General features: G+C 39.9%; 5 protein-coding genes and 1 pseudogene across 11 annotated transcripts; 1 reads left to right on the top strand and 5 right to left on the bottom strand.

Annotated features, from left to right (window-relative positions):
- Positions 1-44877: 44877 nt before the first annotated feature.
- Positions 44878-51851, bottom strand: VCPKMT (valosin containing protein lysine methyltransferase; the record flags this gene model as incomplete). Its single annotated transcript, XM_082648444.1, has 6 exons — positions 44878-45903; positions 48015-48119; positions 49087-49206; positions 51028-51100; positions 51268-51378; positions 51475-51851. 6 exons carry the CDS (start codon positions 51849-51851, stop codon positions 45889-45891), a joined length of 801 nt encoding a protein of 266 aa, XP_082504570.1. The 3' UTR covers positions 44878-45888.
- Positions 51852-52403: 552 nt separating this feature from the next.
- Positions 52404-152812, bottom strand: SOS2 (SOS Ras/Rho guanine nucleotide exchange factor 2). 3 transcript variants are annotated; one of them, XM_082647326.1, is made up of 23 exons: positions 152694-152812; positions 125562-125687; positions 122794-122925; positions 121692-121856; positions 112793-112996; positions 108491-108634; positions 105486-105596; positions 101769-101867; positions 87198-87325; positions 86036-86691; positions 85858-85939; positions 84332-84454; positions 79996-80099; positions 77948-78170; positions 74445-74564; positions 74106-74268; positions 69827-69944; positions 68703-68875; positions 65442-65558; positions 63922-64183; positions 63347-63388; positions 55098-55207; positions 52404-54089 (listed from the first exon to the last, which is right to left on the bottom strand). In XM_082647326.1, exons 1-23 carry the CDS (start codon positions 152778-152780, stop codon positions 53580-53582), a joined length of 3999 nt encoding a protein of 1332 aa, XP_082503452.1. In that variant the 5' UTR covers positions 152781-152812; the 3' UTR covers positions 52404-53579. The 3 variants fall into 3 exon arrangements, with proteins under 3 accessions (XP_082503452.1, XP_082503451.1, XP_082503453.1); XM_082647325.1 differs by lacking the exon at positions 152694-152812 and adding an exon at positions 148137-148250; XM_082647327.1 differs by lacking the exon at positions 152694-152812 and adding an exon at positions 148137-148250 and having other exon boundaries at positions 86036-86250.
- A 6531-nt stretch (positions 152813-159343) lies between these two features.
- Positions 159344-210215, bottom strand: L2HGDH (L-2-hydroxyglutarate dehydrogenase). 3 transcript variants are annotated; one of them, XM_082647111.1, is made up of 10 exons: positions 209990-210215; positions 203354-203469; positions 202522-202673; positions 197189-197320; positions 181516-181678; positions 180206-180240; positions 171646-171813; positions 170594-170751; positions 169377-169508; positions 159344-161357 (listed from the first exon to the last, which is right to left on the bottom strand). In XM_082647111.1, the coding sequence occupies exons 1-10, from the start codon at positions 210127-210129 to the stop codon at positions 161162-161164; spliced, it is 1392 nt and encodes a 463-aa protein (XP_082503237.1). In that variant the 5' UTR covers positions 210130-210215; the 3' UTR covers positions 159344-161161. The 3 variants fall into 3 exon arrangements, with proteins under 3 accessions (XP_082503237.1, XP_082503238.1, XP_082503239.1); XM_082647112.1 differs by having other exon boundaries at positions 181516-181606; positions 209990-210193; XM_082647113.1 differs by lacking the exons at positions 197189-197320; positions 202522-202673; positions 203354-203469; positions 209990-210215 and adding an exon at positions 191971-192081.
- LOC309817895 (histone PARylation factor 1-like) lies at positions 174552-175941 on the bottom strand (annotated as a pseudogene). Its single transcript has 2 exons — positions 175787-175941; positions 174552-175408 (listed from the first exon to the last, which is right to left on the bottom strand). The product of its transcript is annotated as a histone PARylation factor 1-like (transcript).
- Positions 210216-210269: 54 nt separating the features above from the next.
- On the top strand, positions 210270-221555 carry DMAC2L (distal membrane arm assembly component 2 like). 2 transcript variants are annotated; one of them, XM_082647115.1, is made up of 5 exons: positions 210270-210363; positions 216060-216171; positions 217469-217677; positions 218265-218436; positions 220213-221555. In XM_082647115.1, the coding sequence occupies exons 2-5, from the start codon at positions 216065-216067 to the stop codon at positions 220325-220327; spliced, it is 603 nt and encodes a 200-aa protein (XP_082503241.1). In that variant the 5' UTR covers positions 210270-210363; positions 216060-216064; the 3' UTR covers positions 220328-221555. The 2 variants fall into 2 exon arrangements, with proteins under 2 accessions (XP_082503241.1, XP_082503242.1); XM_082647116.1 differs by having other exon boundaries at positions 218265-218411; positions 220213-220365.
- A 1907-nt stretch (positions 221556-223462) lies between these two features.
- Positions 223463-284591, bottom strand: CDKL1 (cyclin dependent kinase like 1). The gene is made up of 10 exons (XM_082647114.1): positions 284550-284591; positions 283678-283965; positions 247619-247740; positions 237140-237212; positions 234673-234763; positions 233885-234085; positions 230942-231024; positions 227286-227342; positions 225981-226136; positions 223463-223571 (listed from the first exon to the last, which is right to left on the bottom strand). Exons 2-10 carry the CDS (start codon positions 283843-283845, stop codon positions 223464-223466), a joined length of 1059 nt encoding a protein of 352 aa, XP_082503240.1. The 5' UTR covers positions 283846-283965; positions 284550-284591; the 3' UTR covers position 223463.
- Between the last annotated feature and the right edge of the window lie 3767 nt (positions 284592-288358).

Here is a 288358-nt window from a genome sequence, read left to right as displayed (position 1 = left end):
CGATCTTGTCCCTCCCCCATCTGAAACCCTCTAATTGCCCAACACAGGTTAGCAAACTTTAGTTTGCATCTGAATCATTTTGATAGCTTCTTTAAAATGCAGATTTGAGCCCCTAGCCAGACCCGAAGAAACCAGGATCTGCTGTGTGAAGCCAAAGGATGAACATTCTTAACATTCTTAGTGCCCAGGGATTCAGGTAGAGGGCAGGTAGGTCCACCCCAAGAAGAGTGTGGTTCATGGGAGGAATCCAAGCTCCTCATTCACTTTACCTGGCCCTTCCAGCATCCCCAGCCTTCTTAAGTGAGGTCGTAGCCACCTCCTTGCCTCACGCACCCCCTTCTCCACACACCCTGCTCTCCAAGGTACTTCTCATCTTTGACCTTCGTTATATCTTGCCTATTTCCAGAAATGTCCTCTCTGAATGACTCCTCTTTTCAATGAGTTCGTGAAACGGAGTCCCCCTAAAACTGAGCTCCCCTGCCAAGTTTATGATTAACCTCTCTATCCAAAACTTTATTCCCTTTCTTGTTCCGCCCCTGTTCCCCTCAGGATTGAGGAGTATCAAAGAAAAGGGAGCATTGAAACCGAGCAGGATCCTGCGGGGCCCTCCCAGATATGAAGGCCCCTCCATGTTCCCCACTTCTTGTTTACAGAAAAAGACTTTATAATCTCCTAGGCTTTCCCGGCATTCCAAAGAGCAGACACAGGCAGTTACTAATTAGGGAAGTAAGGGAATGCAGAAACAAAGGAAAGCAGTCGAGCAATGATACTTTAAACAATAGTTCAGCAATAAAACAGAGTCCTAGCTCCTCTTCAAGGGATATACATAATAGTCTGACTCACATCTTTGAGTTGTTCTATGGAAACTAAGACACCCCCCCCCCCCCCCGCCACCCAGGTGGAGGATGGTGTCTGCATGCTGACCACGAGCTTGTAGACCCCAGACTGGTTGGAAACTGAAGGTTGATGATTGAGATTTCCAAAACATCGCCCCGTTACCTCCCCACCAACCAATCAGAAGAAAGTCATGCACCCTGCAACCCTTCCCGCAGATGTTGCCTTTAAAAACCCTTCCCTGAAAGCCATTGTGAGCTCTGGTCTTTTGAGCGTGAGCTGCATGTTCTCTTTGCTTGGCACCTGCAGTAAATGCTGTACTTTGACCACAACCCAGGGTCAGTAAATTGGCTTTGCTTTGCAGCAGGCGAGCAGACTCAAGGTCAGTTCGGTAACAGTAACTCTTACCTTTGTAACTTTCCTACTCAAGGCTTCAGCACCACCTGGGAGCTTGTAAGAAGAGCAGAATTGCAGGCTCCACCTCAGCCCTACTGGATCAGACCCCAGGTGATTCCTATGCACTTTAGAGAAGAAGCACAACTCTATAACTTGGCTCAAGAAGCACGTCTTCCAGGAAGCCTTCCTAGATTGACACACTCCCATCAAGCATTCCTCCAAACTAACACTGGGCATGACTACCATGTACTTGTAACAGTTCATAAGTTAGGACTCCCACAGTCCAGTGGCATAGAACTGTCATATTTAAAGTGTTGCCCAAAGAGTAATTTCAATCCCCAAGTATCCCCAAAGTCAGGGGAACACCCCTGTCTTGGTACCTCTCTCCTCTTTCTTCTCTGCTGGTGGTGGTCCTGAAATGACCAGGTCCCCTGCCTCACCCAGCCTCTTGGGTGATGCAGTTCTGCTTTTCTCCTGAGAACCTGGCCATGTGGCATGGTCTCCTCTCCCCTCAGAGAGCGGGGCAGGTAGAAGGAGTGAAAGAGGTGGTGCCCAGTTCTCTTGGTGGGTTCAGAGCCCCAGGGTGCGGTAGAAATACTTCTCTATGTATCTGCCCACACCTCCTCCATCTTTGAACAGCGAGTGTCCTGTTCATGGCCAAACACCTAACGTGTTCTTCACAGAACATGGGAAGAGAGATGGCCTGGGAGCCAGAGGCCTGTTCTCACAAGCGGCTCTGCCACTGACTGGTATGTCACCTTGGGCAGCCCCTGTACCTCTCTGAACCTCTAGTTCTTGGTCTGTAAAAGATGAATAATAATACTTGCCTGGTCTACCTCACTCTGTTAGGGGAAACACTGACTGAAACCGCCCACCCTGGCCAGGCACCACAGTAACCATTTGCATGAGTTATTATGTGACAGGAGGTCCTGGTAAGAACACAGAACTAACAAGCCACCACCAATGGGAAGAATTCGGAAAAGGTCAAAAGGGGAGAGGAGATGTCAGTCCATATGTCCTACCAACCTCCCAGAATCCTCAGTGCAGGAATCTGTCTTGGCTGAGTGATACGCGTGCCACCAGGAAGGACCCTGAGTCAGAATGATTGGCCAGAGACAACCCGGAAACGAACCCCATCACCATAAAACTGCGAACCATGTGGCAGAGCAGTCCTCCTGGGCTCCCTTACCCTCCTGCTCTCTGCCTGGGCGCCCCTTCCCAATAAAGCCTCTTGCTTTGTCAGCACGTGTGTCCCCACGGACAATTCATTTCTGAGTGTTAGACAAGAGCCCACTCTCGGGCTCTGGAAGGGGTCCCCCTTCCTGCAACACCTCCTTCCATGAGGTGTTTCTACTGAGCCATGACTGTGTCTGGGTGTGCACGCACATGCGCGCGAGTGCACACACACACACTCACACACTGTCACTCCCTCTCCCTGCTGTTCATTGGCCCAAACCCAACAGAGCAAAGCCCCAGTCTTTCCATCATCCTTCCATGCCGCCATAATGTCCAGGCCGATACTCTCAAGAGCATCAACAATGTCAAAAAGAAAGGCAAAACCAGGTTCTTTTAAGGTCATGCTCTACAGTCATGGCCTGGTTTCTAACTATGATGATGAAGCATGGTTACACTGGCAATTTTGAAATCGTCGTTGGTCACAGAGCTGGGAACATTTTTATGAACCTCACGGGCACATTAAACAAGTGTGGGTGGAGCCCCAGATCTGATGTGCAACTCAAAGATTGAGAACAATGGCAGTGAAACCAAGCAAGACCCTGTGGGGCCCTTCTGGATACAAAAGCCTTTGTGTCTCCCATTTCTTGTTTGTAGGAAAAGGCTTCTGCCTCCTGTACCTTCCCTGGGTTCCAAGCGGCAGATTCAAACAGTTGCTAATCAGGGAAGGGAGAGAATGCAGAAGCAAAGAGCAGTCAAAAAAACAATAGTGCAGTAAAATAGAGTTCTAGTTCCTCCTCAAGGAATGTACATGACAACCTATCTCTGACATTTTCTGCAGGAACTAAGGCTCCCACCCAAGAGGAGGATGGTAACTTCAGGCTGAGCACAAGATTCCTGGAGCACCGCCCTGTTACCTCACCACAAACCAATCAGAGGACGGTCACACACCCTGCAGCCTTCACCCCAAATTTTACCTATAAAAACATCTCCCTGAAAACCATCAGGGAGTTCAGCATTTTTAAGCACGAGCCACCTGTTCTCCTTGCTTGGCCCTGCAATAAACCTTTCTCTGCTCCAAACTCCAATGGTTTGGCCTCACTATGCAGCAGGCACATGAATGTGCATTTGGTCACAGCAGGACCATCTGTCCCTATCTCTTTGGTTTCACTGTAGTGATGACCTCTGTTGGCATCATGGATGAAAACACACAGGAGGGAAAATCCTGGGATTCTTCTTCTAGGGATGTAACACTTACATGCAAATAAAATGTCCCAATGGACACGAGAGATGGAGAGAGAGAGAGCGAGCAAAGCCCGGGTCAGCTGTCTGCCAGCTGTCGCTCTGAGTCTCAGCCAGAGACATGGACAAGGGGGAACTCAATCCCTTGGCACCCATATGAGTGTCTAGACTGGAGACTGTCCTTCTGGGGCAGGTAGGGCCACCAGTACACGTGGAAGTTCTCACTGAGGAGGGTCCCACAGCCATTAGCATGCATAGAGGGACATGGCCTTCGGGGGGCATTGCCCAGAAGAACCCAGGCTTGCTCTAGCAGAAGAGTGAGGGGCTGTGGCCCCAGACCTAGGGTGCCCACCTGGGACATCTATGGTCCCTGTTTTATCTTTTGCCTGCTGAGTGCAGGGCTAGGGGGTGCTATAAGCTGGTAGGGGGCCAGAAAACACAGGTTTTACTGTTGAAATGGTTAGTACTCTCAGGCAGAAATGAGATTTGAAACTGGACTATTCCTCTCCTCCTCCCCTGCCCCGTTTTATTAAACAACAACGTTTGTGACATACCTACTATGTACCTGGCAGAGTATTAGGCACTTGAGTTAGGTAGTCTTCTCACAGAGTTGAAACTGAGGCCCAGGAACTCATGTGATTGTCAGAACCTAAAGCAGAACCGAAGCCTTTGACCCCCAACTCCACGTCCCTCACCCTGGTGTACTTTCCCACAGCATTCTCAGTAAACACCAGTCAGAGGGACCATCTGTAGTCAAAGGAATCCGAGAATGTCTGCATGCTGTGTCCCCACTGGTTTCAGGATGCTGTGAGTTGAAAAACACAGAACACCCAAGGCCTGAACAAGGAAGAAACAAACCCAAAGAGTCAAAGCAACAGCTTAATCGCACACCAGGGAGAGAGATAAGCATCTCTGGAGGCTCTTGGCCTTCTCCTCATGACCCTAATACGACTACAGCAGCTCTAAGCTCACCTCTTCCTGTGATAATGCCCAAAACCTGGAACAGTCAAGTACTGTCTTGGGTTCTGTTTTGAGAGCAAGGAACACCTTCCTGGAAGTCCCCAAGCCTTACCACCTGTGGTCAGGGCTGCATCACATGCTCATGTTTAATAAAACAAACACCATCCAGGGGAATGGCTCAGACCAACCAGCATTCCTCCCTGGGACTGGGCGGGGAAGTGTATTGAGAAGGAAATCAACAGGTTCTTTCAAACCCCTCTTGGAGAGCCACATTGCACATGCGTACATTTAAGGCTCTTAACTATATTTCTTTCTTATATTAAGAAATATAATATAAAAACCCACTTGACTTCTTTGAACCCAATGCTTCCCAAACTTATTTTTCCTGGGAGTTCTTATTCACTTCCTGCAGGTATGCTGAGAAAAGCTGAATCTCACCTTGCTGTTTATTCTCAGTTAAAGGACCGTCCTGAGCTCTCTGAGCACAGCCTTGGACCCAGACAGCGCTCCATGCAAATGCTGGGGGACAAGAAGAACCGCTCAGTAATGTGAAGGAGAGAGTTTCCTTTGGCGTTTTCTGTTTTGGGCAGGCTCCCCTTCTTTTGGGCCATTCCAAATTAATAGGTTTAAGGCCTTACTTTTAGTTGAATTTCTTACCACTAAACTGGCCACCAGGGAGGGAGAAAATGACGGCTTTTAATAAGGATTAAAGAAGGACCGATGGTTAGGCCAAGCCAGAACTGCATCAGCACCAGCAAAGCCTGTGAGCACGCTCTCCTCAGGGCTTCCCGAGGGCGCTTCTCCGAAGCTGACAGCCTGCCCGGAGCCTGGCGGGTGGGCGTCAAGCTCACCAGGTGCTCAGCTTGGCAAGCCTCTCCTTTCTCTCCTCCTCCCTAATCCTCCTGTCTTCCCACCCCCACTTCTCCTCTGTGCCTCTTCCCTCGTTTTCCGACATCTCTAAGCAGTTTACAAAAAGGAGACCTTGAGGTTTCTTAGTCACTGATATTTGAATGAAAGTAGCAACCCAGCCGTAGCCTCTGCTTAGGAGAACAGCCTGGTCCTGCCTTCCTGCAGGTCCTCAGAGCCACAGAGACAGGGCAGGGGTTGGTCAGGTGGGAAGGCCACTCTTTCCATTCAAGATAACCAAGGCTCAGGTTGATTTCACAGATAGAACTACCGTTTCTCCTCTCATCCCTGGCCCTCCTGTGGGCTCACCTTTGTTCCCATTCTTGTACGTGGGTTTTAGGAGGCAAGGCCATCATGCTGGGCATGGGAGGGAAGGGCAGGCACCCTCAGCCTTTGCTGGCTTCCCCAGGCAAGACGTCCTGCAAGCTGACAAGCCGAGGCCTCTGGGCTAGTGTCTGCTGGAAAAGATTGGGTTGGAGAGGTCCATCATGCTAGGAGGACAGAGAAGACCTCGCTTCATTCTACCTGGCTCAGCCAGATACAAGAACAACGCAACCAAGTACCATTTGCAAAACTGAGGTTCCTGAGACCCAGGGTTAGAGGCAGGTCTCCGACGGACCCGGCACTGGCTTTTGCGGTCTTCCTCCCCGCTACAGTATGTGTCTTCCTTCTCTGTGGCTTTGACGGCTGCTTGGTTGAACCTTTCCACTCCCTGGACTCTCGTTTCCTTGATGTCTTTGTCTCCCATTTCTTTGACCCTATGTCCAAAAAACGTCTCCCATCCATCCACTTCTCTCCATTTCCACGGCCTCTGCCAGCGTTCAGTCCCCATCATATCTTGCCTGGACGGGTCAGCCACACTTCCACTCTTCACAACCCACTCTTCACACCACAGCCAGTGTGACCTTAAAATGTCACTCACCTGCTTGGGACCCTCTGGTGGTTTCTCACTGGTCAAAGACCAAATTCCAAAGTCTTTACAATGACCCACAGATCCTGGCATTATGTGGCCCCTGCCCCTCATCTGCTTCCCACTGCTTGCTGGGATGGGTCATGCTGGCTGCCGGTCAGTTTTGAGCAGGGTTGGCTTCAAGGGTCTGAGACCAGTGCAGCCCTGTGGTCGCCATCTTGAAATTCTTAGTAATTATCTTGGGTCTCTTTTGTTTTTTTGGTTGTGTCGCACGGCCTGCAGGATCTCGGTTCCCTGACCAGGGACTGAACCCAAGCACAGCAGCGAAAGCCTGGAATCCTAACCACTAGGCCACCAGGGAACTCCCAGTAATAATCTTTGAATTTGTGTTTTACAAGTGAAGTCTGATGGGACAACGGAGCGTACCCTTTGCACGGGGCTTAGAGCCTCAGCTCTCCTCTGGTCCTACCTCCTGCCTCCACCCTGCTCCCTGGATCCCCGGTCCCACCTGGCCTCCCCTTCCTCCCTGTGGCCACTGCCTCCCTCTGCCAGGAGCAGTGATCAGGTGCACTGGCAGGCGAGGCACACATTCTGCTGTTGCCCTTCACTGCGGGGCAGTGTGGCAGGGAGGGTTGGAGACAGGCAGCTGATGTGATGTCATCTCCACCCAGGCTGGCAGTCCCACAGCACACTTAACGGGTGATAACGGGGGTCTCTCTCCCTGTCTGGATCCAGGTATCAAGCATGTCCTGGGACAGAGGTTGTGCTTCTCTGGGATCTCCCATCTGCTGTGGGTTGGGGAGGGGCGCCCCCAGGGAGGGGAGATTGACTGACCCACCCCCGGCTGGGGGCCTGCATTTTCCCCTGCACTGGGCTTAGCAAATTCCATAGCCAGCTCTGCCTCTGAGATTCTCTGGGCTGCTGCCCAGACCGCCCTTTCCATGGATGATTCTTTTTTGTTTTTAATTAATTTATTTATTTTTGGCTGCATTGGGTCTTTGTTGCTGCGCACAGGCTTTCTCTAGTTGTGGCGAGCGGGGGCTACTCTTCGCTGCAGTGCGTGGGCTTCTCATTGCAGTGGCTTCTCTTGTTGCAGAGCATGGGCTCTAGGTGTGCGGGCTTCAGTAGTTGTGGCTCGCGGGCTCTAGAGAGCAGGCTCAGTAGTTGTGGCGCACAGGCTTAGTTGCTCTGCGGCGTGTGGGATCTTCCCAGACCAGGGATCGAACTCGTGTCCCCTGCATTGGCAGGCAGATTCTTAACCACTGTGCCACCAGGGAAGTCCCCATGGATGATTCTTTCTCATCCTTCAGGTCTCAGCTCACAGACCACCTCCTCAGATCATCCTGCCCTGCTCCTCCTATCCAAAGTAGGTCAAACCTGTTATCCTCTCTTTGCTTTCTTCATATCACACTTTGAAGGAATTGCCTGGTTCACAGGGCTTGCACATTTCTTAGGGTAATTGATACATGCCTTTAAACCACTCATTTGCACAGAGGGGACCTCCAGGGAGGCAACGTAAGTGAGAAGATGTGTATGGCTCTGAGTTGACTGATGGACTTGAGTTCCCTTCCCAGCCCCACACTTGCTGTTGCCTCTCCCACCTTCTCTGATTCCTCATGGTGGACATAGGGAAGGTCCTGGCAATTACTTATCTCAAGGGAAAAAAAAATAAAAGAATGATTCCCTTTCTCTGTTTCTGTTCAGTCGCTCTCTCTTCACCTGGGAAGAGAGCAGGATGGGAACAGGAGGACTTGAGAAAAGGTATAAGAAGTCCTTTGTTTTAAAATAGCAGAAAGTTGCTGCTTGGTATTTTCCCCAATTTTATTTATTGAAAAATCTGACTCCTGCTCCTCTTGAGTTCGAGATGGACAATGGAAAGGCTTGGAGCCATCCTATAATAGAATCTAGCATGCATTCAATCAGGAGGTCTTTTTGGAGCACCTCAGGGGCATAGCCTAGGCACTGATTAACCAGGAAGTCACTGGCCCTAATGCACAAGCAGGATGTGCAAGCCTCCTACTACATGAGTCAATGCCTGTTTAGTTGCTGTTATGGACTGAATGTTTGTGTTTCCCCAAAATTCATATGTTGAGGCCCTAACTTCTAATGTGATGGTATTTGGAGATGGGACTTTTGCGAGGTAATTAGGGTTAGATGAGGACATGAGGGTGGGGCTCTGGCCCAATGAAATTAGTGCCCTTATAGGAAAAGACACTGGAGGGAATTCCCTGGCGGTACAGTGGTTAGGACTCAGTGCTTTCACTGCCATGACTTGGGTTCAATCCCTGGTTGGGGAACTAAGATCCCGCAAGCCACTCAGGGGGGAAAAAAGACACAGGAGAGTTCTCTCTCTGTCTTCCTCTTTCTCTTTCTCTCCCTCCCTTCCTGTGTGTGTGTGTGTGTGTGTGTGTGTGTGTGTGTGTGTGTGTGTGGTGTACAAGAGGGCAGCATTCTGCAAGCCAGGAAGAGTACCCTTTCCAGAATCTCTCTCAAGAACTGATTTGACCAGCACTATGATATTGGACTTCTCAGTACTCCAGAACAGTGAGAAAAATAATTTCTGTTGTTAAAGCCACCCAGTCTATAGAATTTTCTTATGGCAGCCTGAGCTAACACTGTTGGGTAGCTTGGAGTTGCCATAGGGGAGTACACGGGGACTTGGGGCAGTGGCTAGTCACCAATTGGTACAGAAATATTTCAGTATATCTTAACAGTTGGTACAAGTATACTGTAATGGATCAGCACTGTTCGTGGAGTTTACATTACAGAAGAGGTAGAAAATATAAAAAATAAGCAAAATAAATAGTATGTCCATGGTTTTATGTGTTATGAAGATTTAAAAAAAGGCAGAGGAGAGGATTAGGGAACACCATGGAAGAGGGAGATTTCTATTTTATGTTGTAGGATGGAGTAAGGAGAAGGAAAATGGCACGTTCCCGTCCTTTAAGGGCACTTTCCAGAAGTTACACACTACACTTAAAGCCTATTGCTCAAAACTTAGTCACACAGCCACACCTTGCTGCAAGAGAAGATGGGAAATGCAGACGTCATCCTGAAAAGCCATGTGCTCAGCTATTGTGGGGAAGTGGGGTTCCATTACTGAACATGCAGAGAATGGATATTGGGGAACAACCAGCCACAGCATGGTTGGTTACATGACTGGAATAACATGACCAGATTGTATGTAGAAAGACAATTTTCACAGATCTGTTGGGAGACAGTTCTCCATGGGTCTCTCACATTTGTGGGTGTCCTATAAACAGAGGCACCAGCTGCCTTTGTTCTGGACTATCTTTGCAAGGATGTTTGTATAGCGAATAGTCTTGGAAGACAGTGTCTCCCCATAGAACAAAGTGCAGGCATGCTGAGTGTCCAGTACAATAAAGATAATGTTTCCTTTGGCAGAAGAGGTCAGGACTTATGGACCATTATAAAATACTCGGGTTCCCTAACTTCAGGGTTCCTCCCCTGTAATGTAACCCACTGCAGTCTCAGGTGTCACCTGGCTCTCTTTGCATTGACCTGTGGGAACTGGAGCTCAGGAAATCCCCATAAAAACATGTACTTATTTAGCCATTCCCAGGTATGGAAGGAAAATGATAGCTTATACTAAAGAAATCTGGCTGATACCACCTTTACAAGGGGATCAAAGAACACAACCAATAATGGGACAAACTGACATCATGAGCCCCTAATGTAATGCCCTGAGAAGACCCAACACTACCTCTGTTGCTTTCTTGTTAAAAAATATATAGCTTGATTCTAATCACGAGGAAAAACTAATCCAAACCAAGGGACAGGCCATAAAAATATCAACATCATGAAATACAGAAAAGAACAGGGGAATTCTTCAACCACAGGGGGCTCAACAGATGGGTGAGAGAGACCCTGGCTAGGTGTGAGGCCATCAATGACTTCGCGAAGGCTGCTTATGCTACCTGTTGCAAAGCACAATGGAAGTTGCTGGGCAAATATTTGAACAGCATTTCAGTCCTAAACCTGTAATGGCCTGAGCCTCCCAGTTGCAGGGCCTCCTGCCTGGTGCCGGCAGTCATGTCCGCATCTCCTTCAAACCCAGCCACAGCAGGGGCCCATCAAGCCACTCAAAGCTCAAGTCTGGCTTTCCAGAAATAGCCACCAGCCTAGAAATGTGTCACAAGGGGAAAGAAGGAAAGGAAAATATAACCAAAGGCCCAGGGTGCAGGAAGCCTCTCTTCTCTTTCTCTCCAGAAAACGGAGGGCTCCCCTTTCCTTACTCTGATCCTTTCTCATTCTTGTTCTCTGTTCAGGGGAATCTGAGTCCATGGTTAATCCTTGAGATCCAGAATGAGTCAGACGTGGGTTTGGATTCCAGATTCTCCATCTACCAAATGAGAATAATAACGCACCTTCCTCCTGGGAGTAAGTGAACGTCGGCAAGATAAGGCACAGCGCATGGCATGTGGGGAGCGGGAGACCAGGCTCAGCTGTTCTCCCTCAGGAGTGTGTGAGCAAGGTCAGAGGTGGACATCTCCAGTCCCTGTGCCTCTCGGACCACCCTTGGGAGATTTCCAGTCACAGAGCAGGAGAGATGGGCCTCCAATCAGACGCCCCAGGACGCTATAGGGAGGGGGGCTGGAGGAGGGGGTGCTGGGACTTCACTTGTGTAATCTGCACACTCATAATAAGCCCAGGCAGAAGTCTCTGGGAATTTCCTACCATCTTCACTGTAGATGTCCTATTTATAAAGCTGAGTGACTGCAGCCGTTGCTTCACAGCCACTCAGCATGTGGAGACAGGCCATAACAGGAAATGAGGAGCACACCCAGAAACAGGGGCCTCACCCACCCAGAAACAGGGGCCTCACCCACCCAGAAACAGGGGCCTCACCCACCCAGAAACAGGGGCCTCACCCTCGCACAGGCCTGGGGGATGCCCTGGGTCCAGCCCGACTGTTCCACTCTTGGAAACACCTTGATAGGCCCGGGGCATTCGTGTTTCCGGACCAGGCTTTCCCTCTCTCATCTCACTGACCCTTTTTCTGGCTTCTTTGCTCCAAAATAGCCTGCTTTGTTTTGGCGTTATAAACTTCCAAGGGAAGTCTGGCTTCTTCACGGCTTGTTTACAAGCAGTGCCAGGCCGTCTCCCTCCAAGACCCAAAGGATCAGGCATCGGATCGGATCTGAGGGCATCTGTCTGCTTCTCTGCATGAACACACCAGCCTGGATGCCTCTGCTTATCACGATCTCTGTGTGAAAAAAGCAAGTTCTAGGAGCGATTCCTTAAGGTCAGAGGTGTGGGCCCTGAAAGGCAGTAAAGGGGCACATGGGGGAGCAGAGGTCAGCCAAGACCAGCTGCACTTGCCAGTTCATCAGCCCATCCCGGGGAAGCCCTGGCAGGAGGGGCTGGGAGGGGGCCCCCTCACTTCCTGATTTTACAGTTATTCTACCAGCAACTGAAATTGGGGTCACCAACCACAGCTGCGAACCAAGGCCTCCCCATCCTGCTCCCAGCAGCCCCATTAAATGCTGTTCAGGGCAGAAGGCAGCCCCATTTCCCCACCTTGCAGGTGTGCAGAGAAGTTTCCAAACCAAAACAACCTTACTACTCAGCCACAGTTACTCATCAAACAAGGCAAACCAGCTGCCTGGTTAAAACATTCAACTCCTGACCCTCCGTCAGTGAACTTCTGTTCAGGACCAAGTGTAGGGACCCCAACTCAGTGCGCCTTGTGGATCTAGCTCTGACTCGTGGGAGTTCTGGGGATGTAGGAGGTCCAGACCCTGGGAGTTCCCAGGCCCCACAGCTTTGGGTGTTAGGGTCACAGCAGCGCAGGTGACAAGGGCCACGTGGGGTGGGGCCTCCAGCAGTTGGTCAGCATGGGCTGGTGCTGGGAGGGGCTGCAGGTGCCCCAGCTCCTCCCCCAGCCCCATGTCAGGTGACCAAAGGACCCCAGGGCTTCTTTGGGTGACACTGTCGGATGGTGGGTGTGTGGTCCACCTACTCTTCTGGAACTGAAGACTCTTTTACTCTCTACTGTCCCTGATATTTCTCCAGACCGACCCCTGCCCCATCAAAGTCCCCCTCAAGAGAGTCTTTCCCTTTTCTCTGTCTTCCTCCTCCTCTCCAAACCCCTCCCTCTCTCTTTTTGGTAGCATCCCCTCCCCTCCCCTTTCCTGTTACCAGAGAACTTTAGGCCACCCTTTCTCCCGTCATGGTGGCCACTGGCCTGACTACAAGTCTCTGAAGCTGTGGAGACCCTACATGTTCACATCACAGAGGTCTGGCCCCTCCCTGTAGGAGGGGGAAGAGGAAACATTTTCCCTCCTTCTACTGAGTCATCCCCTCAACCCCTGCCACCCCCTTACCACAGACGTTAAATGCGGGGGGGGCTTCTTACTGCAGCAGTGGAAAAACAAAATGTCAACTTAGAAAAATACAAAGGCTCAAACAAATTAGAACTAATAAGGCTCAGTATGTTTGCCAGACACAAGATCTCCCTGCACAAATCAACAGCATCTCTCCCCCTACTACAAGAGCCGCTAGGAAATATTACTAAAAAGATACCGTTTACAACAGCAACAGGAAGGAATTCCCCAGGGGTCCAGTGGTCAGGACTCTGTGCTTCCATCCCTGGTCGGGGCATTAAGATCCCACAAGCTGCCCGGCCAAAGAACAACAACGGCAACAGGAATTACAAAATATCTGGGGGTTAACCGAGAACATCCAAAACTGCTATACAAAAAATTTTAATTCTAATAAAGGAAACAGAAAATGACCTGAGTAAATAGAGCACATTCCATGCTTTTGGACTGGATGCCCGAATGTAGGATGACTTGTCTTGGATGACTCTATAAAGACCTAACTGAATTCATGGTTAACCTACAAATTCAGGGCACTCCCACTCAAAACTCCAGTTGGATTTCTTTTTGAGGAATAATAAATAAAGAAAGAAATAATAATGTTTCTAAAAGAAGAGTAGAGAAGGGAGACTTGCTCAATCAAACACGCTGTAGACGCATAGCAGTACAGCATGGTACTGGCTCAGCGACACACAGACCAGTGGGGCAGAGTAGAAAACACGGCAACACATCCGTGGACCGTATGTGTATACATACATATCGAAATGCCACATAAAAGCACACCTTCTCAATGGAGTTAGCCCCAAGTTAAGGTTTTGTTGGGATCTTCTGCTCCCCTGCTACCATGGTAACAAGTAGGCCTGAGGAACAGCCTTGATAACAGTACCTTGAGGTCCCTGCATGACTCAAAATGAACTACATGAAACTGGCTCTGGGGTGAGGACAGCCCTTAACGTCCTACAGGCTTAACGTTCTAGAGCTGCCCTCCAAAGTCAGCAGCAGCGACAAGATGCGAGGCGTAAGAAGCGGCGGAGGCATGCAGAGCTGAGGCAGGGCAGCACACGAAGCCACAGGGTGTCAGCTCTCCCCACGTGAAAAGCATTGTTCCGCTAACGAGAAGGTGAGCTCCACCTGCCAGAGGAGCCGGAGGCCAAGCCGAAAAGGAGATGGATTGAGCCTGAGCCAAAAGACAGATTCCACAAAGCAGCCCCATCCTGAGGGCCCAGCAACTTTTACTCCAGCCAATCCATTCAGCTCTCCTGTATCCCTAAAAGCACCAACAACTTTAAGAAAAATATGGCATCAAAAGAAAATCTCATATCTTGTGTTTCCATTCTTTTTACCTGTCACTCATTTAGTATTTCTGGGAAATAACACCCTTTCCCTCTGTTTTAGGCAGGATTAATCTAGGTTGTACCGTGGCAGCAAACAAGCCCCAAATCACAGAGGCTTATATCTTGATAATTGTTGAAGTGAAAGTAATGGGTAGAGCAGGTGCAACATCCTATTGTCTCTGCTTTCACATGTTTGAAATTTTCCATAATAAACATTTCTTATTTAATCTCCATGGCTTAAAACAACAAAAATTTGTTTCTTGCTCCTACTACACACCCATCATGGATCAGTCAGCTCTCTACTCCCACTTTGTCCTCGCTGAGAGGCACAGACTAGTGAGCTTCTGCTATCCAGGGTATTGCTGGTTACATGGCAGAGGAAAAGAACCGTGGGAGGAAAAGAACCATGGGGGAGTCATCTGATGGTGCTTAAGGCTTTTGCCCGGGAAGTGAAACATATCATGCTATCGACATTTCATTGATAAGGCAAGTCACATGGCCACACTTAACTTCAGTGGCTTAGGAAAATATGGCCCATCTATACACTCAGTAGAAGGAGACCTGGAAAACTTGGTGAACAGCACTAACGATTACCACAGCCCTGAAGACGTGAATCTAGGAATTAAAGGCCAAAAGGCACTCTGCTACACCATAGTTTTTACCAATGGATTTCAACACCACTCTGCCAACCCTCGCCGCCCAAATGCTCGGCCTTCTCACTTGTGATAAACCACTCAAAATTATACCAAGACTGGGAGTTCCACAATGTCAGGGACAGTTTATCTGTCTTTACCTCTCCAACACAGAGCACCTGTTTTGTCTTTACCAGGTGCTATAAATTCAGATTTGCTGAACTGAAGAGACACTGGAGACAAGCAGTGTGAACAACCCGGCATTCCCTTACGGGACCTATTTCTCACCTTTGTTCTTACTTTTAATAAATTCTGTCTTAGGACATTCCCAGGCGGAGCAGGGAGGGGCTGCTGCTTTTCTAGGCCACTGGGTTATTGAGGTGATCCTAGGTGGCCAGTCTTTGTCGGCCAAGAGCCCTGAGCTTGAACGCACCAATGTCAATCCCGAGACCTCTTCAACCTCGGGATCACCCCACCCAAAAGCCCACATCTTATGGGTGAGGAAACGGAACCTCCGAGAAAGTAATGATTTCTATTTGCTGTAAGCGTCTATGGCCTGCAGTGTGCTCGGTGGTCCCACAGATCTGTCTCTTGCTTCAACAGTGTTTGGGTGGAACACACCCGTAGATGCCCCTTCTCCCAGCCCCTGGCCACCCTCCAACTTCTTTTCCAGTGGCAACCTTTGGAACCAACCAATTAGACATCCTCTGCCCACCTCCCCGGACCAGCCAACACCATTTTTTGAGCTTAGCTCCTTATTGCCGATCAACCATGAGCCCTGGGATTCATCAGAATTATTCCGCCAAGGTGGAGGCCGCCGTCAACCACCTGTTCAACACATATCTGTGGGCTTCCCACACCTACCTCTCCCTGGGCGTCTGTTTCGACAGCAACGATGTGGCTCTGGAGGGTCTGGGCCACTTCTTCCTCGAGTTGGCAGAGGACAAGCGCAGGGGCACTGAGCATCTGTTGAAGATGCCAAACCAGCTCAGAGGCTGTGCCCTCTTCCAGGATATGCAGAAGCTGTTCCAAAGATGAGTGGTGTAAAACCCAGACGTCATGGAAGCCACCATGGTCGTGGAGAAGAACCTGAACCCGGTCCTTTTGGATCTGCATGCCCTGGGTTCTGCCACGCAGACTCCCAGCTCTGACTTCCTGGAGAGCTGCAACCTAGATGAGCCGGTGAAACTCATCAAGAAGATGGGCGGCCACCTGACTGACCTCCGCCCCAGTTGGGGGCTGGGCGAGGAGCTCTTCAAAAGGCTCACCCTTAAGCACAACGAACTTGGAGCCTCCGGAGCCCAGCAGCCTTTGAGGAGCCCCTCTGCATCACCCTGGTGTCAGGGCTTCTGCCTGAGCCTCTCTCTGCAGCCACTGGGCAGCTTTTTAACCCAAGCCCTGGACCAAATGGAAACAATTAGAAAAAAAAGTCTACGACCTAAGTCCCTTCGCTTTAGCATTCTTCAAAATGCCTGTGGCTGAACTGACTTCGCAAGCCCAGTCTGGTGTTCTCTTTCTGCCATATTGTATCCAGCCATGCTGTAAATTGCCATGTGTTCAGCAAATGTAAAATTAACAGAAAGACAGAGAGTTGTTTGTATAGTGCAGGCAATTCTGCCTGCCATTCCACTCAATGAAGGGCTATGAATCTGCTGTTGCCGGTGGGTCTTGGTTCCCGCCTCCTTCTCATTGTGTAAGAACTAGTCAGGCTTTGTGTAGCTCTAGCAGAGCCCTTAGACGCAGGCCAATCCTTTACCTGGGGCTCCACTGAAGAGACAATATTCTGTCCCAACACTGGAGGGGAAGCTGGTCTTGTTGCACTTAGTGAGAAATAGTGTCATGGTCTCTACCACGGCAACTTCTGACTGGATTTCCAAGGGTCATTTGGATCATCCTCCCAGTCTTTAGAACCTGAGCCTGGGTGTGATGTGCTCTGCTGTGATCATTGCCAGCACAGGGTATGGGCTGCCCGGAAAGAACCCATTCGGAGCAGCACATGTGTTCAATTACCCCTTGGTGAGCTCTCGCTGGAGCATCTTATGGGTAAGGGAGTGTGGAGAGAATGAAAACTTGAACAAACCTATACATCACTGGGCTATAAAAATCATTAAAATATTGACAGATTTAAAGGCTTAATGACCCAGCAAAGATGGGAAATACGCTTAAATGCAAATCTCAGTCATTAAAAATACATTTTGCATGCCACATTTACCTCCCATGAAAATGGGGGGAAAATAATTTCGGGTGAGATTGCCACCGCTCCCCGAGAGGGTGGGTTAGAAAAGTGAGTGACAGTTCTCATTGAGTGCCCAATGAGGTGAAAGCTCTCAGGAGCTCAGGTGGTCTTTCTGCGGAGGCTGGTGGCTCTGTCACCATCAAAGCTGCAGCCAATTCACCACCCCAGAGACTCCTGAAGTGTGCAAGATGCAGGCAGCACTTTCCCAAGAGACATCAGCTCACAGGGAAAGATGCCAGAAAGGGTCTGGTTTGGCAGAAGCATCAGGATGTAAGGCAGCTGGAGAAATGTATATGGCAAGACATACTTAGCAACTGGAGCAACTTACCAGAGACACCAAATTAGTCTGCTTCCAAAGCATGTTTCTTTTTTCTTACCAGAACTTAGTTTCCATGTTAGTTTGCTAGGGCTACTGTAACAAAGTACCAGAGACTGGTGGCTTAAACAACAGAAATTTATTTTCTCACTATAATGGAGGCTAGAAGTCCAAGGTCAAGGTGCGGGCAGGGTTGGTTTCCTCTGAGGCCTCTCTCCTTGCCTTGCAGACAACCGCCTTCTCCCTGTGTCTTCACATCATCTTCCTCTGCCTGTCTGTGGCCAGATCTCTTTTTATAAGGACACTAGTTGTGTTGGACTAGGGCCCATCCTAAAGACCTCATTTTAACTTAATTACCTCTTTAAAGACCCCGTTTCCAAACTGGTCGGTCACATTCTAAGGAACTGGGGGTTAGGACTTCCACATATAAATTTAGGGGGACAGAGGTCAAACCATAACAGTTGCTAAATGATTATAATACCTCCAAAAGGAGGCTTGGGGAACGGTTGTTTTGTTTTACAAAGAAAAGTACAAGTTCATAGCGTATGGAGTGGCTTCTGCCTTTTTAAGTTATTTGATTCAGTGAAACTCCAACTCACAAGGACTCCCATCGGCAGGGACGTGAGGAGGAAATGGCCGGGCTGTTAGCCACGAACCAGTTTAGTGATCTTCAGCTAATAACACACCCCTCCCAAACCTCAGTTTCCTCTTCTGTGAAACAAAGGAGTTAAGTGGGGAGCTGGATGTGGTGACTGGCACCCCACCCACTTCTTCGAGCGGTCCTGTGCGGTAGAGACAAGAAAGCGGAAAACTGCCCTTCTCAGATTCCTTTCCAGCTAGAGTTCTGGTTATGAATCACGTTCCCCCCAGTAAGATGCTGTGGTATGAGACTGGCGGACAAAAATGAAGGGAGACCGCCTTCCTGTTGCTGTTTCTACCGGCCTGGCCAATCAATCGAATGGAAAGGAGGTGTGGAGGCTGGAGTTAGCATTCCAGCATCCCATGCCCAGGCTGAGGGCACCAGAACAGTCGTGGGGATGGGGCCGCAGCAGGGGAGTACCCTAGGAGTCTCTCCCGAAGACATGCTAGCAAAATATGAAAAACGTGCACAGGTGTGTTCACTGCTGCACTCTTGTAACAGCAAAGGACTAGTTACAACCCTAGTGGCCATGAATAGGAAACTGGTTGAATAAACTACTACTAAATATATCCACACACATGATGGAACGTTCTGCAGCTCTGTAAAGGAAGAAAAAATATTTCCAAACACTGCTATGGAGTCATCTTCAGGACGTACAGTTGAACGAAAAAAGCAAAGTGGACAAAAAGGTATACTGTTTAGAAAGTGGGATGGGGTGGGTAGCTATGTATATTTAAAAGAGATCCTGGAAAAATAAAAAAACAAAAAAGAAGGAGTCCTAAAGACCTCCTTTAATGCTAAAAATAGTGTGACTAAGATGTCAGGTCCTGACCTCTGGTAGCAAAAGTAGAAACGAAAGGAGAGCGGCCTGGCCTGTTTCTCCCACCCAGTTCAGGTGAGAGGTGAGAAGGAAGCCTGCGGGAGGGAAACGAGCATTGGCTGAGAGTCTGTCATTTATAGCACCTGGGCCAGGCACTGCAAATATATTTTCTCCTTTAATCGTTTACAGTTTCACTTTGAGGTCGGTATTTTTATTACCCCCATTTTACAGATAAGGAAAGGAGAGCCAAGAGACGTTAAGCAACTTGACCAAATTCATGAAGCAAGTAAAGTGCCAGAAATAGGGCTTTACACCCAGGCCTTCGGGATCCCAGCTATAGATCCCAGCTAAGATCTCTTGCTGGGTCCTGGATGGAGTTCTTAGGCTGTGGCCACAGGGAGGTAATGCTTCCCTAGGACCCCGGTTTCTGTCTCCTTCCTTCATGCCCTCCCAGAGACAGGCACCAGGCCTGGCTGCAAGGGAGGGTCCCGGGGAGGGAGGGAGTGCCTCTAAGACACTGGCTTTCAATTTGATTGCATATGAAAATCACCTGAGGTGCTTTCAAAATTACTGCTGCTGGGGTCCTACTCTCAGAGATTCTGATTTAATATGTATGGGTTGCAGCCTAGGCATGGGGTTTTTAGAAGCTCCCCAGGTAATCCTAACGTGCAGCAAAGTTTGAAAACCAGGGCTCTGAGCTCTTGCTGTTTTCACGTGTAGTAAGGTCCAGAATCATTAGCATCACCTGGGCGTGTGTTAGAACTGAGAGCTCTCTGGTCCCACACCGGACCTACTGAATCAGAAACTTGTGGGGAGGGGGCAGTGAAGGGAAGCGGGGAGTGAAGGGAAGGGGGCCAGTGATCTGTATTTTCACAAGCCTTCCACTCAATTCTCTGTGCCCTAAAGCTGGAGAATCACCGCTCTTAGCAGCAAGCTAGAGACAGATCCTCAGGCGCCATGGTTTGCTTTGTCAACTGTCACACAATCGCTATGTTATTACCAAGTAAGATAAATTTGATGGTCCCAGGCAATGAGACTGTCCGGGTTTTTCCCCCAAGACCAAAACTTCAAGGCATGTGAGAATGCTTTTAAATGAGATTTGGAATCAACTGGAACTCAGTGTAGCTTCTGAGCAGGGGAACAGCATTATCGAAATATGATGATGCTACTCAGCTACTGTGAACCAAAAGCTGCCAAAGGGAGTGTCAGCAGCTGAGGGAGAACATGGCCCTCAGGGACAGACAGACCAGGCTGGACGGCCGAGGTCACCCAGCACGTGGCAACCTCACCGGCCAAGGCCTCTCCACTTGAATGCTGTATTAATTTCTTAGGGCTGCTGTAACAAATTAATAAACTTCATGACTTAAAACAACAGACATCTATTCTTTCACTGCTCTGGAGGACAGGAGTCTGAAATCAAGGTATCGGCAGGGTTGGTTCCTCCTGGAAGGCTTAAGAGAGAATCTGTTCCATGCTTCTCTCCTGGCTTCTCATCACTGCGGGCAGCCCTTGGGTTCCTTGGTTTGTAGACAAATTGCTCCAATCTCTGCCTCTGTCTTCACATGACCTTCCCCTCTGGGTCTCAAATTTTCCCTCTCCTTTCTCTTATAAGGACCATTACTGGATTTAGGGGCCACCCTAAGTCCAGGATGATCTTATCTCAAAATCCTTCACCTAGTCACATCTGCAAAGATTGTTTCCAAATAAGGTCACACTCACAGGTGTGTGTGTGGGGTGGCTAGGTTAGGATTTGAATGTGTCTTTGGGGGGCTGCAATTCAACCCACTACAAATGGGAAACAAATTCCGCTTTCTCACAGCAGCCTTCCCTAAGGCTGATTCTGAGCAGAGAGATTACCTGAGGAACCTCTGTTTCCCTCAGGGCAAACGTGGTGGGCCTGGAGTTCAGCACTACTGACTGTCTGCACAGAGTTCTCCATCAGACAGTTGCTTTCCTGCGAGCTCACCAAGGCCTTGTCGCAGAGCCGAGATCTCTCTGTGCTACTGTATAAAGGAGAAACTGAGGCTCAGGGACTTGCTGAGCTCCCAGAGCTAGGAAGGGGTGGTCCCCCAACTCTAACTACGCTGCCCCTTCTGTTGGCATCAGCTGCTGTCAGGAGTCGTGACTTAGCCCGATTGTCTTCAGCAAAGTGGGGGGCTGGGGATTTCTTACCTGAGACCAGTGGTGTAATCAAGATCCAGCCTTGGGACTTCCCTGGCGGTCCAGCAGTTAAGACTCTGCCCTTCCACTGTAGGGGGCGCAGGTTCGGTCCCTGTCCAGGAACTAAGATCCCACGTGCCCCGCGGTATGGCCAAAAAGTTAAAAAAAAAAAAAAAAGATTCAGCCTCGTGCCAGACAGCTTATCACCAGAAGCTCCTGGCAGATGGTCTGGTCACTTCTTTCTCTCTCTCAGTTTCCCATGACCTCCTTCAATGCCAGTTCTACAAACACAGAGAGGCTTGTGCCTGTCAGGCCCTTGGCCTCTGGGAGGAACTCAGTAAATGTGAATAGAATGATTTTTCTGTTTGTCTTTGGCTCTAGCTCAGCAGGAAACCTGTTTGATATACACAGTCGAATAAAATACACTTATTTCCATGAACTTAACCATCCAGGGGACCCACAGACACACTCTGATGTACAGTGAAGCAGAAGCAGTGGGTTCTGACACCAGTCTCCCTGCTCTTGTCAACTCAAAAATGGATGAAAATCTCTAACCAAGCAGCCAGGAGACTGGCGTGGGTGCTATTAACTTCAGGTCTAATTTTCCATGGGTTCCACGTGGTCTGGTCAGGGATGTGTCAGCTTCATCCTTAGGGCCTTCATTCCTGAGCCCAGCAGTCCCAGGTTTGCTTGCTCACCTTAGCCACGGCTGCTGCAGCCTCTTCTAGGAATTCAGAGTCACGTGTGGCCTGAACGACCCCGGCCTCTCCCAGCTCAGGACTCCTGCCTTCCTGTCCTCCGTTGCCAGCTCTCAGCCCTTGGGTTTCCAGCCATCAGCATGACTATCCCACCATCACGTTGAACTCTGCAATTAAAAAATCAATCTATCTTCCCCTTCTGAATAGTTCCCCTTTCTAACTTTTTCCATCTGCTTAATGACACCAACTGGAAAGCAGACGTCACTGCTCGGCCCTCTCCTCCCCTCTCTCCACTATGGTCAATCTCCTACCACAAGACAAGAGGTGGGTAGACAAGGAAGGGAACAAACATTTTTGAGCACTCACCACGATGAGATAGACCAGGGGCTGGATGCTAACTCATGGTTCTTCTCAATAATCCAGTGAGGTGGGGACGGTGTTACTGTTCTAATTTCACAGGTGAAAAACTGAGGTTCAGAACGATTTGGGGCCACGCAGCTGTGAGGTAGAGATCAGACCCAGCCCGTGCTCTTTGCACTCTGCAGTGATGCTCAGCCTGATTTATGCTTTCTTTGGTGACGCCCTAACTGCTGCTTCTCTCCTGCTTTTGCCAGCGCTGCCTAGTCCAGGCCTTTACCATCTCCTTCCTGAATAGCAGAAACAGCTTCCCAGCTATTCTCTGCAACTACTCTTTTCTGCAACAATCTGCCTGTGTCCAACGCTTTCTATTTCTTTCATGTCTCCCACAGTGCCTGGCCCAGGAGTGGATGTGGGGTAGACACTCAGCATATCTTGTAATAGAATGCTCTGGGCCTGGTGCAACAGGAAACTTATTTTCTAGCATCTAAATATGAGTTTTGATTAGGCTAGGCACCACCTGCTGGTACCCTGAGAGGTGCAGACTAGGTTAGTAATGCAGGTGACTTGTTACCATTCTTAGTAATGAAGGATGAGGATGGAACTTACACGGAACAGTATGGAGATTCCTTAAAAAACTGAAAATGGAGTTGCCGTATGATCCAGCAATCCCACTCCTGGGCATATATCCAGAGAAAAACTCTAATTTGAAAAGATACATGTACCCCAATGTTCACAGCAGCACTATTTACACTAGCCAAGACATGGAAGCAACCTAAATATCCATCAACAGATGAACGTACAAAGAAGGTGTGATATATAAATATACAATGGAATATTACTCAGCCGTAAAAAGGAATGAAATAATGCCATTTGCAGCAACATGGATGGACCTAGAGAGTATCATACTAAGTGAAGTAAGTCAGACAGAGAAAGACAAACATATGATATCATTTATATGTGGAATCTAAAAAAAATGATACAAATGAACTTATTTATGAAATAGAAATAGACTCACAGACATAGAACACAAACATGGTTATCAAAGGGAAAGGGGGGAGATAATTAGAAGTTTGTGATTAACATATAAACAATACTATATATAAAATAGATAAACAATAAGGATCTACTATATAGCACAGGAAACTGTATTCAATATCTTGTAATAACCTATAATGGAAAAGGATCTGGAAAAGAATATATGTGTGTGTGTGTGTGTGTGTGTGTGTGTGTATGTGTGTGTGTATATATATATATATATATATACACTGAATCACTTTGCTGTACACCTGAAACTAACAAACATTGTAAATTAACTATACTTCAATTTAAAAAATGGTTAAAAAAAAAGATGTACATTTCAGAGAGGAATGGATTTTATAGAGATGAGTTCTATGTGCTTATCTGATGTAATCAGGAACATGTACAAGCTTGCATCATATATATTCCCTTTACCAACCTGGGTGTAGACAGAAGAGTATGGTGTTAGGAGGTCCCAGTGAAATATGGTAAATATCCTGCACTAGTGACCACTTGCCAGTTACCAGACACGAAAACCACACCTGATCCTTCTTCTTTGCATGAGAGTGTCACTGCCGGGGTCCACCCTGCTGACCACTAAGCAATTAAAAATATTTTGATAAATGAGCCCATTCCATTTCCTATTACTATTCACCATCATCTGACTTACCTGTCATACCACACAGCAAAGCTGTATTTTATATGAAAGTCTAGTCAAGTAACAAGGGTGCTAGACCCAGCCTTTCAAATTCCTTCTCACTGAGAGCAAGTCGGTACAAACTTTTTGTAGGATAATTTGGAAATAGTGATTAAAATTTAAATACAAATATCCTTTGACCTAACAGTTCCACTCCTAGGATTCCCCCCCAACCCCAGCCCCATGGATAATAATGACAACAAAACCAAGCCAAAACAAAAATACACCCGTGTGTATAAACATTTCTTTCAGCATTATTTGTAAGAGCATAGAATTAGACACAATTACAATGTTCTTTAATAGATGATGGTTAAATAAATTCTGATACATCCAAAAATGAAATTTTATGAAGTCATGAGAAAGAATGAGGTAAATTTTTACGTGATAATATTGAATAAGGAATGTGCTACAAGACACGTTAAGTGTAAAAGGCGCAGAGGAGTGGGTATAGAGCGTATAGCAGGTGTAGTATGTAGTATGCCTCCTTGTACGTAAAAAGGATACCAAAGCATTCACTTATTCAGATTAAATTACTGGTAAGTGCCTCTTTCTCCATGCATTTACTTCTATTGAGTTTATTATAGATTTCTGGAGACTTATCATGTAACTTACCTTGTTCAAAGAAGCCCTAGTGCCATCATCTCTGAATCAAAATGACGAGAAAGGAGATTAAGATCTAGGTGTCTCCTTATACCCCCAGGGAAAAAATGGAATAGATTGGGTCTCATTGCATCTCTTCATTAGCCTCCTCACTGAAATATCCTGCTCCTTTTAAGCTGGTATTGGTGGGTTCTTGGGGATGGGTTCATGTAAAGCGTCCTTTTGAAAAATCTATACTACTGAGCCTGGTACTGGTCTCTTAAGCCATTTGTGGAAATGAAAAGCAGAGCTGGGTTCTGATTTTCATCCAGCAGTGTAAAGTAAGGGGTGAATACTGGAGATTATATATAAAAAAAATTCCCACCTATGTTTCCAGGGAATTTCCAGACCAACAGTATGGTGGAGGCAGCTGGACGAGAGCATTAGGGACCACAGGATTCAGCTCCATACACTTAACCTTGGAATAGTAATGTGATGAAAACTATATGCTCATAAGGAATGTCAAAATAGTTCCTGGTGTCTTGGGTTTGGTACTTTAACTCTCTCAAGGCAGTAGAATATAGTGGGTAAGAGCAAGGCTCTGCAGCCAGATTCCAAGGTTTGGAACTGGTGATGCCATTTATTAGCTACTTGACCTTGAATAAGTTACTCTCTGGTCTTAGTTTTCTAATCTATAAAATGGGCATAATTCTAGCACCTATTGCCTAAGGTTTTCATGATGATTAAAAAAGTAAACACAGGCAAAATACATACCAAGTACTTAACCAATGTTACTACATCCTTAAAAGCTAATCTATTTCAGAAAAAAATCATATTTCTGCACAGTAAGCATTAAAAGCTTCAAACTCCTCGCTGCCCGGTCCCCTATCCAAGCTCCCCGAGGCCATGAACTAAAATAACAGACTTGATCTTTGTCTCCTAAATTCAACAGAGCAGTTATTCCTAAGCAGTGTTGTCTACTGCAATGCAAATTAATGTAAATTATTCACTTTATCTCAAAATCATCTTAGAATCCCACAGTCATTAATTTCAAACCCAGACTTGCCTTTGTACACAATTATTAGTTCTTCTCTCAGGAGTCGGGACTGTAGCGCTTTCATTCATTTACAAAATGTTTAGGTGCCCGCCTTGGTGGTGGTGGTGATAGCAGTGGTGGTGTCTGAAAGAGTCCAACAGAGCACTTGAGTCGATGTGTTAGAAATTCCCATTTGCTGCTGCAGAAAAGAGATACCATCTCAATGGAGTTTCTAGGCTGAGTGTGTGGAAGTTTCCCTACCTTGGTGGCAGGACTGGGGGATCCAGAAAAGGAGGTGGGATCCTGAGCAAGCCCTCACCTGTCTGGACCTGAGTTTCATCATCTCTAAAACAAAGAGATTGAATTAAATAGTGTAGTGGTTCTTTCCAGTCCAAAGACCCTACGTAGATATGAACTCTGCCTTAGGAATCTGGGCTCTTTTTTTTTAAACTATACTAAAATACTCCCCTCTGACCCCCAAATTGCCACCACACACCTAAATACACAAACACGGTGAAATAATAATGAAAGCTCCCATGTATTGAGTGCTAAGTGCCAAGTGCTTTACATACATCATTACACGACAGCTCACAATAAACTTCTGAGGTAGCTATTAAGTTTTCAGAAACCCAGAGAGGCCACGGTGAAGGCCAAAGTGGGAGCCTAGATTCTTCTCTGTAAAAGAGGAACCTGAGCTGGATGACTGAGGCCCCTTCCAGCTCTAGACCATTCTATATGTCTAGATTCATTGCATTCTCAAGCCTTCCAAGTTAGCCACACTTGAGGTGGTAGTCCTAGGACTGGGCAATTCCTGTGGGGCTCTTCCTGAGGTACAAAGTGTGAAACGGCACCATCACCCTTGGATTTCTACTTTTCGAGCCTGTTTTGTGTAGGCCGTGCTGGTTTTACGAAGCAGCACAAAAGGAGATCTCCTAGGGCCCTTGAGAGCCTCTACGGCGGACAGAGATGCTGTACATTTAATTCCAAACCGCCTCCCTTCCTCTCAAAAACTCAGCCCCCTCCAGTTTCACTCAGGAGAGAGATTCCGCTGACTTCTCCTCCTGTGGGTTTTCAGCTTGTGTCAGGCCGCTGGGCAAGGCTGAACCAGAGCTCAGAGTGATGTGACCTCACTTTCGGTGTCTGGTTTCAAAGCACATAATTTAAGTCTCTGATTCTACTGCAGCTGTACGTTTTCTGAGCCTTTATCTTCCATCCCTGCCTTAAGCATTTCGGTCTACCCAGCTAAACTCCCTCTCTCTCCCTCACATACATATTCTCATTCATTCTTGATCTCTTTGAAAATATTTCATAGTGGAAAATAAACACATCAAAATTAAGATGGTTCCCTGTGACAAGAAAGCATACACACAAGTGAAACCAGAGTTCTTAAAACCTCAGTCGTTAAGAAATGTCTTTGGAACCATCCTCCTCTTTACAGGGCTGAGAGCTACAATAAATAGAACTCATCAGAGACTCAGACATACTCAGAATGAGAAACGCACACATTATTATGAGCAGCTGCACTCGTCTGAGTTCTTGGAGGGGTGTGGGGGAAGACTGCATTCATTCACTGCTCTGGAAAAGCTTGATGCCATCAGCACCCAAAGGAGCAAGTTCCCAGCGCCGAGTGTGGTACCCACCAGACAGGAGCATCCACAACAGCGGGTCTAGCCTCTCCAGGGAGCTGGGGGCACTGGGCCTCCTTACCCCACAGCTGGGGCAGCAAGGGGCCGGACACAACCTGTCAGAGGTGGGCGCGGCCCTGTGGGAGGACTTCCTGAGCAGCTCCCCACCCTGCCCGTTTCCCCCTCCTCCCCCCACTTCCCCCCCAAATCCTCCAAAGAAAAGAGTTAAGAGCCCAAAGTCTGTGGCCTGCCCTGGGGGTTGGAGAGGGGCAGGGCCCAACCAGGCACCTGCGGTCCCTTCGTCAACCCCTCAGGGACTAAAATCCTGCCATCTGCGAAAGGAAGGCACTACTTTATTTCCAGTTGGGCCATTCCCTGGGTGGGGCTTTCCTTTTGGATGGTTTTTTAGCAAAGAGAAATACAGAACACCCAGCTAAATTTGAATTTCAGATAACAAATATGTTTTTGCATACATATGTCCCCAGTACTGCAAGGGGCATGCTTATACTAAAACATTTTTTTGTTATTTATCTGAAATTCAAATAGAACTGGGTGCCCTGTATTTTATCTGGCAACCATACCCCTTTACAGTCTTCACAGGGAGTGTTTTTTCTTGCTATGTGCTCTCAAGCAGGTATTTGTTCAGTTCTGAGTCTCCTGGGATTCCTGATGAAAAAGCAGAAACTTCAGGCCACATCTACTGAATAAAATTTCCAGGGGTAAGACCCAGAAATATACATTTTATCAAGTTGTTATCTAGGTGATTCTGATGCACATTTGAACTAGTTTATCGCTTCCACACAAATCTCCCTAAAACACAGAGGCTGAAAACAACCAACATTGATTATCTCACAGTTCATATGGGTCAGGAATTTGGGATTGATTTAGCTTTGTGATTCTGGCTTAAGCGTCTCTCGTGATGCTGAAATCAAGGTGTTGGTTCAGGCTGCAAACATCTCTAGACTGCACTGGTGCTGGAGAATCTGCTGCCAAGCTCAGGTCCTTTCTGGCTATTAGCTGGAAACCTCAGTTCTTCACCACATGGGCTGCTGGCTTTTCCCAGAGCTAGGGGTGAGAGAGAGACAGACAGACAGACAGACACACACACACACACACAGACAGACTCCGCAAGACAAATCCAAATCCACAGTAAACTCAAGGGAAGAGAATTACACAAGATCATCCACACCAAGATGCAGGAATCACTGGGGACCGTCTTAGAGGCTGTCTACCAACATATTCAAGTTTGAGAATTACTATTACAAATTAGTCCTCAACAAACTGTAACCAAAACCACATTTTAAAAATGGGAGCCAATGTCTTTCTTTACTTACTTTTTCCCTGTTTCCATCCCTCCTCCCCATACACCCCTTGGGATCTGAGACAACAAGGAAGAAAAAATGAGGGAGAAAAAGTGGTCAAAATGACGATCTTCGGAGAACAGCAAAATGTTAAATTTTAAAATGCTTGCAAATATTGAGTAGGAGGAAATGATATGCCAATCCCATGCATATATAGCTGTGTCCTCCTAAAACATCTTAGCACTCATTGTGACTCTTGAAGAATCTCCTATGAGGACTTCTGGAGACATAATATGTAAGGTGACCAGTTGTCCCAATTTGCCCAGGACTGTCCCATGTCCTGGAAAACGCTTCAGTCTCAGGCAAATTGAGATGGTTGTTCATCTTCTTAACGTGGTGCCAACAAGAAAGCACATCAATCACTCTGCCCGTGTCTACAGACTGAGTGGATCCACCTTGTGATGAAGTGGAGAGTGTAGGCTTTGAGCTAGAAGCCCACTAATGTGTGCCCTCAGCTGTGGCCTTAAGCTATCTCACCTAGAAGACAGGCCCCATAAATCTGCTTTAGTGACGCTTAAGTATAACGATGCCCATGGAAGTGCCTTGTAAACCGAAAGGTGCTGCATAGATGCTCTTTACTGCTCTTTTGAAGAGAAGACCTTGATCCTAGCATGAAAGGTGGGACGAGAAACGTCACCCCTTTACACTCTTGCAACTAAATGTGACATTTTCTCTTTCAATTAGATGGATGTACTGACCTCCAGAAAAGGTGAACACAGCCCACCAAAGCCACAGGACACACCTTTAATCTTCATTTTAATTTGCTGTTTAATCCCCAGAATGATTTACACAGTTCCCTCCAGAAAATGCTACACTACCAAAAAGGACAGTTGTCTCTATTGTATCCTCAATGACAAGTTTCCCAGAAAATCTGTGTGAAGTCTTGATAGAAAAGACATGATTCATTTTTCACAGCTCCAAGGGTGTGATTCCCTTCTCTTGGGATAAAACCTGTCACCAGTGGCGCTCCTTCCCTCACCCTCCTCCACTTCCATTCCTCCAGACTTGGGAGACTTTTTTTGCTGGTGAGAAAGGCAGTAGCCTGTAAATTGTGTTGAAGTGTTCATTCCTTCTCTTTTTTTCTTCTGCCTTTACCAGTTCTGGGCAGGCCTGCACATTTATATGATGCCAAGTCTCAAAATCAAAATAGGCAATGCCAGTTTGAACTGACTCTAGTTTTCTTTGAGGTGGGCCAGTTAGAAAGAATGGCCATGATTTGTGTTTTGTCCACTGTTCTCCTCCACCCACCCCTGTACCCTGGCTGTGCATCCCAGGCACCCAACAAAGAAGCTGGACTGATTATGATGCAGAAGAAAGCCCATCTAGTCTGGTCTCTTTCCTGCCACTTTGCAGCCATATAACCTAGAACCTCTGTGAGTCTCAAGGGGAAGAATGATATCTGGCCTTCCTGCAGCATGGGGTAGTTTGCAACGATCAAATGAGATTAATGTAAATGAAAGATGTTTGAAAATCTTAAGAGTGCCATATAAACATAAGGTGTTTAGTTTTTATTAGAGTCCTTCTCTCGACATGCTTCAGGTATCTGGCCAGCTGAGCATTCCTACAGTATTATAATTTGCATTAATAGATGAGAATTTCTACTTACTGACCTTAGCAAGCTTACCTAATTTTAACACTGCCACAAAGCTGTTGCCTTACGGTTTCTGTTTTATAGATTTAACGCTTAAGAGGCTGATTTTTTTTTTTTTTTTTTTTGGCCACGTTGGGTCTTCATTGCTGCACGTGGGCTTTCTCTAGTTGAGGTGAGTGGGGGCTACTCTTTGTTACGGCGTGCGGGCTTCTCATTGCGGTGGCTTCTCTTGCTGCGGAGCATGGACTCCAGGCACGCAGGCTTCGGCAGTTGCAGTGTGTGGGCTCAGTAGTTGTGGTGCATGGGCTCTACAGTGTGCAAGCTTCAGTAGTTGTAGCGCGCAGGCTCAGTAGTTGTGGCATATGGGCTTAGTTGCTCCATGGCATGTGGGATCGAACCTGTGCCCCTGCAATGGCAGGTGGATTCTTAACCACTGCACAACTAGGGAAGTCCCAAGAGCCTGATTTTTGCCCTGATTTTTGCACTTCAGACCAGTCTCCAAGGTGTGTCCTTTCCTTGATATTCAAGATGGTGATACTTCAGTTTATGAAGTATTTAGCTTTTCATTTTATACCATCTCTACATATAGACTATTTTAAAAATCTATTTTTGAAGTCATCAGTTCTACTGCAATAAAATTTTTTTTTTAAATGAGCAATGCTTAAGCAAACCTTAATCAAGTACCATAATTAAATAAGGGATTATAAACACATTTTCCCCCTGGTTCATTAAGTTGCAATGCAAGCTTATAGTTAATATATTATTAAAACATTTACAGCCATATCAAAAGAAATGACAAAAGAAAACAAAATGTTCACCTACATTTGAGATTAACATTTAAATTGGTGGACTTTCAGAAAAAAAGATTCCCCTCTCTAATATGGGTGGGCTTCACCAATCAGCTGAAGGCCTAAAGAGAACAAAAGATTTGGGGGGGCTCCCAACTGAGTCCCTCAACTTCTCTCAGCCTTGATTTCCTCATCTGAAAAACTGAAAGCACTTTGTAAACTAGATAATACTATATAATGTCTGGTGTTATATTTATCATATTTCCTAAACTCACAGTAGTAGCTAACAATTGAGAACATCATATGTGCCAGGCTCTGTGTCAAGCACATATATGATTTCATTTACTCCACCCAACAACCCATGTGGTGGATAGCAGTATTGATCCCATTTTACAAATGAAGAAACTGAGGCATGAAGAAGTTAAGCCACTTGCCTTAGGTCACACAGGTGGGACGCAGCAGAGCTGGGACTTGTACCTAGATCTAACAGAATTTAGGGAATGTTCTCCCTAATGATTAGCTCTGTGACCAGGGGGAGTTATTTACCTGCTTTAAGTTCTGACATTCTTGTATGTACCATGGGATACCTGTCCATCTCCTCATCCTGGTGTGAGAATTCAGGGAATCACATTTGGGGAGGCATCCAGCACAGTGTCTGGCATGCGCTCACAGTGCAACAAGAATTTCCACTCTAGACTCCCAGGTCCCGCACTGTCAGCCCCTGTGCACAGAGGACAGTTGGATCATACAGGCAGAGAAGCAGCCAGATTTGCTGGAAATCAATGACCAATCTGCCACATTTATCAAATTCTAGTTTTAAAAATGTTCTTCCGGGCTTCCCTGGTGGCGCAGTGGTTGAGAATCTGCCTGCCAATGCAGGGGACACGGGTTCGAGCCCTGGTCTGGGAAGGTCCCACATGCCGCGGAGCAACTAGCCCTGTGAGCCACAATTACTGAGCCTGCGCATCTGGAGCCTGTGCTCCGCAACAGAAGAGGCCGCGATAGTGAGAGGCCCGCGCACCGCGATGAAGAGTGGACCCCGCTCGCCGCAACTAGAGAAAGACCTCGCACAGAAACGAAGACCCAACACAGCCATAAATAAATAAATAAATAAATAAATAAATAAATAAGTGTTCTTCCTGAAAAGAGTCAGTGAATTTGAACAAATTCTTTGCTTTTTCTGTTAAGACTTTTAATATGTTACATGAATATCTTCTTCTTGAATATATTTATGAGAAATCTAATTCATGCTATAACTCAAAGTTTTTTGGCAAATCAAACATTCCTTAAAATACTAATGAAATACATCTCATATTTAAAAATATAAGATTATTATGTTAGTTTGCTAGGGCTGCCATAACAAAGTAGCAGAGACGGGGTGGCTAAAACAATAGAAATTTATTTTCTCACAGTAATGGAGGCTAGAAGTCCAAGACCAAGGTGCCAGCAGGGTTGGTTTCTTCCTGAGGTCTCTCTCCTTGGCTTGCAGACAGCCGCTTTCTCCCTGTGTCTTCACATCATCTTCCCTCTTTGCCTGTGTCCTAATCTCCTCTTCTTATAAGGACACCAGTCATATTTGGTTAGGGTCCACCCTAATGGCTTCATTTCAACATAATTACCTCTTTAAAGGCTCTATCTCCAAATACAGTCACATTCTGAGGTTCTAGGTGTTAGGACTTCAACATATGAATTTTGGAGGTACACAATTCAGCCCAAAACAAATATATATTTATTAACTATATTCACATTAAAAACAAATTCCTATTTATTGGACATCTTCAGAATCACTGACTATGCATAAAGAATATATTTATCTTCACAGACTATATTTGAGAAAAATATATGCATGAATATATTCATACAGAGAGACTCTTTGAAACAAGCTTTCAGTACACTGGTTTATTTTGGTACATTTGACAAGCTGGCCATATGGTGAAATGATATTTTATTCAGTAGTCTCTCTGAGAATTAACAATTGGGCATATTGATCCAGAGCTGATATAAAGCCTGTATGAACCACAACCTACTGGGACCTCCCCACCCCCGAGAGTATCACACTGTTACCTGAAAGAGAAAAGCACCCAAAGCCATGATCACCTCCTGAAACAAGGGCAGCAGGTGGTTGACAGGAGGCCAGGAAGGGGTGTTCTGCGGGAGGAAGGAGTGGGGGGACCTCCAAACCCGGGGAAGGTCAGTTCAGCAGAGTGCTCCCCTGGGAGCCTCCAGATCCTGGTACATGGGATGGGCTGGGGGAGCGAGAGAAGGGTGACCCTAGAGTTAACTCCTGTTTCTCAACTTTTCATTTCTTTCTCCCCTTTCCCCAGATCTCCCCCAATCAGGCCACAAGGGCAGTTCTGTGCCACAGATGCCACTTCCAAGTCACCCCAGTAATGGATCCTTTCGCAGCTTAAGCTCCTTAATGTGGAGGCCCAAGTCCCCTCTTTCATTTAGTTAACAGTAAAAACCCAGGACATTAGTGGTGAACCTCTTTCCCCCCACACCCATGTCCAAATTTAGCTACATCTTCCCTCCTCCCTCCTTCCCTTCTCTTCCTTCCTTCCTTCCATTAGTCTTTTTGAAGAGTTGACCCTCTTCTTTCCAGAATCAGTTTACCTGCCTGTGGGCTCCTCCACTTGCCCCCCGCCCCCTCAAGCCCCCCTTTATCTTCAGCCACAATCTCTCCTCTCTCGTCCTTTTGTACAAGCCTTCTTTCAACCCTGACTCTCCCCTCATTCCCACCAAACTCTATGAAGTAAGCTACTGCTTTCACTTTCTCCACTGTCACTTTTATTCATATCTCATTTTTGTATTCCCTCCAGGGCCTACCACAAGCATCACAGGCGCTCAAGAAAAGATAGTTGGGTTAATGGAATATTCTTCGAGTGAAATGTGCAAGGACCATGAAGGGTGTAAAGAAGACTCTGTTCTTGTCTTCAAGGAGGGGGCCAAGGAGTTAGTGAGACAAGGTAGAAACATGAAAAAAATGTCACCAGAGCCACACTGGAAACAAACAGAAGAGAATCTTTAAAATGGAGGCATCGGGAGAAGAGCACCCTTGTGTGTTCACTGAGGGCTTCCGTGAGTGCGAATCAATGAACTCACAGTGAGCAGCAATGTCCAAAGGGACCCCCGACCACCCTGCCACAGCTGGGGGTCACAGAGAATGAAGGCACATTGTCAGGACTGGGGACACTCTTGTGGAGAAGGAGTGTCCCTGGCGGGAGGAAGGCAGTAGAGAATGCATGGGATGCCGGCATAGGCCAGCATCAGGCTTTGGGGCTCTGAGGACCCAAATGGCAGGCTTCCCAAGGCTGGGCAGCTTTAAATCAGGCCCGGAGCCCCACAAGCCAAGCAGTGTCTACAGCCTGCCTGGGCAGACCTGCTACCCTAGATGCTTTCAAGAACAATGAAATACGGCAGTGTTGAGTTGAGGAGTCCTTCCATTTGATAGGCTGGAGGAGTCGAGGGAAACACATCTGCAAAACCAGGCCAATCATCTATGCTCCCATACTGAGAGTAACAATAACAACAAGAAGTATTTTTAAAATGCTCGGCATGCTCTGGGCCCTGTCCTAGAGTGCTCACTCCTTTTAGGAACCTCCTCCTTTCCATGACAGCAAGCAACTCACAACCCACAGGTGTCTCCAGCACCTGCCACAAGCCTGGCCCATTGAACACAAATGAGGAGAGATGGTGACTTTGTATGTCTGTTGTGATGAGAGAGTGAGGGGGACAATTGATAAGATATGGCCCAAGATCAACTAGGGTGTGAAAAGAAGAAAGACTGAGAGACCAAGGGGGATTGATCCACAGTCTGTCTCCCCTCCCTTCTGTGGACCTTTGGCTAAGACCCCTGCTCATTAGAGATGAAGTAGATCCCCTCTGTTTATTTTAGAATGGCACACACTTGGCTGAGAAGGGGGAAAACGGATCAAGCTCAAGCCTTTTGTCAGACGTAAGCACCGAACACAGTAACTCGTATCTCCATCCAGCTTTCAGGTCGACGCTGGGCTCTCACATCCATTTTCCTGTGTGAGCATCCTAAGGACTCTGTGAGTGGGCAAAACAAATGTCACCACCACCATCCTCATCCCCATCTGACAGATGAAGAAACAAATTCAGACCCAGGGACCTGCCCGAGGACTCACAGCTAGTCAACAGCAGAGGTTGGAGTTCAGCCTTCACCCTCAGAGTTCTATTGAGCCCAGGACATCTCCACCAAACACTGCCGAGGCACATCTTTAATCAGGAGAGGGACAGGGTGACCTGAGGGGGTCTGCGTGGCCGCTGTCCTAATACTTGGCCACCACAGTCAATACTTGGCATTGATTGTTTGGAAAGGTGATAGCAAAATGCCCTGGGAACTCACAGCTGAGTCCAGAGAGTCGTGGGAACTCTCCTGTGCTCGGAGAAGTGTTTCTGGGGAGATCTGCCATCTGGAGCCACTTTGTCCCCATCCCTACTAGGGGAGGCTGAGCAGGCCAGAGTCCTGGGCTCTTTATGGAAGCCCACTCTCCTTGCTAGAGTCCTCATGGCAGGACAGCACAAACAATGCCATTCTTTTTGCTGAAGAATAACGGTCACATTTTTCAAGGCTACCTGGCAAGTTACACCTGTGCTCCAGAGACACTGGCAAGAAATATAAAGCCGTAGAATTCCTCCAGGCTTTTTTTTTTCTTTTTTTAAACATCTTTATTGGAGTATAATTGCTTTACGATGGTGTGTAAGTTTCTGCTGTATAACGAAGTGAATCAGCTATACGTATACATATATCCCCATATCCCCTCTCTCTTGCGTCTCCCTCCCACCCTCCCTATCCCACCCCTCTAGGTGGTCACAGAGCACAGAGCTGATCTCCCTGTGCTATGCAACTGCTTCCCACTAGCTATCTATTTTACATTTGGTAATGTGTATATGTCCTTGCCGCTCTCTCACTTCGTCCCAGCTTACCTTTCCGCCTCCCCGTGTCCTCAAGTCCATTCTCTACATCTGCGTCTTTATTCCTGTCCTGCCCCCAGGTTCTTCGGGACCATTTTTTTTTTAGATTCCATATATATGTGTTAGCACACTGTATTTGTTTTTCTCTTTCAGGCTTTTATCAATTAATTAAAAACCTACTTACAGCCTCCACCCTTCGACACACACACACACACACACACACACACACACACACACACACACACACACCCCATCATGCTCTCTGCTCACATTTCACAGGCTTGGGCAGAGATCTTTATCTAAAGCAAAGCTCTGAATTGCTAAGTGGCAATATTAGCTATTAGCTTGGGTCTTATGTTAGCCCTGATCACATTAAGCATGATCACACAAGGCAGAACTTACATCAAATTTGACAGTCCCAAGCCCACCCATATGCAACGCCAACATTAATCTGGTTTCCTACTGGTTGGTAATTTAATTCTGCTACAACTGCAGCCAATCATCTGTCAATCATCAAAGCTGCCTTTAAAATTAACCCAGGTCTCTATTGTGGGAATAATAAGTGAATGGTTGTCTTATGTCTTTCATAAATTAGCCCTTATGAGAGTCAGGGATCATTCTGGAAACTTAAATTCATGTCTTTAGATTTTTTTTTTCCTCGACTTGGTTTTAGGATGCTGTATAGTCACAACATAAGGACCTCAGATATCCCATACAAGAAGTCACAGTTAATTCTAAAAACTACCCTACCAATTTATTTGGAATAACATGATGTGAGTATAAACTGTATTGACAGTTTCAAATCTGGTGATATTTAAAAAAAAAATTAGGTTCACTTCCATCTTTCCAAATACCTTGACTGCTCATGACGATTACACCTAAAGTTCAGTAAAATGTTTATTGCATGTAACATCTGCACCCCAAGGGTCTGCCTCCATTCCAGAGCCCTGCACTAGCATATAGTGGGAAGGGGAGGTTTTCTTTTATATCACTCTCTGTGGCCCATGCAGCCCTGGGACCCTCCCTGGCCCTTCCAGCTCTGCCCTGTCCAGCTGGTGAGCTCTGCCGGGCCTTCCAGACCCATCTCCATGCAGAGGATGCCGCTCCCTTCCTATGGGTAGCCCTGCAGGGTGAAGGTGGGGCAAGTATGTTTCTTACACTAGCCTCTTCACTTTCTGCCACCACATATAGGCTCGACCCAGGTATGAGACTCTCCTGAAAGCTGCGTAACTAAAGGGAATTAAAAGAGGTAAGAAATGAAAACTTCACACTAAATGTAGGCTTTCCCTGTAACCCATGAGAAGCAGCAAGGAAGTTTTTTAACCTTTCTTAGATGACACTGCTGCTCCTACTCTTGCTTTCCGGATCTCAGACCTCACTTAATACGTGCTGTAATTCTCCCTCCACTTTTCAGGCAGCCCCCCTAAACACAGTGGTTACTCCTACCCCAGAATCCACTCTCTCTGAAGCAATTCGTTTTCTCAACAATTCATTTTCTCAGTGCTAAGTAACAACCCCATGATGGGGATGGAGTGGGGGAGGCCTGAACATTTTCCAGGTGCAAAGGCAGTGGGTTTGCTCTTTTGTAACACAGTTAAACCGCTCTCACAATGGGTTATTTCTTCACTTTTGCTTTCTGAGTAGTTTTATGACGTTTACTTCTGTAGTTTCATAGGTTAAGATTTCCACAGTATGATCAGCAACCAACACTATTCTAGGAAGCTTGTAAATCAATTGCTAGGATGATTTAGCTGGGATTATGGACAAAATGAAGACTTAAAAAGCAGATCACTTCTTGGGAAAAGTAGTGGTTGAGAAGGATCATAAGATAGGGGTAGGGTTTGAAAGGCAGAAAAGTTTGAAGGACCTACCAGTTAGGACCTGCTCCACGGCAGGGAAGAGAAACCCAACCTCAAACCAGCAGAACAAAGTTAACTAGGTTATACAACTGGGAGTCCAGGGGTGCAGGTGGCTTCAGGCACAGTTGGTTTCAGAGGCTCAAACTGAATCATCAGGACAGTGTTCTGATTTCTCTCTTTGCACCTAGGTTCTGATTTCGTCTGTGTTGATTTTTATTTTGGGGCAGCTCAAGTCTTACTTTTATCCTTAGCATTAGCTACCCTGGAAAAGAGGAAGTGCCTCTTACCCAGGAGGGCTCCGTGGGGGGGGGGGGTTAGTGTCGGTCACGTGACACCCACCCCTACACTGTGGTAGGGGACATGAGGCTGTTTGGCTGGGCTTGGTCATGGGGCAGGCAGAGGGGTCAGTGCAGTGGGCTCTCAGACAGAGATTTAGTCTTCATCAGTCAGTTGGGAGAAGGTCTGATGGAGGACAGAAGTCATTGCTACAAATATCCACTACACAAAAAGATCATGCTTCTGTTTTAACAGAAGCAATGAAGCACACTGTGTACATCCTGAAAAGTCAGTTTTTGGTGAGAGTGCAAGAAGGAAGCAAAAGGAGCTACACTGAAGCGGGTATCAAATACCCAGCATGGGAGTTTCTACTTCACCTGGCAGCCTCTGGGGAGGTTTTTGAGCAGGACGTTGAACCGTTTGGAACTCCAAGTCAGGAGAGTGCTGGGGCACCATTGTTTGCACAGGTGTGTGGGGAGGTATTGCAAGTGGGAGACATTACAGGAGCATAAATTAGAGGTAATGAGGCCTGGCCTTAGGCGACAGCAGTAAAAAGAGGAAGGGGAGGAAGACAGGACAAAAATACTGCTGGCTGGGTGAGCAGAGGAAGCTATCAGGCAGGCAGCTGAAGAGGCGAGGCCAGAGCTTAGGAGAGGGGTCAGAGTTAGAGGGCCAGAGAGTGGGAACCTACAATCGGCTTGCAGTTAGAATCAAGAGAATTGCAAGATCTCCCCTGTGACTCCTTACTCCCTTCCTGTGAAGAAGGCAGAGTCTAAAGAGAAGGTGAAGAAGTCAGGTGGGAGTAAAGGTAAATGACAGGCATGCTGCTATACTGGGAATCCCGCCTTTCCGACAATAGAGGCTTTTGTTCTTTCTGGCCCAGGCTATGCGTTGTTTACTTAGGATGACTTCTATCGCACCTCTAGTTTGCAAGAGATTATCAGTCTGAACTCTCAGAGCAAATAATTGAGGCTTATGCTGGGGAGATAGATGCCTTCTTCCCTACCCCTGTCCACATATATTATCTAGTTTAACTATCACCACAGTGCTGTCCAGTAGATGTCATTCTCACTTTACAGAGAGGGACACTAACATTCAGAGAAACTAACTTGCTCAAGGACATAGAGCTAGATTCGGTGGTAGTCAAGTGAGCCATTTTCTCCTTAGGAGAAAAACAGAATGTTCAAGCTTGGGTGCATAAAGGGAAGGTGAGTGGATTTAGAACAGATCTGGGGCTGTCTTCCAGAGCTAATTTGGAATTTTGTTCCTACCAGCCACACTAAGCCTCCACTGTTCTCTCTTCCTTGGAATCTAAGGTTAACAACCAGACACTTATTTCAGACAGAGAGTAACAGACTGAATGTGGGTGTCAGAGATATGCTGGAGAGTGAAAGGAGTTTTGAACGACAAAATTTTTTTTTTAAATCCTTGTGGCAAGATTTAGAAAGATGATAGCTATTTTAAAAGTACATCGTACCTATGTTCATAAATGTCACTGAAACCTAAAGGCATTCTCTGGTTAAACATTTATTATTTATGGGAGTGTGAAACTTGTTTTTCCTGTTTCTAAGTTTCAAGAAACCGGGCCTATGTTCAATGTCCCTTACATGCCATGAGATTATTCTTTACACTCACTTGGAATGTAAATATCAAGCTTCTCCATCTAAGTTCTGGATAAAACGTGCTATTTATTTTGGTGCGCCCCAATATGCAACTGTACTGTGCATGCAGTGCAAGCAGGTTTTCAGGACACGTTCCTAAAAGAACAAAGTCAGGTACTGAATGTAGATACATGGGATTGTGTGTATTATACGCACATAACTCTGGCAATGATTTATCCAAAGCACCAATGAGCCAACACAGGAACCTGGAACTCAGATTGTTAAATGCCAGGACTTCAGAAGATTAACAACTTGGAATAAAAGTTAACTTTTAAAAAATTACTCAAGAGTTTTTAAAAGCACTGACCCGTCAAGGGTTTAACAGACTGCCAGCGGTACTTCATTAGAGCTAATGACATGAAGGAACTCTGCTAAGTACTCAACATTTAACCCTGTAAGGACTGCATCTAGAACAGCTCTTTTTCAAAAGACTTAATTTTGTTTTGCAAAGAAGAAATATCATTGTTTCTAACCTTGTGAATATTAAAGTGTGAACTTATCCTTCACCAAAGTAAGTGTATTACAGGTAAGCAATAGATGTTTCTAAAAATTAAGGCCAGCTATCTAGTGTTCATGACAATCTTTTCCATCAATTGCAAACAAAAAGATCTTGAAAGTTTAATATAATGCAGTTAAGCACTTGTGCTATTTTACTCTGGCTGGCGGAGAAGCAGATGCAATTCGCGGTTCTGACTCTCATTCTTATCTGTTGGTACAGACATAGTCAGCCTGAGGGATTAGTTAAACTAAGCTCCTGCAACCCATCGTATATACTGATTACATGGTAAAAGACGGTTTATCCAGGAGGCAACTGCTACACAAGTACTTCATAGTCACCTTGCTCTTTTAGAATGAACACATCTAAACTCCGAAAGTAATTATGCAGATATATCAAGCCCCAGACTTCAGAAAAATGACCTGGTGCCACTTATCTACTACTTATCTGGTCTCAGTTTAATACAGATAAGAACCACAGAAGGAAAAATTCGCTAAGGGTCCAGGATGGTGGAATCTTGGAGCTCCAGCCAGCAAGCCCAGGCTCCGTTATTTGGAAATGAGGATTTCCTCTGTTTTTGTTGGCCTCTGAATGCTCATGGCACTTGCTTTAAAACCATAAAAATGAACAGCAAACAAAGGTTTTCCTTCCACTATACCTTTTCCTTCTTTCTAAATTGCTTACTTGTTCAACTAACAGTACCGTGCAACAGTGTTCTCAGGCTCCTCCCACCCCAGGTGCCATTCCCACCATGATGAGGCAGTGATGTTCATAAGGGCTCTATACTCTAAAAAAGATGCCCAGGGCTTCCCTGCTGGCGCAGTGGTTGAGAGTCCACCTGCCGATGCAGGGGACACGGGTTCGTGCCCTGGTCCAGGAAGATCCCACATGCCGCAGAGCGGCTGGGCCCGTGAGTCATGGCCGCTGAGCCTGCGCGTCCGGAGCCTGTGTTCCACAATGGGAGAGGCCACAACAGTGAGAGGCCAGCGTAACGCAAAAAAAGAAAAAAAAAAAGCCCAGATTTCGCACTGCAACACAGACTTGTATTATTACATTTTCCCATCCCCTAATGTAAAGTAATTCCATCTCTAGTATAATCACAACATTTATTGAAGGCTTACTGTGTGCCAGATATTCCATGTATTAAACTAATTTAATCCCCATGGCAAACTATGAGGCAATTTATTATGATCCTCACCTCACAAAGGAGGAAACTGAGGCACAGAGTCACAGAGCTAAGTAGATGGCGGAATTGGGATTTAAATCCAGATAATCTGGTCTCAAGGCTTGTGCTGATAGTTTTCAGAATGCTTGTGAGAAAAACATTATCATAGAGATAATTTGCTCTAACATATTTTAAAACCTATTATTTGAAAACTATGTTATTAATAATGAATTACATAAAATGTATCTCACAGTTGATGGACTCACTAGATCTTTACCAGAACTTCAACACAAAAGGACCTAAGACAATGTCTTAAATGACCCCAAACACCTAACAGTTTTAACCAAACTGGTGAAAATGATTTCAGAATTTGTTTTCCTACCCAAAATCATTTAAAGTGAAAACTCTGTCTTTCGATTACCTGATTAATTTTCAGTAAAATTCTGTTGCCACCAACTTTTTCTAATTCAAATATAGCCTGAAGGTCTCTATGGTATGAAAACTGAATATTCCACTTCTAAAATGTTTATTATCAGTGAATCAAAAACTCTTTCAAATCCTGATGTTCCTTGAGGAAAAATTAAAACTGAAAGTCAAGTATCAGTTATAGAACTGTGATATAGCCAAAGACAGAGCTTCAGTCTTTTGATGTAAAAGCTACTTACTACTCTAATGAAGAAGGTATACTGGTTTGAAAAACTAATTGAAATTAATTAGAAGTTTCAAGTACCTCAGATGTAAGATCATGCATTATATAAAAGGTACTTTCAAGGTGAATTTAATTTTTAGAACTTTGCAATGTCGTCTCTCATGGAAGATACCAATAGCAGAGAAATGGTTTATGAATTGCAATGTATGCAGCTATATGAATGACAGTCAAAACTTCAAAAGGCGTATCAAAATGCAATAAAAACATAAATCAAATACAATTTTATAAGAAAAAAATCCCTTTTCACTTACACTATTGTTATGGCCTGAATGTTTGTACCCCCCCACTCTCCCATTCATATATTGAAACCTAGTCCCTCAGTGTGATGTTATTTGGAGGTAGGGCATTTGGGAGGCGAGTAGGTCAAGAGGGTGAAGCTCTCATAAGTGGGATTTGTGCCCTATAAAAGAGACCCCAGGGAGTTCCTTCTCCTTTCTGTCCTGTGAGGTTACAATAATACAGCTGCCTAGGAGGAAGTTGGCAACTTGATCTTGCACTGCCCAGCCTCCCAGAACTGTGAGAAATAAATTTGTTACATAAATTTGTTGTTTATAAGCCACCCAGTCCATGGTATTTTGTTATAGCAGCCCAAACGAACTAAGACAACCACATAATATTCTGAAAGCAACTCATGATAGGTACATTTATTGTTTAAAATCTAATTTACTTCACCTTTAAAATGCAAGTGTGATTCCATTTCAAGATATTCTATTTTAACAACTTCCTATCTATAAACTGTTTAAAGACAAAGTCAAGCAATGCCATCTACAGGGAACCTTAGGAACAACAGTCATATTTCTATGACCCATACTTTTTTTTAAATGAATACAATGTCTGTAGTCTGAGTTAATACTGTATGTGGCATCATTTAACAAGGAAACTAGGTATGCTGTGTAAAAAGCTGTACTAACAGTCATTCTGGATTATTAACACTTCTTAAAATAATTTTAAATAACCTAACTTCACTTCCAAATTCACCAAACATATGATCCGTGGACCCTTGGTAATGAACTGTAGAAGGTTAAGATTTAAAGCTATGTAACCTTAAAAGACTTCAAAGTTATAACTGATATATAGTCACTGGAGGCTACACCTGTAACAATTTTCTTTTCCCAGCTCTTGAATCCCCCCTTACTCTTGAGTAGCATCACCTTTACCCTCTCGGCCAGATTCTCTAAACTTTCAGCTATTTAGTTTCTAAAACTCAGCCCTGTTTATTTTAAAACCATTTCATAGAAAATGCCACATCGGATTCAAAGCTCTTTCCCTCCCTTTAAAGTATAGACCCACTTTAATCACAGATGGTTTTTAGACTCCTCTTTCCTTTTCTTCGCTCCCTTCTTGGGAGGCAGATGCTAGAAGAGGTTTCTTTATTGCAGTAGTTCTCAATTTAGGCTAAACATTAAAACCATCCAGAGCCCTTCACCAAAAAATACCATGCCTCTGGTTTAACTGGACTGGGATGGGACCTGGACATGGTCTGCTTGCTTTTAGCTTTCCATGTACAGCTAGTTTGAGAAGCACCGCCTTACTGGGGGGTGGCTTTCTAATTGGCCATCACTGCACTGTGGTAAGCAGCTTATGTGTTTCATTGTGCACAGCGGCAACCCCCACTCGCCTGGAAGACCAGAGGCCCACTACTGAGCAGTTCCTCCTGGCCCTGGCAGTCCACTGAGATTTCAAAGTTGCCTATATTCCGGCTGACCCCCAGACAGTGGCATCACGCCTCACTCATCTGCTGCATCACCTGCCTTTTAACCTCCCCATGCTGCTGCGCAAGTCCTCAGGCCGGCACGATCCATCTCTAACGCCTCTCTGCCTGACAGTCCCCGCAGTGCCTCTCCAATTCCATTCCCACGCTCTGGGATTAAACAGATGTGTTCATCTGCTGAGTAAAGACAAACCACACCAGGTGGAAAAGGTGCTGTCTCCCCTTCTTGGAGGCATCCTGGGTCTTGAATTACTCCCTCAGGTCTCCCTCCTGTGGTTTCTGAGTACAGATGCACTCCGTTCCCTCCCTCATGAGAGCTCAAAGGACTAAATCCCTTTCCCCAACACTGCACTTCTCCAGAAGAAGACCTCTCCCAGGCCTCCCCAGGTGTCTGTGGGATGGTGGTTAGTGATAGCACGTGTTATCTGATCTGGCACCCCTCAGTAAGCCCTGCAGTGCTTACTGGTCCTAATCACCGTGGTTCTCTGATCCTAGAACGTGGGGATTGGCACCTTTTAACCTCTGCTTTGGCCTTATTCCAGAATAAGCTAATAAAACTCACTTGACTTTCTGTTACAAATTACTTAATTCTGTAGTCAGTACCATTAGGTCAGTTCCCCAGAAACAGATGACAATGAATGTATGCAAGTGACTTATTAAGGAGGTGATAAGTAAAGGAGTGGGAATAGGACATGAAAGAAGAGGAAGCACACACAAGCAAGGGTGTGATTCTGGCTAAGCTGCAAAGAGGCTGACTTCAGCCCAACCCCTCCAGGAAGTTCTGGTGTATGGTCACCTGTCTGAGGTAAAGGAGCTGGGCTTTCATTACAGGACTGTCAAGGGCACTTCAGGGAAGACCCACAGCGACTCTTTTTAGAAGTACAGTGAAAATGGGAGGAGGGTGAAGGGTATCTGAGGAATCTGGATGGACTACTATTGCTGGTGAATGTTAAACTAATTTCTACCAAGTTCTATAATGTTATGAAACAAGCCAGAAAGTGGTCGTTTGTTCTAAGACTTCACTAGTAATACCCGGTATTATTTGTAACTAAAAAAGTATCATATACTTAGGTTACACTAACTGCTTAGTAAACTGCTTAATGAAATGCTAAGAGCAGTTTGGAAAAAAAAAAACAAAACAGCAGAACAAACATTAAAGATTGAAGCAAGCCTGAAGGAAAGAACTGTTCTCTTGATGTCAATCTTTAATTTCTCTAGGGCTGCTTTTGCTCTTTCTGGAAACCAGTCACCGTCTTTAAATGTTCATTTTCTCAAAAGCTATTTCTGAAACATTCTCAAAGTCACAGGATCTCAAAAACAATGTTTATTTTAACATATACATTGTGCCACCTAGCACCAATGCCTGTAAGTACCAGAATTCCATCTGGTTACCATTACACTTTGGAACCATGTGACTGAAGTCCTGATAGATCAGTCTGTGAACAGATGATTCTCATGAGAACATAAAACAGAGACCACACAGAATCAAAATCATTTGATAAATGTATACAGAACTACATTTGTAGTCATTTAAATACTTTTCTCTGTTTCATATAAACAAGTTAACACCAGTGACTTTAGCCGCATTTTCCTGGAAGCTATACGTGAGGAAAAGTGCAGGAGCCACATCAATGCAAGAGCCTGAAGCCGGACTTTTTATTTTCACTCCATTCTCAAATAAACAATTTTGTAAAGATACCTTTTCCTCCCTCCCAATCTCCCAATATCTTACTTTCATCTTTATCAACTGACTATGGTATAATCAACTATCTAACTCCCATAGTAAATTATACTGTAGTCAGTGTGGTGAAGGAAAAGCACAGAACTTGGCCACAAAACAGTATTTTCATTTTTTTTTTTTAAAGTAAAAGAACACAAGTATTAAAGTTATCTTAAAAGCAATGAAGTGGAAGATACTTAACGATAAAAACCACTGCATAAATATGTTAAAATAAAAATCTTCTTTTAAATTTATCTTGAAGACAAGCTAAAATTTACTGATTTGAATTTAAACATTATTAAATAGTAATTGATACCTCTCTTTAGAAACCGGATCAACTTATCTCTACTTTCCTGAAAATACGCCAAGTCAGCCATGCTACTTTCACTATTTTTGGCAGACTTTAGGCTAACCTCAGTACCTATTTTTATTTGAGGAGTGACTGAAACATGTTTCTTTTAAGCAGAACTTGATGCCGAGCTAAAAGTAAACTAAGTTGGATTTCAGGCCCATTGGCAGGTAGGCAGTCAGTCAATCATTTTTCGTAATGCAGGCAGCCCGTGGTGGTTGTCTATATATCGGATCCCTAAGGACATGCTGGAAAAATCTGTGAACACAATCTTCCCATGCTGTATTCACATGCTCCATTCACAATGTTAGCTTACCCACGTTGTTAGAGGCTTGGGTAAGATGACTAGATTTCACGACGGAAATTTCTATAAGAAAAAAATGGAAACCTTAAAACACTGATTTCTTATCATAAATTAAGTATTTACCGGGTACTTAATACTAGGTAATATTCCTAGTAATGGCTAATGCAATTCAAATGAACAGCCATTCATAATGTTTAGAGATGATCTTTGCTGATGCCCGAAGTACAAGCAACCAAAGAAAAAACAGATACATTGGACATCATCAGAATTAAAAACCTCTGTGCTTCAAAGGACACACTATCAAGAAAACGAAAGGACAACCCACAGAATGGGAGAAAGTATTTGGAAGTCATATATCTGGTAAGGGTCTAGTATCCAGGATATATAAAGAATGTTTACAACCCAACAGTGAAAAGTCAACTCAATTTTAAAATAGGCAAAGGATTTCTGTAAAGATGTACAAAAGGTCAGTAAAAAAAAGATACTCAACATCATCAGTCATTAGGGAAATAAAACCCACTTCATACCTACTAAGACGACTACAATAAAAAAGATGGACAACAATAAGTATTAGTGAGGATGTGGAGAAACTGCGACCTGCAGACATTGCTGGTGAGAAAGGAACATGGTATAGTAGCTTTGGAACAGTTTGGGAAGTCCTCAAAAAGTTAAATGTAGAGTTTCTGTATGACCTAGCAATTCTATTCTGGGTATACATACACTGGAGAGATTTGAAACATGTGCCACACAAAAATTCTTACATGAATATTCACAGCAGCATTATTCCCTAGAGCCAAAAAGTGGAAACAACAGAAACGCCCATCAACTGATGAATCGATGGATGAGATGTGGTAATATCTATACAAAGGAATATTATTCAACTATAAAACATGGATGCACCTTGAAAACACTGCAGAATGAAAGAAGCCGGACACAGGAAGACACATAATGTGTGATTCCATCTGTATGAAATGTCCAGAACAGGCAAATCCACAGAGATACAGACTGGTGGTTGTCAGGGGTTGGGGGAGGCAGGATAAAGAAGTAATTGCTAACAGGTATGGGGTTTCTTTCTGGGGTGATGAAAATGTTTAAAAAGTGGTGATGGTTGTCCAATTCTGTGAATATACTAAAAATCGCTGTAAACTCTAAAAGGGTAAACTTTATAGTATGTAAGTTATATCAAGTTAAAGAAACAAATGATTCTCTGAAGAAAAAAAAGCCTTCATATTTAGGAAACACAAAATCTTTATGCCTCAAAAAAAAAAAAATCTACTTTTAAAACTATACAACAGTTTCAGCTAAAACCGGATCCCTTAAGGCACAAAACATTTTAAATTTGTCTTTTTGTCTCTAGCGCCATGCCACATAATAATTGATCTGAATTACTACTCCTACAGCTCTTCTTTCCTTACAGTCTCAACACCTAGTCTTGACTCCAAAAATTACACATTATTTGCTTTTGGCAAGAATTCACATAATCAGAAAACTTCATCACAAATTCAAAGGAAAGATAATAGAAACAAATGGAACTAAGTAAATTTAGCACTCTCAATTCATAAAACTCATCTTGCCCCTGCCTTATACCAGTCACATATATAGAAGGTGCTGGAGGACAAAAATGGATGAGATACAATTCTTCCTTTCTACAGGTTCAAATTCTAGGCATCAGAGAGGCAATGTGCATAAAATGTAATTAGTATAACAGGTAAAGGAAGCAACCAAAAAGGGGAACATATATAAATTCTACTTAACTGAATGCATTTTTCTTTATTGGACAGATCTACCTTTTTATAGTTTACTTGGACCATTAAAAAACATATGAATGGTTGGAGAGAGTTCACGAAGGACAGAACTGGCATTTTAAAACCTCTAACAGATAACAGAAATTTATAAATAGTTAAGTTCCTTGTCTGAGGTAATGCCCAATAATAAAGCTATATAATTTACAGCTAGAAAAGACCTTTACAAAAGAAGCCTGCCTTATTTTAGAGGAAAAACCTGAGGCCAGGTAGGTTAGGCAATCTTAACACTGAGAGTTAGTGCCCGAGTCCAGTGACTCATCAAAGCTGTTTCCCCACTTGAAAATTAACATCTACATCACACACAAGCTCAGAGACAGTGTCCAGCTAATGAAATTGCTTCAGAGGATGAAAAGCCAAATATGTATTTACCGATTTTTTCTTTCTGATGTATAAAATGTGAATATCTTCACTTCGATATTCTTCATCATGTTTTTCCAAAGGAATTTTTTCAAAGTCAAAGTCTAGTTGAAGAAGCTATAAATTTAAAAAAGATATACTTTATAGTTAATAATATGAACTATCCTGTGGTGACAGAAATCAGAATGGTGGTTACCTTTGGAGTACTGACTGGGGAGGGGCACATGAAAAACTCAGCTAAGCACTTGATACATGTGCATTTTACATGTTTTAACTCAACTGAAATTGATTAATAAAATAAAATTTTCAATTATACATTATTTCAAAAGTTTATTAACATTCTTCATATTCAAGAAAAACATAAAATTAAAAAACCATTTCATCATATATCTCAGGCAGAGTCATGAAGAGTCACTTTACCCAAAGTAACCCTTTCAGAGGATAAAACTGCAAGGTTATACAGATGGACCCTTGTGAGGAGTCACTTGTAATGTGGCGGATTTTTGCCCATAAAAAGGGCTTGGGTGACCACTGGAGGAAGATGGGTGAAGGATAAATGGGATTCTATGTACTACTTCCGCAACTTCCTGTGGGTCTTTAATTCTTTCAAAAGAAAAAAAAAAGAAAAATCTCGAAATAGGTAGGATACACTGGTCATAAAAATACAGTGGAAAACACTAAAATAAAAAGATACCACATGTCATGTTTCTATGATGTCATCTCCAAAAATAATATACACATCATTAACATGTTCCTAAAAGCCAGCAACATGTTTCATAAAGAAACGCTGAAAACTTTCTCAGGAAAGACAAGGGTGTCACATTATTATTTTACATTGTTTTACAGATCGACAAGTTAGAAAAGAAAAATAAATAAATAACCAGAAAAGATTAAAAAGGCGGTGGGGAGGGAGGCTGGCGGTTATTAGAATGGTGTGCTATGAAGGATCCTGATCCTCTCCTTGGGTTCATACAAGCAGAATGTTTTCCCTACTCAAAATTACCACAATACACTTTAACACAAAGTCACATATAGCCTCTCTGAAGGGTAATCACTACAAAGGTAGATCTAGTAGAGTACTCACCTCAAAATATTTTTTCTCGATTTCTGGATTTTTTCCCATTGTTCGTTGTTCATAACAACATATAATACAAGTCTCAGATCCACTGAGATCTTTTAGGGTTTTCAACAGTGGCTCCAAAGACTGTTCAAAAAGGAATATGATTTTTATGACTTTTAAAAATTTATGTTTACTATAAAAGGGAGTAGGGGAGGTGGGGGGTAATTATAATTTCCCTACAATTCATCCATCTTTTTTTTTTTTTAACATCTTTATTGGAGTATAATTGCTTTACAATGGTATGTTAGTTTCAGCTTCACAACAAAATGAATCAGTTATATATATACATATGTTCCCATATCTCTTCCCGCTTGCGTCTCCCTCCCTCCCACCCTCCCTATCCCACCCCTCCAGGCGGTCACAAAGCACCGAGCTGATCTCCCTGTGCTATGTGGCTGCTTCCCACTAGCTATCTACCTTACGTTTGGTAGTGTATATATGTCCATGCCTCTTTATCGCTTTGTCACCGTTTACCCTTCCCCCTCCCCATAGCCTCAAGTCCATTCTCTAGTAAGTCTGTGTCTTTATTCCTGTTTCACCCCTAGGTTTTTCATGACATTTTTTTTTTTTTAATTCCATATATATGTGTTAGCCTACGGTATTTGTCTCTCTCTTTCTGACTTACTTCACTCTGTATGACAGACTCTAGGTCTATCCACCTCATTACAAATAGCTCAATTTCGTCTCTTTTTATGGCTGAGTAATATTCCATTGTATATATGTGCCACATCTTCTTTATCCATTCATCCGATGATGGACACTTAGGTTGTTTCCATCTCTGGGCTATTGTAAATAGAGCTGCAATGAACATTTTGGTACATGACTCTTTTTGAATTATGGTTTTTTCAGGGTATATGCCCAGTAGTGGGATTGCTGGGTCATATGGTAGTTCTATTTGTAGCTTTTTAAGGAACCTCCATACTGTTCTCCACAGTGGCTGTATCAATTTACATTCCCACCAACAGTGTAAGAGGGTTCCCTTTTCTCCACACCCTCTCCAGCATTTATTGTTTCTAGATTTTTTGATGATGGCCATTCTGACTGGTGTGAGATGATATCTCATTGTAGTTTTGATTTGCATTTCTCTAATGATTAGTGATGTTGAGCATCCTTTCATGTGTTTGTTGGCACTCTGTATATCTTCTTTGGCAATTCATCCATCTTTGAATCAATCCAAACAAGTAAACGTAGTTACAGCTCTGTAACTGATGATTAGTAAACTCTTCTTAACTAATCAACCATCATATTAATTTCAGTTTCCAGAGAAAGGATTCAAGTGATTGCATTTTGGAGTCCCCATGGGTAAACAAATGAAATTGACTGCACTCTTAAAATTTAATTTAATATAATTTAACTTGGGATTTAAACAATCAACAATTTACCTACAAAAGCAAGTCCAACCCTAACTAGAACATAAGTTGGTTCAATGCTCATTATTGAAAAAAATGAGTGATGCCCACAACACTACACAAACTGATATTCTAAAAAAAATCATTACATAAATATAATAAATCTTGCCACAGAACAATGAATTCTTTACGATGCAACTTAATTATTAATGTCATGATTAACACATTCACTAGGAATAACTAAAAAAAAAAAAAAGAAGAAATCTTAGTCTTTTACAGGAGATCCAAATGGCAAAATCCTTTAAAAATTTTACAGACACCTCTCGCAAAATGCACATAACACTTTTCTCGATATGCTTCATGGACCTCTATGTTAATCATGAGTGTATATATATGTAGTTCCTGGTGACCTTTATTTTCTCTTTACTGTGTCATCAACTATGGAACAAATATCCTGCATTCAGAGACGTTAAAATGCGAAGAAATGCGTGCTTTAGAATCCACCAAATACGGTTTAAATCTTCTAAAGGAAGAGCCTTCACTATTAAATACTCACCTCTTCATAGTATATGCAGTCGGCCATCAGGATGTAGTCTGGAGGAGAAGGAAAGTCTTCTATTTCTTCCCCCCTTAAAAATGTCAACCAATATTTTAAACTGTTGTTTCACTAATTTAAAATACTCCTGTTTTACAAACAAGACCCAGAAAGTCCCCTTCGTATTAACCATGCTTTTAGTGTAACACAATTTAAAGCAAACTACAGTTATCTTAAAACAAGCTGAAAGGCCATACAAACCATTTCAGTACCTTGGCTTGAACAGAACCAGTGACAAGATGCTTGTTCATATTAATATTCATCTTCAGCAAGTCTTGCAATTCCTCTAGGTCGGTGACTATGACATCTGCCCTATAAAATAACGGTGACTGAGGTGTAGGCACAAGGATGGGAAGCCAGTAACCGGGGTTTCCCGAAAAGCGGCGTCCCCTCCCGCCAAGCTCTTACCCGAGGGTAGCAGCCATGAGCCCCACGGCCCCGGTGCCAGAGCCCAGCTCCAGCACCGACCGCCGGCTCAGCGCGTGGGCCCCATCGCCGGAAAACCCGGGCGTTTCCAGGTATTTAGAAAGGACGATGGCAGCGTCCCAAACAACGCAACCCACGCCGCCGGAGCCGTACTGCTGTAGTCGTAACACCGTGCCATCTCGCTTCTCCAAAACTCGCACAAAGTTCCGCAGTTGCTCCTCCCCGGAGGACTCCCGGGGAGCCGCCATCGCCGCCCGGCAACACTGAGTATCGAGCGCAGTGACGTCACACCCACAAGACCGCCCCGGGCCCCGCCTTGCAAGGGGCCCGGCGCCTCCAGGAGGCGGAGTTGGCGCCATAGCGCGTGCGCGAAGACACAAAGACCGGAAGGCGACGTTCCACCGGCGTGGCCCAGCCGCAGGCCAAGGCTTACCCTGCGCGCGGAACCGCCTCATTCTCCCCTAAATTACAAGTCTGCCTCAACGAACGGGCAGTTGAAATTACTTTTCCGGACAAAGCCAACCTGAGTGTTTTTATCTAGTTGGAGGTTGATTCACACTGTTTTTTGGTTTTTTTTTTTTATTACTGGCCTTAAATCAAGGCAGCTTCCAAGATCCTACCAAGGATGGCTATAATCCTGCTTACAGAGAATTCCTAACATGCTCCTAATTTTTCTTCAGAATGCGTAAAAATGGTTGCAAGAAGCTTGTGACTGCGTTTAACGGTGAAGAAAAAGTTCTCCCTCTGAAGTTTACATCACTTAAATTCTTTGGGATTATGGAACTTAAATTGCACAAATTATTGAAAATGTGTGTACATATTACTTCTACAGAACTCAACAATCTTACCCCCTTGTTCCTTATAATGAAAACACATATTTTAAACGTCTTTTAAAAATTAAGACTGGGGTGATTTATTAATCTTGTTAGGAACTCTGATACAAAGCACAGTAAAAGGCCACAGACCAGTAAATAAACAATGTGGCTTTTGGCTACTTTACAACTGCTGCTACGGCACTAAGAGGAAAACACGCTTTTTCATCACTTAGAACGAAGGAGTACAAATGGCAAATAAAAGTTTTAATCACGTCTCTGATTAAAAAGTTTAATAAAGCTTTAAGTGTCTGCTGGTTTAAATATTACCAATCTAAAAAAATACTTCAAAAATTTTTAGTTAACACGAGATTTATAGAGAAAGTTACTTGGTTTTGAAGGCAATGCAGTTGGTTCCTATGCCATAAGAAACTTATCCTCCAGCTTTATGAATTAGTAAAGTAGCAGACTGTATTATAGGCCTTGAGTCACATAAATTTATATAGGTTATTAGCATTATCTTTAAATGTACAATATAAACAAAACTGTACATGTATGGCATATTAACTTTGTTTTCCAAAATAATAGGCAACTCGTTAGCTAAAGACACCATAGTCTGCAAAAACAAAAAGGCACATCTGTATAAGATATATGCCCTTTTTTCCTCTATGATTGGGTTAGGTAGTCTGTTTACATTTCGACAAAACAATAAACAGTGCATTCTATTATTTTCGTTCTATTTTTCACTTTTGTCTTCAGCAGCAAATTCTGGCTTTTAAGACATGGCATTAAAGAGTTTAAGAACAGTGGGTGTTATTCACGATCTTCCTAAATGTAAAAACTAGAAGATGGTCAAAGAGGCTTAAAACTCAGTATCACCACGCACCCCCTATATGTGTATAAATTCACTGCCTTAAAAAGTCATCTGTTACTCAAATTTGAAAAATTCCACAAATGCACTATCCCCCTTCAGTGCAATCAATGTCACTTTAAACCATATTTTAGCAGAGTCTACAGTGCAAATATAAATTCTTTATACTGGCCTTTGGGCAGCACTGAGGATCCAAGACAAGGCAATGCTACTGATCACCTGAGGATAATGGTAAAGGACTTCTGTATTTTTATTTTTCCAATTTTTAAAAGCTTATTTGATCAGTAGCATTTTTGTAAGAGCATTATTTTTAAAAAGTACTAAAATACTATGCCTTTTTTGAATAAATTAAAAAAAAACTTTACAAATACCATTCCAGTGTCAATGACTACATATGGCTAGGGTCATTGAGGAGTTTCTGCATTTTCTAGCAAAGGCAGTCTATACAATGGAGGGTGCGAAAGCTCCCGTTTGTAAGTCTTTGGTGGCAGTTTTGGTAGGTGAGGGCTTGAATTCTGCCTTGGTGGAACAGGGGGAGCTTGAGGATGAGCAAGATTATTCTGACTAGAACTGAGCACGTAGCATCGACGTGGTACCCTTGGAGAGGGTGTGCTAGGAGGAGTGTTTGGAGAATTTGGACACGTACTAACGTCTCTGAACCAGTCTGGATCTCTGTGAAGATGTCCCAGTGGAGGTGGCTGAAGAGTAAACGGACAGTTTATAAAGTGTTCTGGAGGCCGAAGGGGAACTGGTGGAGGGGTATCGGGAAGAGGATCTCTCGGCGGCGGCGGTGGTGGACTATGCAGAGGCCCGTCAAATGCACCAGAAGGAGCAGGAACTCTGGGTTTTACCTTTGGAGGAGGAGGCTGTCTTGGCGGAATAGCAGGGGGGTCATCATCAGATTTCATAGTTCCCTCAAAAACAAAAAGATTAAATTATACCTCTGTTCTCCTGAAAAATCTGTAAGAAAAAGTTTTAAAAAGACTAAAGAATTCTTATGTGTTAAGTTAAATCCAGAGCCTCAAAACAGGTTAATCTGGTTTAATGATCAGATTTATGAGTAAATTACTCCCAGTTTCACTCAGGGCCCAGTTTAGTATTTTGATATATGAGATGTTTTAATTGAAATCTTATAAAGCCTCAGATTATCTTGCTTTATATATACAGTTTATAAATATATGGTTTTATTTATAATAATGGGCAAGTGAGTAAAAAGAATATATAGCTTTGTAAACATGAAAGGACACGAAAGGACAAGAGGACTTAATATCCAGCTTCTGCTTTTTGGCCATTTACTTCTACTATCCCTAGTGAAGCTCAGTGGTGGTTCTCAAAGTGTGATCCAGGGATCAGCAACATCAACACTAGTAGGGAACTCGTTAGAAATGCAAATTCGTGGGCTCCACCCCAGACCTACTGAATCAGAAACTCTGGCCATCTGGTTTTAACAAGCCTTCCAGGTGCTTCTGACGCAACCTAAAGTTTGAGAAGCACCAGTTGAAAGTTTGGAGAATGGTTTGAATACTACAGTTCTTTCCATCTCCACCAGAAATAAAAGTATTTCTGAGCATCTGTGAATCTGCCCAGCCTCTTTTTTTAGAAAAATTATTATGAGGATTAAACAATTATTTAAGGTATTTTTCTAAATAAAACAACCTAAATATTTAAAAGCCATAATGGGTGACCAAATTGTAACTGACATTCTCTTTATAAGAACAAGCACTATTTTGAAGATTCACAACTTTGAATAAGTTGAGGCAAACCTAAGTCCTGTGGACTACCTTGGAATTTGATTTTTTGTTTTTGTTTTTTGGCCACAAGGCGCAGCATGCAGGATCTATAGTTCCCTAACCAAGGATGGAACCTGTGCCCCTGCAGTGGAAGCCCGCAGCTAACCACTGGACCACCAGGGAATTCCTTACCTTGGAATTTGAAGCATCATGATCAAATTTTTTTCGAGGAGGAAGTGGAGGAGGAATCAGTGGCTCTTCACTTAGTTTATGTAAACTACCACACGAACTAAAGAAAGACTCTGGGGGTAAAAAAGATTAGTTTAACCACAAGTCACAATGCAATCATAAGACAAAACTTTACTTCAATCTGTGATCACCTCTGCTATGGTATCTGTCAGACTGTACTGTAGCTGACTGTTGGTTTAGCTATCCTCTCCATTAAGGTGTAAGCTTTCTGAGGGCAGTGTGTATTTATTTTCATATCCGTAGCATGTAACACAGTGGTAGTGCCTGGCACATACTAGGTACTACTGCTAAATGAAAATATACTATTCAATTAAGATTAATAAGGAGATTCTGCTCCCTGAAAAGCCTTTTGTTTGTATAAACTGTACTAACTTCCAGAGAAAGATCATCCATAAACAGAGACCATGCTTTTTTTTTCCCGAAGTGAACATTATTTTTACTTGTTATTTTAACATCATGTTAACTTACATAAACATGCAGTGTAGATGACTGGTTTTAGACAACAGTCAAAAATTAAATCCTTAGCTAATCAACAGTATTCTCAGTGTAAAATACCATGCATTTTCTGAAGCAGCTATTATTGGATACATTTCCACACAAGTAATAAAACCTCCATATAGGAGACCATAGGGTAGGGTTGTATCGTAGGACTCTTCTATTTGCAAGTCTTTCATTGATAATGGAAACATTACACAACTGCATTAAAGGAAATTTACAAAATAATAAAGTATTAGAGGAAAAATTACCCCAAACATGCCAACCAGACATAGAATAAGAACGATTTTCACGTTCACTTCTTTTGTCTTTTACATATGGTTAAAAAAATACCTGTAATTATGGACCAACTCCCTATTTTAATATCTCCACACACAGTTGGTGTAAAGATAGTGATCATAGCTTGTTTATCATTATACTGAGATTGGGTTTATAGGAGCTAGTTGGGAAAGAAGTTGGTGAGTTTAATTTTAAACACACTGAATTTGTGTGAACTGCTTATGGGACATCCAAGTAAAGATGTCACTCATTACTCCATGTCAAAAATTGCTGTCCTGATCACGTGATTCTGCAGTCACCTCAGAGTATCTTGATGGCTCACCGTGCCAGTAGCAGAAACAAAAAGTATGCCTATGGGGTGTTGGCAGATGGTGTGAGGAGGTTAGGTAGGGCAGTACCTGCTGTGAATATGTTCCTTTTGCTTGCCCAGCAAACTTTGCCCTGTCTTTGTCTCTTGGTGATGATGAATCCATCCCATATGGTTCAGTCAGCCAATTCTGCCCAGGGCACCCCAATTCCAGTCAAGAAGTAGACAACGGACTCACTTTCTTAACTTGATCAGATTTTTATCTGCCTCTCTTTTACGCATACAGCTGTGTGCTTCAGTGAAAGCTGATCTTACCCCTTAGCTCCACAGGTGGGGCCTGATTAGACCATTCCCTCAGCCAGAGTAACTGGTTGTCGACACATGAACTAATTCAGACTACTGAAATTTGAAAGGAGGTTTGCAAGAGGCTACTGAAAAGGAAGTTCCTTGCTCTTTTGGAAAAGCAGTCTGTCAGTCTTTCTCTGTACCTCTCTTTCTCACTTGACTGAACAAGGAAGCACATAACCAATACTCCTGCCACCACTCTCATGACCTTGAGGAAAAACAGCCTCAGATAAAGCTGATAATCTGGACAAAACAACCAAGAGTCAAAAAGAAATCTGGTCCTTAATAACATCATTAAAGTTATCATTAATAACTGAATCAACCAGTCTTAAAGCAGCCTTCCTCCAGACTTCCAGCTATCTGAGTCAGAATGCTTTCTTACTGCTTAAGGCAAACTTAGTTGAGTCTTCTCTTCCTTACAGAAACACACACGCTCATGGAAGCAGAAAACACCTTAATGATAATGGGATAGCTGTGAAAGTTTCTGAGTCTGACTCTACAGTCAGCCCACTTAACCACTTAAATGCAGAATGTTTCTCCATAGGAGGCACTCAGTAACCCTTGTTGAAGTGTGAAGTTCAACTTCAATTTTATTTTCTATTAAGAGCACTTCTCCACAAGATTATACAGGTTTTGTGAGCATTTTAAATAACCTTAGTATTCCAAACCAGTGAATGTAGGATAATTTACTTAACAATTTCTGTAATGTTAGCTAGCTATGTAAGTTACTTCCAATTTTTTATCATTCACTTGTCCATCCACTCAACAAGTATTTATTGTGCATCTGCTATAGTGCCAGCACTCTTCTAGGCACTAGTGATACAGCAGTGAACAGGAAGCAAAAATTCATGTCCTTCTGGAGCTTATGTTCTAGGATGATAAGAGAGAATAAACATGATAATTAAGTAAAATGGCTATAAGTTAAAAGAAGAAATATTAGGTAGGGAAGGGGGAGCAATTTAAAAGAGGGTGATCAGGGAAGGCCTCACTCAGGTAACACCAAGCAAAAGCCTGAAGGAGGCAAGGGAGCATGCCATGAGGCCAGAAGGGTGAAGAGCACTCTAAGCGAAGGGAAGAGCAAGAGCAGAAGTCCTGATGTGGGAATTTGTCCATTTTGTTCAGGAGGCACAGTAGCTGGAGCAGAGTAAACAATAGAAGAGAAGAGTAGCTGATGAAGTCTGATAGATCAAAGAAGGCCAAACTGCATAGGACCTTATGGGTCCTTTTGAAGGAGATTTGGCTGTTACTCTAAGATGGAAAGCCACTGGCTTTAAGTACAGGTGAGAAGAGTCTAACCTACATGCTAAAAGGACCTAGTTGCTGTATTGAAAACAGACTAAAGTGTGGAAGGTGGGAAGTTAGGATGCTACTATAATAAACCAGGTAAGTGATGGTGGTCGCTTGGACCAAGGTGGCAGCAGTAAAGAAATGGTTAGATCCTGGATATATTTTGAAATTAAATAAGACCTGTTGACGGATCACATTTGGGGTATGAGAAAAAGAAAGAAGTAATGATAACTAATATTTTCAGCCTCAGCAATTAGACAAATGTGGTTATAACTGAGAAGAGGCGGCAATGGGAAGAACAACTTTAGAGGAGATGATATCCAAATAGAGACGTCAAACAGGTCACTGAATACATGAGCCTAAAGGTCAAGAGACAGGTTCTGGGCAGAGAAAAAAAATTGGGGAATTATCATCATATAGATGATATAACAGTGAACGAGACACCAAGTGAGTGAGAAGAAAAGAGATTCAGAGACTTAGGGCCTTCCAATGTTAATAGGTTGGGAAAATGAAGAGAAACCAGCAAGAGAGACTAAGGAGCTAAAAGTAAAGTAGAAAAACCACAGAAGCAGGATGAACAATGTGATCTTCATGTACGTGATTTCTTCACAAAAATTTTTTGGTATTCAGTATTAATGAAGGCAGAGACTTTGTCTTTCTAGTTTGCTGTTGAATCCTTAGTACTTGGCAGAGTAGCTGGTACCAAGTACTCAATTCTCTACTGAATGAATAACCAAAGGGTGTGAACATTTTTTTGGTTTGATACGTTGTTTTCAGATTTCTTTCCAAAAGGATCATACTAATATATCAATTTACAAGGGATAAGTAATATATGAGTATCTTTTAACATAGGCTTGCTCATATTTTGATGTAAACTGTCTATTCATGCCCATTGTTAATGCAGTCTTGCTGTTTTTCCCATTTTATGTGAGCACTTTTCATACTTTTCTTTCAGGATTTTAAGATGTTCAGAATTTTATGCAGTTATTCTCAATATTTTCTATTAAAATTCAAAACATGATTTTCTTTATCATATGGAAAATGTATTTTACTACCACCCAGAATAATGTCTAGAATTCCTGGTTCTCAAATGGCATACTGTTATGGGTTGAACTGTGTCCCCCCCACAGAAGTTATGTTGAAGCCCTAACCCCAGCACCTATGAATGTGACCGTATTTGTAAATATAGTCTTTACAGATATGTAATCAAGTTAGGATGAAAGTGAGCCTGAATTCTGTATGACTAGTGTCTTTATAAAAACAGGAGATGAGGGCTTCCCTGGTGGCGCAGTGGCTGGGAGTCCGCCTGCCAATGCAGGGGACGCGGGTTCATGCCCCAGTCCGGGAGGGTCCCGTGTGCCGTGGAGCGGCTGGGCCCGTGGGCCGTGACCGCTGGCCTGCGTGTCCGGAGCCTGTGCTCCGCAGCGGGAGAGGCCGCAGCGGTGAGAGGCCCACGTACCGCAAAAAAAAAAAAAACCAGGAGATGAGAAAATGAGATACAAGGAGAAGATGGCCATGTGACAACAGAGGCAGAGATTAAAGTGATGTATCTACCAACCAAAGGATGCCAAGGATTGCCAGCAAATGCCAGAAGAGATAAGGAAAGATTCTCCTGTACAGGTTTCAGAGGGAGCACAGCCCTGCCACCTTGATTTTCAGACTTCTAGCCTCCAGAACTGGACCTTAAGCCACTCAGTTTGTGGCACTTTGTTACAGAAGCACTAGAAACTAATATATGTGGTAAATACATTTCCACTGCTGAACAACCAGGAAAATAAGAAACATGCACAAACTCCAATGAAGCCAGGAAACATCTGGATCCTGAAGCTTCAATGCATCAAGGTGGACTACAATGTACACGAAGGAGACAAATGGAGGAAGATGAAACCCAAATGTCTATAGTGAGTGGGACTGACAAACAGCAGCAAATTTGCCCCCAGAGAACCAAAGGAGGGATCAGGAATTAAAGGCACTTGGTATAATGGAAGGCATGGACGTCAAAATAGAAGATATGATTACGTCTATACAAGGGCCAGTGAGAACCCCCAAATCCTATTCTCCACTTAGTGAGGCCAGGCAATTACCACATTCCCACCACTGCAGGAGACTGAGGGTTTTTATTCTCTGGAGAATCTAAACTTCAGATTTGCGAACACTAGTCTGTGCTGAAAACACAGATTTTCATACTAAATGCAGAGATCTCCCAGGCAGAAGATTCAAAGATCTTTCTTTGGAGAAACTAAACACTCTTAGAGAAAATGCCTCATAGATTCTGAAATTTGGGGACTTCCTAAGCAAAAAAAAATTCTCATCACTCTATCAGTCTAACAGTGAAACCTACAAGGCAACAAGCTTTGCCCACGGATATCGCACTTCCTATCAGTTTATATTGCCTCACTCTAAAATATGAACAGAAAGCTAAGGATCCCAGACAAGAAAGAAAAACCTCCAATATGAAAGACCACAACTAATAGAAGAAACTCAGAAAAGAAACCATACCAGAAACAAAATTAATTTTTTTCAAAAATTGAATAGTGAAACCAGACTAGGATGATATAAAAATGTCATGATCAGAGGGAATTTAGAATGAATTCTTAGAAATTCAAAATCATGATAGATGAAAAAAAAATAGAAAAGCTGGGCAATAAAGTAAGGAAATCTCCCAGAAAACAGAACACATAAAGAGATGGACAAGAGGAGATAAAAGAAAATCAGAGGATGAATCTAGGATGTACAATATGGAAAAGAAGCTCCAAAAAGGGACTCAGAGAACATGGCAGGGAAGAAATTATTAAAAAAATGATACAAGGAACACTTTCTAGAAATCAAATACATGAATCTCTAAATTTAAAGGGCTCATTACAGACAGCAAAATGAAAGAAGAAAAAAAGACCCACATCAAAGCAGATCATTGTGAATGTATAGATCATTAGGAATAAACAGAAGATCCTAAAAGTTTCTTGAATTTAATGTGGCAGAGACTGCTAATTGTCCCCCAGTGCACCTGTCCCTTTCTTCCTTTTAGTAATTCCATGAATTTTAGCAAGACAAAAGGCTGTTTAGTTACAGACAACATTTCTTAGCCTCCCTTGCATCTGTGTCCATGTGACTAAGTTTCGGCCAATGGGATGAGAGCAGGAGTGATACCTGCAACTCCCAGATCACTTTTTGTAACAAAGCTCCTTGCCCTTCATGTTCCTGCTGGCAGAAAAATGGTAACAACTCAAATCAGTTGCTCAAGACTCAAGAGATGGAAGCCAAATTTTTAGAATCCTGAATTGCCCTGCTAGCCTGAAAACCTTATAGAGAGGAGTTGTTTACTTGCTCTGGCTATTTTGAGAAGTAAACTTCTATTTCATGTAGGACACTGTATTTTTGGGTCTCTTTGCTACAGCAAGTAAACTCCAGTTTTCAAAAAAATAATTAAGAATGTAGCATCACTGGGCTTCCCTCATGGCACAGTGGTTGGGAGTCCGCCTGCCGATGCAGGGGACACGGGTTTGTGCCCCGGCCTGGGAGGATCCCACGTGCTGCAGAGTGGCTGGGCCCGTGAGCCATGGCCGCTGGGCCTGCGTGTCCGGGGCCTGTGCTCCACAACAGGGGAGGCCACGGCGGTGAGAGGCCCATGTACCGCAAAAAAAAAAAAAAAAAAAGAATGTAGCATCACTGTCAGAAGAATTTTTGTCTATTTTGTTCAGTGCCACTTTCTCACACCTACAACAGTACCTGCATATAACAGGCATTTAAAAATTATGCGTGAATGATATTAGACTTCTAAACAGCAAGTATGAAAGCTAGAAGACAGTGGGAAACTGTCTTCAAGATTCTGACTGAAAATGATTTAAAATTCCATACCCAGCCAAACTTTTTTTTGGCTGCACCATGAAGCTTGTGGGATCTTAGTTCCCCGACCAGGGATTGAACCCGGGGCCTTGGCAGTGAAAGCGTGGACTGGACTGCTGGGGAATTCCCCCAGCCAAACTATTAACAACTAAATATATAAATACATTTTCAGAAATGCAAGAACTTAAAAATTTATATCCTATGTATCCTTTCTCAGGTAGCTACTAAAGATGTACCCCTACCAAAATAAGGAACCATATCAAGAAAGAAGACAAGGAATCCAAAAAACAAGAATCCAACACAAGAGAGATGAAGGGAATTTCTAGTATGACAACAAAAGAAAGTTCTAGGATTTCAGCTGGGTCAGAGGCCAAGACAGCAACCAGTCCCAACTGGAGCAGGACAAAAGAGCATCAGGAAGGAAGTTTCCAAGTTAAAAAGTACACACACAAAAAACCCCCAAAACAAAAAATCCTAGATAACTTCCCTAACTGATCTGACTTTAAGGAAAACTGTGCTGTAAAAGGGTGTGGGAAGATGTAGCAATAGATGTTTAAAAACTAACAAACAAAAAAAAAATCCTAAACATTAATGAAGCTATTATTAACTTCAGGAAACAGAGCTGTACAAGAAAGGAAGCATGATCAGAGTATACACTCCTTGACTTGGCAGTGAATAATATTTTCCCCAAATGTGCTAAGTATATTAGGTAAAGGGTGAAATCTTCATCTACCATAATAGGAAATCAGTAAACACTGTCTAAAATGAATGATTCAAGAGAGAGAAAAATATAAAAACATCATTTAAAAATGTGGAAGAATCACTGGAAAACAAGGGGTGGGGAGCCATCGGGTAGAACTGTTGTTAATTTCATCTTGTGTTTTTAAGCACTATTTACCTTTTAAAACTCTATGCATATATCACCTTGATAAAAATTTAAAAATTAAAATAAAGTACAGAATTGAACATTTAAAAGAAAAACTTTACTTTTCTCACAAGACAGAAACTCTCTTGCTACTACCTAAATGATTCACATTTTACTATGATAGAAGCAGAAGTCCTCTAGATTATCTTGGGAGAATTATTCCTGAAGCTGCTGTGTCCCTTTGGGTTATTTTGTTTTAAACAAATGACCATAGAAAGAAAGGTGACAGTATTTTACTTAAAATGCTGCTTTAACTAAAAAAAACTCATGAGAAGAAATAAGTGATCAAGGTTGGCCTGGGAACCTGATAAACATTTAGTATTATTCCTATAGGAAATGAATTGGAAGGAGTGGGGAAGAGGAGAGGCAACTGATATGAAATCACTGCTCATCCTGTGCCAAGTAATGTGCTAGCTGCTTCTAAATAGTTATCTCATCTGACCCTTAACAAACTGGATATGCTAAGTAATTTGTTCAATGTCATACAGCCCCTAGAACACAGATAGGTTGTAAAATGATGAAAATAAACTGTAGTAAAGTATAAATAGTACCCAGTTGAAAGAAAATAATTTGATTTATTTATAAGAATTTCATTCATTTCTTAAAATTTTGAAATGTTGCTAAAACCCAAACTATTCATATACAAATTTTATCAATTCAATTATTATCTTTATAGTCATTTCATTAGAATCGACTCAAATTCTTACTTACTTGAATGAGGCAAGAGGACTGGAGCAAAGATGCTATTGCTTCCTATCGGAATGAGAAAAATCAATTTGAAAAGGAAGGTAATATGTACGGTTATATTTTTAAAATATGTTTGCATAAAGTAACATATGTAATAACACACACAGAGTTCAGAATTTTATCATCCTCTTTGGCCATGTTAGTTTTTAAAGAATGAACCTGGTATTCTTTGTACCTGGAATGTTTTTCCTTTCTTAGCATAAGTAGTTCCCTCTCAGTCTCTTTTCAAATTTCCTTCACAAAACTTATCTGCTTTGTTTTCTTTTTCATTGTCTACTGCTCCCCTTTAGAGTAGCATTGGGGGTCAAAAGGTTCTAAATAAATCTTTGTTGAATGAATAAATTAGAAAATAATATGCATAAACAATGCACAAATAATGCTTTACTCCCATGTTAATCACTATTTTCACATATAGATGTCACTTTTCACACTAATATAGTTTGCAAAGGATTCTACAGTTTCCTAATTAAAATGATGAAAAGAATTAACTGAAACACAAGATTCCTTTTTTTGCCAAATAGTTTACATCAAATACATACCACAGGAACTGTTGAGATCCACATCTAAAAACACACTGAGGTCTGAAGAAGCAGACACTGGTGGAGTAGATGGTGTATTTGGAGAGGTTGGTGCTGACACTGTTGATTCAAGCTCTGTTTCAGCAATCCGACTAAAGCTTATTTTACATGGTTCTCTTTCTAATGGTGTTGGATGACCTCGTAAAGTACCTGAGGTAGAGCCATGTCGGCCTGTATTAGGCCTTATTCCAGGAGATTTTAAAGAGAAAGTTGATTTCCTAGGCTAGGAAAAGCAAATATAATTATGATTACAAACTCGCATGTACTTTATTATGACTTAGTATTACCTTATTAATTCTTAGCATACAGTTAAGAGAGTACAATAAATACCAGTCTGCAAGGACAGTCTGTAACATTCCAGTGGAACGCTTTGGGATTTGACTGGCTTAATTTTAACACTGACTCGAATACTGTATAAGTAAACCTCTTTTCATACTACAGAAATAAAATACTGCGAAATCTGTGTGAAAACAACTGTTTGCTCCCCAAACACTTGAGCCTAAACTTCTCCAAATTACTGATATCAATTTCACAAATATTCACCGTAGACATAATATATGCAACATATTATGCTAGGTGCTTTAGGAAAAAAAGACCGTTTTTTTCCCCCTCCCTAATAATAAATGACCAACCTCCACAATGATACTTTTCAGTCTTTGGAAAAAATTGCTATCATTATCTCCCACCTTCAACCTCTACTACCTTTTAAAACCTCTCCCAGTGGTAACCTAATGAAAAAACATGAACTCAGATTCAGGTAACTTGAGTTAAAATCTCAAGTGTGCCCATATCTAGCTATGTAAGCCTTGAAAAAGTTATTTAACTCCTTTGAGCCTCAGTTTTCATGTCTGTAAAATGAGAGTAAGATCAATATCATACAATTGTTGTGGAGATGAGGTAACATGAAACTACCTGGCTCGAAGTTGGTGTATCACAAATGTTTTTACTTCCTTCCACACCTTGCTTCACTTTCAGCTACTTAGAATTGGTCTTCTACTACTTCTGTTGTCACTGCGAACCCCAGGAATAAAAGGAACTACTGTATAGCAGCAAATTTTAGCGAGAGAGGTGGATTCCAGTGGTAACTACGGACAATGGTGCTCTTATGGCAGGAGCGAGGGTCACGTCAGAAGAACTGATATCTCTCCTTACTCCTTCCCAGGTCTTTTCATTTCCTGTTCCACTAGCTACCTGCCATTTAGGTTCTCACTTTCTCACAGCTTTTCCCCTTATACTAAGAAGGATCAAAAATGGACAGATAAACAAGTGGTACTAAGATAAAGGATGAACCAGATTTTATCAAAATGCTAACTTTTCCCCCACAGTATATATAATTTTAGAAATAGTATAAACACTGTAAAACAAAACACTTAAAAACAGCTATTCAAGCAAAGTACAATTTTAATGGAAATAGTCTGTTGAACAACTAAAGACAGCATTGTTTTAAAAAACAAATTTTTCCAAAACTGTAATGGACTTACAAATCGAGGTGGCTGTTTGCAGTTCCGGGGTTCAATTTCTAGTGACTTGTTGAACAGATAATCTGTAAACTCTTTTTCAGAAGCATTTCCCATGGGGTTAAGGTTTTCAAAGAACCTCTGGAATTAAACAAATATCCATGAGTACATATTTTAGATTTTATTAAAACGTTTACTTCATCAGTTTAATACAAAAATATCATCAACAAATTAACAGATCCTAATGTCTGAAAAGTCCTCAAGAATTGCTGATTCCAATCTCTCTATTTTCGGATAAAAATATAAAGTTTTTATGTAAGTTGTATATTCCAGTCTTAAAGTTCTTCTAAGAAGATGAACAGATTTTTCACTTATTACTATCTTAATGGCTCAGTATCCCTCAGTTAACATTCCTACTCATTATAACAACAAAATGATCATCAGTAATAAGCTGTCAAAAGTGATTAAAACAGAATTATAGTTATAATCCATGATGAAACTTTGATGATCAGAAAAAAAATAGAGATAAATTGGATTAAAGTCTATTCAAAAGTAATTTCAAGAACAATTATATAAACATATCTATGTTAGCCTCTAGCAAAGTAACTTTTTTGTCTTTACTAAAAAAATATTTTCCAAGCTTACATGTTGTTTTATAAATTAGTTTATTTATAAATATTTATTTATATACTAGTTTATAAAACAGACATATATTAAAATTTTGTTTTTCATCTTTATTGGAGTAATAGCTTTACAGTGTTGTGTTAGTTTCTGCTATACAACAAAGTGAATCAGCTATATGTATACATATATCCCCATATCCCTTCCCTCTTGAGCCTCCCTCCCACCCTCCCTATCCCACTCCTCTAGGTGGTCACAAAGCACTGTTCCCACTAACAGTGCAGGAGGGTTCCCTTTTCTCCACACCCTCTCCAGCATTTATTGCTTGTAGATTTTTTGGTGATGGCCATTATGACTGGTGTGAAGTGATACCTCATTGTGGTTTTGATTTGCGTTTTTCTAATCATTAGTGATGTTGAGCATCTTTTCATGTGTTTGTTGGCAATCTGTATGTCTTCTGTGGAGAAATATCTATTTAGGTCTTCTGCCCATTTTTGGATTGGGTTGTTTGTTTTTTTGATATTGAGCTGCATGAGCTGCTTATAAAATACAAGTTTTTAAGTAAAAAATTTAGATGATTTAACAAGGTACAAAAAGAAAAATAAACAGTAATCTCATCAACCAGAGATCTCACTGTTAACATTTTACTATTGGAATATCCTTCCAATGTTTTAACTCTGTGTGTGAATATATGTACATATACATATATTGTAATTTTTTTCCTGCAAAATTGGGATCACCACATAGCTATTTTTAGCCTTTTGAAAGTATTCAATTAAATTTTTCCTGTATGGTTTATTTACTTTAAATTATACAAACTTTAACTATATAATACTTCATCAGATGGATGTTCCAGAATTTATTTCACCAATTTCCATATAGGTAGTAACCCACATAGATGTTTTCTAATTCTTTGCTATTATAGTAATAATTATTGTTATTATCAACTCCTTGTGCATAAATTTTTCTGTGCATTTCTGATGACTTCCTTAGAAAAATTTCTTAGAAGCAAATTACTGGATTTAGCTTTATTTAATTTTGAAGTAGCTTAGAAGCATATATACAAATAAGTTCTGGGTTCTAGCTTTAGCAGTAGGCAAAATGAGCTTTAGAATTTCTAGTATAAAATTCTTCCATTTTTCAGGCGTTCTGCCAATTTCAAGAAAATGATATTACTCTTTTAACAATATTGAAACAATTTATTCTTATATTCAGGTTAGCTAAATTAAATCAAATGGACCAACAGTAATTTAAAGACTTTTATAAAGTTATAATTGTGATTTTCTCATCCTTTGCTCCATTTTTTTAAATACTATTTCGTTTGGTTAACTATGCTTTGAAAGTGATTAGCTACTTTATCTACTTTTTAAACTTACTTTGAGTCAATCTATAAAGAAAGCATTCTCTGCCCCTAATCCCCAAAAGAATGCTTTAAACAACAGTAGGATGTCTAGATCGTATCACAGAAACCTATTAGGAATTACTGAGATATGAATGCTAAAATTACTATTTTAATTATACCCAGCTACAATGTAACATTATTTCTGGGAGGAAATACAGTGTGAACTCTAATCTGGGCTTCAAGAACATTTCTTTTTTTTTTGGCTGCCCCACGCAGCTTGTGGGATCTTAGTTCCCCAACCCGGGATTGAACGCAGGCCCTCATCTGTGAGAACACAGAGTCTTAACCACTGGATCACCAGGGAATTCCCTCAAGAACATTTCTTTAGCCCTATGAAGCACCACATCACAGAGGGTTGGCTAAATAGTGAGAGAAGGGGATGAAATAGGTGACAATTTTCTTTAGAGCAAGTATCTGTCTATATTTTCATAATGGTGCATACTTCAGGTCATTTTTTCTTAGGACTTTAGGGTTCTTTGTTTTGAACTGGGAACAAAGAATAGTTACTATCTTACAATTTAGGAGAATGGGAATGATAGTGACCATATTCACTCAACATGCCCAGCCTGCAGACTACATCTGAAAGTGTAGCACAATTTTTAATGTGAAAGGTGAATTTATTCTGATAGTTATCATATGTTCTGAATTTCAAATAAGTATAATACAATAAAACTCACTATAAACATAATACCATAATTTACTCTAATTTAGAAGATATTTCACATCTTATAGTACCACAGAATCAGTATTATGAACTATTGCTCAAAACAGAATACCAAGTGAGAAAATGTTTTAAAAAAATCATTTTTTACTATGCATATATACACACCACTCTCCCAACCCCTTCCCCTATTTAAATGCAATGTTCTTATAAAGGGATTAATTACCTAATGTTACATTGGCACATATAAAATATCTAAAATGTCTATCAATCAATGATAGTACTGGTAGTGGATTTTCTTTTTACTGTGTGGATATCAGAAAGTTTCTTTCATTCCACTTTGTCATTCATTTTTTGAAAGCGCTACTTAAACCAGCTGCACAAAGAAACAACAATGTCAAGACAAAGTGCCTAATAATATTAATAACTGCAGACTGTTAGTGCAGAATATCTACTATTCACCACTCCTATCTATTGATAAATTAACTCATATTATTTTCATAGCAAAATAAAGATCATAATGTATGGTTATGCCATATCTTAGAGAGGGCAGAGGATTTAACGTGTCCTCTTTTTAAAGAAAAGCAAAGAAAATATTTACCCTCATTTCTGGTTCTATCCGTAAACAGTAAGGTTGATTCTGATATTGCTGAATTTCTCCAGTAATTTCAGCTACTTTCCTCCTCTTACTGAAATTGATTAAATCTTTCCCTTTCTTTTTTAAAAAATCATTATTCCCTTCTTCAGTCTTCAGAATATTTGTTAAATATATTCCTAGTAAAAAAAAAGTGTTTGAAGAAAAGTTTTAAAATTGGTTACTTAACCATTTGGGAAAACAATTGATCTAGTAAAGTCAAAAGACATCCTATAATACAGCAGTTCTTACTACTAAAATCTCTGATATATTTAATAATCAATCTTACATTAAGAATTTTTTTACATGGATGGAAACAATTTAAAATTGAAAGAAAACTAGGGTTTATAAAGAGCTTAATTTGCCATTTCTTAGTCTAATAGCCTAAAATAAAAGGGAGGATTCATTCACAAAGTCTAAATTGTAAGTGTTAAATCTATTCTAGCCATTTTAATATTTCCTATAAATCTTTAATGCCAATGATCTTAAATGATTACTGATCAATATATTAATTTTAAGCCAATTCTGGTTAATAAGACTACAAATTTATAAATTAATTCTGCCCTCCCAAAGCCTGTAAATTAGATAGAAAAGAATTATTCTTCAGTTTTGGACAGGAAGAAAATCTTCAGTTCCTCTTTCATGCATAATTACTGATTCATTTAAATCAGTGGTTGTCAGCTGGGGGCAATTTTGTCCCCCAGAGGATAGATATCTGGGAATGCCTGGAGACATTTTTGGTGCATGCTATGGTTTGAATGTTTGAATGTTCAACATTCATACATTGAAATCCTAATGCCCAGTGTGATAGAATGAGGAGGTTAGGCCTTTGAGAGGTGCCCTCATGAATGAGACTACTGGTCTTAGAGATCCCACAGAGCTCCTTACAACTCTACAAGGTAATTACTAGAATCTTCACTTTATAGATAGAGTTTACATACAGAGTTTAGGTTTTATTTATCAATATAGAAAGCTAATAAAAGCAAATATGCTCAGATATAAAATCAGGACAATCTGCTTCTAGAGGCTAGTCTCTTTTCACTATATAACAAACTCTCCCTCAAAATATAAATCCATTTTTAGTAACTTACCAAAAAAAGGCACACAAGGTGGATTGATTGACTTAAGTTTCAATAGATATTTTTTAAAATGATCTTGACTTAATTCCACAGCTTCATCCAAAATTTTCCTTTTTCTTTCCTGCAATGCCTTTAAAATATATAAACTGAGCATAATTTGCTTTTTTACAATTCAATCATATTTTATAGATGCAGAGCTTTCAATTTTAAAATTTTGCAAATATTTGAAAAACAATTTTTAAAATTAAGAGATGAGTACTATTTTTATCTGCACTTGCTGGAAATGATTTCTTATCTATAAATATAAAACTTTAAAACTTATTTTTTTCTAATATAAATTAGAGGATTAAACAATAAAAAAATCTTCCACAGGATATTATTAGTTATAATCCTGATTAGCCAGAGTTTCAAATTATAGCTGTTGGAGAAAAATATAATCCCATGGCATTCAAATACTTTTCCACTGAAAGATCTTTTGGGGCTAAGGGTAATAAGATTTTGGTAAAGAGGAGAAGGCTGTGGGAGGGAGACAAGAACTGAACAAAAATGTAGTAAACCAAGTAAGCAGTCATTTATTTTATATTTCATTATTACATTTTTTAATTAAAAATGAATTATTTTATTTTAAACCTGATAGATACACACACACACAAATTGACAGCAAACATTATACTTGATGGAAAACGATTCAACTCATTTCCTTTTTTTTTTTTTTTAAGATTTTTTTTGATGTGGACCACCTTCAAAGTCTTTACCGAATTTGCTACAACACTGCTTCCGTTCCACGCCCCAGCCCTTTGGCTGTGAGGCATGCGGGACCCCAGCTCCCCAACCAGGGACCACTCACTCACACCCCGCACACTGGAAGGCGAAGTCCCAACTACTGGACTGCCAGGGAAGTTCCTCAACTCATTTCCTTTAACTTAAGGAAAAAGCAAAGGTGACTGCATTGTAACTTTTATTCAGTACTATACAGAAGTCCTAAATAGAATGGACAAGAAAAATAAATAAAAGACTAGGGATTGAAATGAAAAACTGTCAGTATTCACAGAAGAAATGATTGTCTGTGAAGACATGAAATAAATCTACAAATAGAATGTTAATGAGAGAATGTAGCAATATTGCTGGATATAAAACCAACAGGCAAAAATCAACTGCATTTCTAGATATCATCAACAAAGAAAACAAGATTATTAAAATATTCTAATATAAATCTAACAAAACAGATGTGAGATCTTCATCAATAAAACCACAAACTGTATTAAATAAATAAATAAATGGAGAGATACACCACGTTCATAGTTGGGAAGATTCATTATTGTAAAAATGTCAGTTCTTCATAACTGATTTATAGAACCAGTATAATTCTTACCAAAACCCCAAACTTTAAAATAATTAAACTTAAAATGATTCTAAAATTTATATAATAGCAAGGGGTCAAGAGTAAGTCACTCTTGGGAATTTCCTGGCAGGCCAGTGGTTACAACTCGGCGCTTTCACTGCCAGGGCCCAGGTTCAATCCCTGGTCAGAGAACTAAAAAAAAAAAAAAAGAGTAAGTCACTCTTGAAAAAGAATGATTGGTGGGGACTTGCCCTACTATACTGTATCAAGAACTAGTATAAAATTACAGTAATTTAAACATGTGGCACTAGCACAGTAATAATCAAATACATCAAAAGAACAGGATAGCGGGACCAAAAACAGGCCCACACATTTATGGATACTCAACTTACGATAAAGCTGACACTACAGATCAACGGAGAAAGAATGGACTTTGAATAAATGTGTGAGATCAACTGGCTAGCCAAATGGAAATTAGATTCCATACTCAAAACTCACTTCCAGCTGGATTAAGGACTTAATGAGAAAGATAAAACATTAAGGTAACAGAGGAGGATCTATTATACAAGACACCAAAAAGCACAAATTAAGTAAATGTGACATTAAGAATTTTTGTTCATCAAAAGACATCATAAAAAATGGTGAAAATAGAAGCTTCAATCTGGAAAAAGATATTTACAACACACATAACTGACAAAGGATTAAAATCCAGTATATGAGAGAACTCATACAAATTCATTAGAAAAACTCAACCAAAAAAGTAAAAAATTTCCACAATACAAAGAGCCAATAAAACATCTTAAAAGAGGTTCAAACTCATTAGAAATTAGGGAATTATAAACCCACACCACAAGACTAGAAAAATAAAGAGAACTGACAATATCAAGTGTTAGCGAGAATGTGGAACAACCAGAACTCAAGCTTCTGGTGGGAGTATAAACTGGTATGATTAATACTTGAGAAAACAATTGGGCATTATCTATTTTATCTATTCTATCATCCAATAATTCTACTCCTAGGTATAAAACTTAAGAGAAATTTGTGCATGTAAGCACCAGGATAGATGCAGAAAATGTTTATGGCAATATTACTGATAATAGTGCCACACTAGAAACAATCCAAATGACCATCAGCTAACTAACTAACAAATAAATAAATAAATAAGCAAATAAAGAAATAAATTTTGGTAAAGTTATTTCTATAATATGTTACAGCTATAAAAAAAGAATGAACTATAGTTAAAAGAAACAATATGGATGAATTTTAGGAATATAATATGTTGAGTAAAAAAAGTCTTAGAAGAATTATATTCATATATAATTAAGAAACATGCAAAATGAAACAACACTGTTTAGAGATACAAATAGTAAAACTATAGAAAAAAGCAAGAGAATGATAAGCACAAGATTCAGCATAGTAGCTGGCTCTGAAGGGGCAAGGAAGGAGATGGATTGGGAGGGGTTCTTAAACTGGAGGCCAGGTAAACAGGTATTCTTTGTATTTTTATTCTTTATACCATATACCTATTTTTATAAATATTGTTGAATATAAATATTCAACACTTTAAGAAACTAAAGCTTAACGTCTCAAAATGAATACACTCCTTCAGAGTTTTCAAAATGAGAACTGAAATTATTAGTCCATTAGATAGATTATTTGGCAATATTTGACTATTAATATCTTTAATATAAATAAGTCCATACAAATCAATAACATGCAAACACCTAAACAGAAAAACACACACATGAAATCAGTCTAACCCTCCATTCCCCTCTAATCACAACCCATGGTAAGAACCGATGTGAAAAGAAGAGTATGTATCCTTCCACACTCTTCTCAATGCTTGTGCAGCTCACTTACACGTTTACAGTTTGTTCTGTTTTGTTCCATCAAAATGAAATCATATTAATTTTTCTAAAGATTTTTAAAATGGATTTTCCCCTAAATGTCACAACTATTCTTCCAAGACAATATATGCAGATTCTATTCACTTTTTTTCTGTAGCTAACCAATATTCTACGCCATAGGTATAGGATAACATACTCAATCATTCTCCTACTGATGGACACAGGTTGTTTCTAGTTTTCTGCGACTACAATTACTGCTGCAGAAACTAGATCTTTGTACCTTAACTTTATAGTCCACTGCTTTTATTTCTGGGTCCAAAAGTATCTGTATTTTAACATATACTGCCAGATTACTTTCTAGTAACATTGTAAAAGTTCACATTCCCAAAGGCAAATATATTTGCGTGGCTGAGTCTCTAACTTTTCTATACTTTCTATATCTTCTGAATTTTCAATGATAAACACTAAACATACACAATTTTATAATTTAAAAAAAACAAAGTTCTACAAAGCATTTTCTCCATGTTACTCTTTCTTTGACTATATACTACAGGCGATTAAAGTAATTTGTACATTTATATTTAAAATTCTTTGTCATTTATTTGAAACAATCAATTTACCACTGAAAAAATCCATTTGGAACTTCATTACATTTAGGTAAGCATATTAAACAGTCACAAAATTCATATTCTTTTTTTTTTTTTTTTTTTTTTTTTGCGGTACGCGGGCCTCTCACTGCCGCAGCCTCTCCTGTTGTGGAGCACAGGCTCCGGACATGCGGGCTCAGCGGCCGTGGCTCACGGGCCCAGCCACTCCGCGGCATGTGGGATCTTCCCGGACCGGGGCACGAACCCGTGTCCCCTGCATCGGCAGGCGGACTTGCAACCGCTGCGCCACCAGGGAAGCCCCAAAATTCATATTCTTTGATGAATTCTAGGCTCACTTATATTGATGTATTTTCTAATATTGTGATATCACTGTGTTTAAGGAGTAAGATGGATTTATAAAGGATTTACTCAAAAAGATCAGTGGTAGAAGGAATCTCTTTCACATTAATTTTATCTCCCCACAAAAGGATAAACTATTTAAGCCTAAAACTTACCTCAAAGGTATGATCTAGTCTATAGACTGATACTGAATTTACTGCACTGACGATCTCTAATACACCATTGAAATTATTCAAATCTTGAAAAACTTGCAGAATTTCTATTATTCTACTTAGTACTGCCACCCGTTCCTCAAAATTTTCTGCTTCCACAATGCACCTAACCAAAAAAAAAAAAAAAAAAGAAAACAGAAAATCATGGCTTAGAAAGCAAGTTCCTTGTTCCACATAGAAAAGAAGAAATATATTTTCAGCCACAATTTTTGCTTATATATGACTTAATATTATAGAAGTATAACATTAAGAAGTAGTAAGACAAAGTAAATAAAAACTTACTTTTCAAACCAGAGAGTGAGATTTGTGGTGTGGCGAATCATTTTTAATAAATTTGGAGAATTTATTTCTTTATCTTCTTTGGTCCATACACTCCCTACAAGTTCAGAAGGTTGAACTTTCCTGTGGAAGCAAAAATCAATGCACTTAACCTACAAAGGATTAGTATCAAAATTATTTAAAGGTCTCCTAAAACTTAATAAGAAAAAGACAAGTCTAAAAGATAAAGGAACAAACATAGAAGCAGGTAATTCACAGAGAAACAGAACTGAATAGCCAACGAACATGAAAAAATACTTTAACTCTTACTCAGGGAAAAGAACATTAAACCACAAGGAAATCCCATTTTATTCCTATCACACTAACAGAAGTGTAATACCAAATGGGTAAAAATGTGGATAAAAAGGGAACTCTCCATTACTGATGTGCAAGTAAAATTTGATACTTTTGTAAAATAATTTGGCAGTATCTCATAATACTGAAAATATACATACTAGATCACCCAGCAATTGTACACCTAGGTATACATTCTAGATATACCAGTTTATAAGAAAACATTTTTAAGAATGTTCAGTCAAGCATTGTTTCCAAGAGTGAAAAATCCCAAACAACCTAAAGGCTCCTCATCAAGAGACTGGATAAACTGTGGAGTATTCATACAATGGAATACAATATAGCAATTAAAATAAGCAAACTAGAGCTATACTCAGCAACAAATGCTAGAATCAATTTAAGTAAAAAACAAGTCACGGAATGATATATCAGTATAAACAACCTTAAAATGTGCAAAATAATGCTACATATTGTTTATGAATGTGTGTATGTGTATAAATTATACAGACATACATAGGAATAGTAAATATCAAATACAAGATAGTGGTTATCCTTTAGAAGAAAGAAGAGAAATGGGATTAGACAGAATTACACAAAGGGTTTCAATTTTATTTGTAATGCTTTTGTTGCTGATGCACCCGCATTGTATTATCTTCTATATTTTTTTAATACCTGAAATACTTAATAAAAAATCAGATGGAAGAGCAGATTAAATCACTGTATACAGTGATTCAGGATTACATAATTTTTAAAAAATTGACCACTGGCATTGCCATCACTGTCCTACAGACTTGGCTATTATAATAATTAAAAAGTTCAGTAGATTTGAGTGTAAATGGGTACTCTGAACAGTCTTGGAAGTAAGTTTTCTTAAGTGGTTCTATTATTTCACCAGAAATTAGTTTACAAAGAGTGTCAGTATTTTACATATGGTACCCTTCTTCCATAATACACATATCACTTAACAAAGGTATTTCTATGTTCTGAGAGTAGGTCCACATAGAGCTAAGTGCTCCCTTATTCCTGATGTCCATTCATGTGACACTATAAGGAAAAACCTGATTCTGTACTATTTGCTTTATATAAGGAATAAGTCCCTTCATTCCCACCTATCACAAATCCCACAGTAAAGAAGCAACTTAAGTGCCCATCAACAGATGAATGGATAAAGAATTTGTGAGACACACACACACACACACACACACACACAAATATTACTCAGCCATAAAAAAGAATGAAATTCTGCCATTTACAACAACATGGATGAACCTAGAGGATATTATGCTAAGTGAAAGAAGTCAGACAAAGAAAGACAAATACTGTATGTTATCACTTATATATGGAATCTAAAAATATAACAAACAAATGAATATAACAAACAAACAGACTCAGATATAGAGAACAAACTAGTGGTTACCAGTAGGGAGAGAGAAGGGGGAGGGGCAAAATAGGGGGAGGGAATTAAGAGGTAACAAAGTACTATGTATAAAATAAATAAACTACAAAGATATTTAGCACAGGTAATACAGCCAATATTTTATAGTAACTTTAAATAAAATAGCCACAAAAATATTGAATCACTATAGTGTACACCTGAAACTAATATAATATTGTGTATCAACTATACTTCAATTTAAAAAACTGTGTTTTCCTACAAAAAAATTCTACAATATCAACAAAAACCACCTGAACTCCAAATTACTTAAAATATAACATGACACTCTGAATGAGATGGTAACAAACTCTGATGGGTGTGCTAAATTCTGAACAGCACAGTCAGGGCAAATCAGAAACCCAACTCTAAAGAAGGTGAAGTTTTATATCTGGTGCTTTCCCACATTCTCCATTTACACTAAACTTTATATATTCTTGCTTTTCCCTGTGTAATCCCAGTTTTAAAAAAAACAATGGCTGCTAATCAGGATAACTTCTTAAGGGTGTTTGTATTTTAAAATCGGCTTCTGAATGCAGAAAAGTTTTTGATGGAATGATAGTGGTAGGGGTTTATTTTCTGGATGAGGCTGGCAGGTGGCGACTACCTGTAAGGCCTGTACTCTGTTTTTTTGGTTTTTTTTTTTTTGCAAGGCCTCTACTCTTCACAGGAGCCTGGGTTGTAAATGAAAGAAGAAAGCTTAAATTATGAGGTAGGAGATAGGACAGAAAGAGGCTAATGTACTGGGAAGGACAGTGGTTTTAAAAAAAATGACAGAGGAATAAGTTGATAAAGCAAGTTGAAAAGAGAAAAAACTGTGGTTAGGAAGGTATGAGATGTGTGAGTTAGTAATTCTGGAATAAAATTTGGAGTGATGACAAGATTCAGAATATGACCACAGGAAATGTCTGATTTGGAGTAAAGAATGGCATTGGAAGTGATAAAGCCATGAAGCTAAAAGATTAGGTTGTAAATGAGTGATCTGTGTGGATACAGAGGCAGGAACTGCTTTATATATAAAGACAAATGATGGGATACAGCTAAAAATAGTCAAGCATATTTCTAGTGATCCTTATAAACAAAAGAAAATGGCTCAGAAGTTTTAAGTATGGTTCATCATCACACTACTTCAAAAATATACTTTTCTTTAAAGTGAATATTGACCTCAAATACCTAAAGTATTTGAGACTCCTTAAAAGAAGTGAAGAAATCTTTACTCTTCTAAGAATTTTGTTACTCATTTGCCTTGCAAACCTAACCCAGTCAAGCCCCACATTACAATTTTGATTACATATTGAAAAAAACCTTTTGATTACATATTTGAAAAAAAAAGAAGAAAGCTTATCTCACTCAATATTCTATTTACTTAGCTGCCCAGAGCCTAGCATCCATACTGTCTTAACGGAACCAACTCAAACTAAAGCCATGAGAAAGTATTAGGAATAGGAGCTGGGTGACTGTCTATAAAGTGGTTGCTATTGTACTGCATTAGTCTTCTCTCTGCCACTCCTCTTGTGAAGGATTGCTAAGACCTAATCTAGGCCTGAAGAGCAATAATTTATGACTTTCACCTGCAGAACAGACTATAGTTAAAAACTGTCCTATGCACTTTCTTCCCAGCCCACAAGAATAGATGAAGTATTTTTAAGCACACATGAATAATTTTCAAAATGTTCTGAAAATAGATGGAACTGTTCAAAGTTTTTGAAAACAGAGCAGCGAATTAATGTTAATTGTCTACCTGTAGAGATCAGATTCCAAAAGTGTCAGCTGACGTGCAATTTCTATTGGATGAAGTGTCATGAGATCAAACGTTTCAAACTGTCCTGGTCTGCTGATATGCCATTCAATTGGTGGAGGTGGACTTTCAAAGGTAATATTATGGCTTATTCCATTCGCCTGAGCTTGTTTCTTCCTCTTGATGATCTTAGCAATTGACTCTACCCATTTCTTCATAGCTTTCCCTAGAAAAAGAACACAAACAAAAATGCCCTTTACTTGACAGATATAACTGCAAATCTTCGTATAATCTGTAACTTTCATGCACCTTCATGAAACCCCACTCATGTCCGCCCTCTACTCCTTATGTTATTTCAAAGCAAATCTAAGATATCATATAATTTCATTCATATTTAAGTATTATCTAAAAGTTAAAAACTTTAAAATAACCATAATACCATTATCACGTATAAAAATGACAATATCTTCTTAATATCATCAAATATCTAGTTAGTATTCACATTTCCCTGATCATCTCATGTTTTATTACAGTTAGTTTGTATGAAATAGGATCTGACAAGATCTACATATTGCATTGAGTCAGTATGTGTCAAGTCTCCTTTCATCTACAGGTTCCCCTTTCATCTCTCATTTTTGCTTGCAATTTATTTGTTGAAATTCAATCACTTGTGGAGTTTTCCAAGTCTGAATTTTGCCAATTCCATCTCTGTGGTATCATTTGCCATGTTTCTCTGTCCCTGTATCTTCTGTAAATCAACACATACAGATTTGATCTGGTCCAGGATAAACTTTCGACATGAATACTTGCAAGACTATTTCTGATAAGAGGCATATAATGTCTCTCTTTTTATGTTACTAGGAGTTGAGAAATGGTAATATTCTCATTCTATCATTCCTTCTTCACTTATTAGTTGCAATGCTTCTTTAAAAACTTTCCCTCATCAACTATTTAGTTATCTTGAGGTATAACTTGTATAGGAAAGGCCTTTAAACAAAATCATTTACTTGCTTTCTTCTAATATGTGTGTGTATTTTCGAAGCTTCTTAGATCACATATACTCTAGTGTCTTCATTAAGAACATTAAGTTAAAAATTAACTTAGTACTATAAACAATTTTAAAGCACACATGATAAAAATGTGTTTTAAACATCTCAAAACTGAAACAAAGGAATCACATTCTCTATTTAAAGTAAAATTTGCCTTGAAGAACAAGCAGGAGATGAAAGAAGCTAGACTTAATTATGGTATTCTTAATTAATGCCTTATACTATCAGAGAAAACATGAATTTTCTTGATTCAACAGCATACATTTGATATGTACATTTGTTTAATATTCACCACCTAGAGTTTCATTGCATGGGCTGTGTTCTGAAACTTCAGGTAGGAAACTCCTATCTTTCAGGTGTCAAAAATACACCAAAAACTTTTCCAGGGGAAGTAAATATTATTTAAGAATCTGTTAACCATTCAAAACTGAAGAATAAGATTAAGGAGGAGAAGAAAACAAATTAAATTACACAAACATTTAATTATTTAAAGGAATGGCAACCATGAAATGAGATAACATTAAAGGGCTTAAATTTACTAAAGAGGACTTCTGACTTCTTAAAAAAAAAAAGATTCTCCTAGGGCTTCCCTGGTGGCGCAGTGGTTGAGAGTCCGCCTGCCGATGCAGGGGGCGTGGGTTCGTGCCCCGGTCTGGGAAGATCCCACGTACCGCGGAGCGGCTGGGCCCGTGAGCCACGGCCGCTGGGCCTGTGCGTCCGGAGCCTGTGCTCCGCAACGGGAGAGGCCGCAGAAGTGAGAGGCCCGCGTACCGCAAAAAAAAAAAAAAAAAAGATTCTCCTAAAAAACTTCAAAAGGCAAGATTTTAACACTTCAGGTGGTTCTAAACACATGTGAGCTCCTTAGAATCTATAAAAATTATTCCAAATGTTATTTCTGCCTTTTAAAAATGAAAAATAGTTTAGCTTCTTAAATTGAAAGTCATAAATTAAAAAAAAACTCATATGAGACAGAAGATCCAATCAAATCTTCAAATAATATACCTCTTACACTTGAAATGAAGGATTCTAGTCTTTCAAGCAACTCCAAGTCTCTTTCAAAGTCATAAAAATGGTGTTCAACCCAGTGCCGAAACACATTTAAGATCCTGACAAAATGAAAAGAAACACATTTTAGTGAAACCCAAGCATTCAATTATACTTCTTTCACTTATCTAATGCCATGGTGATACTTCTATATACTAGGGCCAATATAACACTCAAAAGAGTCTCTAATTTCTATTTAACTAATACCTTAAGTGCTTCAGTAATATGAACTGTTTATTATTCAAAAATTATACTTTAAAAAATTTATAAGCATAAAAATCGTGGCTTCTATACTTATCCATTTATGTTCTGGAAAAGTACTTTTTCTTTATTTATATGTAGAAAATTCATACTCTGTCCAATACAAAAGCAACTTTTAAGTTCTTCAATTATATTTTCCACATAAAATGGAAAACCAACTAAGATGTAGTGTATCTGGTTCTAAATTCAAGTGCTATCATCAAATTTCTATGTAATTTACAGGTAGGTTCACATTCTTTTATTTCAAAAGACAAAAATATTTCTGACAGAGAGCTATTTTGTTTTACAGTACCTCAAAAATAATTACTTACAGAGATTTAAGTAATAGAGATTTAAGCAATCTATACAAATAAAACATTCCATTCTCCATCACGAAGATACAGATACTGTATATTAATTACATTAGCATTTTTCCTTCATTATTTCAACGAATATTTCTAGTTTATCTTCCCACCCACTGCCCGCGACCGCAGCAACTGTCAGACAGTAGTTTTTTTCCCAGACTAAGAAACTATTTTAAATTACTAATGGTATCTGTAATAAAACAACCTTAAGTGCCTGGTTGGCTCAGTGGCTTAGCGAGTGTTTCAAATGATCACAAAATTGATAGCTTCTAGGCTAACACTAGTTTTCAAATAACTCTGCTTCCATCCTTTCTACTTCCTAGTTTCTACAGAATCCAATGTAATTTAAAAATTATTATCATGTAAAAGAAAAAAAAATCTCATCACTAGATTTCATCAAAATTAAGAAAAGTTAAGATAATCCAAAGACGGGGAGAAAATATGTGTAAAACATTTATCTGACAAAAGACTGGCATCCAATCCTACTCAATACACTACTACAACTCCATAATGAAAAGACAACTCAATAAAAAATAGGCAGAAGATTTTAATAGAGTCTTGACCAGATAAATACGAATAGCCAATAACAGACAATAAAAAGTTCTCAACATTGCATCATTGAAAAGATACTAGTTAAAATCATAAAGAGATATCATCACTATACCCCACCTGTTTGGCTAAGGTATGAACACTGACATCACTAAATACTGGTAAGGATAAGGAACAACTGGAACTCTTATAAATTGTTGGTGAGAGTATAATATTGTACAATTACTTTGGGAAAAGATTTGGCAGTTTCTTTTAAAATTAAGCACACACCTACCCTATGACCCAGTCTCCCACTTTGAATTATTTACAAAAGATATATGAAAAAACATGTTCACGAAAGACTTATAAACTTCATAGCAGCTTTAATCATAATAATCAAAAACTGAAAGAACCCAGGTGTCCTTCAGTGGGAAAGTGAATAAAAAAATTGTGGTATATTCATATAATAGAATACCACCTCAGCAATAAAACAGAACAAACACTGATATAAGCAACAACATGCTCAAAAGCATGTTGAGTGAAAGAAGTCGGACACAAAAGAGTATATAATACACAAATCCATTTACATGAAAGTATAAAACAGGTAAAAGTAATCTATATAGGAAATTGAAAGCTGCTTTGGGCAATGAGAACAAAAATTGATTAGAATGGGCATTAGGGAACTTTGCCGGGTGAAAGTAACATCTTATACACCTTGACAGGAGTGTGGATTATAGAGATGTATTTGTTAAAAATTCAAAGTACACTTAAGATGTGTGTGTTTCATTATATACACATTTTACAACAACAGAATAAACAAATACTGAACTGTTAATTATATACAAACTGAAGTATTTAAAGAGAAATGTACTTTGAAATATGTCCCCCAAATTAGATGATTAATGGACCAAGAGAAGGATGATAAATCCATAGATCTGTGATAAAGTAAGGATAGTAAACTGCTAACAGTAGATCTAGGTGGTAGAGTCCTAGGTGGTACAGCTCACTGTAAAATTCTTTCACCTTTGCGTTATGTAAAAATTTTGTAATACAATGTTGGAAAAAGTTACTATCATTATAAAAATTACTATTATTGCTAAAAATCCTTTAATGCTCATAGGCCAAGTTTAATAACTTGGCATGGATTTCAAGGCCACTGACAACTCCGCCCATTCCATGTAGTAATCTCTTCTACTACTACCTGCAATACAATTCATTCCTCTTGAGTCATTTTCCTTACCTATTTCCTCTGCACACTACCCTCATTTCTGCCTTCCTGCATTTGTTCATACTATTTCTCACGACTCTGAATACCAACAATCACCTTTCTGCCTATCTATCTAAATCCTACATATCCTTTGGGAGCAATTTCAGATTTTACCTCTTCCAAAATGCTTTCCCTAATTTTCCTGAAATTTTATGAGGCTGTATCTTTCTAAGCCACTTAAACACTTGACATTTAAAGTAGAATAATATACAACTGTTTCATGTATCCCTTTTCCCCAATAAAACTGTAATATCACAGTGGCAAAGAGGATATTCTATGCTCTGTTTTTTTGTTTGGCAGCGCAGCGCAGCATGCAGGATCTTAGTTCCCAAACCAGGGATCGAACCTGTGTCCCCTGTGATGGTAGCATGGAGTCTTAACCACTGCACCACCAGGGAAGTTCCTCTATGCTATTTCTGTATTCACTATAGTTACAAGTACAGGACTGAGAACACAGAAAATGCTTAGAAATAAATACTTAAAGAACATATATGACTGAGAGTCTAATATTATATTCTGCTCTAATATAGCAACCTCATAAATGTGTGCCTCATGTCAAGGGGCTTAATTTGAGTGTGGATTAGTACAAATGCATCACAGCTAGTAGAAAAAAGTTAATTACTTCTTTATGGTTCAGGGGTAAATAAGCTCATCTTCTTAGGCAAAGAATGACATATTAAAAGTTTTGGCTGACAGACATATAGTTGGGAGCACTATCATTCCTCTAAAACTGCATTTATTTGTGGCAATCATCCTGAAAAATAAGCAGTTAATATACTCAGTTTCAAAATGTCAATTTATTCATTAATATTAATCAAGGAAACTTAACATTTACAGGGAAAAAATATTTAGATCATATACAATTAATAAGATATCTCAGTTTTCCCATGGAAAAAGGTAGATAATACTTTGGTTTTCACTTGGACTATAAATAAGCCTAATCAAAGGAGCTTCCACTTTTCAATGCTCAGTGAACACTGAAACAAACAAACAAGCACTGGTTTACAAAGTCAGATATGGATCCTCTCCTGTCACTCCCTTCATATGACCTATCTCAAACTACTTTATCCTGTTAAGTTTCAATTTTCTCTTAAACAAAGTGGAAATAGTAATTGTGTTGTGAGGATGAGATAAAAAAGATAAAGCACTTAGGCACACAGAGTAACCTAACAACCAGCAGATGTTATTATCAGCTACATTTTTAGAAATTATTAAACCGATAACCAATAAGGACCTACTGTATAGCACAGGGAACTATACTCACTATCTTGTAATAACCTACAATAGAAAAGAATCTAAAAAAGAAAAAAATATATATATATAAAACTGAATCACTTTGCTGTACACCTGAAACTAACACAAGATTGTAAATCAACTATATTTCAGTAAAAATTTTTTTAAAAAGAAAAAGCATGAAAAAAATAAATTATTGAAATGACACTTTTTAGATAAGTAACAAATGTCTATGTATCTTGTGGGAAAAGAGTGAGGAAAGAACTAGAACTTTCATAAATATTATAAATGGTAAAAAAGCCCAGAATTACTAAATGATCACAATGAGACAACGAAAACAAAAAGGGGGAGGGGGGATTGACAATAGGCAAATGAAATTTTCATATGAAATTTTATAATTTTTATTTATTAGGTACCCTGATCTGCAAGCATAACATATCACATGCTAGAGATATCTGATGCATATAACACAGTATATTTTAATAATTAAATTTCTTCAGGGAATTAAGAGTAGCTGCACATAAAAAGAACTTTGGAAGTTTAATTTAAACTGCTATGAAATTAATAATACCTACATCTGAATTAAGAGGTAAAAACTTTTCTGCTAACTATGTATTGAAAATTGAATGGCACATAAAAAAATATAATATTCAGGCCAAACCTAAGTTGTACTGGTTGGACGTATTCCTTGCGAAACCTTTTAAGGTCTGCACTGATTGGCTGCTCCCCTTTCTCTACTGCCAATTTATCTGCTTCAGTAGGTTCTGGCTCTGGAATTTCAAATCTAAGAAGAAAAGCAAAATGAGAGAAATTTTTTGTTGTTTATACAGAAATGAGAAAGATTTCAAATACAGCAGAAAAAATATTTTAACTAACCAACCTTCTTTACTACCATTTATGTGAAAAGTGCAATTACTGATAAACTTCTCTTGAAGTATTACATACTACAAAAAACTGCCCTTTGTCTATAGTACTAAATACTTATATTCTTACTTTTATCAAAAAAAAGTTTAATAACTAGCATTGACCAACATACGAAAGGTCAGTGGAAAAGATCCAAGAAAAGAATCTATGAAGAGTATGACCTCTTTAAAGAACATAACAGAGATACCTTATCTAATAATCTGTCCTTAATATTTAATTTATTAAAATGAAAGTAAATTTCCTAAAATAAGTGAACATAAATCCAAAGAGAAGTCCCACTCTGAATTTTAAATATTATTTAAAAAACATAACTAAGTGGATAAGGTAAAAAAATCAAAGTTAAAAAAAAAAAACCTTCCCCAACCATAGGAAATATAGCTAAAATATGTCTAACACGTGCTTTCCTTATTTTGGACATGGAAAGGCAGCTAAGTAAATCTTCATAGCACATTATGCTAACTCAGTCTGCTATACTTAGTTTCATGGAACAACATAATGATAGAGGTCCAGATAAAATTCTGGTAGTTAAGTTTGAAAATGTAAAACAAAAATTATTTTGAAGTCCATATACTATCATTCAACCTATAAAGCATTTAAAGTACCACTAACATACTCAGTAAAAAAAAGTCAATCCAAAACTTAATTTTAAAAAATTAATCATAATAAAGGAAATTTTAATTTTTTTAGGTCTAATAATGATACTGTATTATGGTTTTAATAAGGACACTTATCTTTTAGAAGTACAAAATGGGAATATTTACAGATGAAATATGTTGCCAAGGATTTACTTCAAAATAATCCTGGAATTAGGGTGTTCAAGTCAGTATGGAAACAGATGAAACATGAGTTGATAATTATTGAAGTTGGATGATTGATAAATGGGGCTTATTATATTCTACTTACTCGTTTATGTTTTAAAATTTTCCACGGTAAAAAGTTTGTTTCAGAAGTAAAAAGTCTCTTTCAAGGAAGTATTGTTTTATTGAATAGAAAAAATTTCATTAAAATTCATAGTTTTTTTATCCTGTAAAAATGGGTCTTTCTGATTACCACTATAAATATTGCTAAGATCTGAAAAGATCTGTTATAAACAGGGATTTCAGTAAGTATGCTGCTTGAAGAGAATAGTAATACTGCAAATTTAATGTCAAATAAATTATGTTCAAAAACTACCTGAGGACATACTAGATACCTAGCACTTTGCAAGGTACAAAACAGTTAACTTTAAAAAAAATTTAAATATAAATGAAATATTTTTCTTACCGTTCAATCAGTAAGCTTAGCAATTCCTGTGGTTTACAAAATGAACGATACGTAGTAAGAAAAGTGCGAACAAAATTGGGATCTGAAAAGATAGAGCACAAAACAGGTTGCATATTCAATTTATTCAGATTAATTAATTCAAAGTACCATATTTTGGAGGGGTTCCTTCCTTACATACCTGCATACATGTGATATGTTAACCTTTCAATTAATTTCACCACAGTTCCTCCTTTAATAATGGGGATTCCACTTCTACTTTGCAAGTTGTCTTCAAAAACAATGTTTTCCTCAGAGTCTTTTACCACAAAACGATACACTTCAGGACTCGGTAATCTAAGTGGTTGATCATTTTCTTCCTTCAGTAATACTGAATCTAGCATTCGATCTAGAGTACTACGATAATGAAGAGAAATAAGTGCTGCCATCCAATTATTTTTCTCTTCAGCAGACTTAGCAGCAAATATTATGCTGTTTTCATCTTTGGATACTAATTCAAAAGCATGTTTGCACTCACAAGTATCTTCTTTATCACATATTTGTATTTTCCTCATGACAAATTTTTCTTTTAATCTGTATTCTGCACTACTGTATCCTGGAAGGCGTGACTGGCTATGATTGGGTTTGCAGCTAATCATTAAGCCATCAAAGAGAAAAATGTGCCGTTCGTGTTTAGCACCAATTCTTGTCAATGGGCCTTCCATAATAAATTCATTACAACACTGTCCAATATCTTTGCCTTCCCATCCATCTATGTTTTTCTGAATTTCATTCATTTTTTTAATAGCCAGGTGCTTGCTTCTTAATTGACGATTATAAAAAGGGCAAACAGGATCCCTAAAAAAACAGCAACAACAACAACAAAAAACCCAGATAAATTTAGCTTATTCAATGGTTAAGCAACCTTAATTGCCTTAGGTATGAACTACCTCAAATCAAGTGACAAAAATATTAAATAACTAAACACTAGATTTTGTACACAGCATTTACTCGCTTCTAACTTTGCCACTAAATAATACATGCCTCAATTTCATTATTGTGAAAGAGAAACAGCAGAGGCTCTATATATCATTCTTAATGCCATAAGAATTAAAATGAAAATAACACTAAATTTCTTATATAAATGATACAAAAATTATTTAATTTATCTTTTAAAAATTTTATTAAATATATCTTAACAATGCCAATTTTAAAAGACTAAAGGACAAAAGAAAAATGTAAAACAAAACTATAACTTTCAAGAATGCAACTATCACTGTAAGTTACACTTCTTTAGAAAACCAGACATCAGGCGTAAGAGAAGTATTCCATAAGCATTCATATTTTCAAAAGTTTGGAATTACCCAGGTCGGCGTCTAGGTGAATACTGCTTGTAAATTCGGTCCATACTACCTTGGAGATTCATAAGAGCAGTAATAGCTTGGTTCAAACATTCTCTGTCTTCATGCTCTTCACTACATGCTTTCAATTGCTAAGAAAAACCAAAAAGAAAAATTAAACCTGCATTGGTCAATTCTTTCCCTTTCTCATAATTAGAGGAAGCAGCAACAAATATTATGAACTCTCAAAAGAATTTTAAATACACTTAATAAAAACAACTATAATTTTATATAATTATGTATATACCTCCTGATCCTTCAAACCAGCCCTCTTTCTACGTATGTAAATACAACACAGATATTACTACCATTACAATCAGGAAAAAAAAAAAAAAGCAACTGTGATAACTATTTGGACATTTTCCAGATATATCAAAATAGTTTAAAACATGCAAAGCATGAAACTTACAAATTATTTTATTTATGAGTAACTATGAACAGAGAAAAACACGTATTACTCCACATTCTCTAATGACTAAATTCTTAAGTTTTAAAGATTTCTAAAAGCTTGCATGTCTTTGTTATACAACATAATCAAGTATGCTAACTTTAGCAATTCAATCTACCATAAACTTTCCTACAAACAGCATCACACAAAGATTCAACTGATATTTTTTACATCGTAAAGTTCAACTATTCTAGTAAACATCAAGAAACCATGAAAGTTAATATCCTATCTTACTGATTTTAGAAATAAGATTTATAATTACAAATTGCGTTATTCATCCTAACAACTCTGGCTTTATTTCATTTAACCAAAAACTTCTCCCATAGCTCAGTCTCAAAATGGAAGAAAATTCATCTTATAATAAATAATTCAGATTGGATGATGCGCCAGTGTTTTTCTTTTCTTTTCTTTTTTTTTTTTTTGCGGTACGCGGGCCTCTCACTGTTGTGGCCTCTCCCATTGCGGAGCACAGGCTCCGGACGCGCAGGCCCAGCGGCCATGGCTCACGGGCCCAGCCACTCCGCGACATGCGGGATCCTCCCGGACCGGGCACGAACCCGTGTCCCCTGCATCGGCAGGCGGACTCTCAACCACTGCGCCACCAGGGAAGCCCGCGCCAGTGTTTTAATTTGTTTGACAGAAGAATTCAAAGTGGAGCATTATACAGAGATTATGCAGATACAAATTTACATGAGAATACATGAGAATATGGAAAAATCATGTGAGAATATGGAAAAATTACAATTGCTTCAGAAAACTTTAAAAAATTTAAGTGTATTTCATGATCTTAAACTACCTCACTAGAAATTTTATGACAAATTTTCCTTATATTCCAAGAACAATCTGAAAACCATTCAGCAATGGTTCCCTTTCCTCAGCAAGGAACTGAATGGATACTGTTTAAGTACAAGGTCCATTAACTTTCATTTATATGTCTAGAAATTATTCTCTAAAAAACAAAATTCTCTCTATATAGAGCACAGAGCCATCTGATATTTTTTAAGATACATATAAAAGTCTTGCTATCAAAGATTTGCAATATAAATAATTTAAGTGACTACCATCGGAAGTAAAACCTTCATCCTCTAGATTTAAGAAACAGAAAATATAAAAGGAAAAAGAGACAAAAAAACCACAGGAAGTTTGAAAAATGATCTTCACTCAATCATTCTGACTTCTAAAGGTGAAAATTACTACCAAATCACTTATTTTGCTGTTTCAAAGATTTCTTACAAAAAGATTCTTTTCAGCTCCACTCTAAAATACTTCCCTAGTAAATACGGACACTGATGACATAAAATGCTTAATTATAGTTTTATTCTTATTGCTTTTGTTGATCCAAATTTCCAAATTATCACTAATGAGATTCTACCAAAATGAGAACTGCTTTTCAATTTACATGTATGAGGATACTAAATTTCTACTGTCTACTTGGTCTTAAGGCTGCTCAAACTCTTCCACATAAATGGCCTTGTCATTTCTAAATATCCATGAAGAATTACAGGCTGTCAAAGAGAAAAAAACCTTCAGGATGATTTCTTGGTGATACAAGTATACAAAACAATGGCTTTCTTTGGCGTAAATGTAGTCCAATAATTTGCTAAACGTTTCTTGAATTTTTGGCAGTGAGATTCAACAAACAACAGATTAATGAATATCCAAGCTAATTCTCTATAGCTGTCTGAGAGAATGTATTCTTACAGTGACACGGAAGTTACCACACTGAACTGCCTTGCAAGTTAAGTCATGCTCTTTCACACTGCTGTGGCCTTCTACCTATCTGCCTCTGCTCCTCCTTATCTACCTGGTGAATTCAGCCTCTATGATACAGTTCAAATGCCTCCTCCCTATGAAGCTCTTTCCTTTTTTCTCCCCCCTTAAGTTTTCTCTTTTGAAATAATATCAAATTTGTAGAAAAGCTATAAAAGTAATACAACTGCTGTATACTCGAGTCACCAGTTTTTGTTTTTTTAATAAATTTATTTGTTTATTTTTGGCTGCGTTGGGTCTTCTTTGCTGCACGCGGCCTTTCTCTAGTTGCGGCCAGCGGGGGCTACTCTTCCTTGCAGTGTGCGGGCTTTTCATTGTGGTGGCTTCTCTTGTTGAGGAGCACAGGCTCTAGGCGTGCGGGCTTCAGTAGTTGCAGCACGTGGGCTCAGTAGTTGTGGCTCGCGGGCTCTAGAGCGCAGGCTCAGTAGTTGTGGCGCACGGGCTTAGTTGCTCCACGGCATGTGGGATCTTCCCGGACCAGGGCTCAAACCCATGTCCCCTGCATTGGCAGGCAGATTCTTAACCACTGCACCACCAGAGAAGCCCTGAGTCACCAGTTTTTAACACTTTGCCACATAGGCTTCATCATTCAGTGTGTGAGTGTATGTGCATTTTCCCCCTGAACTATCTGAGAGTAGTTTGTGATACAGTCCTCTCAGTTCCTTGCTGAGGAAGGTGAACCATTGCTAAATGGTTCTGAGATTGGTTTCGAAATATCAGGAAAATTCAAATATATCACAAACTACTCTCAAATAGTGTTATTCCCCTTTACTCCTTTGATATTTCAGCAATGTGTCTTAGAACAAAAATTCTTTTACAGTATAGTGATCAACTTCAGGAAATTTAACTTTAGTAATGTTCTGTAATCTAATTTACAGTGCATATCCAATTTAGTTAATGTCCCAATCCTGTCCTTTAGTGCAATTCCCCCCCAATACAGGATGCAGTCAGTGTGTACTTAGCTATCATGTTTCTACTGTCTCTTTTAATCTGTAGTAGTTCCTCAGCATTTGCCTTTTATGGCTCCCCCAATTAAATAACACCAACACACCAGAATAGTAGGATAAACCTCTGCATACCCAACACTCATAAATTTTTTTCTAACTTTCCTAGACAGAGGTTAGTTACTCCTGACTCAGTAATCCCACTGAACTACTTCTATTACGCACTTATTATATTGCCATTATTTGTCTGATGTTCATCTTCTTTACTAAACCATGAACTCCTTAAAGCTTGGGGATATATTTTATTCATTTTTAGTACAGTACCCACACATGGTAAGTACCCAATAGGGTAATCAGAAAGAGTGACTGCTGTATAACTACTTATTATTTTGTTAAGTGTTCAGACAAATAACGACAATGAACATTTATTAAGTTCTTATTCTGTGCATGCTCTTTTATGCATTAGCTTATATAATGTCTGTTACAACTCTGTAAGATAGGTACTATTATTATACACATGTCACAGATGAAGAAACTGAGACACCCAAGATAAGTGGCAGAGTCTATATTCAAACCCAGGAACTTTGACTCCAGGGTCCAGGCTTTTTGCCATACTACTACACCGCCTCTCTCCAATGACACAAAACACAATTATGCAAAATACTGAACTATGACAAAATCTGGTGAACGCGAGTTAAAGGAGATCCCCTCTACCTTAAAAACAAACTGGGTAATTACACAGTTTAAGAAATAAAATGAAGTAAGTGTGCTTTGGAAAAGAGGTCAAAGAGAATAAATGCCCTTACAATATATGCTTAAGCTAAGTAAAGTGGAAGTGATCTTTCATTAATGTGTAGTACCTTATGAATTTGACTGAAGAATATATTCCTTGCTTAACTGATAATCATTATTCTCCTTAGTTGTGTATATGTGTACCCTGCACTTCACGTAAGTTTTTTGTTAACTCTTATGAGACTTCACTGAAATACTTACCATGCTTCTCTTGAATTTCTATAAAATGCTGTATCTGTTATAGACATGTGTGCCTAAAGCAAGGGAAATTATAATAAATTATGAATTTGTCTCAAATTCATTATGCTGGGAATTCAGTTTAGATGTGAAATATATGTGATCAATTCTCTTTTGATAGTAATAAACTTCTCTCTAGATTTTCATAAAAATAGAATTTTAGTAATTTGGTGGGAAATTCAGCTCATTAAAACCTATCACTTTTCTTTATGTGATCTTTTAAAATGTGTATTATCTTCCTTTAGATGTCCTTGAGTGATGTTTCAGTACTGAAAGAGTGAATATTATGCAGTAAAATATTCCTCATCGTTTTTTTCAAGAGTCCGAACATTTCTTCCAAATAGACATTATCTCAAGTTCTTGATGTTATAAATACATTTACACACACACAGGAATGCAAAGAAACTGACAGAGTAATTGTTACATAATGTTAACCATTAGCAAATTTAGATGAAGGGAGTTTACTATACGATTTTTGTAACTTTTTTTCTATGTTTTTCAAAGTAAAAGGTTAAAAAAAAGTATTACTAAAGAAGCAATTTCAATTGTCTCACTGAAATATTGGCTTACCTTTCCCAATGAACCTCACTGAAGTCATTAATAATAGGTCTTCCTGTTAAGCTTTAAACTAAATTAAGATGGATTAAGTTCTCGAGAGGCGAATTTTTATTCTTTCCATTACTAAATTTCCAGAGAATGACCAGAGTTAGAGAGTAAAAGAATGTTACTTAGCTTTGAATAAATCAATTCCTAAGTGAGAGTCAGTATGTTCTTAGTAACAGAAGGATAAACACAGATTTTTTTCTTAGAATATAAGAAGTGTATTATAAAGATACTTATAAATCAGGAAATGAATTTGTTATTTCTTCTTCCTCTTACATAAGGATTGAAATACATATTAAGGAAAAAATCTAAAATTTATCTGAGAAAAATAAAGAAAATGAAAGTAGTTTATGAGTAACCCCAGAGGGGTTTAAATTGGAAAAGGCCAAAAAAAGAAACCTATTACCTATAAAATGAACTTTAAAGTATTGCTATAAATAATAATAACCTAGGACTTCCCTGGTGGTGCAGTGGTTAAGAATCCACTGGGTTCGCGCCCTGGTCCAGGAAGATTCCACATGCTGGGGAGCAACTAAGCCCGTGAGCCACAACTACTGAAGCCTGCGCACTTAGAGCTGGAGCTCCGCAACAAGAGAAGCGACCGCAATGAGAAGGCCATGCACCGCAACGAAGAGTAGCCCCTGCTCGCTGCATCTAGAGAAAGCCTGCGCACAGCAACAAGACCCAACACAGCCAAAAATAAATAAATAAAGCAAACAAACAAATAAATAAATAAGGATTTTAAAAAATAATAATAATCCAACAACATACTGTAAAATAATTTCAGGAAAACTATATATGATATCCTCTAATTTCTCATTATGTAGTTGTTTTGTGTTTTTCTATCTTGCTTATCATAAACTCTGATTCTGGGAAATAAAACTCAAATAATATTTAAATATTATGTCCACAAATAAATCTCCCTTGGTATATGACTGGGGCAGATATTTCAAATTAAAACTGGCTTAAAACTGCTGCAGGACTGCGTTTTCTATTCCCAAAAGACTATGATAGCCTTAAGTCACACTGGTCGAGGCTTCTTTTATAGGTTCTCATCCCAAAGTAAGTTCAACGTGAAATGAAGTTTCCTTTGGATGAGTACTTGAGCCCAAACAGTATCACAAAAAGGCAATCAACAGAATGAGAGAGTATTTACAAATGACAGATCTGATAAGGTACTAATATTCAGAATATATAAAGAACTCCTATAATACAACCACAAAAATACAAACAACCCAAATTAAAAATGGGCAAAGGACTTGAACAGACATTACTCCAAAGAAGATATACGAATGGCCAACAAGCAAATGAAAAAATGCTCACCGTCACTAATAGGGAAATGCAAGTCAAAACCACAATGAGCTACCACCTCACATCCATTAGGATGGCTACTATCAAAAAACAAAAATACTGAAAATAACAAGTGCTGGCAAGGATGTGGAGAAATTGGAATGCGTGTGTGCTGTTGGTGGGAATATAAAATGGTATAAAGCTGCTATGAAATACTGTACAGTGCTTCCTCAAAAAATTAAAAATAGGGGCTTTCCTGGTGGCACAGTGGTTGAGAGTCTGCCTGCCAATGCAGGGGGCACGGGTTCGTGCCCCGGTCCAGGAAGATCCCACATGTCGCGGAGCGGCTAGGCCCGTGAGCCATGGCCGCTGAGCCTGCGCGTCCGGAGCCTGTGCTCCGCAACGGGAGAGGCCACAACAGTGAGAGGCCCATGTACTGCAAAAAAAAAAAAAAAAAAAATTAAAAATAGAATTACCCTATGCTCCAGCAATTCCACTTCTGGGTATATATCCAAAAGAATTGAAAGCAGAGTCTCGAGGACATATTTGTTCACCGATATCTGTAGCAGTATTATTTACATAAGCCAAAAAGTAGAAGCAACCCAAGTGTCCAACACTGGCTGTATAGCAATATACTTAAGTCTACTGAACCGTACACTTAAAATTGTTAAGATGGTAAATTTCATGTTATGCTTTACCACAATTAAAAACAAAATGTTATTAAAAGGAACAGTATAACAGTCAGAACAGATATAAAAGTAAAAAGCAGTTTCTAATCTGACCATGTGATAATCCTCTTTGCTTCTGTCTAGAATTAGTCCTTATTTTGTATTTTTCAAAATGCATGTCATAATCTATTGAATTATGACATGAACGAATCCTTTTTTTAAAAATGAAAGAAACAGAACAGAATATAGTACATGAATATACTGCATGAAATGCTAAGTAGTGTTTCAAAACACTTTCTGTTTCTTGTGTGTGTATACACGCATGTATACAGCATCATCGTGATGCTTAATGTGTTTCTTCTCTTTTTTTTTTTTGTCATATACCATTATCATTGCATCCTTTATTCACCAACGCTCCCAATATAGCACTCAAGACACTCCTCTGCAATTTTAAGTTCTGGGAACTATTCAATTATTCACTTACATTTTTCAAAGGCTTTTCTATTTGGGAAAACAGTAAGTTAATTCATATTGAGATATATTTTAACATATAACCAAAGTGCCTGACATACTGTATTCTAAAAATTTTGTGTTTAAACATTGTAAGTGTAATATAACTGTTTATGCATATATAATAATTTAATATACATACATAAATTAACATATATAAATATATGTATATACATGGAAATTGATATTATAACTCATAAAACATCACTAATTAGCAACCTTAATATTGCCCATGTAAGAAAACTGTAATTAAGGAAAGATAAGTGAAATTTCCAGTGTAGCCCTCCTAATAAAATATGGAGCATAAGTTTAAACACAGCCCTTTAAGGTGGGTAACATCTGAGGATGTTTGCAGGTATTCTTTCCACTTATCACCCTCACTCTCCTCACCCCAAGCCTCAAAAATTGAGAAAGAAATGCCAATATTTTCAGTGCCTTTAACCATGTATATATCTCAATTTTTTTTACTCTAGGCAATGAAAAATGTTAAGAACGTGTCTTCACTTATACTACTTTGAACTGATTGGAAGTAAAATGTGACAGTGTGAGAAATGCAGTAAATGTACAATTCACATGAATGTATTTCTGACTATGGATTATTCCAACTGTATAACATATAGACTGATTCCCACAGGACAATAATGCTATAAATAAGTGGGTCACTCTCTAGAATACCTCTAGAATAAGGTCCTTCTGATCCCACTAATTGAGTCATATACTTACCAAGAATCAGTAGTACATGTTTCCAAACATGTATGACACTTGTGCTTATGCTATTATGTAATTTAATTACTATATAAGTTAAAGAAATATGAGTATAAAATATTTATATGAAAACTCAAATCAAATAATTTTAAAGCAAGTCTTTTTAAAAGCTATAGGGAGATTGGTTCAAGATGGCAGAGTAGAAGGACATGCTCTCACTCCCTCTTTCGAGAACACCAGAATCCCAACTAACTGCTGAACAATCATCAACAGGAAGACACTGGAACTCACCAAAAAAGATACCCCACCTCCAAAGACAAAGGAGAAGCCGCACTGAGACGGTAGGAGGGGCGCAATCACAATAAAATCAAATCCCATAACCGCTGGGTGGGTGACTCACAAACTGGAGAACAATTATACCACAGAAGTCCACCCACTGGAGTGAAGGTTCTGAGCCACACATCAGGCTTCTCAACCTGGGAGCCTGGAAACGGGAGGAGGAATTCCTAGAGAATCAGACTTTGAAGGCTACTGGGATTTGACTGCAGGACTTTGGCAGGACTGGGGGAAACAAGAGACTCCACTCTTGAAGGGCACACACATCGGGACCCAGGGGAAGGAGCAGTGACCCCACAGGAGACTGAACCAGACCTACCTGCTAGTGTTGGAGGGTCTCCTGCAGAGGCAGCGGGCAACTGTGGCTCACCAAGGGACAAGAACACTGGCAGCAGAAGTTCTGGGAAGTGCTCCTTAGCATGAGCCTTCCCAGAGTCTGGCATTAGTCCCACCAAAGAGCTCCAGGCCAAACAACCAACAGGGATGGAATCCAGCCCCACCCATCAGCAGTCAAGGGGATTAAAGTTTTAATCCCACCAGAGCAACAGCCAGCTCTACCATCCACCAGTCCCTCCCATCAGGAAACTTGCACAAGCCTCTTAGATAGCCTCATCAACCAGAGGGCAGATAGCAGAAGCAAGAACTACAATCCTGCAGCCTGTGGAACTAAAACCACACTCACAGAAAGACAGACAAGATGAAAAGGCAGGGGGCTATGTACCAGATGAAGGAACAAGATAAAACCCCAGAAAAACTACTAAATGAAATCCAGAAAAAGAATTCAGAATAATGATAGTGAAGATGATCCAAGACCTCAGAAAAAGAATGGAGGCAAAGATCGAGACGATGCAAGAAATGTTTAACAAAGACCTAGAAGAATTAAAGAACAAACAAACAGAGATGAACAGTACAATAACTGAAATGAAAAATGCACTAGAAGGAATCAATAGCAGAATAACTGAGGCAGAAGAACAGGTAAGTGACCTGGAAGAGAGAATGGTGGAATTCACTGCTGCGGAACAGAATAAAGAAAAAAGAATGAAAAGAAATGAAGACAGCCTATGAGACCTCTGGGACAACATTAAACACAACAACATTCGCATTATAGGGGTCCCAGAAGGAGGAGAGAGAAAGGACCAGAGAAAATGTTTGAAGAGATTATAGTCGAAAACTTCCCTAACATGGGAAAGGAAATAGCCACCCAAGTCCAGGAAGCACAGAGAGTCCCACACAGGATAAACCCAAGGAGAAACACGCCGGGACACATAGTAATCAAATTGGCAAAAATTACAGACAAAGAGAAGTTATTGAAAGCAGCAAGGGAAAAACGACAAATAACATACAGGGGAACTCCCATAAGGTTAACAGCTGATTTCTCAGCAGAAACTCTACAAGCCAGAAGGCAGGGGCATGATATACTTAAAGCAATGAAAGGGAAGAACCTACAACCAAGATTACTCTACCCAGCAAGGATCTCATTCAGATTCGATGGAGAAATCAAAAGCTTTACAGACAAGCAAAAGCTAAGGAATTCAGAAGCACCAAGCAAGCTTTACAACAAAAGCTAAAGGAACTTCGCAAGGCAGGAAACAGAAGAGAAGGAAAAGACCTACAATAACAAACCCAGAACAATTCAGAAAATGGTAATAGGAACAGACATATTGATAATTACCTTAAATGTAAATGGATTAAATGCTCCAACCAAAATACACAGACTGGCTGAATGGATACATAAACAAGACCCGAACATATGCTGCCTACCAGAGACCCACTTCAGACCTAGGGACACATATAGACAGAAAGTGAGGAGATGGAAAAAGATATTCCATGCAAATGGAAATCAAAAGAAAGCTAGAGTAGCAATACTCATATCAGATAAAATAGACTTTAGGGCTTCCCTGGTGGCACAGTGGTTGAGAGTCTGCCTGCTGATGCAGGGGACACGGGTTCGTGCCCGGGTCCAGGAAGATCCCACATGCCGCGAAGCGGCTGGGCCCGTGAGCCATGGCCACTGAGTCTGCACGTCCGGAGCCTGTGCTCCGCAACAGGAGAGGCCACAACAGTGAGAGGCCCGCGTACCGCAAAAAAAAAAAAAAAAAAGACTTTAAAATAAAGAATGTTACAAGAGACAAGGAAGGACACTACGTAATGATCAAGAGATCAATCCAAGAAGAAGATGTAACAATTTTAAATATATATGCACCCAACACAGAAGCACCTCAATACATAAGGCAACTGCTAACAGCTCTAAAAGAGGAAATCGACAGTAACGCAATAATAGTGGGGGACTTTAACACCTCACTTACACCAATGGACAGATCATCTAAACAGAAAATTAAAAAGGAAACACAAGCTTTAAATGACACAATAGACCAGATAGATTTAATTGATATTTATAGGACATTCCATCCAAAAACAGCAGATTACACTTTCTTCTCAAGTGCGCACAGAACATTCTCCAGGATAGATCACATCTTGGGTCACAAATCAAGCCCCAGTAAATTTAAGAAAATTGAAATCATATCAAGCATCTTTTCTGACCACAACGCTATGAGATTAGAAATCAATTACAGGGAAAAAAATGTAAAAAACACAAACACACATCTATGGTCAACTAATCTATGACAAAGGAGGCAAGGATATACAATGGAGAAAAGACAGTCTCTTCAATAAGTGGTGCTGGGAAAACTGGACAGCTACATGTAAAAGAATGAAATTAGAACACTCCCTAACACCATACACAAAAATAAACTCAAAATGGATTAAAGACCTAAATGTAAGGCCAGACACTATAAAACTCTTAGAGGAAAACATAGGAAGAACACTCTTTGATATAAATCACAGCAAGATCTTTTTTGATCCACCTCCTAGAGTAATGGAAACAAAAACAAAAATAAATAAACGGGACCTAATGAAACTTAAAAGCTTTTGCACGGCAAAGGAAACCATAAACAAGACGAAAAGACAACCATCAGAATGGGAGAAAATATTTGCAAATGGATCAACGGACAAAGGATTAATCTCCAAAAAATATAAACAGCTTATGCATCTCAATATTAAAAAAACAAATAACCCAATCCAAAAATGGGCAGAAGACCTAAATAGACATTTCTCCAAAGAAGACATACAGATGGCCAAGAAGCACATGAAAAGCTGCTCAACATCACTAATTATTAGAGAAATGCAAATCAAAACTACAATGAGGTATTTGTTATCAATGCTTTATTAAAAAAAAAAAAAAAAAACTACAATGAGGTATCACCTCACACCAGTTAGAATGGGCATCATCAGAAAATCTACAAACAACAAATGCTGGAGAGGGTGTGGAGAAAAGGGAACCCTCTTGCACTGCTGCTGGGAATGTAAATTGATACAGTCACTATGCAGAACAGTATGGCAGTTCCTTTAAGAACTAAGAATAGAATTACCGTATGACCCAGCAATCCCACTACTGGGCATATACCCAGAGAAAACCATAATTCAAAAAGACACATGCACCCCAATGTTCACTGCAGCACTATTTACAATAGCCAGGTCATGGAAGCAACCTAAATGCCCAACAACAGACGAATGGATAAAGAAGATGTGGTACATATATACAATGGAATATTACTCAGCCATGAAAAGGAATGAAATTGGGTCATTTGTAGTGACGTGGATGCATCCAGAGACTGTCATACAGAGTGAAGTAAGTCAGAAAGAGAAAAACAAATATCGTATATTAACGCATATATGTGGAACCTAGAAAAATGGTAGAGATAAACCGGTTTGCAGGGCAGAAATTGAGACACAGATGTAGAGAACAAATGTATGGACACCAAGGGGGGAAAGTGGTGGCGGGTGAGGTGAGGGTGGGATGAATTGGGCGATTGGGATTGACATTTATACACTGATGTGCATAAAATGCATGACTAGTAAGAAAAGAAAGAAAGAAAAAAAGGTATAGGGAAGATAATCATAAAAGATTTGGAAAAATTATAAATACTTAAAAGATATCTGCACTCAGATTGCTTTACAAGCATCTTCAAGTTTATGTACCATCTAAAAGAAAGGGAAAATAGAAATCATAGAAGATACTTTTTGTACTTAAGCAAGATTCATACTCAAAGAAAAAGTTTTACCCCAAGTCAACAGATTAGCATATAAATACATATAAATGTTCATTTGTAGGGGTTTTGTGTGTATGTATTTATTGAAATAAAATATGCATATTTCTTTTTTATGATTCTTTGCCTTATTTTTAATTAACTGACCAACTACTAGTCCCAGTCACAATGGCTAAGAGTACTTGGAGTCCAGTAATTAATTGGTAGTAAAAGTAGCTGTGGCCTCAGGATGAGTCAGGGCATCATAGTCAATGTCTGATTTTAGATTCAGATCTCAGAGATTTTAAAAACCAATCATCCAGATAGGAGAAAAAAGTAAGCTTCAATTATAGTCAAGCCGGGATTTTTAAATGTTGGCAAATATTAGAAGGCAACTCTAAGACTAATGATAGGACTTCCAATTAGACATGAACATTCTCTAAAAATTTTTAGGAATCTAAATATACATCTGGGGCTGCTAATGTATTAGTCGTACGAAGCCTACACACAATAGATCTCATCAGTGAAACTAAACTCTTAGAAAAAATATGGAATATACTAAGTTTTAATTAATGCACAACAACAAGAAAAACAAATAGAAATATGAAATGCAAAGACAAGTCACAGAAGATATTTACAGTGGCAAAAGATTTGAATAACCCTATAAAAGGTTATCAAAAAGGCCAATAAACATATACCCAACCACATTAATAATCAAGAAAATACAAATTAAAAACACCGCATACCATTATAAATACACCATATGACAGAAATTTTAAAATATGAAAATATGCATAAAGAGACATCACCTGCATTCTGGTAGGAGTATAAACTGTAAAACCCACGTTGGAAAACTGTTTGACATCATCTATTAAATCTGAAAATATGCACACCCTATGACCAAGCAATTCCAACGCTGAGTATATACTCTAGAGACACAAAATGCATGCACATGTGTACCAAGAGATATAAAGAGAATGTCCATAGCAAGTGTTATCAGTAATAGCAAAAAACTGTTGTTCTGGGGCTTCCCTGGTGGCGCAGTGGTTGAGAGTCCACCTGCCGATGCAGGGGACACGGGTTCGTGCCCCGGTCCGGGAGGATCCCACATGCTGCGGAGCGGCTGGGCCCGTGAGCCATGGCCGCTGAGCCTGCGCATCTGGAGCCTGTGCCCCGCAACGGGAGAGGCAGCAACAGTGAGAGGCCCGCGTACCGCAAAAAAACAAAAACAAAAACAAAAAAAACTGTTGTTCAACCAGGAAAGGATAAATAAATCATGGTTTATTCAAACAATGGAAGAAAATTAAACTAGAACAACATACAACCACATCAATGAATCATACAAATATAACTTTGAAAGAAGATAAAAGACACAAACTAATATATATAATTTGATCCAATTGATTAAAAAGTTCAGAAACAGGCTACATATATTTCTAGTGATATACACATAGGTGGTTAAAGTAAAGAAAAGCAAAAAAGTAATTACCATTAAAGTCAGGGTAGTGGTTTACCTCTGGTGTGTTTACGCATTACATTTATTTATTATAAAACATGTTTATGTTTTTATACTTTTCTCTATGTATATATCATAATAAAGTTTATACTACATATTAGAACTTTAGGAATTCAATATATTTTTATGTGTACTGATCTTTAAAAAGAGTTCAACTTTTACCATAACTTTATTTTTTAATTTGTTGCTTGGTTTCTAGCTATTACACTGCATACTGCATGTGGAAAAGGTGTCAACTTTAAAGCGTTTTTCTTGACAAGTTATAACAAGATGGAAGTTTAGAACAATGCTATACATAAAAGTTATTAATTACTTATATAAAATAAGAGTTAAACCATTGTTGCTGTGTCTCCAAAATATAATTTTTAAAAAGTCAACATTTTTATGATGTTATTACTTTGAGAATTTATATTATCAAATGATAAAGATACATTTTACTCTATCTACCACTTGGAAATGATATGAAGATAAAAAATATAGGCGTTTCTCTATGGTCTGTGGAAAGAAGGGAGACATTTAAGATACTTTACTTTTATGAATAAAAAGTATGGAAAATAACATCAGATTTAAAAAAAGGTTTTAAGCCTCATAAATGCAACTATTTTTTTGCCTCAGGAAGCTTTCATCTTACCTTTAATAATTCAAAATAGTGCCAACAATGATATACTGGCACCAGCATAAGGCGTGGAAGGACATAACGAACTGCCTCTTTAAAACCATCAGCAATGGACTGCAAAGCAAAAAGACAAAAAACAGTATATCTCTGATATCAAGGTTATGTAACAGTAGTGCCTAACAGAAGCAGATTTTAAGAATACAAGTTACAGGGAATTCCCTGGAGGTCCAGTGGTTAGGACTCGGCACTTTAACTGCTGGAGCCCCGGGTTCAATCCCTGGTCGGGCAACTAAGAACCCACGAGCTGCACTGTGTGCCCCCCACTCCGCCCCAAAAAAAGAATACAAGATACAGACTAACAAAACTATAACAGGAAGAATGTTCTATATTGAAACTGAAGTGCTGTAAATCAAGTTTTTTCCTCCTTTAAGTTATCAGATAATTAAATATATGCATTTCATCTTTCATGGCTAAAATAACTTTAACAATATTCTTCTCAGCTTTTCTTCAAAAGTTTTGGCTTCCACATACCCTAAAGGAATGCCGAAAAGCTATGTACTGTCTCACACATTTTTATGTCAATTTTATTAAAAATGTTTTAAGTAGTTACAAAGAATGTGTTTTGGGGGATGTGGTACATTGTAGATGTGATTTAAATATATTTCACCAAACAATGATCAAATAAATTTCAGATTTAGCTCATTTAATTTATGAAAAATGTCTGTTATATAACTTAATTGATAAAGCCAATCTTCACTGTCAAAATAAATAGCCAGATCAGACTAAATTTCTGCAACAAGTCTGACTTCATTCTTAACTTGAAATACACATGCTAATGTCACAGTCTTACATACAGCAAGCATCTGGAAGAACCTCTAACTGTTTCTAACATAAAACATGCAGGTATGAGAACTTTACAAGCCTCACCTCTCCTTTATCACAATGTCCAATGAATGATGAAGTACTTTTTAAAAAAAGGTAATATTCACCCTTGTTACAAACTTCTCATTTCTTAATTTTTAGATAAACACGACAAGACAAAGGTACATATGACATTTCAACTACCGAGAGTTTTTAACACAATCACCCCATCCCCTGCTTTTGGAACCCTTTTTGCTTTGCACTCAATAAACTCTCCTTCAGGAGCAATCCTTTTTTTTTTTTTTTCTTTTCCCTGGCTGGTACCCTGGAGGTTTTTACACCTTGGATCAATGCATAATGAAAAATTCAATATGACGAGAAGTAATGTGTAAGAAAAATTGGAAGAGAATGCAACAACACAAACAAGGTTAGACTAGAAACTAATTCCCTTAAATATATCTGTACCCTTATATTGCCTGGAAAATCTTAGTGTATAGCTAGGGTTAGGTATATCCCAGTTTTGAAAACTAATAGTCTGCAGAATAAATGATTTTCTAAAATTTATAAGGCATTTAAAAGTTACTCATGTTGATTTTAAATGTCATTAAGGCTGACTTATTTAAAGTGGTATTTCTCCTCATCAGGTAAACACAGACAGAAGCAATATACAAAGTGAAGAAAGGGTTCGAGATGCTGCTTTTAAAATATATACTCATAGGTAAACCCTCCCATAACTCTCACCTATTGTTAACTCAAGTAAACTATAATTTGTTTAACAGACTTTTACCAGGATATGCAGAAATTAATTTCTTTTATCATTTAAGACAGTGATACAGATTATGCTAGAAATAATTTTATATATTTTATATACAGTGCTTTAAGTGGAACCAAGATGAAACTTTAAAATTAGCCTACAAAAATCATTTGTATTGTTAATTAGCACTGAAATGGCTACTAAAGTGCATTCTAAAATATTAACGCAACGTGTTTATAGTGTAAGGAGTCCTCTAAAAACAACACAAGCTAATGTCTGACTGTTTAATATGTGCCAAATGTGTTTAGTGTATTCCTGTTTAATTTTCGTAACCGTAAGAGGTATACATTATCATCATCATTTTACAAATGAGCAAAATGATTCTCAGAGATTAAGTGACTTGATCAGGGTAAGACAACTATTAATTGGCTCAAAGCCAGAAGTTCTGACTCCAAAGCTCATATTCTTAAAGTATGCCTACATCTTCTAAAGAAGTTTTGTTGTGTTTTTTTAATTAAAAACTTTTATTAAAGTTTTTTGAGAAAACATTACTTTTTCATTTTACAAATGAAGAATCTGTTTTAAGTTAATACAGTACAAGTGAGTTTGGCCTGAAAAGGGGTTTTATATCTAACTCTGAATTTTACTGAATATCTGGAACAACAGCTTAAATAATTGGGTCTTAAATTCAAATTTCAAATCCCATTCAAATCCCATAGTAAGAATTACTAAGCAAGTAAGAATAAAACAAGAAATGTTGTGAGTGCTTTTGATGAGTATGCAAAGATTTTATAAGCAGATTTTTCCATTTAACTAATGCCTACTTCATGGTTTATATGAATATATAAGATTTAACTTAAAGAATTATTCCTTCAATTAAGTAAATTTTGAGAATTAAGTGTAACTTTTATTCCAAGTTGACAAGTTTTTGAGTAGAGTAGAAGTAGAAGATGATAATAATGGGAACTCACAGTAAAGGAGGGAGGCAGGTAAGTTGTTTTGAACATTTATATTTGAAGTCCTCGTGGGATATTCAAATGAATTAGTTTAAAGGTCAGCTGGTTATATGAAAGTATATACATACACACACATACATCCACTGTTCAAAAGAAAGTTATGACTTGAGAATACAAATAGGAAGTCACCAGCATATAGGTGAAAGCAAAGGGCATGGATAAAGTCACCGAAGGATAGCACAGAGGAACAGAACAGCAGGGGCTGCTAACAGAAGTTGGGTAACACCTGCAACTATGGAGACTGAGAAGAAACCAGAGAAGATGAAAATTAGGTGTAAGTAGTATCATAGGAGTCAAAAAGGACAACAGGGGTACTAATAAATACTACAGACATAAATATGAAATCAAAATATCCACAGGATTTGGTGGTTAAGTTCACTGTCAAGGGCAGTTTTTAGTGTTACATCCTGATTAGAACACAGATGGTAGCAGTTTGATGGAGAATGATAAAAAGTAATATGAAGACAACTGGCGACAAATGGAAAAAACAAAAAGGGGACGAGCTAGAGTGACAAAGATTTGTTTATTTATTCGCTTGTTTTAGGACAATAAAGATTTGACCATATTCATATGCTAAGGGAGAAGAGCCAGTCTAAATGCAGGAAGTAGTAGTCAAGGATCATCAATGCCAATGTTACCTTTTCTTTAAGTGTTGAGAGAGTAAAAATATAATTTTTACTCTCTCTCCACTTACTCTCATTTTATCTAACTGCATTACTGAACCAATTAACTTGCATACTCTCCATTAATATATCTATCTCCTTTAAATGACAGGCCTGATAGAGAAATCTGTATGAATATATGTGAGGATATTCTCCACTCTTCATGATTTTGGTTTTATCTCCTGTAGGGAATAAGATCCTGAAATAGCTCTCCATATTCATCTCTACATCTCAGATCCAGAATGTGCCAGATTTTTCTAGTCAATCAGTATTTGTGATGGTATTCTATAAAAGGTTTCCACATTAAGGACAAATTGAAAAAACTCAAGACAGAAAACAGAAAACAACCTAGAATAGGCTTACAATTAACAGATTTTGAAGGACTGGTGAAATATTTCTTTAGTTGCTTTATTAAAAATAACATTCAATTTAAGTTTACCTGAAAGTGTAGAGCCACTGCAGGTCTGGCCATCAACTTACTGAAATGTTCATTAAATTTTGGTGAAAGAATATCCTGTGATAATGTTTCATAAGGATCAAATGCTTGTTCCTATTTTTTTTTAAAAAGGAAAACGTGTTAGGTTTAAAAGAACATCTTTTCTACTAATATGGCACAGATTACTTAATGGCAAATTTTTATTTAAGTCCTCCATTAGGTTTCAGAATTTTTTTAATTTCAGGGACAAATAATGACTATGGCTGTAACTTGGAAATGTTTAATAAATGTAAGTAATGACCTTGGGCAATGGATGACAAGAAGCTACTGGTCATAAGTTAGGTCACTGACTTGTGGTCACAAGTATCAAACTATTAAAATGTATACGCACATTTACCCCAGATAAACAAAAGGTGTACTTATTAGTAAAATAAGGCCAGGATTTGAAATTTCAGTTAGGTTTACCTAGGTTGAAATGAGTTTACACTGAGGATTATTTTCAAAGGAAGCAAAAAGTGATATTCCCACTGTTTTATCCACTCTCCACTTTTTCAAAATTAGAAAAAGAAAGCAAAGACTAACATACAGTAAACTAACAAAACAGAAATTGCCCATATTTTGTCCATGTTTATACTGAAATAAATTCCTATTATTTTATAATAATCAATATCTCCAATGTTTAGCTAGAACTAAGATTTGTTTCATTTTTGTAAGTTAAAAATGCAGTATGTTTTTCAGAAAATAACAAGTGTTGGCAAGGATGCAGAGAAATTGGAACCCTTGTCCACTGCCAGTGGAAATTGCAAAATGGCGTAGCCCCTGTGGAAAACAGTTTGGCAGTTCCTCAAAAAGCTAAACAAAGAATTACCATATGACCCAGCAATTCTACTCCTAAGTATATACTCAAAAGAACTGAAAACAGTGACTCAAACAGATACTCATATGCCAATGTTTACTGTAGCATTATTCACAATAGCCAAAAAGGTGGAAAAAGCACAAGAGTCCATCAACAAATAAACGGATAAACAAAATGTGGTACATACACACAACGGAACATTATTTAGTCACAGAAAGAGAGTTCTGATACATGGTATGACATGGATGAACCTTGAAAACATTATGCTAAGTGAAATAAGCAGACACAAGAGAATATTGTAATGATTCTACCTTTATCAAATATCTAGAATCAGCAAATTCACAGAGACAGAAATAGATTAGCGGTTACCAGGGGTTATGTGGGAGGGAAGAATAGGGAGTTATTACTTAATGAGTAGAGTTTCTGTTTGGGGTGATTAAACAGTTTTGGAAATAGATAGTGGTAATGGTTTATAATACTATGAATTTAATTAATGCTGTTAAACTGTACACTTAAAATGGTTAAAATGGCAAATTTTGTTATATGTTTACCACAAAAATAAAATAAAAATTAGAAAATACATTTTTTAATACATGTTTTTGAACCATGATATCTTTAAGAGTACAACAAGCAACTAGACTACAAATTAATATGCTACGATATAACAATATTAAAAAACTTCAGAGCAAGCCTGAAAATCGCGGTTAGGCATCAGTAACTGAGTATTTCTATACTATCAGTTCCATTGTCTACAAAATGGATGTAATTAAAGTGACTTACATTTTCAGAAAAATTAGGAAGAGATTATAAAACTAGCAAATTTACATGATATCTGAAGAAAGCACTTTTAATACCTGTTTTCCAGAAGAAATAAAAATGGCCAATGAGTATGAAAAGATGTATAACATCATTAGTGTAAAAAGAAAAATCAAAGAACAATGAAATATTGTTTTTTCCTACTAGACTAGCAAAAATTAATGGGGTAATAACAAAAATTAATGGGATAGTGAAGATATGGGTAAAAAGAGGGCCTGCATATACTGGAACTTATCTGGAAGTAAATTTGGCAAAATGTTTCAAAGTTCTAAAAATGTACCTAGTCTTTAGTACCACAATTCCATTTCTAGGACTGCATCCTAAAATAATTACTAGGCTATGAAGGCATTATACAAATATGTTTGTTACAGTATTGTTTACAATAACAAAAAGAACTGAAAAAACCTACATGCTTAATAATAATAGTTAAAATATAGTGTCTCCATAGAACATGGTACTTTCAGACTTTAAAAGCTGTGTTGAAGTATATTTATTGGCATGGAAAATATTCAAGATATTGAGTGAAAAAAAGCAGGTTATAAAATAGTAAGATCCTATTTTTGTAAATATACACAGGTTTGTATGAATATGTAGACAAATGTTCATAAGGATAAATAAATCTTATAAAGATAACTAATCTCTAGGTATTACAAAATGAAGTTATTTTTGTCTTATTATATTCATCTATATTTTTCTGAATATTTTTACAATGAGCTACGTTATTTTTATAATCATTTGAAGAACAAAAATATGATTTGCATTTTGGGGAAAAAATATAAACTTCCTTTTTCATTTTTGGAAATTATGACTAAAATCCACAAAAGCTAAACAGCTATGGTCAATAAAATTTCTTTTCTTTCACCTTAAATGCACTTGCCATTAAAAAAAAAAAAAAAAAACCTTGGGCTTCCCTGGTGGCGCAGTGGTTGAGAGTCCGCCTGCCAATGCAGGGGACACAGGTTCGTGCCCCAGTCCGGGAAGATCCCACATGCCGCGGAGCGGCTGGGCCCGTGAGCCATGGCCGCTGAGCCTGCGCGTCCGGAGCCTGTGCTCCGCAACGGGAGAGGCCACAACTGTGAGAGGCCCGCGTACAGCAAAAAAAAAAAAAAAAGAAAACTTAAACATTACTAGTCTATCAACTTTTGCTATAAATATTATCATAATTACACTATAAAGTGTCACCATAAAGACAATGTAACTTTAGTTTGCTATTGGTTAAATCATAAGTATTTTTTATAGCAGCCAGCAGTGTCTTCTAATTTTCACAAATAATATCTTACCAATATCTTAATACAGCACTTAGGACTTTAATGAGAAAACAGTTTTGTAAACTTGCCTCTGCCAAATCTTCAAAACAGCTTCCAGCTAAGGGATGAGGGCTGCTTTCATCTGTCATTTCAACTGTGTCTTCAATTAAACCTAAAAGTTTCACGGTCAATTCATGTATATCTAAAATGTTACTGAAAATCTTTTCAATATCCTAAAAAAAAAGGAAGGTTAAGTAAGGCATGTCAGTTTGAGAATTTCATTTAAGAATTACTAAATATAAGTAATGTAAGTGTTAAGGATATTATTTTCACCCAATCACATACCAGTATATTTCAAGACATAAAATATTGAATATATTCCAAATTACAGCAAAAGTCAATCATGAATAAAGAAGAGAAATTTAAAAACCTCTTGGATTAGATTTAGAATTATTGAACAAAACTATATAGAATCTATATTTTCCAGTAAATTTACTGTAAATCTCATATGGTGGATGATTTAAGCAACTCTTTACATAAAGAATTTTGGCATTTGAGTATTTTAAAATTGGCTAAGTGCTAAAAGTCTTGATCAAGGTCTCACAGAGCTGGTTAATGACAAAAGCTGGGATCAAAATGAAGATCTGACTCCTAATCCAGACACAAACTGGTTTCACAATATGTGGCCTGTCTCTTGAATTTGAGGAGGAATTAAAGATTTCATTCAAGCTCTCAGGTGTGACTTTTATCTGGGTTAAAACATGTTAAGTCCTCTGGAAATAAAAAGACCATATGACTGATTATCCAGGTTATGGCCAACTATTTTTACTCACTCTGCATCTTGTAATGAAAGCATCACAGATTAAGGAACCTGACAGACCTGAGTTTGGATCCTGGCCCCACTACTTGCTAGATGAGTGACCCTGGATTAGGACAATAATGACAATTATAACAGTTTACATTTCTTGTTATTATGTTCCAGGCACTACTGTAAGTATTGATTACTTGACATGTAATTTCAAAACAGTCTTATTAGATAGATACTATCATCATCCTCATTTTACGAATGAGGAAACAGGCACAGAGCAGTTAAGTAATTTGCCCAGGGTCACACAGCTGGTATATTAATACCTACCCATAAAGTTCTTAAGAGGATTAAATGAAATGATTTCTATAAAATGCTCCTGGCATATATTAGGCCTTCCACAAATTTGAGCTTTCTGAAAACATAGGAGTAGGGCCCAAAGGAGTAAATTAAGATCAAGAGTCATTCATTCTTTTATCAAATATTTACTGAGTTCTATGCTCTGACCTTAGATGGCCTTTATTTCAAAAGTTTACAGTCTCATCTATGCTGAAAAAATATAGTAAATATAGAGATAGAGAAAAGGGATTCTCTCTTTCCCTTGACCCTTCAGTATTATAATAAAAATTTTCTATCAAATCAGCACAAATTCAGTGAAAAGAGACCCATAAAAATTAATTCCTGAGGAATGAAAACTGACGGAACACAGAAACGGCAACGAGGATAATATTAGCTAGTAGCAATTGTTATTAGCTAACAGCATTTGTTAAGCTTTTAATTTTTCACACCACTATAGACAAAACCCAATTATACTGTGGTATAAAAGAACCAAAATTCAAGTTCAACCTCCATAACTTATCATAACTATTTTATGTCAATTTCCTCACCGGTAAGCTAGAAATGATAATACCTGTCCTACCTATCTCAGAGAATTGTTAAGGGTCACACAAAATAGGAGAGTACTTTAAAAAACATAAAATGTTGACTACTTAAGGCAGTGTGTACAGTAGGAGTTATTATCAAATGTTAAACTAAATATGCATTTTTTAAAAAAGGATAAAAGCCAATTAAAAACACCTTAAGAATGAAAAAGCTAAATCAGGGACTTCCCTGGCAGTCCAGTGGCTAAGACTGCATGCTCCCAATGCAGGGGGCCAGGTTCAATCCCTGGTCAGGGAACTAAATCCCATGTGCTGCAACTAACAGTTCACATGCCACAACTAAAGATCCCACATGCCACAACAAAGACCCAGTGCAACCAAATAAATAAATAAATGTTTTAAAAAGAAAAAAAAGCTAAATCAGTTCCTAATCTTAAACACTCGGCCAGCTGTGTCTGAGCATCACTTCTATTAATTCATGTAATAGTTATTTGGTGGAGGAAGTCAGGAAGTAAGAGAAAAGCCAAATATTTAAAGTGAAAGACACTCAGGGACTTCCCTGGTGGTACAGTGGTTAAGAATCCGCCTGCCAATGCAGGGGACACGGGTTCAAGCCCTGGTCCGGGAAGATCCCACATGCTGCGGAGCAACTAAGCCCATGCGCCACAACTACTGAAGCATGTGCACCTAGAGCCTGTGCTCCTCAACAAGAGGAGCCACCGCAATAAGAAGCCTGTGCACCACAACAAAGAGTAGCCCCCGCTCGCCGCAACTAGAGAAAGCCTGCACGCGGCAACGAAGACCCAATGCAGCCAAAAATAAAAAATATAAATAAAAATTTTAAAGGTCATTAAAAAAATAAAGTGAAAGACACTCAGACATCTAAGAAAAAACAGATCACATGAGAAATGAAGGAAAGAAAAATAAATCTAAATTTAACCCCCCCCCCCCCAACAAAACAGTATTTGTCTAGCTAGATTCCTTAGAGTGGACTTCAGAACCTAGAGAGGTAGGAAAAACATGGACAAGTCTCCCTGGATCCCCATCCTACTCACCCCATTCCTATGCTGTCTTCAAACAGTGGAGCTCTGCCTTTGCTTATTTGACATTCTGTATAAACTTTTATTCTTCAAAAGTTCCACTAGTAAAACTTTAAACTACACCCTAAAGTACTTACCAAAAGACAGGAAAAAGCATAAGTCTTTCTTCTCTAGACCATACATTTCTTTCACCATCTTCAAATGAATGACTATAAATCTCAAATACTGCACAGCAAAAAAAGATCTTTTATTTTTTAAATTTTTTATTTTTGGCTGTGTTGGGTCTTCGTTGCTGCGTGCGGGTTTTCTCTAGTTGTGGCAAGCGGGGGCTATTCTTCGTTGCGGTGGCTTTTCTTGTTGCAGAGCATGGGCTCTAGGGTGCGTGGGCTCACTAGTTGTGGCTCACGGGCTCTAGAGCGCAGGCTCAGTAGTTGTGGCGCACGGGCTTATTTGCTCCGCGGCATGTGGGATCTTCCTAGACCAGGGCTCGAACCCGTGTCCCTTGCACTGGCAGGTGGATTCTTAACCACTGAGCCACAAGGGAAGCCCGAAAAAGATTTTATTCCAGTGTAATCCCCCTAATTTTGTGTCTAATTTTCATTGTCACTGCACTTATTATATATTAGTATAACAATTCACATATTAAAAAACACACAATATCCCCAATGTTCATAGCAGCATTATTTACAACTGCCAAGATATGGAAGTAAGGTAAGTGTCCCTCAACAGATGAATGGATAAAGAAGATGTGGTATATATACACAATGGAATACTGCTCAGCCATAAGAAAAAAAATGAAATATTGCCATTTGCAGCAACATGGATGGACTTGGAGGGCTAAATGAATTAAGTCAGACAGAGAAAGACAAATATCAAGTATATGCGGAATCTAAAAAATACGACAAACTAGTGAATATAACAAAAAAGAAGCAGACTCACAGATAAAGAGAACAAACTAGTGGTTACCAGAGGGTGTGGGTGGCAATATAGGGTGAGGGAGTGGGAGGTAAAAATTACTGGGTGTAAGATAGGCTACAAGGATGTACAGCAATTCCCCTACATACGAACGAGTTCCGTTCCGAGAGCAGCTTCATAAGTCCAATTTGTTCATAAGTCCAACAAAGTCAGCCTAGGTACCCAACTAACACAATCGGCTATACAGTACGGGACTGTAATAGGTTTATAATACTTTTCACACAAATAATACATAAAAAACAAACACAAAATATAAAGAAAACATTTTTAATCTTACAGTACAGTACCTTGAAAAGTACAGTAGTACAGTACAACAGCTGGAATACAGGGGCATGTTTGCATCTTTGAAAGTTTGCAACTTGAAGGTATGTATGTAGGGGACTTACCATATTGTACAACCTGGGGAATATAGCCAATATTTTATAATAACTATAAATGGAGTATAACCTTTAAAACTTGTGAATCACTATGTTGTACACCTTTAATTCATATAATATTGTATATTAACTATACTTCAACAAAAAATCTGAAAAAAATGAAAAATAGACAAAGCTAAACAACCCCACAATACTATATAAAACAATATTTTTTCTACATACTCATAAAGTATATGAAGTTACTATTTATGATTTTAAGCTACTATATGACTTTTTGGGGTAGACAGAATTTCAAACCCAAAAAGGTACTTACAGAAGGTTTAAACAGGTCTCTGTCAGAAAGAAAAGCTTCTCGAAACACTTTTATGATCATATTTAGTTCCCGTAGATACTGTCTTTCTTCTGCAATTTCAGTTCTGACAAGGTCATAGTAGTTTAATTCACCTGAAGAACTAGGTTCATCTTCACAAAGAGAAACCAAGCCTATGTCATCCTGATCAAACATGTCCATCAAAACCTAAGAAATATAAATCAGTAATGGATAAATTTATTTTCCTTACTGTTATAAGACCATCTCAAAGTACTTAGAATTAAAACATTATTAAACAATGAGAGTTGTGTGTATTACAGGCTAAAATTGTAAGAGAAAATCCAAAATAAGAGAAATATGAAAAGTTGAAGTGAGATAACATTCAAATGAAACTGGATATGGAGAAATAAATATTTATGAAAATAAGATAAATCTAATAGTGAAATATATATATACATATATGTACATATATACATGTATGTCTGTGTGTATATAAATACAGGTACATACGCACACATAAACATAAAATATATAATAGCAAAAAGAGCACACATTTGGAGAACAACAATCTGAACCAAAATTCCAGTTCTACCACTTACCTGTGATTACAGACAAGTTATTTATTCTTTTGAAAGTCAGCTTCCTTATCTGTAAAATGTAACTGATCAAAGAATTCAATGAAGTAATGGACATAAAACGCATACTATTAGGTCTGGCAAACAGTAGGCATTCAAAATGGTAGCTTTTTGTCCTACTGTAAGGATGCTTGTGTGCACTTGAGTAGAGTTTAAAGGAGAAAAGTGAAATGATACGCAAAATGTATTAACAGCGTGATGCTTTTCTGATGCATATTCACTACATCAACAACTGCTATTAAGTACATTTGTTAAAATCAAGCATCTCCTGGAACTTCCCCTGGTGGTCCAGTGGTAAAGAATTCACCTTACAATGCAGGGGATGCAGGTTCCATCCCTGGTCAGGGAACTAAAACCCCACATGCCGCGGGGCTACTAAGTCCGTGTGCCACAACTGCTGAGCTTGCCCGCCTCAACTAGAGCCCACGTGCCGCAAAACTACAGAACCCACGTGCTCTGGAACCCACGCACCATAGCTACAGAGTCTGCGCGCCACAACTAGAGAGAGAAAACCTGCACACCACAACGAAAGATTCCACATGCCTCAATGAAAATCCCATGTGCCACAACTAAGACCCAACGCAGCCAAAAATAAATAAATAATATATAAATCTTAAAAAAAAAATCAAGCACTCTACAGATGCTTAAATTGCTATAGTGACAATTTCCCCTTTCAGAAAATAGTGAAGATTGCTACTATGTTTTTAAGTCAACCAACAGGCAAGAACTAGCTGTATATCAAAAGCAACAGGAAAAAGGTGACCATACTTCTTAGAATTAAAAATAGTTTTAAAAGAAAAGAAAAATTGGACCTACTTAATTATATACTCCAGACTGACTGAAAACTACTTTCTTAGAGTTTAGGGGAAAAAAAAGGCACAATCCCAAAAAGGAAGCTCCAGAAAGTAAAACAATTTCAAGGGGATGAGAGGAAATTCTAACAATACAGTATGAGATATTCATTCATTCATTCTCAAAAACATCTATTGATCACCAGAAATTGTGCCAGATGTTAGTAAGACACAGCAATATGCAAAATAAACATGAACCCTGCCCTCCTGATCTTCTTTTAAATCTAACTCAAAAATATTTCTTAAATCTGGTCAATTCTCTCCATTCCCCTCCATGCTTCAAATCAGACTGTTAAGCAATCACATCTATTAAAAGGTCTTACAATATGATCTCCCTGCCACTGGTTTCTTCCCAGCCCCATTGTCAACGACACTGGATTTCATTGCTTTCAGCACACAATTCTAATTTCATGAAGATAAAGGTCATTCACAATCTAATCCCAGCCCACTTCCCTAGCCTCATCTCCTGTGATACTTTAAAATCCATCTTCTCCTCATTGCCCCCACCTCCACGAAACTTACCCTCCTGCCATCATTACCTCTGATTTCCAGCCACATTAGACCTTTGAAGAAACCACTGGGGCTGCACAGAGAATTAGCTAATGAAATCTGATTTTAAGCAGACAGAACAGAAGGTATGACACAGAACAGTCTTCTCTTCCCCACCAGAGATACTTTTAAAGTAGTCTGTACTTGCTCTAATTTCTTACTTCTCAAGCTCACTACTCTATTGAAACTGCTCTCACTAATGACCTTTAAATATCGTTTTGTTTTCTCTAGTTATTAACACAGCTGACCAGAACTTCTTAAAACTTTCTCTTCCCTTGGCTTCTCATACACCATTCGGTCAGTGAGGCCTCCTTCTCTACTACTCACCTTTTCCAACATCCACTGCAGGGTTCCATTTTTGGAACTGTTTTGGTCACACAACACCCAAAATCCCGAATGTAAATGCTATAGGAGTCAGGTAGATAATATCATGTTAATACATAAGAAGAGGTGATGGGGAATGTGGCAAACTAGAAGGTGCATGCACCTAAAGAAGAAAGGCACTGTTCAATGCCAACTATTCTGTCAGGCATTTTCATTTTCTTTTCTCAAGAAGAGTCTGGAATATAGATTTTATAAAGAATTTTCATATTTGTAAATATAAACAGACTGCAAATAATTCAAAATTTTAAGAAATAAACCTGGAGTCCTTATTCACTATCAGGCCACCAATCTGAAACATCTACTATACTTCCTCCTGAGTGAGCTCATCTTCTTAAACGATTTTCAGTTACTAGATAATAACTCCCTAAACATTTATCTCAGCATCTCTTTGGACCCTAGGCAAGTGTTACCAGAAGCTTGCTAGATATCTCTGTCTGACAAACCTATACATGTACACTCTACTCCAGAATCACTAATCACAGCATCATCTCCTTGGCTGTCATAGCTAGAAAACTTGTCACTACCCTAGACTTAACACGTCTCCAACTTCCACACCAAATCAGTCCCCAAATCCTGTTAACTCCAACTCAGAAACAGCTCTTAAATCTCATCAGTTCCTTCTATTCTCCTGTCTAGAATGTCTGCTCCTACTTCTCTTTCCTTCCAACCCTCACATTTATTCATCTGATAAATCCCTAGCCATTTTCATCACTTAGCTAAAATATAATTGTCTTTGTATAGTTTTTCCCAACTCTCCCTGAACTCTATCAAAATCTTTTCCATTGGCTTCAGTCCTCCATTAGCAATTCTCTCTCTTTTCTATATAAGCACCTAATTTATATTGACATTTCTAAGGATAAGAGCCATGATTTCATCTTAAAATCCACAGTATTTGATACACAGTAAATGCACAAAAGATACTTACTTAAAGAGCATATATGTAGGGCTTCCCTGGTGGCGCAGTGGTTAAGAATCTGTCTGCCAATGCAGGAGACACGGGTTCGAGCTCTGGTCTGGGAAGACCCCACATGCCGTGGAGCAACTAAGCCAGTGCGCCACAGCTACTGAGCCTGCGCGCCACAACTACTGAAGGCTGCGTGCCTAGAGCCCACGCTGTGCAACAAGAGAAGCCACCACAATGAGAAGCCCGTGCACCACAACAAAGAGGAGCCCCTGCTCGCCGCAACTAGAGAAAGCCCACACGCAGCAATGAAGACCCAACGCAGCCATAAATAAATATATATATATATTTTAAAAAAAGAGCACATATGCATTTTATGTTTGTAAACTGTTAGACTTGTAATGAAAGGCTAAAGCCCAAGTGAGTTAAAGATCAGAATAAACGTTAGGACAATAAAAGCATTTTTTTGGTCATGTTCCAAACAAGAATAATAAAGGAGAATTGGTTCTTGGAACAGATGGAGTAATATTACAACAAAAGAAAAAATACAGAAGAACTCAACTTCTATAACACCTGGGCTCACAGAAATAAACTTCTTCAGAGCAGCTTTGTGCTCTCTTACTCTCTCTTGCCTTTCTTAAACATGAATTTTCCTCTTAAGCATGTATGTTCTATTTTTCCAGTCTGAATATTATTTTCCTTAATAGTTACAAGTATATTAGGGGTTGAGCTCTAAAATTCCTTCCTATGACCATCTAACTATTCTCAGCAATCTTTGATGTGCCAGAATACATCATATAGTCAAATGCTGCTTTTATTTTTAAGTGTAGAAAAAAGGCTGGTTCTCAAGTTCTCTATCAAATTATACGACCTTGTCTAGGAAATTACACAGATTCCTAGAAAGCATTTATTTGAATAGTTTATTAAACAGATGGTTTGTGAGCTCTTGAAATAGTGATCACAGGAAATCAGTTTAGGTTTACTAAGACCACACCATGTCACACTAATCTCATTAATCCATTCACATGACTAGTCCCACAAATAAAGTCATCTGTATCTTAGCTAAACCTAGGACAGTCTCTCATGACAAACTTGGAATCACAGTAGAAAAAGATGGGCAGGGGACTTCCCTGGTGATCCAGTGGTTACGACTCTGCACTCCCAATGCAGGGGGCCCGGGTTCAATCCCTGGTCAGGAAACTAGATCCAGCATGCCGCAACTAAGAGCCCGCAGGCGGCAACAAAGACCTGGCGTGCTGCAAGTAAGACCTGGCTCAGCCAAATAAATAAATAAATAAATGTTAAAGAAAAAGAAAGAAAAGAAAAGGATGGGCAAACTACACCCCATAGGCCACAGTGAGCCCACTGTCCTTTATGTAAATAAAGTTTTACTAGAATGCAGCCCACACTCATTGGTTTATGGCTTCCTTTCTGCTACAAAGGCAAAGATGAGTAGTTCTAAGAAAGACGTATAGCCTACAAAGCCTAAAATATTCAGCCACCCATCTGGTCCTTTACAGGTAAAGTTTGCTGACCCCTGAATTAGACAAAGAGGTAAAACAGTAGCTGACGAAAAGGCCATAGTGAAAAAAAGTGGTCATTTATTAACCTGGAAGGATGCCTCTAATAACATACATGAGAAGTCTCATCTCTTAAACTTTTCCAATATTTTTAACAAATAATTCCAACTAAAACAAACTAAGTTTCTCAGACTGGCATATATTACAAAAAGCTGGTATGATATCTACAATGATGAGTGACAAAATTCGATTTTTATAGTATCTTGATATGCTAGAGCATAGTCTCAGTAACATGACGGTTTTATAGAGAAAAACTTGAGTTCAAATTTAGATGAAAAAATATCAACAGCACAAGCTGTAAGAAATCAAAGATATAAGAGTATCTCATGTGGAAAGTCCCAGGGAGTTGAAACATCTGCAAATTCATTAAGCAAACAGAGTGATATGTGTGCCCAAAAAAGTTAATGCTGAAATTATAAAAGAACAGCATATAGAATAAAGGAGGTGAGCCTTTCATTGTACTCTGTGTTGGTCAGATCAAATCTAGACTGTTGTCTTTAGTTTTAGAAATCAGTGTAAGAGCAATGCAATAATGAGATCTGAAAATCATGTCACAAAAAGATTGGTTTTCAAAGTCTCAAAAGGTAAAATTTTAGTACATGGAAAAAAGCTTTAAATAACAGAATGACTTATTCTGAAAAACAGTTTGGTCTTATCTAATGTAGTCCAGAAAAGAGATTAGAATTAGTGAATGAAAGTTAATAGGAAATTCAGATGCAAACTATTGTACATAGTATGGATAAACAACAAGGTCATACTGTATAGCACAGGGAACTATTGATATATTCAATATCCTGTGATAAACCTGTGTGGATTGGTCTCTTGTAATTCTGAGACTGTGTAATTGTTTAGAATTTAACTACTTTCGCCTTTAAAAAGAGTCATGGAAAAGGTAACTGACTCAGATATGGAATAAAGTCTCTCCTTCCCACAGTCCCTCAATAATCCTGTACAAGGCCACTGTTTGAGGGCAGGGGGAGGGGAGGAATAGGGCAAATAAGGTAGGAATCCCTACCCGAGGGTGTGAGGAAAAGGTGAGGGGGCCCGCCTCAGCGTGCTAGCTCCTGAGAGGAGTAGGGTGGGTGTTTACTGGGGGCGGGGGGCGGGGGCTCACAACCTGGCACAAGACGTTAGAGATCATTCGGAGTAAAGAGACTATCCATATGATAGGGCAGCTTGATTCACGGTGCTGGAGCCCTCGTGGATAAGAAGGGTATTTGCACGGGACGGTGGACCAGCAGCAGCAGTGGTGCAACATGGGATTGTCAGAACTTGAGTGGAGTATGGAGAATGTATAAAGAGAAGAAGGGTTTCTATGCCAAAATAGGGTGCCTACACCAGTGGGGGGAGAGAGGCCTGCTGGGAGACTGGTCACATACAGAAGGATTGATCAAATAAATAAATGTATTAAGAAAAACAGGAGCCAGGTTTCTCACTATCAGATAAGGGAGTTACAAGTGTAAAAAGGGGAGGCTAAAATGAATCCTGTGGTGTTGAATGTGGATTGAAGAGATCTGTGAACTTATATAAAGAAAGATGAGAAATAAATATAAATGTGTATGTATATATGTATACACAAACACACACACACACACACTCCCTAATTCTGCCCTCTAAGAGACCAGAGCAGTGACACTCCAATATCAATGAGCTCATCTAGCACGAAGATCTTGGTTTCTAAATACCATTCTCACTAAAAGGAACCAGGATTTTTTAGAAACCAACTAATTCCAGGCTTGAGCAGCAGGTAAAGAACAAGTTGAACCTGGAGCATCTTGTGTCAAAAGAATGTGTTCAAAGAATGATAGGGACAGAGAAGCCAAATTGAAGGAGTTCCCATTGGCCAAATCTGAGACAATCTGAATATTAAATAATGAAGTGACAGGTTATGTTCCACTGAATAAGAATCAATGAGTCCATATTAAAATAAACAAAATAAATAAATTTAACCTGTGATGAGGAACAAGATATTTACATAGCCTTAAAATATTCCACAAAATATTTATTAATTACAAAAGGGAAAGGAGTCCTTTAAAGTAGAGAAGCCTAGAGGATGAACCCTTAATCAAGTGATCAAAGTGACTATCACTAGTAATGGGATACAGTGAAATTGTATGTTGTGTAAGAAAATGCAATGAGAAGAACTCCTATGATATTCCTGCCACAGATCCATAACCTAAATCTTATCAAGAGAAAACATCAGAAAAAACTAAAGGAAGGGGCATTTTAAACATTAACAGGTATAATCCTTAAAAACGTCACGGTCATAAAAGTTAAGGAAGAATGAAGAACTGTTCCAGAATGAACAAGGAGAAAAAAGATGCATGACTACTAGACACAGCACGTGATTCCGAACTGGATCATTTTGCTCTAAAGGACATCACCGGGACAAGTGGCAAAACTTGAACGGGGTCTAAGGATTACATAATATAATGTATCCACATTCATTTCCTGGATTTTGATTGTCATACCGTGGTTATGCAGGAAAATGTTTTTGTTTGTAGGACACACTAAACTATGTTGGCAACCTACTCTCAAGGGGTTTAGGGTACAGGGGAGTATTTTTATTGTACATACAACTTTTCTAAAAGTCTGAGCTAGAAACAAAGTTAAAAAAAACATGTAATCATTTTTTTCATTTTTTCAGAAGTCAAAATAGAAATAACAAGGAATTTCTACTATGAAATTTAAGTGAAAAATCATTTTTGGGACTACAGCATAGTACAATCACTCTCAATCATAACTGCACATCAGAATCACCTGTGATAGTTTCAAAAATTTTGAAAATTCTGATGCTTAGAGGCCCATCCCAGGCCAAGTAAATCAGCTCTGGGGGTGAATGCAGGCATCAGTATTCTCTACAAGCTTTCTGGTAATTCTGATGTGCAAAGTGGAGAACCACTGGCATGTGCCAGGTCCTGGGGTAATTCACGCTTAGAGGTCTAGTTCAGGTATCTTCTCTATGAAATGTTCCTGGTCCCCCCTATGCCAGAGTTACTCACTTTCTCCACCACCTTTGATTTATTTGTATAATAGTTTTAATTACATTGTGCTGCCATTATTTGGTTATAATACTTTTATTTCCCACTAAAATAAATTCCTTCTAACACAGGGATTGCTGATTTGTTCACTGCTGTATTTTCAATGCTCAGGACAGTGACTGACACATAAGAGGTACTCAAAAATGTTGATTTAAAAAGTAAGAAAAAAAGGAGGGAAAGTGGGAAGGGAAGAAAAGGAGGAGAGAGGAAAATAAAGAAATGACTCAATTTCTTTCCTCAGTAGCTTACAGCCAGGAAGAAGATAAGTAACAAAAAATTATCAAAAGGAAGTAACTCTGGCATGGCAAAGTCTTCTCTCTACCTGTGCCCCAATGACCCATGCTGTGAAATCAAAGCATGTTTTTCAAAATTACTTCTTAAACGTATCTGAATATTCTGTATTTATTCTCTTTCTTAAAATACAAAACTCAAACTACTTTTCTTAAACTGGTTTGAGGCTTTGGATGTTTTTTCCTGTAGGTAAAAAATTCTTGCTGGAAAAAAAGAGATTCTCATCCTGTCACATGCTAAAAAACCCGAAAATATCATTGTTAGTCTGTAAAGCCACCATTTTTCTGTCTTCCAACACCAGTCACTATAAAAATCACTAATACAATCATGTATTAAAAAACAAAGGTATAGGGCTTCCCTGGTGGCGCAGTGGTTGAGAGTCCACCTGCCGATGCGGGGGACATGGGTTTGTGCCCTGGTCCGGGAAGATCCCACATGCCGCAGAGCAGCTAGGCCCGTGAGCCATGGCCGCTGAGCCTGCGCGTCCGGAGCCTGTGCTCCGCAACGGGAGAGGCCACGGCAGTGAGAGGCCCGCATACCTCAAAAAAAAAAAAATGTGTATATATATATATATATATATATATATATATATATATATAAAAAAACAGAGGTATAAGTGACATATAGTCTCTATCATTCAGGTTAAGTTTAAATACCTTTTAACACTTACCTTATCTGCACACATTGACACTTTAATGTCCTGTTGGGATATTTCATAATGTCGGATATTAAAAACATAATTACCAGCCAATTTCAAAATATCAGCTGAGATATACTCTAGTACAGCCACAATATATAGGGACACATGGTAGTCCACTTTGTACCCTAAAACTTCCTGTGGAAAAAATAAACAATTTAATTCCAAAAAATGGCAGCACTGTCAAGTAGCAGTTAAGCACTTAAAAATTTTATTTAACATTCTTGCTTATAAAGAACTTTCTGTAAACCAAATATCTAAACTCAAAGGTACCACAGGATATAAAATGAGCTGTTGGCTCAGTATCAGGGTTTCTTTTTGTCTCTCTCTTTTTTCAAGAGACACGTAATCTAACAAATCTGCCTTCAGTATCAAACAAGAAGAGATGATTGATTCTAAGACAGAAATCTTGGACTGGACTTCCCTGAAAACCTCTTGATACATTATCTGAAACCCATCTGATAAGTATCTGCTATCTTCAAGGATCTTGCTTTAATTAATATCCCCCAATTACAATGGTTTCTACTAAGGGGAGGATGTGTGTGTGTGTGTGTGTGTGTTGGGTGGGGGGAGGGGGAGTCTTGAAATTGCTACCAAATAGTATTCAAATCCATGTACACCAATTATTTTCTACAGACTAAATAATATTCCCTAGACAACTTTTCTAACGTATAGAAAAATATCTGTGATAAATACAGATTTAAAAACAGTTCTGAACTCACAGGAGCTTTCGCATTATATATTTTATTAATCAACAAAAAGCTGGAAGTCAATCAGGGGTAGCCATCATTAGAAGATGCCACAAAGATGCATTATTTCTTATCATTAACCTTTAATATTATTTGAAAAGCAATATGATTTCATCAAAGCATACTTCTTTTTGTTTTTTACACATATTAAGAAACATATATATGCATGTATGTGTATAAATAAGTGTACACACACTCAAGTGCACATACACAATAAGACCATGCTATATAAATACACAAATACTATATAAAGTATTATTTGTTAAAAATAACCTCCCCAATGCTTTTTTGTGTCTGTTTTTTGTTTGTTTGCTTGTCTGTTCTACCTTCAATGAAGGATGGATTTTGTCCACAGGCAGTAAGAGAGGATTTCTTCGTTTTCGTTTCTCTATGGCAGACTGTGCATCAGCAATAGCCCATTTATCAATTGGATGAGGAAAGGTCTTTTGAACTCGTTCCTGTTCAGATCACAGCAGAACTACTGTTAATAGAAGTGCTCATAAACAGAAAATTCATACAAAATTAAACTTTATCATCATCCATAACACCAGCAGCTAATAGTAACATAGCATATTCTGATTCCTGCAATAAATGAAATTTTTTTGTTTAAAAAAAAAAAGATCAACATGCTATCAAGATTCTTCCACATAATTCCCATGGGTGAGGAGAAAGGTGAAGTTTAAACAGAAAGCTTTAAGTGTAAGCATAATTAAGATAAAATGGAAAAAGGAAAAAGTAATAATATTAGGGGAGATTAAAGCAAACATAAAATACTCTATCAGTGATTTTAAGGTCAAGGTTTCTAGGGTTAAAACTGTTTACCTAGCAGAAGTTAACTCATTATTAATAATTACTATGCAGTCTCTCTCCTGCTAATCTCAGAGCTTTATAGAGAAGAATTTTAAAAGAAGAAATATCATGTACCTCTTAAAGGATCAAGTGTGTGGCAGGGCTCAGAATGGTTTAAAGAAATATATCTCTTGGCAAAAACAATCCAAGCCTTTTACGTTACTATTTTGTTCATCTAATCTTAAATGTAACCAGTAATTGGCATGAATAATGAGAAGTAATGATAACTGAATGAAACTCCAATTTAGCAGGATTTCCTATTTTTATTTTTATTTATTTATTTATTTATTTTTTTTTTGCGGTACGTGGGCCTCTCACTGCTGTGGCCTCTCCCGTTGCGGAGCACAGGCTCCGGACGCGCAGGCTCAGCGGCATGTGGGATCTTCCCAGACCGGGGCACGAACCCGTGTCCCCTGCATTGGCAGGCGGACTCTCAACCACTGCGCCACCAGGGAAGCCCAGGATTTCCTATTTTTAAAATTATATTCTCAGCTTCTAACATATTTAGCTTCTGAAAAGTATACTTTTATTATATTTACTTATGTCCAATTCTTACAGCAGAGAACAGGGAAACAAATGCTTTAATTCCGAGAGTCCCTGAAAATCTTAATAGGTCTATTACTCCAAATTAAGATTATCCCTACACTGGAAGTTGTTGCCTTGTTATAGAAACAATCTTCAAAAGAAAGGTGATATAAACAGTATAATGCCAAAGTAACTTTTAAAAGCTATACTGACGGATATTTCTAAAAATCTAGAAATACTCCCATGTAACTGAGCCAAAACAAATATTTCAGCTCTGAATTACACACGATCTTTTAGAGGTATATGTATGTATATATATACTTTTAATCAATGAGTAAAATGTTTATTCTATACTAGTCCTTTATTGAGGTAATATTTATATGCAGTAAAATGTACAGATCTTAAGTGTACCATTGAATGAGTTTTGAAAAATGCTTACATCTGTATAACCATCACCCTAATCAAGATTACAGAAAATTTCTATCATCTTAATCTCACCCTTCATAGGCAGCCACCATCCTGATTTCTATCACCATTATTTTTAGCTATTTCTGATTTTTATGTAACTGGAATCATATAATACATACTCTCTGGGGTATGTCTCATTTTGCTCTATATAATATCTGTGGATTGTAGCTATGTTATTGCGTATACCAATAGTGCACTCTTTCAGTTTACAATACTACTAAGTAGCATTACATTTTATGAATCTATCACAATTTGTTTTCCCATTCTCTTGTAGATGGAAACTTTAGTTGTTTCTGATTTTTGCCTATTATGAATAAAACTGCTTGGCTATTCATGTATAAGTCTCTTTGTGAAGATATATTTCCATTTCTCTAGGGTTGAATACCCAGGGGTAAAATTGCTGGGTCATAGGCTAGATATATATTTAACTATAAGAAACTGCAAAACAATTTTCCAAAGTACTTTTGCCGTTTTATACTCCCACTAGCAATGTATAAGAGTTCTAGTTGCTCTACATCTCATCAATATTCCATGTTATCAGTCTTTAATTTTATCCCTTTTAGTGGGTGTGAAATAGTATCTCATCGTAGTTTTAATCTCTATTTCCCTGATGAATTATGAGCTTGAGTACCTTTTCATATGCTTATTGGCCATAAGTATATCTTCTTTTATGAAGTATCTGTTCAAGATTTTTGCCCACTTGGGTGAGCAGGGTATCTTTTTATTACTGACTTGTAGGAGTTTTTGTTTGTTTGTTTGTTTGTTTTAACATATTCTGGATACAAGCCTTACCTTACAATTCCTTTGTAAGGAATACATATTGAAACATTTTCTCCTAGTCTGTGACTTATACCTTTTGTATTTTCACATCAATTTTATTCTTTGATATTTACAGTGTTTTGAGTCCTCTGCAAAAAAACATTTGTTTAACACCAGCTTATAAAGATATTCTCCCGCATTTTCTTCTAGAAACTTTATAGTTTCAGCATTTATGTTTAAGACTATGATATATCTTGAACTAATTTTTGTGTGAGATAGGTTTCAAGGGTTTTTCCCACCATAAATTTATCCAGTTGTTTTAGCACTTTTTTTGCTGAAAAACTTCCCTTTCAGAATGAACTGACCATATATCTCCCATTATGATTTCAATGGTTTTACCTTCCATAATAATTTAGAATGATATAGATTTAGATATAAAAATTAATTTGTACAGTGGTTCAATGACTTTTTGAAATAACAAAATAATTTTTACCTCCACATCTTGAACAGTCCTTGGTTGGGCCATGCATAATTTATTAAGCAGCTGAAAAATCAGCTCTTCAATATAATAGAGAGACTCTTCATTAGCTGAGAGATTGGGATGTACTTGCTCCTGAACCTTTAAAAAAAAGAAGTTCTCAATTTAAGTACAGGCAAAATGATATTTATTAAACAAAAGTCAGAGAATCTTATATATAATTTATAGTATTTTACCAGAATGGTTACTCAAATACAGATATAAAACAAAAAATGAAGAAAAACTGTATTTGTTGGTCTCTGTAAACTTTTCTTAACTCAGAGTAGTGGTTCTTAATCTTTTCTAGACTCTGAAAATCAGCTGAAAGCCACTGGCCCCTCATCCTTACCACCAAAAAAGCATATGCACATAAAATATTCTACACAATTTCAAAGGAAGCATGGATACCCTGAAGTTAATTACTAAACCTACTATGTACCAAGATCCCAATCAGGGAAGATATCAATCACTCTCACAAAAGTCGTGAGGCTGCTAAATTTCTGTGGTAAGAGGAGAGGCAGCCATCTGTGATAACTTACGTGATAACCTGTACATGGTTTGGGTTTTGCCCTTCCTGTGACAATTATAATCCTAATGGCTTCTCTCCCCTTTGAGTAGAGCTACTGCAGTGCCTCAGTGGCTTGCCTACATGCGTCAGTGGATTACATGTGACAGTGAAGCTCAGGTGCTGGGGGTGGGGTGGAGGAAGCTGTCGGCTGCGTGTAGGCCAGTGGTGGAGCTGCAGGCACAATCTGCCCTGTCCCTGCTTCCCCACAGAGGTCGGGCAGAGGTGCCCTGCTCCAAGCTGCGTTTTCCCTTCCCCAGAAACAATGCCATTCTTGCTCCCATTCCTACACATCCCCCTCTGGCTCAGGTGAAAGCCATGCCACTGTTTACAGAAAAAAAGTTCAGATGCTTTTGGCCACTGGTCTTGAATCTGCCCTCTCTTTCCAGTGATGAGATCCCACTCCAGAGGCATTTTCTGAGAAAGGTGGTTGGGGCTGGTGGCTATCACTGAAAAGTGACGCCAGTGCTGTACCGCCTAAGTGAGTCAGATGCTGCTCTGCAGGCTGGGCATGGTATCAACCAACCTCACTCTCCCAGGTAAGCAAGGCGCAGGACCCTCTTCACTTGGCCTGCCGACTCCATTACAAAACTGTTTTCCTACAGTTCAAAAGCAAGCCACCCCCACCCCTTGTCCTGGTCCAAAGGGCAGAGCATTTTAGTGAGATCTACTTTGTACATCCCTAGCAACAGTTAAGTCCCTGACATTGGGGCCAAATTCTTATTGTGAGACATACATACCCATCCGGCCTTCCCCAACTGTTCCTCCCAAATTTACTTTTGCTTCAGATCTGGGCCGGGTACCAAATAGAAGACTTTTTGATCATCAGCTACTGCTTGAAGCCTGTTTTCTACAAGGACTCCAAAGGCTGAAGTCTCCCAGGGCACAACATGAGGACAAATTTCTCATCAGATAAATGTGGCCTCAAGGAGCTTTCCTTTGTTAGTGTCTTCCTCAGACCATGTTTTCCCATTATATTCCTCTGACCCCCTTTTCAGTCAACAGGTGAAGTTCTCCCAGCCCACAGAGGCAGTAACATCATCTTTTGCATCTCCTCCTCTCCTCTGGCCATCTTGGGAAGCAAAATATTATCTTTTAGCCCAGGCTTCACAGCCACTCTTCGTGGGCAGCCCCCATCTGGACTCCAGACCCTGGCCTAGGTGAAGTCAGAGGCTTTCTGACAGATTTCTGAATGGATATTACAGGGATGGAAGGGCTCCCCAACCTGCTGTAGGGAATAGCCTGAGAAGACATGTGTTTGGAATCTTAATATTTTGGCACATGGCTATGTCCATTTTAAGATCTCTGGTGGGTCTGAGATATTTAGGTGTGGGTTAAAGGGACAAGGAGTCTTTTTCTTAGCTAAAGTTTTCAAATACTGTTTTGAACAGTGACAGCTACTCTTTATTGCCAGCCCTTCTGGGCATCTCACCGCCACACCATCTTCTCTAGTGTTAACAGGATCTCTGGTCTTAGAAGCCTGCCTTCAATTCTGAGCTATCCCAAGTAACTGACTGGCCTTGGTATTGGCTGCAACCTTCTGTTAGAACCACACAGGTTCCACCCTCACCTGGCCAGCCTGGTTACTTGGGCCAGTAGGTGCAAGTGACCCTTCCAAGGAACAGGTGTTGATGACTTCAGCATTCAGGGACCCTTTGTGTTCCCCCTTACCTAGAACCCTTAGACTACTCCTATTCTCTTCTCCCTGGAAGCCTCTTTCCAAGAGCCCTATTTTTTAGAGCTGAACTGCACAGATTATAGCTGCTATCATACTTAGTCAAGGAAGAGAGAAAGAAGGCCCTCAGGCACGAACTTTCAACTTCTCTCAAGCCAAACCAGTTTAAAATGAAAACTCTAGCAGAAGGAACTGGATTTCCATTTTCTCATGTCTACCTGTCTTCCCCCTATACTCTAAAGTTACCTGTTTCTAGCAAGATAGAAGGGAAGGAGATGCATGCCTAGCAATACTTCCCCCTCCTCCCCCATGCCCTTCTTTGAAGGCCTCAGCTCGGCTGTTCAGGCCACATCTCTCCTCCCCAAGCTCTTCTCGCTCAGCTTGGTGTCCAGCATCCTGAATATTCCTCAGCAGATTCATCTTGTGGGCTCAGATTCTGGGCTCTCAGTTGAAGGCAAGGAGCCAGATTCTCCAGCTCCCTGCAGGCACCGCAGGGACACTTAGGGAGAGGAGGCTGGCTGGGGGCCTAGGAATGTATGTGCCTGTCTGCCTCCCTGGCAGGCTGGTGAAGGGTGCAAGCCTCAGCTTACTGAACCACAGGAAAGGCTCACAACTAGTAGCAGTATCTTCCAGGTAGGGCTATCCTGGAAATAAGTGCGTGTGAGATGGAGAAATTGCTCAGAGTAGGTTTTTTCCACAGCTGTTGTAGGATTGAACATTTTAGACCAATCTTGTCCAGTATTTTTCCTGTCTTAACTTTTGTATTTTTTTTGTTAAGCCAACAAGTCAAGAATTTGGCCCTACGGGGGGATCCATGTGGTAGGCAATAACTGCTCTTTGGTCAAGGCCTTCATAAAGGATTCGTTCATCCCATTGTCTGTTCCCTAGCCCCACACCTAGGTGAAGACCATGGGGAGGGAAGAATTTTGAGGTCAGTACAAACCAAGTAAGTCTGTAAATTAAAGCTGTTAGTTTTCCTCTGGGAGGGCATTTTGCATCAGGCCTGGGCTATGTGCAGAATCAAACCTGGCTGTAAGTTAGGATAGGCACCATTCGGGCTTCCCTGGTGGCGCAGTGGTTAGGAATCCGCCTGCCAATGCAGGGGACACGGGTTTGAGCCCTGGTCAGGGAAGACCCCACATGCTGTGGAGCAACTAAGCCTGTGCACCACAACTACTGAGCCCACGTGCCACAACTACTGAAACCCACGTGCCTAGAGCCCGTGTTCCACAACAAGAAGCCCCTGCAATGAGAAGTCCGCGCACTTGCAACGAAGAGTAGCCCCTACTCACCGCAACTAGAGAAAGCCGCACACAGCAATGAAGAACCAAAGCAGCCAAAAATAAATTTTAAAAAAAAGAATAGGCACCATTAAATTTGGGGTCCAGAACACTGGGAGAAAGGATTGTGGAGTATGTCATAAAGGTCTTCAGTGCGTCTGGGCCCACCTCACTACTCTGGGCCAGCCTGACTGCCAATGTCCACATTAGCACACACTTGAACCCCTCTGCTGAACTCTAGCCCTGCTCCCCTATGTAGGTCAGAGGTTTGGCCTCTGGGTTTGGGAAGAGAAAACTGCCATGCCGAGAACCCTCAGGCCCTGGAGTTGGGTACTGGCTCTTTTAGCCAGCTTTTGTGGGAACTGTCTTTGATTGAACCACTAAAGAAGCAAAGGGGGTATGTATGAGGTTCCAGCTACCCAAGACAGACCAGATATTCCTCAAAAACAGCTTGGGTTCCTAGCTACAGACTCTACGAAAGTGAATCAAACCTTTTTCCTCACATTTTTCTTTCCAAATTTATTTGCTTTTAAGAACTATAAACTTCTGGCTATTGTTTTTCTTGTTCTCGGGGCCCCTGGGTAGACAGACACAGCTTGATGATTTCAGAGCAGATATAGGCCAAGAAACCAAGGCATTGAGTGCTGAGTCCAGACAAATGATACTTATATACACATCCAAATTTGAAGAGAAAATGTGTTTCTTTAGGTTTCAAACACTGTAATAGATATAAAGCAAAAATAAAAACCTGCTGTAAAGTTAATAAATAAATAAAATAAACCTACTAGAAGTCTATGAACCCTAGCAACAGAGGTAGCCCTGAATAATCATACTACTTTACATGTTACAGAGGTGCTCTATGAAGTAGGTGCTAGTCAGATTTCTTTTACAATGGTATATGCTGCTTTCTGTTGCCACACAGCTGTGCTGAGCCTCTTTTGTTGTTAAATTTCTTTTTTTTTTTTTTTGGCCTTACCGCATAGCATGCGGGATCCTAGCACCCCACCAGGGATCAAACCTGCACCCCCTGCAGTGGAAGCACGGAGTCTTAACCACTGGACTGCCAGGGAAGTCCCTGTTGTTAAATTTCTTAAAATTAGAATCTAGTAATCTGTCCTAAAAAATAATCCAGTCAAACTGAATATGAGGAAAAAGAAGGTAAAAAATAGTGCCTAGCGTTATAGTAGATGTCATGTAAATATCTGCTGAAAGAATGATTAAGAGAAAAGTATTGTTCTAATGCATGGTATTAGGAGGATATCAATGCCACTGACATAATAAGAAAAAAATTTAAATAGTCTCATAGTTATTTTGGAAAACTGATGCGGTAGTTAAAAATCTTCCCACAGGGCTTCCCTGGTGGCGCAGTGGTTGAGAGTCCGCCTGCTGATGCAGGGGACACGGGTTCGTGCCCCAGTCCGGGAAGATCCCACATGCCGCGGAGCGGCTGGGCCCGTGAGCCATGGCCGCTGAGCCTGCGCGTCCGGAGGCTGTGCTCCGCAACGGGAGAGGCCACAACAGTGAGAGGCCCGCATACAGGAAAAAAAAAAAAAAAAAAAAAAAATCTTCCCACAAAGAAAACAGCATTAAGTTGACCACTTCATTTAAATTCTCAAAATTTAGCATAAAATTGTTCATTATAGCCTCTTGCATTTTTAAGTTCATAGAAACTTCAGTGAATTCTTTTCTTTCATTAATATCAGTTATTTGTGTGTCCATTCTTTTCTTGATCAGTCTCTCTGGGGTTTATCAATTTTATTAATCTTTTCAAGAACCAACTTTTGGCTTTGTTGATGCTCTCCATTTTATGTTTGTTTTATATTTCATTTATATGTTTCATCTCCATTTTTTCTTCTGCTATTTATTCTTTTTTTCTGACTTCTTGGTATGGATACTTATTTTCAACCTTTCTTCTTTTGCAATATGTATATTTTGTCTAAGAACTACTTTTGTAAAAAACCCACAGATTTTTATATGGAATATTTTTGCAGTCATCCATTTCAAAATAACTTCTAATTTCCATTATGGTATCTTCTTTAACTTTTAGAATTTAAGTATACTTAAATACTTTAAGTATACTTCTTAATTTCTAAACACAGGGTTTTTTTTTTTCACGTTATCTTTTTTATCAATTTCTAGAATAATCACACTGTGGTCAGAAAAAATACTTTCTATGATTTCAATTTTTTTGAAATATGTTAAGACTTGCTTTTATAGCTCATTGCATGGCGTTAGATGGCTTCACTGACAAACTCATCAAACATTCAAGGAAGAAATGCAACAATCTTAAGCAAGCTTTCTTGAAAAACAGTAAAAGAATAAGTAGACTTCTCAAGTTATTTTGAGGCTAGCCTTGATATAAAAACTCGAAAAGATGAAAAGTACAGCTCGTTTTCACTCATGAACCTAGAAACAAAAGCCTAAATAAACTATTAGCTAACTTAATTCTGTAATATATTAAAAAAAATTATACAACATGACCAAGATGGATTTATCCTAGGAATGTTAAGTTGGCTTAATGTTGGAAAATCAAGCAAAGTAATTCACCATGTTAACAGATTAAATAAGAGAGAAAAATAATATGATCTTAAACAGATGTAGAAAAAGCACATAAAATTTTGAATATTCATTCATAATCAAATCTCTTAATGAACTTCCTGAATTTGGTAAAAGATATCTACAAAAATCTACAAGAAACATCATAGTTAATGGTAAAACACTGAAAGCTTTCCTTTTGAGATTAGGAAAAAGGCAAAGATACTAGCTATTACGATTTCTATTCCACATTGTACTGGAGGTCCTGGTCAGTGAAGTACAGCAAGAAAAATGAAAGTATAAGAATCAGAAAAGAAGAAACAAATCTGCAGATGATTTGATTGCCCACTGTGATAGTTAATTTGATGTGTCAACTTCTGGGCCACCAGGTACCCAGATATTTGGTTAAATATTATTTCTGAGGGTGTCTCTGAGGGCGTTTGTGGATGAGATTAACATTTGAACTGGTAGACTGGGTAAAGCAGATTGCGCTCCCCAGAGTGGGTGGACCTCATGCAATCCACTGAAGGCCTGAATAGTAGAAAAGGCTGGGTAAGAAAGAATTCTCTCTCTCTGCCTGACAGGTTTTCAGTCTTCTTTTGCTTTTGGACTAGAACTTGGACTAGAATTACACCATCAGTTCTCCTGGGTCTCCAGCTTACTGACTGCAGATCTGCACTTCTCTGTCTCTATAAGAGAGAGAGAGAGAGAGAGAGAGAGAGAGAGAGTGTGTGTGTGTGTGTGTGTGTGTGTATTTCTGTTTCTCTAAAGATCCCAGACTAATACACCCATGAAGGAAAATAAAAATATGGTACACATAAATTATTTCAAATCATAAAAATAAAATGTTATTTCTGTGTAACAGCAACAAAGTTAGAAAATAAATTTTTAAAATAACATCACTTACAATAGAATAAACATTATAACATGTATCTTGGAATAAATCTTAGATAAGAAGTACAAGACTCCTAGGGAGAAAAACCAGACTATGAGAAAAATTAAAGATCTAAATAAATGAAATAAAATACCATGTTCATGAATTATCAGACTTAATATTGTAAATATATCAATTCTCCTCAAACTGATCCATGGAGTTAATAAAATCACAGTCAAAACCAAAGAGTATGTTTGGTTAAAATTGAAAAGATAATTTCAAAACTTATATAGAAATACAAAAAGCTAAGAAATCAGTCATATACTCTTAAAGAAATATAAGTCCTTGCTCCAATTATTATTGGAATTTATTACAAAGCTACAGTATTTAATAATGTGATACTGATATAATGATAGACAAACAGATGAAAAGAACAGAACAGAGAGTACAGAAACAAGCCCACAGATATACAGACCCTTGATGTACAACAAAGGTGGCATTATGGGCAGGGGGAGGATTGTTGAGGGACACTGGGGCAAGTCGATGAATAGTGAACAACTGGATACCCATATGGAGAAGAATGAAATCAACTCCTATTCACACTCGATACAAAAATCAATTTTAGTTGATTTTAAACCTATTAAATAAATCGCCCTAATAAAGTTCTGATAATATAAAACAAGATAATAGATAATTATCTTCATGACCTCAGGGCAGAAAAGGATTTACTAAACAGAACACAAAAATTACTACCCAAAGTGTGATAATACCAAGTGTTGTTGATTATGTAGAAAAATGGGAACTCTCACACACTACCAATGGCGTGCAAAATGGCTCTATCACTTTGGAAAACTTTGCCATCAACTACTAAAGTTCAAGATAGGCATACCCTATGATCCAGTAATTCTACTACTCAATATTTTATATCCTTTAAAACTCTACAGTCCAATACAGTAGACACCAGCCTCATGTGGCTACTGAGCACATGAAATGTAGTTCTACTGAACTGGAGATGGGCTATAAGAGTAAAATGCATACCAGACATCAAAGATCTAGCACACACAAAAAATGTCAAATATCTCAATAATTTTTATGTTGACTATATGCTGAAATGATTAGATTTATTGGGTTAAATACGTTATTTAAATCAATTCCATCTGTGTCTTCGTATATATTTAATGTGGTTATGAGAAAAGTTTAAATTACATATGTGGTTAATATTATATTCCAATTGGACAGCACTGCTCTAGAGCAATAAGCACAAACGTTTACCAGAAGACATGTACAAGAAGGCTCATAAAAAACATTATTGGTGGACTTCACTCGTGGTGCAGTGGTTACGAATCCGCCTGCCGGGCTTCCCTGGTGGCGCAGTGGTTGAGAGTCCGCCTGCTGATGCCACAATGAGAAGCCCCCACATCACAACGAAGAGTAGCCCCCCGCTCGCCCCAACTAGAGAAAGCCTACAAATTGGAAGGAATTGAGAAGGAATAAAATTGGAAAAGAAGAAATAAAATCATCGCTATTTGCTGATGACATGATACTATACATAGAAAATCCTAAAGATGCCACCAGAAAACTATTAGAAGTATTAAGTGAATTTGGTTAAGGTTGCAGGATACAAAACTAATGCACAGAAATCTCTGGCATTCCTATACACCAACAACGAAAAATCAGAAAGAGAAATTAAGGAAACACTCCCATTTACCACTGCAACAAAAAGAATAAAATACCTAGGAATAAACCTGCCTAAACAGGCAAAAGACTTGTACTCAGAAAACTATAAAACACTGATGAAAGGAATCAAAGATGACACAAACAGATGGAGAAATATATCATGTTCTTAGATTGGAAGAATCAATATTGTGAAAATGACTATACTACCCAAAGCAATCTACAGATTCAATGCAATCCCTATCAAACTACCAATGGCATTCTTCACAGAATTAGAACAAAGAAATCTTACAATTCGTATGGAAACACAAAAGACCCCAACTAGCCAAAGCTATCTTGAGAAAGAAAAACAGAGTTGGAGGAATCAGGCGCCCCAACTTCAAACTATACCACAAAGCTACAGGAATCAAGACAGTATGGTACTGGCACAAAAACAAAAATATAGATCAATGGTACAGGACAGAATGCCCAGAGATAAACCCACGCACATATGGGCACCTAATTTACGACAAAGGAGGCAAGAACATACAATGAAGAAAAGACAGCCTCTTCAATAAGTGGTGCTGGGAAAACTGGAGAGCTACATGTAAAAGAATGAAATTAGAACACTACCTAATACCATACACAAAAATAAACTCAAAATGGATTAAAGACTTAAATGTAAGACCAAACACTATAAAACTTTTAGAGGAAAACATAGGAAAAACATTCTTTGACATAAATCACAGCAAGATCTTTTTTGATCCACCTCCTAGAGTAACAGAAATAAAAACAAATGGGACTTAATTAAACTTAAAAGCTTTTGCACAGCAAAGAAAACCATAAACAAGACAAAAAGACAACCATCAGAATGGGAGAAAATATTTGCAAATGAAACAGACAAAGGAGTAATCTCCAAAATATACAAACAGCTCATGGAGCTCAATATCAAAAAAACCCGAACAATCCAGTTAAAAAATGGGCAGAAGACCTAAACAGCCATTTCACCAAGGAAGACACACATATGGCCAAGAGGCACATGAAAAGATGCTCAACATCACTAATTATTAGAGAAATGCAAATCAAAACTGCAATGAGGTATCACCTCACACCGGTCAGAATGGCCATTATCAAAAAAATTAGAAACAATAAATGCTGGAAAGGGTGTGTTGAAAAGGGAACTCTCCTACACTGTTGGTGGGAATGTAAATTGATACAACCACTATGGAAAACAGTATGGAGGTTCCTTAAAAAACTAAAAATAGAACTACCATATGACCCAGCAATCCCACTACTGGGCATATACCCTGAGAAAACCATAATTCAAAAAGAGACATGCACCACAATGTTCACTGCAGCACTATTTACAATAGCCAGGACATGGAAGCAACCTAAGTGTCCATCTACAGATGAATGGATAAAGAAGATGTGGCACATATATAAAATGTAATATTACTCAGCCATAAAAAGAAATGAAACTGAGGTATTTGTAGTGAGGTGGATGGACATAGAGTCTGTCATACAGAGTGAAGTAAGTCAGAAAGAGAAAAACAAATACCGTATGCTGACACATATATATGGAATCTTAAAAAAAAAAAAATGGTACTGATGAACCTAGTTGCAGGGCAGGAATAAAGAGGCAGACATAGAGAATGGACTTGATGACATGGGGAGGGAGCACGAAGCTGGGGCGAAGTGAGAGTAGCATCGACATATATACACTACCGAATGTACAATAGTTGGCTGGTGGGAAGCAGCAGCATAGCACAGGGAGATCGGTTTGGTGCTTTGCGATAACCTAGAAGGGTGGGATAGGGAGGACAGGAGGGAGGCTCAAGAGGGAGGGGACATGGGGACATGTGTATGCATATGGCTGATTTGCTTTGCTGTGCAACAGAAACTAACACGGTATTGTGAAGCAATTATACTCCAATAAAGATCTATTAAAAAAAAAAAAAGAACTACAGTGGTGACAGTTCTGAAAAAAAAACAAAGGAACCAATACAGAAGAAAAGCCAAAGGAATGCCCAGGATGAAGTAAGGGAAAATTATAAGATGAGAGCTGTACAACAGGCATAAAGGTCACCAGTCTGATAAGAGCAGATCAGAAGGCTCTAAGAGAAGCTATCTCAAGAAGATGAAATTATCAGAGTAACTGATGGATCTAAAACTCTTGAGAGGATATTTAAACAACTGGTAGAGAGTTTGAGCTTAAATTAATAAATACACAGAAAATACACAAACAAGAAAACAAGACAATTATTAACTTCAGTAAAAGGTTAGGTAGTAAGAAAAAGTGGTTTAACTATAAATAACATATAGTATAGTATATGGTCATTATTTATGGTTATAATACTATAAACTCTGAATACTGATCCAACCAAAATTAAGATATAACCATGGGGTGGGAGGAGAGACAGGAAGTATATGTGGTTGGAGGGGGAATGTATATGTGTATTGAAGAATATTAAATCCTTACCTTCCAGAGTAGGAAATCAACAGATAATGCCCAAAACAGAAAAGTCATAAGTAGCGATAGAAGCACTTTTTTTCCTTAGAGACACAGAATACTGAAATGAATCATTTTGAAAAATTAAAGGGACTGCCTCTAGGAAGCAAAAAATGTTGTGAATAGTGAGGAGGTAATGCTCTTTTTCGTAACAAGCCTTATAGAGCTATTTATCTTTTTTTTTCCGTGAATAATTTTGATAAAATACAAAGAAATTTACAAGGAAACATGATAAGTGGGGAAGTGAGAAAGAGGAAGGACACATGAAACTGGAGACAATAATTAAAAACTACTTTTTCAAGAAGTCTGGATAAGAAGAGTTTAAATAAGGCAATTAGAAATTCATATAGGACTAACATCCAAAAAACCTGGCTTTATATTTCTTTAGAAATTCCAAATAGATTTGGGAGAAATAAATCTTTCCTCTTACAACCTGCACTTCTTTCATATAATAAAAGGAAACTTAATTACATCCTACCATGTATTTCTATTAGATCAACAGACATTTTAAAAAATATAAAATAAACATTTATATTGGAAGTTCAGCTTGGAGTTCATAAGGCTGTTTGTTATAACATCCTTCCATAAAAGCCAAGGGCCCTAATTAGTAAAAATGACTGTGCATGAGAATTAAGATAACGTCTAATGGATTTTTTTCTATGATTATGATTTTAGTAAATAACCTACAAAGCAACCTTAACACTGAGCATCTGAGTTTCTTATACTAAACTTGTTAAACTGCAAATATGAAAAGTCATAAAAACAAATATACAGCGTTAAAATCCCAGCCATAGGGCTTCCCTGGTGGCGCAGTGGTTGAGAGTCCGCCTGCCGATGCAGGGGACACGGGTTCGTGCCCCGGTCCGGGAGGAACCCACATGCCGCGGAGCGGCTGGGCCCATGAGCCATGGCCGCTGAGCCTGCGCGTCCGGAGCCTGTGCTCCGCAACGGGAGAGGCCACACAGTGAGAGGCCCGCGTATCGCAAAAATAAAAAATCCCAGACATAAATACTAATAAGGACATCAAGATGACAATGAAAGATAACCATATTTTGTACTTTCACAGTATTTACTACCTCAGCACCCTGAGAGACAATCAACATAAAATTACCACATCAGAACAAACTCATTTTCAGATTTTTCTGAAAGACTGGTCAGAAAAAGAGCAATTAAAATAATTTTCAATCTTTAACAGTAGATTAACAAGTCAGACCTGTATTTTAGTTACACCGTATTTTCAAATTGCCAGAAGGTACTTCCTTATACACACACTGTAAACAGAATAGTCATAATACTATATATTCATGCATAGACACATATAAAAGCATTAAACTTTATTTTTTAAATTGATAAATACTAGGTTTGACAAATTTTGGAAATGCTATTTCCTAATATATATATTTTTTCAGTCCCCCATACTCACAATCAAATAAAAAAATCTTGCTAGTGCACTTGTTCAATCAACTATCATTTGAGTTTCTGGTACAATGTAGAAATAAATCCCTCTGGATACACAGTCTGTGTATTTACTTATGTCAAATTCTTTATTCCACTGCTAAGATTTCTGCAAGGATGCAAGTGCCTCAAACACCAATTAAGAATACTGTAAGTTTTGTTTGTTGTAAGAGTTAAAATTCAATTTAAAAAGAAAAAGCGGCAAATTTCATCCTAAAGATATACTACTACAAAATATTGCTCATAGAAATTTTTAAAAACCTAAATAAATGAAAATTTAAACTGTATGGGTTTAAAGACTCAATATTGTTAAGATGTCAATTTCCCTCAAATAATCTATAAATTCAACAAAATTCCAGGATTTTTTTTTTTTGGTAGAAATTGACAGGCTAATTTTAAAATTCCTATGGCTATACAAAGGTCTTAGAATAACCAAAACAACTCTGAAAAAGAACAAAGTCGGAAGGCTAAAACTACCTGATTCCAAGATTTTTTATAAAGCTACAATAATCCAAATAGTGTGGTAATGATGTAAAGATAGGAAAATAGGGACTTCCCTGCCAGTCCAGTGGTTAGGACTTTGCCCTTCCACTGCAGGGGGCGTAGGTTTGATTCTTAGTCAGGGAACTAAGATGCTGCATGCTGCACAGCCAAATAAATAAATAATAAAATAAATAAATTTTTAAAAGATAGGACAAAAGACCAATGCAACAGAATAGAGAATCCAGAAATAAAAACACAAATACAGACAAATGATTTTTTTGCTCGTTCATGCAAAGTTTTAAAAATTTAAAACTTTTGCTCTTCAAAAGATAATATTAAGAGTGAATTGAATATAATCAGTGAATCAGACAATGAACTAATAACATTTTATAGTAATAAAACAATATATTTTGGTCTTTCAAGACTGAGATTTTCTCCATAGGAATAATTTAATTCTTTAATTTTAAACTATATTAATGTGTACATTGAACGCTCTAAGTTGAAGCCATCATTCTCAATTAAATAACACTACTATGACAATACTTGAACTAAATTTTAAAACAAAAATTAGCACTTTCTCTTGGTAAATAAGCTATAACTCTGTCAGAAATTATTGACTAAATGCGTATTAATGTATTAACTATACTTTCTAAGGTGAAGTTGCTATAGTATTTAATGTATATATAGAAAGTGAGAAGAAATGAGTAAGTTGCAGATTAGACAGAATTTAGAATTAGGTTTCGAAAAATGAAGTTGTCATATATGGGTTCTAGCACATCTCACCATAAAAATTCTGGAGATCGGATAATTGTAACCTGGTTAATTTGGGATGATGGATATTTTGGACTAATAGTGACAACATAAATACATTTTAGGACTAGTATACATGTGGCATATGGATTCATGGGAAGAATGAAAACCTAAACTATATAGTTTATAATCCATAAACTATTTTATAGTATTCAAAGATAAGGTATCATTATTGATAGTATTAAATACAGTTACCCTGAACATTGATGGTTCAAAACATTTTACTGGATTATGCAATGTTAACCCAGAATTTGTTTTGATCCTTGGATGTATATATATATATATAATAATGCCAATTAACTTTATTTACTTTCTTGTTTACATGTTGGGTTTTTTGTTTTAAAATTATTTTGTTAAAAAAATCCCAATAAAGATTTATTGCTTTTTTTTTTTTTTTTTTTTTTTGCCGTACGCGGGCCTCTCACTGTTGTGGTCCCTCCCGTTGCGGAGCACAGGCTCCGGACGCGCAGGCTCAGCGGCCATGGCTCACGGGCCCAGCAGCTCCGCGGCATGTGGGATCTTCCCGGACCGGGGCACGAACCCGTGTCCCCTGCATCGGCAGGCGGACTCTCAACCACTGCGCCACCAGGGAAGCCCCTATTGCTATTTTTAAAGAGGTAATACTAAGAGAATAAAAAACTACAGACTGAAGGAAAATCTTTGTATATAAAGGATTTATAGTTAGATACATAAAGAATCCTCAAAACTCAACAACAAGAAATCAAACAACTTAACAAAAAAGGGCAAGGGATCTGAACAAACAGTTCACCAAAGAAGATATATGGATGGCAAATAAGGACAGGAGAGATGCTTGACATCATTAATCATCAGGGAAATGCAAATTAAAACAAGATACCAGTATAATAACCCGATTAGGATGGCTAGAAATAAATTTAAATACCAAGTGCTGGCAGGAAGAACTGGAATTCTCATATGTTGCTGGTGGGAATGTAAAACTGTACAACAGTTCAAATAGAAAACAGTGTGACAGTTACTTAAAAAGTTAAACACACCTACTACCTGATCCAGTCACTCGTTGATAATTACCCAAGAGAAAAGGAACTATATGCCCATACAAAGACTTGTATACACATGTTTACAGCTTTATTTTATTTTATTTTATTTTTTTGCGTTACGCGGGCCTCTCACTGTTGCGGCCTCTCCCGTTGCAGAGCACAGGCTCCGGACGCGCAGGCCCAGCGGCCATGGCTCACGGGCCCAGCCGCTCCGCGGCATGTGGGATCCTCCCAGACCGGGGCACGAACCCACGTCCCCTGCATCGGCAGGCGGACTCTCAACCACAGCGCCACCAGGGAAGCCCTACAGCTTTATTTTTAACAGCCAAGATATGAAAACCAAATGTACATCAACAAGTGAATGGATTAAAAAAAAAAAAAAAAAAGTGGGGACTTCCCTGGTGGTCCAGTGGTAAAGAATCCGCCTTAATGCAGGGGATGTGGGTTCGATTCCTCGTTAGGGAACTAAGATCCCACATGCCTCGGGGCAACTAAAGTCGCGTGCCGCAACTACTGAGCTCGAGCGCCTCAACTAGAGCCCTCGTGCCACAAACTACAGAGCCCACGCGCCCTGGAGCCTGTGTGCCACAACTAGAGAAGAGAAAACCCACACGTCACAACTAGAGAGAAGGCCGTGCACCACAACAAAGAGCCTGCACACCGCAACAAAAGATCCTGCTTGCCTCAACGAAGATCCTGCATGCTGCAACTAAGACTGGACACGGCCGAAAATAAATAAAATAAATAAATAAATGATAAATCTTTAAAAAAAAAAAGTGATATATCCACACTATGGAATGCTACTGAACAAAAAGGAATGAACTATTGATGTATGCAACAACATGGATGGATCTCAAAATAATTATGTTGAGTGAAAGAAGCCAGGCAAAAATAACAATATATACTGTGTGATTCCATTACCAAAAAACTCTAGAAAAAGCAATCTATAGTTATAGGAAGCAAATCAGTGATTGCTTGTGGATTAGAGGTCAGGAGGGATGGGAGGGAGAATTATAGAGAGTCAAGACGAAATCTATGGGCTGAAGGCTATACTATCTTTATTATGAATGTTTCACTTACGTATACATACATAAAAACTTATCAAACTGTACACTTTAAATATGTGCAGTTTATTGTATGTTAATTCTCAAATAAGTTATTTAAAATAATATAAAAATCAATATTCTGAGGTAGCATTTTTCTGATCAGGGTGTATAATCAAGAATTGAAACCACAGTTGTACACTATAAACTAAGGTCAGGAACTATTTCTTATGTTTTTGGTCTCTTCCTATTTCCCCACTCCTTTATTCCTAACACAAAGGTAATTTAGCACCATGCTTTGCATAAAGCAAGCACTCAGTAAACAGCTGCTAAATAAATTCATGGTAGCAAACAGATTCCCTGAACTTGCTGAAATTCAGAGACTGGGAAAAATTAAGAAGTCCATTAACTTTGGTTTTATTTCATTGGATATGTACCTGAAGACTCAGTTATCCCATATAACATTATAAATGAGGGGATTCCCACTGTATATTCCTCTATTCCCACTGTCTATTAATATTCACTTCCCTTCCCACTTAGATTTAGTGTTCTTAATTAGGTGCTTTCTTGACAGGTTTTCAAGGTGGATTGATTGATTGACTGATTGATTGATTTACTTTTGGCTGCATTGGGTCTTCCTTGCTGCGCGGGCTTTCTCTAGTTGCGGCGAGCAGGGACTACTCTTTGTTGCGGTGTGCGGGCTTCTCAGTGCAATGGCTTCTCTTGTTGCAGAGCACAGGCTCTAGGTGTGCGGGCTTCAGTAGTTGGCACACGGGCTCAATAGTTGTGGCTTGCAGGCTCTAGAGCACAGGCTCAGTAGTTGTGGCGCATGGGCTTAGTTGCTCCGCGGCATGTGGGATCTTCCCGGACTAGGGATCAAACCTGTGTCCCCTGCACTGGCAGGCCAATTCTTAACCACTGTGCCACCAGGGAAGTCCCCAAGGTGGGTTTACTTAAAATACAGAAACTACAGGCCAGGAATCTCATTCTATTTAGCTTAATATTAGGTAAGGGCTTACCATAAAACAATCAAAACATACAGGAAAGACTATTAGCTGAAACTGAAAGTTTTGTCATTAAAATTTTCCTTGATTGGAATGAAATGGCAAATGAACTGTAAGTACCTTCCCATACAATCAGGCCAAGAAAGTACAGGCTAGATCAATGGTTCCCAACTTGTTCCAGTGGCAGAGCATTTGGAAGTCACAGTGCTCTTAGAAGAATATGAAGTGTTAAGATACTTACACTTCATCATAGTAAGCAAGAAGAATGTTAATAAAAATGACTATAAAACTTAAAACTATAGGCACATGTTTGTAAGTAAAAACAAAAAGTATCATAAGCAGTTCTCCCTGTAAAACCTCTATATCTCTTGTTCATTTACTTTACAATCTTGCACTACTCATTAGCAGATAAACTGCAGCACGTACCACAGACCTAAGAAAAACTTAAGAGAAAAAAATAAAACTGAAAAAAATTAATAGTGGCTTTTTTTCCTGTGACCTGGGGAAAAGATCACTAAGTATTCAGTCAAAGTTTAAGACTCCCTGGGCCAAATGCCCATGTCCTTCAGCATACTACCAAAACTACTATTTGCACTCTTTCTTAAAGAAGATCTGCCGGCAAGGTACTTGCACTCAAGGAGTAAATAAAGGAGGTTCTCCTTTCCCACATCTCCACAACTGCCCTCCTCCCACTTAACTGAAGAAAGGCAGATCTCCTACTTATCCTGAATCTCATTATGGTGCATTGCTCTGCAGTACAATAAATAAATAAATAAATAAATAAATAAATTCTATGACACAAAACAAGGAGACAATGATAAATATTTTTCATTTAACCTTGCTTTTTCTATCCCCTAGCCTACTGTCAAAAAATACACTATAATGCAGGGAAAAGCTCATGAGAACAAAGAAAAGAAAGCATATTTAAAAAGTACTAAATAAGACTTCCCTGGCGGTCCAGTGGTTAAGACCCCACGCTTCCACTGCAGGGGGTATGGGTTTGATCCCTGGTCAGGGAACTAAGATCCCGAGTGCTGCACAGAGCAGCCATAAACAAACAAACAAACAAAACTAAATACAGGCAACATCACCTTATTTCATTCAGGAGAAAAAATTCAAAGCAAGTTTTCACACCTTATCTATCTTTCTATCTTACAATTTGAATTCAGAAGTGAGATGGTTGGCATGTGACATGTATTAACACATTCATTTGAATTGAAAAATTAAGTTAGACTTTGAACAAGATAAATACAATAGGCTGGTTGGCTTGACAACTAAATTGACTTTACCAATTAGGTTATGTGGGGATATTTTCCATAAAATGAGTAGGCAGAATTCTAAGGTGGCTGGCTTCCAAGATTCCCACCCCTGGTATACATGCCCTGTACACTCCTCTCCTCTTGAATGTGGGCAGGACCTGTGAATAGGGTGAGATATCACTCCTATGATAATATTACCGTATATGGCAAAGGTGACTAAGGTCTGTAATCAGTTGATCTTGAGTTAATCAAAAGGGAGATTACCCTGGATGGGCCAGACCTAAATCAGGTGAGTCCTTCAAAAGAGGGTCTAGAAGTGTGAGACAAGTGACAGCAGCAGATGCAGTTCTGCTGGCTTTGAAGAAGCAAACTGACATATTATAGGGAGGGTCATATGGCAAGGAATGGCAGCAGCCTCTGGGAGCTGAGGGCCTCAGACAGGAAACTGAAAGGAAATGAATTCTGCTAAGAATCACATAAGCTTGGGAGAAGACCCTGAGCCTCAGATGAGTCTGCAGCCCAAGCCAAAACCTTGATTTCAGCCCATGGAACCCAAAGCAGAGAATCTAGCTAAGCCATGTCTGGACTTCTAACTTAGAGTAACTGTGAGATAATAAATGTGTGTTGTGTTAAGCCACCAAGTTGTTGATAATTTCTTATGCAGCAACAGAAAATTAATACAATAAGCTAGATCTACAGCTCCAAGGATTCAATGAAAATGTATTTAAAAAGTGTGATAAGGTAGGGCTTCCCTGGTGGCACAGTGGTTGAGAGTCCGCCTGCCGATGCAGGGGACACAGGTTCATGCCCCGGTCTGGGAAGATCCCACATGCCGCGGAGCGGCTGGGCCCATGATCCATGGCCACTGAGCCTGTGCGTCCGGAGCCTGTGCTCCACAACGGGAGAGGCCACAGCTGTGAGAGGCCCTCGTACTGCAAAAAACAAACAAACAAACAAACAACAACAACAAAAAAGTGTGATAAGGTAAAATACATCTTATGAGTAAATATTGCCATGGCTAAGGTATATTGAAGTTAATACTATTTTTATTTTCCCAATCTTTCTTGGATATATTGGACTAAACAAGGTACTTCCAAATAAAAAAAGTGAAAAAGTAGCAGTAATAATAATCAGTCATTTGACAAGTCCTAGAAAATCTAGAAAATGAAAAAGTGAATAACTCTAAAGATCAGGTAACAAGTCATTTTTCAAGTCAGGTGCTTTATGATTATTATTTTTCAAAATTCATGACATTTATGTTCTTTTGATCAACTATGGACTACTAATAACTCAACCCAAAAGGAAGTTTTAAAGCTTTATGGTCATTGGGGAAATTTTAAAAAATTCAGTATATAGACATTTTTGTTGTTGCAAAGAAGTATAAATACAAAGGAGGGATCAAAGACTTTTAAACATAAAATAAATATTATATTAGAATATAATTATGTGGGGAAACTAGAATGAAAAGTTCACAGAGAAAAAAGTACAATGTAAATTTCCAACCATTAAAAAAGCACTTTGTCGTGTATTTTAAAAGGATGAACGGTGTGTATTTCATTGGGTACATTTTTTTTAAATTATCTTACTCTTTTATTTTTTTAACATCTTTATTGGAGTATAATTGCTTTACAATGGTGTGTTAGTTTCTGCTTTATAACAAAATGAATCAGCTATAAGTATACATATATCCCCATATCTCCTCCCTCTTGCGTCTCCCTCCCACCCTCCCTATCCCACCCCCTAGTTGGTCACAAAGCACAGAGCTGATCTCCCTGTGCTATGCAGCTGCTTCCCACTGGCGATCTATTTTACATTTGGTAGTGTATTTTGGGTACATTTAAAAGACTAACGGGACTATTTTATTTTAAAACATCAGTATTTACAAAACATATAAAACTATATCTTCTGAAACTAAACTTAAAGATGAAAATTTTTAGATGTCAGCATAAAAATGTACAAATTTTTCAAAAATTCTTTTGGGATACATAGCAAAAAAGTTAGAAAACTCCTTTTAAGAGAACGAATCAAGACTCGGTGTTGATTAGACATGAACCTGGTGTGAGAGGGAAGGAACAGATGATGCCTAGGTTCCTAGGTTTCTGGCTTGAGAACTGAGTACTGTATCATTTATACTGGAGACGTTAAGTTTAGGGAAGATGATAATAAGCTTGGATTGGGACATGCTGTGAACATTTACATATGAATGTCCAGGAAGCAGGAGGTGCAGATAGGCTGCAAGAGAAGGCCTCTTCAAGATGATGTTTGTCTGAAGACTTACAGGAGGTAAAAGGGCCACTCATGTTTTTATCTGCAGGAAGGTTGTTCTAGGCAGAAGAAACTCCAAGTACAATACAAAAGCCCTGACTAGAACATGTCTATGTGTTGGAGGTACGAGGAAGCCAGTGTGGTGCACGAGTAGAGCAAAAAAAGGTCAGTAGTAAATGAGGTCAGTGAGGTAAAAGGAGAAGCGGGGGAAATACCAGACTGCAGAGGGCCTAGTAGGCCACTGGGAGGACTTCGACTTTTATTCTGAGAAGCACTGAACAAGGTTTGAGCAAAGGAGTGACATGATCCCACTTATCTCTATTGTGTTGAGAAAAGGCTGAATGGGGCAAGGGTAGAAGAGAGGAGACCAGTTAAGAGGCTACTTTGATACTCCCAGAGTGTTCCCAGGTGGTAGAAGTGGAAGAGTGAGAAATGGTGACTGAATATTGCTATAGTGTGAAGTAGAGCTAAAAGGATTTGCTGACAGATTAGATACGGTTTATAAAAGAAAGACAGGATTCAAGAATAACTCAATATTTTGAGCAACTAGAATGATGGAGTAGCCATTTACTAATGTTGGAAATGTTACAAAAGGAGCAAGTTTTCAGGGGAAGAGAAAGAGCTCAGTATTAGTTGAGATGCCTATCACACATCTTTGTGGAAGTGTTAAGAAAGAAACTGGATATCCAAACTCAGGAGAGACACCTGAGCCAGAATTATAAATTGGAAACCATCAGATAGAGATGAAATGTGAAGCAATGAGGCTGGGTGGGATCTCCAAGAAATCTACTGTAAATAGAAACAGGAGTCCAAAGACTAAGCTCCAGGGAGGTCAGGATGATGTAGATGGGAAGATGAGGAGATCAACAAAGGAGAAGAACTAGGAGTAGTCAGAGAGGGAGAAAACCAGCAGCGTTTGGTGTCCTGGAAGCCAAATGAGGAAAAGATTTCAAAAAGGAGGAAGAGATAAACTATTAAATGCTGCTAATGGGTCAATTAAGAAAAAATTACCAGAGGCTTCCCTGGTGGCGCAGTGGTTGAGAGTCTGCCTGCCGATGCAGGGGACACAGGTTTGTGCCCCGGTCCGGGAAGATCCCACATGCTGCGGAGTGGCTGGGCCCGTGAGCCATGGCCGCTGAGCCTGCGCGTCCGGAGCCTGTGCTCCGCAACGGGAGAGGCCACAACAGTGAGAGGCCCGCATACGGCAAAAAAAAAAAAAAAATTACAAAGTGCTATGTAAGTAAGAAGCAGTATTTGAGTTTACAAAGTGTCTTAATGAAGAAAACTGGGGTAATAAAAACTTTACTTGGAGGAGATCATAGTAGTGCTCATATCTAGATCTTGATGTTATTTTCATTGTGTTGCTTACACATTAAAATGTAAAGTGTATAACACTTTACACATTTCAAAAGCTTTCTACTTACTATATGTTCTTATGTAAAAAAAGAAAAGAATTTTAGGTTGTTAATTTTTAACATGATTCCATGAGACAATGCTAAATCCATTACTTCCATTAAAATTCCTTCCTGATTCGAATATGCAGGCTAACAGAGGATATAATCAAACTACTGCTCCCTTGAAAGAAAGGCCATGGTTAATAAAAAGATATACACTTGATTTATGTCAAGTGGTAACACAAGTAATGCTTTGGATACTCAGCATAAAACACTTTAATGGAATATTATTGCTCCAAATACACCATACCAAAATTAACCTGAAAATAGAAGAAGACTACTAAATCATGGCTGAGACGAAGCTAAATGCAGCAAGCTAAAACGCATTCCTAATGCTCATCCAGTTCTGGCTGAACCCCTTGGGTCAGTCTGGGTCATTATTAGTTTGGAATAATTCCAAATGACTCCCTAGAGTTCTACTGTTATATTCAGTGGCTTTAGGAAATCCAGAACAGGCCTCATGTCACAAAAATCATAGTTTCTCCTATTCCTTTTAGTTGGAGTGATCTTTTCAAAGAAGCAAGTTTGATCAAGTTCATCTAATTAATTTGTCACATAAATAACCCTATAGGCCTTCCTATTCACAGGTAAAGACCTTAACCTGGGTCTACACTAGAGTCTCTCAACTAGCTCATCTCCTTTTTTTAAAAAAAATAAATTTATTTATTTACTTTGGGCTGTGTTGGGTCTTCGTTGCTGCACGCAGGCTTGTTGTGATGCGCAGGCTTCTCATTGTGGTGGCTTCTCTTGTTGTGGAGCATGGGCTCTAGGTGCACGGGCTTCAGTAGTTGTGGCACACAGGCTCAGTAGCTGTGGCTTGCAGACTCTAGGGCAAAGGCTTGGTAGTTGTGGCACACAGGCTTAGGTGCTCCGCGGCATGTGGGACCTTCCCGGACCAGGGCTCGAACCCATGTCCCCTGCATTGGCAGGCGGATTCTTAACCACTGCGCCACCAGGGAAGTCCTCATCTCCTTTTCACTTGGTCTTGGTTCTTTAAATCAAGTCATGTTCCTACCTTTCCCTAGGGCTCAAATCCTTTCTCCCCTTTCTTTGTTTTGTTAATTCCTATTGATCTTTCAGATAATTAACTTCTTTACTGTCTGCCTCTCCCAGGCCTCTCTGCCACAGCCATTTAGAATGGAAGCTTCCTGAGACCAAGGCCTTGCTACAACCTCAGTACCAAGAACAGCACCTGGCACACAGGAGGCACTCAATAAATATCTGAATATATCCTCCAGAGCTCAGCATGAATGTCACTTCCTTAAAGAAGCCTTCCTTGACCTTCTTGTATCAGTAACACCAATTTCATTTTCTCAAAGGACCCCCAGGCTTTTCTTCTGGGCCCCAGGAAAGATCCAGCACAATCTTCTAAAATAGTTCCAAGAGATATTAGTACAAAGGCATAAACACTAGACTCTTTCAGATTTCACAAAAGCAGTTCTGAATCAAAACCCTCAACCTTCTTCCCCCACCCCCCCACCCCGCCACAGACTGCTATTAATTAACTCAAACATTCACACCTCTTGAATTTTAACAGATATCTAAGAGCAAACTATAATGGTTGAGGTGGGAGGTCAATATTTAACCTGAATGAAATTAGACTCAGGAACAAGGTAACTCTACCAATTCTTTCTAGTTCTCTGTGACATTTGTAACTACAGATAATAACGACAGACATTTTCTGTTCCTTGGCTAGCCTGGTGAATAAGGCCTTACAGAAAAGGCATCTACCACGGAAATACCAGGGACTAAAATACCTGCTAAAATGATTTTAAGGCATGTTTCCCACATATAGAATGCCTACACTGATTTTTCTCAGCATACAATCGAATAGCACATGCACAAAGTACCACAGGCATTTCAAAGACACAGGTAATAAGCTGCATTTACAAATATATCCCACACTCTTTTTTCCTCCGAGTAATATGATAGCTTCAATCTTCTCGGCGAATAGTGATGAAGGCATTTATGTCTCTGGCTCTTTTAGGAAAGATACATAATTTAGCAGTAATGTTAACAATGCATGTATTATCCATTAGCAGTGTCATTTAGCTCTACTTTACCCTTTGTAGTTCTGTATGTACTTAAATGTCCTAGGTGAAGTTCTGTTTTAACAGTTAAAGAACAGCAGCACAACAAAACAAAAAGTTAAAGAACAACACATTTCTATTTCCAAAATTATTTTTTCTTAAATCTATTTCTCAATGCTCGTGTTTCTTCTACATAGTGAAATGAATATTTAATGCTGGTTTAAAAAAATCCCTTGCGTTTTCAGTCAGTAATAGTAACTTGGTCAAATATATGTATTTTTTGGTTTCTAGAAAAATCAGCCAAAACTTGAAAATAAGCAAAAGAGATAACTAGGTGTTCTTCAGCACAGTTCAAGCTACGCTTGAACCTTTGATTACTTTCTACTGACTGGGCTCTTTTACAAATTGATCAGATTAACCTAGAGATTTTTGTCTGGTACAGATGCAAAACCTAATCAGCAGGAAAGACAATCCCAAATTTACTGCTTATGTTCTTGTAGGACATTAACAAATTTTGTGTCCAACCCCAAAATCTTACTTTAATATTCTTTTATTAAGTTGCCTATAAATACCTACCTCCTCCAATTTTCATTTGAAGTGGTTCTAAGATCTCATGAGTTCCCTCATTAAGTAGTAAATTGAATCAAAATTACTGATACATGTTCGTTCACATTGGTATGAGAGTTGTGACTTTACCTTTCTGAAAATTATATTTTAACAGTTTTGGAGGTTCCATCAAGATGCCCAAGTGAACTAACCTCACAGAGTTAATTAAACAACCTTGTTCTTTTCAAACACAGAGATATTCCTTACAAAACCTTGAGCTCATAACTGCTATCTCATTTACATAAACCAAAACCTCAAAGTTTATAATTTTCAGTCTAGGTGGTAAACACCTTTAGAGCAAGGCCTTTACTTTTATTCATGTTTGTATTCTTAGGATCCAGCTTGGTGCCAAGTACCTAAAATGTGTTCAATAAATGTTAAATGAAACTAGCGTACACATGTTTGATGGCAACACCAACTGGAGGAGAAAAATCTTAGTAGTCTAATACTATTGCTGCATCTACTATTAATCCTAGCAGTCTTTGTAACAATCTGGTCAGCTGGTAGAAGGAAACCAAATTCTAGATGCCTTGAATGTGAAGACAGAGCCTCCCCATAAGTGGTAGGAATTCTCAGTGTACAAAGACAAGGGTGGCAAGTATAGACCAGAATTTAACTCATCCTTCAAAGAGTGAACCTTGAGCTCTTTAAGAACTAAAACTCTTAGCAAGCACTACAAACCTACATGTTGCAATACCACAAATACCACAAAACTGAACATAATCTGAATTATGAACACCAAAAACTTTCCAAAAACATAAAAAGTGTCTTCCATAGGAATATACCTCAATTCTAGAATAACAGTAAATTAATAAGTTAAATAGAAACTGCTTCTTGAATTCACCTCAAAAGACCAGATTTTCTTTGCTGTATTTATTCCATAAGCAAAGGATGTACAAGAACTGTGGAATAAGAAAATAGAGATCTACAAGGCATCTGAGTTCCAAGAAAACAAGCACAACACATAAATGCAAAATACCAGACTCAAAGCAATGGACTAGGATTGGATGCTAATGCTGGCTTTGTTTCCAGGCTAACCTGAAGATACAAATCTGTATTTGTGCATGCCGGATTATTAGGGTCAAAGCTACCTACTGAATAAGTTATGCAACACATAATCAAATTCTATTTGCTACCAGAAAATACTAGTAGGTGGAGACCTACTTCACACTGCCAACAATACAGGCCTACCTGATAACCGTACTCAACACTTCTTTCTATGTGGTGGAAGATTTAATTACTATCTAAGCATTTCCCCCTTTGCTTTTCATTATCACCACTCAGCACACTTTCCATTTCTTTCCCTCTCCTTATAGAATCGGGCTGCCCACAAAAGGAAGGTCAATTTAATACTTTTAACACCTAATATACCTGTGAAATGATAACTGTCTAGCTGCTCCTAGCCACCTCCAACAAATTCTTTAAAAAGATACTAGCTGGTGTTTGGCCCAAGGGAGGCAGTATCTCTTCGTAAGAATTATGAAAATAATGGCAAATCTAAAACTCTGAATGAATGAGGAAAATGTTTTTAATTTAATACACTACTTCCTTTCACTTGTAGAAATTTAACGTATGAAGATTTATTTTCCAAGGGCAGCCTTTTAAATTAATGTTTATTCTTTATTATTTTAAAATTTATTCTTGGTTATTTTCCACAAAAGGTAGAAGGGACTAAGTTTGAATCACTGGCAAGGAAAACCCACGCTCAGTAGGTATGGTATCTTCTCCTGCACCCATTTACACTCTTTAAATGCCTTGACCTTACAAAAGGTTTTATTATAAAAATGATAGTATGATTATTACCTAAATGCAGACGAAAACTGACACCATCTACAGGAGAGATGCACCCTAGTGATGCACCCAAACTTAAAAGATTCATTTTTATGAGCTGCTCCTTTTTCGTCCCCTTAAAATGATTCTAAGTGCTAAACTGCACTCAGTGAAGAAACTGACCGAATTCTACAAGGGAAATCTCTCGTAAACAGGGGGGACGCCTTTTGCAGGAAGGGAGGAGGCACTTTAAGTTGACCTCAAGAATTGTTCAAAGCAATATCATGGCTCACTGACATTTCTCGAGAAACACATCCATCTTACAAAAAAAAAAGTCACCACCTCTTAGGTGAGTGGACCCCCTTCACGAGCAAATCGACTAAGGGAACAGCCCCAAGGAACTTAATTAAAAGTAATTACACAGGCTAGAAATGTGCTTTTGTTTTAGAAACTGTCTAAATACCAGCGAGACTTTCTCTTGCCCGAATCCAGCCTGAGGACAACAAATTGGTCAACGGCGGAAGTCGCCTGACGAAATGACTGCAACGTGAAATCCAGTTTTATGATCATAACAAAACCTTCCTTCCGGGGCCAAGCAAGAACTTGAGAAAACGTCCTTTTGGACGCAGCAGGCAATCACGCGCCCCCATCGCCAGCCGGAGAAAAAGTGCTGGGCCTGCGGGCCCCGAGCGCGGGGAGGGCGTGTAGCTCCCCGTAAGAGCGTCCGAGGGGCCGCGGCCCGCGCGCCCCGCCCGCCTGCCTCCCGCCTCTGCCCCGGCACCTCCCTGGGGGCCCCGCGGCCGCACGGGCACCAGCACTGACCTTCCGCAGGGCCGAGACCAACAGTCCCCGCCATTTCGGACTGTTCTCTTCGCTGAAGAACTCGTACGGCTGCGGCGCCTGCTGCATGGCCCCGGCGGCAGCGCCTCCGCATCGGGGGCGGCCCGCGGGCCGAAACGGGCCGGGCCGGTGGCCTGACAGACAGGGCGCAGGCCGCCTCGCCTCGCCGGCCGCCGCCGCCTCCTCCTGCCCGGGCCGCGGCTACGGCCGAGGCGGCTCGGAGGCGGCGCCGGCGGGCGGGCGGGGGCTCCGGGGGCGGCTTCCTCGGCCCCGCGGCCTCGCCTAGTGCAGAGTCCGCAGAGGAAGCGCGGCGGCCCGTGAACCCGGACGGCCCCCGGCTGCGACCGAAGCGGTGGCCTCCTTTCCCGGCGGTGCTGGCCCGCTTCTCGGGCGGCTCCTCCTCCTTTGTCTGGGTTCGCAACCCGGCGGGGGTACAGCTGGCCTCTCCCCTCCTCGGACTCCCGCTACGGCCGCGGCAAGCAGAGAGCGGCGGCGGCGGCGGCTTGTCTCCTCATCGCCTCATCTCCGCCCTCCCAACCGGCAACACCGCCCTGCCCGGCCCACCCGAGTCACCTCCAGAGGGCCCTGGGGACAGACCGGGCGCACGCGTCGGGCGAGAGAGCCACACTGGTGCGCACAGCGTTGGCCACCACCACCGCCGCCGCCCCTTCAGCAGCCGCGCACAGCGCCCCAGGGCCGCCGCCAAGCTCCGGGTCCCAGCAAGCGCGGCTCGGCCAGCCCCCTCCGCCCCGCGCTCATTATCCCGTGTAGCTGGAGCAGCCCCGCACGGAGCATGCGCGCCGCGGAGAGGGCAAAGGGGCTGGCCGGGAGCGGAGGCCTCCTCGCAGGAGTGCGCGTCTCCTGGGCGCTTGCTGGGTGTACGTTCCAGACAGACTCGGCAACTCACTGACTGCGTTTTACACACACTCTCCCTCCTCTCGATCTTCCCGAGACAATCCTGACTCGATGCCACTCCTCGAGCCCCAGGACTCCGTCATGGGAAGCAGTATAGGGATTTGTAGAGAAAGGGACTTTCCGGCTGGACAAGATATTTAATGTATTTGTGTTTACATGGCTATTCTGTATATGTAACAATTTCATAGCGTGGTGCTGTGGGGACTGAAGGAAGTGAGGAGTGGGAAGCCCTTAGCACACAGTAGGGCCAAAAAAGGCAGATGGCAACGTTAATCAAGCTTGAACTTAAAGGTCTTTCACTTGCATGAGCCCGTATGTGTTCACAAAAATTTCATACCGTTTTGGTAAAACTTCCCATATTTTTGCATTGTTTTCTTAATGGTGTCCTCCAAACTGTGGCGGTGTGGAGGTGTCAGGCGCCACAAAACCCGGATCTGCCCTTGGGGCCAGCCATACTCATTAGCAGCCCAAAAAAGATCCCCAGACCTTAAGCTTTCCTGAGTTGAAGACTCTGGAAACTTTATCATTAACATAAATTTCATCCCACTAAAGACGCTGAGAACATACATGAATTACAGTACATTGTTCCCAGCCACTAGCAGTGAGGAAGGGAAAGGAAGAACAGGTTGCCAAAAAAAAAAAAGTCTGTGCCACGCTTCAGTTCCAGATCAGTAGCAGAGCAATTATCCTACCTTAAAACAAGCACCATTTTGTCATTTTGGCAAAATCATAATGGCAGAGTTGGAAAATTTAGTATCCACTCAACCATTTTTCTAATCCAAGTATCCACTGAATCAAGAATCTTTTCTAATAGATAAGCAAAAAGGATATATTGTACAGCACGGGGAAATATAGCCAGTGTTTTGTAATAAGTTTAAGTGGAGCATAATATATAAAAAATATTGAATCATTGTGTTGTACACCTGAAACTAATATTGTAAATCAGAAATACTTCAATTAAAAAAATATCTCTAGGGCTTCCCTGGTGGCGCAGTGGTTGAGGGTCCTTCTGCCGATGCAGGGGACGCGGGTTCGTGCCCCAGTCCGGGAGAATCCCGCGTGCCGCGGAGCGGCTGGGCCCATGAGCCGTGCCCGCTGGGCCTGCGCGTCCGGAGCCTGTGCTCCGCAATGGAAGAGGCCACAGCAGTGAGAAGCCCGCGTACTTAAAAAATATATATATATATATATATATAATGGCCACACCCACATTCCCACGTACAATACTTGGGATAAAGGTAAGATAGGGAAATTCTTGTATCTCTCCAATCTTTCCATCAGTGAGGGCAAAGATCTTGGCTTATATAGTGTCTTTACTTTTCTCTCTCTTCCTGAACTCCAGCTATAAACTGCTAGGCTGTCAAACTACTGGACTGTGATTGTATTTTCTTGTAGGAGAGTAAAGTTGTTAGTGGGAAGTTTCATTCTTGGCTAAGGAGGTTAGAAGCCTTCTCTGGGTCAAATCAGGTCTGAAGACACATTTTGTTTAACCAAAGCTATATTTAAAATTTTTAAACTGTTGTTAATATTTTAAAATTAAGAGATTTCATATAAAAATCTGGATTTTCAGCTTCTCTTGACAAAGATCTGGCAACACTGGGCCCTGATGCTTCTTGCAAGGGAATAATCAGCAGGCAGTGGGGTAGTGGCTGCCTCTTTAGAAAAATATGCCATCCCGTTTCCAGTTGGCTATACTCCCCAGCTGGCACTCTTCACCCTTTTATGTAACCTGCCTAGTCTCTACAGGCATCTGAGTTGTGATCTGTGGGCTAGGCAAACAGAAATGTGATCCACGTGCATGTGGAAGATAATCCAAGAATGACACCAGTAAAAAGTTTCCCAACCAGACAAATGGGCCACCTAGAAAAACATGTTGGATCAATACTGTATACTCTACACTAGGCTAAAGCCAAGATGTGTCAAATATTTAAATGTAAAAAATAAAACCATAAAATAATCTGTTTATAACTTCGGAGTACAAAGACCTTTCTACTATGATATAAAATGTAGATTGATAAATTCTATTTTTTTAAATGTATACCAAAGAAAAACACCACAAGCTAAGCCAAAAGGCAAATAACAAACTGGAAAAAATATTCGCAACTCATTTCCTACACAGTTAATCTCCCTAACATCTAAAGGAATTCCTGCAAATTAATAAGACTAAAACTTAATAAGAAAATAAAGATAAAAGATATGAAAAGGAAATATAAATGTCTCAAACATATTGAAGATGCGCAACCTCATATTACAAAAATCGCAAATTTAAATAATACTGTTATCATTTTTCACCTATTAGAATAGCACAGATCAGAAAGTTTGATTATATACTATGTTGGTGAGAATATGGGGAAACCGGTACTCTGATAGATTATTGGTGAGATTGGTAAATTGGTTCAATCTCCATCAAGGGCAACTTGACAACATCCAAGTTGCAAAGGCATATACCCTTTGACCCGATAAATTCTAAGAATATGTCCTATAGGTATACTTGCTCATATGTGAAATGACTTTGCACAGTATTATTCATTACGGTATTGTTTGTTACAGCAAAACAACAACAAAAAAAAAACCCCTAGAAATAAACAATTTAAATAATCATCAGTAGGAATAAGGGACTGGTTCAACAAATAATAAATCCAGAGAATGGAACCTATAAAGTCATCTAAAAAGAACCAGGCCACTGTGTTCAGGCCACTTGAACATTCTCCAAGATACACCGCAAAGCGAAAAGAGCAGGATGTATAATACAGTATGCAGAGTATGCTACCAGTTGTGTAAAAAAAAATGGAGACAGTATTTTATTATATATAAATATTTCTGCAAGGCTGCACAAGATATTGATAAGTTTTGATGCCTCAGGGATAAGAACTGGGGGGCTAGAGGAGAGAGGGAGACTTGCCACTGTGTACTTTTTTATGACTTTTGAATTTTCAACTATATGAATGTTGTACTTATTCAAAATATTAATTAAAAGCTGTTTTTTTAAATGAAAAACTCCAACCTCATTAGAAACACACGCTTCAAGTGTTGAAAAATAGAAGTATTAAACACACTGATACCATGAGAGAGAGGGCCTATGGATATATAACGAAAACTCAATCATAAATTTGAGTTAAAATTAATATGCTATCATACTAAGAATTTGATAGTAATTTTACTTGTCTTTAGAATTTATTTTTAAAATTTTTTATTGAAGTATAGTTCATTTACAATGTCGTATAAGTTTCAGTTGTCCAGCACGGCGATTCAGTTGTACACACACACACGCACGCACGCACACACACACACACACACACACACACACATATATATATATATATATGCTTTTTAAGATTATTTTCCCTTATACATTATTACATAATATTGAGTACAGTTCCCTGTGCTATACAGTAGGTCCTTGTAGGTTATCTATTTTATACATAGTAATGTGTATATGTTAATCCCAGTCTCCCAATTTATCCCTCCCCCCACACCCTTTCCCCTTTAGTAACCATAAGTTTGTTTTCTGTCTCTGTCTCTTTCTGTTTTGGAAGTAAGTTCATTTGTGTCTTTTTTGTTTTTCTTTTAGATTCCACATATAAGCAGTATCATATGATATTTGTCTTTCTCTGTCTGGCTTACTTCACTTAGTGTGATAATCTCTAGGTCCATCCATGTTGCTGCAAATGGCATTATTTCATTCTTTTTTATGGCTCACATTCCATTGTATATATATACGACATCTTCTTTATCCATTTTTCTGTTGGTGGACATTTAGGTTGCTTCCATCTCTTGGCTATTGTAAATAGTGCTGCATTGAACATTGGGGTGCATGTATCTTTTCGAATTATGGTTTTCTCTGGATATATGCCCAGGAGTAGGGTTGCTGGATCATATAGTAGCTCTATTTTTAGTTTTTTAAGGAACCTCCATACTTGTTCTCCATAGTGGCTGCACCAGTTTACATTCCCACCAACAGTGTAGGAGAGTTCCTATTTCTCCACACCCTCTCCTGCATTTGTTATTTGTAGACTTTTTGGTGATGGCCATTCTGACCGGTGTGAGGTGATACCTCATTGTAATTTTACTTGTCTTTTTAGAATTTAGAATGGCTTTAAGGAGATAAGTTGAATGACCCAAGCACATCTCAAATTTTAAAAGGCAGTAAAAATTTTACCACTAATATTCTCTCAGGGCTTCCCTGGTGGCGCAGTGGTTGAGAGTCCGCCTGCCGATGCAGGGGACACGGGTTCGTGCCCTGGTCTGGGAAGATCCCACATGCCGCGGAGCGGCTAGGCCCGTGAGCCATGGCCGCTGAGCCTGCGCGTCCGGAGCCTGTGCTCCGCAACGGGAGAGGCCACAAGAGTGAGAGGCCCGCGTACAACAACAACAACAACAAAAAAAATTCTCTCACTGAAAAACATTTTCAAGAAGGACTTAACTTTTTTCGCATTTACTCTCTCCTACTTCCTCCATTTATTTAAAGCTACAAGTGCTGCCAGTCAGTAGCAAACCAAAGCAATGCCACAGGAAACAATAAATGTTGTTGTCACTCACTTTCATGGTCCGTTGCTGTAGCTAACTCTGGTCCTCTTAACAGTCCACCCGCTGGAAAGAAATTGGAGCAGGCACTCAGATAGATCATTTGCCCTATAACCCATATGGGAGGCTCATGCCCAGAACCCCAACCCCGTGTAAGAGGTGGCATACCAAAAATGTCTTCCCAAGAGGAACAATAATTTTGTATGAAATTCCAAAAGATTTACTTATTGCCCTCCTCTCCATGGAAAAAGCACTGTGTATTGGTATGTTATACACATTCTACTATGGAACAGAAATAATGTTCCCTGGTACTCTGGGTATGAGGATGACACTGAAGTCAGCCAGATATTGCTACCACTACCAAATGGAAAGCCATTTTTTGTAAGTAGGAAAGTGCTCCACTTTTTTTTTTTTGGCTGTGTAGGGTCTTCATTGCTGTGCACGGGCTTTCTCTAGCTGCAGCGAGTGGGCGTCACACTTCGTTGCGGTGCTCGTGCTTCTCATTGCGGTGGCTTCTCTTGTTGCGGAGCATGGGCTCCAGGCGCGTGGGCTTCAGTGGTTGCAGCTCACGGGCTTAGTTGCTCCACAGCATGTGGGATCTTCCGGGACCAGGGATCGAACCTGTGTCCCCTGCATTGGCAGGCAGATTCTTAACCACTGCGCCACCAGGGAAGTCCCTAGTGTTCCACTTTTTACCCAAAATATAAACTACTCTTCCTCATTTTTACATTATACACAAATACAAGCTTTTTTCTTTTGATTGGCTGCTATTTAAAGCCTATTGATAGCGCAAAATTTATATGAATCAGAGTTTTTAAAAAATCCTTATTTCTCCATATCCCTGTGTCATATTAACCACCATCCAGTACCCACATTAAATGGATGACACACTAAAGGTTCTCTTCAGTATTAGATAAACACAACCACTGGACCCCTAGAAAACGGTCTTGAAGGATCTCTATTGTTAAAACAGAAAAAAACAGGGGAAAGCTCAAACACAGTTCCCCAATACCACAAATCATGCAGCCAAGTTTCCCACATTTGGGGAAATTGCAGGGCTCAGCACATCCAGAGTGCAATGCATGAGCTGCACCCTGGGAAAACCACCTTCATGATCATGGTATATCCCCTCCCAGGTAAGTACTGAATCAGAGTTTTTATGAAACTAAAATTTATGTTCACAACACCAAAGCTCATTAAAATATTTTTAATATTAATATACAATTCTTCTCTCTTAGAAATACACAAAACTTTTAAATATTATAGCATTATTCCACAACAAAACTCTATTGACATAAATAAAAACGTTTTACAATAGAATAATCTACACATTCAAAACGCTTTCAATAATTTTTTCACTTGTATTTTTTGGGGTATAGTAAAGACCCAAATGGAATGGGGGTTGCTTTAATTAGGGTAGTTATTTTTATAACTTCAGTCTTTCACAGCTTAGTGTATATGCAATCTTACTGTTAATGAAATAGAGAATTGTAATATTTTCCATCTCTTAATAGTCTTGCAATGAAACAGAAAATACCCTGTGTATCACATTTCTTGGAAGAATCGGTTGTTATGAAGAACCATTAGGGCTTGTTTCCTCTGTGAATACTTTCCAACTGCTTTCAGTATTCTCATCCCAAGTGCTGAAGAACTGTCTAATCTATTCACCTGAGATGTGCTATTCTGTAACATGAGCTGATGATGTGTAGCCTTTCAAATTAATTGATGAGGTAGCTCAATGTAATCATTGGCTTAAAGTGAAAAGGAAGAAAACTGGTAAGTTTTGCTATCAACCAAAATGCTCATCTTTCTGACTCATCCTTCACACAGTTTTGGAGAGACGAGAGGAAAGAAAAAATGAAGACTGGAAGATTAATCCAGAGACAGCATATGTGAGGGAATGGATGAAAATTTCTCATCTAAATGGTGGTTCTGCAATAAGTTTCCCCACATTATACCATATTTTCATTTATATTTCTATTTTCCAACATTCTGTATTGCAAGAATCATTTCAACAGATACCACACACACACGTATATATATAGTACATAGTATACAGTATGGCACTGGGCAACAATTTAAAATACTCATGAAATACACATGATTGTAAGGCACTTTTGCGGTGTACAAAAGTGAATGCCTCAAAATTAGGTATTTCCCCCAAATGAAGAAATATCCTCATAAAGGTTTATAGGATTCTGGAAAAGTCAAGTAGGCATGAATCATTAGTGATCTTGGCCAACATCTGAGAACCTTGGTATGACTGAAGAACAGAGATATAAGAGATAAATACTATTTTAAATTACAAAGTTCTGTATGTCAGTGTCAGGATTCTAAGTTCTTTTAGTTTCTCAACCACAGAAGACTGAAGAGTAAGCAAAATACTCATTGTGGACTGCTGTTTAGATTTAGGGATGACACCAGACCAAGTGAATTATAAAGAAACTGGGAATAATAAATGCTTTGAGTTTCTTTTGCAAAGTTATTTCTTACAAATGTAGATAAGACAGAATCTTATTCAAACTACTTCAAAATGTGAAATTTCATATATTTGAATCAACAATTTTAAACTCCCACATACAAATACTGTTGCTCTAAATGATGTGAGCTTTTCTATGACTCTTCAAAATTAAAAGGTTTGCAACCTACAATATATTTTCTTGTCTAGAAAAGACAAAAAAGCTTAGATATTATAAAGTCAAAAAGTTAGGGGAATAATCACTTTTTCATGCTGTAGTTCCCAGAAATTCCAAAAAAGCCAAATCTCTAGATCATGGTTGGTGAGGACAGGTCATTAACAAAGTCAAGAATTCAGGACAGATACAACTGTACCTTTTTAAAGAGCATGGACTTTAAAAAATCATTATTTCCACATTATATAATTTAAAAAATTCAGTGGTTATCTAAAATGACATTTTAAACCATTTTTCTTAAATGAAACTTAAAGAATGTAGTTAGTACATTCTTGTTGCTGAATGTGGAGATTAAAATGCATACCTAGCTCCTTTCATTATTTACAATTTAAATCTCTGTTGTACTTCATCTGCAATCATTCCAGAAATTGCAAGGGAAGAAGTGGCAGCAGGGGAAGGTGCATTTCTCACATGAAGAATGCGATTTCCAATATCCCCAACTCCTCCATCAAATACAAAATCTTCTACGAGATTTCCATCTCTATCCAGGGCTTGGGCTCTTACTCCAGCTGGACCTCTGCAAAAGCAAGAGTGGTAGTCATCTGACTAGAAGCGACAGGACACTTTACATACGTGTCAGTGGTTTCAAAGTATTCTTAAAGCAATAAAGTCTTTATTCTTCTAAATGCACAATTATGTGAAAACCCAATAGGTTTGTGTTTAGCCAAAGGCTGCCAGTTGTAGCCTGTCAAGCATATATCCTTACCCTAAAATACACAAATGGGTTCTTTCCAAAAGTAGCAGATAAATCCATATTTAATTAGAATAGATGTATTTTTATTTAAATTTACAAAATGAATTTATTATACAATCAATCACTAGAATAGAAAGCAAGATAATACAAAGTAAAGAAAGCAAGAATTATGTGTGTCAGCTACATTCCTACATGCGCTACAGAATTCTAAGTATTTTTATGTTTTGGTTGTACACTATTAAAAGTTATGGAAAAAATATTTGCAAATGGCAGCAAATGCTGGCTTTGTAGTTTGTTTTGATTTTTAACTGTTTAGCATTTAATATCAGGATAACCTTCAATTAATTAAAGAGAAATGACACACTCTTAATTAAAGGAAATGCACAAAAATGAATTAACAGCATGTTAATACAGTAAGAGCCTTTAACGTTAAAAGTTCTGTTTTACAACATTTGAGTTTACAAATTAGATTTTTTTTTTAGTTTTAAAAATAAAGTTTACAGATAAAATCTGGATAAAATAATTTTGGAGTCCAAAAGCGCCTCCACTGAAACTGCTTAAGAAAACCCAGTTTGCAAACAGCTGCCTTATACACACCAGCAAGACTCAAGAAATCAGGCAACAATATTAAACACTTTTTATTGATTCTGGGCAGATGCAGATAAGCACTTGAGGAAGATACAAAGAACAATACGAGAGCACTGCCCTCTAAGACCTCAGCCTGGCTGAGGAGAGATCATGATAATAATAGCTATTTTTTTACCAAGTGCTTACTCCATGCTAGGAATTCTCTCATTTAATCCTCACAACAACTCTAAGAGGCTGATATGTTTATAGTTTATATTTAACAGCAAAGAAAATAGAGAGATTAAGTAACTTGCCTGAAGTTACATAGCTATACAGTTCATCTGTAGAGAGATAAATAAGAATTACAACAACAGGGGTGAAAGATTCTGTAATAAAAGTAACCTGTAATATAGAAGGCTGCAGGGAATCTGGACAGGAGATTTTTGAGCTATAAGGATTTCCAAGGAAGAATCAGATACAAAGGGCTTCCCTGGTGGCGCAGTGGTTGAGAGTCCGCCTGCCGATGCAGGGAACACGGGTTCGTGCCCCGGTCCGGGAAGATCCCACATGCTGCGGAGCTGCTGGGCCCGTGAGCCATGGCCCCTGAGCCTGCGCGTCTGGAGCCTGTGCTCCGCAACAGGAGAGGCCACAACAGTGAGAGGCCCGCGTACCACAAAAAATACAGCACAAAGAGGCAGAATGGGACTGAAGCTGAAATTTCTTAGGGTAAGGATACATAACAGCCTATTAGCCAGTGTGTGGTCTATTTTGTACATTCTGTGTTTGTAGCTTCTCTCAACCAATCAAAACAGCATTTCTCCTCTCTTTTCTTGGATAATGCTCCTATTGCTGTTGTGAGCATCTCTATGAGTTTTCTTGTCCTTCTCCTTTTATCTCACAGAAAGCCAACATGCAGGGGACACACAGTGGCATGACTACCTACTGATGTTGAGTGTTCAAAATAAAAACTTTCCTCTCCATGAAGGTTTAGTTAGTATATTCTCCTTACTCTTTCTAAGCAAATAGAAGTTAGTACTGATTAACTACAGTTAAAAATGTGTCTATATTTATTTATTCCTCTTACAAACACCAACTATGTTCTCGACATCCCCTACAGTCCTGCCCAAGTATTCAAAACCTATAATCCAAACTGTAAAAAAAATATACAAGATTAACTTTTTCTAAGAAACTCACTTTAGTTCAAACTAAAGTAACTATTTAACATGGCATGTTTAAATTACCAAATTCTTCATGCTCCCTATTCAGCACTTAATGAAATTTCAGGGTTTTTCTTTGCATGATTACATATAGGCATTCCCCCTCAGAATATCTCAGCTTGAGATGAATATTATAATTTTGAAATTTCAGGTAAAATAAACCATAAACATCTTCAGGGCCAGAACTGAATCTTATAAAACAGTCCTATTTTGCCCCCTTGTCTAGACTTGTGTTCATAGGAAGTATTCAATAGGGATAGAAAATTTTAATTGTTTAACTCTCAATACTTTTAAATTCTATTTTAATAACTGAAAGAACAAATGATTCAGAAAATTTAATATTTGTGAATTTAGCTATATTTAACTGTTTAATGCTATTTGTAGCCACATATTTTGCCATATTTGAAGCTAAATTTAATAGAAATGCAAGGCCTAGACCCTTAAATATGTCTAGAAACAACAGGTAAATATGTAACTAACGGCACTCATTCTTCTGAGAAGTGTTGTATTTATTGCTTTATTATTCTGTGGCAGGCATAATACTGTGGGCTAGAAAACAGCTATGACAGGCTACAACTGACATCTTTGGACAGTTCCAAATAGGACAATTTAGTATTTTATAAAACTCACATGGGATCTACTGTTAATCTAAAAACAGAAGTTCACAGGAGCATATTTAAATTGGGAGTGGTGATATAGGGCAAGTCAACCATTCCATCTTAATTTCCAAATGTGAAGAAAGGGTATTTTTGTTATTAATATTCAACCAAACTGGATTGCAACAAGAGAACATGGTTTTTCCATGCCCAGTTTTTTAATTTTGTTGACAAACTGGTTTAGGGCTTAGATCATTTTGAGCCTTAGTAAATGTTCTGTGAGGGCTTGAAAAACATGAGTATTCTATAATGGGGGTGAGGGAGTTCTATGCATCCCTTAAATCAAGTGGTTTTGTTTGTTGGTCTTTTAAGTTTTTGGCCATGCTGCACGGCACGTGGGATGTTAGTTCCTTGGAAGCACAGAGTCTTAACCACTGGACTGCCAGGGAAGTCCCTAAATCAAGTGTTTTAATTGTGTTATTCAAATCTAATTTTTTTTTTTTTTTTTGGCCATGCCGAGTGCCTTGAGGGGATCTTAGCTTCCCGACCATGGATTGAACCTGGACCCCAGCAGTGAACCGAGTCCTAACCACTGGACAACCAGGGAATTCCCCTCAAACCTAATATTTTATCTGCTTGAGCTATCATCTATCAACAGACATGTCTTAAAATCACCCATCACAATTATAGATTTGATTTCTGCTTCCAGTTATGTCAGTTTTTGTTCTCTGTATTTCTTAGCTCTGTTATCATATGCAACAAATTTATAGTGACCCTCCTTATTTATAACAATAATTTTTTACCTTAAAGTGTCTTTTATCTAAAATGAACCTAGGACTCATCTTTCTTCGAATAAGCATTTGCCTAACACATAGGTGGATTTTTAAAATCCAACCTGATAATCTCTGTCTTAACACATTTGCATTTATTATAATTTCTGATATTTGATTTCAACTATATTATTTTATGCTATTTAACCCGATCTTTTTCTGAAGTTTTCCCACCTCCTTTCTTGACTTACTGAGTTTTCTACATTCTTTTTTCTTCCTCTACTATTTGGAAGTTATATAATCTATTTACATTCTTGTATTTAGTTTTTTAATTCAGATGGGACTCACTGTACATCTTGAATTTTATGTCTTTTTGTCCATTCCAGAAAATTCTCAACTACTTCTCTTCAAAGTATTGCCTCTTCTCAACTTCTCTGGAACTCCTATGAGATGTAGGCTGGAATCTTCTCATCTTCTCCATGTCTTAATTTGCACATGATGCATCTTTAGCTTACAACATTGTTCTCTAAATTCTTCAGATTTACCTTCCAATTTACTAATTTTCTCTTAAGGGAGGTCCAACCAGCTGTCTAACTTAATCATTTGAGTTTTAAAATTTAAGAACTATATTTTTCATTTCTAGAAATTCTGATTACTTGGTTTCTAAATTTGCCTAGGGTATTTTTTAAATTATTATTCTTTTTCAGTTTTTTTCATTCCCTTTTTAAAAAAATTCATTGGAGCATACTTACTTTATGGTTTCTAATATTACTATTATCCAAAGTTGTTAGAGTCTAATTCTAGTACTTATTCTATCTGCTTACTCTCACTTATAGTGCTTTGGAACTTTTGCTGGTGAGTTCCTATTCAGCAGGGGGCGTTGGGTTGAAATTATGTCCCTCCACAGAGGTTTTATATTTGCTTCTGTCAGACACTCCAGGTGTATAACCATTCTAGGAACACCTTTTTTTTTAATGGAAAATATTAAACATGTACAAAAGTAAAATGAACAGTATAAGGAACTCCCATGTATGTATTACCCAGTTTCAGTAATAATCAACACACAGCCAATCTTGTTTCATCTATATCCCCACTCTGTCTACCTCTCTCCACTGGATTATTTTAAAGCAAACCCCAGATGGCGTATCATTTCACTTCAATGTATATTTCTCTTAAAAGGATTCTTAATAATAATACAAAACTACTAACTGCTTAGTATCAACCATATTCAGTCTGTGGTCAAATTACCCTGATTTTCACTCACTCTAATCTGTTTAAAGTGAGAGAGTGAGAGGCAGAAGTGTTAGTCTGAAGCAGGATCCATTTCTCAGCTTAAAGTTCCTAGATCAAACTAGTGGTACAAATTGAAACTCCAAGTACTTGTGAGGGAAGGCCCAGGGTTCTAGATTTTTAGGAGATTTTTTTCTAGACTTCCTCTTCACTGAGGGTACAGCCCTTCCAGAGTCCCTGGTTTTACAAAGGGATCTCAGTTCCAACTTTTTACCTTTTACAGACCCAAGGTTTCCTTTCCAGCACTTGAGTAGCAATTAAAATATAAGTCCCTAATGTTTTATATCTTGATTTGTGTGGTGGATGCATGAGTTTATACAATTTCCAAACTTCATTGAGCACTCAAGATCTGCATATTTTATTGTCTGTAAATCACAGATTAAAACAAAACTCAGTTATATTTACATCAAAATCAGAAAATCCTCCCTACCTTTCCAAGTCAGCATCAGCACTAATTCCTCCTAGTTCTTGGGTATTCAATTTCCTCTCTGTTTTCGTTTCTGGGATGCCCTTATTTTCTTGCACTCTCAGCTATAAGTATTTCAAGGGATTTTTATTATATTTTCTCCAGACTCTCCTATTAGTATTTTGCAGTGTGAGGGTTACCAAATTCTCTAGACTAGTAGCTCTCAAACAGGGGAGACTTTGCCCCCAGAGGATATTTGGCAACGTCTGGAGACATTTTTGGTTGTCATACTAGGGGAGTACTGCTGGCATCTAGTGGGTAGAGTCCAGGGATGCTGCTAAACATTCTACAGTGAACTGGACAGTCCCCCACAATAAAGAATTATTTGGCCCCAAACGTCAACAGTACCAAGAATGAGAAACCCTTTTCTGCAAAAGGGTCTAGATCACCTTTATTGCAGGATTTTTGGCTTTTACCCTTGCATTTCACAGTAGTGTAGTCTTTAGCTATCACTTACAATGAAAACATCTTGTCTGAAAATTTACTACAGAATTCCCCCAAGAATATATTTTCAAAATGAAGTGTGGGAAAAAGAGGGGATCTTGGCAAATATGTCGTCATATTTTACATCCTTACAATGCTAACAGATACAAACTACTGTTAGATTACCATGTCAAAATTAATCACAGAACAAATTAAAGGACTTTAGAGCTAAAATTAGGAACCTTAGAGATCATTTAATAATGAGAAGTCTGTATACCTAATGCATACATTTGACAGGTTATAACTTTACATTCCAATCTAATGTTCATTGGTAAGTTATTGCCCAAGATACTCTGGCTGGGCAATGAGAAGTCCAACTGGATCCCTTTTGGTAGCTACTGCAACTAAAGGACACCATCTTGAGCTAAACATTCCACTAAAAGTGTTGCTTTGGTTCTTTTTTACTATCCAGAACTACCTAATATGCTTCTTCCCCAATATTAATGATAGGGCATTTATGGTGTTATACTGGTTGCAAACAGGACTTAGGCTTCAAAATGTGGGAAGTCTATTGACATTATTTTTTTGTATTATTATTATTATTTAAGATTCTAGGCATATAACAAGGTACAGAGAATAACATAATGAACATCAATATTTTTTTTACCAAACAGCTTAAGAAATAAGCATTATAGATATGATAGAAGCCCCCTGTCAAACTCTCTGCATCCCATTCTCTTGTCTCCCCGGAGATAAACACTCTCCTCAGTTAGGTGTTTATCACTCTCGTGTTTGTTTTTATTTTCACATTACATGTGCAATCCATATACATACACAGTATAAACATATAAATGGTATCAAACATATCTTCTACACTTTTCTTTTTGTTACTGATAATTTCCTGCATTTAAGAGCTACAGGAATCAAATGGAATTGCTGAATATGTTCAGCTTCTCCATCTTCAGAAAGAAACTCATCTGTGACTGGGTTGAATTTGTCCCCAAATGCACCTGCCTACAGTGTTGTGTGCCCTTTTCTACTACCTGGTAATGAAACTGGTAACTGAAATTCACACCTTTCCACCCAGAGACAAGGGTATTCACCAAAACCCACAAGCCCCAAGGTTCAGTTCTACCATGTGAAATCCACTGGTCTAAAGAGTTTTCCTCAGGCTTCTACAAAAGAGTGGTAATCAAATCTGCATAGTGAATTCACTGCAACTATTTATACACACAATTCACTATGCCCACCTATTGTGTTTTCCAAGGAATATTAACAGCAGTAAAAGACACTAGATTTGACCAATCTATTTTCAGATATAAAACATAACAAGTCTGCTAAAGCAGACCACTGAAAACATAAAAGCCTTCATTTATAGGTGAGTGAAAGAACATAAAGCCTAGATATTTTTATCCCTTCTATTTCAGAAGGTGAGTAGAGGGCTGAGAGAGATAAGAGTTAAAAACATTAGCTGGGTTTTAATAGTTCTTCTAAGGATTCAAAGAGGCTGGTCTGAGAATGATACATGAGAATCAGATTTAGACCAGGAGGCTCCCCTGAGGGAGACAGCTGACATGATTATTGCTCTCTTCCCAGATACAGAGTCGAGCTGTTGATATATTACACCAGGCAAGTTCAGCAGCTGTTACTGAGGAGACAGACACTTAGTGCTCTAGAGATTCATTGCGGGATGGATTCAGGGAGGAGAGGATCTCAAAGACCACTGCTGATTAGGCCTAACAAATGGCTGGTTCAGGGGAAAAGATGAGCACCCTAAAAATATCACCAAAAAGAAAATAGGCTTGTGTGGCATTTAGGACAAGGTATAGATCAAGTCCAGAAAGCCTTTTATCTTTAAGAAAAAAACATTTTTTTAAGTAATCCTTCCTTTGCCCCACACCCCCACAGCAAGAACTCAGACTGATTGCTACCATACTATTTCCCACTTCTGTTCTACAAATAGTCCTTGAGGGAAGTAGGATCCAAGAAAGAACAAAATAAGTACAGAGGAAGCAAGGTAAGATGCCAGGTATGAGTATGTTTCTAAAAGCTTTTAAGAATCAATCAAAGTATAATGTTTTAATATGCTTATTACCTAATTAGGTAACATGGTGATCAATGATCTTATACAGAATTAAAAGTCAGAAGGCTTTGGAATCACAAGAGTAAGTGGCCAGGGAGATTAAAAAAACTTCAGGTGAGATGTTTATCATGAATGAAAGCTAGACACAAAGGTGAAGGTGGCATCATAACACAACTGAAATGGAGATTTCAGCTTAATGCTGTCAGGTAGTCCAGATAATCATAAATGGACCTAGTTCAAGCACTAAGGGCCATGATGCAGCAATGCCCAAACTGCAAGGGGAATGAACAACTTGTTGAGAAAGAGAGAGCACACAACAATTCAGTGGACACACTGATTGAAAGTGTGCTTACAAGTCACCAAGTCAGACCCACCTCCCAAGTTCACCTAGGACATGACTGTATTTACAACCCTTACGGCTTTTCCTTACCTAAGTATGTCACTGATAGTAATTTCAGGGATAAACTTTTGAAGGTGCTTCACTGTTGCACTGAGAAAACAGGCTTTGTACATTTCATTAACTCCATAGGAAAAATTCTGGAACACCAGTTTAATCAAGCCACTGAAAGCAAAGAAAATAAAATCTTTATGAAAGAAAGGAATTCTTTATTATCATACAACACCTTTACAGCTATTAGATTTGGGGGTGGGGTGTGGTATCACAGAAATCTATGCAAAGTCAGAAAAACCACATATTAAAAGAAAATCAGCTTTTGGCCTACGTAAGAAGGAAACTTCATCAAAGGAATACCTTCCCAACTCTAAAAGTAAACACCATTCAAACTCAAATTCCCAGGGAATGCTGGTTTCAAACTAGGATAAAGCCTGCCAACATCAAGGCTTTCTAATTCAATGTTATGTGCTTTCAAAAGGCATTAAAGATCTTTAAATCATGGCATTAAACATGTGGGACATTTACCCTACTTTTCTTTAGTCAGCCAGAGGTGAGACGCTCTAGTAGTGATTCTCACATGAGACTCTGGGGAGCCTATGTACATCTGTATTTTTACAAGCATACGTGCTAGGAAGCCCCATCCTAAACCTGTTTCAGAATCTGTGCAGGGTGAAACTCAAGTATAGCTTTAAAAGCTTTCTAGTGATTTTGATGATGTGAAACCCTCTAGAGAGCGACAGTGCTAAAAGGACAAAATACTTCACTGGGTTATTTCTTACAATAGTAAACACGCTGCATTCCAGGTCAACACAGCAGTACTGTTAGTCTTCCACAAAAAGAAACAAACTTGCTTATCAGCAGTTTCTCCAGAGGTTTTCAAAATCATGGTGACTGGCCTGAAATGATCTTATCAAACCAAACCATCTACTGATTTTGAGAGAAACTTCTGTTTTTTTTTCAAGCTCAGCTAGAAGGTTAGCAAAACAAGATCTGGATTCTCAGATGTGCGATCGCTCGTGGCTCTTGGTCTTGTTCTTTTTAACCACAACCTCACCCTGGCTCATCAGAGTGTTCTTGAAGTAGTTAAAATGTTATGCTTATTCCACAAAGCTCTTAATTTAGATTAATTAAAAAACCAATATACCAATCACAAATATGAAAATTTATCCAATAAACAGAATATCGAGAAAGAAAAAATTCTCATATTAAAAATAGAAGCACATAAAATCATTTTTTTAAGGAAATAAAGTTACCTCTTGATAATTATATCCATAATATCTCTGGCACTGAAGTCAAAGGGTCTGTAACCCTCTCGTTTAAAGGCAAGAACTGCATTCGGCCCTAGCCAAATACTGCCGTCCATCCTTGGTGTGAAGTGAACTCCTAGGAAAGGAAATCGGCTATCTGGGACCTATGGATTTAACAGAGCAAAGAACTATTAGCCCCATTTCATACTGCATTTTATTACACATGCAAACATTCAACTGGTAATATAAAACATTTTCTTCCCATGCATCTGATTTGCATTACTTTTGATCTGTACTCAGATAATACTTTTCTATTTACATGCTTCTGCCTAGAAATGCCACACAGGAAACCTGATGCTATGACAATAAGGTACATTGTCCCATCTATTCCTCTTTCTGGGTAAAGAAAAAAAACAACTGTCCTACTTTAGGTTATTCCCCACCTCCACCCTCCCCAAGTAGGGATATATGTGGGTGGCAAATAAAATCAGAGCTGCTGGAAAAAAACACACCTTCATAGCACAGGCTTTTGTAAAGTGGGAATGCAATACTTGGAACAGATGAAATGGAAGTTTTGGCAAGGTCAAAAACATTAAATAGCTGAATACTGGTTGTTCAACCTAGTAGTTCCAGACAGAAGAATGAGCTTTTCATTTAAACGGCTCTGTCTTCGCTACACCATGAAACTACACAGTGGCCAAATCCCCTTTTCTGCACTTATAGACAGTGAACTGAGAAAGAGGGTTGGCATCTGGGCATGCTATAAGGAAAAGTTCTGTTATGAGTACTCCTTCCACCAGAGAAGTGGAAGAATTGGGTTCTTTCTTCACAGCCCTTCCCATGGTGCACTCAAGCTTTCCTGTACTTGTGGGCAAGTCATTATAATTGAATGACTATGATATCGGAATAAAGATTTGGGGATTCGACCACAAGAGAAACAGGTGGAATGATTGCACCAAAAGCCCTTCAAAATATCTTACTTCTCACCCCGGGAAAAGTTTTTGTTTCATTCCCCTTTTTGCCCACAACCATCTTGAGAAGGCAGAAGTACTACCTACTGGATAAATATTCCCTTTTACAAGATAGCGTTTTTCTGGCTTCAAGAGCAGGTAATCTCCCCGGAATGGTACAATTCGCGGATTGGGATTGCAGCCACTCAACTCGGAAATACGGTCTGAGTGAAGTCCTGCACATGTCACAACATACTGACATCGAACCTCCTCTCCCTAGTGCAAGAGAAAAGAACAGTGACTTGTGGGAAGTAGAAAGATTAGGTGGAGGAGGGGGAGAGGGAGAGGGCGGATAGATGATAGAAAAGACAATAAAGGGCGCAGATATGGACTTCTTCCTTTTTATTCCTTTTAAAAGAGGAAATTAAAACAAGTATCAGCAAAATAAGTTCTTCAGCATTTAGGTGGCAGGTAGGAACTTAGGGCAGTGGCACACAAGAGGATGTACCTTAAATTTTGTATTTTAATCTAGAGATACAGTGGTTGACCTAGTGAGGATCCCCAACAAGCCACACACACATACACCCGTATTTTACTAACACCTAGCACGGAACTTAACTACTTGTTGCATGAAGTAGTAAACTTCGTTTAGGTGGCCCCAACCAATTTGGCTTCCTTTGTGTTTCAGATAGCTTCTCCTGTCTTAGGTAGGAGTAATTGATCTTGTTACTCAATAACCTTGCACAATTCCCACTGTAACCTACCCACCAACCAATTTCTGCTTCCTGATCAGTATCTACTTTGCAAACTGAAGCTACTTTCAAAAACTCATTCATTCAACCCACATTTACTGAGAACGCACACTACAGTCAAGGTTTGCTTTAATGACTAGGAGACTGCTAATCTTAGGCTGTGTTTTCTCATAAATTTTATTTTGTGATTATCATCTGCATATTTTTAGGTTTACTCTGCCAGGGTTAGCCAATTTGCAACTCTATTTCCTAAATGATTTCATTTAACTCTAATTCACCACCACACTCTAATTTCTATCACTTTATTTCTTACAGAGGAGACAACTAACACCTTCTTGCTTCAGGTAATTTCTTGTTCCTAGATCTCCTTCCCCAAGGACCTATTTCTGAAGCCTTGGAGTTCTCACCTGCCTCAACGTTCTTTCTTTCTTTGTAGCCCTTACTGATTCAGCCTTATTTTATCTCCGCGTGCTTCCTATTTTTGCTTAGCTACCAAGATAAGCATCTTTTCATGAGTTATACAAGTCACACTGATGACAAAAATCAGATGAAACTTGTTTATAGTGAATTCAAATTAGCTAGACTAAACCATGAAAGTTTTAAGACGCTTGAAGTCAAAGGACCATGTCAACAAAAACAGAAGTAGGTTGGTATCTTTCCTGTTCATCTAGAGTTATATACCAGAAGTACAAAAAAATTCTTTATGTGATATAAACCTTCTAGTTACTACTTTAAAGTTCAGCAACTCTTTGTTGAAGAGGAGCTTTATAAATGTAAAGATAAGAGAATTTATAGAATGGTACCAGAATGCAATAACCTAGAAGTTCTCTCTTAAAAGCTCAAGGAACGGGCTTCACTGGTGGCGCGGTGGTTGGGAGTCTGCCTGCTAGTGCGGGGGACATGGGTTCGAGCCCTGGTCTGGGAGGATCCCACATGCCGCGGAGCGACTAGGCCCATGAGCCACAACTACTGAGCCTGCGCGTCTGGAGCCTGTGCTCCGCAACAAGAGAGGCCGCGATAGTGAGAGGCCCAAGCACCGCGATGAAGAGTGGCCCCCGCTTGCCACAACTAGAGAAAGCCCTTGCACAGAAATGAAGACTCCAACACAGCCAAAAAAAAAAGAAAAAAAAAGCTCAAGGAAAAATTCTGAAGAAAAAATTTATTAAAAACTGTCATACATCTCTGAAATCAGTTTATGCTATACACGAAACAATTATTAAATTCAATAACACATTTATTTATTTCACACCCAAAATTGAAATACTGAATTTACATTATTTGTTCAAACATAAATTTCTTTAAAAAAATAAACTATGCATTACTGTTGCTATTTCATAAGTGAAAGAATTTTTCCCCATATGCAATCTATAAATCTTTAGTTTGCAAATCCTCTCCCCAAAAGTTTATTTTAAAAATTCATTTTCTTTTAACCTGTCATAAAAGCGTAAATATTCAACTTGATAAGTTGACTCAAACTTTTATTTTTTCATTTTTTTAAAACAATTCCATGTATTTATTTTTTTAATTTATTTTTTATTTTTTTAAAGATTTAATTTTACCTGATTTTTGGCTGTGTTGGGTCTTCGTTGCTGCACGCGGGCTTTCTCTAGTTGCGACGAGCGAGTGCTACTCTTTGTTGCGGTGCATGGGCTTCTCACTGCGGTGGCTTCTCTTGTTGTGGAGCACAGGCTCTAGGTGCGCAGGCTTCAGTAGTTGTGGCTCATGGGCTCAGTAGTTGTGGTTCGTGGGCTCTAGAGTGCAGGCTTAGTAGCTGTGGCGCATGGGCTTAGTTGCTCCGCGGCGTGTGGGATCTTCCTGGACCAGAGATCGAACCCACGTCCCCTGCATTGGTAGGCGGATTCTTATCCACTGTGCCACCAGGGAAGTCCCTCAAAATTTTAAATTATATTTTATAATTTAAAAAATATATTAAAATTATATTTTAAATTATATTATTTAACTATACTAAAAGAAAATGTCAAAATAAAAGCAACAACTATAGCAAATTTGGGTGAAATACATATCCACTGGTATCCCATAGGCCCCTGCATATCCTGCATCACATGATGCCGTACTCTAGTGAAAATGTTCCTTAGATGAGGGCAGGGGCAGAAACAGACTTTTAATCTTTTTTATTTTTTAGCTTTATAAAAGTTTTTAGTAAACGTTTCCATCAGTTTATTTTATGTACTCCTTAAAAAAAATCACAGGTTTAATATTAATGCTTTAAAGTATTATATACCAAAGGAAGCCAATTCTCATTCATGCTGCAAGTTGGTCTGTGTTTTCTTTACTCCTGTTTACCAGAAAATCTTCAATAATTTCTGCAAAGAGACTTCTCTTCAACAGAGTATAGGTAAGAGGTAAAAGTTGGCAGGTAACTTTATGACAATAGTCTGAACCATAACAAGGAAGTCCATTCCCACTTACGCCCCATCCCATAATCACATTCATCACTAGCAAACTGCACAAAAGTCATCGCTGAATGAGAGCAAAAGCTTTTAGTCTCTCATCACTTTGTGCTTCAAAAATTGTCTTGCAAATTCCCTTGAAGTTGGCATCCGTTTCAGGGAGCTCTCCGTACTCAGCATCATTTTCATCTACTGGGACAACTAAGCCTGCATCATGAAAAGTCTTTGTCTTGACTTTCTTATCTCTATGTTTCATCTTCATGGTTCTCTGTTCCAATGAGTAACCCAGTGCTCTGGCTGCTTCTGTGCAGTTTTCATCTATGTTTTTCAAGAGACTAGTTTTCTTTTTATGTTACTTAAGTTTTTCATCAAAACAAATTTGACTGCGGCAAACACATTATCTCCATTTTGATCAATTATACAATTTTTCTTTGCTCCATCTGTACCAACATATACAGGAGGTTCATCAGGAGACTCCCTGAAATACCCCACATGGAACTGAATTTTATTATCTCCAGTAATAACAGTCTGGAACTCAGGAGGGTCATAGTAAAATCTCCAGTGAAGGTTAATATTGGGCTTGCTGATTTTTTGTTCATTTTATACTTCGTAAAGACCCATTAATCAAAGGCCAAGGCTTGCAGAAAAGTGCATCCGCTGACTTCTCAGGATCTAGTTCTTCACAGAAATTCCAGAAGTGATAGAAATCTTCAGGCAGGGCTTCCCTGGTGGCGCCGTGGTTAAGAATCCACCTGCCAATGTAGGGTACACGGGTTCGATCCCTGGTCTGGGAAGATCCCACATGCCGCAGAGCAACTAAGCCCGTGCGCCACAACTACTGAGCCTGCACTCTAGAGTCCACGAGCCACAACTACTAAACCCACATGCCACAACTACTGAAGCCTGCGCACCTAGAGCCCGTGCTCCATGACAAAAGAAGCCACTGCAATGAGAAGCCCACGCACCACAATGAAGAGTAGCCCCCGCTCACCTCAACTACAGAAAGCCCGCACACAGCAACAAAGACCCAACACAGCCAAAAATAAATAAATAAAATAAATAAATTTATATATATATAAAAGAAATCTTCAGGCAGAGAAAGCTTATGATGATTTTCTATTTCTTTTCTAAAGTCACTGGAGACATCAGCTTTACAGGATTTACTCCTCCTTCACTTCAAATGTTTTTTCACACTGTTGCTCCTCCACGCTGGGCCTGCACTTCCCACCGCTGCCAACCATTCTGCTTTTTAATCTTTTTTTGAATGGAGACCCTGGTTGCTCTGCCACTCGGGCCACATTGATCCAGCAGCTCTGATGGTAACTGAAGTGTGTGGCTGATAGTGATGTTTTACGGAGACCATGGTAGGCCCCTAGAGGTGGAATCAGTACAGAACCGTAGGATTTTGGAGGAAAGTTATACCATCCTCTGCAGGTAATTAGCCTCCTTTTGAGAAAGTGCTTCTGCCTTTGGCTCAACACTCGACCACAGGTCACCAAGTTACCATGTGAACTACCCATTATGAACTAGGTATTGTCTGACTCACCAAGCTGCAAAATTGGGTGTGTACACAGCACTCTGTCATCAAGAGGAAGTGGAATATACAAGATAAGGGTTGTATAGGTCCTGTAGGCACACATAAATTGTGCAGGCAAGTGGCTCAAATTCCCATGACCTCTACTGCTAAATCATCTCCTCCCTCTCAGCCTGCCCCCATGGCCCCATGGAAAGTTCTCTGTCACCAGCTGACCAAGGAAGAAAAAAATACAGGCCTGGTTTACAAATGGTTCTGCACAACATTCTGGCGCCACTTGAAAATGAACAGCTACAGCACCAGAGCCCCACTCGGGAGTGGCCCTGAAGGACGGCAGTGAAGGGAAATCTTCCCAGGGGGAAGAACACTGAACGTTATACTTGGTTATTTATCTTGCCTAGAAGGAGAGATGGCTAGAAGTATGGATTTACACTGCTTCATGTGCAATGACTAATGGTTTGCTGGATGGTCAGAAAAGGGAGCTCTGGAGAAAAGGTATGTGAATGGACCTCTCCAAACGGGCTCAGATAAAAAAGATATTTCAGTACTATATGAATGTTCACTAAAGAGTGATCATGGAAGAGGAAGATTTTAATAATCAGTAGACAAGATGACCTGCTCTGTGGACGTTAGCTAGCCTCTTTCCCCAGGTACCCCTGTCCTTACCCAATGGTTTCATAAACTAAATGGTTATGGCAGCAAGGAGGTAATGCAAGGGTTCAGCAACATGGACTTACTCACCAAAGTTGATCTGTTTACAACCACTGCTGAATGTTCAATCTGCCAACAGCGGAATCAACAGAGCCACTGATATGGTCCCTGGACCACTTCAATCAAAAACCAAAGGCAGCACTCAGTGCTCACTGGAATAGACACTTACTCTGGATATAAATTTGTCTTCCCTGCCCACAATGCTTCTATGGAAACCACCATCTGTGAATTTATAGGATGCCTTATTCACTGTTATGGTATTTTACTTAGAAGAATTACTTCTGATCAGTGAGCTTATGTTACAGGAAATGAAGTATAACAATAGGCTCATGCTTGTGTAATGCACTGATTTTATCATTTTCCCCACAATCCTGAAGCTGCTGGGTGACAAAAAGTAGAATGGGCTTTTGAAGATTCAATAACAGCACTAGTTGGCTGGCAACACCTACAGGCCTGGGGCAAGGTCTTCCAGGATTCTCTACATGCTCTAAACCAGTGACTAATATATGGTGTTGTTTCTCCCATAGCCAGGATTCACAGGTCTGGAAATCAAGAGGTAGAAAATGGGAGTAGCTCCTTACTATTACAGTAAAATTTTTTGCTTCCTATCCCTACAACTTTTGGCTCTGATGGTCTAGAGGTCTTAGTTCCCAAGGGAAAAAGGCTTCCATTAGAGAATAAGCAATGGTTGCATTAAGTTAGAAATTGATACTGCCACACTTGGCCACTTTGGGTTCCCCCTGCCAGTGATCAATAGGCAGAGGGGATTACTGTACTGAGTGGGGTAATTGCTTCTGACTCTCAAGGAGAAACTGAGTTGCTACCACAGAGAGGGCTCAGGGATGATAAAGAGGAGTACATCTGGAATGTAGCTCTCCTGGGACATGCCTTAATTTTCCCATGTATTATTATAAAACTTAATGGAAAGTACCACAACCCAAAACAGGCAGGGCTTCTAATGGCACAGACACTTCAGGAATGAAAGTTTGATTTACCCCACCAAACTAGGAACCATGACCAGCTGAGATGCTTGCCAAGGGCAAAGGGACTATGGAATGAGTAGTGGAAGAAGGAAATTATAAATATCAGCTATGACCACATGTCTGGTGACAGAAATGAGGAGTGTAGTAGCTATGTGTAATTCTTCCTTATTTTGAAATAAATATATTGTCTATAAATTACCCAATTATTTCTTTATCCTCATTATTATGGACTGAATTGTGTCTCCCCTAAATCCATACGTTGAAGTCCTAACGCCCAACGAGACTGTATTTGGAGACAGGACCTTTAGGGAGGTAATTAAGGTTAAATAAGGTCACAAAAGTGGAGCCCTAATCTAATAGGAATGGTGTTCTTATAAGACAAAGAGATACCAGAGGTTGCTCCCTCCTACTCTTTCTCTGCACATGTGCACGCACAGAGAAAAGGCCACGTAAGGACATAGTGTGAAGACAGTCATCCACAAGCTGAGAAGAGAGATCTCACCAGAAGCCAACCCTGATGGCACCTTGACCCTAGATTTCTAGCCTCCAGAGCTGCGAAAAAATAAATTTCTGTTGTTAAAGCCACCCCGTCTGTGGCGTTCTGTTAAGGCAGCCCTAGACGACTAACACACCCATCTCTGTCACTCCCCCACTGTCTAACACCTCAACTTCAGTACTATCGACATTTGGGGCCAGATACCTCTTTGTTCTGGGGGCCTGTCTCTCACATTGTAGGATGTTTAGCAGAATCCCTGGCCTCTACCCACTAAATGCCAGTAGCATTGCCCCCCTTCTACTAGATGTGACAATAAAAATGTCTCCAGACATTGCCAAATGTCTCCTAGGAGGAGAAACTGCCTCCCGTTGAGAACTACTGATTTAATATAAGATGCTTAAATTGTGGTTAACCTTTTATCTCAGTATTTAAGTTGCAGGATCTCAAAGGGGGAGAGTGACTCAGCTAGAAAAGAAAAGAACATTCATGATCAATAAAGTAGACTTCGTATCTTTTTTGGAGAGTAAGCATGTCTTCAGGTGTATGGAAGATAGTTGCACCTTGTGGATGGAAGCATAATCTTTCTACTCTCTTCATTTGGAAGTTAAATATGGTTATAAGGGGTGTGAATGGATGCCAAGTTGAAAAGGGATGGACTGCAGGGGGTTATACTGTGTCGATCTGGTTAAGCTGGGAACAACAATTCTTCCCTATACGGTTCCAGCTTAAAGCTGACCAAACAGGAATTGCATATGGTTTGGCAGGCAGAAGTACAGCAGCAGCCACTATTCTCTGAAGGTCATTCTAGTCCAATGAAGTGACAAACACCCATTGCAAAGTAAATTACAGCTCCACATTCAGCTTCCCAACTACTGCTCCTACTGATCAGGCACTGCTCCAGCCCACTGCTTGGGTATAGGCAGAGGCAAGAGCCCCCCATATCTCCTCGTGAGCTTCCTGCTTGCATTCCCACTTCAGCAGCTAGACACATGTGGCTTCTCAGACTGGCTGGAGATGCCTCTGATCTACCAACTCCCCTTCTGAACCTGCACTTCCCCAGATCCTTTAAAAATTGTGTAAGGGGACTTCCCTGGTGGTCCAGTGGGTAAGACTCCACACTCCCAATTCAGGGGGCCCAGGTTCGATCCCTGGTCAGGGAAATAGATCCCGCATGCATGCCACAACTAAGAGTCCGCATGCCACAGTGAAGATCCCGCATGCCGCAACTAAGACCCAGCACAGCCAAAATTAATAAATAAATATTTTTTAAAAATGTGTAAGGCCTAATTCCTATAATATACTCATTGATGACTCTACTCTCCTGACTGAACTCTGATCGTTCAATGAACATACAGCTAACGAAATGCTTCTATGCCATTCAATAATTCTTGTTTTAGACTATGAGAAGATGAAGAAAAGTAGTCCATCTCTCTCTGCACAACCTGCTCCCTGCCCCCAAAGTCTTCTCATTAGCAGACAGTTAATAAGTTAATGTAGATAAGTAGGCAGAGCAATAAAACTATCAGTTTTTATTACTCTAAGTGCTTATAATCCTATCCTTTGCTGGCACAAACACTTCATGAAGACATTTCCAAGTTGAAACCCTTCTTAGAATGAAAGCTGTTACACTGCTCTCACAGGATTTCTCTCAGAATAACTTTTACATTAGACAAATTTCATTCAATGACATAAGATACAGCACTGTGGTTAATTCAACTTTTTAAGAAAGGAGATGACCGTAGATAAAGTAGATTAAAGTAGTTTTGCTTAAGAATCTTTACCTTTGTATTCCTTATAACAACTGGGTATTTCATCCCTGAAAAAAAATTAGTGAAAGATTTATTTTTAGCAAAAGAAAGCCTACATTAAATAAACATTATTCTAGTAATCATTTAAAGGATTGTCTCTGTCATAACCATTATTGCCTCCTACTTTTCATTCTAAAGTTTTTTACCAAGTAACAAGATTAAACTAGTTCATATTTGACAATATACAAAACTCTGGCATGTTTTTAGCATATTTTATTTTAATTCATTTAATCTATACTTATAAACCATTCCCCACCCCAGCTCCAAAATAGACAGTCCCAGCTTTTCTGTGAACTGCAATCCTAGAAAACAGGCTATAAAATGGATCAGCATAAATCAGTATGCATTTTCTCACAGAACTAATGCTATGACACTTGTTGTTCAAGTCTTGGTTATCTGAATCCTTGCGGATTCTAAGTTGTATAGAGAAGCAAGAGTTATCACAACACAGAACTTCCAATGATAAACTATTTATAAAATTAGTTCGCAATCAGATACATGTGATCTCAAAGACCTATAAAGCATATGTACAGCAGGTAAAAAAAAATATGATCTACTTACTTATATCATAGATTTGATTGATTATGCTACCTGTCTAACAATCTCAATTATTTAACAATTTTGCTCATCATCTTAGAATTTAAAAGGACACTGGGAGAATGACTCAGATAGCCCAGATCTCCTTAAAAACCTGTCAAGAAAGAATGAACTGAACACTACTTTTTTTCTCCTTCAAATTTCCCAACAATGAATTTAAGGCTTAAAAACTAATTCATTTGGTTTTAAAAAAAAAATTGTCCCCAAAGCAAAACAAAACAAACTCTAAGTACAGGCTACAATGAAGGAACTGGGGGGGGGTGCCGGGTGGAGGGGGAATTCAGAATGGCTGAGTCATGTCCTATCCCCAGACAGTCTGATTCAGTAAGACTGGGTGATGCTAAAATCTGCATTTTTAACAAGCACTCCCAGGGGATTCTGACTAACCTGGATAGGGAAGTGTTTGCAGGCTAACTTTCCATAAACAGCCTTGGCAGTTCGGGATTTAGCACTAGTCAGAAGTGTCCCATCAATGCCTAGTTCTATCAGCACAAGACTCACTAGAAGTCCCAGTTCTCCCATATCCGGTCTCACCCTCACCCCTTCTGTACCTGCCTCCAGCTCTGGGCCCTTACTGTAGCCTAGCTTCTGGTGGCCCTCTTGCCAGCGCTACCCTAGCCAAAAACAGTCCCAAGTTTGTTCAGAAGTCAATTCAGTATTCAAAAGAAAAGACAAGGATTGCTTACCATCTTTACTTCTTGAAGGACTTTCTTTAGCCATTTCAATATCTTCTACTTCAAAATTGGTCAAAACAGAGCCACCTGCTTCTTGGAAATCCTGGGCAAATGACAAAGCCACCTGCTGATAGTCCACAATGCCAGTATGAGGACAATCAATAGCCATTAGACCCTGGCACAGAATTGTGAAAAAATCAAGACAATACAATTAAAAACCACTGAGCATAGGTTGTGTGATAAATTTGATTTTTGGCTGAATTTTTTTATTGTTTATATTGATGGATAACACACAATTAGCCTTTCCTGGCAAACATCTGATAGTCTTAAAGAAAAATAAAAGTGCTCAATTCAATGCCTAAATTTGAAATTGAATACATATATAATTTGTCTAACAGATAAAAGAAATAATACTAGCTAAATAAGAAAACCTCTATAATCAGGAAATAATTCTCCTCCTTAGGGGAGTTAATTTTTCCAGGCTCTTCCAGCTGCTACAATGAGTTTTTCTGTTTTATTTATACCTTACCCTATCTGATTCTGATTCATATCTGATTGTGAATCAAATAGTGTATCACCAATTATATTTTAAACAAACTGTAGAGATTTTTCCCAGTAGTATATTGTATGTCATGCACACTCAGTGAGAGCTCAGAGTTGTTCACAGTGTTTGCCGAGTGTTGATTTGATTTGCTGCAGAATCTATCTTCAAGACTACAACTACTGAATGGAGATTTTATGTGGTCAATTCAAACTTTCTCTTCAGGTAATATGAGAAATTAATAGCCTGGGTCTTTTGTTGCTGTGTTGGGGGGTGTGTGTGTGTTGTCACTCAAAACATGTTTAAACTCTATAAATGAATGATCTACAACCATACCTATTTAATTTTTTGGACTAAGTATTGAATGTGCATTGGCTTTTCTAATTCTGAAGAAAAGGAAACAAGTAGCATTTCACAAAGTATTGACTACATTTTGGTGAATCCTTGGAAATGGCACCATTTTCTGTTGCCTTATTGTATATAAGAGTATATCAGTTCTCCCAATCAATTGCCCCTAAGAGCGTAGCCTGGTTCCCAGGATAAATGGCGCCCAGAAGTTGAGTACGACAGGTAAATGCTGCTATCCTCCTGTTTGGCCAGGACTGCACTGTTGTTACAGTTTTACAATGATATCTGATAATATTATTTTAAATATCTCATCTGTATTCGCTGCTCCACCCCTACCCCAGTGCATTTACCTGCTTGGCCTTTAAAAGTTTTTGACTTTGCCACCCATCCCTGACCAATGCTTCCAAATGGCCAGATGACACTAAAGGTGAAGGCTCACAAAATGCCTCACAGTCTCTTTTCACAAACTGAACATAACATTTGGCAAACTTCATCATTTTCCTGACAGTCTTGCTTCCAGAATATGACAGCATTTGCCAAGAACAGGAAATCATTCCTTCTGTTTCAATACAATCACATGTAAGATTTTACATTAGAACTTACATTGCCTGAAATCCCTAAATTCGCAGGTCAAATAAGTATAATTCAACTTTAAACTACAAATGGTATTTGGGGTACAATAACCTTGGAAGCTAACTTAGGATAATACTAAGAGTTTAGCCACAAAAAATAAGAGTTTAGTTACAAAAAACTTCCTTACGTAGCATAAAAACTATGTGACAAGTATGATAACAGGGTGATAAAAACATGCTGTAAAAGTGTTTCATATCAATAGTTTTTTATAATCCCAAATATCCTCCTTAGTCATCTTATACTCCTATAACCCAGCACATGCCTGACACACAGAAGCACTCAACTATTTACTGACTGACTGAACTTTTGAGGGCTGTCTTTAAACTTACTAGATTCCTCCCCCCACCCCGGACCTTCCCTAACAGGTTTTCCTTCTTCCTTCCCTTTCTAGCCTTGGCTGTGACCGTCCTCATGAGATGTTGGTGTGCCCCGCCTATATGTGTAGTGGGGGGAAGGTGGAGCGAGTCACTGCTGCCCAGCAGTCAGACACTCTGGCCCAGGGCAGGGTTGGGGGACAGGCTGACTGTGTCTGTCAGCCAGCAGGCTGGGCGTGCACTGTCCAGGTTAGCAGGTCAGAGCTTGAATCTGAGGTTACGGCAGGTCAGGTGTCTGGAAAAGAACCAGGCAAGCAGGTCAGGGAAAGTTGGGAGCTGGAAGTCAGTCAGGAGGCTAGAGGAACAGAGGAACGTGTGCCTGACCAATAGTGCTAAAGAAAAGGCAGGCGGATCACCACAGCTAAGGTCAGAGGAGGCAGTCAGGATTTACCCACAGCGAGCACTGTCAAGAGCTATCCTTCAAAGTTTACAGAGGCAGTTTAAAATTTTCCAAGATACTTCCCCTAGGGGCACTTAATTTTCTTCTTAAAGAGATCTGGTCCAAGAAGCCCTTTCCGAGTTCTCCTGACAAACTGTTTCTTTCTGGAGGGCCTGGAAGAAACAGATGTGACCCTATACCATGGAAATTTCGCCACCCATTCTTGGTAGTGGTGGTGAAGTTGGGGGAAAAGGAAGGAATTTACTCAAGACACTTCTATGAAATAACCAGAGTATATTTTCTACTACGTATTGCCACCCCTAAATATCAATACAGCTAGACATTGATAACTATAATGTGGCATTCTATAAAGCAGATCACTACTGCAGAGGACTCAGAGAAAAGTAGGATATACCTCTTTTATGAGTTACACTATTTATTCATCTTTCAAGTGAGGGGTTCACTTCTGAGAAGATTTTCCTAGACTTTCAGAGTAAGCTAAAAGCTCTCCCTTACCTTGGCACAAGACAGAGTATCAGTTCTATCAGAAAACTTATCACTGTATTAAAATTGTATTTTCTGCTATACTACAACTTCCTTCAGGATGACAACTCTGTCTTACTCACTTTCATATCTGCAGTGCCCAACATAGTGTTCGGCACATAGTAAAGAAGAAAATGTCAGTTAAACTGAACAGAAACATACCAGTTCTGAGTCAGATCTGGGAGGAGGGGACTCTTTAAGTTGTACGACCTTGGAGAATTACCTTAACCAGTTTCTTCACTTATAAGACACAAAAATATGCATACATAATTTGATTATCTATACACACATACTTCATCCACCTCATTCCAAGACACGTGAGGATCACACGGTCAGGTACACAGAACAATATCCAGATTCATCCTGAACCTTTATGACTTATGAAGAGTTGTTCTGTTTTTTGTTTCTTTTTTAACAGTTAGGCATGATATAAAGAACCATGGGTCCATGTTTCTCTTTTTTTTTCTATCTTTAAAGTGCTGACAAGGATACATGACAGACAACGATTGTTGTTCCAGTTGATTAGCTGGAATCTTCCATATACTCCAGATTTCAGTACTGCCACGAAACCAATAATCCTGTTTTCCAAACTCCACAATCAATATTGTTTTTACATCTTGACTAAACCCACAGTAGGGTCAGGGGCTCATATGTGCTTTTATTTATTTATTTTTTTACACCAACCTTAAAGTGTGAAAGAGCTTTTCGTTAGTACATAAAAAGAGAAACACATGTTAAAAATTAGCATGCCTTCCTGGGGGAGGTTATAAATTGTTTTATTCTCAGATGGCAAGGTAATACTTGATACAGATCAGCGAGATTCTCACATCTTAATTTCACAACCAAATCCCATCAAAATCACATAAAGCTACAAAACAGCAACAGGTTTAGCTGTTTCATATTCAGGAAGCGCTCAATAATTTTTGTAAAGCACTGTTTAGATGTGAGTTTAAATGCTTCATTTTTGTTTTAGTAGACTTGATTTTTTAGAGCAGTTTTAGGTTCACAGAAAAATTGAGCAGAAGGTACAGAGATTTCCCATATATTTCCTGCCCCCCACATGTACAGACTCCTAATCTCTTTATTTTTTTTTATACAGCAAGTTCTTATTAGTTATCCATTTTATACATATTACTGTACACATGTCAATCCCAATCTCCTAATTCATCACACCACTAGCCCCGCCACCACTTTCCCCCCTGGGTGTCCATACGTTTGTTCTCTACATCTGTGTCTCAATTTCTGCCCTGCAAACCGGTTCATCTGTACCGTTTTTCTAGGTTCCACATACATGCGTTAATATACGATATTTGTTTTTCACTTTCTGACTTACTTCACTCTGTATGAGTCTCTGGATTCATCCACATCTCTACAAATGACCCAATTTCATTTCTTTTTATGGCTGAGTAATATTCCATTGTATATATGTACCACATCTTCTTTATCCATTCATCTCTCGATGGGCATTTAGGTTGCTTCCATGCCTTGGCTATTGTAAATAGTGCTGCAATGAACACTGGGGTTCATGTGTCTTTTTTTTTTTAATTTAATTTAAGTTTTTTTTTATACAGCAGGTTCTTATTAGTGATCAGTTTTATCCACATCAGTGTATACATGTCAATCCCAACTGCCCAATTCATCACACCACCATCCCCACCACCCTGCAGCATTCCCCCCTTGGTGTCCATACGTTTGTTCTCTACATCTGCGTCTCAACTTCTGCCCTGCAAACCGGTTCATCTGTACCACTGTTCTAGGTTCCACATACATGTGTTAATATACGATATTTGTTTTTCTCTTTCTGACTTACTTTACTCTGTATGACAGTCTCTAGATCCATCCACATCTCAACAAATGACCAAATTTCGTTCCTTTTTATGGCTGAGTAATATTCCATTGTATATATGTACCACACCTTCTTCATCCATTCGTCTGTTGATGGGCATTTAGGTTGCTTCCATGACCTGGCTATTGTAAATAGTGCTGCAATGAACACTGGGGTGCATGTGTCTTTTTGAATTACGATTTTCTCTGGGTATATGCCCAGTAGTGGGATTGCTGGATCATATGGTAATTCTACTTTTAGTTTTTTAAGGAACCTCCATAGTGGCTGTATCAATTTACATTCCCACCAACAGTGCAAGAGGGTTCCATTTTCTCCACACCCTCTCCAGCATTTGTTGTTTGTAGATTTTCTGATGATGCCCATTCTAACAGGTGTGAGGTGATACCTCATTGTAGTTTTGATTTGCATTTCTCTAATAATTAGTGATGCTGAGCAGCTTTTCATGTGCTCCTTGGCCATCTGTATGTCTTCTTTGGAGAAACATCTATTTAGGTCTTCTGCCCATTTCTGGATTGGGTTTTTATTTTTTTAATATTGAGCTGCATGAGCTGTTTGTATATTTTGGAGATTAATCCTTTGTTGTTTTGTTTGCAAATATTTTCTCGCTTTCTGAGGGTTGTCTTTTCATCTTGTTTGTAGTTTTCTTTGCTTTGCAAGAGCTTTTAAGTTTCATTAGGTCCCATTTGTTTATTTTTGTTTTTATTTCCCTTACTCTAGGAGGTGGATTAAAAAAGATCTTGCTGTGATTTATGTGAAAGAATGTTCTTCCTATGTTTTCCTCTAAGAGTTTTACAGTGTCTGGTCTTACATTTAGGTCTCTAATCTATTTTGAGTTTATTTTTGTATATGGTGTTAGGGAGTGTTCTAATTTCATTCTTTTACACATAGCTGTCCAGTTTTCCCAGCACCACTTATTGAAGAGACTGTCTTTACTGCACTGTATATCCTTGCCTCCTTTGTCATAGATTAGTTGACCATAGGTGTGTGGGTTTATATCTGGGCTTTCTATCCTGTTCCATTGATCTATATTTCTGTTTTTGTGCCAGTACCATATTGTCTTCATTACTGTAGCTTTGTAGTATAGTCTGAAGTCAGGGAGTCTAATTCCTCCAGCTCCATTTTTTTCCCTCAAGACCACTTTGGCTATTCAGGGTCTTTTGTGTCTCCATACAAATTTGAAGATTTTTTGTTCTAGCTCTGTAAAAAATGTCATTGGTAATTTGACAGGGATTGCACTGAATCTGTAGATTGCTTTGGGTAGTATAGTTATTTTCACAATATTGAATCTTCCAACAAAAGAGCATGGTATATCTCTCTATCTGTTTGTCTCATCTTTAATTTCTTTTAACATTGTCTTATAGTTTTCTGCATAGAGGTCTTTTGTCTCCCTAGGTATTTTATTCTTTTTGTTGCAGTGGTAAATGGGAGTGTGTCCTTAATTTCTCTTTCAGATTTTTTATCATTAGGGTGTAGGAATGCAAGAGATTTCTGTGCAGTAATTTTGTATCCTGCAACTTTACCAAAATCATTGATTAGCTCTACTAGTTTTATGGTGGCATCTTTAGGATTCTCTATGTATAGTATCATGTCATCTGCAACAGTGACAGTTTTACTTCTTCTTTTCCAATTTGTATTCCTTTTATTTCTTTTTCTTCTCTGAATGCCGCGGCTAGGACTTCCAAAACTATGTTGAATAATAGTGGTGAGAGTGGACATCCTTGTCTTGTTCCTGATCTTAGAGGAAATGCTTTCAGTTTTTCACCATTGAGAATGATGTTTGCTGTGGGTTTTTGTATACAGCCTTTATTATGTTGAGGTAGGTTCCCTGTATGCCCACCTTCTGAAGAGTTATCATAAATGTGTGTTGAATTTTGTCAAAAGTTTTTTCGGCATCTATTGAGATAATCATATAGTTTTTATCCTTCAATCTGTTAATATGGTGTATCACACTGATTGATTTGCGTATATTAAAGAATCCTTGAATCCCTAGGATAAATCCCACTTGATCATGGTGTATGATCCTTTTAACATGTTGTTGGATTCTGTTTGCTAGTATTTTGTTGAGGATTTTTGCACCTATATTCATCAGTGATATTGGTCTGTAATTTTTTTTTGTAGTATCTTTGTCTGGTTTTGGTATCAGGGTGATGGATGGCCTCATAGCATGAGTTTGCGAGTTTTCCTTCTGCAGCTTTTTGGAAGAGTTTGAGAAGGATGGGTGTTAGCTCTTCTCTAAATATTTGACAGCATTCACCTGTGAAGCCATCTAGTCCTGGACTTTTGTTTGTTGGAAGATTTTTAATCACAGTTTCAATTTCATTACTTGTGATTGGTCTGCTCATATTTTCTATTTCTTCCTGATTCAGTCTTGGCAGGTTGTGCATTTCTAAGAAGTTCTCCATTTCTTCCATGTTGTCCATCTTATCGGCATAGAGTTGCTTGTAGTAGTCTCTTAGGATGCTTTGTATTTCTGCGGTGTCTGTTGTAACTTCTCCTTTTTCATTTCTAATTTTATTGATTTGAGTCCTCTCCCTCTTTTTCTTGATGAGTCTGGCTAATGGTTTATCAATTTTGTTTATCTTCTCAAAGAACCAGCTTTTAGTTTTATTGATCTTTGCTATTGTTTTGTTTCTTTTTCATTTATTTCTGCTCTAATCTTTATGATTTCTTTCCTTCTGCTGACTTTGGGTTTTGTTTGTTCTTCTTCCTCTAGTTCCTTTAGGTGTAACGTTAGATTGTTTATTTGAGATTTTTCTTGTTTCTTGAGGTAGGCTTGTATTGCTATAAACTTCCCTGTTAGAACTGCTTTTGCTGCATCCCATAGGTTTTGGATTGTCGTGTTTTCATTGTCATTTGTGTCTAGGTATTTTTTAGTTCCTCTTTGATTTCTTTAGTGATCTCTTGGTTATTTAGTAATGTACTGTTTAGCCTCCATGTGTCTGTGTTTTTTACATCTTTTTCCCTGTAATTGATTTCTAATCTTATAGCATTGTGGTCAGAAAAGATGCTTGATATGACTTCAATTTTTTAAAGTTTACTCAGGCTTGATTTGTGACCCAGGATGTGATCTATCCTGGGGAATGTTCCATGTGCAGTTGAGAAGAAAGTGTAATCTGCTGTTTTTTGGATGGAATGTCCTATAAATAGCAATTAAATCTATCTGGTCTATTGTGTCATTTAAAGGTTGTGTTTCCTTATTAATTTTCTGTTTGGATGATCTGTCCATTGGTGTAAGTGAGGTGTTAAAGTCCTCCACTATTATTGTGTTACTGTCGATTTCCTCTTTTATAGCTGTTAGCAGTTGCCTTATCTATTGAGGTGCTCCTAAGTTGGGTGCATATATATTTATAATTGCTCTATCTTTTTCTTGGATTGATCCCTTGATCATTACGTAGTGTCCTTCCTTATCTCTTGTAACATTCTTTATTTTAAAGTCTATTTTGTCTGATACGAGTATTGCTACTCCAGCTTTCTTTTGATTTCCATTTGCATGGAATATGTTTTTCCATTCCCTCACTTCAGTCTGTATGTGTCCCTAGGTCTGAAGTGGGTCTCTTGTACACAGCATATATATATATATATATATGGGTCTTGTTTTTATATCCATTCAGCAAGCCTGTGTCTTTTGGTTGGAGCATTTAATCCATTCACATTTAAGGTAATTATCAATATGTATGTTCCTATTACCATTTTCTTAATTTTGGGGGGGTTTGTTTTTGTAGGTCCTTTTCTTCTCTTGTGTTTCCCACTTAGAGAAATTTCTTTAGCATTTGTTGTAGAGCTGGTTTGGTGGTGCTGAATTCTCTTAGCTTTTGCTTGTCTGTAAAGCCTTTGATTTCTCCATTGAATCTGAATGAGATCCTTGTCAGGTAGAGCAATCTTGGTTGTAGGCTCTCCCCTTTCATCACTTTAAATATGTCATGCCACTCCCTTCTGGCTTGTAGAGTTTCTGCTGAGAAATCAGCTGTTAACCTTATGGGAGTTCCCTTGTATGTTATTTGTCGTTTTTCCCTTGCTGCTGTCAATAATTTTTCTTTGTCTTTAATTTTTGCCAGTTTTTTTGCCAATTTGATTACTATGTGTCTCAGTGTGTTTCTCCTTGGGTTTATCCTGTGTGGGACTCTCTGTGCTTCCTGGACTTGGGTGGCTATTTCCTTTCCCATGTTAGGGAAGTTTTCAACTATAATCTCTTCAAATATCTTCTCAGGTCCTTTCTCTCTCTCTTCTCCTTTTGGGACCCCTATAATGCAAATGTTGGTGCATTTAATGTTGTCCCAGAGGTCTCATAGGCTGTCTTCATTTCTTTTCATTCTTTTTTCTTTATTCTGTTCCGCAGCAGTGAATTCCACCATTCTGTCTTCCAGGTCACTTATCCGTTCTTCTGCCTCAGTTATTCTGCTACTGATTCCTTCTAGTGTATTTTTCATTTCAGTTATTGTATTGTTCATCTCTGTTTGTTTGTTCTTTAATTGTTTTAGGTCTTCGTTAAACATTTCTTGCATCTTCTCGATCTTTGCCTCCATTCTTTTTCCGAGGTCCTAGATCATCTTCACTATCATTATTCTGAATTCTTTTTCTGGAAGGTTGCCTATCTCCACTTCATTTAGTAGTTTTTCTGGGGGTTTATCTTGTTCCTTCATCTGGTACATAGCCCTCTGCCTTTTCGTCTTGTCCACCTTTCTGTGAATGTGGTTTTTGTTCCACAGGCTGCAGGATTGTAGTTCTTCTTGCTTCTGCTGTCTGCCCTCTGGTGGATGAGGCTATCTAAGAGGTTTGTGCAAGTTTCCTGATGGGAAGGACTGGTGGTGGGTAGAGCTGGCTGTTGCTCTGGTGGGCAGAGCTCAGTAAAACTTTAATCTGCTTGTCTGCTAATGGGTGGGGCTGGGTCCCCTCCCTGTTGGTTGTTTGGCCTGAGGTGACCCAACACTGGAGCCTCCCCGGGCTCTTTTGTAGGGCTAATGGCAGACTCTGGGAGGGCTCACGTCAAGAAGTACTTCCCAAAACTTCTGCTTCCAGTGTCCTTGTCCTCACGGTGAGACACAGCCACCCCCCACCTCTGCAGGAGACACTCCAACACTAGCAGGTAGGTCTGGTTCAGTCTCCTATGGGGTCACTGCTCCTTCCCCTGGGTCCCGATGTGCACACTACTTTGTGTGTGCCCTCTGAGAGTGGAGTCTCTGTTTACCCCAGTCCTGTCAAAGTCCTGCAATCAAACCTCGCTGGCCTTCAAATTCTGATTCTCTAGGAATTCCTCCTCCCGTTGCCAGACCCCCAGGGAAGCCTGACATGGGGCTCAGAAGCTTCACTCCAGTGGGTGGACTTCTGTGGTATAAGTGTTCTCCAGTTTGTGAGTCACCCACCCAGCAGTTATGGGATTTGATTTTATTGTGATTGCGCCCCTCCTACCATCTCATTTTGGCTTCTCCTTTGTCTTTGGATGTGGGGCATCTTTTTTGATGAGTTCCAGTGTCTTCCTGTCGATGATTTTTCAGCAGTTAGTTGTGATTCCAGTGCTCTCACAAGAGGAAGTGAGAGCACGTCCTTCTACTCTGCCATCTTGAACCAATCTCCTAATCTCTTTAATACTAGTGTATTTCCCCCTTAAGTATGGCATCAGTCTAAATAACCAGTTCTGCTATACACTGAATGTCTGTGTGCCTCCAAAATTCATATGTTGAAACCTAATGACCCATGTGACGGTATTTGGAGGTGGGGCCTTTCGGAAGTGATTAGGTCATGAGGATGGAGGCTTCATGAATGGGATTAGTGCCTTTATAAAAGAAACTCCAGAGAGTTCCCTTACCCCTTATGCCATGTGAGAACACAGCAAGAAGATGGTCTATGAACCAGGAAGTGGGTCCTCACTGGACATCAAATCTTCCAGAGCCTTGATCTCAGACTTCCAGCCTCTAGAACTGTGAGAAATAAATATCTGACATTTATAAGCTAACTGGTTCATGGTACTTTGTTGCAGCAGCCCCAACTGACTAAAACAAGCTCTTATATGAGTTATTCACAAGCCTGGTTTGAAGACATCCTAGGATCTCTCTACAATGTTTTTAAATAGCCTATTTTACTCTGCAGAGGAATTGATATGGCTTAAAGGAAATAAACAGAATAAAATATTGGGTTACAAGCAAAGCATCAGCAAAGGGGGAAAATGTAAAGCAGGAGGAAAAGAACAAACATAACTAAGTTATCTTAACAGATTTCATGAAAAGTTCCCAAGTATCTCAAACAAAACCAATTTGAATTCACTAGAACTACTGCTTAAATAAGCCCAAAATAACATCTACCACTTCTTGAGGATTAACATATGCTGGATGCCTTACATATATCACTGTATTTAATTCTCAGAACAACCTGCATTTTACAAATGAGGAGTCTGAGGTTTAGAACAATTTTAACCCACTCAAGGTAAACAGCTGTTAAATAGGCAGAAATGAGATTTAAATTTATGTCTGTCTGGCTTCTCAGCCACCACATTCTGCTGCTCACCTTATGTCAGATCCTACTTTATGGAAAAAAAAAAGACAGAATATAGTGAGATAAAATAAAGAATAATATGTCAAAATTCCCTGAAGTCTAGAAATTACTAACCTATGATATTCAAGAGTAGCAGAAAGAAATTAGGTAGTCTAAAAGTAACTATAAATAAGTGGTGTCGATGGTATCATGGTGAGCATAGCTGCCTTCCAATAGTAAATATAAATAGCTTTGACCTCCCACCTCAAGGCTCCCCTCTCTCCCATGTCCAATTCCATCCTATGTACCAGAACTTGATTAACCTTCCTAAATTAGCACAGTTTGCATATCATTTTCTTGCCTAAATCCTTCAGTGGCTCCCTACTGTTAGATCAGGAGCTGGTAATCTTTTCTGTAAAGGGCCAGATAGTAAATATTTTTGCCCATGTGAGGCTTAGGATCTCTGTTTCAATTACTCGAGTTGGCTGTTTGGCACAAAAGCAGCCATAGACAACACATAAATGAGTAAGTATGATTGTTCTCCAATAAAAATTTATTTGTGGACACTGAAATTTGAGTTTCATATAAGTTTCATGTGTCACAAAATATTATTCTTCTTTTAATTTTTTCAACCATTTAAAACAGCTTATAGGTCTTTAAAAACATGTGGTGGGCTGGATTTGGCCCACAGGCCATAGTTTGCCAATCCCGGCTTAAGACCGTGTAGCATTTGCCCAAAGCCTGAAAGAAATAGCCAAAATTAGATATTCAGTGAAGGTGTCTTCTTTTTTAAAAAAATCAGTCATTCATTCACCATCTCAGAGAGATAAGAAATGCTTGGGGAGAGGAAAAGGGAGAAGAAGACCTACTCCCACAAGTTAAACACTTTGATTATTCTGACTGAGTCTGAGGGGAGGGAAGGGTGAGGTTTTCTGGAGTTGAAGATGCTATGACTTTCTCTGCAGGAAGAACTCATTTAACACTGTTTGGATTCCTAGTCTCTTGGGAACTTTATACTAATTAATAAAATCAAATATTTTGATCTAACTTTAACTGCACAACTACAGATAACTTAAGGGAAAAAAATCTATTTCTATCTTGTCTTTTTGTGAAAGGATTTGAAGCAGCCTGTAAAAACAAACAAACAAGAAACACATACAAAACAATATATGCTAGCATTAAATATTGAGCCAGACAAGTATATGGGTTGGAAAGGAAGAAATAAGTTATTACTTGCAGATGACATGATTGTACACAGAAAATACAAAAGAATTGGGACTTCCCTGGTGGTCCAGTGGTTAAGACTCCACACTTCCACTGCAGGGGGCATGTGTTCGATCCCTGGTTGGGGAAGTAAGATCCCACATGCCATATGGTACGGCCAAAAAAAAAGAAAAAGAATTTATAGACAAACTATTAGAATCAATAAGTGAATTCAACAACCAAGATGAATACATGGTCAAAAATCAATTTGATTTCCATATATCTGTAATGTATAAGTAGAAAATAAACTTTAAATAACAATACTATTTATGAGAGTATAAAAAAATCAAATACCTAGAAATAAATCTAAGAGACATGTAAGACCTCTACACTGAAAACTGTAATACATTTTTTTCAATAAATTAAAGATTCAGATAAATGGAGTGATCCATGTTCATGGATTGGAAGATTCAATATTGTAAATATGTCAACTGTCTGCAAATATGTCAACCTACATATTCAGGGCAATCTCAATCGAAATCACAACAGGTTATCCTGTGGACTTTAGCAAATTAATTCTAAAATGTATATGGAAATGCAAAGATCCAAGAATAGGCAATACAATGTTGAAGAAGAACAAAATTGAAGGACTTACTCAACCGGATGTCTAGACCTATTGAAAAGCTATAGTAACTAAGACATTATGGTAGTGGTACAAGAAGAGACAACAGAAGAGAAGAGACTCCAGACACAGAGCCCACCTATATATAGTCACCTGGTATCACAAAGGTAACACTGCAGTGCAGTGGGGAAATAATGGTCTTTTTGATAAATGGTGCTGGGCTAACTAGATATCTACATATGAGGGGAAAAAAGTGTACCTTGACCCCTATCTTATACCATAAACAAAAATCAATTCCAAATGGATCGTAGATCTAAATGCGAAAGGTAAAACAACATAGCTTTTAGAAAAAAAGCATAGGAGAATATCTTCCTGATGCTGAAATAGGCAAAGATTTCTCAGAGTACAAAAAAGCACTAAGCATAAAAGAGAAATATATGCATAAATTGATTGAATGATTACATTAAGACTAAGAACCTCTGTTCATCTAAAGACACTATTAAGAGTGAAAACACAAGCCACAGAGTCATAGAAGATATCTATTGTGTATATGTATATATATATACACAACAAAAGACACATATTCAGACTATATAATGAACTTATAAAATTAATAAGAATTAATAATTGTTAAGAAGGACAGTCAATCCAATAGAAAAATGGGCAAAGGACTTAGTTACTTCACAAAAGAAAATATCCAAATGGCCAGTAAACATATGAAAAGGTGTACAATTTTATGGGTCAACAGGGAAACTATAATATTATACTACTACATAGCCACCAGAATGGCTAAAATGAAAACAACAAACAATATTAAGTGTTGGTGAAGATAAGGAGCAACTGTAACTCTCATACACTGCTGATAAGAGTATTATTTGGGACAAATGCTATGGAAAACTCTTTGGCAGTACCTGCCACAGCCAGACATATATATAAATTATGACCATAATTTCCCTCCGAGGTATATCCCCAATGGAAGTGTGTACATGTGTCCACCAAAATAGATGTGCTAGAATGTTCTTAGTAGCACTACTTGCAAGAGCTCCAAATTGGAAACTACCCAAAACGCCCAACAACAGTATAAAGAGCCATGCTATATTCATACAAAGGATTATTATACAGCAATGACAACAAATTATAACTACATGCAATAATATGGATGAATTTTATAAACAATACTGAATAAAAGAAGTCCAGACACAAACGAGCACATACTATATGATTCTACTTACACAAAATTCAAAAATCTATGATGTAAAAGAACAGTGGTCATCCTTAAGGGAAAGGTAGTGTCTAGGAGGGGGCATGAGGGGAATTCTGAGAAGCTGGTAATGTTCTGTTTGTTGATCTGGATGATCACACTTAACGAAAATTCATCAAGCTGTATACATTTATGATTTTGGATGTATGCTGTGATTCAATAAAAAGTTCCAAAAAATCAGAGCATATAGAAAACAAAGGTGGAAAGATAAGATGAAACAAAGAGCAAATTTAGTACATGAAAATAAAAATGTATGCTTAATGCTCTAGATATTTGGCAAGAGTAGGGCACAAATGTGTTTCTGCTTAGAGCCAAGGCAAACAGGACAATACAGTTAAAGAATTCAGTGTCCATCGATAAAAACAAGCCAATTGTGCTCAGGAAAAACAAAATTATTCTTAGAACTGGAGTCTGAAATTTCTCCTGAGTGTTCTCAGAGAGATGTTGTTTGACAGTGAACCTATGTCCTCAACCACCTCCTTATAGTAGAGGCCTCAGTGAGTGACACAATGACTTTCTCCATAGGCTGATGCCATAAAACCAAAACACAACTCAAGGAGAGTAATCTGGGGTCAAGAAGTAGGATGGGGAGAGAAAAACACTACAGTGTAGGTGTACTACAATCTGATGGTCTGGAGAGATGTACAAGAATGAATGGTCTACATATCACCCAGGCTCTCTCCCTTAAATAGTGTTTCTCTAAAGCAAGCTTTTGATAAGCACTGCCTGACAGTGAGTTCAAGGTCACACTCGCTAAGACAGGTACCCACAGTCCAGCTATTGGAATATGTCATTAAAACACTGGGGAATGGGGAACAGGAGATACAGCAATTCATTGGAACAGTCAGTGGAATGAGAATTGGACGGATAGCCTCTAAAAGGCTATCAAGGGAAGTTGATATGCAGAGTAACTATTATATTATTATTTGTGTTTCTATCACAAATACAAGAAAGAAGATCTGGTTTTCCCCACAGCATGTTTTAAGCCAGAAACTCTATAACCTACCCTCCTGAAACAGATCCAATATTGTAGCCACCCTCCTCAAAAATTTTTAGTGGCTACCTATGCCTACTGGATAAACTTCAAAGTATCAGCATGGATATGATATCAAGCCCTTTATGTGGGCTAATTCTGCCTTCCCAGTCTCATCTATTATCTCTTGCTACACACCCTATGATCCAACCACAACTCACCACTCAGTGGTTTCCAAACATGCCATAGAGTCTCAGACCTCCTCTTGCTTTTGCCTATGTTCTTCAGGACCTGGTAGTTTCTTGTAGGAAAAGAAGAAATCAGGTGTCCAGAGTTTGTGGCAATGCCCTCTTGTGTCTGGCACCTTAATGCTTCTGTAACAGGATTATTTAACTGTCTCTATGATTCCTGCTTCCTATAAACTCACCCTCAGCCTCCATGTCACAGGACTGAGCCCTATCCCTGTGAGCCTGTGTGTGGGTTAGTGAATCACTTACCCTACAATATGGCTCCTTCTTTTTTATGTCCTCTTGCTGGATCAGCCTCAGGTCCTGGACACCATTCTGCAGGCCTCTCTCATACAGAGCCTTAAGTCTGGGAATTTCTTCTTGTTCAACAGCTACTATAAGCTTAAAAAGAAAAAAGATAAAGAACATGAATAGAGTTAAATATATCATCAGCTATGATAGATAAATTCAATAGAAAATCATAAATTAGTGTATGATTCAAATTGGGTTGATTTTTTTAAACTGTTTTTGCTTCATGTATCTACTTCTCCCTTTCTTCATGACTTCACTTTCTTCCTCCACCAAAAACATTTGTCTTAAGACTGCATTAAAACAAAGGTGAGATGTAGCCTCAATTGTCACATCTGCTATGACAGTTGCTACATGCACCTTGGCCAGAAGTATCGCCATCACTCCCTCGATCCCAGAGGGGAAAGAAGCACAGGTTGCTTAGTCTTTACATTAAAAACCAAACAAAAAACAAAAGTGAAACAAAACTAAACAAAAACCAGTACATCAGAAAGACAGGCAATATTCAGTATAATGGAATATCGCTAACAGAAAACTATTTTATTTTTTGGAATAAAGTACATTTCAAAGTATTTACTAATGCATTCTGTTGCAGAGGAGAAAAACAGAAAATTCATCAAGACTCTTTTTCTGTTTATTTCTGGGCAAAGTATCTGTTTGAGGTAGTTTCTTACTTAACAGCTACCAGCAAAGGAAAGCACAGATAATATTCACAAGTACATCAGAATTCAAAAATCACTATTTCATAGCAAGGAGTCAACCGAACTCCATAAAGTAATACTTTTAATCAAGGTGTAAAGGTTATTTAAATCAACAAATAATTAACCTTAAAAATATACGTGGAATCATAGGGCACTATCAAGAAAGTGAAAAGATAACCCACTGAATGGGAGAAAATACTTGCAAATCATTATCGCTGATAAGGCTCTAATATGCAGAATATATAAAGAACTCTTTAGAAACTCTGTACAAACTTCCAAATATAAAATAAACAAGTCATAGGGATGTAATGTACAGCATGGTGACTATAGTTAATAATTGTGTATTGCATATTTGAAAGTTGCTAAGAAAATAGATCTTAAAAGTCCTCGTCATAAGAAAAAAAATACTTTTTCTTACTGTGAATGGTGACAGATGTTAACTAGACTTATGGTGGTGATCATTTCACAATACATAGACATGAAACTAATAATAATATTATATGTTAATCATACATCAATTTAAAGAAATAAAAGGACTTCAAACTTGAAAAAAAAAAAAAAGAAGTTGGGGAGGGGCAGACACTCAGAGGCACAAATCAGTGACTGAACCAGGAAAACTCTGAAATCAGGTCATTAAGTCACATTGACACCGTTGTGGCCTGGAAGCAGCAATCTGTAAATTAACACCTGGAGCTGAGCTGAGATGGATTAGAAGCAATGATGTGATTTGATGTGAAGAGGGAATATGAAGTAGTGTTCAAGGCTCCAGAAAGAAGTAGGGGTTACAGAGCTTAAAATCATCCTATGGGTAGGCATGGGGCATGGTATGTTTCTCAATGGTGGATGTTATGGATGTTGTCTGGTTCCTTTGGCTTAAAGGATTAAAAACAAAAAACAAAAAAACCCTCATAACTCAACCATAAAAACTGTAAATACAGTTTTATATCTTGCTTTTTTTACTTAACACTATATCAGGACCATTTTCCCACATCATTAAAAAAAAAATCTTCATAGCATCTTTAATGGTGACAATGAACTTTTATTCTTAAAAATTACATGAAGAAGAGTTATAAGGAAATATTATGAACAGCTGTATGCAACAAATTAGATAATCTATATGAAATGGGAAAATTCTTAAAAAGACACAAACTTCTGAAACTGACTCAAGAAGAAAAAGAGTATCTGAACAGACCCATAACAAGAAATGGAATTAGTAACTGTAAAGGCTCAGGCCTCATGAATGTTACCAAATGTTTAAAGAAGAATTAATACCAATTCTTCATAAACTCTTCCAAAAAACAGAAGAGAAGGGAACACTTCCTAATTCTATAAGGCCAGTTAACACTCAAACGAGACACAGATATCAAAAGAAAACAAACCTGCATATCAATATCCCTTATGAGTATTGATATAAAAATTCTGAACAAAATACTAGTATATTGAGTGCAGCGACATATAAAAAGGATTATATACCATGACCAAGTGGGATTCATTGCATGAATGCAAGATCTATTTAACATCCAAAAGTCAATTAATGTAATAAATTCATATTAATAGAATAAAGGACAAAACCACATGACTGCCTCAAGAGACATAGAAAAGGCATTTGAGAAAATCCAACACCTATTCATGATTAAAATCAACAAACTGCAGGTAAAAAGGAACTTCCTCAGTCTGATAAAGGGCATCCACAAAAAACCCACAACTATCATTATACTTAATAGTGAAAAACTGAATGCTTTCTCCCTAAAATCAAGAACAACACAAAGATATCCACTTTCACTATTTTTATTCAACATTGTATTAGAGATTCTACCCAGGTAAATTAGGCAAGAAAAAAGTAAAATTATCTTATTTGCAGATGATATGATCCTGCATATAGAAAATCCTAAGGAATACACACACACACACACACACACACACACACGAAAAACTATTAGACTAAAAAACGAGTTCACCAAAGTTGAAGGATAAAGATCAATACACAAAAATCAATCATATTCTATACATTAGCAATGAATAAACCAAACTGAAATTAAGAAAACAATTCCCCTCACAAAAGCATCAGAAAGAATAAAATATCAAGGAATAAAATTACAAAAGAAGTGCAAGACCTGTAAAATGAAAAATGTTTTTAAGTTGTTGAAAGAAATTAAAGAAGATCTAAATAAGTGGGAAGACATCCCAAGTTCATGGTTTGCAAAATTTAATATTGTTAAGATGGCAATACTCCCCAAACTGATCTATAGATTCAATATAATCGCTCGCTAACAAAAATCCCAGCTGCCTTTTTTGGAGAAACTGACAAACTGACCCTAAAATTCATATGGAAATGCAAGGGACCCAGAATAGCCAAAACACTCTTGAAAAAGAACAAAGTTGGAGGACTCACACTTACTGATTTCAAAAAATAAAGAGCTACAGTAAACAAGATGGTGTGGTACTGGCATAACGATAGACACACATCAATGGAATGGAATTGAGAATCCTAAACAAACCTTCTTACACTTATGCTCAACTGATTTTTGGTACAGGTGCCAAAACAATGTAGAAAGAATATTTTTTTCAACAAATGGTGCTGAGACAACTGGATATCCACATGCAAAAGAATGAAGTTGGAACTCTTCCTCACACCATATACCAAAATTAATTAAAAAGTGAACCTAGGGCTTCCTTGGTGGCGCAGTGGTAGAGAGTCCACCTGCTGATGCAGGGGACACGGGTTCGTGCCCCAGTCTGGGAGGATCCCACATGCCGTGGAGTGGCTGGGCCCGTGAGCCATGGCCGCTGAGCCTGCGCGTCCGGAGCCTGTGCTCCGCAACAGGAGAGGCCACAACAGTGAGAGGCCTGCATACCGCAAAAAAAAAAAAAAGTGAACCTACGCTGGAGGAATACGTGTAAGGGTAGAAGCTCTGCTTCTGGTGGTGGGGTCTGGGGAAGGGGCAGTAGGCCATCTGAAAAGGTGGTAAGAAGCACCTGAAGCAGCCCAAGAAGCAGGCCAAGAAGTTGGATGAGGATGATAAGGCATTCAAGCAGAAACAAAAAGAGAAGCAAAAGAAACTTGAGGCTGCAAGGAAGGCCCTCCTGGCGACAGTTGGAATTAAGAAATCTGTCAAAAAGTAAGCTGTTCCTTGTGCCAGAGGCAATGGTGATCCTTAATTCCATTCCTGTTTAAATAACTGGATTCCCTGCCATAACATCTGTTGCCACCTATAGTTAGAATGAAGTGCTGTCTTGAAACCTGCTATAAATTTAAGAACAAACTTTTGTTAAAGTTTAAAAAAATGAAATCATACAGTGGTTCATCTTCTCTTTAGTTCTTCTCATTCGGCCATTTCTACCTTAGCTGTGAGGTCAGAGTAAACCCAGCCCAGAATCCTGCCAAAGTCTGTTCTTCAGTCTTTGTTCTAGCTCCAATTCTATAACACTCAGAATTAAACCAACTCATTTGGGGGAAAAAAACTATCACAGATCTAAACATCAGAGCTAAGGCTTTGACATTAGAAGAAAATGTAGGAGCACTTTTTCATGATCTAAAGTTAGGCAATGATTTCTTAGATATGACACTAAAAGTATAAGCAATAAAAGAAAAGAAAAGATAAACTAGACTTCATCAAAATTCAAAGTTTCTGTGCTTCAAAGGATACCATCAAGAAGTAAAAAAGAAAATCTACAGAATGGGAGAAAATATTTAGTAATATTTAAAATACGATCATTACTATTGCTATTATTTTATTTAAAAATATATATATATTTTAATATTTTAGTAGTATTTTAGTAAATATCATATAGCTGATAAGGGATATTTATATATCCAGAATATATAAATAACACATACAAATCAACAATAAAAAGACAAAGAACTCAATTTTAAAATGAGAAAAAGATTTGAATAGATATTTCTCCAAAGAAGATAAATGAATGGCCAATAAGTATATGAAAAGATGCTTAACATCATTAATTACTATGTTTAATTACATAAAAACCACAATGATATAGCACTTCACATCCTCTAGGATAGCTAAAATGAAACAGACAATAACAGGTGTTCATGAGGATGTGAGGATATTGGAATCCTCATTAACTGCTGATGGGGATGTAAAATAGTACAGCACTTTGGAAAACAGTTTCACACTTCCTCAAAATGTTAAACATGTAGTTACCATATGACCCGGCAACTCCACTCATAGGTATATACCTGACAGAAATGAAAACATAGGTCCATACAAAAACTTGTACATAAATGTCCATAGCAGCATTATTCATAGTAGCCAAAAAGTGGAAACAACCCAAATGTCCATCAACTGATAACTGGATAAACAAAATGTGGTTTACCAATACAATGGAGTATAAGGAGGAATGAAGTACTGATTCATGCCACAAGATGAACGAACCTTGAAAACACCATGCCAAGTGAAAGAAGCCAATCACAAAAGACAACATATTGTATGATCCCATTTATATGAAACATCTAGATTTTGCAAATTACATGGATACAGAGAAAGAAAAGCCAGGCATTTTTTAAATCAACATTTAAGATTACTAAGTAAATGCTATTTATAAATAAGTCAAGGCCCTAGTAAAATGCCATACCTTGCCACATTGCTTGTAGGAAATTCCCTTTTGGTTACAGTACTCATAGATGAGGGCTGCGCCTTGTACACATAACTTAGCTTTCAGAGATTCAGGTTTATAATAAATTCCACTATGTATGACACCACTGTTATGTCCAGTCTGATGAATAGCTATGGAACAAGAGAAACAGGTTAGGAGAAACTACATGACTCATTCAAAACTTAAGAAGTGGGGGAATACACTTACAGTTGAAGCTATTAGAGACCGCTATTTAAAATTCTGTCTGAGTTTGTTCTTATAGTCAGAGCACTTCTAGCCTCCCGTAGCAGCCAAGCATGGTGTCTGTGTCACATCCCTCCAGCCCATCTCTGACTTCCGCTACAACTTTGGTGCACAAACCGCCCCCCTCACCACAAGCAAACCGCTTCAAGGGTCCACTACAGCTCTCTGCCTTCTGCTCCAGGGCCTTTTCTAATATTTGGGGGCACAGGGACTCAACACCCTATGGACAATCCTCAACCAAAGGGACAGAAGCTGATGGATAAATGAGCACAATCCTGGGAAACATTAGGTAGCTCCTCGAGGGCTCAGTGGAATTAAGCTCCCAGCTGCAACCTAGATAACGCACCCTCACAAGGTTTTTCCTCCTTCCCTGTTTACTCTCCCCACCTCCTCACTCCTGCCTCCTCGAATAACCTTGAAAAAAATCACCTACACCCAAATCCTAGTCCTAGACTCTGCTTTCTAAAGAATCCAAACTGGGACACTAACATCGACATTCAGCATGAAAGATGTAGAACTGACAAAATGAGCAGGTGCTCAGGTTAAGCAACACTGAGAACATACATACCTAAATCTTTCTCCTTTTCCAGAACACCAATGGAAAGAGCTGGATGTCGCAGGATGAGCGCTCTGGCAGAGGCAAGCCCCACAATTCCGCCACCAATAATGACTACATCAAATGAGCTTTAAGAGAAAGCCACCTTTAAAGTAATGCATGTTTACAATAGACTTTATCAAACTTGACAGTTTCATCATCAATCGACAAAGTATTAATTAGTAATCATTAAAATCAAATGTTTATTGGGCTTTGTGACATTTGGCTTTATACTAACGAAGAAACCTTTAAAAGTCACATGCATGTATAATCAGCTACAGCCAGCAGGCAGAGTGGCTAGTTGCCCAAGCTGCTCTAAGTCTCTATAATACTCTGCCCAACCTGGCTACATCAGTGGTTACTCTGTTAACTATCACACTCTCTCCTCTACCATCTATTCGTTAAAAATTCAGGTGCAATATTCTTGAGGATAAGTTAACATTAAGTCTTTAACACCTAGTGTACAAAAATTCATAATTTTTTTATTCTGCTGAGAAGCAAACAGTCAGTGAGAACATCAAACTTAAGGAAATAAGTGGTCCAGAACGGGCTCAGAACCAGTTTTAGCCATAACTCTGATTATATAATCATTTAAAAAATTAGAAAGGGTATGTATAGTCTATCTAAATCTAAAATGAGAAGCTTAAAAGATTACCACAAGCACTGATCTCGTGGTCAACAAATCTAGGTTTTACAGGAACGTGGCCTATCTTGCTTCTTCACCCCATTTATTTTTTTTCACCCCCTCCTGCATTATATTATTTCGATCTAAATCTTAAACATCATCTGTAAATATTTCAATATGTTATTTCTAAAATGGCTCTTTAAAAACACACACACAGGGCTTCCCTGGTGGCGCAGTGGTTGAGAGTCCACTCTGCCGATGCGGGGGACACGGGTTCGTGCCCCGGCCAGGAAGATCCCACATGCCACGGAGCAGCTGGGCCCGTGAGCCATGGCCGCTGAGCCTGTGCGTCCAGAGCCTGTGCTCTGCAACAGGAGAGGCCGCAACAGTGAGAGGCCCACATAACGCAAAAAAAAACAAAAAACAAAAAACACACACAATGTCATTATTCTAACCAAAAAATTCAGTTTTTAAATATCATCAAATATTCACGATAAAACTTTTAGAAGAAAACATAGGAGAAAATTTTTGGTATTTAGGGCTACTTGAGGAGTTCACACCAAAACCATGACCCATAAAAGAAAAAAAAATGATAAACTGGACTTCATCAAAATTAAAAACTTTTGCTCTGCAAAAGACTCTGTTAAGAGGATAAGAAGACAATGAACAAACTGGGAGAAAACACTTGCAAACCATATATCTTACAAAGGACACATTTCTCAAATATATATTAAGAACTCTAAAAATAAACAACTCAAGACTTCCCTGGTGGTTCAGTGGTTAAGAATCCACCTACTAATGCAGGGGATATGGGTTCGAGCCCTGGTCCGGGAAGATCCCACATGCTGCAGAGCAACTAAAGCTGTGCACCACAACTACTGAGCCTGCGCTCTAGAGCCCGCGAGCCACAACTACTGAGCCCGCGTGCGACAACTACTGAAGCCCGCGTGCCTAGAGCCCGTGCTCTGCAACAAGAGAAGCCACCACAATGAGAAGCCCGCGCACCACAATGAAGAGTAGCCCCTGCTCTCTGCAACTAGAGAACGCCCGCGCACAGCAATGAAGACCCAACACAGCCATAAATAAATAAATAAATAAATTTATTAAAACAAACAAGTCATTTAGAGAATAGGCAAAAGATATGAACAAACATTTCATCAAAGAGGACAGATATATAGATGGCAAATAAGTACATGAAAATATGTTCAATACCTTTAGTCATTAGGAAAATGCAAACTAAAACTACAATGAGACATCACTACACCCCTATCAGAATGGCTTTTTTTTTTTTTAAAAAATGATAACAACAAACGCTGGTGAGGATGAGAGGAACTGGATCAACTCACACGTTACCGGTAGGAATGTAAAATAGTACAGCCACTCTGGAAAAACAGTATGGCAGTTTCTTAAAAAACTAAACATGTGCTTACTACATGTCTTAGCAACTGCACTCTTTGGCATTTATCCCAGAGAAATGAAAACTTACGTTCCTACAAAAATCTGTACATAAGTGTTCATAGCAGCTTTATTCATAATAGCCAAAAACTGAAACAGCCCAGATACCATTCAACTGGGGAGTGGTTAAACAAACTGCAATACATCCATATCATAGACTGCTACTCAACAATTAAATGGAACCCACTATCAACACAGGCAACACCTTAGATAGATCGCAAGGACATTATGCTGCATGAAAAAAGCCAATCTAAAGGGTTACATACTGTGTGATTCCACTTATATATAACATTTTCAAACTGACAAAATTATAGAGCTGAAAAATAGATTTGTGGTTGCCAAAGGTTAGAAAGGGTGGAGAAATGGGATGTGAATATAAAGGGGTAGGTAACACAATCTCTGTATTGATGGAACATTTCTGTTTCTTAATTGTGGTGGCAGTTACACAAATTAACACATGCTGTTAAATTGCATAGTAACACACACAAAAATGAGTGCATGTAACAGCAAAGGAAATCATAAACAAAATGAAAAGACAATCCACAGAATGGGAGAAAATATTTGTAAATGATGCAACCAACAAGGGATTAGTCTCCAAAATTTACAAACAGCTCATGTGACTCAATATCAAAAAAACAAACAACTCAATCAAAAATTGGGCAGAAGAGCTAAATAGAGATTTCTCCAAAGGAGACATACAGATGGCCAACAGGCACAAGAAAAGATGCTCAACATCGCTAATTATTAGAGAAATGCAAATCAAAACTACAATGAGATATCACCTCACACCAGTCAGAATGGGCATCATCAAAAAATCTACAAGCAATAACTGCTGGAGAGGGTGTGGAGAAAAGGGAACCTTCTTGCACTGTTCGTGGGAATATAATTTGGTACAGCCACTATGGAGAACAGTGTGGAGGTTCCTTGAAAAACTAAAATAGAACTACCATATGACCCAGCAATCCCACTACTGGGCATGTATCTGGAGAAAAACATGGTTCAAAAGAATACATGCACCCCAATGTTCATTGCAGCGCTGTTTACAATAGCGAGACATGGAAGCAACCTAAATGTCCATCGACAGATGAATGGATAAAGATGTGCTACATATATAAAATGAAATACTACTCAGCCATTAAGAAGAATGAAATAATGTCATCTGCAGCAACATGGATGGACCTGGAGATTATCATACTAAGTGAAGTAAATCAGACAGAGAAAGACAAATATCATATGATATTGCTTATATACAGAATCTAAAAAAAATGATACAAATGAACTTATTTACAAAGCAGAAACAGACTCACAGACTTAGAGAACAAACTTATGGTTACCAGGGGGCAGGGTCGGGGGAGGGAGGGAGTTTGGAATTGACATGTACACACCGCTACATTTAAAACAGATAACCAACAAGGACCTTCTGTATAGCACCGGGAACATTGCTTAATATTCTGTAATAAGCTAAATGGGAAAAGAATTTGAAAAAGAATAGATACATGTATATGTATAACTGAATCACTTTGCTGTACACATGAAACTAACACAACATTGTTAATCAACTATGCTCCAATATAAAATATAAATTTAAAGAAACATGAATTCACTTGAAATCAGATTTCTAAATTGTGACACTGAAATCAAGAAGTCAATGGAGCATTATTTTCAAGGAGAAAAAAAGGACTTCTAACCTAGAGTTAAACTATCTCTTTTATTTTTTTTTTAATTTATTATTTAGTTGTTTTTATTTTTGGCTGTCTTAGGTCTTCGTTGCTACACACGGGCCTTCTCTAGTTGCGTTGAGCGGGGGCTACCCTTTGTTGCGGTGTGCGGGCTTCTCATTGTCGTGGCTTCTCTTGTTGTGCAGCACGGGTTCTAGGCGTGTGGGCTTCAGTAGTTGTGGCACATGGGCTTAGCTGCTCCACGGCATGTGGGATCTTCGGTGCCAGGGCTCAAACCCATGTCCCCTGCATTGGCAGGTGGATTCTTAACCACTGCACCACCAGGGAAGCCCAAACTATCCCATTTAAATATGAGGATTCAATAAAGATATTCTTGGGTAAACAAGGCTACAGGAACTTTAACATGCAAGAGACACTCCTAAAAATACTCCTGGACCAAAAATCAATGAGTTAACAACTCAAGAAGTTAAATATAATAAAGAAAAACAAACATATATAAACATGTATATATAATATATAAAACATATATATAACAAAATATAATAAAGAAGAAAAATCTTTTATTTGAAAAGATTTATAATGTAGACAAACCTCTGGCAAGAGTAATGGGGGAAAAAGTGAGATGACACAAATAAATAAAACAGAATAATAAAGAAAACATACGTAAAGACACAACAAGGATCTTAAACATAATCAAAGAGTATCATGGAGATCTATATGCTAATAAATTTGATAACATAGATGAAATGGGGTGGGGGACTCCTCGGGCAAAATTACTGAGGCATAAAGAAATAGAAATTTTGAATCAATCACTATAAATTAAAATAGTCATCAAAAGCTTTCTACCTAAACACACACACACATACATTTTACCAAACTTTCAAGGAACGGATAATCTCTATCATCAAAGACATTCCAGAAAAATTTAAAGGGTTGAGAACTCCCTAACTCATTTTATGAAGCACATATGAACCAGGTTCCAAAACTGGATAAGAAGTACAAAGAAGCATCTTCTATACCAGTAAGATCCAACTGAAAGAATAATATAAAATAAGATACTATTTACAATAGCAACAAAGTAATAAGGGAATCAAAGAATTAACCTAAGAAAAAAGAACTTCACAGAGAAAAATTTTAAACTCTATTAAATAACAAATGAGGGACTTCCCTGGTGGCGCAGCGGTTAATAATCCACCTGCCAATGCAGGGGACACGGGTTCCAGCCCTGGTCCAGGAAGATCCCACATGCCGCGGAGCAACTAAGCCCGTGTGCCACAACTACTGAAGCCCGCGGGCCTAGAGCCCGTGCTCCGCAACAAGAGAAGCCACGGCAATGAGAAGCCCGCGCACCACAACAAAGAGTAGCTCCTGCTCTCCGCACCTAGAGAAAGCCCCTGCGCAGCAATGAAGACCCAATGCAGCCAAAAAAATCAACAAATAAATAAACTTTAAGTAACAAATGAGTATGCATAAATGAAAAGATATGCCAAGTTCATGGATGGGAAAACTCAAAATTATAAAGAAGTAAATCTCCCCCAAATCTATCTACCTAATTTCAATAATATTTTCAAAATAATATTTTAAGATACTAAATGTTATATAGAATAAAGGTCTATAAGTAGTAAAGCAATTTAAAAAAAACAAACAAGTGCAAAACTTCTAAAACTGATGAAAATCTGAATAAGGCCGGTGGATTGTGCTAATGTCAATTTCCTGGTTTGATACTGTTATTACAGTTATGTAAGGTGTTGCTGGGGTAAATTGGGTGAAGAAGGGTACATGAGAGCTCTCTGTTCTTTTGCAACTTCCTATGGATCTATAATCATTTCAAAATAAAAAGTATAAAAAGGAAAAATAAAAAGTATAAACAAAACCTTCACTAACCTTACCTTTCTTCCCTTAAAAAAAGGTTCCCAAAAGAGCTGTCTACAAACCCCCACGATGAATCACAAATCCTATCCCACTCTAATCCCCTTCCAATCCACTAATTCACAGCAGCCAGAATCAACTTCAGAAACATCAACATTTAATCACTTCTTTAAAACCCTTTAAAAGCCTCCCAGTGCTCTTAGAATAAAACTTCACGTGTATTTAAAACAGAAACTGTGCTGTGATGTAGCCCCTCTCCGATGTCATTCCACACCATCTCTGCTCCGCTAAGCTCTAGTCACACTCATCTTGCCCACATTCTAGTTCCCGAAACAGCCAAGACCTTTCCAGCTTTGAAACCTTCGCATAAACCATTCCCTCTACAGAGAGCAGAGAAAAACAGTAGTGGCGAATGTGGTCTCCAAACTTCAAATCACAGGGCGCTGAATTTTGCAGGGTTTAATTAGCAACTAACTGAGCTGCTTCTCACAGGGGCAACTCTATGCAGCATGCGTGTGCCAGGAACTGATTGATATAAGACTGGTTTTAGATCTTCCAAGTAACATCAGGAAGGCCAGCGAATAAACAGCATATTTGATTGCTTACAGTGTGTTAGGTCCTTTAATCCTCAAAACGACCACTTAACGCGAAAGACTAGGATCCTATTCACAACTGAGCTTTTAAGGAGCTTAACTAACCCGCCCAGAGTTGAATAGGAAGTGGTGGGGTGGTATTCAGAGCCAGAACTGTTCTTGACCTCTACCCAACACTGCCTTTCTTATTCTTTTCCTCTCGCCCACAAACCTACAGATGATCCAAGCAGGTAGCTCCTGGCACCATAAGTTGGAGCCCGGGATTCACAGGATCCCGACCCTCTCCCACGCCGAGGACAGGAAAGTAGCGCAAGGGCAGAGGTCCAGCACGAGGCACCTCTGAGAGAAGCAGCGCAGACCGCGGGGAGTCGGGCCAGCGGCTACTCACCTGGTGCTGGCTCTGCGGCCACCTTGGCACAACAGCCAGGGCTTCCCCGGCGCGGGCGCGCACGCCGCGGAGAAGCCCCCGGGAAACCCCCCGCGGGCCAGTCCGCAGACACTGCCTAGGTAACGTAGCGCTGGCACCATCGCCTGCGCCCCCTCCCCTGCCTCAAGCCCCAGGAGCCGGCCCTTGAGCCCTACTCTGCCCAGGTCCAGGCGCTCTCTAGCCCCGCCCCCAGGCAGAGGCCAATGAGGGGCGCTCTTTCGCCCCACGTGAGAGCAGCCGCCAGTGGCCAATGGACTCGCGCGGCGGAGGGCGAAGGGCAAGCCGGCGCCGCCGTAGACGCTGGGGACGCTAGCTCGCTCCCTCCTTTTGACGCTGTGAGTAGAGGAGCTAGGCCCCGGGTGGGGCGGGTCTAGGGTGGTGGTTAGCCTCTGCCCTTTCCCTTCTCCCATCGCTAGGCTGACTGAAAATCTGGCCCACCGAGTCGGGCGTCCTCGATCTTCACCGCCGAGCGGACTCGGGGCCGCGGAAGAAAGTCGGGATGATTATGGTGAAAACTGTCTTTTGGGCAAGCCCAGCGGCCTCCCTTCCTCCCGCCAGGCCCCGCCCCTCTCGACCCCGCCCTGTGTCACTCGAGGCTCCGCCCCTCTCAACCCCGCCCCCCTCAGCCCCGCCCCGCGTCACTCGAGGCTCCTTTCAGGGCACCGCGATCTCCAACCCGGCTCCCACCCAGTGGAGTGGCCACTGGAGGGACGCTCGCTGTCCAGCCCTAGCCCTCTCCGGACGGAGGCTCTGTCATGGCAACACCTGACAGCCTGCAGTCTTCTGGACTTCCATATATGTGGCTCCTGACGTGCCATTCATTCATTTATTGGTCCTGTAAATATTGAGCACCTAAATGAACCAGACGTCTCGGTCTCTGACATCATTTAGCAATCTATTTCCTTTTTAAAAAAATCCTGGACCGAGATATATTTTTAAATATGCTGTGCGGGCCTGGGAACAGCGACTCACCTGTGCAGGTCACTTCACCCCTGTTTATCTGTAAAATGAGGGAAGTGGACCATGTAATGTATGAAAAACCTGTGTTAAATTACGTGATCCTTTATCACCATGCCTAACTAACATTTATCACCATGTTTAACTAACATTTGTTCTCTCTGCTTGTTGGAAGTTTTTTAATTTTTAGGGTCAGGCCAGCTAAACAAAAATAGAACCATTTAACTTTATTGCTGGAAGGACTTATTCTTGCCTGTGTGAATTTGGCTCCAGTTATTAGTCGGGTAGCTTGGGGAAGTCACTTCACCTCTTTGCCTCAGACCCTTCTCTGTGAACTAGGAGTAATAGCAGGATCTCCTTCATGTGGATTACACGAGATAAGGCTCATCAGATGTTAGCACAGTAAAGTGCTCGATAAAATGATGGCTTTTATTATGTTTATATTGGTTTTATCACCTGGACAGTTGTACATTTTCTTTATTTGCGAAAATAATGTGGAATGTTGCCTGCTTGTTCATCACAAATGAAAAAAATAAGAAATGGTTATTTTTTTAGTTCAACTTTTTAGTTTTAAGCTAATCGTAGATTCCCATGCAGTTGTAAGAAACAGTAGAGATCCTGTGTACCCTTTACCCAGTCTTCCCCAATTTTTTTCCCCAATTTTTTACATCTTGTAAAAGAATAGAACAATAACTCAACCAGGAAATTGACATTGACACAGCCCATGGATCTTACTGAGATAACCACAGTTTTACCTTTGTGCATGTATTTAGGTCTGTATAGTTTTTATCACATGTGTAGGTTTTGTTTTGTTTGGCCGCGCCGTTGGGCTTTTGGGATCTTAGTGCCCCGACCAGGGATTGAACCCCAGCCCTTGTCAGTGAGAGCTCAGAGTCCTAACCACTGGACCACTAGGGAATTCCCCACGTGTAGATTCTTGTATCCACCACAGGCAAGCTACAGCACAGTTCCATCACCACCAGGATCCCTCGGTTGTCCTTTTATAACTACACTTCTCTCCTGCAGGGCACCCTCTTCCCCGTTCTAGTCTCCCTTTCTAAAATTTTGTCATGCCAAGAATGTTACATAAGCAGAATTATACAGTATGTAATTTTCTGGAATTGACTTTTTCACTCAGCATAATCCCTTGAGATCCATCCAAATTGTTGCATGTATTGATAGTTCATTCTAATTGCTGAGAAGTATTTCATGGTATGGATGTACCACAGCATGTTTAACCATTCACCCATTGAAGGACATCTGAGTTACTTTTAGTTTTTAGCTATTTCAAATAAAGCTGCTATGAAAATTAGTGTACAGCTTTTTGTGCGAGCCTGTTTTTGTTTTTCCGGGATAAATGCCTAAGAGTCCAATTTCTGGGTCATATGATAAGCACATGTTTACTTTTGTAAGAAACTGCCAAAGTGTTTTCCAAAGTGGCTGCACCATTTTACATTCCCACCAGCAATGTTGAGTGATCCAGTTCAGTTCCTCTTCAGTGTCACCAACTTTTGGTACTATCACTATTTTTTATTTTAACTGTTTCATGGGATGTAGTTGATTTGTTACTAGGTTGAGTACAGAATTATACAGTTTTAGGGTCTGTGGTCAGGCTTTCATGGGTCAGCCCAGAATAGTGACTTTTTTACTACTCTGTGATTTTGAGCACGTGCTTCTGAGTTTAGCAAAGTGAAAGAACTCAAAATACACATGCTCTTTTTGTAAAATTTTCTCTGCTTACCTTCTCCCCTAGGCTTGACTGTACATTAATTTGTTTCATTTAGATAATCTCACATCAAGAGCTCACCTTACATTCATTCACCCTGTAATGTCTTTGGCTAGAGACATTTGTGTTCTAGCCACCACCCTCCTCAGCTAAGAATTCGTGTTCATCTTCCATCTAGGTCAGAACCTATGTGAAATTAGTTCAATGAGTGTCAAGCAATATTAGCCTAAGAGTGGCTTTTGGAAACTTTGCTTCTCATTCCTAAGCAATTGCTCTGCTGTTCTATTTCACTAGACTCTAGACACCTCAGGAATAAGAATTGGCATCAATAATGGATGAATTTGCAGTGAAGTGGGGTTATAATTTGGGGAGTAAAAATGCCCCAGTTCTGACATCACCCACCCCTCTCTTCACACTTTTACTGCCCTCAAGAACAAGTTGGCTAGTTCAGTCTTTTTGACCACTAAAATAGCCAACGTTTTGAATAGCCCACCTAAGTAATTATGTCTCATATGTAAAAAAAGAACTTCCATTTTTTAAAAAAAACTTGTTTATATGCAAATTGGGGGACTCTCCATATCCTATTTTGAGTCACACATTAGAGGTCTGGTCTTCTCTAAGTCGTGAACATATAGCAACTTTTAGAAACATCTGTTACAAACTTATGGCTCTAAGCTGTGTTATGATAGTAAGAAGAATTTTAAAAATAATTTTAATTCCTAAATTATTTATCACAGCGGTAATTTAGTAGTGGTTATTTTTTAACTTGCATTTCACTTGTTTAATTTATTAAAGCTAAATTCATCAACTCACCACCAGAGGTCTCCTCTTTCCCTCTAGAAAGCATTCTCTTGAATTCATCTGAAATTCCTAATATCAATTAACAAAGTAGCAGTTGAGAATGCAAAAACCTACCAATTAGTTTTTTTAATTTATTGCTAAATAAAAACTTAATTTTCATGTTTAAATTATTTTAAATATAATATCTAATATTTTTAGAGATCATAAGCTGAAGTAAATTTGGTTTAATCTTTCCCTTAAGCAGAAATACAAGGTGGGCCAAAATGAATCAAGTGAAAGTACTTCAATTTTCACAAACCTCTCTAATTTACCCACTTAATGAGTTTCCTTGGTTTCTGCATGAAAATGTATCACCCATTGAAGATTATTAATTGTCAAATATTTATTAAACTTGCATTAGGGAATGGTGCTGTGCTAGGTGCTAAGAAAAATGGAAATGAGTAATATGTGATTCTTGCTCTTTCTTTTGCCCTTCATACTTTTCTTTTTTCTGCCTAACTGGAAACTCTTAATCATCCTTTGAGACCCATCTCAGAAGACACCTCTAGTATGAAGCCTATCCCTCACTCCCTTCTCTAAGCTCTCACAGAACTTGTCCATACCTCCATTAAGACATCGTGTTGCATGTTATTCATTTGTTTATATGTCATCTATACATATATGGTATATATACTACACATTCTATGAGGACAGGAACCATGTTTTTCTCAGTCTCTCTCCTGTGTTGTTTTGTTTTGCTTCTGTCTTGCCATTGAATCTCTTGCACTAAGTATAGCAGACATTCAATATTTATTGCATGATTGAATGGATGGATGGAGATGGCATTTGAGTAAGGTCTTGAGGTTGGGGAAGATTTCCATAGGATTCTGGGGGGCGGGGAGGGATGGTAAATGGAGGGAACAGCCTGAGTTGAAGCTGGAAAGCCCAGATTTGTAAACAAGGTTGGCAGCCAAAGGAGTTACTGAGATGGGCACAGGTGGAGAGAGATTTAACCAAAATGTGGGAGGAAGTAGCAGGGGGAGAAGTTTGCAGTAATGAAGGCAGAGTGATGATGGAGAAGGGATAAAGAGGCTAGTAGATGGCCCCAGGGTTCTGTCCTCAGACCTCAGCTCTCTTTGTTTTACAACCCAACATCCTTGGGCACTTCCTCAGCTCTAAGGTAGTTCCCACTCAGGCCTCTTTCTAGTCTTCTTCTTTTTCCTGAGTTCTAGAACCATCCAATGACTGAGGAAAGAGCCCTGGACTAATAAGAGAGAAAACTAGGTTCCAGTTTCAGCACTGCTAACAATTAACCATGAAACATTGGACAGGTCCCTTGAAACACATGCATTTATTAATACCCCACCTTGTTCCAGAAAGGATTTAGGGTGTCAGCAAGTTACTTATTATCAGGGCTTAAGTTTCCTCATCTCTAAATGACCCTCAATCTTGATGCTGCTGTCTAATATTCCTGAAGCATAGTTCTAACCATGCCAGTGCTCTGTGCTAAAGTCTCAATGATTCCTAGCCACCTGCAGAAGACAAACTTTCTGGCTGATCATGGGAGACCCTTCCCGATGTGACTGTGTACATTGTCTCCCTCCTCTTCTCATGACCCCCATGTGCTGAGCCAACTGAACTACAACATGCCTTAAAGGTTCCTGCCTCAGCTTATCACCTGACCTACATTTTCCTGGCATCTTTGTCTATTGAAATCCTTGTGTGTCTTTAACTCTTTTGAGGTCTTTTCCAGGTTCTATCATTTATTTTAACTACCTGGTAACTTGTTTTAGCTCACTCCACCCTGCATTAAATTGTCAGCTCTTCAAAGGCAGAGACCATGTTTCATTTATCTTTGTTTTCTCCCCACCTGGCACACTATCAGAGAAACTTGAATTGAGATAAATCAGGTTGAGACCCAATTCCAAAATCGCCTTCTCAACTCATAGTTATGGGTTTTTACAGCTGGAAATCATCTGAGCAAATCATCTCATTTTACAAATGAGAAAACCAAGGGTCAGAGAGGTGAAGTTACTTGCCCAGTCTTTCCCAGCTGCCCTGTACAGCTCTTGCTTTGCACTGTTCTGGGGACACTACTTGCAGCCTTGTGATAGGAAGATCTGTTTCCACGACTCCTCTCCTTTTCTGGACGTAAGTGTCTTAACCTTGACACATTGCTCCTTAGGTGATTTTAGTTTGTCATTTTGGTACTGGAAATGTAGATTGGGACTGGAGCTGGTTTCAGTAAATTTGTAGATGCACTGCCTGCATGGACACCAGGTGGCACCACTGCAGGCTGACTCCAATTGAGGAGTGAACAAGTAGAAAGAACAATGTCCAAGCTGGAAGGAACCATAGAGACCATTCAATTCAGCCTCTCATTTTTGCAGCAAAAGAAACCAAAAACCAGACAGGAGTAACTTGCTTAATAACTATTGAGTGGCAAGTGAGTCATCAGCTTTATCAGCACAAGAGCACTGACTCTGAAGTTGTAAAGTCAGTTGCCGTATGTATGGGACTCTGATTGCCAGCGGATGATCTAATATGAATACTGTTTTATGTGTCTAGATCAAATGATGCTGTTTGGAAAAATTTCCCAGCAGTTCTGTGGCTTAAAGAAACTCCCAAGGTCACGTGACTCCCGATACTTCTGGGGCTGGTTGAATGCAGTGTTTAATAAGTAAGTTTAACTAAAGTGAAGAAATGTGGGAATTGTTACAGCTTGATGAGTTCCCAGTAGCTAATCTGGTTATTTCTTGTGTTTCAAATGTTTTTCGTGTCGTGCATGCAGTACGATCCTAACTTTCTTTTAAAGCAAATAAAACATACAAGCACTGAATAAAGATCAGAAAAATAGATTACAGACTATTAACTGTCTGGGTTACAGGACTTAAGTGATTCTTATTCATCCTTTCAATGCCTTTCAAGTTTTCTGAAATGAACATTTATTACTTTTGTAATCAGAAAAGCTCAGTAAATGTAATTTTAGAATATTTTATTCTATGGCTTCTTAAGGGATGTAGTTAACCTTTTGAATACCATCAAGGGAAATCAAGGTTTTAAAAAGTTGGTTGGGGGACTTCCCTGGTGGTGCAGTGGTTAAGAATCTGCCTGCTAATGAAGGGGACACGGGTTCGAGCCCTGGTCCGGGAAGATCCCACATGCCACGGAGCAACTAAGCCCGTGTGCCACAACTACTGAGCCTGCACTCTAGAGCCCGCAAGCCACAACTACTGAGCCCACATGCCACAACTACTGAAGCCCACACACCCAGAGCCTGTGCTCCGCAACAAAGAGAAGCCACCGCAATGAGAAGCCTGCACACCACAATGAAGAGTAGCCCCCGCTCGCCGCAACTAGAGAAAGCCCGCATACAGCAACGAAGACCCAACACAGCCAAAAATAAATATATAAATTTATTTTAAAAAATAAAATAAAATAAATAAAAAGTTGGTGGCATGCTTAGAAATATCATTTTGAAACTGACAAAACTAACCTCCTTGTTGCTTAATATAGCATTAATACCACTAACTAGAGAAAAGGGCATATGTTAAAATTAATATCACTTAATGACATTCATTTGAACAAAGTTTCAAAATTATTCCCTTTTTAATCTTTTGTCATTAATAAAAATGATAACCAAGTGTAGTCATTCATTCAAAACATAGATACTGAGTACCTCCTGGTGTGAAGCTGTTGTGCTACATACGAATCAATGAAGACTCAATGTCTGCCTGATAAACTCACATAAGAATAACATGCCTTGACAGAGTTCACTTGAAAACAAAAACAAAAGCGAAAAAGGTAGCAGGTAGAGCCATCGAATGTTTTCTTTACATGGATTTCACTAATATATTATCTCCCTCCTCATCATGTGAAGTGAAAAGTGGTTGCTATTCTGTATTTACTTTGGTGAACATAGTTAAGAAGCTAGTGACTATAGTAAAAGCTACCGGCTTTTGTTCTCTTGCCAACAGAGTGGATCATGAACGCATCCGGGATGTTGGCCCTGACAGGGCAGCGTCCGAGTGGCTGCTGCGCTGTGGGGCTCTGGTGCGCTACCACGGCCAGGAGAGGTGGCAGAAGGACTACAACCACCTCCCAACAGGCCCTCTGGACAAATACAAGATTCAGGCAATTGATGCCACTGATTCTTGTATCATGAGCATTGGATTTGATCACATGGGTAACTCCCCTATCATTTGTTATGGGAAATGCAGGTGATTTGCAGTGACGTTTGGTTGCAGTTGACTCACTATTATAGTCATAGGTGTGTCCTTTTTGCCTTTTTCAGTCCAATCCAGCTTGTTTCTTCCTGCGTATGATATTTATTTTTAAATTAAATAGAGGTTACAAATACCTTCCTCTCCTTTCTCCCTGCACTAAGCTTGTCTCTACATGCCTTTATTCTGTGCTTTGTTGACTTAAAATTCAAGGCCTTGTTTGTCAAATTTTCTTTGTCAAACTTCTGTCATTGAGAAACGCTCACGAATGCAGAAATAATTATATCCACACAGCTTCTGCTTTTATGGGCATTTCTTTTCTCCAGTGCATTGGGCATCTGCAGAATGGCCCTGTCCATCAGCACAACCTGTATAGTGAATACCTTGTATGGTTAATAGGGTGACTAATCGTTACTGTTTTCCTGGGGCTAAGAGGTTTCCTAGGACTTAGGACTTCCAATCCTAAAACGAGAACAATTCTGGGCAAACTAGGATAGTTGATCATCTTAATGGTAAAGCAGGTTCTTAAACTGTACTTTTTTTCCCCCAGAAGGCCTACAGCATGTTGAAAAAATAAGGCTATGCAAGTGTCACTATATTGAGGATGACTGCTTGGAGAGACTTAGTCAACTTGAAAATTTACAAAAAAGCATGTTGGAAATGGAAATAATTTCATGTGGGAATGTCACAGACAAAGGTATCATTGCTTTGCATCATTTAAGGTAGGTGGTCGGTGCCAAAATGGAAACTTGATAATGTTAAGGTGAATAATCGGAATTTAAAACAGTTGAGAGGTGGTCTCTTTTTTTTAATTCTGAAAAATATAATTTATGAAAATGACTTAACTGTCAGCTATAATATTTTAAAAGTTTAAATTATCACCCTTAATATGTTATGGTTGTATTGCATTTTTTAGGGAGCATCTTTTTAAAAAATTGACCTACATAAAGCACCTAGCAGGGTTCCTATTACAGAAAGCTTTCAATAAGCACTAGCTATTATACTTCCTCCCCATCTTTTAATTTCCCCTATGTTCTGCCAGTAACCTCAGCACCACAGAAGGCTGAGAAATCTTAAACATTAGAACCAAAAGTACTAGATTGTTTATCTCTTACATTAGTTGAGGCTTTAAAGCTTCACCTTTTAATACACTTGGTTCCTTTAAGAACTTTCCCAATTTCTTTTCCTTCCTAGGTTAAGATTCATATTTTTAAAATTCAATTTACCTAAACTAAGAACAAAAACATGAAACCGTTCACCCATTTCTCCCACTCCCCACCCTGTGCCTTTGGCAACCACCAATCTGTTCTATGTATCTATGAGCTTGCTTATTTATTTATTTTTAGCTTCCACATATAAGACATCATACAATATTTGTTTTTCTCTGACTTATTTCACTAAGCATAATGCCCTCAAGGTCCATCCAAGTTGTTGCCAATGCAGAATTTCATTTTTTTATGGCTGAATACTACATCATTGTATACATATACCACATTTTCTTTACCTAATCCATCAACGGACGCTTAGGTTGTTTCTGTATCTTGACTATTGTAAATAATGCTGCAATGAACATGGGGGTACAGATACCTTTTCGAGTTAGTGTTTTTGTTTTCTTCAGGTAAATACTGAAAAGTAGAATTGCTGGATCATATGGTAGTTCTGTTTTTAATTTTTTGAGGAACATCCATGCTGTTTTACATATGACTGCACCAATTTACAGTCCCACCAACAGTGCACAAGGACTCCCTTTTCTCTACATCCTCACCAACACTTATTTCTAGTCTTTTTGATAATGGCCATTCTAACAACAGTGTGAGGTGATATCTCAGAGTGGTTTTGATTTGCATTTCCCTGATAATGATGTAGAGTATCTTTTCATGTACCTGTTCTCCATCTGTATGTCTTCTTTGGAAAAATGTCTATTCAGATATTTTGCCCATTTTAAAAATTGGATTGTTTGGGGGTTTTCCTATTGAGTCGTATGAGTTCTTTATACATTTTGGATGTTAGTTCCTTATCAGATATATGATTTGCCAATATTTTCTCCCATTCAGTAGGTTGCCTTTTCATTTTGTTGATGGTTTCCTTTGCTGTATATAAGATTTTCAATTTGATGTAGTCCCACTTGTTTATTTTTGCTTTAGTTGTTTTTGCTTTTAGTGTCAGATGCAAAAAATCATCACCATGAGTGATGTCGTATTTTATATTTAACATACAAAGGAGTTCTATGCCATAATATACATAAAATATTTGGAAGAATTCAGCAGCATTATTGATGTAATTCAGAACAACTAAACTATCCAAGGTCTAGCTTAGTGCCTAGCATGAATTTCATTTAAAGTAGTACTCTAAGACTACCGTTCTAAAAGTCATTTTGAAAGTGTAGGATGATATGAACACATTCTGTGTGTAGCTTTTTTAAGTCAATAAAGCAAGTTTATTTTTAATGCTATGAGTAAAGGCCAAATTAAATTAACTTTAAAAAATTTCTCTTCCAGAAACCTCAAGTATTTGTTTTTAAGTGATCTTCCTGGCATAAAAGAAAAAGAAAAAATTGTCCAAGTCTTTAAAACATCACTGCCTTCTCTGGAACTAAAATTAGACTTGAAGTAAAATAGTAATATTCAGTAAGTGTCTTATTTCAATATAAAGTATCATGTGCAATTGTTGATCCTCAACAGCAACAAATATTACATAAACATCAACAGAACTATAAGAATGTTATACCAAAACATTCTAGCAGAGTCCATCATGTAGAAAATAAACATTCAGATGTGATTCACTAAAGTTACTAAGTTAGAAGTGAGAATTTAGGTACATTAAATCATTTTAAGAAAAATGCAAACCAGATACCATTTTAATTCTTATATAGTCCTTATTTTATATCAATCCTATATAAATATCTCTTGATGTAGATATTTAAGAGTTCTTGAAAATGATTTAAATGTACAACACAGATATTCTTTATTTTTAACAGTAATTTGTTACATTTTACTTTAAAGTTTTTGAAGCATGTTACTATAAATATACAATTATGAAAAACTGAAAGCTAAATTTCAGATTCACTGATGGAGTCAATTATGCAAAGTAGTCAGAGGTTGCTGGGGCATTCATATTGCTTCCCAGGATTCGCATGCATTTGTCATGATCCTGCATTCCTGTGCTCTTTATACCATACATCCTTTCTCTGAATGAACAGTTTCTGGCTAATTTGTCTATTTTGTAGGCTTAGTCTAGTGTCTTATTAAAACTAGACATGAATACCTGGCTGGATTTAAATAGCTTTGCTGATTGCAATAGAACAGAGGAAACAATGATGAAGGCCAGCAGAGCTATACTTACTTTCTGCTTAAATTAAAAAGCTGCTTCAAACAGAAAAATTTAACATGTCAGTTAGAAACTAATTTGTATTCCCTCATATATGTTGGATAGTACTTCCCGTGAGCTCAAGGGACATCATAAGAAGTATAAGCACTAAATTCACTTTACATCTAGAAAGCAGTGATAAAGAATATCATAAATAGGTATAAACAGATCTTTATTTTTATCTGCTTCAAATGGTCCTGATTCTATTATTGTTGTTTATATGCCAACTTGTTTGTGGATTTCTGTATGTTTGGTTTGAATATTAATCTGTTGAATATAACCTTGACTGGAGTTAATTTTAAAATAAACACTTTCTGTGATGCAGCATTAAAGTAGAAAAATGAATTTTACTTGTGTTAGGAACCAGCTTATGTAGATAGCACATACCATAAATGATGTACTGTTTACTAACATAATTGCCACTGTCATTTTAAAAATCAGAAAATAGTAAATAAAAAAATGATAAGGATGTAGAACAGTCTCATGTGAAACAGTGGTGATTCCATGCTGAAGAAAAGATCACAGATATGGTTAAATTAAGTATAAGCATATATTTAATAGAACTCATTAGACACAAATGACCACTTCTATCTCAGCCTTGTTTGATTACTATGTGATGAAGCAACTGATTGACCACAGGTTAGTCTGGAGCTACTTTTCTATTCTGAATGGTATTCCTTAAAACTACTGGATAAATTAGGGAGTTATAGTCATCTGCCCTGTCAGGTACACAGTTGGGGGTAAGGAAAAAAGGAAAAACACAAAATGTAAACTACTAGCAGAAGCTGGATGTCCTTCTTTGTCATTTGAATCAAGTCTACATAACAAGAATTAGATTATACTGTGACTAGTATTTAACCCGCTATCAGCTCTATGCAAGAAGCTACATACATTAGGAAGCCTCAGGATATCACTAAACTGGCTGGGGTAGCCAAAATTATTGAACAGATGCCAGAATTTGGTGGATTACTTAACAGTAAGTGAATAAGGTCAAATGCTCTCATGAAGAAAATTAACATAGCAGTAAACTGAGAATGCAGAAGAAAGGTTTTGAAGATACAGTAAAATACATCTTCAAAAACCGTGGCTGAGGACTGCTAGGAAATAGCAGCACATCAATCAAAAATGGGGTTGAGCAATAAGAAGCAGACATCAGCTTCATATTGCCCTTGTGTCCAGGGGACAAGGAGGAAAAAGCTTTTTGAATAGGAGCAATAGGCCAAATCAAAGCTAGTTATATGTTGTCATTTTAAGTATCACTGTACAAAGCTAGGAATTCTCAATAATATCATTTTGGTCTATTTTCTTATTAGTTAACTTTTAGTTGTTAGGTTGGTATATACACACACATATATATGTGTGTGCACTACAGATATACACACATACACAGTAAAAAGATATTTCAGGGAAAACATCAGCTTATAACCTTATGTCTTTTATGACCCAAGTAAAAGCTCATAAGCAGTTTCTTCCAAAACCCAGATCACTATAGTCCTGCCAGTATCTCTGTCTCCAAGTCTGAGGCTGAACTGGAGAGAATGAAGTACTAATTACTTTCAGGCTGGCAGGCCCAGTTCCTGTGAAGCCTGTGGATCTTGTTCTACCCCTGGGTCAGCTGCCAAGCTTCATGCCATTGTTTGCAAGGGGAATTGGGTGAACAAGTGTAGATGGATTATAGTAAATCCATCTTGCCTGCAAAAATGACTAAGATGCATCCTTTACTAAAGATAAAGACCAAAGTATATGTAAGAAATGTCTATAAACATATCATTAAATATATAAGCATGTAAATTATAGTCTTTTATGATAATCCATATGATTTTAAATATTTTAAACATCTCATATATTCAAAAAAGTTTCAATATATAAAAATCAAGAGCTAGAGCAAGCAGGAAATGGAATTTTAAACATTTTGGTTTCAAGAACCTTAACTCTCCTTAAATACGATGAGAAAATCTGAAAAGGCAGGAGATAGGACTCAAAGCAACAGAGATCCAAGGAAACATATATGGGCATTCTGTAATCCATTTTTTCACTTGTTGCGTATGGTGCAATTGAAGCATAAATTTTTTTATCTCTAATTTTGCTGGAGGTATGGGCGAGTGCAGTAGATAATTTATATTCTGTCCATAAGCTCAGCTACTTAGATACAACAAAAATAAAAGTGAAAATCCAAAGAAGTTTTTCCTTTCTGTTCTGGACACCATCGTCAAGCATGGAACACTGCCTCTGGAATTTCCCTTCACGTCTTGCCAAGTGGCCTCCCCCAGTTAGTTATGTTTTCTCCTGATGTTTTTTTCAACATTGTGATTGCTTTCAATCAAATATATGTTTTATTCAAATTAATGATCAATTCTTTTTTTGTTATCCATCTCCAAGCTCTTTAAATGTTTGGAAAACGGTAGTTAAGTTTCGTGGTGTTATAGTAGTACTTCTTGTTATCCAAAGCTGGGAGGACGCTGCTGCTAGTCAGCTGAGGTAGGTACTGCAACTGAAAATATGAAACACAGAATTAAGTTCAATGCCGTACACTTTTTTCATTATTGCTAACACATCCAAAAGAGGTAAACAAACAACTTTTCCAGCACAGAAATACTTTTTCTGCACAGAATCCAGGATCTGAGAAAGGACAAAATGTTTAAATTTGGTCTCTGCTCAGGGGTGGAATTGAAGGATGTGGAGCTCACCCCCTCCCATAAATTTGGTCTCTGCTTTTTCTTTTCAATATTTATTTTCTATTATAAAGCAAAATATGCACATTAAAGGCAATTTAGAGAATATGAAAAAGAAGGGAAAATCTACATGTTAACATTACTGGGAAAAAGCATAGATTCATGGGGGTTAAGAGCTTGCTGGGACCTTAGGGATCATTTAAGCCAGTATCCTGTCTTGTAGTGAAGAAAACTGATGTCTGGAGCACTCAGGTGATTTGCCCACCTACTACCTTAGTTAAAAAGGCAAAACTGCTCCTTTCATGCTGCCAGAAAATGTTTGAATTTATCGTCAATGTCAAATGAAAGTAAGGGAACACATTTTTTTTTGTACAGTACTATATGGCCTTAGGTATCTGAAAAACAAGTACTTTTAAATCAAACAATTGGGACCTACAAGCAACACACAAATTAGTTGGGTTCCCCTAGTCTTTCAAGTAAAAATATTTCCATCAAGACCCTCTTTTTTTTTTTTTAATTGGTGCCTATTTCAGTAGCATTTATGGGCAGGTGGCTCATCCTGAGGTTCTAGTCACAACTCTGCTACAAGTCTCACTTTCTGCCATTGACAATCCACTTTAAATTTTTTGGGTTTTTTTTTTGGCTGCATTGGATCTGTTGCTGCGTGCGGGCTTTCTCTAGTTGCGGTGAGCGGGGGCTACTCTTCGTGGTGGTGCACGGGCTTCTCATTGCGGTGGCTTCTCTTGTCACGGAGCATGGGCTCTAGGCGCATGGGCTTCAGTAGTTGTGGCACAGGGGCTCAGTAGTTGTGGCGCACGAGCTCTAGAGCACAGGCTCAGTTGTTGCGCATGGGCTTAGTTGCTCTGAGGCATGTGGGATCTTCCCGGACCAGCGCTCTAACCCATGTCCCCTGCATTGGCAGGCAGATTCTTAACCGCTGCGCCACCAGGGAAGTCCCACTTTTTTTTTTTTTTTTTCGGTACGTGAGCCTCTCACTGTTGTGGCCTCTCCCATTGCGGAGCACAGGCTCCGGACGCACAGGCTCAGCGGCCATGGCTCACGGGCCCAGCCGCTCCGCGGCATGTGCGATCCTCCCGGACCTGGGCACGAACCCGTGTCCCCTGCATCGGCAGGTGGACTCTCAACCACTGTGCCACCAGGGAAGCCCTAAGTCCCACTTTTTAAAGTTTTAATTCCAGTTTCTTTAAAAGAAGGGATGAGGTTTTCTAAAATCCCCTGTAATTCAACGGTTCTAAGATTCTTGAACACAAAGAAACAGCAAGATAAGGGGTAACTCTGAGGGGAAAGTCTATTTCCAGTCTGTTTTGCATTAAAAGCATTCTTAATTTCATAACTCTGGTCTTTTAGGGCCCTGGGTTTCATGCTGTACCTGTTCATAATGGACCGTCCACCCTCTTCTCTCCTCCAAACCTCACAAACACCACCCAGGTGCGACTCAGCATACTGGGTAGAGGAGGCTGCAAAGGGAAAGACTAAGACAAGATAATCTATAGCTTAAGGGGTACCTGAGCAGATCCGGAAGCAACCAGGAGCAGCCAGCTCATCTTAATTGTGGTTCCAACTACAGTCCATCCTAAATTATTACAGCTTTTGGCTTATGACAAGACACTTAATGTAAGGCCATTCTGCCACTTTACACCAGTCACAATTCTCCACAGGCTCCCAGTGTGCAGCCTGGATGCTGTGATCTGGTTAAATGCACTGTTCTGCTGCTCCCACTGAAAGCACTCGTCACCACATTTACACTAGCCAACTCTGATGATTAATGGATCAGGGAGGAAAACAGTTCCTTTTTTAGATAAACCTGGAATGTCAATCAATACTGAAGGTAAACATGATGACAGGGAGCTAACCGGGATAAATTTGATTTTGTTTTCCAAAGCATAAGAAGCACGCTTCTTTTCCCTGGCTGGGATCTGTGCTCATGCACACCAAAAGCCCTGGCCCCTGGCTGGCAGCAGGGAGCTGCTGGGCAAGGTCACCTTTAGGATTCTGGGAGAAGGGCCCTTAGCAGGCAGATGTCTTTGGGACCCTGGTTGGTAGAGCTTGTGACCTGTGTGTCCTCATGCAGGGATAAAGGTGCTGGAGCTGCAAGCCACAATTGCCACCTCAAGTATAGATTGAGACTCTCCGCACCAGGTGGAAGGTATGAGCTCATTTGAAATTACAACCTTGGATGCTTCTGTAAAGCAGTGCCCCATCTTTACCCGCGGCAGGTGCTTTCGGCTCTGTCTTAGGGTCTTCCCTGTTGATTTCTCATGCTCTTTTGCCAAATCCCCTATTTCTCTGATGCTGTCAAAATACGGATGCCCCAACAGCTGCTCACATGTCAGTCTCTCGGCAGGATTCATGTGGAGACAGCCCTGAAAGAACAGAAAATACCCTCTCCTTACTTCTTTAAAATTGCATTAACTTATTGAAGTCATTTTTTTCTTCTTTGAAAGATTAAACTCTTCAGTTGGGAACAAAAGGGGGGAAAACTTTCGTTCCTTCCACAATCATTCATGGGTAACCACATAATGAATTAATAAATAGTTTCTAGGAGTAGTAACAAAAAAAATCATTTTCTCCACCTTGTTCTGTTCCTGAGGCATTTGGCGCTCTGCCCTGAGGGAGTAGGATACGATTTTTGAGTTCACCTCAGTGTCTCACCAGAATAATCCACCTAACCCATTTGGTTCCTTGCCTGTACTTAGTAAAAACTAGTTTTTTATTTAAAAAATCACACATGGTAAAAATAAAATTTATACAGCATGTAGCAGAGTCCCTTCAGCACTCTAGTTCTTCCATTCTCCCTTCTAAAATCAGTTATTTTAAGTATATTCTTCCAGAAATAGTCCATGCGTTACAAGTATCTATGTGTATGTAAGGAAGGAGAGGCATAATATACATCTCTTTATGTTACATCATTCTTAACTATTTGCTTTGCCAGTAAATAGGCCAGAGGGCTCATACTTGGATAGATTAAATCTCACAATTACATACCCCAAGGAACTGTCTCATTTTTTAAAATTATAAATGCATCAGTAAATGTTTTAAATACTTTTTGAAATGGGTGGGACATTGTCTGTAACTTGCAAACATTTTAATTGGTACCTCATTTTACATAAGGGCTATTATATTTCTGAAAATGTGTATATAAATCAAGTTTTGAAATCAAAACCTATTTCCAATATACTAGGGAGTTGGCTATTTAAAAGAATCCTATGGCTAAACATTTTTTTGAAGAAAAGGATCCTTTTGTAAAACAAACCACCCCAATCTTAAATTTCTATTTTGTGTTAATTTAGATTTCAAATACAGTTTAAGTTTATTTAAAGTGAAAAATACTTTCAGATGTTTTCACTGTTATGTGACCCATTTTAAAAAATGGAAAATATGTATACTTTTCAAAGGAGAAGGAGAATTCTAAAAGGAACACTTTTCAATCCATGGATTGACATACATCATTCAGATTCCCTAGTGATGCAGCTGCCGTGTGCTTCCAGGTCTGTTGGAAGCCATGATTTTACCTTTAAGAGCCCCAGGGCAGGATAAGAGATGTTTGGAAATTTTAATTCAAGTGGTTCCTGTTAAAGAAAAGAAAACAGGGATTTTATTTACAGCATATATTCAAATATAAGGTTACCTCAGATTGAATTTCTTTTGAGTGAGAGAAGCATCTTCCTGGCACCTTCTTTGCCTCTTCCACTCTCTGCCCACCCCACCTCCCTGTGTCTGTTTCATAAGCTCCTTCTTTCCCCACCTCCAAATTGTTTTATAAGCTCCTTCTCTCCCCACCTCCAAATTGCTTTTCCAAATTTTCTTCCTAACCATTAACCACCTTCACTTCCTGAAGAACTGATGCAGGTAGCAAATTGTGAGGGAATACTAAGGAGAGGAAAAAAACCCAAAACACTCGTCAAGCAATTGTTATTTCCTTTTTTTCTGCCTCAACTTATATAACTTGCCTTGCCTTAAAATAATTTTTGGCATTTATCTTGGCATTTATAGAAAGGGGCTCTGATTATTGCATTTATTGACATTTACATAAAGGGAGCTACAAAATAGATTTTTTTCCCGACCCAGAAAATGTTTCTTGGTTTTCTGGAATAAACACTGTTCTCTCATCCCACAAGAGCCTGCTGTTTCCCTGATCATCCTACTGTTTAAAGAGTCTCCTGAGCAGACAATTCATCAATCTCCCTTTGGCCCTTTAAGGCTCTTTTGCTCCAGTCACAGGCAGGAGACAATCAGGAATAATAAACACTATAAAGTAGAAGGAATGCCTATGTCAGGCAGACAGGCCAGTTAAAGAGATATACAGCTGATAAAGAGGCTAAAGAGGAGGGGAGCTGAGAAATTAAGAGCTAGCCAAGCGGAGTCAAATAAATGACCAGGTGTGTTGTGTGTTTAAAGATGGCAGTTCCCTGGTGCTGCCATCAAGATTAAGAGCACAGTGTTACTTGGGACAGGGGAACCAGCCAACAACAACCAATTCCTGAGTGTGCAGTTATTCATCACTAATAAGAGATAGGAAACTCCAAAACTGAGGCTCTTCAGACCAACAGGGAAAAAAAAAATCCTAAAGCGGGTTTGTATCAGCCTTTGAGAGCGGCCCTCTCCACCCCCATAGCTAAACTATTTCTCTTGCTATTTCTGTGTGTTGAATCTGAGCACCTCTGGGGATTGCCTTGACATTGCTGACATTGAGCCCTGCTGTCTCAGCAAGGATGCCTGGGACAAGGCCGGCTGGTTGGCTGCGATAGGATGGGCCCATCCCGCCTGCTTAGCCGGTTTCCCTGCCCCAGAAGCAAGCAGGCCTCTCTGGGGCAGGGTTGCTGACCCGCAGAGGGACTGGGGCACAGATGTTCAACCAGCACAGCCCCCCCACTTCTTCCTGTGTTTCTGTCAACAGGAAATCGCCTGCAGCACAACCTCTGGGAAACCATAGGAAGCCTTTTACACTGATGAAACTGATGAAACCTGGGTTGTTTCGGAGGCTTCCCCGGTAGAAAAGCGAACAGGAAATCGCTAAGGGATATTTAGCGTGAAACTGGGAACGTCCAGGTCACAAGGGAGCCGGCTGGGTCACCTCCCATATGTCAGGTGTCATTCCTGCTTCTGCGGCCCCGCAGGCTCCCAGCTGCCCCACTTTTCCTATTCCTAGCGCTGCAGGAGCAGGGGTGGCGGGGAAGTGGGAGGTGGGAGACTTCACTGCAGGACAGGCCAAGAGGTTGGGAGAACAGACAGCTCCAGTGGAACTGGATGGACCTTCCATCTGGAAACTGAGTAATGGAGAAGGGTTAGTTTCAGTTTGAAAGTACCTTCCTTAGGCAGTAGGAACTCAGGATCTCACAGACCTTAACTGTGCTCAGAAATGTTTCTGAGTATAATACAGGCTCATTAGAAGACTTTTGAAAATCTTAAAAAACCATAAAGAAAGAAACAAATCATCCCACCACAAAGAGACATTCACTGTTAATATTTTGGTATATATCTTTGCAGCCATTTATTTCACTAACGTAAAAATCTTTGCCTGATTTTCCAGAGGTTGTCATATTATTTTATATTTATACATGTAAATGTGTATATTTATTAAATATTTATTAATTTTATGTCAAATTATATATACTGTTTTGTAACTTTCTTTTTCATTTAGCAATATGTTGCGGACATTTTTTTAGGTGATTACATACGAATCTATTTTTATTAGCTATGTGGTACTTCTATTGTAAGGACATACCATAACTTATTTAATTAATTCCCCACTGATGGAACACTAAAGGAAATGATTTCTATTAAAGAATGTCATGAGAAATGCAAATCGAAACTACAATTAGTTATCACCTCACACCGGTTAGATTGGGCATCATCAGAAAATCTACAAACAATAAATGCTGGAGAGGATGTGGAGAAAAGGGAACCCTCTTGCACTGTTGGTGGGAATGTAAACTGATAGAGCCACTATGGAGAACGGTATGAAGGTTCCTTAAAAAACTAAAAATAGAATTACCCTATGACACAGCAATCCCACTTCTGGGCATATACCCTGAGACGACACAATTCAAAACGACACATGCACCCCAATGTTCATTGCAGCTCAATTTACAATAGCCAGGTCACTGAAGCAACCTAAATGTCCATCAACAGATGACAGGATAAAGAAGATGTGGTATATATATATATGATGGAATATTATTCAGCCATAAACAGGAATGAAACTGGGTCATTTGTAGAGATGTGGATGGACCTAGAGACTGTCATACAGAGTGAAGTAAGTCAGAAAGAGAAAAACAAATATCGTATATTAACGCATATATGTGGAATCTAGAAAAATGGTACAGGTGAACCGATTTGCAAGGTAGAAACAGAGACAGAGATGTAGAGAACAAACGTATGGACACCAAGGGGGAAAAGGGGTGGTGGTGGGATGAACTGGGAGACTGGGATTGACACATATACACTAATATGTATAAAATGAGAACCTGCTGTATAGCACAGGGAACTCCACTTTGCTGTACAGTAGACACTAACACAACATTGTAAACCAACTATACCCCAATTAAAAAAAAGAATGTCATATCTTTATGCTTTTGTCTAATAGTTTCATTGGAATAAATTCTTGAAAGTGGGTTAGGATATGCATGTTTTAAATTTTCTTCAATTTTTGAAAAATGTGTTTTCCACACATTGGCCATAGGGGACAGGTATGAGAGTAAGGCTGGCCAAGCAAGTTCATCACCGTTTTCCCCCAGTCTGGGAGTGAAAGCGCAGTAGAGTAGGGGGTTTGGACAACGCTGGATTTTCCCTGGATGAGTCATTGTCTAAAAGTTAATTGGCTCTGAGCTTCATAGCTTCCACTGCTGAAAATGATGAAGGACAGGTGAGGCTGGGGCAGGTAGCTCTGCATTCCTGTCCAAGATGCTGGCTAAGCTCTATCAGCAATCTGTAACTTAGCACTGAAGGCCATGATCTTGCTAGTCAATTTGTCCCAGTTTTCTTTTTTACTCTTAGACTGATCTTCCATTGCCAAGTGGACCATGGGGCTCAGGCTGGTGCATAACTACCAAAACCTAGTTAGCCTGCAACTCCTCATGTACATTCATCGAGTGAGAATGATCCCCCTTAAACACCCTGGTAACCTTAGCTCTGACATGCAGAGCTCTTTCCAAAGTGGGTCACTCACCATATCTTCAGGGTCTGGAATTTTTACCCCACTGAAGTACTGATTTGTGCTAAATACTTGATGGTGCCTAGGAATGAGGTCTCCTTTGGACAAGAAGAAAGAGAAAGGTAAAATTAGATAGGTTGTATATATTACAAAATACTGAGTATAGCTCCCTGAAATTAACATGATATTATAAATCAACTATACATCAATAAAAATTTAAAAAAAAACCAAAAAAAACCCACAAAAAATAAATAAATAGAAAATAAAGTCTTTTTCATCCTCTCAAAGAAAATTAGATCAGTTAGCAAGCACTGCTCTATGGTTTCCTTCCACTGGTGCTATGTTGGTCAGTGCCTATACCTACAAAGGCTGCAATTTGCTTCTCCAATCAGAGGGAGAGGCACTGAGGGAACTTTCAACAAACTGTGCCGAGACCCACAGTGGGTGGAGTACTGTGTTAGGCACAGAGAAGGCATGAACGGAAACTAAAGGCTGCAACGTTCTTGCCCCTCAAAGGCTCACAAAATGTTTGAGGAGTCCAAACCAAACAACTCAGAAGCGTGTGCGTGCACACACACATACACACACTAACAAATAATGGCTTTTTTTAAATAGCGGAAGTATGCTGGAGAGGGTGTGGAGAAAAGGGAACCCTCTTGCACTGTTGGTGGGAATGTAAATTGATACAGCCACTATGGAGAACAGTATGGAGGCTCCTTAAAAAACTAAAACTAGAACTACCATACGACCCAGCAATCCCACTACTGGGCGTATACCCTGAGAAAACTATAATTCAAAAAGATACACGCACCCCAATGTGCACTGCAGCACTATTTACGATAGCCAGTACATGGAAGCAACCTAAATGCCCATCAACAGGCGAATGGATAAAGAAGATGTGGTACATGTATACAATGGAAGATTATTCAGCCATAAAAAGGAAGGAAATTGGGTCATTTGTATAGACATGGATGGACCTAGAGACTGTAATACAGAGTGAAAGAAAGAGAAAAACAAATATCGTATATTAATGCATATTTGTGGAACCTAGAAAAATGGTACAGATGAACCATTTGCAGAGCAGAAATAGAGACACAGATGTAACAAACGTATGGACACCAAGGGGAGGAAGCGGCGGGGGGTGGTGGTGGTGGTGGTATGAATTGGGAGATTGGGATTGACATGTATACACCAATATGTATAAAACAGATAAGTAATAAGAACCTGCTGCATAAAAAATAAATTAAATTAAATTTTAAAAATTAGCAAAAGTGCAACAACCACAAATCAAAATCATATTCACTGAATACTGATGGGTCGAGATAAAAGTATATTGGCCTAGCGCTTAGAACAGTGCCTGACACGTAGCAAGCACTCAATAAATATCTGAGAAAGGAAGGGTTAGGGTTTGGAAAGGAGCACAGAAAGGGAAGGAGGGAGGGAGGAAACAAAGCATGAAAAATCTAGCTAGAAGGAATATGTTTCCAAATTGGAACCACCTTTACTTGTTTTACCAAATAGCAATCACTTGGAAATCCCACTTTATGTACTGTCTAGAAGCACTAAAGATGTGAAGTAATAAAACAAAAGGAGCATTTCCATATTCGGGGGGATTATGTGAGGCTCACCTGCCCACATTTCAGCCAAATAAGCTAAAATCGCCCTCATGTAAAATTCCAGGGATATGACATCTGAAGAGGAATTTTGTTCAGAGAACAGATGGAGATGCTCAGAAGGGCACCCCTGGCACACCCAGGCCCACTTCCCAGAGCAGAGTGAACAGTGAAAGCCTGCCAGCCAGGGCCCCGGAAACGCTGCTATTGGACTGGGCTGGAGTTCCAACCTCAGGGTATCAAGTTGGCTAAATTTACCAGTTTGTCTCGGAACTTTACCTTTCACTCAAATCCAAAAACTGCTGTCCTTGCCCATTTTGGACGAGCCGAAAAAAAATGCTCTCTAATGCCTTGTCCCAGGTCTCAGTGAGCTTCCTTTCCTCATGAGCACATTGTCTGTACCTTAATAACCTTCTTCCACCGGAGAGCTGGGGGGTAGGACATGGACATAGTGCCCAAAAATCACTGGGAAAACACAGTGCCCCTGGCAGGGCTCCAAGGTGACTTACATGTCACTCAGCAAAAGCTACCAGCAAATACTTACTGCCTACTGTGTGCAGATGTTGGTGGAGGATAAATAGAAATAAAAGACAGGATCTCAGCCTCAGGCAGCTTACAGCACCTTTGGAATGATGCAAGCACAAGACACAAGTACAAGACAAGACATGGCAACAGCAGATGCTACATGAGTTTCAAGGGAAAAAAGTTTGCTTCAAACTGGGAGTCATAGCTCAACTCCCTGACTTCTGAAGGGATCAATGACTGCTCACAGATCTGTTCATCTGTCCCTTCCTTCCCCCTCTTCTCCTCCCCGCTATTCCCCAAGAGTAGAAACAAAGGAAAGGACTTTGGGGGTGGGAAAGTAAAACAAGAAGGGTGACATAAGAAGAACCAGGCTTTCTTCCCGACACTTAGAAGGTTGAGCATCTTCTAAATAGCATCTGAATAATCCGAACTAGCCTGACAGGCTGGAGTCAAGGACATCCAGAGAATGAATTACCACATCATAATAAATGAAGCGAAACACAACAGCATTCTGTAGACTGCTAGGCTCTTATAGAAATGTATGTTTTTATTGTTGCTATCATCATTCTTCGGAGTTTAACTTGATCCAAACTATGTTGAAGAGAGAATCTTGTGTCTTTTTGGACAATTAGAACATACTCAAAATCGCTGATTCTTTTTCTTAAAACAAACCTGGACCGTTAATGGAGCCATTTCATTGAGACTTTCCCTCTTTGTGACTGTAAAGGGCATTAGATGAGACTAGGAACTTGGCTCTGCCCAGCACTGACACGGGTAAAACTATCCAGTTTCCAAAAGGCGGGACAGAAACACCACTTACCCAAGGTTTTCCTAATCAGATAGAGCTGATCCACATCTGATTTTCCGGGCCACAGAGGCACTCCTGACAGCAGCTCAGCAAAGACACAGCCAATTGCCCAAACGTCTACTGGGGGGCCGTACTGCATGTCCCCCACCAACAGCTCTGGGGAGCGGTACCACCTGGTGGCCACATAGTCTGTGTAGTAGTCACTCGGTCCAGCTGGCCAGTGATGGGACATGGAAAACAGAGAGAGCAGTGCAAGCGAGGAATCAAAACCAGGAGGGGGAAGACCTGAGAAATCAAGCTTGTGTTCCATCTGTGGCTTTCCTAAATCAGTGGTTCACAATACTGGGTGCACATTAAAATCACTTGGAATACAGTATTTTAAAAATTACTGATGTTTGGGTACCCCCCCAGCCCAATTAAACCAGAATCCCTGGAGGGGTATCAGTATAGTTTTTATAGTTAGAGTTTATAGTTTCCCAGATGATTCTAATCTACAGCCGAGGTTGAAAACCACTCTTCTAAAACAGTAGTTCTAAAATGTACTATTTTAGCAAAACATGGTAGAAACCAGGAGGCTAACATACTTTTTAATAAGCACTTTACTGTGGTAAAATTTACAGATAGCATACATTTTAAACCAGTGTATATCGACATGTTTTCAATTAATTGCAGACGTGTAATTTATAGCAAGCTTATGCCCTAAATATACAGGAACCAGCTTTCTATAACATTTAGATTCTTTATCATATTAAAAATCTTTCCAGCTTTGACACTTAACTAAAGAAAACTTCAATACTCACTCAAAAGCCGAGCGAATCCAAAGTCGCAAAGCTTAATCACAGAATGTTTTGTGACGAGGATGTTTTCTGGCTTTACGTCTCTGTGTATGCACTAATCACAAACACCAAACCAAAGCAGATTAGAAAGGAGCAACTACAATACATGGACTAAATAAAACATATGAATATTTAGCAAATATTTGAGAAATCGTTTGAACCTCTCACTGGCCTTTTGGAAAACAGACTACAGAACAGCAGCCTAAAATAAACCTAGTACCATACCCATCACAGCCTGAGTCAGCCCAGATTCCTGAAGGGTCCCTAAAGACCAACAAGTGTGAAAGGAAAAATGAAAGTAGGGTAGCCAGATAAACAACAAATAATTTTTTAGTATAAGTATGCCCCACGCAATGTTTGGGACATATTTATACTAAAGTGTTATGATTGTTCACCTGAAATTCACATTTAACTGGGTGTCCTGTATTTAATCTGGCTACCTTAGGTGACAGGGAAAATGTTAAAAGGCTCTGGGTGAGGCCTGCAGCATGGCTGCAGGAGCTGCAAGTTGGTGCCTAAGCAGAATTCACAATCTAGTTGTTTAACTGAGAACAGAACACATTCCGCCTGGTAAACAGGACAAGCCCTGGGCCTACTGAGATAAGCTGGGAAAGAGAAGGGCGGGAAGCAGCAGCTTGCCAAGAGACCTCCCTTCCAGCTCTGACATTCGTCCCCACCAGATAAATAAGAGCAGGCAGTGCTCACCCTCTGGGGAGTCGCTAGATGTCAGCTCCGTCCCACACACATCCAGCCTTCTTTCTGTGCCTCCACCCCACGGGATGTAGTCCCCATGCCAGAGTTTAGACACAAATCACCTGTGGTTTCCAGACTACAGCTGACATTGCTTAACAGGGTGATGCTGGAAGAATGTTTAAGAATCTTCACATGATTTTCTTATTAAATAACAATTTTTTGGCAAGGAACAAATCAACAACCTAATTAAAATTACATAAAAACAACCGGGGGGTCATAGTACTGTTCAGGTTCCTAATAACCTTCCCTTCTTCCAAGTGTTTTCCTCTCTGGAGGAGAATGTTGGAGACTTCGTGGCTGATACCCTGGGATGATCTTGACTCTCTAGAATCTGGAGAGATGACAGAGTTTCCTCTTGGGCCTGGCCTAGTTCTCACTCCAAAGGATCTTCGGGGTGAGACCTCACTGTGTTTCCCCATGGGTATTTATTATTCTGGAAAAACTGGGGGGAAATAACTGAATTATTTTATTACAATCTATCTGATTCTCAGCAAATAATGGCTCTGAGATCTCCACTTTTTTTTTAACCACTGGCTTCAAATATTACTATAAATGGGTACACCCCTGAATATCATGATGACAGATGGTCAGAAGTACTCGTAAGCAAGAATGTGCTCCTATTCTGCTCTGGGAATTCTTTACAAGTTTCTACAACCCTCCCCCCCATGCACATGTGGCCAAACAGCTTCAGGGGCTCTCCAGGGAACTGTGGTATGCGGATATATTTGTTCTTAGTGTCTCTGCTTTTCCCCACCAGGGCCTTTCTGCAGTCTCTCTTGCTCCCCCATCCTAAAACCTGCTCTCAGGAAACTGCTAGCCCTCACTCACAGTACCTATAAGGTGTCCACGCTCCCTGCTATGCATGCATTTGGACAAGGACTGTAGCCGTGAGCTAGGTGGAGGAACAGCCGGGAGAAGTGCCGCCTACTCTCATATTTGCTTCTCTGGGAAGGCAGCTTCAGGGGAAAAAAAAAAACATTTAGAACAGCGTGAGGAAGGGGATTCAGCCCCACCAGTGAAATTGGACCCTGGCTGTTGTCAGGATGACATATTGCGGTAAATTGCCCTTGTGGCCAAAATGAAGCTCTGATGTTGGAGTCTGGCTTCTGTGCACAGGGACTGGGCCATGTTGTATTGGAAGGAACAGCAGGGTTCCCAGCATCTGTGAAGTCACACCACCTGGGCAGCGGTCCACTGTGCTTCCCGCCAGCCTCGCTGTGGCTGGGAGTGCTAGAGGTTTCCACTGGCTGCTTTGTTGCAGACTTGGCACCTCTATCTCACCAACGCAGACACTAGTACGTGTGCATGGCACCTGAGACTCCACGTACTGCCCTCAACAAGCATGAGCCACCTGGGGTTCCCCTCCCCAATTTCAGAGTATTTTGAGGGTTCCAGACCAACACGGACTCCAAGTGAATGGGATCCTACCTTATATCTGAGCAGTTCCTAAGCAACGTAAAAATAACTACTTTCTTAAAATCATAAAAATGCATCTTTAAAACCTGAACAAGAAGGACTAGCTAGGTTGGCATTTTTAGCGTCTACTTACCCCAACCAGGCTTACGAAGATTTGGGTAAAAAATTCTATCCACAAAAGTATGATATAAACTTTGTACAAAGGCTCCACCTCAGCTTAAGGGCAGCCTTCTGGTTTTTAGAGGGAGATCATGAGACTTACATTGTGTTTATGGCAAAAATTTACGGCTTGCAATGTCTGCCAAGTTATGCTCTTCACAAGATGTTCTGGTACCCTATTAAAAAAAAAAAAGCAACACAGACACATTCTTTAGTGTTGCCATGGAATTCAGCTCAAAAAAAGAAAAAAGCAAACCAAGACAGGCTTAAGTAGTGGAAAATCCTAGGTCACACATACAGTCATCTAACTCATGCGACAGGCATTCCAGGGGTCCAAAGCGTAGAGAACACATGATCAGAACACTGCTGAATTCCAGGGACAGCAAGGTAACAACAATGTAACATCTACGTCTATAGGGAGGGACCAGGAAGACCCACAGGGATTTCAACGAGTACTTAAGACCACCTACCTCGAACATCTGTGGCACCACTGGGAACCTGCCTGGTGACTTGAGCTCCGTCTCAAGTTACCAGGCAGGTAACAAAAAAGGAGCTTTTTGTTGATGGCAAGTTATTAGTAAATATCAAGCATGAAAAATGCTGTTTATTTTTTCAAGTTGCCCCAACTGATGGCCTTGAAGCAGAACTCATCTTCCACAGGTGGGCACATGGTTTCTTCAGATTCCCTAGGCAGCACTTTTTTTATTATTATTATTATTCATGCTTGCATTGGGTCTTCTTTGGGGCACACGGGCTCCCCTCTAGGCTTCATGGCATGTGGGATCTTCCCGGACCAGGGATTGAACCCGTGACCCCTGCATTGGCAGGCGGACTCCCAACCACTGTGCCACCAGGGAAGCCCCAGCACTTTTTTTTTAAGGTAATGAAGATTTTACTGATGGTAAGGAAGAGGTTTACATTGCACACTAGGCAACAGAAGGTCATAATAAGTAGACGCCCACATAGGCATCTTGGTTCTTTCCTCACACCGTTCCTCTCTGGTAGCTGGCTGCATCCTGTTCACATCTCCCTGCCCTGTCCTCTATTACAGCATCTAAACCTCATGCCACTGCTCCCAGCACTTGCTCCCTGACTCTAAGCTTACATAACCAGGGCAAACAGTGGCCCCAGTAGGTCCTTTGTGTGAATCAGAAAACGGTACCTGCTCTGAGAGCATTTTTTTAAAAATATATTAGGCAATGAGCAAAACGAACTACAGAGAGAGTACATTTATTTTCAAAGACCCCCGCCCACCAGTTAGACTTAACTGTTTTTACAAATCCAACATTAAACAATGTTGTGATCCTCAGCCAGAACTAATATGTACACCAGGGAGGAAGCTCTGGAGTACTTGTGTCAAGGTGACCCAAAAAAGTCACTTCCAGCCTCCGGGAGGGGCTATGAGGCCACTGTTGTCACAAGCCAGATGTTCAGGAAATCCTTTCAAGCAGATAAGGGGAAGCTGGAACAGTGGGACAATGTGGAGGAAATGAAGAGGCCACTTCCATGAAGAAGAGCTGGGACATTCCTGGGCTGAAGTAGCTTTTCTCCAAATTCCCTTCCTTATTCTAGCGACATTAAGGTACAGATGCCAGAAAATCTCACCTGTCTAGAAAGAAGGCCTAGAAAGATACAACTAAGAAGAGGACATTTCAGGGGACATGCTTTCCCCCAGCCTCAATTTTTTACCCAGAAAAAAATAGAATATATGTTGATTATGTAATGAATTAAGTATTAATATAAGGTTATTCAGTACCAGGCAATTTTAGTCTCTAAGAACATTTCCCAAAAGAAATTACGGGGCTTCCCTGGTGGCGCAGTGGTTGAGAGTCCGCCTGCTGATGCGGGGGAGACGGGTTCACGCCCCGGTCCGGGAGGATCCCACATGCCGTGGAGCGGCTGGGCCCGTGAGCCATGGCCGCTGAGCCTGCACATCCGGAGCCTGTGCTCCGCGGCGGGAGGGACCACAGCAGTGAGAGGCCCGCGTGCCGCGGAAAAAAAAAAAAAAAGAAATTACGCAAAAAGAGCATTTAAAAGTAAATTATAATAGCATATCACTAGCGCTCCTCTAACACTAAGCACCTTGTTACACAGTTTTCAAACGTAAAAATTCTGTTCAAGCTACCTAGTGTCGTCTTCGGTCAGCTACTCAGTCCACTTTTTTTTAATATATATATTTTATTATTTATTTATTTAGGCTGAGCCGGTCTCAGCTTCGGCAAGCAGGATCCTCGCTGGGCATGCGTGATCTTTCAGTTGCAGCATGCAGACTTCTTAGTTGCGGCATGCAGACTCTTAGTTGCACATGCATGAGGGATCTAGTTCCCCGACTGGGGATCAAACCCAGACCTACTGCATCGGGAGCACGGAGTCCCACTCACTGGACCACCAGGGAAGCCCCTCACTTCACTTCTTGATTACTCTGTTTCTGCTCTGGAATGCCAGGGCCTCAGATTCTATCTCTAAGACCCCTTTTAGCTGAGGGATGATAGGAACCAGGTTTTTCACTGTTGGTGGAGGGAGTTACAGATATGGAAAGGAAGAAAAATAGAATCTATTCTGTGGCGCCTCACTGGGACTGGATACTCACATATGTACAGAGGGCGCTGTGCTGAAAAGGGTGCTATCTTATACACATGCTCCAGAAAGCTTTTCTGCTTAGGACAACATCTGACGGAGTGGTTAAGGTGATGAGAAGCGGCCCAATTTGGACTATATTTTAAAAATAGAGTCTTCAGGATTTTCTGAGAGATTGGATGTGAGATTCAGAGAGAAATCAAGGAATGACACCAAGTAATTAGCCTAAGTTGCTGGTTTATGGTGGGGCCCTTTACTGTGGAGAATGCTTGGGGAGAATCCGGGGAGGGGAAGGGAGGGTGGATGGGTGAGATGCTTCTCAGCCATGCAAGGGAAGACTCTGGGAAAGGAGTTCTGAATTCAGAAGGAAGGTCCAGAGGGATAAATTTGGGAAGCATAAGCATAATGATGGGATTTACAGGCCTAGGAGTGGATGAAGTCACCTAAGGAATGAATCCAGAAAAAAGAAGAGAAGGTCAAGCCCTGAGGCCCTGCAACATGTAGAGATCAGAAAGAGGAGGGGGACCCAGCAAGAGACTGGGGTTGAACACCAAGTGAACTAAGATGACACTCAAGAGAACACAGTGTCACTGAAGCCAACTGATAAAAGTGCTTCAAAGGACTTCTGGGTTAAGATGGTGGATTAAACACACCCATCTATTTCACTCTCTCCTAAAACCTAACTAGAACGACACTGAAGTTCAATCTAAATATAATAAGACATCATCTCACCCTCAGACAGCTTACAGTATCTTTGGGAAAATAAAAGTACAAGACAAGACATGGTGACAGCAGGTGAGAGCTACAGCTGTCCCTCTGGAGCCCACTGAGCTGTGGTCCAACTTGACAGAGGTACTCCCTCCAGGGAGGGTGGAATGGAATCCATCTTCCACTCGTGGGAAGAGGTGCAGGAGAAGTGCACTCCTGGGTCCTCCACCAGTGTGACCTCACGGCACTCCTCCTGCCTGCTTTGGGGACTTTGTTTCACCCCCAGGAACATAAAAGCTTCCTTTTATGTTACTCCTCCAAGGAGTAAGGGGGTATCATTAGAAATATCTGTGGTCTAGATTTCTGTGTGACTGTACCATCATTTTAGCCAATTGGAGACAGAGATCCTTGGCCACACTAAGTAAGCAAACCCAGAAAGAGGAAGACCGGAGATCCAGGAAGTGGTGAATCAAACTACAGAGAAATTCCAAGAGGGGATTCAAAGGATGACAGCAAAGGGAAGTCCCAGGAGGACAGCTGGTCAGCGGGCTTGGAGAACAGCAAGCCAAACAGATGGAGAATGGGGGTCTAAAGGCAGGATATCACCAAGGGGGCAAAAAAGTGAACTAATGGATTACCTGATTTGATTATCCTGTGGAAAAGTATGCTGAGAGACTATTAAAAAGAGTGGAAAAAGTTAGCAATAGAATACTAAGCAAATTTAAAAAGCAAGGCAAATATAATTTGCAGAAAAAATACAAAAAGAAACCCTAGTATGGTAAAATGCTCAGCTATAAGTAATATTTACAGGCATAATAATGGGAACAGTGAACGCTGAATTAATAAAATTTTAATGTAACTACTTGGGGGGAGAAGGGGAAGCAGAGGAAATAATGGTGTAAGAGAGCTAAATCCTCATCTATCAGAATAGTCTGTAGATAATGTCTAAAAATGTCTAAAAATTAATACATCAAGAAATAGCAGTACATCACTATTTTTATTACATTACATTGCTAGATTTAATTTGCTAAGGTTTTTTACACCTAAGTTCACAAGGGATATTCACCTGTCATTTTCTTTCCTTGAAAAGTCCTCATCTAGTTTTGGTATCAGGTTATAGTGGTCTCACAATATGATTTGGAAAGTACTTCTTCCTGCTATATTTTCTGAAAGAGTTTGTGTAGGATTGCTATTATTTCTACCTTGTATGTTTGAAGGAATTCATTCATCAAATATTTTAATAATAGAAACCAAAGTAGCATGACTATAAGGAAAAAATATATATAAATCCACATCATTGGTGATAAGGTGAATTGGTTCAGTTTGACAAACCCTATGAGCCGATAATCCCATTTTGAGAACTTCTAAAGAAAAAGTGCAAAAGAAGAAAAATCTTCTTTTTGTAGGAAGATTTTGAGAGTAGAATCATTTATCAGACAAGACACTGAAAATGGCCTCAATATTCAACAATGGAGGAACAGTTAGATGGTAATGTAACTAGATGTAATATCTTATAGTTAATAATAGATCTAAAAATTATACTGCAACATATTTAGAAACGCACATGAGGGGTTTCCCTGGCGGTCCAGTGGTTAAGACTCCGTGCTTCCACTGCAGGGGGCGCAGGCTAGATCCTGGGTTTGGGAACTAAGATCCCACATGCCTGCCGAGAGGAGAGGCGGGCAGGAGGGTGGGGCGTGGCGGAGAGAAATGCATATGAGAAAATATTAAGTGAAGAACAGAATTGGGGGGAAAAGTCATTTCATCACAGCAACACAGAGAATGTGCTGCTTCGTCTGGTAGGGCGGCCAGCAGCCTGGCTCCTTTTACAATGGTCTTCAGGTTTTCATATACAGACACTTAGTTTTGTCAGCACACCAAGACAGTATCCATTTCAAAGGGGCAGGCGAACATTACACAAATTTACTAGCCTGATATATAAAGCTAGAATGCTAATTTATTCATCCATCTTTAAATTCTGAGTGCCAGCTTATGTTCTCGTTGTAGGCAATTCCATAGAGAAACTCAAGTTCTAATGAGAATGGTGTTTGGTGAGCAAAGAGTTGGAATGAGAGAAAGTACACAGTTTGACTGGTTATTGCCTTTATGCTGAGACAGTTTAGTTGCACCCATCTCCAAATTAGGAAGCTGTCATCCTTAGATAAAATATGTGTAATCAGTCACATCTAACCAGCCTGGCAGCCTCCTATCCCTTTAAGGATGCTTTGCATATCTCTGCCCTGATGCATAATGTGTTGGTTTCACAAAATAACTCCCAAAAAGCAAACTTCTGTCTCTCCTTCCAAGTTTTGGAACGGATGGACTATGACCCTAATGTCCTGATAACAAAATTGAAATGAACAGAGAGAAACCTAAACAACTGCTGTGTGAAAGTGAACAGATTAAACTGCATTTTAAACACTTCTTCAGAAATAAGAGAGACGAGAGAGAGATGACAAAGAAAGACCATGGATCTCTTCCCAGGTTCTCCATACAGTAACGGTCCTTTCCACCACTGCTCCTCTAATGTTTGTCACATTACAAGAAGTCAAGCAATCAACATCCATTCAAGCTTCATTTCTACACAAGGTTACAACAAAGATGGGGACGAAAGGGCTGGCCAAGCTCCTATAGAAATAATATGTTCTTTGAAATTTATCTTATAGAAATATTTATGTTTACTGTAGCCTTATTATTAGAGAAAAACTAGAAACAATCTAAATATTTATCAAGGGGGGGTTGAATAAAGAAACCATGGTATATTTGCACCATGGAATTCGATACCAATTAAAAAATATAAAAGTAGAGATGTAGGTATGAATAGGGAGACAGCTCCCAAACACACTTACAAAATGAACAGTATGTAGAGTTCAATCTCTTTAAATACATATATGCATAGAAAAATAATTAGGAAACCATTTCTCAAACTTTATTTCTATATGTTTCTGTGTTGCTTGACATTTTTACAACAAACAATGCATCACTTTAAAAAAGAGAGTTTTAGAAAAGTTCTGGAATTCCATTGTCAGAAACTGAAAACTTGTAGTAATGCCCTTTACCCACCAGATGTTCTTTGAACAAACTATATGAGAGTCAGAGGAGGATCTGGTGGTAATGGAATACGCACAGGAAAAAAATGGGTGAAGTGTCTGGCTGCACTTACACAGGGACAGAAAAATGAGGAGAGAACACCTAAACCAGTTGTTTATGAAACTTTGACAGAGGAGAGACCAATAGTTAATAGAATAATAAGTACAAGGCCTATTCAGTCCTACAGAAGATAAGGAATACGCTTGTTTGAGAGCAAACATAAGCAACACGAACACAGCACTGGGAATTATAATGGACACATATTTATGCCACTATAACAGGACATATTCTGGCATAAACTTGCTTGTTAGTAGCAGCATGAATGTGAATCTTCTCCAAAAGCCTCCCAAAGGAGTTCAAGAAGTTATCAACATCTTACAAGGAGATAAATTAGTATCCATTTCAGATTCAAAGTAGAGATAAGTCTTTGAGTCTGATTTAGCAGGAATTATTTTTAATAATTAAAACATTGCCAAAGTAATAAATGGAACATGGAGAAAATATAAAAAAAACAAAGTGGAAAATATCTATACAATCATCATTCAGAGATAATCTCTATTAAAACATGTATATTAATTACTTTTCTTATTTTCTACCTATATATAAATTCTATGAAAGTGAAATATGTTTTTTTATTATAGCATTTTTTCTTCATTTTGCAACCACTCATGAACATTTCTCTATGTCAATGTTTGTTTTATCTTATAAGCATGATTCTTAGCAGCTCCACTGTATTCCATTGTAAAGACATACTATAATTTACTTAACGAATCCTCTATCATGGGACATTTCAGTTGTTTCCAATTTTTTTATTATAAACAATACTTTAACAATAGACACTTTTTAAACTAAATATTTACACACATACTCAATTATTTTCTTGTGGTAAATTAACAGAAGTAGACCCACTGCCAAATTGCCCTCTGGACAGGTTGCTCTAGCAGTGTACTAATAATTTCCTTGGACAATATTAGGTTTTAGAAATTTTTAATCAAAGTAACTCTTTTTAAATGAAAAATAAAACATTGTTATGATTACTCTTCTTTAAAATCACCTTTAAGGATCAATTTATCAGTTTGAGGACTCAGTCACTCCACAGCAAGTATTGAGAATATACCAAGTGCCAAGAATTAAGCTAAAAATTACTGGGGATACACAGATGAGGAAGGCACAGCTCTTGCCCTTGAAGATTTTATAGTTTACTGGGCAAACATAAATAATTCCAGAAGATGTAATGGATACCACAGGAAGGAACTCCCGAGTCTCCTAAGGTAGATATCATAAGGAGGTCATCTTTGAGCTGTATCCAAGGGCAAGCAGGAGTTTGCCAGGCAGAGAATGGAAGGTGGGGCAACCCAGGTGTTCTAAAGCCTAGGATGCAAATGATTCCATGGGATTGAAAACTGGTGGGAAATGGGGTGTTTCTTGCAGAGTGAGTGAGATCTTGTATCCCATGCTAGGGGTTTTTACCACACCAGTAAGCTTTGAGGAGCTATTAAATGACTTATGTAGGGGAGTGACATGATCCACTTTATATTTTAGAAATTTGTACCTGGAAATATAGTGATCACAGGACATTCTTGGGGTAAATGTACAAACCTAAGGAGGACCAACCTGCCATCAGGCAGGAAAAACGTCAGCATTAGCACATTATCTTCTGTTGATATTGTCTAACAGATCACATATGAAACTAAAAGGGAACTGCAGTCTTCTGAGCTCTAGGTATTATGATCATCAACTCATAACACTGTAGAGCTGGAAGTTCTCTTAAATTTTACCTGGTACTAAACTCTCATTTTTAGAGGTCAGGACACCTGTAAGCAACTTGCTAAAGGTCACACAGGTGATGCTGACCCACTTTTACTGGGAATACACTCACAAAGTTTTATTTTATAGTACAGCTTTATTTTGTAGATCTCTACATTGAAACATAAAGTTTTCCTATGAATTTCAAAATCGTTGGTTGACAGAGTTAATGACATTTACTCCTTAATGATGACAAGCAAAATTCTGAAATAGCATTTAAAGGATCGGAGAATCCAAATAGGATAATGGAAAGTAACTTTTATTTTTAAAATACATACACACACACACACACACACATCCTTAAACTTCAAAGTAAATGCATATGATCTGACTTAGAATAAATCTGACTTTTCAAACTTGCTCAGTTATTAGTGTTCCTTAAATCAATCTTATATTTGACAAACCACGGCACAGTGTCATTTGGAAATGAAGCTGCTTGTACTTAACCACACACGTGTCTACCAGTCTTTCCCTTCTCTAACCCACCTCTATATTAAAGCATTTTCTGGAACATATATAACAGATTTTAGCCAGTGGAGTTAAAAAAATCTGCTTCCAAGCCTCTAATCACTCCTCATCTTGTCTTTTTATTCTTCTGCTTAAACTATATGCTAAAAAAGAACTGACTCCCAATTGCTTGCAACCCCCCACTAATCAGTGTTTCTAAGTGACTCAATCTAACATGATTAATCAAACTCCCTGCAACAACCCCCTAGTTCCACGTAGCACGAGTAACTTATACTAGTAGGTTTAATTGAAGTGTCACTAGCAAGCTGTCAAAAGAGCAAATATCAACATAGTCAATGTTTTCTCCCTTGAACACGTAATTTCTCTGTATCAATGACTTGCTGAAAGGAGGGAGGTGTCTGTTCTCTTGGCTTTCTCTGGCTGTGTAAATTAACAAGAAAAGCCTGTGCCATGGTCACTAATGAACCGTGAACCACTTTCATCCTATCTGCCCGGAGGTCATGGCAGATCATACATAACCACCACCACATGGCAGAGCAAGCGCTTGGCCAAGGCTTGAAAGCCTTGTTGAAAGAGCCTCAGCCTCCAGCCACTGGAGTGCGAATGTGAGCCAGGTTGGGGTGCCGTTCCATCATTCTGATCTCCAGTGCACTCTACATAGCGTCTTCAGCCAAAGTTGGGCTCCCAGGAACACAGCAAAAGACAGAGAAGAGGAGATATCCTTCCCTGTTCGACTTCTCTGGAGTCTCCTCACCTTGCAAGTCAAAGGTCGCCTCCTCCATGAAGTCTTCTTTGATTGACCCACTTGGAATCATATCTTCTAGGACCTTGTAATCATTCTACCCTCTCCCTCTGGCACAGTGACTGGTTCCAGGGATAGTTGCATCACCTGAGCTGAGCCAATCAGTCTTCTACTGGACTTTGTATGCAGACGCTACCTTCTTCTAGAACTTCCTTTCTTCTAGAATGGCTACACAGGTTGATAAAAGCCTGTGGCAATGCTTTCTAGTTCACACTTTTCCCTTCCTAACTGCTTCCATCTCACAGCACACACACATACCCTCCAAAATCAACCCTGTAAAGGAGACTCAACTCCAAGGCAGAATGAAGCCAACACAGAGAGGAAGAGTTGGGAGTCGTTGGTGCGGGGGAGAGAGAGACAGAGAGAGAGAATGGCCCCACCTAAGGCGCTCTGCCTTAAAGACACCCAGCTGAGGAGTGGGTGGGAGCCAAAATCCAGCCTGCATTCTGCTCACCCTGGCAAGGAGCGACCTTCGGAGGAAGGGATCTCACCCCCACCCCCTGCCTTTTTTTTTTTCAAACAAAGGCTCTGTCTGCTCACCGAGCCTTCTGCTGCTGCACACAAAGGTGTTGCCTGTGCTAGAAATGTGTTATAAGATCAGCGGGACCTCCAGAGTCACCTCTCCAATCACAGCCACCACCACTTCCTTTTTCACCTACACCCGGCTTCAGTTGGGTTTTTTGTCATTTGTAACCAAAAAGTTCTGACCAATAGAGCAGACCAGATACCTGGGTTGCTTCAGATAAAACACCACGTTTGTTTTAGCCTTAAACTTCCTATTAGCCATTGTTTTTGAACTCTACCTTTCAACCTCCAAGTCCTTATGCTTCCCTAGGCAGGCACAGAATAACTAATATCCCTCCTTTTCTTTCCTAGAGACTGACATAGCATTTATGCAGAGATAATATACCAAGAAATCAAGTTCAACCGAATAATGTAGTTGCTGCTTTCTTCATGAAAATGATGAGTTATGATTTCTTTCTCAACATTTCTGGTAACCCCTCAGCAGCAGAGTATGCTGACCAAACACTGGCTGCCTTTGCCTACCGTGAAAAAGGGTCATAACTCATTTTCCCTCGCAAACCCTAGTGTGTTTTGCTGTGTTTTGTTTGTAAACGACAGGTCACTCACCCTCTTTGGTGTTTGTCCAGCTCGTGGAGCACCGTGTGGTCACAGTATTCAAACACCAGGTGAAGCTTCCGCTTCCTCCTGAAGACTTCGATAAGGTTGACGAGGTTGGGATGCTTGAGTTGCTGAAAACACAAAAAGCAAGGTGCTAAAGTGGAAGTGTGAAAGACAGTTTTCTCTAATTTTGGCCCAACAGAAGAAAGGTATTTGTCCTTTAGAAAAATTCTTGTCTTGGATTGACGGAGGCTGTCGATAGCACTATCTTTCTTCACTTGATGAGCTGTTCGTTAGCAGCCTGTAAGTGAAAAATGATCATGATCCTGGTGGTTAGTGAAGGTAAGGAGAGATATGAGAAGGCTGGGAAAAAAGAATGAAAATGTCCCCTCCTACAGAGATCTCCCTGATCTCCCCAGACTGGTTCAGTGTCCCTCGTGGCCCCCCTGAAGTATGAATCCTTTGGAATCCTTCAAACCTACTAATTGTTCAATTGATTGTTTAATGTCCTCTGCTGCCAACAGATATAATGGATACATTCTATAGAATATAAGAACCATGACAAACATCAGGGTCTGTGTTCTCTTGTTTACGCAGAATGATGTTGTATTCCCAGAATGGGGCCTTGCACATAATAGGCGTTCGATCATTATTTGTGAATGAATGAGTAAATCAGGTTTCCTAGGCTGATGAAACCTTTTAAAAGAGAAAAATGAGGAAGACTCTCCAATCTGATATGCCTGAAGGAGTGTATCTAGAAAACACAGGCAGGAATGAACGTCGGTGTTGACAGAGATAAATCTTGTACTTAGCTTTCTGGCCCCTCCTGTCCGTGATCCTACTGGAAACACTACAACTACGCAAACCACTGTGAAGAGAGCAAAAACGGTTAACTTTCTTTAGGGCTTGAAGGCCTCCGGGCAGTGACCTAAGAGAGCAAGAGAGGAAGCCGAAAGGCTTCTTAAGGCCTAGTCTCAGGAATCAGGTGATATAACTTCTGCCTCATTCTAGTGGTCAAAGCAATCATGAGATCCACCCTCCAGATCCAGCCCAGGATGAAATACCACGAGGCGAGCAGGGCGCAGGTGTTCCAGCTGCGCTCATTCCCTGCCAGCCCTCATCTAATTCGGCTACGTGGGCGAAGCCACGCAAGACCCCTGAAGGAGCAATCAGCCAAAGCACAACTGTGAGAAGTAAGAAATCATTCTTTTTTAAGCTACTAAGTTGTTTTTTTTTTTCGGTACGCGGGCCTCTTACTGTTGTGGCCTCTCCCGTTGCGGAGCACAGGCTCTGGACGCGCAGGCTCAGCGGCCATGGCTCACGGGCCCAGCCGCTCCGCGGCATGTGGGATCCTCCTGGACCGGGGCACGAACCCGCGTCCCCTGCATCGGCAGGCGGACTCTCAAGTACTGCGCCACCAGGGAAGCCCTAAGCTACTAAGTTTTGAGGAGGTTTGTTCATGCAGCACTAGATAATAACCCTGTAGTAGAATCATCAGGGGAACTTTTGAAAACTGCAGATGCCCCGGCACCACCCCCAGAGATCCTGGATTGGTCTTGGACAGGGGCCCAGCCATCTGGTTTTTTCCCCCAAATTCTCCAGGTGATTTGATATGTAGACAGAGGTATTAATCATAGGTAGACAGATATTTCATAAATGATAAAAGACAGAAGGAGAAAAACTGAAGTTCTTGAACTGCACACTCCAGCACATTTGTATAGATAGTGAGAAGAGAAACAGTCAGCAAGAGAAATACTAAGAAAGACAATTATTTTCTCATTTTCTTTGTAAAACCCCTCTATCTTCAAGATGTGAAATTCCTGCTCCAGCGATTACACTTGATGAAACAAATATAAAACAGCCAAGACACTCTAAAGCCCATTAGCCACATTTGGGCCTTAGAACAGAAGGCACTCCAAGCTCTAAAGCCCCAGATTTACGTTCCCATAGCTGGAAACTTTTAGCCTGAACTAACACTTTCCAGTTATAGGAGGACAGAACTGCCTGCTGTTTTAAACCAAAGAATTGCGTTGGCTCAGATGTCTCAAACAGAAAGCAAACGACCAAGTTTAAAGGGGGTAAATAGCAGCTTTATGACAATTAGCGGAAAGCAGAGATTTTCTTACAGCCTCTGAAAAATAACTGTCCGAAGGCCCAGACCTCAAATCTTAGATTCTTTTCATTTTCCATGTTCCATATGTAGTCCTCACATCTTCAGCCAACTTTTTTAGCAAAAGTACAGATGTATCAATTCTACCAAAACAAATACCTGGACCTTCTCAGATGCCAAGACTGGCACCTCCAACTTGTCCCATCCATACCTGCAGTGATCACCAGGGGCACTGCTGCCTCAGGATAAAACCCAAATATCCTCTCAATTTGATCTCTGCTTACTTCTGCAGGCCCATCTCTTAAACCCTAGACACACTGAATTTCTCTCACTTCTTCAAAGGCTCACACTCCCTCTCGCTTCAGGACCTGTTCACCCAGTTCTCTCTCTGAAACACTCTCATCCTCCAGATGTCACTTTCTACGTCTGGCCCGCCTCTGCCCCACCCGACACCCTGGTATGAACTAAAAGAGCTATAACTCTGCAACCCAAGCATGGGGACCATGTAGCAGGTAATGAGCATTGTCACAGCAGGATCCATTGAACCGGGCGGGACTGTAAATATTATATTACACCCATCTTCCTGTTACTGCACACCTTTTGAAAACCTAGATTCTAACAATTGCTGCATATTCTATTCAAATAACAGAGAGAGTCTCTCCAATTTTTGTGTATTGTAAATAAGGTTTCGATGAACAAGCTACTAACCAGCTGACCTTAACTTTGAATAATTTAATTTAATGTCTCTAGGCGGCCTCAGTTTTCCATCTGTGAAAGCAGGAAGCTCAAGGGCTGCTGTGACAGCTTCATAACACAAAGCACACAAAACAGTGTCAGGCCACATTGTTCTCTCCAGGAAGCTTAACTGTTAATATTGTTATTGGGGGTTCAATCTATTTCTATTTAGGCTGACTTTCTCAATTCATTTTATTCAACAAGTATTTATCTATCTTAATGTGCTTAAGGCACTCTGCTAGTCCTAAGGATATAGAGACATAGCAAGTACTTGACCATACTCTCAAGGAGCTTAGAACCTAGGAGAGGAGACAGATGTGGAACAAGTAATTACAGACGTGATGAGTGTTACAAAAAGCCCCCAGGAAAGGGTACCTGGCTCGAGGGTAGTGAGTGGCCCAGGGAAGATCTCCTTGGGGAAGGTGGCCATTTAAGAAGTTAGTTGGGCACCATTTAGAGTCCCAGGAGTACAACATAAAGCTCTAAACAGATATGGCCGAACTGCTTTCCAAAAGGATCAAACATACTTACACCTCTGCCAGGAGTGTGAGAGTACTTTTCACCATACCACTGAGGCGCATATAGACATTGAAGGCTTGTGACGTTTATCGTCAAATGCGAGGGCTTCCAATGCCTCTGGCAACATAGGAAGATGTCACGTGACACTTAAACCACTTGTCTCTCCTATCCCCTGCCATGAGACAACCTTTACGTAGCTGCAAATAGCCAATAACTTATTTCTCAACTGATTTCCAGAAAATTCTTCATTTAGAAAAATCAATTGCTAAGACTAAATTCTAATTAGGACTTACAAACGTTAAATTATAAATATTTTAAAATAAATTATTAACTCTCTGTAGGTAGCCAGGCTTCTGGGTGACCTGAAAACATTCCAGAGCAGCAGATATCTGGGAGCCAGTCCCTGTCTTGGCCGTGTTCTTTGTTATATTATAACAAAGATCTGAGAGTGTCTGCTCAGCCTCTGGCACTATTCAAGGCACTAGGGACACACTGGTGAATGGGACGGAGGACTCGGACATTAAGCAAAGAAATGCCATGAAGAGCCTTCCATATATAAAAGACTAGGCTGCCTTAGAGAAACTGTCCTTAGGAAGTGACTTTGAACTGAGTCCTGGAGGGTGAGAAAGGTCTGACCAGACCAAGGGAAGGGGTGGTGGTAGAGAGATGGTGGCTTTCCAGGCAGAGGACTGGCTCTGACCCAGGAGGGAACTTACGCCACTTAAGGAACTGCAGGATGGTGTGGTTTGAGTGTCAAGCACATGGAACTGATGCCAGTGAGACAGGCAGAAGGCAGGTCCTGTGGGGCCTTGCAGGACATACTAAGAAATTTACGTTTCATCCTAAGTGCAATGGGAAGCTACCGGAAGGAATTTTATCAAGATGTGGTAATTTACCATTTGGGTTTTTAAAAGCTCACTATGGTGGCAGGATACAGAACGGCTCAGAGAAGGCAATATGGTGAGAGGGGACCAGTGAAGAACCTGTTGATAGCTGAGAGCTTGGGCCAGCGCTGAGGCAGGGGAGATGGCAAGAAAGGCACTGTTTGGAGATAGATTTTATGATTAGAATAGTCCGGATGTGGTGATGGCCTGGAGGTGAGGGATGCAGGAGAGGGTATCAAGAATGACCAAAGGTTTGTATAATGGGGGTGGATGGTGGTGCCATGACTGAGAGGAGGAGCAGGTTTTGGGGGGAAGGAACTACTGTTCTGGCACGTTGGGTTGACAGGGACTCCGAGGTACCAATACAGTCATCAGGTCAGCTGGGGTTTGAGTTGAAGGTAAAAGCCGGGGAGTCAGCATGAGTGTAAGCAAAGCCATGGCTAGAAGTGATTGCCCAGAAGAGTGAGAAGGAAGAGGCCAAGGAACCCCAGCACCCAGGTATGTGGTAGATGAGGAGGAAGCAGAGGAGGGGAAAGGGAAGAAGGTCCCCCAAGATAAGAGAGAAGACAGCAGAACATGACACTACAGAGATATCGTGGAAGGAGGAAGTGGTCCACGGTGATGCTGCTGCTGAAGAGTCAAGTGGGAAGAAGCCTGAGAGGCACCCGGGGGGCGTCCTAAAGGGGTTCGTGTGACCTCACCAGAAGCAGCGTCAGTGCAGTGGTGAGACCAGGAGCCAGATGTGGCAGATTTAGCATCCCCAAACCGTACTCTTCTCTGTTGACTCCCCTGACCTCAGGGGCAGAGATCCAGTCTGCAATTGGTAGCCTGGAGGTCTTGATCAAGGCTCCGATATTGTGAATGTTTGCATTGACGAAGGTTTGGATGCTTCTTCTTCAACCTTGAATGGGTTCCTTTAGGGGCATTGGGAGGAATTAGATGAGAAGAACTAAGCAACATGATGGACGGACTGTCCACAGGCTTACTCAACATGCTTATTATACATAGGAGTCTTACTAGAACAGACTAAACTACCATATGTACTACAAAGATGGAGTTCAGGGCTCTTTCAATTCTAATTCCTTCCTGTTTATGAGTATGTGAAACCAAAGCCTCAGGCCTGGTCCTATTCCTCAGCACTCTGAGTTGTGCTGGCTCAATCTGGAGGATGTCAGTGCCTCGTCCCAGGCCACTCACCATCCTCCAGTTATTCTATATCTAGAAGCCTGGGCCGCCTCAGACTCAGATTTAGTGTCTCTTATATAAAGTTTCTGCCTTTGCTGCTCCTATTTTATTTTGGTCTCCTTTTTATTTTCTCTGCTTTTTGAATATGGATGTTTCCTATTACACTGCGAAGCGAAGCACTTTCTCTGACATTAAAAAAAGAATGCTATTTTCACCCACCGAATTTAACCTGAGCCCTGCGTGGTTTCCGCCGCAGAGCTGAGAGGGCTACACATGCTTCTTGGGCAGCGCCTCCACCCTGTCACCGGCCCTTTGTCCTCACTGCCCACCTATCCGTTGTGATAAGCTCAGGCTTCTACATCCTCTAAGGTCAAACGTTTGGCCTTAGCATTTTGAAGGATTTTTGACCCAGCTGCCAACACTTCAGATCGGGAAATGTTACTTTAAAACCCTGGTTACCAAGATCCTCTTGAAAACGCTGGCAATCTAGCAATCCTGGGCCTGCAGTCTGTGGCGTCAGCGGGTTGGGACTGAGAAGCAGCTGTCCACGGTGGATAAGGCTGGGTACGTGAGTGCATCACAGTACCCAACACGCCCTACCACTCCCTGACACTAAGGCTAAGTGAAAGTTGCCCTTTATCATCACTCTTCCGGTATTAATTTTCTTAAAGTTAAAAGTGACATATTTAATGTGCCCATATCTCTATCAAAAGTGGGAAAATATACAAGCAATAGAAATAACTGCATATTTTAAGACAAATAAGAAAAAATATATTTGTTTGTGAGAGTGAATCATTTCTCCCACACCTGCCTGGCCCCTGTAGGTACTGGGTTTGGGGCCTCTACCCTAGGGACGCCTCAGCGTTCACACGTTACTGGATTGACCAGTGTACAGACCATTACGTCTGTGGTCTCCCCTATCCCTCAAGTGCTAAGGATTCTCTGGTCTCTGTTCTTTGTGCAGAGCATGGGGGGATATTTATCCTGAACTGTGCTTTAGAGGAAAACAGACCATTTTCTCAAGGATCATATCTTGTTTTCCTTTCAAAAACATTCTTCTTTTCCCACAAATTTGTGGTAAATAAAAAAAGAACAGGGATTAAAGTTTAGAAAGTTGAGAGCTGTCTTGGTAAAATGTTTTTCACAAGCCTTTACAATTTTTGAACTCAACTCTTGGTCAAAGATCCCTTTGCAAGAACCTTTTATCAGTTAACACTCATCCAGAATGGAGAAAAGTGATGTCCCCCTCCTTTATAATAATTAATCCTGGGTACTGCCCAAGGATTCCCAGATCAGCATATTATAACACTCTCAAGAAACTGAGACCCAGCCAGGTTTAGAGCTTGTCTAAACTAAGAAAGAATCAAGGTTCTTCATATTTCCTCTTGTTCTTCCTTCTCACCCGGATGAATGCTCTCAACTAAATCATGCAACTCAGTGTAAGAGTTAATAGCAGCAGCACCCAATTCCAGTTTTGATTCAGAAAGAAAGCTCTCAATTTTACCCTTACCTCATTTAAGGACTTAGGACTTTGGAAGTACAAGTATGGTCCTGATAAAATGATACCAGCGAAGAATTCATATCATAAAAATGTCAGTTCTTCTGAAAAATATGTGGATGTAATGCAATTCCAATCCGAATACAAAAAGGATCTTTTTAACTAGATAAAATGGCTTTTATGTTCATATAGAACTATAACTGTTGTAAAATCATCAAGGAGAAAATTGGGTCAACTTGCTTTACCAAATGGTTAAATTTTCAATAAAGCACCTGTAATTGTCATCATCATCATCATCATCATCATCAACAGCCCAGAAGACTACAGACACAGAAATGAACAAACAGAAGCAGTACCGAGTCTAGAATTAGATCCAGATACGTAAGGGAAATTAACATATGACACAGGTAGTACTTCAATATAGTTGAAAAATGTGTTCTATTTAATAATGATTCTGGGGGCTTCCCTGGTGGTGTAGTGGTTGACAGTCCGCCTGCCGATGCAGGGGACACGGGTTCGTACCCCGGTCCGGGAGGATCCCACATGCCGCGGAGCGGCTGGGCCCGTGAGCCGCCATGGCCGCTGAGCCTGCGCGTCCAGAGCCTCTGCTCCGCAGCGGGAGAGGCCACAACGGTGAGAGGCCCGCGTACCGCAAAAAATAATAATAATAATAATGATGATTCTGGGAAAACTGGCTACTCATCAGGAAAATTAGAACCATATCTCATCACCCTATATACAGGAATAAATTTTACATATATTAAAACATTTATAAACATTTAACATAAATATATTAAACGTTTTAATATAAAATAATATAAATAGTAGAAAAAATTTAGGAGAACTTTGTAGGACCATAGCTTGGGAAGAAAGCATCCTAAAAACAACACAAGAGTTCCAGAAGAAAAAAAAAAAAGATAGGTAAGTTTAGCTACATAAAAATAAAATAATGTTGGGAAGATGACAAAAGTTCTGAAGATGGTTGAACTGATGGTTCTATACCAATGTGAATCCACTTAATGCCACTGAAATGTATATTTAAAAGTGGTTAAAACAGTAAGTTTTATGATATGTATATTTTACCATAATAAAAAAATAAAATAATGTTGGTTTGCAAGAGAAAAAAAAAAAAACAAGTGCACTATAAACCATGTCAAAAGACAAATAATTGGCAGGGAAATATTTGTTAAAGTTATGACAAATAGAGAATGATAGCTCTAAGACAGCTCTAATATTACAAAGAAGTTTTATGTACTATGCGGAAAAAGACAACCTAGTGGAAAAAACGGGCAAAAGCTATAAATAGGTAACACACACAGAAAAGGAAATATAAACCATCGAGAGACATGCAAAGATACTTAATCTCACTAGTAGTAAGAGAAAGGCAAATCAGAGCAACAGCTTGATGTGACGTTTCTTCCTAACACATAGGCAAACATTCCAAAATTGGTAACATCCAGTGCTGCCCAGGGTACAGGGAAATGGATATTCTCACATATGGCTGGTTAGAGTGCAAACTGCTACAACTTTTGGGGAAAGTTTTAGCAATATTTATCAAAAGAATATACCCCACTGCTGCTGGCACCAAGAAGCCTGTGTGCAAACACAGGTCACTATCCACACCTCCCTTCCCGGGAGCCTGTGCAGCCCGCCACGGCGAGGGTCCCGTGATGCAGGGACAACTTCCCCGGGAGAACGCACGGCGCGCCTCTGGCTGGTGCAACGTCACGCCGGCCTCTGCCGCCACAGGATCTCCGCGCACTCCGTGCCCCCCCTCCCCCCGGCCTCAGTGAGCCAGAGACCCCGAATCAGCTGCTCCTTTAACCCCATCCTGTCTGAGCGAAGAACAGATGTCCTCTGGCGACCTACATGCAGAGGCGGGGCCAAATCCAAAGCTGAGCCCCGGGAGCTGTGTGAACAAAGAAGAGAAAGGCAAATCTCTCCCAGCAGCCTCAGGAGCAGCGGATTAAAGCTCCACAATGAACTTGATGTACCTGTATCTGTGGAATACCTGAATAGACAATGAATCATCCCAAATAGAGGAGCTGGGCTTTGAGAGCAAGATTTATGATTTTTACCCTTTTCCTCTTTTTGTGAGTGTGTATGTGTATGCTTCTGTGTGAGATTTTGTCTGTATAGCTTTGCTTTCACCATTTGTCCTAGGGTTCTATCCGTCGTTTTTTTTTTTTTTACTTAAAAAAATTTTTTTTCTTAAAAAATATTTTTTTATTTTAATAACTTTATTTTATTTTACCTTACTTTATTTTATTTTCTTTTATCCTCTTTCTTTCTCTCTTTCTTTCTTTCTACTTTTTCTCCCTTTTATTCTGAGCCGTGTGGATGAAAGGCTCTTGGTGCTCCAGCCAGGAGTCAGTGCTGTGACGCTGAGGTGGGAGAGCCAACTTCAGGACACTGGTCCACAAGAGACCTCCCAGTACCACATGATATCAAACAGCAAAAATCTCCCAGAGATCTCCATCTCAACACCAACACCCAGCTTCACTCAACGACCAGCAAGCTACAGTGCTGGACACCCTATGCCAAACAACTAGAAAGACAGGAACACAACCCCACCGATTAGCAGAGAGGCTACCTAAAATCATAATAAGGCCACAGACACCCCAAAACACACCACCAGATGTGGACCTGCCCACCAGAAAGACAAGATCCAGCCTAATCCACCAGAACACAGGCATTAGTCCCCTCCACCAGGAAGCCTACACAACCCACTGAACCAACTTTAGCCACTAGGGCAGACACCAAAAACAACGGGAACTACGAACCTGCAGCCTGCAAAAAGGAGACCCCAAACACAGTAAGATAAGCAAAATGAGAAGACAGAAAAACACACAGCAGATGAAGGAGCTAGATGAAAACCCACCAGACCTAACAAATGAAGAGGAAATAGGCAGTCTACCTGAAAAAGAATTCAGAATAATGATAGCAAAGATGATCCAAAATCTTGGAAATAGAATAGAGAAAATGCAAGAAACATTTTAAAAGGACCTAGAAGGGGCTTCCCTGGTGGCGCAGTGGTTGAGGGTCTGCCTGCCAATGCAGGGGACACGAGTTCGTGCCCGGGTCTGGGAGGATCCTACATGCCGTGGAGCGGCTGGGCCCGTGAACCATGGCTGCTGAGCCTGCGCATCCTGCATGTCCGGAGACTGTGCTCCGCAACGGGAGAGACCACAACGGTGAGAGGCCCGCGTACCGCAAAAAAAAAAAAAAAAAAAAAAAAGGCCCTAGAAGAACTAAAGAGGCAACAAGCAATGATGAACAACACAATAAATGAATTAAAAATACTCTAGGGCTTCCCTGGTGGCGCAGTGGTTGAGAGTCCGCCTGCCGATGCAGGGGACATGGGTTTGTGCCCCGGTCCAGGAGGATCCCACATGCCACAGAGCGGCGGGGCCCGTGCGCCATGGCCACTGGACCTGTGCGTCCGGAGCCTGTGCTCTGCAACAGGAAAGGTCACAACAGTGAGAGGCCCGTGTACCGCAAAGGAAAAAAAAAAAAACTCTAGAAGGGATCAATAGCAGAATAACTGAGGCAGAAGAATGGATAAGTGACCTGGAAGATAAAATAGTGGAAATAACTACTGCAGAGCAGAATAAAGAATGAAAAGAACTGAGGACAGTCTCAGAGACCTCTGGGACAACATTAAACGCACCAACATTCGAATTATAGGGGTCCCAGAAGAAGAAGAGAAAAAGAAAGGGACTGAGAAGATATTTGAAGAGATTATAGTTGAAAACTTCCCTAATATGGGAAAGGAAATAGTTAATCAAGTCCAGGACGCACAGAGAGTCCCATACAGGATAAATCCAAGGAGAAATACGCCAAGACACATATTAATCAAACTGTCAAAAATTAAATACAAAGAAAACGTATTAAAAGCAGCAAGGGAAAAACAACAAATAACACACAAGGGAATCCCCATAAGGTTAACAGCTGATCTTTCAGCAGAAACTCTGCAAGCCAGAAGGGAGTGGCAGGACATACTTAAAGTGATGAAGGAGAAAAACGTACAACCAAGATTACTCTACCCAGCAAGGATCTCATTCAGATTTGATGGAGAAATTAAAACCTTTACAGACAAGCAAAAGCTGAGAGAGTTCAGCAACACCAAACTAGCTTTACAACAAATGCTAAAGGAACTTCTCTAGGGAAGAAACACAAGAGGAGGAAAAGACCTACAGTAACAAACCCAAAACAATTAAGAAAATGGGAATAGTAACATACATACCAATAATTACCTTAAATGTAAACGGATTAAATGCTCCCACCAAAAGACACAGACTGGCTGAATGGACACAAAAACAAGACCCGTATATATGCTGTCTACAAGAGACCCACTTCAGACCTAGGGACACATACAGACTGAAAGTGAGGGGATGGAAAAAGATATTCCATGCAAATAGAAACCAAAAGGAAGCTGGAGTACCAATTCTCATATCAGACAAAATAGACTTTAAAATAAAGACTATTAGAAGAGACAAAGAAGGACACTACATAATGATCAAGGGATCGATTCAAGAAGAAGATTTAACAATTGTAAATATTTATGCACCCAACATAGGAGCACCTCAATACATAAGGCTAATACTAACAGCCATAAAAAGGAAATTGACAGTAACACATTCATAGTAGGGGACTTTAACACCCCACTTTCACCAATGGACAGATCATCCAAAATGAGAATAAATAAGGAAACACAAGCTTTAAATGATACATTAAACAAGATGGACTTAATTGATATTTATAGGACATTCCATCCAAAACCAACAGAATACACATTTTTCTCAAGTGCTCATGGAACATTCTCCAGGATAGATCATATCTTGGGTCACAAATCAAGCCTTGGTAAATTTTAGAAAATTGAAATTGTATCAAGTATCTTTTCTGACCATAACACTATGAGACTACATAACAATTACAGGAAAAGATCTGTACAAAATACAAACAGGGGCTTTCCTGGTGGCTCAGTGGTTGAGAGTCCGCCTGCCGATGCAGGGGACACGGGTTCGTGCCTCAGTCGGGGAGGATCCCACATGCCGCGGAGCAGCTGGGCCTGTGAGCCATGGCCGCTGGGCCTGTGTGTTCGGAGCCTGTGCTCCGCAACGAGAGAGGCCACAACAGTTAGAGGCCCGCGTACCGCAAAAAAAAAAAGAATACGAAAAAAATACAAACACATGGAGGCTAAACAATACACTACTTAATAACGAAGTGATCACTGAAGAAATCAAAGAGGAAATCAAAAAATACCTAGAAACAAATGACCCAAAACCTATGGGATGCAGGAAAAACAGTTCTATGAGGGAAGTTTATAGTAATACAATCCTACATTAAGAAACAGGAAACATATCAAATAAACAACCTAACCTTGCACCTAAAGCAATTAGAGAAAGAAGAACAAAAAAACCCAGATTAGCAGAAGGAAAGAAATCATAAAGATCCGATCAGAAATAAATGAAAAAGAAATGAAGGAAACGATAGCAAAGACCTATAAAACCATAAGCTGGTTCTTTGAGAAGATAAACAAAATTGATAAACCATTAGCCAGACTCATCAAGAAAAAAAGGGAGAGGACTCAAATCAGTAGAATTAGAAATGAAAAAGGAGAAGTAACAACTGACACTGCAGAAATACAAAAGATCGTGAGAGATTACTACAAGCAACTTTATGCCAATAAAATGGACAACCTGGAGGAAATGGACAAATTCTTAGAAATGCACAACCTGCCAAGACTGAACCAGGAGGAAATAGAAAATATGAACAGACCAATCACAAGCACTGAAATTGAGACTGTGATTAAAAATCTTCCAACAAACAAAAGCCCAGGACCAGATGGCTTCACAGGTGAATTCTATCAAACATTTAGAGAAGAGTTAACACCTATCCTTCTCAAACTCTTCCAAAATATATCAGAGGGAGGAACACTCCCAAATTCATTCTACGAGGCCACCATCACCCTGATACCAAAACCAGACAAAGATGTCACAAAGAAAGAAAACTACGGGCCAATATAACTCATGAACATAGATGCAAAAATCCTCAACAAAATACTAGCAAACAGAATCCAACAGCACATTAAAAGGATCATACACCATGATCAAGTGGGGTTTATTCCAGGAATGCAAGGATTCTTCAATATACACAAATCCATCAACGTGATACACCATATTAACAAACTTAAGGAGAGAAACCATATGATCATCTCAATAAATGCAGAGAAAGCTTTTGACAAAATTCAACACCCATTTATGATAAAAAGCCTGTAGAAAGTAGGCATAGAGGGAACTTTCCTCAACATAATAAAGGCCATATATGCCAAACCCATAACCAACATCGTCCTCAATGGTGAAAAACTGAAAGCATTTCCACTAAGATCAGGAACAAGACAAGGTTGCCCACTCTCACCACTCTTATTCAACATAGTTTTGGAAGTTTTAGCCACAGCAATCAGAGAAGAAAAAGAAATAAAAGGAATCCAAATCGAAAAAGAAGAAATAAAGCTGTCACTGTTTGCAGATGACATGATACTATACATAGAGAATCCCCAAGATGCTACCAGAAAACTACTAGAGCTAATCAATGAATTTACTAAAGTAGCAGGATACAAAATTAATGCACAGAAATCTCTGGCATTCCTATACACTAATGATGAAAAATCTGAAAATGAAATTAAGAAAACACTCCCATTTACCACTGCAACAAAAAGAATAAAATATCTGGGAATAAACCTACCTAAGGAGACAAAAGATCTGTATGCAGAAAATTGTAAGACACTGATGAAAGAAATTAAAGATGATACAAATAGATGGAGAGATATCCCATGTTCTTGGATTGGAAGAATCAACATTGTGAAAATGACGCTACAGATTCAATGCAATCCCTATCAAACTACCACTGGCATTTTTCACAGAACTAGAACAAAAAATTTCACAATTTGTATGGAAACACAAAAGACCCTGAATAGCCAAAGCAATCTTGAGAACGAAAAATGGAGCTGGAGGAATCAGGCTCCCTGACTTCAGACTATACTACAAAGCTAAAGTAATCAAGACAGTATGGTACTGGCAAAAAAAAAAAGAAATACAGATCAGTGGAACAGGTTAGAAAGCCCAGAGAGAAACCCACACACATATGGTCACCTTATCTTTGATAAAGGAGGCAAGAATATACAGTGGAGAAAAGACAGCCTCTTCCATAAGTGGTGCTGGGAAAACTGGACGGGTACACGTAAAAGTATGAGATTAGAACACTCCCTAACACCATACACAAAAATAAGCTCAAAATGAATTAAAGACCTAAATGTAAGGCCAGGAATTATCAAACTCTTAGAGGAAAATATAGGCAGAACACTCTATGACATAAATCACAGCAAAATCCTTTTTGACCCACCTCCTAGAGAAATGGAAATAAAAATAAACAAGTGGGATCTAATGAAACTTAAACGCTTTTGCACAACAAAGGAAACCATAAACAAGACCAAAAGACAACCCTCAGAATGGGAGAAAATATTTCCAAATGAAGCAACCGACAAAGAATTAATCTCCAAAATTTACAAGCAGCTCATGCAGCTCAATAACAAAAAAACAAACAACCCAATCCAAAAATGGGCAGAAGACCTAAATAGACATTTCTCCAAAGAAGATATACAGATTGCCAACAAATGCATGAAAGACTGCTCAACATCATTAATCATTAGAGAAATGCAAATCAAAACTACAATGAGGTATCATCTCACACCGGTCAGAATGGCCATCATCAAAAAATCTACAAACAATAAATGCTGGAGAAGGTGTGGAGAAAAGGGGACCCTCTTGCACTGCTGGTGGGAATGTAAATTGATACAGCCACTATGGAAAATAGTATGGAGGTTCCTTAAAAAAACTAAAAATAGAACTACCATACGACCCAGCAATCCCACAACTGGGCATATACCCTGAGAAAACCATAATTGAAAAAGAGTTATGCAAAGCGAGAGAGAGGCATGTACATATATACACTACCAAACGTAAGGTAGATAGCTAGTGAGAAGCAGCCGCATAGCACAGGGAGATCAGCTCGGTGCTTTGTGACCACCTGGAGGGGTGGGATAGGGAGGGTGGGAGGGAGGGAGACGCAAGCGGGAAGAGATATGGGAACATATGTATAGATATAACTGATTCATTTTGTTGTGTAGCTGAAACTAACATACCATTGTAAAGCAATTATACTCCAATAAAGATGTTAAAATGAAAAAAAAAATTTAAAAACTGTCAGTGTTGGCTAAGAGAGTTTCATATATACTGTATCCATACTTTTTGTGCTCTTACTGTTGTTTTAAGATTTTATGATTTTTCTTGTTTCTGTTAACTCAGGCCAATTAAAGCAATTCCTTTTGTGGGCAAAAAAAAAAAAGAGTCATGTACCAAAATGTTCATTGCAGCTCTATTTACAATAGCCAGGAGATGGAAGCAACCTAAGTGTCCATCATCAGATGAATGGATAAAGAAGATGTGGCACATATATACAATGGAATATTACTCAGCCATAAAAAGATACGAAATTGAGTTATTTGTAGTGAGGTGGATGGACCTAGAATCTGTCATACAGAGTGAAGTAAGTCAGAAAGAAAAAAACAAATACCGTATGCTAACACATATATATGGAATCTAAGGGGGAAAAAAAAGGTCATGAAGAACCTAGGGGTAAGACGGGAATAAAGACACAGACCTACTAGAGAATGGACTTGAGGATATGGGGAGGGGGAAGGGTAAGCTGTGACAAAGTGAGAGAGTGGCATGGACATATATACACTACCAAACGTAAAATAGATAGCTAGTGGGAAGCAGCCGCATGGCACAGGGAGATCAGCTCGGTGCTTTGTGCCCACCTAGAGGGTTGGGATAGGGAGGGTGGAGGGAGGGAGACGCAAGAGGGAAGAGATATGGGAACATATGTATATGTATAACTGATTCACTTTGTTATAAAGCAGAAACTAACACACAATTGTAAAGAAATTATACTCCGATAAAGATGTTAAAAAAAATAATATACCCCAAAAACATTGGCAAAATATCTGAGCAAACACCTCACCAAAGAAAATAAATAGATGGGAAATAAATATATGAAAAGATGATCAACATCTTTTTTCATTAGGGAATTGCAAATTACAAAAACAGTGGGATACCATTACACACTTATTAGAATGGCTAAATCCTAAAAAAAGCTGACAACACCAAATGCTAGTGATGATACTGAACAATATGAACTCTCATTCATTGGTGGTGGAAGTGCAAAATGGGATAGTCACTTTGGAAGAGACTTTGGCCGTTCCTTACAAAGCTAAACACAGTTGCACCATAAGGTCCAGCCATCCACTCCTAGGTGTTTACCCAAATGATTTGAAAACTTATATTCACACAAAAACCTGAACACGAATGTTTATAATTGCCAAAAACTGGAAGCAAACAAATTGTCTTCCTATAGGTAAATTGTGCTATATCCATAAAGTGGAATATTATTCAGTGATAAAAAGAAATGAGCTATTAAGGCATGAAAAGGCATGTATGAAACAAATGCATATTGTTAGGTGAAAGAAGCCCGTCTAAAAAGACTAAGTACTGTATGATTTCAATTTTATGACACCCTGGAAAAGGCAAAACTACGGAGACAGTAAAAAGGTCAGTGGTTGCCAGGGGTTCAAAGGATATGTGAGAGGGTTGAACAGATGAAGCACACAGGATTTTTTAGGACACTGAAACTATGCTGTGTGATACTGCAATGGTGGATACATGACATTACACATTTGTCAAAACACATAGAACTTTACAGCACAAAGAGTGAACCTTAATGTATGCAAATTTAAAAAAATCATTTAGGAGGTTAGGGAATGCAGAATGTGACAAAAGAATCTAAATGTATTACAAATGAAACCACCGCACTGAAGAGGATTGGGGGAGGAAGTGCTGACCTAAGTAACTTTGGAAATGGGTAGACAGTGTAAGACAGAAGTCAAAAGGAACTACACATAAGCATTATACTCTTGTTGACAAAGCTGTTTCCCGTGGGAATAGGAATTAGCAATTCTGATAATGCTATACATGTATGTTGGAATTGAACAATGAAGTAAATGAATGTCGGATAGGGAAGCCAGGTTCTCCCTGTTAGCGTGGGACTTTACATCTAAGCAAGGAGAGGAGGCTAGTGTAACTCGTGATCCAATCTATGCATGGACTAGAGTTGGAGGCGCCAGTATAAAGTCATGTTTAGTTTAAGACAGATACAGCTACAAATAGGAATAACTATAGCTAAGTGTATATACACAGGTTAGTACGCACACATACATTACCTTGCTTCCTCAGCTGCGAGGGCCTAGAAACAACCACATCCAGTAGCAACAACTACTCCTAGTGTTCAGATCTTAGTTCCTAACACCATTCTCCAATAAAAGGAACTAGGGCTCCTGGAAGAAAATGGAGGATTCCATACAGGGCGGGAAGACCCAAGATGAAGTATCTTGCAGTGCCAGAAAGGACAGTGCTAAAACAAAAACAAAAACAAACCCTGCATCGACGGGGGTATGTCAAAGGGACACAAATACCCATAGGTCAATACTGAATGAATGAATGAATGGAGAGAATAAATAAATCTATGTAAGAGAAATCCAAATAATTTATGTAAATACTCTGTCATCAAGGAGGAGACCCTAACTCCCCACTCCTTAAGGGTGGGCTGCATATGGTGACTTCCTTCCAGAAGAGTACAGTGTGGAGAAGCCGAATAGGAGTAACTTTATAGCGAGAAGACAGTCAAAAAGGTGATTCTCAACCAGGTGATTAAGATCCACATCAATAGTGACAGTATGTACACTTGATGTGATTCAGTCTTCCTTCCCAAAACCCATAACCCCAGTCTAGCCATGAAAAAAAAACCAGACAAATTCCAATAGGGGGCAGCCTACAAAATACCTGACGAGTACTCTTCAAAAGTGTCACGGCCATCAAACACATGGAAAGTCTGAAAGTGTCACAGCCAAGGGAAGCCTAGGGACACATGACAACTAAATGTAATGTGGTGTCCTAGATGGGATCCTGGAACAGAAATCCTTTGTCTCAGACTTTACTTTCTGGGAGATACACAGGCTAAGACAGGTGGTACCAGAAGTGACTCTAGCCAGTGGATCTTCAGAATGGGATTCTGGAACTGGATTGATTGCCAGGCGGATGGCAACAAGGACCCCTCTGCTGGTGGTAAGTGGGGTAAGAGAAGCCCTGGGGAGCTGCAGCAACACAATCACTAAGATTCCATTAGGCTGGTTTTGAATGAGGTGCAGGTTTGGCTCACGCAATGGCAGTGCACATGCGTGGTGTGGGGCAGTGGTGACGACAGGGATTATTGAGCGAGCTGACTTTTGTGAACACCTTTATGTTGTTGAAAAGAGAAGAGAGAAGAATGACGGGTTTGGGTTAGCCACCGGTCAACTGCAGGAATCAGAAGGCCTCTAAGGCAGTATTGAGAGAGACATTGATCTCCTGCAGACACAAGGTGCTAAAACCAGGCTCAGGACTTTAATAAGAGTAGCAGAGATACAAAGGAGACAACGTCCAGCCTCAACAGGTCTCTTAGGCCAACGTAAGGGCTCTGGTGAGTAATGAGAGGGACGCTGAGATCTGGAATAGGGACATTTAGGAGGATGAGCCTGAGACTCTTAAACTCTCAAATTTCCCCAAACCCTCTGGGCTGGGAGAAGCAACTTCTGCCCTTTTGCCAAAGTGAAACACTTCCTCTCACACAGAGACCCTGAAAATACCTCACTGAGGAAAGTGCCTCTTTAAGAAGATGATGCGCCTCCTCCTTAGGTTCTATCCCCACCTCCTCCCAGGGCACACAGACCTGTAACTAGGATGAGGTTATAGCAGCACCTGAGCAGGGCAGCACGGCTTTTGCTCCAGGAGGAAATAACTGTACTCAAAGAACTCAAGACCTGGCTCATATGTAACAGCAGTAATCTTGAGGGTGTTGGACAATGAAAGTAGTGAAATATACAGCTGGAGGCGGGGAGGAGGATTCGTTGACATGAAGCACTCTCCTGTAACTTGGGACTTATTTCCTGACAATGACACCTGGAGACAATCTTTAATATGCTGCTGGTATTTGAAACTTGGCCTTTCAATAGGTAAGATGGAGATGCTGGAACTGCCTCAGCAGAGTATTGAGGAAGGGGTCTGGGAGATCAAGGAGGTGGAAATGTTAGAGTGGACCTATTAGGTGACACTGCAAAACCCACATCTTCATTATCTTTCCTTGGGAGGCCAGGAGAATATTCCCTGCACTAAAGCAGTAAGGAAGGCACAGGGAAGGAGATCACCAGCATCTTTGAGAAGCTCAGTGGTGCCTGTCCTTTGTAGGCTGGGTGGACAGGCTTGTCATCTGTAGGCTAGAGATGCTACCATGGAATTAGGCTCTCTGGTTCCAATGGGAGTGATAAGATTCTGGAGTGGCTGAGACCAGGTGCTGACAGTGGCAAGATGTACATAGAGACCATTATGGGAAGTAAGGCCAGCTGCCTTATTTCCCAGAAGTCTGTGCTGATGCACAGATAGGAACTCACCATGGAGTTCTCATAGGTAAAATAGAAGGGCAGCTGGCAGGTGTTACTAGGTTTGTCTTACCAGAAGAAATGGAGACATGGCGAGCAGAAAGTTGATGTCAACTGTTAGAAAACTGCAGTCCTCACCCAGTTTCTAGATCTAAGTCAAGTTTGTAGACCAAAAAGTGCTGTTGATTGAGTCACCTTGCCAAAGGATCCTGCAATGCTACCACAAGTACTCCTCAATCCTTTCCCAAAGCAAACTGTAGCCATTTACCAGAGTAGCTGAGGAAAGGGAAATACCCAGACCTTTCAAGAGCTGTGGCTACAAAGTCCGAGGTGGCACTGATATCTGGGGACCCAAAAAGCTATCATGGCCCCACGTTAGAGTAATGCCACACAGTGGGCCTAAAGGGTCCATGGATCCACTTTTGAGATTACTTCCTCTACTCCCAAGTGAATAATTGGGATGGATACACATTGGTTCCATGATTTGTGAATAAGAACCAATATGGCAGAAAGGGCCAAACAGAAGCGCCTGAAATTGCACAGCCCACAACATGACCCTGGCCAAAACAGTAAATCAGGAGCAAAACCACATCCCAGGAGTAACTGATGAGATTAGTACCACCATCAAAGATTTAAAGGATGCAGGATTGGTGGTCCCCATCATACCCCTACTCAGTTCACCTGGGAGACGACTCTAAACTCAACCAAATCGTAGCTCCCATTGCAGCTACTGAGCCAGGTATGGTTCTCTCTCCTGGAGCAGATCTACACAGTCCCTGGTACTTGACATGGAACTACTAATCTGATGAATGTATTCTTTCAAATCCCTATCAGTACGGAGGATCAAACAGTTCACTTTTTGTGGACTGGATAACAGTTCACATTCACTGTCTTGCTCAAGGCCTAGGTTAACCCCTCTGTTCCCTGTTACAAAAAGCCCACAGGGACCCTGATCATCTTGACACTCCACAGAAGACCAAGTTGATCCACTTCATTGAGAACACCAAGCTAATCGGACCCCCTGCGTGAGCAGGAAATGACAAGTACTCTGAATGCCCAATTAAGACACATGTCTGCCAGAGCGTGGGAGAAAACCCTCTGAGGCATGGCATGCGGGTAATGTTCTAGGGGTCCGATGGCCTGGGGCAGGCTGAGACATCCCCTCGAAAGGAAAGGACAAATTGTTGCACCTTGTATCCTCTGCCACTAAAAAGGGGGCATGGCACTTAGTGGTTCTCTTTCGATCTTGGAGGCAGCATATATAGTCCTTGGGAACACTGCTCTGTTTAATTTACCAGGCGATTTGGAAGGCTGCCACTACTGAGTAGGACCCAAAGCAAGACAGAACTTTACAGTGGGTCAAAGCTACACTACCACTCAGGCCATATGACTCTGTATATCCAATCATGCTAGAGGTATCCAGCTCCTGACATGTCACTGAGCCCTAGTAGAGACTGAGCACCTGACCATGGGACATCAAGCAACTATGTGATCCAGAGCTGCCCACTGTGAACTGGGTGATAGAGATCCACTGTCATAAGACCGCATGGATGCAACAGCAATCCACTATACTATGGAAAGTATTCATTTGTTATCCGGTTTAAGCAGGTCTGGAGGGAACAAGCAAGTTACAAATAATAGGTGGCCTATTCTCCCCTGTCACCTAGTTAAAGACGGACTGCCGATATACTTATAGCCCCACCTGGCAGAGCCTCGAAGGACATGGTGAAAGGGAATCCTCCCCCTGAGCAGAGCTTCAAGCAGTGCATTGGATGGTTCACTCTGTACGGAGGAAGAAAGGACCTGAGACATGCATGGACCTGTGGGCAGGGGCATGTAGCTCACCTAGTTGATTAAGAGTCCAGATGGAGCGAGACTGAAAGATCATTTGGAGAAGAGGCATAAATTGTACTTGTGGGCGTGAGCACAGAGCTTGAGGATCTTTGGGCTTCATATTAATACCCACCAAAAGAGCATCGACTGCAGAGGAAGTACTGAGCAACCAGGCAGAGGATGTCTTTTCAGGGGTCAGGCTGCTTTGTCTTTGGCCGCCCAAACCCTTGTGTGATTGACCTATGAACAGAGTGGCCACAGCTGCAGGGATGGTGGTTATACGTGGCCCAACAGCACTGGCTTTCTCTCCCCAAGGCTGATCTGGATACTGTTGCTGCTGAGTATCCAACCTGCCAATAGAAGAAAACAGATACTGAGGCAGCGATCTGCACTGTCCTTTAAGGAAACCAGCTGTTACTCGGAGCGGGTAGAGATTGTCCCTACTGGAACTGATATAACGCTAGATATGGGTTTTGCCTCTTCCGCCAGCACCACAATCCGAGGGCTTTACTGGCATGGGAGTCCACACAACATCAGACCAGGGGCCCATTTTACAGCAAAGGAGGCATGACAGTTAGCACACGGCCATGGGATCCACTGGTTCTACTACCTACCTCATCATCTACAACCAGCCAGCCTAATGGAATGGTGGGATCTGTACCCCGGCCCTTCAAGGGTATATGCATTGAACCAGCAGCCACCACACGGTGCCGCGTCTTCAGTGGCTGATTTGTTGGTTTGGGAACCAGGAGTGGAAGAACACTCTCGTTTGGTAAAGAAAAGCTGCCTTGATCCCACATTTTCTCCAAATGCCAAGAACCCCGTGGTAGACACCCTGGCTAATGGCTTAGTTTTGGGGATGGCTAGAAGAGGGGAGGAGTATCAAAAAACCTGGAGTTACAGGTGAAGAGGTGAAGTTAATTTATTTTAGGTCGGCAACAGAAAACATGGACAGAACAGAACGTGCCAGGCTGGTCCTCTGGCCAGAGACCTGGGCTGAGATGTCTTGTGGATTCCTCTCAAGACCCAGCCCAGGATGTGGATGTACACAGCGGAGGCTTAAACTGTTTTACTGACTAATAAAGTATATGAAAAGTACTAGGAAAGAAGCAATAGTACAAAGGAGATCAAAATGAGAATTAACAATGACACGGCCAAATATTCATGCAGCAACTTACTGATAGTTATAAAACAAATGATTAGATTGGTTTTTAGGGTTTTGGTTTGGTTGATAGTGTCAGTTGTTCAGAAACTCACCTTTCATTATTCTAACAAAAAGAGAAATGGAGTTCAAAGATTTTTCAACAGGGCAATTTTACACCAAAGCATTTTTACTACAGTGCTTTTTAAAGTTAATAAGTAACAAAGAAGATTAATAATTAGCAAGAAAATATGCCTGTTGAAAGCAAATTTATGGCCTAAAACATCAATCCTGCCAAACAAAAAGGTGAATTAAAACATTAAAAAAGTAAGAATGAAAGATACGAGCCTGGCCCATTAAAAAAAAATTTTATTGCATGTAAAAAGTACTACTTTCTAGTGTGCTTTGAATATTTGATAATAACTATATGTAACATAGTTGTCTACCTATAAATCATTTTTGCTGTAAGTGGCAAAGGGGTTCCCTGGTGGCACAGTGGTTGAGAGTCTGCCTGCCGATGCAGGGGACGCGGGTTCGTGCCCCGGTCCGGGAAGATCCCACATGCCGCGGAGCGGCTGGGCCCGTGAGCCATGGCCGCTGAGCCTGCGTGTCCGGAGCCTGTGCTCCACAATGGGAGAGGCCACAACAGTGAGAGGCCCGCGTACCGCAAAAAAAAAAATTAAGTGGCAAAGAAAGCAACAGAATATATTTCTTATCAATGTGCACTATAAAATCATTTATTCAGCCTCCTCCTGTTCTATGATATTTTATTTTCTAGAGTAAGATGTGTGGCAGGATGTGTGTAAGGGCGTTTAGAGCACTGACAGATGATGGTATGCGCTTAATCTCCTTGCAAACTGGGTATTTTTAAAAAGGTAAAGGGCCAGCTTGTTGATTTCTGCTCCTTTTGTGCTTGAAGTATGAGCATGGCAGCTTTATTTCTTAGGCGTTCACTACACAGCGGGAACAATCTTTCTAGACAAACACACTCTGAGTTAAGTTAAAAAAATCCTCTAATAAACAAACAAAACAGTCTGTTACTATTTGCAGTTAGTATGTCATCTTGTAAAAATAAAATCAAACAGGTCTCCACTTGTCGAACAAATAGGGAGAGAGGATGATAACGGGTTTTGTTTGGTTTCTATCATTGTGGGCAAGGGAATGCTTCCTTTGTCCTCCAATTGACAACCAGTTTCCATAAACTCCCAACACCTACATACATTAGCAATGAACCTGGAGGGGTCAGATCTGCCAGTCTCTAGTGAGAACATCTGCATACAATAAAAGCTGTATAATCGAAAGGTCCCACACTGAGCCTACAGGTCAAACATTGTCTGCTGATGTGTTTTGTTTGGGCTGAATGGTGTTAAAAATTTTTTTTTTAATTTCTTGTCAACATTTTAAAATCATGTTGCATTCTCACTAAAAGGAACCAGGGCTCCTTGGAGAAACGGCTGATTCTAGAGTTGGGGCAGGATGAGCCTGGAGCATTTCGTTGTGCCCCACAGTAAAGAAGTACACAAGGAATGATAGGCACCTGTCAGACCAAGGAGCTGGGTCCAAGGAGCCTCAAATGGACAAACGTGTGACAATTTGAGAATCAAAAAGAATGACAGTGATGATTTGTAACACGGTGAATTTTTTAAAAATCCATAATTCACAGTGACACTAAAATCTGTGTGTACTGGGGGCAAGGGTGTGGGTGAAAAAGTTCTTTTTACAGAAAAATTATAACTAATGAATGTAGAAAGAATTGTTGAAATCACCATTTTACAATAACTCTTAGTATAATTGATTCAGGCAAGGATCATTGGGCGACAGTTGTTGGGGAGCAAGGCAGTCACACTGTTTCAAAGTATCACCCCACAGATTGCTTATTAATTATAAAGGGGAAAATGTTTCTTTACAATTGTGGAATATGACAGACCCATCTTAACCAAGAGATTAAAACTGAGAGCACCAATTACAGGACAAAATGATATCATGTACTTCCCGAAGAGAACTAGTGTGATGGACACAGCCTCATCCATGTGTATCCTTGCTGAAAACATTTACCCTGTATCAAATCATGTGGAAACAGTGAGACTTATGTTGAGGCACATTCTGCAAAGCAGTTGACCTGGACTCTTCAAAAATGTCAATACCATGAAAGACGGAAAAAAGAATTTAAAAGTTAGAGAACTGTTGGACAGCCACATGTAAATCAATGAAGTTAGAACACACCCTCTCACCATACACAAAAATAAACTCAAAATGGTTTTAAAGGCTTAAACATAAGACATGACATCATAAAACTCCTAGAAGAGAACATAGGCAAAACATTCTTTGACATAAATCGTACCAACATTTTCTTAGGTCAGTCTCCCAAGGCAATAGAAATAAAAACGAAAATAAACAAATGGGACCTAATCAAACTTATAAGCTTTTGCATAGCAAAGGAAACCATAAACAAAAAGAAAAGACAACTGACAGAATGGGAGAATGTTTGCAAACAATGTGACCGACAAGGGCTTATTTCCAAAATATATAAACAGCTCATACAACTCAACAACAAAAAAACAAACAACCCAATTGAAAAACGGGCATAAGACCTAAACAGACATTTCTCCAAAGAAGACATACAAATGGCCAACAGGCACATGAAAAGATGCTCAACACCGCTAATTATTAGAGAAATGCAAATCAAAACTACAATGAGGTACCACTTCACACCAGTCAGAATGGCCATCATTAAAAAGTCTACAAATAAAATGCTGGAGAGGGTGTGGAGAAAAGGGAACCCTCTTACACTGTTGGTGGGATGTAAGCTGGTGCAGCCACTGTGGCAAACAGTATGGAGGTTCCTCAGAAAACTAAAAATAGAATTACCGTATGATCCAGCAATCCCACTTCTGGGCATATACCCAGACAAAACTATAATTCAAAAAGATACATGGACCCCTATGTTCATAGCAGCACTATTCACAACAGCTAAGACATGGAAACAACCTAAATGTCCATCGACAGATGAATGGTCCTACTGTACAGCACAGAGAACTATATTCAGTACCCTATGATAAACCATAATGGAAAAGAATATTTTAAAAATGTATATATATGTATAACGGAATCACTTTGCTGTACAGCAGTAATTAACACAACATTCTAAATCAACAGTACTTCAATTTAAAAAGAAGTTAGAATACTGTTTTAGATTGAAGAAGACGATAGAAACATGGCAATTAAATGCAATGTATGCTCACTGATTAGATCCTGGATTAAAATATACACATATACATATATACACACATATACATTATAATATATATAATAATAATATATTATTGAGACATTGGGACATTCTAGGAGATTCATGCTGCATACTTAGCAAAAAAGTGTGTGTGTGTGTGTGTGTGTCAGCCGAAAAAGTGTGTGTGTGTGTGTGTGTGTGTGTGTGTGTGTGTGTGATAGAGACAGAGATAGAAAAGAAATGAAGCAGAATTCTAACATCAGAATTAACTAGATTACTGAATCTAGTTAAAGATATGTAGGTATTCATTGTATTATTCTTTCCTCTTGTGTGCATATATATTGAATTTTTTTCAAAACAAGAGTTATGGGGGAAAACCCAGGAGATTTTACACAAAATTTTGATCTCTGGCTTTAAAAAAAAGACTCTGAAAGTCTAGCCCCTTTGTAGCCTGTGAGCTGGGTGGGCAGTGGCCACCCACTTCCCACAAGACAGTCTCCAGTTTGCCCTAGTCTCCACTGCTCCATCTTGTCTTGCATTCAGCCCACTCCACTCATTTATGTTACCATTGTGATTCCCCACAGACTTTTGAGTTTGTAATCCCACATAAACCATAACAGAGAATGCTGCACATGGCTAAAACAAGTTACAGAAATATGTTACTAATCTATTATGTTTCAATAAGCCAATTAAGCAATTCGAAGAAAAGGGACCTAGAAATGGCACAGCAAGATTAAATTGTTAAAGATGTCACAGGATTTCCCCTGGAGACGTCTACTGAGTTGGGAAATGCTATTCAACTAATACGGGGGAAATATTCCTTCAACTAATACTAGGGGAGACGAAGCCTCCAGAAATTATGAAAACTCTGCTTAGATTCTAATGCTAGGGAGCATTTACATGGTACTCTGCTAGCATTCCATGGAATGGGGCCTTGACACAAGAGCACGTGGTATTAAGCACTACATAAATGCTTTGAAAAACAGGGAACCTTGACAGTCCTGCTTCCCGCGGCACATTACCGTCACCAGGATGGTAATATGCCCAGCAGTGTTTCTGGTCTGATATTTTGAAACGGAGGAGACCACGTGAAGTGCTTCACCTCCACCTCCTCCCCTTGGAACCCCACCTGTCTGCCTTCCCACCTGTGCCTTTCTTTCTCCTTTCTCTACTGCTCTGCCTGTCTCCTCCTCTCTCCTTTGCTACTGCTCTTTTGGACCCTCTACTTTCCTGCCCTGGCATCCTTAAGGCTGCTTGACTGCTGTTCGGTGTTTGTCCCCAAATCACCCTGCTACCCTCAGCAACGTCAGCAAAGCAATGCCAAACAGAGACATAAATCATGGCAATAAGGTGGGCCAGGTTCCAGCGGGCACTGGAGCTTTTGCCCAAGGTCACCCAACAGCTTTGAGCCGGATCAGAAACTGCAGTTCCTAACTGTGGCTCCTGTCCCCGAGCAGTCACACAGCTCACAGCCTCGCTGGAATTTTTTTTTGTTTTTTTTCTGTACGCAGGCCTCTCACTGTCGTGGCCTCTCCCGTTGCGGAGCACAGGCTCTGGACGCGCAGGCTCAGCGGCCATGGCTCACGGGCCCAGCCACTCTGCGGCATGTGGGATCTTCCCAGACCGGGGCACGAACCCGTGTCCCCTGTATCGGCAGGTGGACTCTCAACCACTGCGCCACCAGGGAAGCCCTCGCTGGAAGTTACTGAAAGTGAGGAGACCGTAGGAAAACAGGGACTGCGTTGAACATTCAGCAGGTTACTACTATTCATGTTTAATTACAGTCAAATGAGAGCATGTTTCTGGCACACAGTATACACTCAACATTCTCATCCTTCCATACCCCATGGACCTTTTTTTTTCATATTTGTCACTCAAAGGAGTCTTTTTACACATTTTTCCTAATCATCTCTCAATGAAATTTTAATTCCAAAAATATACTGTATATATGTATATGTACTATATGTATATCTGTGCTTTATACAATAAAAATGTTGGGACCCAACTCCTAAGAACCAATTTTCATCTTCTTGGGGGTGACACTGCTCTCACGAAGAATGAATGAACTTTATTGTAATGTTTATAGTAAAGTTTTAAATGGACCTTTTCCCCCATGCTTATCTCCACCTTTGTTGGTAGCAAACCATAACTTTGTGCCTGCTAAAATAATCTATAGAGTTAAGGAATAAGAATTGGAAAAAACTGATATTCCAGTAAGAACCCCAGGCTTCCACAAAAGCCATGAGTCTCAGCACTAAGGCCCTCTGGAGGCAAGGGAGGGATAAGCCCTGAGGACCAGTCTCTGGGAGACTTAAGAAAGAGTACAGCGTTTGGTGTACCACGATGGTTCTGAGGTGTGGGAGCAGCAGGGCATGGACATGGGGACAGACAGAACTGTGTCGGTATCCAGGTCACTAACCAGGAGGCCATGACAAGTCATCGACCATCCTACATCCATTAGTAAGACGGGATAACAATACACACCTCCTAAGGTTTGTAAGCGTAGTTAGTGCATCCTAGGTAACAATCCTTGGCATTTCACCCAAGACCACTGAGTCACCAAATGGCAATATGATTCCATCTCCTTGTTGTTGCTCTTGCTTTTCTCATCTTATGGAAGGAGGATAGTCAAACTTTGACTGATGTTGGTCTGATCTACTCTAAGGCCCCTGTACCGTCTGCCTCGCTGCCCAACATCTGCCCAGGGAACCTCATAGCTGCTGGCTGGTATTCTTTGATTCCTCTTCCAATAGTTCTACCATTTGCATCCCACAGAGAGAAGGTTCAGTAGCATAGAGGCTTGGGACCTTAGTAATACAATGATTCTGGGTTGGTTGGCTTGTGTTTGTTTTGAACCACACAGTTCTTTTCTTGCTGGACACACAGATATTCCCCAGGGGGCTGGGTTCAATTACAGCCACCTGCTTTATGCAGAAGCAGTACCCACTTCTCGCCACAGGCCTGTGATGCCAGACTTCTTGATTTAAGATGATTTCCTTTCAGGGACTGTCTCTCTCTCTCTCTCTCTCTCTGTCTCTGTAACCTGGCTTCTGTCATGACCATGGCGCCTCCTATCCAAAATATCTTTATATGCCTGGGACTTCCTTGGTGGTCCTGTGGTTAAGAGTCCATGCTCCCAATGCAGGGGGCCCAGGTTCCATCCCTGGTCCAGGAACTAAGATCCCACATACCGCAACTAAGCACGCGTGCCGCAACTACTGAGCCCGCGCTCTAAAGCAGAGGTCCCCAACCTTTTCGGCACGAGGGACCGGTCTCGTGGAAGACACTGGGGTGTGCGGTGTTTCTGGTGGTAATGCTGGCGATGGGGGAGCGGCAGATGAAGCTTTGCTTGCTCGCCCACTGCTCATCGCCTGCTGTGCGGCCCTGTTCCTAGGGGTTGGGGACCCCTGCTCCAGAGCCTGCACGCCACAACTAGAGAAGCCCAAGCACCGCAACAAAGACCCAGTACAGCCAAAATTAATTAATTAATTAGGAAAATGTATCTTTATATGCTTGAACCCTAGTTATGGAAAAGGGTTGAACCCTCTCCTGAAGGGTTCATGGCTCACAACACAAATCAGATGTCGTACACCCCGCTAGAAGAAGTTCTAGGCCAATAGCTTTAAGACAGCTGTGGGTCCTGTTACATGAAGACAAAGAAGAGTGTGTGGAAAGAACCTAGCAACATTCCAAATAAAGAAGAGGTGGCCTAATCTCCTAACTGGTCCATGAACTGGTCTTTTAGTATGCTATAGTAGTTATTTTGGGTCATGGTCTAGGTTGGTAACTCAAGGTCATGGCTCCAGGAATTCTCTCCCTCCATTAGCATACAAATATACGTATTTCTCCATATTAAAAACAACTTCAAAAACTCTCTCTTGACGCCACATTCTTCCAAGCACACACTGCCCCATTTCTTGGCTTCCTTTTATAATAAAATTCCTCAGAAGAGTTGCCTTTATCACTGTCTTCATTTTGCTCTTCTCATCCTCTCTTGAACCCTCTCTGATGAAGCTTTCATCCCTACCACTCTACTCAAATAGCTCTCATTAAGGTCTCAAATGACCCTCATATTTTCAAAGCCAATGGCTAATTCTAAGCCTGTACTAAAGGTGACCTTTGACACCATTGAGCAACCCCCTCATTCTCGAAACATTTTCTTCCCTCAGCTTTTTTTTTTTTTTTTTTTTTTTGCCACACCACACAGCTCACGGGATCTTAGTTCCCAGACCAGGGATCGAACCTGGGCCCCCTGCAGTGGAAGTGCGGAGTCCTAACCACTGAACCATCAGGGAATTCCCTTCTCTCAGCTTTTAAGAACATTGCTCTCGGGATTTTCCTGCCTTGAAGATCACCCCTTCTTACCTCTTTTGCTGGTTCCTTAGCTTCCTGACCTCCAGATGCTGGAGCTCCAGGGCTCAATCTTTGGTACTTGTCTCTCCATTCCCCATGGTGGTAACTCCAACCCGGACTTTTCCCTGAATGCCAGACTTGTGCATTTAATTGCCCACTTTACAGTGGGTTTACACCTCAAATATAACATATCCAAAACAGAACTTTTGACTTCCTTTCCCCCAGATTTGCACCTGGGTCTCCCTATCACAGTGAATGATCTCTTCATTCTTCCAGGTACTCAATTGAAGAACTTTGGAGTCATTCGTGATTCCTCATCCAACCATCGGATTCCTATGCGCTCTTCTCTCAGAATAAATCTTAAATTTGACCACCTCCACTGCTGCCCCTCTGACCCAAACCCCATCACCTCACACCTGGATCACATCAGCAGTCTTCTAAAAGACCTTCCTGCTCATGGAGCTGGAGTAACCAGCAGCTAGAGGAACGCTTCTAGGGTATAAGTCATGCCAGGGCACCCCTCTGCTCAAAACCCTCTGCTGGCTCCCATCTCATTCAAAGTAAAATCCACAGTCCCTACCATGGCCCACAGGGCCCTCATATCTAACCCCCTCATCTCTCTAACTTCATCTCCTATGGCTCTCTTTCTCACTTCCCCTGCTCCAGACACACTCATCTCTTTGCTCCTCCTAGAACACACTAGAACACACCTAGAACACCTCACTTGATCTTGCCTTGGGGCCTCTTACTCTTCCCCTTGCTTGGAATGCTTTCCCCCTAAATGGCTGCAAGAGTCACTCCTTCACATTTCTGCTGGAATGTCTTCAAATGTCATTCATCAGGAAGGCTCTTCCTAACCACTCTATATAAAAAAGCTAGCCCCTCCATCACCTCTACCCCCTTATCCTGCTTCATTTTCACCACTTGACGTATAATCATTTGTTTACTGTTAGTCTCTCCTTATTTGTGAGGACAGGAGCCTAGAACAGTGCCTGGTACATGGCAGGAGTTCTGTAAAAACTTGCCAAATGCACACATGTCAACTATCTTACACAGAGGTGTCTCATCAGAAACACTGACTGAAAATATTGACTTCTTTCTTTTTTTTCCACAATGGAAAGTGAGCTTGAGAAAGGGTAGGATAGTTGCTTTGAGCTCAGGTATGGCAGTATAATTTTATTACTGTCACTAGAACGGTACTTAATGTTCTTAAAGTAGAGTACAAGCTGACTAACTTTAACTGGAGCAATTGTTTATTTTTCTAAAAGCCTGGAAAAAATAAGATTCAAATGAAAACATTAAAGGGTTGACTATAGCAGGACCTCTTGGTGAAGAGCGAATTACATTTAGTTTAGGGAGCAGTTTATTAGCACAAATACTGAATTTATCTCATAAAAATGTGTCACACTTTTTCCCCCAAATGGCATGAAGTAATGTTATTTGAAAAGTGTTTCAATTTTTCAGAAAAAATGTTTTCTAAAAATATTAGCAAAATAGGTTTCTTGATAATAATTATTATCTTTAAAATCATTTACCAATGTATAGTTACATCTTCATATATGCTTTCACATCAAGAACGAGAAACACTGTAGATGTGGTGCCTTAATAATTATGCAATTGACTGCTGGACAATTCACTCCCATGATCTTATCTGCTTAATGGAAACAACTGTAATTTTTAAAAGAGTCTGACAGCAACTATTGGGAGTTGCTTTAAATCATTAAATAAATGGTTTAAAAAACATACAAGCAATTCTCTGAGGACAGATACATGCAAAATTCTATTATAACTTAATAGACTTCCCTGGTGGCACAGTGGTTAAGAATCCACCTGTCAATGCAGGGGACACAGGTTCGATCCCCGGTCCAGGAAGATCCCACATGCCGCGGAGCAACTAAGCCCGTGTGCCACAGCTACTGAGTCCACGTGCCACAGCTACTGAAGCCCATGCACTCTAGGGCCTGCATTCTGCAACTACGGAGCCCTCATGCTGCAACTACTGAAGTCTGCTCGCCTAGAGCCCGCACTCTGCAACAAGAGAAGCCACCGCAATGAGAAGCCCGTGCACCATGACGAAGAGTAGCCCCTGCTTGCTGTAACTAGAGAAAGCTCGTGTGCAGCAACGAAGACCCAACGCAGCCAAAAAAGAAAAAAAAAAAAAAAAAATCCAAGGGACCATTCAGTTCTTTTGTGGTATTAGTATTTCGTTGTATCAGATAGATCCTATAAGTAGGACATCACCTGATCTGGGGAGTCTCTTTGTTCGCAGACATAGTACTAACTTTCATGAAATTTAGGCTGCACAAAACAGCTGATGTCTTCATTTTCATCAATGGATAGTGAAATGAGAAAAATAAGGGCAATGATCCCTCTCTCTCTCTCTCTCTCTCTCTCTCACACACACACACACACCCCTACACTCATACACTCTCACACACCTGAGAAATGTATATATAGAGAGATGTTGTTTTAGTTGTCAACTACTCTCTCAGGGAGACTGCTTTTTTCCTAAAATTGGGTCTTTCCTAGTTTTTCTAAAATATTAAAACGTCCTTTCATTTATGAAGTGATGATGATAACCCAGCCTCTTAAAATGCCGACCAATCTGTAAACAAAAAAATTTTTTTTTGGAAATTTTATTGATCCATGAAATTCAAAAGTCTGCAAATGATAACTTTCTAATAAAAAATCTTGGCTGGCTTCCCTCTTTTCACGTGAAAGCCAGACTCCTCAGCCTGGCATTCAAAGCCTTCTACGTCTGGTCTTCATCTACCTTTCTTGCTTTCCTTATCATAATAAGAGCAGTCTGGGCCTCAGCCCTTGCTTGTTCTCACCTGCTAAGGTCACTGAGGTACCTTCAGCCTCAGTCTTCCTAGTTCTTGACCTTAGCAGGGGTCATTAACAGCCCCAGTTCTGTGAGGGGTGTGCAAGGAAATTCCTAGGAACTCACACTCACTGAGCCCCTGAGCCCGTGAACCTGGGCCCATGGAACTGTGCTTGGTTCCGGTTTAGTATTCCCCTTCCATGGGCCCTAGAGCTCTGCCTTGAATGCAGCTCAGATGGGGCCCTAAAACACTAGCCTAGACCTCAGCAGTTTCCTGTTCTCAGGGACAACAACATGTCCCCAAGGCAGGCTCCAAACCCCAAAGGCCACCTGGGACCAAGGTGAAGCTATGTGCTAATCATCACTTATCCCAGGGCCAGACCTGTTTTCCAAGAAATTCCTCACACCCCCTCCTAATGCACGCTGGCTTCCTTTCCTTCTCTTTTCTCCCGGGCCTATTAGCCCAGCAGGCATCTAGGCTAAGACTTTGGGGTTATTACCTGTGTTCCTTCAATATACTGTTTTCCACTTATGCACCTCTTTTTTCCCTAGGAGAGACTGTCTGCCCTGAATGCCTTATCTCTTATTCCATGTCTCCCTAAACATTTCAAAGTCTAGTTCAAGCAAGCCTCCAAACACTTTATTTAGAGGGTTCATGACAGGCATGGGGAGACAAGGTGAATGACACAGGCCCTGCCCATTAGGAACCCAGTGTATTGGGTGTAAGAGCTGAGGGGAAATTCATCTTCCACCGGTTAAGCATCTGAAAGACAGGATGTACAACTTCACATAAACATTGTTTTAGGTACAATGGAGCTCCATAAATATTTACTGAATAAGTAAGTGGAGAAAGTATGACTTCATTTAACAAACCCTCAATTCATTTATCCAGCAAATATTTAAGCACCCATTATGTGTTAGGAATATCACAGAATTCTGAAAAGTTAGGGCTTGACGGGACAGGCTCTACTGATAATCTAGTCCCATCACCTGATACAGATCAGGGGCATCTCAGCTGTGCACTTGATTTTGGAGAATGGAGTGCTGTGTGCTCTGTACTCAGGCTCCTGTGCACTCAACTGTATCCTTCAGAGGACATCAATATTCAGTTACTCATGAGAACACATCTGACTTCCTAATTTATTGGCAACATCTACCCTTCCTAAGAGTTTATTTTGTTAACATCTTTTTTTCAATCCAACAATAACATTTATTGGTATTACATGCCAAGTGGTTGATACAGAGATCTAGAGGCGAGGTCCCCATCCTGGGGGAACTGAAGTAATTCAGGGACTAAACTCGTAAACACCGTATTGCTAAAGAATAGTGAGAGGTTTCAGAGAGGCGCTCGCAGGTGACCTTCAGAATCAGAAAAAGAGTATCTCTCCACTAGAAACAGACTGGCTTTTCTTTGGAGTAAATGGGCCCTTTGAAATACAATTATCACCTTCTCCACTAGGGAAAGCCTGAGAAAGTGAAAAACATCCATGGGCGCCAGAGAAACAGTGAGACCCTCTCTCTCCCTGTGTAGAGAGTGGGGAGGGCACGGCAACCAGGCGGTGGGATGGGCAAACACTGCTTGTCTCGCTCTTTCCTAGGGGAGTACTTCACAGGGGCTTTGGAAGTGTCTTCTCAGAATTGACAACAACCAGTTGGTAAAGAATGTCCTAGACCCAAATAAAGAAAGTCGTCCCCACCCGTTTTAATTTATCCAGAGCCCTCCACTTCCCATTTGGGTCCTCATCCAGAGATAACCCCACACACGCAATTCATGGGGAGAAGAAGACTTTTAGAGAGGCCTGGAGCAAATGGAGAAGCAAAGGTGAGAGAAAATCCCCTGGATGTTCCATTGAGCTCGCACGAGGTTGCTCTTTCCTTGTTGGATAGGTAGTTGTACTTGTCAGAACACAGAGGCCCTAACTGTTTAAAACCAACCCCTACGGAGAAAGTTAATCTGTTGAAAGTTAACCCACACTGCATTCATTACAGGACGCATTCTACGTAGGGTAGGATTTGGGTTTCATCGTCACAGAAATTCAGAAAAGAAGGAAAGATACTTTCCTTCTTCATTTCCATTCCAGGAAAAAAATACTTTCAGCTTATAATAAACAACTCCCCTCCCCCCTCCATGTCATGGTCTCCAAGAGTTAACTGATGAACATTTTTAAAGCAATCATTTCACTTTTTTGAGAAAAATCCTTCTTCTAGAGACAAGACGTTATAAAGGTCAGCCGTAGATAGATGTGAGGCATAATGAAAACCTGTCAGCTTTCTAGCTGTTTGAAAACAGGTGAATGATTAATTCTCTTCATGGACTCAAAACATCAACAGAAGCTAGTCTAGAAGTTTAAAAATCATGGAAAGTTCCTGTACTATAAAAGTTGATGGCTTTTCATGAACCAGATCTACAGGTGACATGGGAAAGAAGCCACTGGGAAGAAAAATAAAATATTCCACAGCAAGTCTGAAAGTGAATACCATCGTTCCCTGCACTTAACGTCTCCACTTTATAATTCATTATATAATTGGTGACTCACGCACAGATGTCCCATTTGTGTCACTGAGGACAGAAGTCCGTGAAGGAAGGAGATGCGGCCACATCTCAAGGCATTTATTTCACATAACACGACTCACTTTAATTTTGTTAGTCCATGAAACTTCACTTTAAAGAATCCATTACCAGGACTTCCCTGGTGGCTCAGTGGTTAAGAATCTGCCTGCCAATGCAGGGGACAGGGGTTCGATCCCTGGTCTGGGAAGATCCCACATGCAGCAGAGCAACTAAGCCCGAGCGCCACAGCTACTGAGCCTGCGCTCTAGAGCCCGCGAGCCACAACTACTGAAGCCTGAGTGCCTAGAGCCGGTACCCCACAACAAGAGAAGCCACTGCAAGGAGAAGCCCGTGCATCTCAACGAAGAGTAGCCCCTAGAGGGGTGGGATAGGGAGGGTGGGAGGGATACACAAGAGGGAGGGGATATGGGGATATGGGGATATATGTATGCATATAGCTGATCCACTTCAAATACAAAATTGTAAAGCAATTATACTCCAGTAAAGATGTTAAAAAAAAAAAAAAAGAGTAGCCCCCGCCGCAACTAGAGAAAGTGTGCACTCAGCAATGGAGACCCAACACAGCCTAAATAAATTAATTTAAAAAAATCCATTACCTTGAGCATGTGGATTTCTCGAAGGGCGATTTTCTTTATGACAGGGTCATCTTCTGATTCCAGAAACCTCTTGATGGCCACAATCTGACCCGTGTCCCTGTTTCTGCATTTGAAAACAACTCCATAGGATCCTTCGCCAATTTTCCCAATTTTTTCATACTTCTCCATCACAGAAGAATAAATCTTCTTTAAACGGATCTTCACATAGTTTGAAAATGTCGCTTATAAAATCTTGGCTTGAACGCACTGCACTAGAGCTTCACTCAGCGATGGGTCTTTGTCAAGGACCTAGAACAGAAGACGGCACTCGTTACAGAATTAGGAACCGACCCATTCCCTTAAAGCCTCGCCCCTCAGCCGTGGCCACTTGACCAAGGGTGACAGCCTGGAGTCAGCTGCCTTTGATAACTCAAGTTTAATCGTCTGTTATATACCCTGCAAGTTAAAATGTAACCCGTCATCCTAAAACGAACTGAGTTGTAAGACAATCTATCTTTTTAATGGTAAATTCATCCTATCTAAGACACATGAGCTGGCTGGAGGACCGGGAAGGGTAAGGGCTTCCCCGGTTCTAATATCGGGTTTCATTTCCCTTCGCGGGCGGCGGCGGCGAGGCCCCGCCGGAGGGGAGAGCCCTGCGAGGCGCGCGCTCCGCGCCTCCTGAGGCGGGCCCGGAGCTCTGTGGGAAGCAGGGACGCGCCGTCCCGCCGCTGGGCGGGGCCACCTCTCCCGCCCCGCCGCTGCTGCGCGGTCGCGGGGAAACCCGCCAGCGTCGCCCCGGCTTCCCACCCGCGCCCCAGCCCCCGCCGCGCAGCCTCGAGCGGCGCCACGTGGCGGCCCGGCCCGCGCCTCCCTCCCCGCCCAGGACTCACGGCGCCGCAGCTGTCGGGCCGGCTAGCTCCTGCCTCGCCGACTCCCGCCCAGCTCGGTCGCGGCCGGCCGGCCCGTGATCCCTATGGGAACCGCCCCCCGCTCCGGCCTGGCCAGGGCGGGGCCGCAGCGCCCCGGCCTCCCTCCCGGACCCGGTCGCCGTCCTTGCTGCGGCGAAAGGCCCTGGTGGGCTGCCTCGGAGCCCGGGAGAAGCTGTTCTGGAAGTGGGCCCGGGTCCCTGCACGTCCCTCTGCCGGGGAGAGGAGGCCCGCAAGATTGCAAACTCCAGCAGGTCGTGGAAGACGCAGCTCTGGCAGAGTCTGCCGGGAAGACGCCTGCGCTAGGAGCCCCTCACCCCACGCAGCCTGTACCACACCGTGTGATAACTGTGATTACTCCCCTGTATTCTCCGCGAGACTGTGAATGCCTTGAGGGCAGCTTCTGTGTCTCTCCTGGTCAGTGCTGTAGCAGCCAGTAATGAATGAATGAGAGAAAGGGAGAGAGGAAAAGAGGAAGTATGATGACAGTACGATGACTGAAATTGGTTAGAGTCTGCACGTACCCCCACTAGCTTGGGAGTTGGGGTGGGGTGGGGCGGTGCTTGACCATTGACTTCCACTAGAGCTGGGCTTATAATGTGGGAGATGGAGGCTTACAGAGCCTGCCCTATCTTACGTTCCTTATTTACATCCTTCTCCCGGCTGGCTCCTACTCGCTCAGGTCGAACGGAGCACAATGATGGAAAATTAACGGACTTGGAGGAAATCACGAAATAGGGTAATTCGCCACTGGGCAGATTGCCTCAGTACTTTATCATCTATCCCATTCCATATGCCCAGCATTGAGATGGGTGTTGCCTGGAAGCCATAGCTGAGGAGAGAAAATTTGCATACTGCCTACTAAACGGGGACCAATCCTGTGCCAAGCAGCGTGCCACTAAATGTAAATCAGGATAGGGTTCAGGAAGGAGCTGGAGCTGGGAGGAGAGAGATTGGTGGCTGCCTTGAAAATGGAGTGGCATATAGATGGAGTCCAGGGATGGGCTGGAGGTGAACCTCCCAAAAATGGTTTGCAAATGGCGACCATTGATGTGTTTTCTGTCTCTATAGTTATGCCTCTTCCAGTATGTCATATAAATGGAATTATACATTATGTAGCCTTTTGAGGCTAATCTTCTTTCACTTAGTATTAATATATTTGAGATTCATCCATATTGTTGCATTTATCAGTAGTTCATTCCTTTTTATTACTGAGTACTATTCCATTGTATGGATATTGTTTATCCACTCCCAGTTGAAGAACATTTGAGTTGTTTCCAGTTTTGGTGATTATAAACCAAGCCACTGTAAATATTCATGAATGGTCTTTTGTGTGAACATATGTTTTCATTTCTCTTGGGAAAACAATACCTAGGAGTACTGCTGGGTCATATGTTAAGTATGTGTTACTGTAAGTGACTGCCAAAATGTTTTCCAAAGTGACTGTACCATTTTACATTCCTGCCAGCAATGTTCCAATTTCTGCCTCTTTGCCAACACTTGGTATTCAGTTCTTTTGACTCAGTCATTCTAAAAGGTGGGTAATGGTCTCTTGTGGTTTTAATTTGCATTCCCCTAATGACTAACATTGAGCAGTTTTTCATATGCTGATTTGCGTTTTCTTACTTACAAGTTCTAGAAGGTTTTTGTAAATTCCTTGAGCTTTTCTATGTAGACAGTCATCTACAAATAGGGACAGTTTTAGTTTTTCCTAACTGGTATGCCTTTTCTTTCTTTTTCTTGCCTTATTGCACTTGGTATGTCCGTCCTCCAGTGTAATATCAAATAGAAGTGGTGAGAGCAGACATCCTTATTACTGATCTTAGGAGGAAAACATTCAATCTTGCACCACTAGGTATCCTGCACTAACTAGATTTCTTTGTAGAGGTTGTGGTAGGCAGTCTCTAAGATGGCCCTTAATGATCCCTGACTCATGGTATTCATGCCCTTGTATACTCCCCTTGTATATTCAGTGTAGGCTTGACCTACTGACTTGCTTCTAAGGAATAAAATATGTTTAAAGTAATGGAATATCACTTTTGAGATTAGGTTACAAAGAGACTGTGATTTCTGCCTTGAGTACTCTCTTGTACTCTCTTGCTCACTGCCTCTGAGGGAATCCAGATGCCATGTTGTGAGCTGCCCTATGGCAAGGAATTGAGGCGACCAACAGCCAAGAAGAACATAGTCACTCAATGCAGTATTCTGTGAGGAACTGAATGCTGCCAACAATCTTGTGAGTGAGCTGGGAAGTGGATCTCCCTACCACCACCCCTGCTCCTGCTCCAGTGAGTCTCCAGATGAGCTCGTAGCCCCAGCTGACAACATAAGTTCACTTTTGTAAGAGACCTTGATTCGGAGGCACCTAGCTAAGTCATACCTAGATTCCCAGCTTCCAGAGACTGTGAGATAATCATTGTTTGACATTTATGCTTTGGGGCTGTTACACAGCAATATAGAACTAACACAGAAGCTGTTTATTAGATTGAGAACGTTCTTTTTTTAATATTTATTTTTTGACTGCGTTGGGTCTTAGTTGTGGCATGCGGGGTCTTCCCTGAGGCGTGCAGGATCCTTTGTTGTGGCGCAGGCTCTTCGTTGTGGCACACACAGCCTTCTCTCTACTTGTGGCGTGCAGGTTTTCTCTCTCTAGTTGTGGAACGCAGGCTCCAGGGCGCATGGGCTCTGTAGTTGCGGTGTGCAGGCTCCTGAGCATGTGGGCTCTGTAGTTTGTGGCACACGGGCTCTCTCGTTGAGGCGTGAGAGCTCAGTAGTTGTGGTGCGTGGGCTTAGCTGCCCCGCATCGTGTGGGATCTTACTTCCCCAACCAGGGATCGAACCCGTGTCCCCTGCATTGGAAGGCAGGTTCTTTACCACTGGACCACCAAGGAAGTCCAGAGAAAGTTCTTTTTAATTGCAATTTGCTGAAAGGTGTTTTTTTGTTTTGTTTTGTTTTTAATAATGAATGGATGGAGAATTTTGTCAAATACTTTTCTGCATCTATTGAAATAATGACTTTTCTTGTTTAGTCTGTTGATATAGTGAATTACTGTGATTGATTTTAAAATGTTGAACCAACCTTACATTCCTGGGATAAAACCAGTTTGGTTATGGTGTTCTATCATTTTGATACACTGCTGGAGTTTATTAATAATATTTTATTAAGGATTTTTACATTGTTTCTGAGAGATATTAATAGTTTAATTTTCATGACTTTGTCTGGTTTGGGTATCAAGGTAATGCTGATCTCATAAAATGAGTTGGCAAGTGTTTCCTTCTCCTTTATCTTCTGGAGAAGTTTATATTAAATTGTTATTATTTATTCCTTAAATGTTTGGTAAAATATGCCAGTAGAGCCATCTGGAATTTTCATTTTTGAAATGTTTTTAATTACAAATTCTACTTCTTTATTATATAAAATATAGGACTATTCAGGGTATCTATTTCTTTTTTTTTTTTTTTTTTTTGGGCGGGGGTATACAGGCCTCTCACTGTTGCGGCCTCTCCCATTGCGGAGCACAGGCTCCGGACGCGCAGGCTCAGCGGCCATGGCTCACGGGCCCAGCCGCTCCACGGCATGTGGGATCTTCCCTGACTGGGGCACGAACCTGCGTCCCCTGCATCGGCAGGCGGTCTCTCGACCACTGCGCCACCATCTGTCATTTTTGATGTTAGTAATTTGGGGGGTTTTTTCCTTCTTTTTCCTGATCAGTTTGACTAAGGCTTACCAATTTTGTTGATTTTTTAAAAGAAACAGCTTTTGACTTAATTGA

This window comes from Grampus griseus (genome assembly GCF_964374135.1).
Source record: "Grampus griseus genome assembly, chromosome: 2".
Classification (NCBI taxonomy): Eukaryota; Metazoa; Chordata; class Mammalia; order Artiodactyla; family Delphinidae; genus Grampus; species Grampus griseus.
The sequence above is the reverse complement of the archived record's forward strand: the minus strand, read 5'-3'. Positions and strand labels throughout refer to the sequence as shown.

What these genes read in the sequence shown, in the direction of transcription:
- SOS2 (XM_082647325.1), bottom strand. Translation starts at nt 148,226, where the DNA reads ATGCTCCACAACAAGAGAAGCCACCACAATGAGAAGCCTGCGCATCAC. An exon ending in CAGTGGCTCTACACTTTCAG is followed by an intron (nt 101,868 to 105,485) that starts GTAAACTTAAAT and finishes TTTGCTTTGCAG; the next exon opens with TCCATTGCTGATGGTTTTAA. An exon ending in TCACCTAGACGCCGACCTGG is followed by an intron (nt 86,692 to 87,197) that starts GTAATTCCAAAC and finishes CTGTTTTTTTAG; the next exon opens with GGATCCTGTTTGCCCTTTTT.
- L2HGDH (XM_082647111.1), bottom strand. Translation starts at nt 210,129, where the DNA reads ATGGTGCCAGCGCTACGTTACCTAGGCAGTGTCTGCGGACTGGCCCGC. An exon ending in CCTACAAGCAATGTGGCAAG is followed by an intron (nt 197,321 to 202,521) that starts GTATGGCATTTT and finishes TTTCTTTTTAAG; the next exon opens with CTTATAGTAGCTGTTGAACA. An exon ending in TCCTTCAAGAAGTAAAGATG is followed by an intron (nt 180,241 to 181,515) that starts GTAAGCAATCCT and finishes ATTTTTTTTCAG; the next exon opens with GGATGAAATACCCAGTTGTT.
- DMAC2L (XM_082647115.1), top strand. Translation starts at nt 216,065, where the DNA reads ATGATGCTGTTTGGAAAAATTTCCCAGCAGTTCTGTGGCTTAAAGAAA. An exon ending in TTGAATGCAGTGTTTAATAA is followed by an intron (nt 216,172 to 217,468) that starts GTAAGTTTAACT and finishes TCTTGCCAACAG; the next exon opens with AGTGGATCATGAACGCATCC. An exon ending in CATTGGATTTGATCACATGG is followed by an intron (nt 217,678 to 218,264) that starts GTAACTCCCCTA and finishes TTTTTCCCCCAG; the next exon opens with AAGGCCTACAGCATGTTGAA.
- CDKL1 (XM_082647114.1), bottom strand. Translation starts at nt 283,845, where the DNA reads ATGGAGAAGTATGAAAAAATTGGGAAAATTGGCGAAGGATCCTATGGA. An exon ending in CTGGACAAACACCAAAGAGG is followed by an intron (nt 237,213 to 247,618) that starts GTGAGTGACCTG and finishes TTTTTTTAATAG; the next exon opens with GGTACCAGAACATCTTGTGA. An exon ending in TTCCAGACCCTGAAGATATG is followed by an intron (nt 227,343 to 230,941) that starts GTGAGTGACCCA and finishes TTTCTTTAACAG; the next exon opens with GAACCACTTGAATTAAAATT.